Here is a 270,797-nt window from a genome sequence, read left to right as displayed (position 1 = left end):
TACCTGCAGACACAAAATCCAGTTTACATAAAAGCCAACATGTATTATTTGTAATTAAGGTAATTAATCTCTTTTTACTCACCCAGAGAATCATCTTTTTCAACAGGAACTAAGCTTTTGTGTAGTAATAGTGCTAGAATCCTGCTCTGGGAATCTGTGACCTCTTTAGGATTAAAAACATGGTTTCCTGTATGTACAAAGCAGATACAGAAAATAAAACCACTTAGTATGAAGTGTCATTACCTCTTAACCTCTTATTAAAAAAACTGGAGCATGCAGCATCCTCAAAAGTGTGAATTTTAAGTGTCAGCATTACAGAATAAATTCAGTTTTTGTACACTTACCAGGGTTAAATATGCTCCTCCCCTCCACGTTGAGCACTCCCTGCAGTAGCAACAAGCCCATGAGTCCTAAGCAGTAGTTCGCGACTGAAACCTTATCCATGGCTGTCCCCAAACGAACGCTGTACTCCTCCAAGCAAGTCAAGCAATCCACTCCCTTGAGTCCATCCTGTCAATATATTTATACATTCACAGGCTGGGAGGCGGGGCCAGCCAGTCATCCTAAATCAACAGCTAGTCATCGTGGATTTCGTCAATAGGCCACCTTTTCACGTGGACCATCAGGCGTCTGAATGAAATACAGAGATCTGACATTGCAAGAGGCCGGTAACCCTCCATCACTCTGACATGGGCAAATCAAACAGAAAGGAAGTTATCAATCAACCTGTTGGTTATGAGACACCAGAATTAGATGTTCTTGGCGCTTGCAAGTGTTTTTCTTGTTACATTAATTGCTTCTTTAAATAGGTACACAGGAGTGTGTTGGTGTGGAAAGTAAATTGATTCAGTCTCTTAAGTGCACCATAACTGGAGATGAGCTTCTCAGTCTTGGCTTCAGGACTGTTTGGAGCAAAGTGAACATCCATCACAAGACCAAGCCAAACATCCAACACCTCCCATGTCACCGTCTATTCTGTGCAGCAAAGAAATCACAACTCATACCTCTGCCAGAGGAGCAGGCATTGTAATGGTGTGGTATCAGAGAAACAAAATGTCTAGCACTTGCTGAAATTGGCTTGCAGGTTAGGGTCTTACAAAAGTCAGGAGCCATATATCTAAAAAAAAAGTATACAAACCCATTACTGCAGTTGTTCAGCTATTGCTCAAATGATGAGCGAATGAAAAGGCAACCGACGTGGAAGAAACACAGAGTCCCACTTTTGTGGGAATGTTGGTTGTTGAATGTGCAACAATATACAGTCAAATTAAATGAACCATTTATGGAAATAAAACAATTACTTTACAAATACATACAAGCTAGACATAACTAGTAAAGAAACCTGACTGCGTTCCTGATGGCTATCCTTTGACCATTTAATTTGCATTCCACATCACAGCGTTGTCATATGTTGCATGAAATGAGTCAAAGCTCTGCATGCAGCCATCAATCCTGTGTCTGATCCAATGCATCACTAATGAAAGAGGTCAGGGTCATACTGACCTCAAAGCATTTAGGCCTAACTGAAAAATAAACATTAAGAGTAATTTATCAGTATGTATTCACACTGCTTCAATCTACACATTGATCAGAGGTGATGCACTGCATTAAATTAAAACAACAACAATACTTGGAGGCAGATGTGACTGACACCTGCAAGTTGAACCGCTGAACACTAGAGGGAGCAATTTCATTAACATAATAAAATAAAATGCTTTTAGGAAGCATGAGACGTGAGCGTGTGTATTTGTCTGTGTAAATGAGAGCTATGTAGTAACACACACACACACACAAACGCTTTTATCACACTGTCATGCATATCAGTAGAGTCAGTGTACTTTTGCCTCAGGAACATTTCTCCCACTATGTCCACACACTGTGCTCTAATTCCCTCAATTCAACCGGACGACAGTTTCGGTGGACGGCGGCTGCAGCTGTCCACAGTGACTGACGCTACAAATTTACACACAATTATACCGGAAGTGTGGGTGCAAGACCTTTCAACTTATAGGCAAGGATCGGCTACAGACAGACTTTTGTTTTTAATGTTATTAGTGATAAGTCTGTAAAATATAATGTTTAGTTCAGTTCACGTTCACGTAAATACAGTAAAACACTTCAATAATCTGAAGTGTGACAATGTATATTCCGTTCAGAGAGTCCAGTGATGTACAAAAATGTATAAGCCTAAATCTTGCATCATATATTTTACTCAAATAGTTCAGGTTTTAGCAGCAAAGTGCCGTACAAATACAAAAATAAAACCACTAGTTTGGTTTCTCTGATTTATTATTATATATGACATCATGTAATTATTAATAGTGAAGCTTAGAAGTACTTAAATAAACTCTCAGAAACAATGCTTGAGTAACCGCTGTAATACAAGTAATTTATACATTTTTACATATTTACTTTCATTCACTATTGTAGCTATAAATACCCAGTCATGCAGAAAGTTGTTTTAAATGTCTTTGGCTGCCAGAATCTTTACACTTTTATTTTGAAAAACGTAACGAGGAAGTGAGCGTTTCCTGTGTGTGTCTTGGTGCGATGGTTGTAGGAAGGGCCGGGGAGGGAGGGACGCTCGTAGAAAATCTGACACGCTAGCTTCAGGAGAGTAGCTGCCAGGCAATTATAGCAGCGACGTATCGGGAGAGAGAGAGGGAGGCAACCGAAACTAATCAAAAGGGCCGTCCAGCACCTGAACCATCAATCGGGTTTACGAGAAAAGACGATCAATCAGGCCGCTGTTAACCTTCGGAAGAAACGCGGAAGTGTAATTCACCGCCACCGTTTTTTGACTTATTATCGGTGACAACATGGCTGAATGTAACGTTAGCATCGACCAGAAAAAACTACCTGGAGTGAAAGAGGGTAACGTCCATAACATGTTTGCCGGCTAAATGTTAATGCAAGCTAGCTGTTAAGCATCACACGTATCCAGTTAGCTGAGGCTAACCGAGGGAACACAGGTGTTTTTCACTGGTGTCACGATGGTTTTATAGCGCAGCTTGCTAGGTGATGCTAGCATACTAACTAGTCTTTAAGGCTGGACTCTAATTTAGAGTCCTTAGCCTGCAGGTATCGTACCAGATTTGATAGCCAAAATCTGCCTACAGTGAAAAACAATGTCAACATGTGTTCCTCCTCATGTTAAATGTGTTAGTGTAGTGAAATGTTTTGAATATCCACAATCTGGCATGGCAGCAGTGTGAGGAGGTGCAGCGTTTCAGCAGTCAGGTGACATGTAGCTTTGATCACATGGAGTTGTTGGACTGTTTTGAAGTATGTGGTTCAGCCAGAACTCTTAAAGATGCATTTTGTCTTCATGTCGCATCCTGTTACACCTTGCTTTTTGTTGTAAAATGTGTAACTGCTCTAAAATATACACATACATTAAGGCCTACAAATATTGCTATTGTTATTGATGCTGAGGTGCAAATTAGATGGAGAGTGAGGTTTTTTTTTTTTTTACAATGAAACAGAGTATGGATGGGTTGCTGAGCTGATTGCAAGGACTCTGTCCTGTTGGTGTGGAGCAGCTGCTCAGCAGGATGCTTGTTATTCTAGTCAGAGAGAGAAGAAACCTGCATTTGCACTGCTTGTCTAGTCTGCAAAAAGAACGGCAGAGAAATCGGTTAGAAAAGTTTAGTGTAACCCTCCCATGTTGTTGAAAAACTGTCCAGATCATAGATAAAGTGAGCTTGTGTTTTTACATGAAACGCAAAAAAATGGCCTCTTGTTGGTTATTGTGTATTGCTGACTTTCTTCCAGCCCCAAAGTGACTGACTGATGGTGTGAGAACATAAAGACTGGTTTGTGTCTGTAGTCCTCTTGGCACTCATGGTTTGGCGTTGTAAATTTTCCACAGTGTTGCTCTCTGTAAGCTGGAACGTCAACTGCCACACAAACCTGCAAACTGTTGGTTAACCATGCCAGTCATACAGCCGCTGTAAATCTCAGGTTTTCTGGCTAAGAAGATTAAGCATATGGTTGGAAAAATGCTTCACGTTAATCAAATCCCATACTGACACAGGAATCAGTTCAAGGCTTTGTGAAGGTCTCACCCTCAGCATCTGTTTGTCCCATCAGCCAACTTCTGAACCAGACAATATAGACCAGTATGTACTTAGCAGTCGGAGTAGCAAGTCCCTTGTTTTATTTAGTGTCATTTACTGGCTGTTAACTTTTTATAAGGATGAAGTCATATTGTCAGAATAGATGATGATGCTCAACAGAGTGAGATTACTGGGTGGGTTTCCAAGAGATTAAATTGAGGCAACTGGACTTAAGGGTTGTTTTTGAAGAAGTTTCACCACTCCCCTGGGGGGGCATCTTCAAAAAAAACAATCTGCAAGGCCAATTGCCTCGATTTAAACTCTTGGAAATGACTGTGACCTGGATGAATGAGAGCATCCACAGACACTACCGGGTGGGTAAACTCTGATGAAAGCTAAGAGTTCCAAAAACAAGATTGACATGACTGAAAATATACTGTATACTGCTACAATTACATCCAGCTTTAGGTCTTTATATTTGGTGAAGCTATTTTTAAAAAAGAGTCTGGTTGTGAGGGTGTAGTCAATGCATTTTGACAGCACTAAGCACGCTAAGGTTGTGAGAAAGGTCTTGTAAGTCTCCCCTCAGCTCTCCTACACAGAAAACTCTCTGAATGAATATCCTGACTGTAAAAAAAAGGGGGAAAATTATTCTGATCGTTTCAGAACTGTTCTTTTGGAAGTGTGCTGATGACATGTGGGGTTTTTATGAGGGGCGCTCCCCTCTAGCAACAGTCTGCACAATTGTTTCCAAGATGAATATTCACAGTATTTGGGCAGTAATATTGAAACCAAAAATGGAAGGCTGCTTTGGTTGTTTTTATTAAGATATCGCTTTAGGATGGAAAATAACAGTTATTTATTTATAGATGACTGGATTTTCAAATGGATGCTAAAAAAATAGTGTGACGCATTGGTCATAAAAGCTCAGTTGCTGTTGATGTTACCTGTTGATAAATCTTTGTTCTTACTGTTGACAGATTCAGTATTATTCCATGTCCTCTCATCCAGAATTCCAAACTTCATGTTAAAGCTGATATTCAGAGGACCTTAAAAAAATCTGATCACTAAATTTCAAGTACCGTAATAATTTTGGCTTTTGGATGTTTGGTCCATGTAGTATAATTGTATGTACAAATGTATTTATGTAAATGTGTTATAGCCAGATTACAAATTCTCATTCTATGTGGTGTTTATTTACTGTAGCATCAGAGCGTGGAATGAGTTCATAATAAGTAAAAAAAATAAATAATAAGTGTGTGTTAGCATTGATGACACAAGTTTAATATTAACATGTGTCTGGTGATGTATAAGGAGAACTATGCTAGTTCTGCATTTTGCAGTCGACTAATTAAAATTCTAAATGACCTACGTCAAATGTCCAAACAGTATTTCCTGTTCTCAGTTTCACTTCTTGTTGATGTGGAAAAAAATAACTACCAAACCACTTACCAGATGGCTCAAACTCTTTATCAGAGTTTCCTTTCTGTGAGAACTGAGAAGTACTGTCTCATCACAGGTTTTAAATGTGTTTTCATTAATCCAGCAGTCAGCCAGCTCACAGATAAATCTATACATACATCATAACCTGTATATTCTTAGAGGATTTTCTGCTTTTTCTTTCTGGTGGACCTTTTGAACTTGGCCTCCTGTCCTTGACTGTGTTTCAGTTATTGTTTGGTTTCAGAACATGTGTAGACTGATAGGCCAGATGTTACATTTGAATCTACTGTAACTCTTGCCACATATTTGTCCTAGTGTTAATCACATGCTCAATTACAATAGTTTGAAAGAATAAGCAAGTTGTTGAAATTAATTTTTAATGTTTTATTTTGCACTTGTTTTTTAAGAAGCATCTCTTTCTGTTTTGCCATCAGTGTGTCGAGACTTTGCTGTGCTGGAGGACCACTGCCTCGCCTACAACCTCCAGGAGCAAGAAAGTAAGAATCACTAGATAAGCTGTGTTTTATTTCTTCCCTGAAATCCTACTTTTTAAATTTGTAGCAGGAGACAGGTTCCTCCTACTTACTTTAAAACGAGTCATTCCTGCTTTTCTGCCTGACCTGTAGTCGTCAGAGACAACACTTGGCTCTCTTTGTAAGGTCCTGTATTAATATGCAAACCATTAATAATAATATCTCTGGGGACTGTTTTTGTCAGACAGCCCTGCTGCTGGATTCCAGGGTCACTTAGTGCTTACTTTGCAAGAACAAACTATGAAGGTTATCTGTACAGTGTAAGTATAAGCTCAATGCAGGCTACAGTGCTTCTATTTAACAGGATAAACGGCAGCATCGGGGGCTGCAGCTTAATTAAGCCTGTTTAAACCCTGTTTCGACCACACTGTTAACTAAGTCAATGCCACAGCAGCTCTGTGTCTGGGCTGACTGAGGACTGGTGCATCTGATTTATCTGGATCTTATTATAGCCCTGACCCTAGATGTGAAGTTAGACACTGTGTTACTTGTGTTGCTTTTGTTGATTATGTGCCTTCATGCTCTGTTGGATTAGCATGTGCTTTTATGTGAGCTTGTATAGAGTAATTAGTGCAGGCTTTGAAATCGTTATATAAGTTGTGTTTACCTGCTTTGGCTTCTCATAATTATTGCTGCTAGTCTTTTCTCTCTTATCCGAAGATGTACATTTGTTTAGCATTATGTGCTGGGTTAGAAGGACATTTTCAGCAGAGTGGCAGTGACAAACATAGCCTCAGACATAACAAGGCCGTTCTTTTATTGTACACAAATGCAGATGACTAATGGCCTCCACACCTCCTCGTATCTTTCACCTGCACTCATTCACCCTCACGCACTTTTTTGTTTAAAGGTTAGATAAAATCAGACTGTGGAATCCTAACTTATGGTACTACAGGGTTACATGCTTGTGTGGAAAAAAGGCCAGATGTCACCCAGCCAGGCCTTGTGCAGATTAGCTGTAATTAATGTGTCGTGCTTGGCTGAGCTTTGCATTGTCATTAACTCTTTTTAAGCCTGATCTAAAACCAGATTTCCTTTTCCCTTTGCTCCTTTGGTGCTACAATAACTGGTCTGGTTTACACAGGAAAAAAAGTTTGTTTCACCTTTTAACCCTTGATGAGAATGTGGGCTTATGTAGCTCACTAGTTTTCTAAGTATGCAGTCCCTTTTTTTAATTCTCTTGGCTCAACAGATGGGCATTCCTAAAGAGGCTTTTAGCACATTTGTTTTAGGCTGCTGTGGGGCTGCAGCTGGCTTTTATTTCTTTTCACAATATCACATGGAAAACATTTCTCTATGGCTGTATCAGCACTTGGCATCCTTTGTTTGTGAAATGTGTTTTCTTCCATTTCAGAGAGCATCTTTCCACTCATATGTCTGAGGTTCAGATAGTTTGGCTTTTGTACTGTTTTTTTGAATGACTCAAGACTCAAGGTTGAGTTTGTTGAATGAACAAACGTCAGTGTCCGGTCATGGTTTTTTTTCTTCTCCTTGAAAGATGAATCAAGGTTTCTGTTGGAAAAACATAGCAGAGGATGATTGATAGCTGTGCCTTGGGTTGTGACATCAGTTGTGCCATCAGATATTGTCTGCGGTATCATAAACTTAAACAATCGATCATAGCGCCATCTGAGGAAATCTCTGTCAACCCCTGTGAACCTGTTTCCCCTTTCAATCTAACCAGTCAGAAGCAGAAACTTTATGGAGCTTCTCATGTCTAAATTGCCAAATGTAATTTGGTCCTTTTCACACGAAAGCCGGGAGGAGATCAATAGTTAGGTGAAACAGAGCTGAGCGAGTGACTGATGCTCTCCACACTTACAAAGTGCAGGGAGTGCGTCAGCAAGCAGGATTTATCATCTGTTATGGCTCACAACGTGCCGTCACACAACCTTGGAACGGCGCCTCAGCTGTGAACGTTCATTTCTCAGTGACTGAGAGCGTTGTCTGTTCATTACCAGAGATTGAAGCATCTGCGTCCTCCACGTTTATCTTGTCTTTTGCTATCTAAACAACATGACTGCTCCTCCGAGGAAAAAAAAAATAAAGTGTAGATCTGTAAATAAACTTTGTAGTGCTCTGCTGTTCATCATTTATCTAACTTTTTATCAATAGTGTGGCCCTGGGAGCTGACCTACTCTGCTTTATGTGTAAACAGCTTTAAGAGATATGCTATGTGTTTGTGTCTACAGTTGAGAGCCACTTGGCGTCCAACGTCCATAAGAGCCGTCTGGTGCAGACGGACCTGCAGGTGGCCAAGAGGCTGCAAGAAGAGGAGGACGAGAGGGCCAAGGCCCAGAGCCAGATAAAACAGCGTGACATGTGGGTGTCTCTAACAACCATACACACTAGTGTGACAGAGCGAGGGCACGAAAACCATACAAACAAGAAAAGGCAACTTTACACTAAAGCTTTTACCTGCTAACGGTGACATCTCAATGCAGAATTATGAAACACTACTAGTTAAATTTGGTAAAATGGACACGCGTCTTACCATTCACACACTCCAGAATACTGTGACTGTAATTAAAACTGTACACAGTGCAGCTTTGATGATGGCATCTGTTTCAGATTAATGTAATCTTGTGTAATCACTCCCAAAACCTTTTGCCAAAGACAGACTGATGCTTCACCACTGAGGTGATCCAGAACTCGTGCTTCTAATGACTGAGTAGGTTTGACCCCCCCTTATTGTTGTGATATAGACAGTAGGGGTTGGCAATAATGATCAGAAATATGACTAGAATCAAATTATGCTTATGAGTTTATGCTGAACAATGTCAATGACAAGCATCCAAACATGTCTGTGGAAAAACCAAGCATGTTAGACAAATGCTTCACAGACTTTTGGACAAACTTCGAACATATGTCTCTGTTTAACTGATTAGACCCAAAAAGATAATATAAGTCCTACTTTTAAAAATGTCTTAATTCTCTTCGTCAAGAAGAGGAAGTGTGCCGACTAAGTCTTTTTTGACCCGCAGTTAATAACACTGCTGTCAGCCACTGGTATTATAAACATGCAGGCATGGACATGGGCAGATTATTCACTGTTCTTGTGGTCTCAGTGTGTTGTCATCTACAGCCACGATGCATATTTTTTAGCTGCACATCCAAAGCTATGCAGCATCCACACATCCTAACCACAATGGCTTAAAACCAGAACCATAAATCAGCCCCAGTGACCGCTCTAAACATAGCAAAGCCAGAGTTGTAACAGAAGCATGCTCCGGAGTTCAATTCCTTTTTTTTTGCTGTACTTTATTTTTTATTAACCTCAAACTGCTGAGTCACAGCTCTCTGAGACCACTGTTTCTAACACACAAACATACAGTAGAATGGTCTAGTAGTGGGAAAGCATCCCCCCGGGGAGAGGCCAGATGCTCTGCCATCGATGCAGGCCAGTGCTGCTTGTCTTGCTGGGAGCTCACATTGCCTTCTATTGTGCACTTGCCAGTGCCACTTCATGCACGCCCACTCTCAGACACTGGACTAAACACAAGTTGCACACACAGAAGGAATACAGTATCAGCATTTTTTCTTGGATACTGTTGAAGACATATTGAGGTGATTCAGTTTGTTTTATTTTGCCAGCTTAACTCCTCCTGAGCTGTTAACTGCTCAGATTCAAATACAGGTGAAACAGGTCATATACACAGTGCCTGTGTAGTTGAGCTGCTCTTCTGCTGTCAGTAAAGCATTACACACATGCATGTCAGCACATACAGTAATGATCTTTGTATACCAACCCTCCAGGCAGATGGTGTTGTTGTCAAAATCATGTCATTTAATGATGACAGCGAGCCAGGGCGAGCTACTGAGATCAACAATATGACAGGCACTGATATTCCTGCTGCTCCTGCCTGGAGCACACCTGCCATTTCTCACCACATGCTAGATCACTTCAAAGCTGGGGTCTTGGTGTGTTCACTTCTGTTAGGTAATATGATTAACTGAAGTGTGTTTAAGTATCAATAACATAGGGCGTTACACCCATGATTAAATTTTGGGAGGGTTGATGGGTTTGTTCTGCTTCATGTCAGGCCGGTCTGATGCCAGTTTTAACACTGCACAGCTTAAAATGTGCTAAGATAACACAGCAAAATGATCAAACATATTTTTACTACTGAGGGAAACAATCAAAATATGGATTCAAAACAAATGTAAAACCTATGCTTCTATATCTGTATTTGCCAATTGATTTCTATATTTTTGTTACGGTAGTTGTGTATCTGTTTTTAATGTTATGTTGTTGTTAACCTCCCAATGTACACAACCTCAGCGAGCGGCAAGACAATGAGATCGCCCTGGAGATTCAGGATCAACTGGTCCGACAGGCAGAACAGCAGCGACAGCAGGAAGAGAAGGATGCGGTGAGAAACATCCTCTCACATTCATTTGTAGGGGCAATCATCAATGACACAACTTGTACTTTAAATGTCCCAATGGGTTGGTCATCACCTGAGGGTGTATCTTGTTGTTGATAGACTTAAAAAGGCCCTAGGTACTTATTTTTTTCCTCAAAATTCTAATAACATATTTCATGTAGCCCAACATTAAAAAAAGAGATGTGATGATTATTTGACAGTACAAATTCTGTTTTAGAGAATCACACAATTAGCACATCAATGTTAAATATCAAGGACTGTTACACACACATATCAGTGTTATATCAGACAAAGTGGCCCAAACTGAGACTTTCATGTTCATGTAGGACAACATGTTTACTCTGTGTGTTTGTGTTTGTAGGCCATCGCTCGTAAGCTGCAGGAGAAGGAGATGAAAGAGGAGAGGAAGAGGCAGAAGCAGCTGGAATCAAACTTTGAGGAGGAGTACTTTGAGGATCACGGAGGTGGGGAGAGCACCGCTGGCTCATGTTGTGATGTGGCAGATCCTGTGTGTATCTCTTGTGTATCTTTTGAAGCTCATGTGTAAAGCAGAAGATGAGTCTCTTATCTTTTCCTGCTGCGAGTGTGTGAGGGAGTCCTGTTGCTGTTGCACGCTGGCAGAGATTCTTTGAATGCCTTTATTATAAGCACATAATTCCCCTTGAAGGAGGACTTACATCTCCCCGCAGAGAAATAATTTGTCTTTTTACTCCCATTCAAAACCAACCACTGCTGTAAATTGGTTTTAAGAGTGCTCCAGTTTAAATGTGCTTTGATATCAGATTTTACCTCTGCTGTTAAGTAAGCTCTACTTTGTGGTTAATGAATACATTAACAGAGACACTACTAGTGATGTTTAATATCATGCTAATCCAGTGTTGTTGATGCTGCTGGACATTTTGGCAGTGATTTATCTGTCTGTAAGCTTTATCATTTTATACTGCAAGAGAAGCATTTTTCTTTTCTTTAGATTCTTTGCAAAGTCTCTGTGATGTAGGAGATTCACCACCAGATCAGGGAGGAATGTCTTTTTTGTGCAGGCTTTTTATAGAAAATGGCAGTTCAATCAGTTTGTCATCACAAGAGATTCTTTTTCTGCTGCTGAAATGTAGCAGGAATTTGAGAGGGCTGTGTCAAGGTCTGAATGCAGCTATAGTTCTCTGAGCCACAGGTGTGAGGGGAGGAGGGAAGTAGATGTATAAGATTTTTTTCTCTCCGGCTGTCTCAGCCTTCTGAAATTTAACCTGTCAGATTGAATTCTAGTTTTACAGTTTGCTTGAGCCCTTAGGCATGTTGTTTTTAATTATTTTTCCTGACACAGCATAAATCACTACATACACATCACTCCTATCTGGTGTAAATCAGTTTATTCACACACAAAATACAATATCTTGAATTTACTAATAGTGCTCTCCTTTTAGAGCATTAGTTAATGTCCAAGAGCATTTATTTACGGCATTTAGAAACTGAATATTCCGTGCATAAAAACATAATATTGGTGAGACGGTAAAGGAAGCTTATCCCACTTACAATTAGGTTGAGAGGCGGAGTTTCAGGCTACACAGCTTTGGCCTCATTGGCACAGACATTGGCCTCTCTGTCTACATAAACAAGACTGGGGAGGAGTTCCCATCGGCCTGTAAGTGCCAAATATATCACACTGCATGTGATATATTTTATACACGTCACTGATATTCTGTATCGCAGGGCTGCATTTTTTTATCTCCTTTCTCTTAGTTTTGTTTGTTTTTGTCGTACCACACACAATATGCAGATTCCCATCTCCCGGTAATGCTCCTCGCAGGAAATTAGGGGCTGCTGACTGCGTTTGTCCTAATCCAGTGGATCACATTTGCCAACAAACCATTATGGGAAGAGAGCCTGTTATGTGTGTAGATAGGACAACAAAATGGCAAAATGAAAACTCCCTGTTAAGCTATAAGTCAGGAACTGTTTGTACCCGTGTCCTCTTTAAAAAGCTTGAATGTTTTCTAGTTAGATAACTGGAATTCCATTCAGCTGACTCTTGGCACAGTACAGATTGGCCTGTGCTTTGTGCTTCCTCATTGTGCATTTCCACTCATTTGTTTTCATTCAAACTTCTGTCAGTCTCATGCCAACTCACAGCAGACTGGTTTTCTAAGAAACACACATGTTGGTCAGTCTTAGGTTCAGTGTTTCTTTTGAGTTTACCATACTCTATTTGTTTAATGTGTCACAGTCCTTATTTGCCTGTCTCATTATGTAAGACTAACATGACCAACTTTTAAGGTGCCGAACACGGCCGCTGTCCTGCTTGATGGGTGCATATAATACTTGCATTTAACACTGTACATGCCTCTTAACCATCTCTCTCCTCGCAGGTGCCATGTCTAACTCAGTGCTTACTAACCATCTTAGCTTATATCTTTTCTGTTGTTGTTTTTCACATTTCCATGTTCTCATCAACCATCATTATCTTTTCGTCCACTCTGCCCTGCTCAGCTGCAAGAAAGCCTCTTGACTTGGACAGACACACCCGGCACAAATCCACTTCCCCAGGCCGTTATGATGTATATGCTCCTGTGAGCTCACATCGGGATTACTCTCCAGATTATAGCTCAACAGAGCCCAAAAGGAGCAGGTACCCAAAACTGGACTCAGCAGCACCGCATGGCCGCTCCAAATATCCTGAGCACTTTCTAACAGCAGAGGGAGGACGTAGCAGACATGCAGATCCATATCCAGAGCACCTGCTACCTTCTAGAGGCAAGCATGGAGACAGGTATCCAGAATATGAGCCCACACAGACCGGCAGAAACAGGGACCCAGTGCGGGAGGACCCAGACAGAGTGGTGAGAAGAAAGGAGAGACCTGCTAGACCACCTCTGCCACATTCCCCCATTGAAAGAGATAAGGGCTGGGACGGAGAAAGAGACAGGCAGCCTGACAAAGATAGAGGCAGAGACCAGGAGTTGGAGAGGCAGGTAGGAAAAGACCACAGGAGAGGCAGGGAACATGACCTCAAGTGGGCACAAGCAGGAGGAAGGGACAGGGAAAGATCCAGAGACAGGGGACGAAGTGTAGACAGATATCAAGAAAAAGAAAAACAGAGACAGAAAGACAAAGACAGACATCGAGCGAGAACCAGAAGCAGAGAAAGAGGACTGGAAGAGGACTGTTTAAAACCAGGACCCAGCAGGGACTGCCTTCGAAACAACAGGGCTTCCTGGGAAGTGGAGGAAGATGATGGTGAGAGGGAGAAGAGGGCCAAGGGCAGGCAGCGTGTCCAGTCCGGCCCCGAAGAGGTGTTTGACAAACTCAGGCACGGCGAAGGGAGAGGGGGCACCAGGGAATTCTGGGATCCCCGACATGGGGAGGATCCCAGTAGGGGACGCAGTCATAGTCACCCCTACGGAGAGACAGGTACCGCCCTGAGCAGCCGCTGTGCTCTGCCGGGGGTGTTTGTGGTGTGCTGGAGTTGCTTTTTGCTTCGTGGCAATCTCAGGTGGTGGGTTGATCTAACATAGCAATCACTAATGAAGGCGCTTGTGTTTCAATGAAAAATGATTTCAGTTATTTCTAACAAGTGATGTTTTATTGGTTTGAAATGACTGAACTTGTTGGTGTGCTTTGGGGTTTTGCTCTTTGATTCCACTGTGCTGAAACTCAAATGTGTGCTGTGTTGTAGAATACTTCCATGGATTTTAAATGAGAAACTTTGACAAAAGGGTTTCAGAGCTGGTGAGCTGGAAATTTGATCTTATCAAGTAAAGTAGCGCTCATTTAAATCCATGCTGGCGCTGGCCGCTTTCAAAACTTCTGTCAGTGGCATTAAACAAAATGGTGGTAAACACCAGTGAAGACGCACTGCAGCCCTTTACGGTGTCTCCCACTACAGAACATACTGTAGTGGAAAATTATGTATTAATTAAAAAATTACACTAATTACTTTAATCTTTTTATTTGCCAAGAACGTGTTTTTAAATCTGCTAGTTTCATTTTTTAGTTTTTTTTTTAACTGTTGATTGGACAAAATAAGCAAACATCAAATGATAATGTATTGCATCCCTTATTCACGCCTCGTCCTTGTGGTGGCATGTGCAGGTCGTGTTGTGCACCGGGGCAGTGGAGCCGTCATACCAGGATCTGAGTATGGAGTGAGCGAGGCCACCAAAGGGCTTACAAAGCTTGAACTGCGTGAGCTGGAACTAAAGGATATGGAGGTGGCCAGGAAGCTGCAAGAGGAGGAGATCAAGGTGAGAACACATAAAGGAAAAACATTACAACTTCACAGTAAGGAAGTATACTGTGTGTCTTATTCCTGTTTATAAAAATCACTTAATATTCTAATATGTAATGTGTTCCACTCTGGTTCTAGGCAAACAGTATGCATGTGCGTGCTGCCCAAGTGGCTCAAGACGAGGTGGGCACTGTTTAAATGTTCTGTCCTCTGTTTCATATATCCTTTCATTCTGACTTCAGATGAGATTATGTCCTTCAAAGACCATTTAAAGTCATGTCTAAAACAGACAAGATAAAAAAAATCCAATATTGACGTAGTCTTTTTTTTAATGCTCTGAGATGAAGTGAGTTTTGACTTTAAACAAACATCTCTGATAGGAAGTATTATTATCCTGTAGGACGTGCAGGCCTTTTTTATGTATTTGTCTCACTTCTGGCAGGAAATCGCCCGACTACTGATGGAACAAGAGAAAAAGGATTACAAGAAGAATAGAGAAAGAGAGAAGGACAAGGAGCGAGAGAGGGACCGGGAGAGGGAGAGAGAGAGGGAGAAGCTGGCCATGGAGAAGATGGCAATGGAAAGGAAGCGGCAGGAGGGAGAATACAGGGTAATTTTCTATAACCATACTTATTTTTAAAATGTGCACTGGCGTAAATTAGTTTTGCTATTTTATGTAAGTTTCCACTGTGGTACTAGGACCATAATTTTAGGAACCATTAAGTTTTTGTTGCTTTCCAGCCAAACTCTGAAGAAGTTGTCCGGCCCAGAACACGAGAGGAGTACGACTACCAGAGGCAGAGGAACCAAAACAAGCCTGCTAGGTACAACAAGAAGTGTAAAATCATTTCCAGGCAGTTGCATGCAGAAACATGATCATTTCATTGGTGTTCCGTCTTTGTTCTGTCTCTCAGGCCTCCTCAGCCTCGCACACATGACTATGAGAATGTACACTCTCCTTATGGCTACTCAGACCATGCTGTTGCCCCCCGTGCTCCCACCAGACCTGAGGCTGCTTACAAAGGTATGTAACATAATCATAAATAATATGCACTCTAGTAAAAACTCTATTATTAACACATGCTAATAAGAATGTGGATATTCATCAATTAAAAAAGACAATACTCTTTGAGTGAGCTGTCAGACATTATTTATGTTTAGACACATGATCAATAGCGCGTTGCGTAGGTTCTGAGCCTGAAGGAGAGCACAGTCTGATTCTTTTGCTCACTTGCTCACCACACTATAAACTGAAGCTGTTTATTTCACAAGCTTCTTGCTAACATCTTCACACCAAAATGGTATTTTTATATGAACTCTAATGTGATGAGACAACTGATGTTTACACCTATTTTTAGACAGGTGAAATGCCCAAAAACAAACTCATTGCTGCATAGGTGTACTCCGCTCTGTCTGTCCTATTTGACAGATGCAGCTTGTCAGTCACAATGTAGTCACACCCAAAAGCCCTTTTGTTGTCCATAATTAAAAAAATAATGTCATGCAAACAAAGACGAGCTCCTCAGGAAATTGTTCACTGAGGGTATTGAAATGAGCAGTCACTGTTTTCTCACAGATTCTACAGACATATTTCCCCCTGCTGGTCATTGGAAACTTTGCAGGCATTTCTGCACCAGCCTCACTTCTTCATTCAGTCTGTGGAGAAATGGCTGTTGTTCACAAAATGTTATGAATGAAGGACTTGTGAACAATGCTAGTTTTATACAGGAGAAGGAAGAAATGTAGTTCTGATCTCTCAAAAGTTGGAAAAAAAGTCTGATGGATCTCTTTGTCTCTCGTCTTTTGTAGGTGCCTATTACAAGCAATGACTCAGGCTCTCTGCTATTTCCAGACATGCTGTCAGTCGTCCTTCAACCTATTTCTTTTTTATTTATCTTTTTTGTTCTCAACCATTCACACTCTGTTGACCAAAAGGCTTGGGACAATCTAATGAGTTGACATGGGATTTTTTTTTTAATTACCCTCCAAAGTTGGCCAAGAGTTGAGAATGTGGGTTTGAGTGCTGGAACCACACTCATCGTTTCCTTTTCCTTTTTTTTTGATTATTTTTTTTTTGACTGCCTCGAGATTAAGACTTAGCCAAAAGAGCAGCCTTGTGACATGAACTTCCCATGATTCTTAGCTGTTGAAATGGAACCAGCTCCTCACCTGCTGTGGTTGTCGCGTGCTGATGTTTGTCCCATTTGTGGACCATGTTATCACAAGGGCTTTGAGGCCTCTGCTGGATTTACACCATACAGTGTCAGACTCGCCTGTCTGCTCCAACATGGCTGCTACAGTGTCTTAGATAACAACATGGCAGCTGCTTTTTACATTTGTGCTGCAGTTCTGTTCTCGCAGGCCCTGTCTATGTGCCATGCTGCCTGCGGCTCTGGAGGGAGACGTTTCTGTTGCTGTATTCATACTTACCATTAAACAAGCCTTTGTCACGGTGCTGGTACCTTTGGCTTTGACATGTCAGCCACCTTTTTCCAATGCAGAGGAGGTGGAGCTTTCTGATGATCCATGGACTTTACTTGGCTGTCGGCTGTGTCTCTTTCTGCTTATCGGGGGGCACTTTTTAACCCTTTCAACAGAAAGTGGTCTGACTGTATATGACTCACTGTTTCTATGTGCATGCTTACTGAGAGTGTACAACTGTGTACATGCATTTCAGTTCTGTATCAAATGATCTGGCTCAGAAAGGGCTAAAGCCACAAAAAGCCAATAATCTTCTTCTCTATTTGAATGGATAAAATACCTGCTACTTCACATACTGTAGTGCAAAATTCATTTTCAGCCATTTTTATTCATATCTGCTTGTCTTTTACAAACCTAAACTAGCCCATAAAAGATTCAGTGCCCAAGTGAAATGCATGTAACATGTCTGTGTCAAACCTGAATTCATGTTTATGCTTATGGCGCAGACTTCTTTAAATATCTTTTTCTTTTCTTGTGCTACCAAATTATGTCCCCTACTGTGGTAAATCTTGATCTCATGTGTTATTAGTTATCTTTGTTCAAAAAGGGAGCTTTATATTTATTTTTATACAATATTTTCTTGTTTTCCTGACATTGTTCCTCCATCCTTCCCACCATAACTTCCAGACCTCTTTGCAGACTTAACTTCCTGCCTGCAGAAAAGGTAAACAATTCCACCATAAAGGGTACATCTAGATGAAGCCACATCTGTCACATTCCTGCTCATGTTTTTTTTTTTACTTCTCGGGACCTGATATTTTCTGTTCATATTGAATAAGGATGTTACGAAAAATGAAGAGAACATGAAGTTTCTGTGTTAAGATTTTCTTTTCATTTTTTGCACCTGTTAGGCTGCAGCCAAGTTCTTACATTGTAATAAACACACCCCACCCCACCCCCCTTCTGCTGTGAGAAGAAAATTTGCAGTTAAACATGAGATGTTTGTTTTGCTGAGGACAAACATCCGGAGGTGTTATTGAATTATAATTTGTGCTTGATGCTGTGGACAGAGATGGGGTATGTGCCATATGTTCGTCATTCTTTCAGGGACCTTAAAAAAAATGGGAAAAGTTGTTATGGTTGTAGCAGAGCTACCGCACCCATCGAGGTGGGTCTCCTAATTTATTCTTTGATGAGAGCGCCACCCTGTGGACATGTTGACTATTGTGGGGAAAAAATTAGTACAGGTCTGACTAGGATGTGTCTTTGATTGTGTATTTATGAATGTTGTGCATCAGACTTTGGATCGAGTGTTGTCTACATCAATCATCAGGTTTATTGTTTTTTTTAATTATTATTATTTTCTTTGATCTGGGGCTTGTATGCAATTTACCAATTATGAATCAACACACTTGTATGTGTTGGCACTTACTGTAACAGGACATTTTTTAAGTAAAAAGAATTAACAAGTTGCTTTTACCTATAGCATCTCAAAGTGTAATAAACTGTATCAGCATTTCCACTGTTAATGAATGCGAGTGGTTTATTAAAACACCATGCTGCTCCGTGTGTTTAACTGCCTTAAGGTTTTTTCCACGGTGTCTTTACCTTCATATAGACGGAATGTCACTAAACCACCATCATGTTGACCTTTAGTGCAGGTTTTAGGCTTCCTAACACAGATCTGTCCTCGGTTACCTGCTGAAACTTCAGTCCCCCCAGAAAAGCACACAGAAAACATAAGGAACATTTAAATTTTAATTGCATTAATGTCATATTGTTTCTGAGTGTAACTTTATATGTGTGCAGTTTTTACTTGCTTTAACTCGGGCCCTTTAAAGGGAACCCAGTTTAAAGAAACCTGTTTTAACTGTGCAGACCTCCAGGTGTTTGCATATACAAATAAGAGCTCATATATGAGTGCTGTGTTTGTTTCTGGTTATGAACAGATCCATATACTTCTTTGACTCCAATCAAAGTAAATAATGTGCCTCAGTGTGCCATCATTTCCTTGATGAAGGGTTAACTGTCAGCAGCAGGTAGTCCTTTTTATTGTCAGCATTTTTAATTAAATCCACTCTGAAGGAAAGTAGAGTCACACCTATCATCTGAAAACGGCTGAGTGGAGCTGGTTCACCAACATACTTGTCATACTGAAGGTTTGTCTGCATGTGGTAACACCACTGCCATGCCCTCTGTGGGATATGTCACAACTGAGGTACTGGAAGCTACACCTCCACAACCAGAAACATGGCTGCTGTTTAAAAAAAATCTGCTTCAGTCCCAGAGTGAGTGTGTGTGCAGTTTAAACACAACCTGCTCTTCAGAACAGATATTAAAAAGAAAAAGTTAGACACAAGGCCTGACGTTTCCTTCCTGCACTCCTTTAGATGGAGTTTGACGCAGATTTTGGCTCTGATTGTTTGAGTCCCGTTTTTCTTGCACCTCAGCCTGATCGATCCAACCACATGTCCACTGCAGCACCTGTGCTCACTCTTTGGATCCACATTACACACACGACCAGAAACAATGACTGAAATTTTTTCAGCACAGAAATTCCCAGGCAAAGTTTCCAGCTGTGCGGGTAACACAACTGCTGTGAAATACTCCTGTGGACAGACACATGAGTTAAGAGTGTTTTGAGTATCAACACAGTGTGCAGGTGGAAATGTGTGTGTGTGTAATACTTGTAAGATCATCAATGCAAATACCACAAGAGCAAGCAAATATTTATTCATGCTCAGGCTGAAACTTTTTTGGCAGATTAATGTGACTTAACGTGTTCCACACTGAGAATCTAAGGCCATCCAGCAGGCGTTTTATTACCATAAGAAAAGGTAACATGAAACCTAACTCCTGTAGTAAAATGTAAAACAGTGTTGCATATACAGAACTAAACAGTGTGTATGTTTCAGGTACTCACCTGTTCTGTTAGGGGTAATCTGAGCACTCCGGCATTCACCTGACCTGACTGAGCTGCTGCATTCACACACTGACTGTGAAGACTGACGGACTGTTTTTTTGTGTCTCACCTGGCAGGTATAGAGGTGAGAGTAGCTTCCTATCAGCCGGAGCACGCCGTGTTGAGACATGAAGACACACCCACTTGTTAGAGAGAGAGAGAGAGAGAGTAACTTTCTGGCTATCAGGTCTTTATCAAAATGTGGATCCTATTGAAAGAGAGAGAGAGAAAGAGAATAATCATGTTCCCTCTCATCTTTGATGTGACTCTGTGGAGGGGAAAAGGTGCCTGTCATCTTTAATCCGATGTACTGCAGGTTTTATTCTCCGTTCTTGACCTGATAAAGCCTGGGGCACATCTTCAGGAAAAACCGGTAGAGGTAGTCTGAGAACTATTTTGTCAGAGAAAATCCAGGCTCTGCCTCTTAATGGGAGGGACTCACTACACGCCAAAATGTGAAACTGAAAAATCAGAGCTCTGAGAGGTGCATCCTTTGGTTTGATGTATTAAAACCCATCAGAGTTAATGCTGCAAACAGTTTAAAGGCCACGTTTATAGTATTGTATACACTGATGCTTATGTCAACATAAATCCCACAATAGCAGAGGTGCCTCTGGTGCCACACCTTCATATAATCCTCTTCTGTCTGTGCAGCCCTCTTGTGTCAATGTGAGATTTGTACTCACATCATTATCTTTTCACTGTTTCATTCACCTCAAAACGTACATAAACCTTAAATATGACATAATTAAAATTGGGCTGCAGCCGGTGACAGCACCTGTGTGCTGGCATGGACAGCAGCAAACATTCTCATCACGGAGTGACACATAAAGGAAAAACAAAAAGAAATTATTCAGGCCGTTTGGCCTGAGGCGCTCTGCACTGTGCTGTGCCTGATGCAAGAATGACATCAGACTGGTTTAGAGCAGCACCCAGACCAGTGTATATGCAGGGAGTCACCGCCGTACGCCTGCCAAGGCCATCCTCAGGGCTTTGTTTAAGCATGCACACAAGAACAGAGTACTACTGAATTTATTTTAGGACACTGATACACTTACATACATACACTGAAAAAGCCTAAATAAGACAAAGCATGTAATATGATTCATTGTACACAGTGTATGGTGTAAACATGTATCATTAATTTAGCCCAACAGTTACTAATTTTTCTAAAAGCTTGTTTTACAACCTTGTTTGTGCAGCCTTTATGTTGTAGGTGTAACACTGATTTTTGGAGCCTTAGAATCAGGGTTCAGGAGAACATTTAGTGCTGGTCTATAATTAATAATCAGCTCAGAAGTCTAGGGATTAAGTTGTCTGTGTTCTAATTGTCTGCTGACATTAAAGAACCCTGTGAAGTCCAGCTCTATACACTACTGACTTCAAACCTGGCAGCAGAAAAATAAAGGGGAAGTTAAGCTGCACCATCTTTAAAATCACTGGAAAATCACTTCTGTCTGTCAGGTTGTCAGGATGTCTGCTGCTCCTTTGATCTATATTTTATAAGATTTCCTACAATTCAAATAGAGTTTTAAGTATATTTTTAAGTATATTTTTCTTGACTGACTGAAATTCTCTCCAAAAAGTGGCAAAAGTAAGAGATTAAATCATGCTTAGGCTGCATGAGAGTTACTTTATATATCCTTTAATTATATCCTTTATTCAGAAATACTTTTATTATTAGTATAAGTATTAGCATTAAGACACATGACTGGATTGACTCACAGCTTTAGCACTGAAACACTAAATGGAATGTGGGCATCAATAATTGTCATTAGTTACACCTGTTCAGCAGGTCAAACCCTCCATTCGTGTAAACGCCTTTAATCGTAGCCAACTTCCAGTATTCCCAGAAACTGACTACAACCATTTAGCATATCAGTGTTCACCACCACAGGCTGAATGTGGTTATTATACCTGCACTTATAAAAGTAAAAGTATAGTACTATTTGTTAACATTACTAAATATATTTATACACACGGTGGAGTCTGCACCAGTCTTCATTTTGGAAGCTGTACAAAAGGACACTGAGGTGACAGGTGTCCTCAGTGACTCCTGCTTGTAATGCTTGTTTTGCTCAGAGAGACCACAAGATGGCGACCTTGCTATACACTCATCCTATATTCATGGTGTGTCTTTCAGGAATGTGTTGCTTTGCAGCTTTTCATCACAATCTGATATATAGCAAATTGATTAAGGAAAGTGGTTACTGTAAAAAAAAGTTCCAACTTTTAACTTTTAAAAATAAGTTGTAAAGGCATCAGACTCCTGCAGCCCTGCTGCTCTAAGGAATGGTGCAGGAAGTCATTCCTGCCGTCTGCCATCAGACTCTATGACTCATCTGTTACTGTCAGAGCTGTGCTCACAAACTTGGATTAATGCATCATCTCAGGTGCACTTCAAACTTCTCAGTTACATTAAATGTGTATTTATGTTCATATGTCTGCTGTTATGTGTGTGTATGTAGCTTTTATTGTATATATTGTATTTATTGTTCTTTATTGTTTTTTAATGTACACTGCTGGTACTACAACCCAATTTCCCTATGAGCATAGATAAAGTCCATCCTTAATCTTAATCCTAATTCTAGACAATAATACAACGTGAATTTACAACGTCTCTTGAACACTGTCTCTAATCAGCAACTTCACTAAATAAATATTTGGGTGTAATTAACTCCAATGGCTTTCTGGTATTCCCAGCACTGAGCTTTCACTGTAGCTCCTCCCTGCTTCCTCCCTTTGTGTGATGATGTTGACCAGATTTAGGCTGAGCGTGCAGGAAGCCATTTAAGAGCTGAGAGTGCCCCAGTAGTCCTGGGACGTCAGACAGTGTGTATGAGAGGACCCCCCCTCCCCCCATATCCACCCCAACAACTAGACAGGTGCTGTTGAGATATTTTCCAAGTAGAAGCAACTCAGAGCTGAGTCAGTGTTTTACACTGTGATCTACGTTTTGCGGGAAACAATCACTTCAGACTTTCAAAACTGAAAGTTGTAAACGGATGTATACAGAGTCATGCTCCAATTCCCAGAACATCAACTTTCTAAAAGGATCACAAAGTTTTGTGCCATCTATGCTGTGTTAATGTGGTGTGTGACTTCACTTCCTGTCAAAGCTCAGAGTGATAGAACAGATAACTTTAGAATCAAAACAGGTTCAGCTGTTTACATTACAGAGGACCACACTGGTTCTGTCTTTGTGACACTGTATCACTACAAGTCAGCAGAGCTTAAGTAGAAGCTGTTTACGACCACTGAGGATGTCACTTTTCCTGAGAAAAACACTGATAAAAACTGTACCTCTAACACTTTATTTGTCATACATCCATAAACATACTTGTACTTACTGGAGTTTAGGAAGTCAGTTTGGATAACCTCTTTGTGTTTGTGATAAGGCTTCCTATTTCCCATCACTGACAGATTTCATTTTCTTTATTAGTTCACATGCAGAGTGTTTATAATGTCATGTCACTCTTTTAGGTGATGCTATTTTTACATGTGATTTAAATTTTAATATTTACTAAATCTGAACTGAGTATTAATAGATAAAACAATGCATCAAAAACAAGAAAATGCCTATAATGTTTCAGTCAGTTCACAACAAAAGGATGACATGCTTGTTTTTGTGTTTGCATGCACTGTTATTCAGAAATTCTTGAAATTAAAAATACCCACTGTTTTCTCGAATAAAGGAAAAAAGGCCACAATATTGTAAACAAATAAAAACTAAACAGGAACTAAACAGCTGTGTAAATAACAACTGAAAACAGATCTGTGAGGTGGATTGTGACACTATGTGATACAGATTTTGGACATTTTTCCCAGATGTCCTCCTCTCTCTGTGGGTGTAGCCGCTGATCAGTCGCATCGACCATCTTTCCCATAATAGCAGCTCTGACACTGTCAGTTTTGAATCAGACCATGAAAACAGTAAATGTTACTGAATATACACACACACTTTGTGACCTCTTCCTTTATATACACATATAACCCGTGATTTCTAAGCTGTGTAAAGGGAAGTGTGGAAATATCGGTTAATTTTAGGTGCAAACATTCAAACACTATGATGACACATTACAGTATCTGTTGACTACATGCATGCACAAAATATTAATGGAAGCAGGTTGTTTTAGGAAGCCTTCCTGGATTTTGTGCCTCATTTCTCCCCATGTAATTAATATTTTTTTACCCTGCATGTATGTTTTCTTTAATGAATCTATGTGTGATGCCCTGCAGCTGAACAATGAGCTAAGAAAACATGGTTGTAAACAGTATTTTGGTCTTTAGGATCAGTTGAGTGCAGCCTGCAGACTGATTATATTAGCAAATTAAACAAAGAGTCAAACAGGCCACACAGCATAAAGCAGCAGGGGCTGGCTTTGAATCACCTGTTCCACACATATACAGGCAAGTATACAGATGCACAATCAATCATTATTATAACACCAGTCTCCTAGGATGTGACTCAGTTGTTACAAGTACAGGGAGGATATTTTTCTTGGAATGACAAACATCATTCTGCTCATGTAGGAGGACAGAGTGCTGGGATGACTGATGACGTGTAAATGCACACATCCCAGCACTTAAGGAAGTCTGCACATTTGATTTGTTAACTTATTGTGTATTAAGCCAGTTGAGACATATGGTAGATGGTTTTTATTCCACACGCAGCAGGTTTCCTGATATTGTCACCAACAATGCTGCTGCCTGCAGGCGGCTAACATACAATAGAAATAACTGGAAGTATAAAATGTGACCTAGGCCTTTTGTTGAACAAGTGAAAAAATAAGGACTAGATGAAGTGCCATTAGAGGAGGGGAACAGAGCAGCTTTCGTCAGGCATGTTCAGACAGGAGCTGTGACCTTAATTGCTATTTAAAATGTTTTGATGGAGGCTTATTTCAGGAAAGGGTGGACACTGATCCAATCTGACACACAAATGCTGCTGTTTACAAACTGGCATCCCCTTCGCCATATACGGTCAAATCATTTGCTAATTGTCTGCGTAAAATAACCAGTTTGTTTGTTTTAAACACAAGCGGGCTGCTGTAAATTACTGAGGAAAGGAATGACAATTGAGCCTGTTAACGTTCAGGGCTCTGGGTTAAGGACCTCCTGATGTGCTGCTCCATTTTTCTTCTAGTATTATGTTGTTATGACTGTATGAGTATTAAAGTATAGGATACATATTGCGTCAAATAATACTGATTCTTACACATCCAGGCTTAATTCAATTCAATTTTATATAGTGCTTTTTGCTTTTTTTTGTGCGCGTACACTGAAAAATGACTTTTGAAGATATGTAAACAATGGATTTTTTTTAAAGAAAGAGCAGGTTGGTACACATTGTTATAAATCATAGAACATATTTCATGTCATATCATGAAATGTCATGGTATATATTAGCCTATCATTGGATCACATCGTATGGGTTCACGTCACGTCACGTCACTCACGTCATAACAAAACAGGTCTATATCTTGTTATTTCATTACACTAACTAAATAGTCTTATCCAATTTACACGACGGCACGTCATTTCTGTCGTTACGTGTCTACATGATCGTGGGTTGACGCTTCTCTCCTCTTTGTGTCGCGCAGCGCGCCCACGCGTGCACACACGCGGTCGCGCAGTCAGACCAACACAACAATGCAGCGCTGACAGAGAGATCCGTTCACTTATCTAACTCTAGGGGGTGTCTAATTGTTCTGCCCGTCGTTATGTTGCTGCCACAGACAAACTATGGCAAATTGGATCATTTCCCACGGCACACCTGTAATGGCACACTAACGTGCCGCGGCACACTGGTTGGGAAACACTGCAGTAGAGCATTTGTTGGAATAATGCTGAAGTCAGTGTAGCCATCAGTTGTGCGTTAAATGGACTAAAACACGGAGAAGCACGCACCGCCTGAACAATAGTTACACTGAATGCAGGACCAAGTGTGACCGTGGTGCTGATGAAGCTGGATGAAGAGGAAAAAAAGAAGAAACCCAGACGAGGGGCTGATGAGAATCAGGTGAGACACCATCCACTGGCTTCATCAAGGCCCCTGGTGGATGTGCGTCAAATGTTTGGCTGCATATAAACACAAACAGGTGGTCATGCTGATTGGAAGACAAAGGTGTGAGCAGTGACACTTTTTGAAAACAGTAAATGTGTCAAAACTGCATGGCTGAGAGCCTTAGACTGGTGTGTTTCCATCAGCATGTAGCTGCTTCATGAAACTTCCTGTGAAAGTCCTTTCCCATCATCCGCTGCAGGTGGAGTAAGGACCTCTCGTGCGTCACGCGCCTTGAGACTTAAATAGAGGCGGCACCAGAGCGCGCAGCGCATAACGGTCCAAGGCACCAAGAGCTGGGACGTCACATTGATCCAACGACCTTCCATTGATCTCTGTTTTTCATTATTTGGAAACTTCCTCCTCAGTTCTCGGACTTCTTACAGCTGTGATCGGAACGCGATGGCCAGCTCCGGACTGCAGCTGCTCGGATTATTCTTCGCGCTGGGCGGAGTCGCCGCCACAATTGCCGCTACGGTGATGGTGGAGTGGAAGAAGCAGGCGGAGGGAAAGGCGCACAGCATGCATGAGGGTCTGTGGATGAGCTGCGGCGGCGCTGAGAAAACAGCGTGTGAAATCCACGAGTCCCTGCTGAAGCTACCGAGTAAGTTCTCTCCCACAGCTGCAGGTCTGCATCCTCTGAAAACCAGACGCTGCTTGTTGAGATACTTTCCACTGACAAGGAGTTATAATTAGCCAGAAGTGTCTCTGCAGGACTGACCTCATCCAACAGAGAATGCTGCTTTTTGTTTCTGAGCTCTTCTGTGTAACTTTATTTGTAGGCTACTGATTCGTGCCACTGATAAAGTATAAACTGTTTATTCCATACACTTAACATATATATATGTGTGTGTGTGTGTGTGTGTAAACACCTCCAGTTTTAGAATGGATAAATATGCAAGAAGACAAGTGTCCCAACATTTGCTTTTCTTCTCCTGCAGCTGAGCTCCAGGTCACCAGGGCGGTGATACTGATCAGCCTCTTCCTGTCTTTTTTGGCCACGGTGGTCTCCGCAGTGGGCATGAAGTGTACCCGCTTCCTGGATGGCATGGCTGACAGCAAATCCACAATAGCTACTGTTGGAGGAGCCATGTACATCATTTCAGGTGTGTGAGGACATCCTTTCATTTCTTTGTGCTGTATTAGTCCCTAAAGATAAAGATGAACTCAGTCCCCTGATTAACTTCTAACTGATCAATAACACTCTGACTGCTGTTTCTGTGAAGGTTTGCTGACCATCATCGTCACTTCCTGGTATGTCCAAATGATCGTTCAGTCCTTCCACCAGTCACATCATGACAGGTATAGCAGTCAAGAAAAACCCAGCACACACACTGATCTTCTAACAAACCTGTATCTAAGGTGTGTGTGTGTGTGTGTGCTCTTGTTTTCAGCTATGAGTTTGGTAAGGCCGTGTTTGTCAGCTGGACTGGTGGACTCCTCACTATGTCAGGCGGAGCTTTCCTGAGCTGTCATAGGTGCTGGAGGTCCAAAGCGTCTGAGACCATCAACTCCAACCACCTCCTTCACACGTCTGGTGCAAAGTCCAACTACGTCTAGCAGAGGAGGAACCTCCAGGAGGAGACTCTCCACCATGTGATTTTTATATATAGCAGTTAGTTTCTCCTGCTGTCAGCTGAAAAGATGTGAACGATTCAGGGTTTAAATGACCAATAATCAAAAGCCAGCAGTGTTTTTTGTTTTTTTTTCCACCTAAAGACCGCGTCAGTCGTGTTTATACCAGCCTGTCTGCACCAGGAAAACGTAACACAACAACAAGGGGCAGGATCTCGTTGTGATGGTAACCGGGTAGTCGAAAATGGCAGCCTCACAACAGGAAGTGTTTTTTGTTTTTGTTTTTTGAATACATGTTTAATGTTATGAATTTGTGTATTTTAAGGTAAAATTTACCTAACCTGCTTTTAATGCATAGCCTTAACCGGTATTTGTTTAATGCCAGATATGACCAGGATTTCAAACCAAGCTTAAGTGTAGGTGAAAACAAAACAGCTCAGGGGGGCTGCATTTACCAACACAATCCCCAACCTGCCTCTTTTTACAGCATGTTAACGTAAAACATAACATGTGTGTCATTTGTTTTGTTAGCGTAAACATAACCATAATACTGACCCAATGCAGCGTTTTTTTGTTTGTTTTTTCATGAGGGAATGTTGGTTTATTACTGAAATACTCATGAGGAACTCTAGTTTTTGTACTTTTTGGTGTACTTTGCCTTCTATGTTAATGTACATGTGTTTGTGTTTTAATGTGTAAAGCTGTATATCTTTAAGCCTTGTATGTTGTCAGTGTGTTTGTGTTCATTATGTTGTTTGTTAAATGGCAGTTCAAAAGATGATAATGTACATTTTGAAAAGAAGAATAAAATTCCTTCAGCCTTGTTCATCTTGTTTTAACTGCATCTCACACGTTCTTACTTAAATTACTACATCAAATGGTCGAAACTGCTCCAATTATTTACATCAGCCACGTTCCTGAGGGAGGTAAACCGTCACAGCCAACAGCACTAGAATTAAGGGGATAGTTCAGTGGTCTAGATTGTTTTGATGTGATCTGGTAAGGAGATAACCACTGAGTCTGTACTGTAAATGTTACATGAAGAGTTTATTTATTTATTTTTTATTTTAGATACTTTAGTAATCCCAGAGGGAAATTTGTTAAGGCTGCTGCCAAGCAGTGTCATACAATGACTAGCTTAATCGTTTTGGTAATTTGCTCATTTCTGCTGTACAGATACATTTTGTATCAAACTTTGGTTCAGTTAGATTATTTTGAAAATGGGAGCTGTTGCTTATTTTTCCTCACTGATTTGTTTCACTTTGTGTTAAACCCAACCATTTACTATAAAACGCAACGGAAACACCAGAAAGTGACTCACAGCTGAAGAGATAACCCTGTAAGCTGTTTGTCAGCCTCACAAATGCCTTGTTCAATGAGTTTTAGAGATGACAAGGCAGACAAACAGCCTCGTTTAAGGCTGGTAGACTGTTGGAGGAAATGACACTCATCAGTTAAAATCAGCAGGAGCCGCATGTTGTGCTGTCGGCGGATGTAAACTATCTCTCGTGAGACTGACTCTCTGCCACAAATTTTAATTGCAACCAACCCTTCCTGGACTGTGAGAAAAACAAAAATAAGATGCTGCAATAAAATTATTGTTTGGCAAAAAAATGCAAAATTAAAACAGAGTGGTTGTTATCATGCTTGTGTCTTTTATTTTACTTTTTTCTTTGAGGAAACGTGTGCTCTTTTTTTATGCAGTACGGTAAATGTATTAATGATACACTCATTTATCTTGTTTAATGGCTGTAGTTTTGGTAGGAGTTTTTTCTTTGGTCACTGAGTCATTATGGATATGACAAATGCATTCGTCATCTTCCTCTCAGCACCTCAGTGCCATGCTGGCAAGAGGAAATATGAATAACTGTGTTGATGCCTCCAAAAATATAAATAAACATGCAGTAAAACAATAATAAAAAAAAATAAAAACAAAGCAGCAACCTGTTCTGTCTGAAACAGGAATCTTATCAAAATACTGTTGTCAGTCTTTCTCACGCATTTGTAGCTGCACCTGTCTTAGGTTAAATTTGATGATTTGTTACTGTTGTGTTTTCCTCCGGTCACATCAGAGGAAACACAACATCCTACTGAGGACAGAGCTCTAGCCATTGTGGTGCCTATAGGCAAGACTATGGTACACTATGGTGACTGGCGGAATATTACCCGAATAGGAATATAATTTAGACAACACTTCTGTCTACAGACCATCTACAGTTGTTACTTGTTTTTGAGAACACTAGAAGCTGAATTAGCCATGCAATGTATATTATTAACATCCTACATGTGAACATAAGGATTTGAATCTTAAATACAGCTGTAGGCCTACCAAAGTTTATGTAGTGTTTAATGTTTATTCATGTTTTTTTTTTTTAAATTTGAATTTCAGGTCAAGAGGCCACAGTGAGGCATCAACAAATAATCTAATCTCTGATAAAAAAAAAAAAACCTTCTGCACTGTACAAACATGATCTTTCTTGTGGTTAACTTACTTACACTTCAGCATGCAGTTTGGCCTGTATGGGTGGATACGCTCCACCCGTACTGAAGTGGGTGGATTTCCTTACAGGAACACCTGCAATAAAATCTACTGAAACAGCCCTGCAGTAAATACTACTGATGACCAGACTGTGAGCTTTGCAGAGGTGATGATCCTGTGTCATTGCTGTGTTTTAGCCCATTCTATGTCCTGCTACATTTACTTCACCCGATGAGGCATTATTGTGTTGAAACTTTGGAATTTTCTGTGTATTTTTTTACTATTTCTAATCACAGAGTGAAGCTTTTCAGAGCTTGCAGCATTAGAAGTTTTGTCCTCTTAGAGCCTGAGAAGGTTTATATATATCCTCTAGAAACTCTACGATCCAATAACATAGCCTGCTCTAAAACTGTTGTTAGAGTCTCAGTCTTGCTGATCCCTGTGTTCACACTAAGTCCTGTCAAGCAGCAAGTTCTGTAAATACTGATATCAAAACCATGCATTCCTTCGGGCCTTCAATTCTTATAATTAACTAAAATTACTCCTTGTTTTTAAATGTATACAGAAGGTAGAAGTGTCAGGGGAAGTAGGTGTGCTGGAGGTGCTGCAGCACCACCTGGTGGCTAACCTTTAAAATGGCATGACAATAAAATTACAGTATGTAAATATGTTTGTTGTTTCTGCTCAATGACATGTTGTATGTCATGTTTGGGCTGTGGGAGTTTGAAGGACTGAAAGTGAAACAATGAAGTAAATAATTCATTAAATGTGTCATGAATTAATTCAAATTGGAACAAAATAAATAAATATGTTAGTGTGTCATTAATTGTTTAAAATACCAATTCATTTTATGTAAAAAAAACATGTCTCACAACGGCCGAGATGCTAACCCTAGCTCTGCATTTGGTCTGCATGTTAGGGTTACAGCTAGGGTTAGGGTCAAAACTAGGGTTAGGGTTACACAGTTAGGAAGATCACAGAGTTGTGGTTCAAAGTTTAATGCATTCGGCTCACTGAGACCATTATAGAAATGTCTCACTTGAGGCTCTGTGTCTCACGACGGCCGAGATGCTAACCTTAGCTCTGCATTAGGGTTAGCGTTATCAACCAACCATTTTATACCAATGAAAACCCCTTTAAAGGATCAATAAACCTCAAATTTGTTGTTTTTCAACTGCCAGAGTGTGATTGTGGCTGCCACAGTGAGCCGAGGGGCTTGTTTCTGCCTCAAAAGAACTTGGTTTCATTCTTGTTGATGAAGATTCTCCATCATCTAGGTCATAATAATACGTAGAGACAATTGAAGAAAGGCGACTTGTAGAGTTTTCTTGCAGACGTTTCGCTGCTCATCCAAGTAGCTTCATCGGTTCTAACTGTTTGGGAAACAAGGTTTATATGTGGTTGCAGACCTCAGTGGGTGGGTCTGGGTAAAACTTACAAACAATACAAATTGCCAGTGCACTGACAGCCACAAAAATCATTATCGACCCTAACCCCTTGTCCTTTTCAACTTTTTGATTCTCTGCTCATTTCTTGAACAAAACACAGACCCGGTAAACACCCAGTGGTGGAGTCAGCATGCACAGTTTACACTCACATTTGAAAATAAAAAATTAAAGTTTAAAAAATAGAATTCATATTGGTTTCAGACTTGTTAGGATAATCAAAGATAAAAAATACAGCTGAACCAGAACAAGTAATTCACAAGCGCTTCTTCCTGCTCGGCTGGATTTTCTTTAGGTCTCTGCAAGCAGTACAACATATTCATATTTGTTTAGTACAACAGCTCTCTTCTGTCCTGTAAAGTTTAGATTTTAAGTGCGTAACCCGAACATACCAAAAGAGGGAGGCAGTCTCCACTAAGTGAAACAAGTTTCCACGCACCCAAACTTAACACACTTTTTTCCTTTTGTTGGTAACAGATATTTCTAGATAGTGGAAGACAGTGACAAAGTGTGCACCTCTCTGTAGTTATTTAAGAAAAACACAGAAATGTTTGACCGCATAAACCGCATGATTTAGAATATTTAACGTTGTTAAAAGAGTTGTCATGTCTGCGCAAATTGTTTCTACATTCATGGAATATTAGATTGTGTTTCTGTATCGTATACTTAATGGTTTGATCGCACACTCTAATATGATGAATAAAGTTGTATAAAAGTACTTCTCGTGTGACTCACGGGACTCCGTGAAGGACCCCTGAGACTCCCCGCAGGCATGTGAGCAAGCGGAGCGCGCTGTGATTGTGCTCCGGCCATTCATCTCTTGGAGGGGAGGAGTCAGAGGAGCCGGAGGGGTCAAAACAAAATGTGTGTCCCCCGTCGCCGAACATGATTTCCGCCCTAATCCGGTGCCGTCCTGAGTGTGTCTGTGAGGAGGATTTAAATGGACTGTGAAACGAGGCTGAGCTGATTGTTGTGACTGCCTGCTCTCCGCCTGTCGCTGCTCGCAGCCTGAACCGAAGCAGAGGATGGATGGAAACTTCTCCGCGGCTGTAGTCCTGTCAGCAGCCCTGCTCTGCGCCGCGGTGCCATCCTCAGCAGCCTTCCTGGAGCCTTACGACCTTTTATATGACAATGGGGTGCAGGCATTTTACAACAACGACTATGAGAATGTGGTGCGCTACATGGAGGGCGCGCTCAGCAGCTATAGAGATGTCCGGCGCACCAAAGTCCGGTGCCGGCTGAGGTGCCAGGACCAGCATCCGTTTGAGGAAAGCTTCTCGGACCTGCGCTTCTTCGATGTGGTGCTGCGCAGAGGAGCGTGTATGAACAAATGCATCGAGGAGAAGGTCGGCACGCAGTCTGTGCACAAAGTCAGCGAGGATGTGGTGCAGGACTTCAACAGGAGGATCCCCTACAATTACCTGCAGCTGGCTTATCAGAAGGTAAGAGCGTGTAACCGGGTCTGTGTGAGAACTGCCCGTCCTGCATCTGACCTGCAGCATTCTTCATCAGCTGCTGCTGCTGCCAAGCAGCGAGATGCAGACCGGTCAGTGCTGCACTCTGACACTGTTAGTTTGGCATGTGCACAGTTAGACAGGGGACTTACAGTAAGAGACACATTTGTCTTTAACTTCTGCTGCTTTGCAGTCAGATAATGTAAAGCAGAGACTCCCACAGGGCAGCATCAGGGCCTTCAATAAGGGGACAACTGTATTTTATGATAAAAAAAATAAACAATTAGGAAAAACTTTAATCTATCTTTAACACCAGAATCCAATATTGAGATTAATGGTAAATGTATCAAAAGCTTAAACATAAGCCTGTAACTTGGATTAAAGTCTCACTATTGAGCAAAATACACATCAGAGCTAAATGCATTAGAGCATATTTTATACTGTATGATAACCATCATCAGCTTCTATAGAAGCCTAACACATGGTTGTCATGGTGAATCAGACACAGCTGTAGGTCTTCTTTAAAACTGATACAGAGGGGACACAGGGACATGCTTCTGCCTCTAACTGTGTTTGTGTACACAGCAACAGTTTTTAGCTCCTCTCTGTGTCCCCACATCATCAGTGTGTTTATTAAAAGTTTAAGTTCCACATCCGAGTGCGCCGCAGGAACAAATTCAGTGCAGTTTTTCATTATTGCAGTCCTTATTAAGGCGGAGGTGAATTGTTTACACTCATACACATTTCTAAAACCAAAAAAGAGCGCCTCATCTTTTGGCGCAGTGTTTGGTGAGTGTGAGGCGTGGGAACTATCTCCAAAGAGGAAGATAAGATAGGAGTGAGAGCTGGAAACAAAGTGTAATATTATGCTGCTTTTGTCCCCCAGCAGGAAGTACGTTTGATGTGTCTGAAAGTATTTGCCACGAGTTTTGACTGCATGGTTTCACACAGCTATAAACAACACTGTGTGTTTGTATTCAATGAGCCTCATAGAAGGATTTTTCCCAGCTAGATAGTTATGCTTCAGGATTTTGTTTCCTTTTTTGTAAATATAACAGTAACTTTTTTGACCAGTGAAAAGAAAGGAAGGTACACACACTCGCTCTCATGGCAGCTTCTGGACTCTTTTAGTTTGGATGGTTGCAGTTCAAATTATGTTTAATTATGATGCAGGGGTAATGGTAGAAATTTTTTGTACAGTTTCTTTCTACATATACACTCTGCTGCATCTTGGGAATGAGGATGCTGTAACAGGTGTCAGTGTAGAACACCAGCAGCAGCCATCATGTTGTCTCCAGGCCGCAATGAGACGACTTTCTTGGCAGCTGAATACTCTGATGTTGATGTTTCCACAGTTTTGATTGATCTTTTGTTTCTGGTTGGAAGTGATGGAAGTGACCACAACTTATCAATCACCTCTCAGAAAGGATCAGGTCAGGCTGCAGAATTTTCTTCTTGATAGAGTCAAGCTGGAGAGTCAGCACAGCCTCCTCCTCACATGTACCTGAGAGGCCCTGTCCTGCTGACTGCAGTCCAGCTGCAAATGCCTGGGTGATGACACACTGCTTCCACCCCTCAGAAGTGGTAGGAAGTTTATCAGTGCTGTCGGTGTCTGCGGTTGAAGGTTCCTCCACAGTTTTTCTGAATCAGCAGACTTCCGAGCTGCAGCTGATGTACTCGTAAAAAGTGCTTGCTGCTGTCTAGACATTAGCCTTACACACAGATGCTCGTCCAGCTGTAAAAATATGACGAAGATTTTGTGCAAATAGCCGTGATTTCTCTAACATCTGTTTGGAGAAAAAAGTGGCACATTGTGTTCCTGAATGTTTGAGCAGTTCTTTATTTCGGCCGCTGTCGTGCTGCACTGTGTGTCTCCTGCTGATGTCTTTATGAACTGAATACATCAAGGCTGATGTCGATCTCAGAGAGGGTGGGCCGTCCCTTTAAGTCAGTCTGAGCACATCAGATGGGTCAGTGTGTGCGCCGGCATGTTTCTCAATGTGTATATGTGTACAGGTACCCTGACTCGCGAGTGGCTATGGGGGTACGTGGTGGTATATACGAAAATAAATAACATTCCAGCAGTATTTAACATTCCTGCGTCACACACCCACCTCCTGTCAGCCTCTGGCATAATGCTGCCTTTGGGCTTATTAGAAGAGGCTCCACAGTCACCAACTGTTCTCCTCACTCAGGCTGCTGCGTCTGTCCCTTACTCGCCCATCATTTAGCCTGGCAAATATTTTATTTTCCTGTTGTGGTCTGTTTGCTTTTCTAAAAAAAGCAGGACACGCCACCTTTTACAGGTATTAAAGGGAGACTTTTGTAGCTGCCTGTGTGCTGTAGCTCGATGGCCTCCAGTGATCTTCACCACTGCCCCACAGCTCTTGTTACAGTCACCCTACAGCAGAGCGATCAAAGTCCCTGAACTGCCCCCTCAGGGCCAGGAGAGATTGTATCTGTGCTGGGGCTACTCCTAATCTGAGGGGTCTCACAGTGCAGCTGTTCCAAGAAGGTTAATTCAGCACTGTTTACTCTGCTTATGAGAAAGTGAGTGAAAATCAGGTGAATGTAAATATCCAGGTACAAATTAAAAAAATTGTTCCAGCTGCTAACATTAAATGGACTGCATAAGCAATTTAGAAGTGTGCCAAAAACACAAATATTCTTGATGAGTTGCGGCCAAACAGAGCAACAAAACACACATCCTGGCTGTTTAAAAACACCCCCTCTCTGTGATTGTATCACACCTGCCTAAGTGTTTAAGTCATGGTGATTGGCTCAGGTGGAAGTCTGTGTGAATAGGAGGCGGAATGGTGTAAACTTTTAGGTCTTTAAGACACAACAGCAAAACATTCGAGACATAATAAAGTTAAGATGAGGGGAAGAAAATAGGCTTAACATGTGGCTTTACAACATTTTTATTTCCCAAGACTTCCAGCTGTTATCCAGTCCATGGCATACATGTTTATGGAGCAGGAGGCTTATGATGTTGTGTAATAATCCTGCTGATGTTCAATGTGACTCCAGATCTGACAGCAGATGGGACATAAGCAGCACTAGTTAAATGAAGCTGAGCAGCGTGAATGATGGAAACTTCGCCTGGAATTAGGGTTAGGGGTCAGATTTAAATCCTCCTAATCAAGGTTTAATTTTCTGGTAACATAAGAGAGAGCAGTTTTCTCATGATTTGACACAAGCACTCACAGCATGATGCCAAATGGTGATGCTGGGTCCGAACCCCCCTGATGATGTGAACCTATTTTGTAATTTCCTCTTCCACTCATTTGTGATTTCCTTTGTGAATAAGATGATTTAAATTACAGCACAGCAGGCAGCCTGGGAATCAGGCCGCAGTTAAAGAGGTTTGGTGTGTAGGCAGTATGTTAGATGAGAAACTGACAGATAATTAGCCAAACATAGCAAAAAATAACAGCCCCGGCTGCTCTGTGTGGTGAATGTCTGTTTTAAGTTGTAGGCTTCCACATCAGCTTGAAACCTGGGGAGGAATGTTGGACATGGAACATTTTTAGAACAGATTCTGTTATGATAGTGTGTGTTTGTGTGCTAGATAGGAATGGCTGATTTTATTATCATCTGCAGCTAATAATGAAGGGATTGAAGGGTTCAGGCCCTCACAGAGTGAGTTCTGCTCAAAGTAAAAACACTGTCATTTGCTCTGGTTGCATGCTGCCAAGTCAGATTTATGTGTTTTGTGTATCCACGGGGTCATTTTGCGGTTTTTGGAAAGTGACCCAGAACCTGGCGGGATGAAAAATCAGCTCTCAGTTGTCAGTCAAAGTCCACCCAGCATTACTACAATATAATACAAGGAGTGACCTAAGGTAGAATGAGCCATTTATAGAATACATAACATTTTTTAGCATTGTGGCCTACATTTAAACACATAGTGATCATCATTGAGGAAACCATCACTGTGATGGCACACCTCACTGATTTAGCTTTCTTGTTGTTTCAGGTGTTTTGATTGTTCTCTCATGTCTGGCTGGGAGCGGTGGCTCCAGGGCTTATCTCTGGTTTTACCACACTTTAGTCCTTTGGCGTAGATAATTGCACGAACCTACTGTTGGGAGATATGCAGCTCTGTTGCCAATGTACCGTTAATGATCTGTGGTCTCCTGTGTGGTGTTCAGCCATTAAGGCTCTGTCTGCCACATTTGAAACCAGCAGTCACTGTAAGAGGAAGCACCTTCCTCTGCTGTTGCCAGCATGTCCCCATGGGTGATAAAAGATTGGGTGGATGACTGATGTTATCATTTTTCTCAAGAACGGCTGACAGAAATACCACAAAAGTTGGAAACTTCAAACTTACTGCATAATCACTCAAAGAAGTGAACAGCACGCTCAGGAAACAAGTGCTATAGCTGGTAAATCATCTCCTTGTATCTCAGGCCACGACCTTATCAATCATCAAACTTAAGTGAGAACAGCCAGTATGGCTTCTACGTGGGGTTAAAACAACATCTTGAAGTCTCTTCTGGTCGGCTGGCAGTCTTTCATGGCAGCCAGGCTGGATGTATTCATTAAACCACAATACATAAAGTGTCAATGTGTAAGGCTCTGGTTGGTGGATTTTGTTACCTTTGCCTGGTTCAGTATTACACAACAAAGACAAAATTTCCAGGAAAACAAATAGCATGTGTTATATCTTAATGATAATGAAAAGCAGGTGAGCATGGTAAGAAGATATTGCATTACTGCAGTCTGTCTTTAGGGGTCAAAACTTTCCACACACCTGCTCTGTCATTAGCCTGCTCCCCTGGCCCCGCTAACCTAGCGTGCAGTGCTGTGCTTTGCCCAGGCGATCAGACATTGTGGCACTTGGCTGTGCCAAAAGTCTTCTGCATGACTGGATTTGAGTGGATAACGCATCACAGGAATGCGGGGGCATGCTGTTGCACCTATATTGTTCTCGCCCTGATTAACAATTAAACGGCTGCAAGAGAGGACAGGCAGGCGAAGGATCAAAAACACTGCAGCGGTTTATGAGCAGAGGCGCGGCAGGTTGTGAAAGCGAGGCTGGCTTGGCTCACAGGTGACTTTGGTAAGTGCTGACGTCTTCAGAAGTGTCATTGAATCCAAACAGAACAACAGACAGGCCAGAAGTAGAAGCTGACGGCAATCAAGAAACTTTGATTTCACTTCCAAACTCTCGTTTTTGATCACTTGAAATATGAATCACGGTGACTGCATCATGGCCACAGTTTAATCCTTATTTATGGAAGATCACAATATCCTCAATGTCACAAAAAAGGGAGGATTTGGACCAAGATTCACTGTCAAGATCCAACCAGCTGCAGAACAGCATTAAGACATATGTGCATGTTGTTTTTTTGTTTTTCAGTAATTGAAGGGTTGGCAGTGAGGACAGCTGGTGTTACTACAGATCTGTGTTTGCATTTGTGCCTCTAAATTCTGATTGTGTGTGTGTGTATTATTCGTGTTGTTTGCTGATAATCAGTCTGGCCAAAGTCTCCTGGGTGTCTGAGTGTAGAAATCCGGGCTAGATGGAAAAAGTTGAGTTTGCCAGGCATCTGTTCAGCTTCACTAGTGACATCAAATATGCGTTGGCTACTGCAGGCCACAAGCAGAGACGGTCTCCATCTGTCATCTTTTTGTTTTTATTGAATACATGGAAAAATGTTTTTCTCATATCTGCATGCTAACTGTTTAAAAAAGAGTTTTCTGTGTGTGATGAATGTGTGGACTTTACAAGAAAAACACTCCAGTGAACTTTGGATGGTTTCAAGGATGTTGTTGTTAACAGAACATCTTAAGACAAACTGTTTACTGTCATTCCTGTGGAGGAGAAACAGAACCTTTTATGGGCTTATGAATGATACTAATGAGTGATGAGTTCATACATTCATAGGTGATGTGTAAATAGGAGAGGACAGGTGACTGTTCACTGACTGTCTGAGTGGGTGTTAATTTTCGTTTTTCCAAAATGTTCGGACACACGAGACCTCCAGCCAGTTCAGGTTCATCGTGAGTAGCTCAGTGTCCTTAGACTAAACACAGGTTTGGCTCTGACAGACGTGTTGGCGCAGATTGAAGCCAACCTTTAAGCCCACACAAAAAGTAAAATCTTCAGGTTTTGAGGTATCCCATATCCACCTCGCAGCTTATTCTGAACAGCCCTGAGCTATAAATTGTGCTGACGTCTCAGGTTGCTTCTGTTCTCTGTGGATCATTTCTGAGAAGCCGAGAGCTGTGGGCTGTGGAGTGGAAACCACAAAGAGGGGAGAGGGTACAGGAAGTCAAATCTGTTGTGAAAACACTGGAAAATGAAGTAGCTGTATAGTACTTTTTCTGATGTTTTTTGATTCTTTTGTCTTTCAGCAGATTTGATCAGACAGACACTGTGTGACTAGTGACAGCTCACTACTCAGCCAAGTTGAAACTAGTTTAAAGAGCTGTTTATAATTTCACAGAATTCCTTTAGGACAGGGGGGTTTGTGGAGGTTTAGGCCATGTGTAATCCATTTTTTCCACTTGGTGAAGCACACTTTTGCCACAGCTTGGCATGATGTGATGATGTGCGTTTTCACAGCACCCCCACAGCAGAAGGTAACTGATATGGTTGCGGTATTATGTTTGGGAGAAGAGCCGTACCACGATGGTCTCCACCCTCTCAACCAAGCTGTGTGGACATTAACTGGATCAGGTTGAGCAAGAGAAGTGCAAGGATGAAACTTCTCAGCTGTACTGGTGTTTCGGATCCAAAGAAGCTTGTGTTTGGTGCTGCTGCTGTTTGGTGTGTGAGTGTCACCCTGCAGCAAGGCATTGGTCAGATTTCTGGTAAGGTTAAAGATTTTCACAACATGTAAAAATAAAAAAAGGCAAACGTCTCCCACCTGTAAGTCACTTTTTTGCCATTTTCTTGGCTGTCATGGCGATGACTCTTTACAGGGATGGTTGTTTCTGTTGCTCTAAAATTAGTCAATTTTCTGGTGCAGTTATGGATTCTTTTGGGCCAACATAGACAAGAAATCCCTTTAGATGGATATTTATCTTTTTTAATTCTAATACAAATTCTTGTCTAGATGTGCTTCACAGGAAAAAAAATCATTCATATTCTCAGGGCAGTTAGTTTGCCTTTTTGACCCCACAGCTGTTTCCTGTGAAATTCAATTAGAAGTGTTGATTGTTTATGCAGCCTCACTCTGCTGTCGTCAGCCTGCAGGGCGAGGTTTCACATGGTGACTGTGCGCTCCTGTGGCACTGTTAAAGTGAAAGAGATGGAGCGAGCTGGGTGGATGTTGGATATTATTTCCATCAGAAGGCCAACAAGGTGAAGCCTGAGGTGTACTTCGGCCACGTTCTGCTTGTCTTGCATTACAGATGTTCCGCTAAAGATAATCACACCATAAAGAGACGGCTCTTTGAATCCGCCCTGTGCTACACATCACCACGTGTAACAGCTGGCATGGAAACTCCTCTCTATTTCCAATTTGCACTCAGCCCCTCTTCCTGCCTTGTGCCTGCCAAAAGAATAATTCATCATAGAGGCCCTTAATGCCAGGATTTCCATTGATTATCCCCTGCTGCTGAGTCCTGCATATCTTTTTTTGTCTTTAGAGAGCTTTTCCCCTGCAGGTAGTGTTTTACCTATATAGAGCACAGGAGAGGGTCGTTTTCATGATCCTGTGTTGACCTGACCCCCAGTTGACTCTGGCCTCTCAGCATCTCCACATCTGGTTCAGATCTCTGAATTGCAGCTAATAACAGTGTTAAACGGCGTTCGGCACAAGGGGCCACAGACGCGTCTGTCTGCTTTATCAAAGGACCAAGAGAAAGTGAGTTTTTTTTTTTCCCTTGGTTGAACCATTACATCATCTAAATAATTAGAGGTCCTTTTTCTGTGACATCATGGCTAAGAGCTGCTTCATAACCTCAAATCACCCCTTGATACTGTTCTAATGGACTTCCCTCTGAGCAGCAGGAAGATATCAGCATCATCTGCAGAGTGAGATCAGTTTCACTTCTGCTGGCTCCTCTTCTGTTTTAAAGATCAGCAGAACTGATTAATGCAGTAAAAGTGAGACAGAAGGAGTTGACACTTCTTGGCATGGAAAAATAAAAGACTTCAAAACAACTTAATTATCGGTCTAACAGAATTTGTCTGCTCAAAGCTGGCTGCAGTTGTTACCTTGATAAATAAGTAACTAATTATTGTAGCAATTATTTAGGTCACTTTTTGTGTGACAGCTTTATTCATTGCTTACACAGATATTAGCATTAATACCTGGTGAAAGTTACATAACATTTATTTTAGTCTCTTAAAAAGCAACACTGAGGTAACTCTTATCCAGCGCTGCTTAAACGATGACAGGTGGATTTAGAGACTGAAGAACGGCACATGTCACAGACAAATGTACACCAGAAAGAGATTAGTGTGAGCACTCGAGTGTCATGTTTACATCACTGCCAGTCTGTGCTGGGGTCATTAAATACATGTGAATAATGATCTGTTTCCACACTGGACTATCTTCAGTGTGAAAAGGTAAACTCAGCACTCATTCCCAGGTCAAAGGACTGTGCAGTCTCAGCTCCTGTTCTTAATTTGCTGCAATAGAAACATGACTCCACACAGACTTTTGCCTCTTTCTCTGTAGCTGGTACAACACACTTCCATCTGTGCCACAAATGTCATCATGTCTTTAATCAATTATAATCATTTACATAATCATTTCTGTATAAAATCTAGCTAGAATGAATTACACTCTTTTCCACTGAAGCGAGAGTGAAACTCTAAAGCTGCAGCCCATAAAAATTAACACGATGGACTGTTTCATGAGTGGAAACGGGGTTAATGCTCTCCTACTGTACACACAAGAAGTCATATGACCCATTGCCAACATACAGAATCTGTATATTAAACCTGAAGAATAATTTTTAAGATGACTGCAATCTGACCTACATACAGTCACATTATGTTCCTCTGAGTGTGGCAGCACAGTGTTAGTTTGTGCTCTGTGTTCTGCCCAGAACTGTAAAAGTTATTCACGGCCCATTTTTTCCAGAATGCCATGTGTATTTAAGTGTTGTGATGGTTTAATGCCAAATGTGATGGAGTACATGGTGAAAAACAACCCTGTGGCACCAGAACTGATGAGCACCGAGCCGGGTTTGCATGAGTTTTATGTAGTAAAAATGATTTGTCCTGTTTGTAATATTTTACATTTATAAGACTTCCATGTTGTAACCGCTGCACTGTGAGCTTTCCTACATCTGGGCTCACTTTGTTTCACCATGCAACACTGATGCTGCTGAGGATGATGTAAAGTGATTTACTTATGTCTCACCCAAAGTGTCTGATTACACTACATGTCCAGGCTCATTTTACACCAACTTCTCTGGGCCGTTTGGATGTTTATGTTCAACGCTGTTTGGCCGCTTAGTAATGAGACATTTAAGTGCACATTGGGACTAGTTAATGTAAAGCACTCAAAGTTCTGCCCCACCACCCCCACCCCCACTGAAGAATGTAAACTTTTCAGCTGTGACTGTGAGAGAAACAACTTCAGAGCTGCCACTTCAAGACGATGTATTATACCCCTGTAAACCACATGCGCTCGGCGACAGGGAAGACATCAGTCTTCCTGACTACCTACATGCAGATGTGATCATTTGTGTCAAAATAAACGCTTCCTACTGCTGTAATCATAAACAATATGCCACAGCCAAGGCCAGTTGGAAGACTGTGTGGCATCCATGCTGAGGGTTTCCTATGTAAGCCTGGATGTGTCTGCTCTGTGTTTATACCCAGTTATTGTTTCGTCCTTGAAGCCACTTGATCGTGCTGTCTCTGGTTCCTGTTTGTTAAAGCCCAAAGTTCTGTTTATATAGATATAGTGGAGGCTCTCAGAAAGACAGGAGAGGAATGCCAGTCAGTGTCACTGGTGACCTGTCCAGGGTGTACCCCGCCTCTCACCCGTAGTTAGCTGGGAGAGGCTACAGCCCCCCTTGACCCAGCGGGTTAATGGATAATAGAGGCATGATCAGCGTCTGTTTTTTTTTAGCCTAAAATTTAAGTCCAGGTTCAAGTTCACGGTTTTGTATGCTGCCTTTTCCTCACAGTAATTATTCAAAATATCTAGATGGAAAAGCTAGATGAGCACTATGTTTGTTTGGCTGCTGTTCAGGATCTATTTTGAGGCTAATGTTGATTAATTTCTTAGAAACAGCAGCCGTGTCTCATCTCCTGCTGGAAAAATGAACATTTCTTTCTGCTGTGACGGCTCTGCATTACAGGAATTTAATAGAAACAGGATTATCCCTCTGTATTGTTGTCTGCTGTGGAAACATGGCCTGTAAAACAGACTTGACAGGCCTCTTAATTTAGCAGACAAAATACTTGGAGTGCTTTCGTGCGCTTTCGAGGTATTTATAGAATGTAAGTCCACTAGAAGGACAAAGTTGTCCTCCCCTGTCCTGACCAGTCCTACACTAGTTTGAACTGCTGCCATGTTTTTTGTTTTTGTTTTTGTTTTTGCAAAGAGCTGCAGTTTGCTTCACATGTAACAGCGCTGCAAGCACAGTAAAACATATAATTAGACATTTTATCTCAATTGTGAGGTTTGCTTGTGTGATTTGTGTTTTTACTTCCTTAGAGTGTTGTTTTGAATCTGTATTTACTTAGTTACCATCTGACTGATACTTAGAATCAACATGAATTGATTATATTGAACAGAGCACGCTGACTTAGACATACATCTTAACTCTGCGTGACAGTTTAAAAATCCTGCGGTAATATTTATACCTCTTCATTCCTCATGGATGATGAGCATTTAATTGTGTTTACTGGCGTAGACTCAAAAATGCTGTGATGTTGTGTAATAGTGCTGTTGAGTGGTGCAGATGGAAATGTGGATAAGGAAGCCATCAATGCACCTTTTGTACACATAATGCTGTATATAGAAATCTGGTATAACATCTGTGAAACAACCACATCTGTGTTATACTGCCGTCTCCTCGTATGTCGGCGTCGGCGGGGTTTTCAGTGTAAAGCCAAAAACTCAAAGCAGATTTTTGACACAGCTCCTCTGACTCCGACAGTGTAGTTAGTTGGAATGAAGTTTAATTACAGGCACATCGTTCACACCACATCCATTCTCCCCCCTATCTACTATCTTTCTGTTCACATTCCCCTTCACAGTGGGTAATGGCCCACACACAAATAAACACAAAGAATAAGTGACAAATGTTGACAAGTTTGTGTTGTAGAACGAGGCAGCACTTCCAGTTTAAAACGTTTACAAAAAGTTTGTTTAGATTATTTATCATACACAGCCTGTTTCCACATCTTTCTGGTGGTGATGTGTGAAAGCAGAGCAGTGCACTGATCTGTTACACAAGCTTCTCTGATTTCTCACATTTCTGAGGGAACTCTAATGATACGCATCTGTTTCACAACAAGGCACACATACCGGAACACAGCAGGTACCATTTTAGTGCCACTTTTTAATGTACAGGGTAGTCGTATATAAGTACAAGTCCCCAAGCTGTCGCCAGACTGTGGTGGTGTGGTGTATTGATGCAGCGGGACGTTACAACAGCAACCAAAACCTTAAGCCAAGGTTGGTGTTTAAACCAAACTGAAACTCAATAAAGAAAACTAAATTCGACCACCACCCACCATTGCCTGAGTCCTCGGGCAAATGATTGCTTCTGTGATAGAAGGATATTGTGCAGACATACGTTTCACCTTCACTGGCTTCCTCAGAGGACTGTACAGTTTTTCCGTGGTGCTCTAAACTGCTGACGTCGTAGGAATCCTCAAGACAGATATTTCTTTTCATGTTGGGTTTACTAGTCAACCTCAAGTTCTTGTAAAGGAAAACCCAACATGTTTCCTTTTAATGGTCTAAATAAAGCCCTGTGTGGTAGTGCTAGTGGTTTTTGTTAATTATAGGTGTTGAGCCCTGAGAATATATCGCATGTTTGTGCCATATGTTTGTGAGACTGTGATGTTTGTTGGCACAGCTGAAGGAAATCATAAGCTGTGTACTGTAATTAAGCTAAATTCGCTGCTTTAAATGCGGCTCACACAAAATGAACCACATCTCATTAAGCTGTTGAATGTGAGCAGGGGAAAACATGTCCGTCATTCTGTTCGCTACTACTTCCTCACAGTGATAACTTACTGAAAGCGGGAGCAGGAGCTCACCTTGTGGGTCGGTTTCTAAGCAGCAGCAGCCAAGATACAAACAGAACCAGTGATGAGGCTGCTGCTCTGTGGGCTGCTGGATTTTAGCATCTGTTCATCAAAGAGGAATTTTTACATGGTTTGGGCTGAAAGCTGAATCTTAGAGTGTCTCATTTTGAGGAAATGAACGGTTAACTCCCCGTCATGTGGACGAGGTTTCTAAACAGTAGAGCCATTGTAGCGGTGCTTCATGACATCATGTAGATGTTGGACAGTAAACAGATGTCCTTTGTTATATATGAGTTATATATGCTTTGCGTTATTAGAATTTCATAGTGAAGTGATGTCTTATTGCTTTTATGAGTGGCAGCATGTCACCCTGTCTTGACAATGGTTTTGCCCGCTGTCATGACAACGGATCGTCATCGTTTTCTCTTGAAGTTTTTCTGTATGTAGTAGTGTATTCGTCCTTCTCTGCCTCCTTTGCAAAACTTTCCAGCTTGTGATGAATAAAGTATTTCTATTCTATTCTATTCTATTCTATTCTATTCTATTCTATTCTATTCTATTCTATTCTATCCTCCTGAACTCCAGTGTGGGCTCTGCTCTATCCAACAACAACAACACAGCTCTTTTTGTCCTCTCTCTTACTTGTGGTTTCACTAACGTGTAGGCATACAGTACACACAGTGAAGTCTCCGTCATCCTTGTGTGCCGTGCTTGTACAGTAGAGTCTGGCTGTGGTTAATGGCAGAGGCCGTGAGGTTTTGGTGCACCGACAGCTTGTTGGAGGCTGCATGTGCGGTGTCACAGATGCATAGCTGGGAGGCTCAGTAATGGGATGCACGAATGCCGCTTTGGCCTCAGACGTCATATTGCTGCCCGGGCAAAATGAGCTCATGTGAATTTGTGGTATTAAAACAGAATTACAGTTATGGATGATGTGATGTGATATGTGAAAAATAATTATTCAAATCTCACGACTGCTGTTTATTTATTTTCATACATGTGAGCCATTGAGATGGATGGCATGGTGGCTGTCCTAAAGTGAGGTATTCACCTTTAGAGTGACACTTAAGTGGGACTTATGTGTTGAGAGCCTGGTGTCTATTGTCTCCTGTAGGTCAACACACTGTGTGTCTCCGCCTGTCTGAGATTAAATGTTAAATGTTTGAAGGTTTTTTGGCCTGCTTTGTTTTTGTGAGTCCCAACACTTCCAGCTGTCATGGCTTAGTGGTGAAATTTATACTCACACACTCCTTCATGCTCCTGTGTTATCCTGCAGGCCTGAGACGTATGATTAAGTTCCTTACAAGAGACTTATTCCAACACTTGTGGAATGCTGCGCAGGCTCAGTGAAAGTTACACACACACACACACACACCCAACACCTCCTGCTTTGTAATTTAGGCATTGTTTGTGGAATTACCCCTATTTTGTAAGCGTGTTATTATGATGTTTTCACATGTGTTAAGTAGCCTCCATACCTCCTCAGGCTAACCGCAAGTCAGTCTGTTTTTCCAGTGACGCCATGGTGAAGAATGTGAGGTTCAGGTTTTATGGTCATTTCATTCTCTGCCTGTTTCCAACAATTATTTCTGTTCTCAGTGCCACACACACAATACACATCACTGCAATTCCTGGCATTACCATCCACCATGAAAACCCCAAACAAAAGATCTGTCACTAGATTATGACAGTATGTCTGTGGATTGCAGTCAGATCCTAATGAAGATAATGGAAACAGCAGTTGTGTGGCTGGAGGCTGCGTGGCTGGATGCCGCCTCAGATCCCGGGTGAATGGAGGCAGGAAGACGAGATGTGGAGAGAGAGAGAGAACGCTTGTTTCAGTCTCAGGGGCTCAGTATGAGACAGCTGTACACAGGGAGGAAATGAGGTCAGCCTGCACTCAGGGACTCACATTTAAGGAACTGCCTCCACACACATGACCAAAAATGATGATGCATTTACGCGGCTCTTTTCATCACATCTCCATGTTTGTGCACTGAGTACCATATATCTGCAGTATAACAAATGAAGTCTATGCAATTGAGCTGAAAAGACCTGACGTGGTGTGGTTCATAATGGGGGCCGAGCTCTCCTGAAAGTTTTGTTTTGGGAGGTCTGTTGGTGTTTTTTCCATCCTGATTGCTGGGGATTTCCTTTCCCCCCTCGGGACATCCTGTTATCTGAGCTGTGACTCAGTGGAAAGACCCCATGTCACTGACTGGACCTTTTCTTCCCCCTATATTACAGCAGCTGATTGATGCCGGTAATTTTTCTGATCTGAACTTCCACTTTGAAGGCCCTCCTTTCATTAAGCAGCATAGATGTAGTGTTTGATTAGCTAATGGGGTGGACTGTTAAGTTATTCAAAGTTTTTAGACGATAAGAAAAGCAGACAGATCAATCAGCTGTGAGCGGGATGACAGGTTTGTACAAGAGGGAATCAGTATGACAGGCCTAAGAAGTCTGTTCAACTGGTCCACTGTGTAACACAGCTTGTACCACCATGTGTGTTTCCTCTACACAGGAGGCCTTACAGGGCTGTTTTAGGGTAGAAACAATTACATACTGAGGGTATGTTACTTTCTGCCATTAAAATTGTGAGGCAGGACTTGGCACTGATTGGTTGAACTCCCATTTTGAGAAGGAGAAACCCATCAAAGGTGACACAGCAGCACAAAGATGGAAGAAATAAAGTAGAAAAATAAACCAACAATGACGTTGGATTATTATCATTTTCTCTGCTTATATAAAACACAGATCAATCAGTCATTATTTTGGCCTGACAACATTTATCTTGACAACTACTGGATAGTTCATGTTAAAAACCTTTTTGGACCAGATTGAGGTGTTCCTCCATCTGCATTGATTGATTCTTAACAAACTCTGGACAGTCAGGCAAAATGCCGCTGGTGCAGGATAAAGATATTCAGATGGTGGAAACAAAACTGACTGCAACACAGCTGGACCATGAAGAAGCCGTCCCCAGTAAAATCCCCTTGGCCATTTTTTCCTGAGTGACCTCATGTGGTGTTAGAAATATGCTCCTCTCATGTTGCAGTTTTAAGCAGATCACAGTCTACCTCTTAAGTCTGACCTTAGCTGTGTGTAAATCTATTTTTGCCCTCAGCTCCTACCTTACTCCTACTTAATAAAACATCGTGACAACATATTGGTCAAATCTGGAGTAATTAACATGACTGTGCTGCAGACTGACTGATAGAAATACAGGCTGGCTGTGCCCAAAGGCCTCCTGTTAAACAGCTGGGTGGGGGTGCAACTCTGGCCTCTCTGGTTAACATGTCAGTTTGTCATTTTCTTCTCCTCCCTAGAAACTCTCTAATTAATACAAGTTACACCCAAAATGTCCTTCAAAGCAGACGGGGGGTGCGTTCAGCGTGAAAGGAGACATCAAAGTTTGGAGGTGATTGGAGTATTGTAAGCAGATTTATATTTTAGCTTCATCTGTTCGCATGTAGCTTGTCTTTTCTTGTCTAAAAATCTGTGGTTTATGAGTAATCTTGTGTTATTGGACCTCCTGACTCACAGACCGAGTCTTGTCCAAGTTTAGCATCAGACATTTTCCTCTCTTCATTTCCTCCTTCACTTATGCTTATTATATCTCATTTTATGTCTGGGTCAGGATGTTGAGATCATTGTGTGTGTGTGTGGGGGGGGATTTACAAATTAATCTTTATCAAACTTCAAGAGACACTTATTTAATCAGTGTAAGCTCAAGCCATGCAAACTCAGACAAGTCCTGTCCTCTCTTCACAGTGCCTGTCACATCAGCTTCAAAGAGCCTCCTGCTGTTTGTCTGTCTGATCAAATGTTGTATTTCGGCTTCAGTCCTGCTGAAAGTGAAACATATTTTATGGATAAAGCAGCAACACTGCCTAATTTAGAATTGTTTTTGACTTGTGATGGACGTATTAATTTAAATATACTCTGTTACAGCTGTATTTGCATTTATATAGATATATATTACAATTCTGTCAGCATGGCAAGCCTGTCTAGCTGAGTGTCAGTGAGGAACTTTTTTGGTTATGCTTGTAAATTCCTCCTGCAACAGACATGGCAGCAGGTGAAGATGTAGTCTGGAGGTCTGGCCCTTAACATGCTAGGCTATACAGCAACACGATGGCTTGGATATTATGACTTTTTCTCACATTCATTCACTGCAGCCTAGACACTACACTGACTCACAAGCACTTCTAATGATGGCCTTACACTGGCCAGTTAGTGTGCTACTTCCTTGACATCTTTGGCACAGCATTACAGTCAATATTATTATGATTATTTTTATTCACTTTTGAAGTTTCCTTTATAGGTCAAAAGTTTTGAAAGCAACATTTATGAATTGAACTAAGTTCCAGAGGGAAACCAGAGCTTAGCCTTGTTTTGAATAATAGAACAGACTACAATGAAATCCTGCCTCCACAGTCAAAGTTCAGCAAAGGTTATTAAAATAGGAAGTAACCCTACAAGACCAGAACATACTTTATTTCTACATGCCTTAAATTACTGTGTGACAACCTGAATTTCAGATTTCTAGCCTGATTTGGTTTGTTTCTTTGCTTTTTCATATCCATTTTGTGTTCACTTTCCCCCTCACTCCCCTGTGTTTACAGATGCTACACAGATTATTTCACAATTGTGTTTGTGTGATGGAGATGTTTGGCGGGTTGTTGGCTACAGGCTGCCAGATATAACCAGGATTTCTCAGTTGAAGAGAGGCACATTACTTATAATGAACAGATGCCTAAATCCCATCCTCCCGTCTCACTTGCTTTGCCAAACCACTTCCTCACAGTATATAACGAGGCAGACCTGAAACTGAGGCCTCTCGGCCTTTCAACTCTGCAGCTACAGGTCATATCCACCCAACAAACGCCTCAAAATACTGACCAGTTTTAATTGTGTCTCTGTTTGAGGAACTACTCTGTTAACTATTTTATGTGGCAGCTGGCATGATTTTCTGTCAGACTCACAGCAAAATAAGTTTTTAAGTGCAGCAGTGAGTATCGCAGCTGCCAGAATCTTAATGTTCAGGATTCTGGGAGGAAGAATTCCTCTTCATTTTAATTGTTGTGATGTTTGGCAGATGAAGAACCAGGACTCCCTGTCTCTGTGTGTTTAAGTGGATGTGAAAAATGTAGGGAGCATCTGTGCCCTTTTATTTTAAGGGTCAGCGCACATCATTATTTATTCTTCCTGCTCAATTAGACTGGAGAGTCTGTAAGCTCTCAACCCCAGCAGGGAGATTGGAGCACACATGGGTGGATGTGCGGATACACACATTCATGCATGAGCAGACCGATGCTCAAACAAACCTCTGCCTGAGGTATACATGCCAGGCTGCACAGTGCACACATACACACACACAAGAGGGAGAAGTAGCTGGTGCAGGTGGGACATCATAGCAAACAACAACTCAACACATGCATCTTCCTCCTCCTCCTCCTCCCCCTGAATACATCTCTTCCTCCTCTCTCAAAGCCATGTTGATCTCATAGTGACTCTGGTTTAACATCGACAGGTAATCTCAGCACAGGTTTTTATTTCCCGGGAAGCCACTGTTCGGTCCTGCAGTACAAAGTGTGTTGATTTTATTGCCTGACCCAGCATGACCACAGGAGAAGAAAAAAACACAGAGTAGGTGGGCTACTCTGCCATGCAGACTGAGGGGTGCCGATGGATATCTCTCTCTAAGTGTTTCAGGATGGTTGGTAGCGAGTCATAGGCTGCTGTCAGTCATTCACTGTCAGGGGAGAAACAACACACGCAGGAACACTGACTGTAAACAGAATCTTGTCGGGATGAATTATGTGCTCTCATTCAACAGATCTAAATCATATTTTGTCCGTTTTACATAAAGATGAGGCTTAGTTTAGTGATTTCTTTGTGCAACACAGACATTGACATGATCACCAGATGATGGATCCTGATTGGTGTTCCCTCTTTGCCGCATGCAGAGACAGTCAAATCTCCACAGGATGTGAAGAATTTCTTAAACAGATTGTTTTCAGCTCCCACCATCTAATATGTCCTCTGACGCAGGCCAGTGTTTGAGACGCTGATGTTTTTATAGCCACTAAGAAAAACAAGTCACTGTATTCGTCCTGGTTATTCTGTTCTATCAAAACTATTTACTGATTTTGAAAATGATGAGTCTGAACTCTTGTGCATGTATTTTCTCATTCACATAATTCGACACAGACACTGTGGGCCCCTCGCTGTGTGGCCACACAGCGTTTGGTACAACAGGAAATAGAATCCAAACGATGTTATCAACACACAAGCAAATAGTGTGAGATTGTAAACAGACTGCCCACATCTGGACCAGCTCTGTCCACTTCCACTGCTCAGCTGTGGAGAACCCAGACTTCTTAAGTACTCCAATCATGGAGACACAGGCTCTTTAGTTTTTCTTTAATTCAGCACAGAATAAATACCAGACATTCAAACTTGGACCCAAACTGGGGTCAATTGGTTTCCATTAGCCAACATACCTCCAATAGTACAGAGGCATGTGAGGGTTGCCCTTGTAACAAAGAACAATGCAGGGCAGAAGAAAAGTGGAAGCAGCTTTTCATAATAAGGGATGGAAATCTTAGCTGGAACCATATTTAAAGCTCCAAGGGAAAAACACATGGAGCATATTATTCCCAGCTCTGAATTTGTATGATTGTAAGAGATTAGTGTGGTCTTTGGTATTGTATATTTTTACTCCAGGTAAATGAATTACCAAAGCAAGAGGAGGAAGTTAAGTTTAGGTAAGAAAAGCTGTTTTTTAATTGGCTGCCTGCTTTGCTGCTCTGCACACAATGACAGCATTTTTGTGCAATGTTGATATTTCAATATAATTTGATTAATACATAATGTCATAGTGGCTGTGCCGTGTCTGAACTCCACACCTCCTCCGTCACTGCTTGAGAATGTGAGGCATGCTAGTTACTGTGACATCCCACCACTAGGTCATCAGCCAGGCACAGACATGACCTTTGACTTCAGCCCCGTCCAGCTACTCACAGCCAGTCACATCAAAGGGAAAAGCTGAGGAACGAGAAACAGAGTCTGTCTGTACAGAGATTTGAACCAAACACAGGAAGAGGCAGACAGGCGCAGACATGTTGCACACACACACTCCTATTTTATCCTCACAGCTGTTGTTTATTCCAGAATCTGTAAAACTGAGAGCAAATAACATTTCTGTCCCGAGTGGCACAAAGTCATCATTTGGATTTTAAAGGTTGTGAAAAACATCTGTGCTAACTGAGCCCTTAGATCTAATAGGATCTCTGGAAAAAGTCTGGTAATCAATATCATGTGACTAGTATGTGTGTTTTGGTCAGTGTGACCTGAATTCCAGTCAACATGCTGTGTGTCAGGCATGCTGGATTTATGTTATGTGACAGCATCAACAGTTAATAGGTTGTGTTTATGAAGGCAGTAGAAGGGATTTACTCCCATCTCTCTGTGGGTGGCTCATTATCACCGCCAACAATAAAGTTGAGAGAAAACATGGCTGTGTGTGTGTGTGTGTGTGTATGGCAATTGTTCTTCAAGTGCTACACTGACAGTTTCCGCAAACAAACAAATAAAACGGTGGGTGAATTCTCCAAACCATCGTCCATAAAGTTTATTAAGCAGCAGTGACTCATTCTTCCATTAACAAATTTAAAGTTGTCATAATTTCTTCACTGCAGCCCTTCAGGGTGCGAGACGTGTTTCTGATATCCTAGCAGTGATTAAAAAACACTCACATCTCACAGGTGAATGGGGTCACTAACTGCATCCCTGCTATAAATAACCTGCCTCATGTCTTTGAGTGTGAGCATGAGCTCCTTTAGAAGACTTACTGCTGCTCATTCGCACGCTGGCCTGCAGACATGGCCTCTTACAGGTTTAGCGTGTGTGTGTGTGTCCACACATACAGATGAAATGTGGCTGCATTTCATCTGTATGTGGCTGCATTTCGACCCCCTGATGTGTCGGCAGGGCCCTGTGTTTTTGACGTGCTGAGAAAGTTTCTGAAACGAGGTCCTGTGAGCTTTTCTCCTGACACTTTTGCAGAGGATTTATTTGCTCTTTGTATCATCACATTGTGTGCAGAGTGTATTTTGACTGTTAATGCTCTCTACTATAAATTTTAGTTATTGCTGCTGTCACATGTAAGCAGTCTCCCAGAGGGTAATGTAAGCCTATGAGTGTTTGTGATGCATTTCTGTATACACGTAGACTTTAAATCATTTCTCAGTTTGGTTTCCAACTATGTTAAGAATTTCTTTGACCCACAATAACAGCTTCTCGCTGTCAGAAGAATTTATATCAAACACTGTTCTTGATTGATTGCTCAGTCATAAATTTACCAGCAATACTATTATAATATTTATTTCACAGATCATGTTTGTTTTTGTCTGTATTACACTCCATTGTTGTTCTAGGCTTATGAGGATCAGTCTGCCAGCCAGTCTGATAGGCAGCATGATCTTAATGTCCTTCATTAAAACGCCGGGATCCTGCTGAGAGTTAACATGACAGTTTTTTCTTTATTGGCCTGTGGTCAGTTTTGCAGTTGGGCACTATAAGCTCCTCTCCTCCTTCTCACCCCATAAAGTATTGACTGTTAACCCCTGTAGGGAGCGTCTCCTGAGCTGGGTGCATCCTCTGCAGTGGTGGTCTCTGCAGGGGAACTGAATTGTGTAACTCCTGGGGAGATAGTGAAAGGAAAAATAAAGACGTTGTAAACACCGCAGCAGCTCTGTACACAGGAAGGTTTATTTTTATTATGGACAAACTGAAGCTCCATATATTGGACTACTCTGGGTAATTTAGTCTTATCATCAGCAGCTTTATGGAAGGGACGTGAAGAAGCGCATTCCTCTCTTAGTTAATCCTTAAATCGTGCAGGCTTTACTTTTTCTGCTTACTTATATGGACGTTTCTTGACTCTTTTCCATATGGATACGAAGGCTTTCTTTTCAGAGGCCAGAGGGTGTTTGCTTGATTGATGGGTTGATTTTTGTGATGAAACATTAGACAGGACCTCTCTGTCATTGTTTGGTTTAGCCACCGGAAAAAGACGGATTCATTGCCTCATCGGGGAGTGAGGCTGAGTTATATTTGAAGTTTGAACCAGGAAATACTCCTTCAGGGTACTTGAACCTTTCATGCTCTAATCAGTGGGAAATCCTTCTGACAATCAGGAGTTTGATAGTCTTACAGGATGTTTCTGTCACTACAGCTTACCATCTGTGCTGATTAACATTGCTCTGTGATCTGAGAAGTGGACACTTTGCTTCCATTACTGGTTCTCTGATGCAGCATAGCCCCCTTAGCTGCTGTCCTGTGACCTAAGCTCCAGTCTGATTTCAACATTACCAAATATTTTTTATATTCCTCTTGGGAATGTGGGGGCCTGGCAGGGTGAGAATAGAGTGACTGGATGAATGCTGCTCATTGTTTGCTGTTCACACTTGCACACTGTTTGTGCTTCTCTTAAAGAGCTTGTTGTGTGTGAGCTTAACATTTGTCTGCTTTAGATTTAACACTTAAACACATCATGCTCACCTTTTGCTTATTTTTTTCCAGACTGTTATTTTTCCAGCCACAGTGGAAAAGCTGAGTGCAACCCACGCTCATGTGAGAGGCTGAACTTTGACCCCTGTCTCTGAGTACCATGCCTGTAAATGTGCTGTTTATCCTTGTTTGCTGTAATCTTGCTCCGAGATGGGAAATCCCCTCGTCTCTGGAGCTTTATGGGTTTATAGAGTGAGAGGTCTGCAAAGTTTCTAAGTAGTTTGGTCTCCTCTAAGATTGTCCTGACATCTCAGCTTCTTTCTCAGCACTGGTAAAGGAATATTTCAGAGCATTGCTGCATTATCCCTTCGAGGTTCTGGACCACATGTTGTTGTGATTTTTAGGGTGGATCTGGGTTTTTTTTTTATTTTCGTGATTACTGGTTTGTTCTTCAGAATCAGTAGAACCCTGTTCCAATTCTGGGATGTTCCTAGGGTTTGCCAACAATCACAGGAAGGTCGCAAGACTGTGTCTGCTTTAAAGTTGTTCTATTTGTTCTCCAAATTACTACATGTGTTTAATATAGTAGTTGGTATAGTAGTACAAGTAGGGCGACCAAATGTGAAACTAGATTGAGAGATAGATAGATCTGCTTTATTATTCCCAAACTGGGTAATTTCACCACAAAACTACAGCCAGCGGCCAGTTAGTCAAGCATAAAGATTGAAAACAAAGCAAACCAGCTGGTGCTGTGGCACTTATGAGCACATAACAACTCATAAAACCACATCAATGTGCAAAAGTACTTTTGTAAGAAGAAACAAACAAAATGCCATTAGATTTATGGTCTGATTAATGTTATGTCCGCTTGTTTCCAGACTTGTACTAATCTATGCTAACCAGCTGCTTCATACCAAAATAAAATATATAAACTGTCTTTGAAGTACATAAACGCATCTCTTTCAATGTCTCCAATAGTCTTTTTAGGTTTTTATTGCACTTATGTTTCATGTGTTTTTGTTGCCTTGTTGCAAAAAGTATGTCCTCTGCTGGGACAATAAAAATGTGAACCAAACATGAGAACATTTTTTAATCTAATGCTTTCCCAGAATGTTTTTCTTTATTACTGTGCTCTATGGTTGCTGAGGGAAGCCTGGCTGGTACTACATCTGTGGTATCCCATGCGTGGGCTCCAGTTCCAGTTTGTATACACCTTTAATACACACTCTACAACCTCAACCAGAGCCAAAGTGACAGAGACAAAACATAACTGTTTTCAAATTTCTGGGAGCTGCCAGATTTTTTCCAGTCCAGAAAAAGGCACCTTTATGTGAATGGAAACTGATGGAGTGTGAGATCAGAGGATCGTAACATTGAAAAAAATGTTGGCTAACCAGGTCTGTTTTTAGAAGTTCCTGAGAGAAAAGAGTGTGTGTGTGTTACTGTATTTTAGGCAAGAGGGAACGTGAGAAAGGTGTTGGGAGGAGGGCATGAAGGTGTCGCTGGGAGGAGGAAGACATTATAGGTGATTTTCCACCCTGTCTGCACTGGTTAAAATGAACACACCTTGTGTTTTTCAAGTTTCCTCACAAAGGTGGCCTTGTGTGTCCTAAGGCTGCCCAGGAAGTGAGATCTGACATAGGAAAGAGTGTGATGGTTGAGTAAGGATACAGTAGCAGATGTGGTGTCAGGTGGCCTCAGGTGCAGTCTCTCAGCTCTCCCACTAAGCTTAACCAGTATGACGTCAGCCACAGCTACACAGCCACCTCACTTTAACTTGTCCCTGATTCAGATTAACTCATAATGGGCACAGACTCTGTTTTGATAACTAATAGATTCTGGATCATGAGCGCCTGTTTCACATTTCTTGGTTCAGGCCACTGTGGTCGAGTGTTTTCCCTCCTAATCGAAGCCAGCAGTCTCTGAGCCCACAGTCTGGGCATTAAACGCCAATCCAAAGTGGAGGTCTGCTGCTGTTAACAGTGGCATTATTATTCTACTACTGTTTTCTTTTCAGTGTACAGTGTCGGGAGACTCTAAGGAAAGATGACGGATGGAGGTGGGGGAAGGAGGGGATTAAGCTTTTTCCCAGCTCGTCATGCCTCCTGTGTCTTCACGGGTGTAATGAAAGAGGCTTTTTAGCAGCGACAGCAGTGAGGCTTTTTCAGGAATTCCTTTGACGTGACCTTATAGAAGGAACATGCTTTACTGCTGGGTGGGGTGAGGACAGGCAGAAAGAAGCCACTGTGCAGAGCAGTCGGCAGGAAGGGACAGACGAGAGGAAGAGAGGTGGTGTGATGGAGAGAACAGTGAGGAGAGGGAGGGAGGACATCTAAGTACAGCCAATGACATCACCACAAGAAAAAGTTCCACTTTTTTCCCCCAACAGCATGACCTTAACGTGTTAGCCACGTTGCATGTAATGTACGCCTTGACAGTCTACCTGCTTTCCCGATTAGCACGGAAAAGATGACAGTTAAAGAGCAAACTCCTGCCAGGTTAATTTAGCTGTGAATATGAAGTGACTTATTCACACCTACAGTGTACAGTCGAGACATTATGTGTCCAGTAAGCATGTAATGGAACATCTTGTTGTCCATCGAAGCAGCAGGCTTGTTGGGCAGGTTGATGTATAGAAGCTGTTACGTAGCGCGTCGCGCACATCACAACCACCCTTTGATTCTTTATATTTTGTGAAAATATCCTCATTTTTTCTTCATCTGCAGCCACAGTGCTGTGGAGTATTGTCTTTGTAAGAACGCCTCTTCCAGTGCTAATGCTTCAAAACAGACATGAGTTCTTTTCCAGACTTTCCAGGAATTCCTGAATTCCTTGAATTGTCAATCCAAAGGCTCGCTCTGGGCCAATGAAACAGTTTAGAGTACAAGGAAGCCGGCTGCCTGCTTCATGGGGAGCTAATCAGCCATTTAGACAGACTTTCCTATGGTGAGGTCTTTGTGCCAGGCGATAGTGCCAATATTATTGCTCAGCATGGCTGCAGTCAGTGTGCGTATGCAGCGATCTAACCCAGGCGTTGTAATACTAATTTGTCTGTAATTTGCAGTGATCTCAGTTTCCAGAAAATCATATCCAACTAAAAATGGATTTAAGTTTTCTAATAATAAAGTTGGCCCTAAATGTTTGACTTTTTATGGCCCCGCTCATAATGTGCTGCTGCACCAAAGACAAATATTTTGTGTTCTGTTTGCTTTTCTTGGGAATAAGCACCTGAAATCTTCCACTGTTTGTGCTCAGGAAAGTGGCTACTGTATTTACAGAGGGGTAAATATTGCTCCCAGTAAACTGTTCCCTGGTTGGAACATAAACAGAGGTGTTGCTGCAAACAGGTGGCTACAGTGTTGCACATCTGTGCAGCAAAGATGCCTGTTTGCGTGCCTGCATACATAGTTTCAGGAGACGAGCACAAGAAACACAGCAGATGTCGCCATGGAGACGAGACACAAACATTGCCACTATCATTCACTCATTTATGTGATGTTTAAATGTAACAGCGCATTCCTAAACATCCACTAGTGGTTGTATAGGGACACTGTTATTATCATTGCTGCAGATGTTCCTTGTTCAGTGGTCACTGATGACGTCTTTTCAGGTTGTTACGTAAATATTATTTAACATTAGTACTTAACTGGAGTTTGGACTTAAGTGAATTGAATGAAATCCGGTTAACGTTGTATTAAGTGTATTAAGTTGTATTAAGTTTAAAAAAACTAGGAGATATTTTGAAAATTTAAGACAAAATACGATGGTGCGATTTTGTCCTCCAAGGGTTATTGGGAATGTTCTTGAGGACTTCTTGAGGATTTTTCACCAGATTTATGTTTTTTTTTAAAACACAGGGTGCAACATAGCAGTGTTACTGATATGCTGTGCTAAAAACCAAACCACTTCTAAAAGTAAAGGGTGCAGTATTTGTTTGTCTTGAGATAAATACAGTATAAGTACTATACCTCAAGCCCTCCACCCAACACAGTAAACATGTTAAGGGTGTGTTCACTACTGCGTATACAAAACTAAAAAAAATCTCCTCTGGATAGAATACACAGGTGGTGCTTCAGACATAGGTGGACAAAATGTTTATGGACTATCTGTGCAGCTGTGTTTTGGTGTTTATATAAGGCCACAGTGAAGTGTATGATCAGCCACATCAACAAGCTGAACAGTAGCCAGCTCACTGAAGGAGATCAGTGTTTTATTAAATATGGAGATAATAGTGCAGTTTTTCTTCCTTCTTTTCTCACCTCTGGTCAACTGTAAACCCCACAGTGAGTGACAACATTGAAATAACACCTGTGGATGATTTTTTGCAGCTGTTCTTGTGCTCACTGTTAACCTGCACACTAACCTCTGTCTAATTTACCAGACGTTTGTTTGGGACCTCTTTGAAACAGCTTGCATCTCAGGTGTTCAGCACAGCGTTGGCCAGGTTTGACCACTTAGCATGCACAGCTGCTGCCAGCTCCACCTCCCCCTGCTCTCTGATTGTGTTATCGGGGTACGTGCTGTTTGTCACAACATTGTTACTGAACCTGTGGCGCCGGCCCAAGTCTATTTACATACCTGTGAATGCAGCAGGAGGCCCAGAGGAGACATGTATGCAAATGTGGGTTTTACTTGGCACCGTCCTCTGCCCACATCAAGAGCGGTTCTCTCAGAGCAGCAGGGCGGTCCAGCAGCTCGTACACAGCTCGCTCTTAAAGAAGGAGGGCAAACGGAGGGCTCGGACTGAGTGCTAGTTATTCACCTCTACAGGTGCTTCTTTGAAACTGTTGTGGGTGGGGCGGGGTGGGGTGGAGGGTGGTGGGTGGGGGATGAAATGTAGTCATGGCGAACAAGATGTACACTTAAGAATTTGTTCAGAGATTTGCTTTTCATGGCAGTGTTGCAGTGATTGAATAAATTTAACGACTTGATGATGTTCAGTGGCTGTATTTGGAGAACAAATTGAAAACAGTAATACATGGTTGAAAAAGCAGTTTTCCGGCAATTTCATTAACTACTTTATTAAGTTTATGGACCAACTTTTGTGGTTTTGCAATAGCATTTATGCCAAAAGCTGCTTTTTTTTCTTCAAAAATCATATCACATCTGGCCTGATCCGTATCCATCTAGATTGTTTTACTGCAGAGTTTGTGCAGATTTCTGTCTTCCCTCTATTAAAATAGAACCATGAAACTAAATGGTAGCTTGTGGAGCTCAAAATACTATAAAAATGCATTTGAACTCCTGCAATCTGTACTGGAGCACAAACAGCATTGTGTGAATCTATCCACGATAACAAACAGCCGATACTGGTGACAGCATGGCTGGGTATATAAATTCACGCTGTTCTCTGCTGAGCAGTAGAGTTTGTGACAGGGAGGTGCACACTGTTGATGCCATCTAGCTTTTAGTGCAGGCTGATGGATAAAAACTGTATGCCACAGGTTTATGTGTATACCTTTGATCACCTTTGTTATGATATATGTTGTGCAATACTGGATTTTGTGCCACCTACATTTACAGTTAAATATTAGGTAATAAGCTACTTCTTAGAAAATGACTTACTTTCTCACTATCCATTTCCCCCCCTGTCATTATGATTTATCCATGCACGGCCAATTCTATGCCGGCATGTTTTCCATTACACTATTCAGTGCAATAGCAATCTCAAATCCATGATGGATCTCTGCTCTGTCATCCTGAGGGGGTGTTTTAACCTTTCACCGTGCTCAGTGTGATGTATGAGCATGTGTTTCCAATCCTGAATTTTCTGGGGGTTTTTCATAGCTTGATTCAGTACACTGACTCCCAGAAATCTTAGATATCAGTGGTGAATTATCTGTTTCTAAAAAGTAGTAGTCACTGTTTTGTATGTGTGAACTGAGATGCTATTAAATATGACTGTAAGTCCATTATCAAGTGTGAGTCATGCACTGTAATTCCCAGCCGAAGGTCCAATCAAGGTTAAATCGATCAGTTTGGTTTCACAGGACACTTATGTGAGCACACTGAAGGACTGTACACAACTTGCATCCTGTTATCATCTGTCAGGCGGTGTCTCTCTGTCGCTCACATTGGTTTGGGGACAGGTGTGCCCAACAGGTGTGTGTTATCAGCACTTTGATCTTTATGTGATATTAAAGGAAAATACCAGGAGAGTGTAATGTTTTATGTGTCTTTAATCTTTCAAAACATTGTTGGACCAAGTGATAGACTTGTTTCTTCTCCTCTCCTTAGCGTGGCTCATTTTTCCTTTCTGTTCTGACAATAGCTAGCTGTAACTAAAAAAAGGCTGTCAGCCCAGGAAATACACCAAATCATGGATTGTAGTACCAGTAGGTCTTTGATCAGACTTGAAAAAGCTTGGTGTAAAAGGCCTTTAGTGCTTTTAAACGAACTTGCTCTGGCTTTGATAAAAGACAAAAACACAAGTAGTCTCTACTGTTTAGGGCTTCCTCAAGTTGTCAGATACTTGGAAAATAAAACAGATCTGGCGTTTATCAACCACAGCCATCAGTGTAATGCTGGAGCGATTCCCGTCTTCCTCCTGCTGACCCTCTGTCCTGAGCCAGGCCATCCCTGAGGGGCTTCCACAGTCAGAGGAGGAAGATGATGATGATGATGTTAAGGAGGAGGCAGGTGAGTGCAGATCGGTGCAGACTATAATGTCCCCCTCACCTCTTTCCTCCTATATACAGCATAACTGTGGTGATGTATGCTGTTTAGTCTCTGGTACTCTGGACAAAACATGTCAACAGATGTTAATCATGTCACATACTCCCTGAATTATCTGAAGGAGATGTAAAGAATGCAGAGAACACATGCTGGGGGGAAAAAACCCACCCTCAGATACACAGCGATTTCATGAGCATGTAATGCAGTCGAGTAATTTCTGTTCACCTACAAAAACTGTAAGCTACCGGTAAATGACTTTAACTTGTTTACTTATATAATGCAGTTTATTGTCTTGATTATTGTCTGTTATAGCCTTATAGCCCTCTTCCTCCCCTGGTGGCTGGTCTTTCATGCTGGATGCCTTCCCATGGCCCTAGCCAGGTGATCCATCCAGGAATGCACTCGACACCACCTCACTCTTTAGCCTTTCAGGGCTAACCAAGCATGTCCAGCTGGGCTTTTCTCTCCTGCCTCCTCTGCTGCCACATGAAAGAAACCCAATGTTGTCTGACAGGGGAATCATTCTTCTGAAAGAAGTGGGCTGCTGGTGGGAAGAACAATTTCTGCTTCTTCCATCAGAGCACTGCTGTTTCTGTGGTGATGTATTGTGCAGAGTTTTTGGAGCACATTTCCTCCCCTCCATTAAACACAAAAGCACTTTGTTTTCATATCTATGTGGGTCTGTACATTCAGCTGTCTGCAGGAAGGCTCATTCTAGGATTCAACTACAGGACTCCCCAAACCTTAGAGGGGAATTCCCAAGCTTTATCTCGCCAACTCACCTCATAAAAAAACACACACGGAGGTGCAGCACAAATGGTTTTGTTTGAGCAAATGTATTTCCTGGCAAACGTGAATCAGCGCTGAGTGGCAAAAAAGAGGAGGGAGTGTGTATTTGGCAAGAAGGCCTTGACTGACCTTTAGGAGAGAGAAACCCGGGGATCTGCTTTAAGTTTGCACCTGTTGGTGGTGTGAGGCATACTGTCAGATGTCTCTGCGGTTTTGCAGTTATGATGGATACCTAACAGATAACAGGCTCTGTCTCCAACCTTGTCTGCTTTCACCTTCCTGTGTCTGTCTTTTATTGCCATATAATCATGTTGTCATCTTCTGCTGCTCAACTCACCTCTCTTCATTTTTAGTAGCAGTCGCAGGATTTTGCTTTTTTTTTTGATGAAATGCTTAAAGTTGGTGAATAGAATCATACACAAGAGTCACAGACCAGCAGGTTTAGAGGAGCAGGATTGAGTGCAGGTTGTTGACAGTGCATTTGAGATAAAACTGCACATGTTGAGTCTTGAGCATGATTACAATCTAATCAGTCTGTTAGATATGTTGCTGTATATACTTTTTTATTCAAAAGACAATTACATTTTTAAGGGTGATGTGCTCACCGGTGTGTGCGGGCTATGAGACAACTCTAAACATGTTGAGGCCTGAGCATGATTCCAGCCTTATCTGATTGAGACCAGGGTTTGTTTGATGGTAGAGTTTCTCCAAAATGTCATGTTTTTTAGGGAGTGAAGAGAGAAGCTCACTTGCACAAGACATCGATCCTTTCGAAAGCCGAGCTTTGTGTTTTGTTTTGGCTGTCAGCCACTGTTACAATGCTGCAAAGGAGCAGTTAAGATCCTTGCCTATAATACAGGGAGGCACACTGGACCCATTTATTTCTCAGTTCTTCTCATGATGATGAACAAAAACAAAAATAGATTTTTTTTGTAAAGGGTTAAGTTTCTTCATGTTTTGCCAGTTCTTAAAACCATCTGTTTCTTTTATAATGATGAAAGTGTACTGTTTTGTTTTTCTTTCTTTCTTTTAGTTGAAGCAGCCGGACAAAGCAGCAGCAGCAGCTCACACATATTTCCAGGCCAACCCAGAACACGTTGAGATGGGTCAGGACCTGGAGCAGTACAAAGACCTACAGGGCGTCGAGGAAGAACATTTTGTAGACCGAGAAGCTCGGCCTCATCAAGTAAGAGACTTTAGATATACAGCCTCTTTCATGCCTCTGCCTGAAATCTTTTCTTTTGGCCTTTTTTTCATCAGCCTTTATTGTTATTGTTACTTTCTAAAAGGGAAAAGTGCAGCTGTTGCCACTGTATCAAGGAGCCTTTGTGTTAATGCAGTTTAATGACTGGAAAGTCATTTAGGCCTTTTAGCGCTGGTTGTGGTGAAGCCCTGATTGGTGAAGAGGTTTGGACTCTCTGTCTGCTGCTGCTGGAATCCTCGGCTGTTTCTCAGGCCTTCTGTCTTTCAGAGGAGAGACAGACTGTGATTCTTGTGTCTCTGCCACTTTCCTATTACTTGTCTGTGTAGATGTAAACTTGTAACCACTGTGTGTTTTTATTTGCTACATTGGATTTCTCTTGGTTTTTAAGCAGCTTCTGTTACATTCAGACCAAAGCAGGTTTTCTCTTAGCCAACAAATGAATGTGCATCGTACTTCTGAAGTATCTACTATAATTCTCTGTTATGGCCTCTGCTGTGCTTCCCTCTGCAAATCAGGAAACTTGATGTTCACCAGAGGACTTGTTAAAGTTTTTATGATCTGGCTGCAGGTCTATTTACACACGTGTCATCATAATTCTGCAGATCATGTTACTGCTCATAAATGCTGTTGCTATAGTTCCTCTCATTATCAGCTGTCTGTTCTCTCTGCAGCACTCCTTCACAGCAGCAGTAAGGCTGTATGACAAAGGAGACTACGAAGGAGCCATTGTTCTGTTTGAGGAAGCTCTGCTGGAATACTACAAGGCAGACGTAGACTGCCGGGCCCTGTGCCAAGGTCCACAGAGGTTTGAGGGCCACGATCACCTCCGCTACCGTTACAGCCTCCATGAACTCGTGTCAGGTAACTCTCTGCAGATTTCCTTAAACAGCCTGTGTGTGTATTTATTCATGTTCATGTTCCCATACTGATGTTAAATCAGTGTTGATGTGACATCAAAGCTGTTTCAGTAGCAACATTCTGTGCTTCTGTTTGTTGGCATTCAGTTGCCCACATCCTGCATGTGTCACTTTAAAATCTTAAAGCTGATGTTATGATTCTACCTGAGAGGCATTGTTCACTGATGTAAACATGAAACTATTTAAAGATAAAACAGTTTAGTTGGTGTGCAGAGCTTTTTATCAGCTTATCATGACTCTACCAACACTTTCTGTGTAACTGCAGACATTGACTTTAGCTCTCCGGCTTGATGATAAAAAGATGTAAGTAAATGTCAAACCACAAGTGCAGCTCAGAGCAAATTCACAGAACATTTCTGTTGTGATTTCAAGTAAAAACAAACAATTTCAGAACATGTACAGAGCAGCACACAAATACCCATTAGAAGTATGGTTTACCACAACACCAGGGGCCTTAAATTACTAGATGAGCTGGAAAACTGACTGCAGATTTGTTCAAACACTGTATACTTTCCAAATTTTCAAGTTTTACTTTTTAGAATCCTGGTTTGTGTATTTGCTCTATTTGTATTACTTTATTAGGTGAGGCCATGTTGTGACACTAAAGCCCACTTATGATGGGAATGAAATGTGTTTGGCCACAGTGAAGATGACTCATGGTACATACCAGTGCTGCAGATCCAGATCAGATCACATGGTTCCCACATGCAGCTGGGAAATGACCTTATTGTATACGGTCTCTTAATAATAATAACTAGGATGCCCCAGTAAGTGCTGATGTGTTGAGCACTGTTCAGATCTATTAGCTGTGCTGTACAGTTAGCTCTGGGATTTGGTAGACATGCACCATTAACATCTTCGACAGTCCAAGAAAAGAGCCTGAACCAAAGCCAGGAAAGCAGCAAATCACACAGACCCACTCTCTGTCTCCTCTTCTCTGTCATCCTAACAATTCAGCCTCACTTGACCTGTTTAGTTTCTGCTGCAGCTCGAGTGCTTTTTCTTGGCACCTGGTCTTAATGTGGAACTTATTGGTATTTTTGTAGGTCTCAGCTCATTTAATACATATTAAAGTTACATCCACTTACACACATGGAATCATTTTGATTCACTCAGCTTAGTGTTGGAGGGCTTCTGTATCTAAAGCTGCTTAATGTTACATCCATCCATCAGCTGAACTAGCTTTGTCCTGCAGTGCAGGGTCTCTACAGGAGAGAGGCGAAGTACAACCTGGACAGGTCACCAGTCCATCACAGGGCAACATAAACATCAGACAACCATCCACAATCACACTCACACCTCTGAGCAATTTAGAGTGAATTGACCTAACAAGCACATCTTTAGAATGTGGGAGGACTGTTTAAATTATGGTTTCAATTTCCAACATGTCCTTACACATAAAACGAAGAGCCGGATTCTTCAGTGATTCCCAAAACAACATGTATGTTTGTACAAGGGCAGTAGTTGATAACGGCAAACATGTGGATGGAGGCATTTACCCAGCTCCAGTCTCCACTAAGATACTATCCCAAGATCCTGGAGTTCAGTTGTTGTTGTTTAGTCTGTGTAATGTATAGGGAAGAGGAGTCACCTTAACTACCTGAAAAGAAATCAGAGCACCCTAAAGAAAATTGAAGTATGAATTCCTATACCAGACCAATTTATCCAGTGTTTTTTAGAGTGTTTTACTGGAATAATTAATATGCAGACAGGACTCTTTCTGTCCCAGAGGAAGACTTACACTCCAGATAGTGAGTTTCTTTCTCAGACTAATCCCAGCAGGGAATGACAGGTGGCCTATGACTTGTTTTTGGTTTTGTTTAGCAAAGAAACCAAATGTTCTCCTCCAAAAGTGTCTGATGGAGTGGGAGTGCACAAACTAAAATAAAACCGGGCCCCTTTTTGTCAGCTCTGCTCTGAAAAACAGAGGCAGGTTTTTTGCAGTAGCTGCAACCTAATTGCTGACAAGTGTTCTGTGACTCAAATACATATGGCCGTGTTGCATAAACACTGAAAGACGGCTAATTAGTTTTGGCCAAGCTTTGTTTTACTTACAATCAAGGGATTATTTTCCATAGCACTGCTATAGCAGAGTCTGTGATCACACTGATTATTTGTGTTAAGATGTATGTATGTATTTTTTGGAGTAATACAATCTGTTATGTGAGTTCAATAGAAAGGAATTTCATAGAATTACTTCCTCCTTTAATTTCACTTTAATATCTACTCAACCAGAAACTTCATCCCTGCACAGTGGCTGTGTGATTCTGATAGGATCTTTGGCTAAAACCAACCACAACTCTGCTGTCTGAGAGTCAGGAGAGCAGTGCTGCAGCTGCTCAGGGGTGACCTCACTCTACATACATGCTCATAACACATGTACACAAACGTGCCATCATCCACTCTGCTGCCTCTTCTCTCATTGCTCAACATAAGGAAACGATATGTCGCACCCTGTAAAATCTCTTCCCCAAAAGATGAACAAACAACAGGGTTTATCACCTCCCTGAGGAAGAACAAACACATGAAAACTGTTAGAAAGGAAGCAACATTTAGAACAGACACAAGGAGGATGTTGGATGAACTTGAATTTGAGTGGATGCAACTCATTCCAATTTTTCTATTTAGACAAATACTAAACAGACCCTCCACCAAAACAGACATGTTTCCATCACTGATAAGAGCCATGCCTGTTTCACAATATGTCTCAAAGGTTACTGCATTTCATCACTGTCATGAGATCATTCTGTGTATAAATCAGCTCCTCCACACAGTGTTTAGCTAGAGGGCCTACTACCTGCAGTGGGAGGTGGTGGCGGCTGCAGATTTACTAAAAACAATGTTGTGCATGATGCAGTATATATCTGTCCTGAAGGAATGAGGACATGAGGTCAGGACAGACAAGTTCTTTCACACCAAACTCAGAACATAATTTCTTTTTTGTGACATATTGAAATAGGAATTTTGTTATATGCCTTAAAGCTGTAATGATTAGTCACTGAATAGAAGTTTGGAACTGTTGTGTGTTAACAAGAACAGTGTTTTGTCAACTAACTGGGGGAGTAATGGGAAAATGAATGAGTAACACTTTTGTCCCTAAACATCCACAACTGTGAGATCTCTGCATGTGGCTACTTACTGTTCTGGGTCTGTGAGTTTCTGAGTGAGTAACTAAACATTCTTCTTTTTAACTGATAGAAAGGGTCATTTTTGGCTCATAAAAGGCAGTTACATGCCCCTGCAGCTGACTATAACCCTGTTCTATCGAGTTCTGAGTGAAACAGAACTTAACAGAGGGCAGCTGAAAGCTTCTGTCTTCATCTCAGTTGAACCATGAAGACATAAACTTGTTCCAAAAAAGCATTCATTTCCATCCTTTTGTTGCAGATCACTTCACTCAGGTGCTGCACTGTGAACATGAGTGTGTCAGAGACCTTGCCACACGGCCAGGCCGCCTCTCACCGATGGAGAACTACCTGCCTCTGCACTATGACTACCTTCAGTTTGCCTACTTCAAAGGTAAGTTGTTGAAGGAATTTGACCGATTACTGTATATTCCTGCTGGAACCCAGGCTCAGTTTTCTTTAGCACGGGGAACAAAACTGTCTGTGAAGCTTTGTGTGCTTGGTTTATAAATATAAACAAAGAAGATTGACACGCCCGTGGGTCACATAAACAAACACATACATGCATGAACAAGAACTCAGGATGACCACAAAAATCTGCAGACAGGTTGAGTCAATCAACAGTGGACCGCACCCTGTTAGGGTTTTTATGCCGTGTCTCAGGTGTTTGTAATCGTTTATGTGCGGTTGTCTTGGCATTTACGTTGTTGTAACCAATGTGATGGCAGCGATCTCAGATGTGTATTCTCATTGGCAAAGAAGTTGTTAAAAGTTCTTCTAAATGTTGGCACATCAACAAAGTGTAGTTGGAAAAGACAGTGTGCTAAGTGGTTGTGAGATCACCAGATTATACTTAATGACCCATAAGCATGTGGTTCCAATGGAGAAAAGTGGATCACTGTGCCTGTGCAAACACACTGATGGGTGTGGGTGGGTGTCTGCTTTGTCTGCTTGAAAAGCATTTTATGTCTATCAGTGTGCCAGTGTGAGTTATATTGTAAACATATATGCCAACTACAGCATTTGACATTTTAAACATCAATGTTTTGATATTACTTCTGAGCAATCATGTTCAGCAAATTCATGCAGCCAAAGACTGTAGATGTAAGGAAGTTGCTGTTTGCAGCACTGTGGCCTCACCATTTGTTACACTCCACACCGCACTGCCGCAGTGGACGTTTGCCATCACTCAGCAGCCATTTCATTGTGTTCATTAGCAGCTTAAGTTTCCTAAATAAATCCTGAGTGACGTTTTTGCTGTTTGAGCTCAAATCTCTAGACTCCTGTTGACCTAGGAGCACGCAGCTGACAGCAGCAAATACGCTGCTCCAGCCTCAGCCAAGGCAGGAAGTGTATGGTTAACCCCGCACCTGTAACAGTCCAGTAAAGAATGTGTTTGTGTGTGTATTAAGCAACAGTAGTGTGTGTGTAGTCACTGATATATTTGTAGATCTCTGTTCATTACAGGGAGACAGAACAGGATGGGACCTGCTCTACATTTGTCTCACTTTATCAGTGACACTCTTGGGCCCACTCTTGTATGTGTTTCCACTACGTGATGTTTCCACTATGTCAGCTTTTGCTCCATTGTAGTAATAGTTCTGGAACGTCAGACATGATAGATACATTTTCTTTACTTCATACACGCACCAGTCCATCCAAAGAAAAGGACACGGCTACTTAGAAAACAACAAAAACACCGTTTGTGTGTATTCATATGTATTCACTGTCTGTCTCTGCAGTGGACATGCTGGAGGAGGCGCTGCAGTGCGCTCTGACCTACCTTTTATTCCACAAGGGAGAGGAGTTCATGACGGACAACGTTGAGCACTACAGAGAGGTGCTGGGACGCGATGCCAAGCCACGAGAGGTCAGGTTCTGCAGAGTTAATGCAGGGAGTGAAGGGGTGTGTGGTACACAGTAGACACTAGTACAGGTGTTGCAGTGGGTGGATGTAGCCTTTTACACCAAAACACCGCTTCCAAAGCCGGTGTCTGTTCTCTGCATAACATGGAAGAGGAGCCGCTCCCTGTTTAAAAGGTCATTCTAAGTTCACAGAATATATTAATTAATAATAATAATTATTAATATAAATCCCTCTAAACACACTGACACACTGGTCCATATATTCTGTGGGTTTGCCATGTTGTGTTTTCATATAAAAGCTAATATATGATCATATATAAACTCATTCTTAAGTTCATTTCTAAAAGTGTAACGAGGCAACAGCTAGAATTTTGTCAGCAGCTCTTCTGGCCTCTGGTAGCAGAAACTGCACCATAATATAACAAGAGTGTAGGGGAAGAAAAAAAGAAGGAAGCAGAGTAAAAGTGTAGATTTGAAAGAAATGTGGTTTTGAGTGGAAAAAGAGGAGACAAGAGACTGCGGGGTATTTTCTGTATTTCTTGGAGGAACTTGCTACTTGCCACTCGGCAGGAGTCTGCTCTTAAAAGTTAGGCTGAAGCTATTCACTTGTGTTTTTTTTTCAGCTGGAAGTATTAAGCACATTTTGCAACGTCAGTGTGTTTACAGCTGCATATTTTATTATTCTGAGTAATTAAATGGTGAATGTTCTCCTGATTCACCCAAAGTCTAGCTGCTCATCTGCCTCTGTGAATTTGTGCTCTGATCAGCTGCTTTGAATAGTCAAGCTGTGCTTTGTTTGAGTCCCAAGTACACAAACTGTTTTTTTCCTAGAAAGCCTGGTCCTCATTAGAGCAAGCAAGGCTCCCCATCAGGACTGTGAGAATGTGTGTGTGTGGCTGACTTTTTGTATGTGTGTGCGACAGAAACAGAGACTGAGAGCCAGCATGCCGATGTTTTTTTAGTCATAGTTTACATATTTCTAGTCCTCAAGTCTTTGCAATCAGTCAAAGCGTCCGTTTACAGCACAGTTGTTGGCCCACTGATCGCCTCCTCTTTTCGTCCTCCCACCCTTTGGCCTCAGGGAGCTCATTTGCAGAACCCCAGATATCAGTGCCAGGCCCGACCTGCCTCCCTGCCAAAAGAATCCTGCCTTTCAGGAATCCTGGAGGAGGAGGGAAAGTCCTGTCAGAGTGCTCTCAGGAGTCTGTGGAGCAGAGTGTGGGCTGTAAAAATGATTAGGAAAAGAGAACTTCTCTAAACCACAACAAGGAAAATGCTACTGGCTGCTCAAGTTTTTCAATACTCATCATTATGGCTTCATTCAGTCTGAAGGATACTACATGTTTAAAGCCAATAAGACAATAATTTATAACAAGAGATGAATCCAAGTTTAGTCTCCATTAATGTAAATATAAAATGTTCCTCTGAGTAGTATAAAAAGAGTCCACATGTAAACAGATCAGATTAAGATGTCATATATTTGGACTGTATGTATTTGGGTTTTTACTGACATCTTAATTAATTTGACATTTTCCTGAATAGAACTGTTTACCATGAACACATTGCTGTGTGTATTCACAGAAAGCTGCATGGTACCTGAGGAGGCACAAACAAGAACTGGAGCTCCTTCTGACTGGCAGTAAAATCATGGGTGTTGAATTCAGTGAAGGGGTGAGTAAACAGAATAAACCCATCAGAGTGCAGCATGCTGTGAGTGCTCATTGACATTCATTGATCTTTAATTGTCAGCTTTTGCCCAGAAATAAAAAGAGGTTGTGTAATTTAACGGGCAGTTATTTATAAGCCAGTCCACATGACTCTGATGCAGAGCAGATCTCCAGCTGGGTGTGTAACAGCCTTAATGTGCCCCTGCTGCAGGCTGACTCAAAGCAGGGTAACAGGTGTCTGGCACAGTTACCACACACCTCTGTCTGCTCAGACCACACTGCCACCTGCTGGCCATACAAAGACAATGACACTTAAGAGGGGTGATGTTTGTGGGCTAAGGTAGAATAGGTATGAGTTATAAAGCTCTCTTTAAATGCATGTGCAGTTCAGATTTTGACTAAATGTGCATAATTTGTTTTAACAACAAGAAGTGATATGAAAGATATGGTGAGAGATTCTGGCCTTTCACTGTCATCACACAGAAGCCCACTGATCGATAATATGATCTTAACAGATCAACAAATAATCTTCCAGATACGTGTCTATGCAGTTATCTACAAATGAGGTGTCGGCATACTATTGGAAGAGACAATATGCCACATTTGAGGCATTTTTCTCACAATTTGTGCACATAGATGAGATTTGTGTCCCCACTTCCACAATAGATAGACCATCTGTATGATGACACAGTCTGAGGCCACAGTGTGTTTTTCACTGTTTATGCACTTCTTGGCATCAAATCATGTAAAAAATGTATATATTATAGTTTAAAGTGGATTTAAAGGTGGAGGTGTTGTTAAAATGTTGTCTTTGTCTTTCTTGTAGAATTACTGGAGCAGCACAGGTGGAAGAGATGACTCAAACAGGTAAAGCGGTGATCATTTCTTCAGCCCTCTAAGTTTAGGACTAACTACGGCACCTTCGGACAACTAAACCCTTTCTCTTCTCTCCTCTGCCAGGATTCCCTCTGGTACAGATGGCTGGATGGAGTATGTTCCCATCTCAGAGAAGAAAAACATCACTGACGCTGCGCCACAGCTGCTCAAAGAAGGTAATCCTCTGGTCCAAGGCCGTTACCAGAAGCTTCAAGTGTTGAAAAACATTTTTTACTGACCACCATGGCTGAGATAACATGCTGCATTCTTCAAATACTGTGCTGTGATCTGTGTAGGTGGTCCCTTGCTGTATGACAGTGTGCAGCTGGTGCAGAACTCTGTGGCCTTGAATGGGACCCAGCGGGTGCTGCTGGATCATGTTATATCTGAGGAGGAGTGTGCAGAGCTCAGAAACCTGGCATATGTAAGGACAGATCAAGCCACCAGAGCTGCTATTAAATCTCATAGATCATGTTTACTTCTGGCTGGTTCAGTGTGTGAACTTTTGGCTGTATTATTGTCTTCCAGGCTGTTACGATAGCAGGAGATGGTTACAGAGGGCGGATGTCTCCACACACTCCCAATGAGAAGTTTGAAGGAGCAACTGTACTGAAAACCCTTCAGGTATCTAAACCACCTCATCCACTGCAAGAGTTCTTCAGTTAATATTGTTCTTTCTCTTGAGTTTTCTGTGTGACTGTACTATCTTTCTTTTGATTTCTCCTCCCTGCAGTACGGTTATGAGGGCAGAGTGCCAATGGGGAGTGCTCGCCTCTTCTATGATACCAGCGAGCGAGCAAGACGAATTATTGAGTCTTACTTCATGCTGAACTCCACTCTGCACTTCTCCTACACACACCTGGTGTGCCGGACAGCCATAACAGGTCACTTATACACAAAGTATTAGTTCAGTAGGAGAGCTGGAGAATAAACTGGAAAAACTAGCTTGTAATATGTCCTTGTCATCACCTTTGGATCAAATAAATCTTTTTTTATATCCCTGATGGTCTGCATATGGCAGAAACAGGATCAAGGCAGATTTAAGAACAAAAGATCCAGGAAGTAAAAACATGGAAATGTTCAGCAGATGTTTCCTGAAAATAATATGTGAACACCTACATGGATATGTATTATTAATACTTGTGTGCTTCTTGTTTATCCTCTTAGGCCAGCAGGATCACAGGAATGACCTTAGCCATCCCATCCACGCCGACAACTGTCTGTTAGACCCCGATGCCAATGAGTGCTGGAAGGAACCTCCAGCATACACATACAGAGACTACAGGTACGAGGCTGCTCTTAGTTTTTAGAGAATCTTGTATAAATCAGACACGCTGCATTAATTATGTTTTTTACTTTTTTTCAGTGCACTTTTATATCTTAATGGAGATTTTGAAGGAGGGGAGTTCATATTCACAGAAATGGATGCCAAAACAGTCACGGTGAGATGGTTCTTCTGAGATATGACCTCCTTTATGAGTATGCATAAACATAAAAAAACTTAACATAAAATCTCCTTCAGAACATTGTCAAATAACATCTTATTAATATGTCATGCTCTAAGGCATCGGTGAAACCCAGGTGTGGCAGGATGGTGGGTTTCTCATCAGGGGGGGAGAATCCACACGGCGTGAAGGCTGTCACCAGCGGGCAGAGATGTGCCGTGGCTCTGTGGTTCACCCTGGACCCGCTCTACAGAGAACTGGTATGCTGCTGCTGCTGCTGCTGCTGGGTTCATCCTATTTCCAGCTCTGGTTTAAAGGGTTGAGTTTCAAAGAAATTACATGTAATCATGGCAGGGCTTTGGCTGAATCTATAAAGCATTCATGGTGGCATTTTTGAGGAAGAGGGCTGTGTCTTAATTGTTTTCCAACTCATAAACGGGAGTTGCCAGATGAAAAGAATGTCTGTATTGTGACTGAAATCATTTTCCGAAATCCAGTCCTGTGCCTTTAAATAACAGTTGATTACTGTTTGCCTCATGAAATGGGTAATTAAAGTGCACTGTACATGCGATGCTCAGTATTTTTCTGAGCCATTGTAAAAACATATAGTAACAAAAGCAAGTTATTTAGTTTCCCACATCCTGAATATACTGTAGTTTTTCTACTGAACACTGATGTGTTTTTTTCCTCTAGGAGAGACTACAGGCGGATGAGGTGATCCTAGCGTTGGACGCTCAGTCTGTGTGGGGTCAAGGCCTCAACATCAACCCTAAAGATGAACTGTAGAAGCAGAAAAACCTCCATCCTCTTCTTTATAGTATTTTAACTATTTATTGAATGACCTTTGGATCAGAACATTTCTATTTTTGTACTGTTTGAAGTGCAAGTTTTATGATGTTTTTGTGTTGTTTTTTATGTTTCTCTTTAAAACTTGAGTTTCTTTGTCTCCTCTGTCACCGTCTCTGTTAACATGGGTTTGTTTCATGTAGGTCGCTCTCTGAACTGTGAAGTTTTCACTGCGTTGGGTTGTTCTGGGCAACGTGTTCTTTGAGTTTAATTTACTATGTACAGATACATATAAAACAAATACCTTATTTTCAGTGGTCAGTAGTTTCAAATAATCCACACACAAGGTACTGTTAAATATTATATCACTAATATCATTGTGTTATTGTTTTTTCAGTGTCAGTAATAGATTTTTTTGAAGTTGGCAGTGCACTGTTTTTTATTTTTATTTTTTTTGGGGGGGGGGTCTAAGTCTGAAACAGCTTTCGTTCATAGAATCTAAGAAAGAGATCAGGTTTTATGCTGAATATTTAATGGTCATGCACTCTGTCGCTCTCTTGCTCTGTGTGTGTGTGTGTGTGTGTGTGTGTGTGTGTGTGTGTGTGTGTGTGTGTGTGTGTGTGTGTGTGTGTGTGTGTGTTCAGCCCACTTGTCTAATAAATCCCCCTCCGCCCTCTAGGCACACAGAACAGAATACTGGTGGGTGTACATCTTCACTGACATGAGGACTTGTTGAGTGTGTGTTTTACTTTAATTTATGTGTTTTTAATAATAGACAGCTGCTGTCTGCCTTTGATATGAGAAACTTTTTTCATAAAAGATGCCAATCATTCCTGTTTCAAGGAATACGTATTTGTACGCTCTTTTATTTCTTATTTTGTGATGATGATAGGTCAAGTTGTGCACTGTAAAATGGAAATGTGGGGGGAGAAAAAAGAACTTTCTACATTGATTCAAAAGGCTAACCAGAAATGTAACCCTGTTTTTAATGAGGTTGGCCACTTTTGTGTCACTGATATTTAATTATGAAATGCTGTAGCACACAACAATGTATGTGTACATGCCTATAAATTAAAAGTATAATATTCCATATCTATGAATATATATACTGTGGTCTTTTATTTACTCATGTCATGCATTTCATGAAATTCAAAGAAATCTATTTATATAAAGAAGCTGGATACTTACAGATATAATTCATTTACTGCAACAAGTAATCTCTTTAAAATGTATCATTGTATTACACTCTGATAAAAGGCATACAGTAATAAATGGTTCAGCTCTCATATTTAAGCTGCACACACTGCAGTTTGTGAAGAGCTTCATTGAACGTAAGGTACATCTGCTGCTAAACATACATTATGTAAACACTGTTTAAAAAATGTAACTATTTGCCCAGATATGTTTACACTGAGAAGAGAAGAGGTCACTGTGGTATAGTTTTTAACACATCACAGAAACACTGATTAAACACTGCTGTTCATCTGACTATATGACATTCAGCTCATTGTTTATCTAAGTGCTAAAATAGAGACAACTGGACTTTCATTACTAGAGGATGTTTCACCTCTCCTGAATCAAAGTGTGACTGGTGGGGACATGAGGAGGTGTCAGGACTGCATTACTGAGCTGTGGGCAGACAGATGCAGACACAATGGACACACAGTTGTTCTTATTTCACGATGTTCTAGTCCACCTGATGTCCACTTGGAGAATGACCACATGCTGTTTGCACTGATCTATAGTTTCTTTTTTTTTCTGGGTAACTTTCCTTGAAAGTTTGTTCTTTTTTTCAAACACTGTTATTGATAAATGGTACAGATGCATTCAGCCAGCAATCTGTGTAAAACTGGAGAAACTATCTCTAAACTGGTGTCCTGTCCTTTAAAGTTTGAGTGGAGGGTTTCAGGTGGGCACTGCCTAGAGATGCCCCACCAAGTCCAGTTGCTGTTTTAGTACTTAGAAACACTCTCCTGTGTTGAGTGAATTACTGTACAAACAGTTTCCTCTCATTAAATAAACAAAAAAATATTTGTTAAGAGCCATGTGAGGTGATAATGTGTCAGATGTGTTTGCTTCAGAAGCGGTATGCCAGCTGTTCGGTGAACCTGAATGGCTTGGACTCATTGACAGTACACATCAGGTCCTTCATGCGTCTCGCGCGCCGCTCCTCCAGCACCAGCCTGCGCGAACGCTCTCGAGCCGCCTGCTGCTCTGCTCGTTTCTCCGCCCGCTTCCGCCTCAGCCACCTGAGGATGGGAGCAGGACAGTGGACTTAAACTGTAAACTAATGTATATTTCAGATATATTCAGTTATATTTATGGGTATTTCCGTGTCACAAGGCAGAAAAACAAGGAGGTTGCTAGTTGTATCTGCCTTCTATGTAATGTAAGATGTGAGAATATGAAATCATCTAACAGTTAACAAAGATTGATGACAGGATGAAAACGCTAAAGGTGTTTAAAGATCTTACACTTTGAAGGCGTGTTCACACTCCTCTCGGCTGTGTAAGAGGTAGCTGCTGTCCTCCTCCAGCCTCCTCAACTCCACCAGCTGCTTCTCCTTCTGCTGCTGCTCCTGTTTCCTCTGAAGCCACAACTTAAAGGCCTCCTCTGGTTCACTGAAGTCTCTCTGCAGGAAAAACTGTGAATTAAACTGTTGTATGTTGCATTGTCTTAAAGTTTGACATATTTACCTTTTATGGGTATTTTAATGTTTTGAGGATTTATCTTTTATTGATAGAGATTACTATTTGATTACTATAAAGAAAACTCTGCTATTATCTTACAAAAATGGCCAGAGGGCCTTTAGTTGTGGTCATTATGTGTTTGTGTCTCATGCCTCCTCCTCATACTTTAGTATTGGTCCTCTCCATCTCCTGGGCCCGGTGGATCCGTTTCTCCTCTAGAAGCTGCTCTCTCTTCCTCATCAGCCAGGCTTTGAACGCCACCTCGTTCTCCTGCCTCTTCATCTCTTCTTCCTCGCGTTTCCTCTGCTCCGCCTGACCAGAAAAGAGGGGTAAAAGAGAAGCCTTAATATCTCTTCGTTGATTTCTACTTTTTTCATTGAACTTTATCTTCCTACCTCTCTGGCCAGCTTCTCCTTCCTCTCCTGAATCTTCTGCAGCAGCTCTTTCTGCTGAGAGGAGAGGGTATATGTGGCTTGGCAGGGTGTCCCCGTGGCAGACTGTACCCGCCGTTTAAAGCTTTTCCTCTGGCTGCCTCTCTGGCTGTGGCCGGCTGAACTGGGCCGGTTTCTGGGCTGTGCAGGAGGTCTGGGGACTGGAAGGTTATCGATGCTCTGGTGTAAGGAAGAGGAGCCAGCGCAAAGGCGAGGGGAGGAGGAGGACCTGTAGTTCTTAAAGGGGTTCCCATTGTGCTCTTGCACACGTGGGGAGGAGCGTGAATACTCACTATAGCTGTTTGAAATAGGAGGAAGAAGGCCTTGACTCTCCACCTCTTTCAAGGTAACAAGGTCAAACTTTCCATCCTTCTCTACAAGGACCTTGCCCTCCTTCATTCCCTGCCCTCCTTCACTCTCCCCAGTCCTTATAGATCCTTCATTCCGAGGAGAGAGTCTTAGCTCAGACAGCTTCCCTGACACTTCAGTATCTGCCTCTGCAGCCCCTGCTTTGCTGCTTTTTCCTCCTTCTGCCTTATCACCATTGCTGCTTTTCTCAAACTGCAGTGGAGGCACCACCAGATCCACCAGTGTCTCTTTAAAATGAAGACGCCTGCGTCTCGTCATGTCAGGAGCTTCTTGGTCCTGCAGCTCTCGGTTAGCCTGCTGGATCTTCTCCTGAATGTACTTCTTCTCCTCGTCTGTCTGGTCATCCATGCCTGGTGGTGGTGGAACTATAGGTGATGACGTACCCAGACTCTCTCTGTCTGAGTCATACTCCAGTGGCTCCATGGGAGATGGCCACCTCTCTTCATCGTCTTCCAGCTGCTCAGCTTTGTTGTTTTTCTTCTCCTTCTTTGGGTCTTTCTCCTTTCCTTTGACCCTTTGTTGTTGCTCATCCTCCTCCAGTTCCTTGTCAATGTCTGCCTCTATGTCCTCGTAGTCGGGACCCTGTGGGGTAGACACATGCTGCGTCCATTAATTAGGTTTGAACGTAATGAAAGACCAACATCAGTACTTAGCAGGTGATAGGTGTGCTGGTGTGATAACAGATCTGTTTAAGAGTGTTCATCAATATTGCATTCAGCAGTGGAACAGTGAAAGTATGCCACTGTATGTCAGCAGCGTGGGTTTCACAAGCAAACAGTGAGATGTGCCAGGTCAGGTAACTCAACACTACTCGCTGTCACACTTTCACAGAGCAAGGTCAGGGATACACACAGCACCCAGTCTGCAGTAAGTAGAGCAGAGTAGCATAAATGTAGAAAGAGGAGATGAAGGCTTACCTGGTCCTCACTGCGGCCCTCCTCACTGATCAGCCAGTCCAGATCCTTCTCAAAGTCATCCTCATATTCCTCCTGAGACCTTGTGCACATCGCCTCACTCATAATCTACCAAACCAAAAAAATACATTTTGCATTTGCATCACTACATTGAATCACCAGCAATTATGACCCAAAACAGCCATCCATCCTTCATTCTCTTAACTTGGGCTGAAGCCTATTGCTGCTGTCACAAGAGGCAGGATACATAAGTTTGGTTTATACTTCACAGGCTATGTATAGAGGTGTAAGCATTTTTTACTGAGTTCTATAATATATGTAATACATTTGTAAACACTGTAACTGTCAGGGTTTCTATCCCACTGTACTCAGCTTCTCTACCTCAGTCAAATGAAACTAAGCACATCAAGTTAGAGCAAGTAAATACTGATCAACAGTCTTTATGTATCATGACAACCCAGACAGAAACAAATAAAATGCAGATGCCTGGGTCCCCACTCCTCAGGGGTGTATGTACCTCTAGTTCTTCCACGGTGAAATATCAATGTGTTGTTACATTTATAGGCAGAGGTACGCCAGGCTATGATGCAGCTACACTGAACTCCACTGACCCTCACTTGATTCAGGAGATTTATAATAAAAAAAGGAACACCATGAAATAAATACATTTATGTTTCATTTTGTTTGTACCACATGGCATCATGGTGTGCAGTAGCCAATGACTGCTTCTGAATAAATTCCACTGTACTGTACCCAATGACAAGGACGCATACACACATTTAAAGCCAAATATCTCAAATACATATATGTTTTATTTTGTCTATGCACATTTTAGTGGCCTTAATACAAATATTATGTTATATTTGTAATTGGGTTACAACACTGTGTTTTGTTGCCATCTACTGGACAGAAACTGGCACTGCAGAGTCAGCAGAAAATTATTATTCCTGCTTTTTAATTAGAAATATTCCTTCCCTGCTAAGATGTCGTTAGTTTTTACTATATTTCATATTTGTATATTTACTGTAACTCAAAATTAAGTCAGATGGCTTCACAACAGACCGTGACCCAACTAAAGAGTGTAATCCTGTTTATTTTTATAGCTGCCTGATTTAGAAAAATAAACCAAACAGAGGAGAGGAAATTATTGCGGGGGCTTAGCTTGCACACATAGAAATAACGTTAGTCTGAATTTCTGTCTACTGAGAACAAAGAGCATTGTAGCAATATGGTTGTTATCAAACTCACCACAAGCTGGTCCCTTAGTAGTATTCCTATTTAGAGTAAAGCAGTAGAATAACACATCCAGCCCGGGTTTGTTACGACTGTCTCTCCATCTGACTGGCCCACACAGTACGCGCACTTTGCGGAGCAGCACCTGTGCACATAATCTGCTTCTAGTCCCTGCAGCCCTAAAAGGTTTAATAGGCCCGTCGTTATGGAGACCAACAACACGCTTTACTACTTGCGCATGCGTATAGTACACCACTCCAAAAAGTGTTTCACAACTAAAACAATCTCCATGTATACAGCGTAAACAAAGAGAACGCATAAACAATTCTAGTTAGAGCTTTGATGCAGCGTTGTATGATATTAAAAAAAAAATCCAACATGAATAAACAAACAAACAAACAAACAATAAATAAAACGGAAGAGCTTCTGTTATTCAAGATGTAAACACCATAAGCTTTTGCCAGCTATAGAAAGAAAACGTGTTTCAGAGTAGACACCACTTAAAATAAATCATTGTTATTGTTTTTATTATTATTATTACCATACAAACATCAGCTGTAATTACGTCCTTAGAAAAACAGTTATGTGAAAAACGGGGGCACCTGAATCAGTCACTACGGCTTCCATAAAACCGCAACCAGTAAAAACACGGAATGTTTGTGAAGTCATGAACGCGACGTCTGTGTTCAGGCGCATTGCACTATGGGGGTTGAAGTTTGCTTCAGGTTCCTCTTACGGGGAGGTCGTAGCAAAAAAAACGACATCTCCCATGCTGCATTTTATCAGTATCCAACAAGGCCACGCCCCCTTATCGAAGCACGACTGACAGCACGTAGACAACTTCTGATAATGTTGTGAGTAATAATTAAGTACACATTAACTAGTGACGCTCGCCACTCACTGACAAAGCAGCGTGTCTTTCTTTTACAAATGGCCACCATTGTCTATTGTTCGCTAAACAAAACGGCGCAGACAACAGTGGGACGCTGTTTGACTTCTCATTTAAAGGGGATTGCTAGTAGAGCACCAGGAGAGTCCGGGTTGCTTCCGGGAGCGAGATGGTTTTGCAGGGGTACCAGCGTACGGTTCATGTCCCATGGGACCGCTGGCAGATTTGCAGCTGGAGGAGCCAGGAGGGGGGCCTTGGTGCTCAGTGGAGCCGCAGCAGTAACAGTAGCAGCGGCTGTAGCGGGGGTTTTGGCTAACGCTAACCACTTCCAGCGTGCAGAGATGGCAACGAGAATCTCACTGGAGAAGAAAGAAGAAGAGGGGGAGATCCTGGAGAGATGCCGGGGGTTCATGTCTGCTCCGGTGACCGACATCAGTGTGCTGGAGAAGAGGAAGGGAGACATGCGTACGAGGATGGAGATGCTGATCATGGAGACGCAGGCCGACTTCTGCAAAGCACTGGAAAAGGTGGACGGCGGGACGTTCAAGGTGGATCGGTGGGAGAGGAAGGAAGGTAAGGTGGTGGATTCATCCGTGTTTTTATTACAGATTGTCCAATTAGAGAACGACACAGTTACAGATGCGGGACGTACATCCATATCTTTCTAAAGAAACCCAACCTGATGTTAAGTATTTTAATCAATTCCCTTTTTGTGTCTGTTTCAGGGGGAGGAGGAATCAGCTGTGTGATGCAGGATGGAAAGGTGTTTGAGAAGGCAGGGGTCAACGTATCCGTGGTGTCTGGGTACCTGACTGAGGAAGCTGCAAAGCAGATGAGGAGCAGAGGAAAAGTGCTCAAAGGGAAAGATGGTGAGCTTCCACACCATTTACTGATTTAATGTAGCTTTAACGCTCCATGGCATGTTCCTAAACACTTATTAGGATACTTTTTGCACTTCAGATTTGTTTAATTGAGAATAAAACACACCTCTGTGGTTGACCTTTTTCTTGCAGGTAAGCTGCCATTTTGTGCCATGGGAGTGAGCTCTGTTATCCACCCCAAAAACCCCCACATCCCCACAGTGCACTTCAACTACAGATACTTTGAGATTGAAGAGGAAGATGGTGAGTGTCAGCCCTTTACGTCAGCAACTGTGTATTGGTGTCAGTGACACTATTGAGTATGTGAATGAATGATGACCGTTGTCTTCTCCTTCCTGTAGGCAGTAAGCAGTGGTGGTTTGGTGGAGGCACAGATCTGACTCCAGTTTACATTAACAAGGAAGATGCCTTTCATTTCCACAACACCCTGAAGGAGGCATGCGACAAGCACCACTCACAATACTACCCCGACTTTAAGAAATGGTACAATTTGATTAGTATTTGTCAGTCATGTGTTCTTGAGTATATGTGCCTGATTTCTGTGTATTCATATGTGTGTGGATTACAATGGGTGTATCCTCACTGTGGGATGATGATAAGAGGAAGTCTTTGCCTTAAAATCTGCTGTTGAACAACAACCGTTGAGCAATGACGATAGTCAGTAAATGGCGGGTGTGGTTTATCTGATGTTACTAATACGTGAAATTTCTCTGACCTTAAGTTAAATGTAAAGCATGTTACCTTTTGCGAAATATGCATGAGTAAGCTTGGCCTGATCATACGATGTCTGAGTAATTGCATTTACAACTGGGAAAGTTTACTGGAACTGTGTGTAAACGCTCTGAGCAAAAGAAACACTGAAACTGTGAAAACTGACTTTTGGCAGATTAGCTGGTTTCACCTGTTCCGGTATTTAGGAAATTTTATGTCCTGGCCTCAACTGCATATTCGATGGGCACGTCTAGTATTTTCGCTGGCTTGATAATTAGCTTTTACATTTATCACATGATATATTTGTCCATGTTTTGTTTGAAAATTGTTGTTTTGTTTGACGTTTTGTAAGTGTTCTGATATTTCTGGTATCCAGGTGTGACCGATACTTCTACATTCGCCACAGAGGAGAGAGTCGCGGCATAGGAGGTATCTTCTTTGACGACCTGGACTCCCCAAATCAGGAGGAGGTGTTCAAATTCGTCAAGAGCTGTGCCCGCACCGTGGTGCCCTGTTACCTGCCTATCGTGTACAAGCACCTCAATGACTCCTTCACTAAGGAGGAGAAGGACTGGCAGCAAGTGAGACGAGGAAGGTGAGTAGTGGACACACAGAAGAAGTAATGGCTGTTGATAAGAATCTCTAATGTTGAAAAAAGGTAATATAGGTGATCTGGTATTTTATAGCCCGTTTGGTTCAATGACTTTTGTCTAAATGTATTGGCTGAGCCTTCATTTCCCACATCCTTTAGTCTGTTTCTGCAGAAATGGCTGGTATTCCTACTAGTTTTCATGCTTTCAGTCACTCACAAAGACAGTTTTTAAGCTGATCTACTTCAGTTTGGTGTACTTCATTCCTTCCAAATACTTTTCCTTGTTTATGGCTCCTTAAGCCCAGACTCACAAAATTATGGCAACAACACGAACAGCCAGCACATCAGCAATGCTCAACAAGTACAAAACCTATTCTTTATATAATAACATTCTCTCTTGCCCCTCCACTTTCAACTGACCTATGCACAGCATGGATGCCCCCTGCTGTTGGTTGATGTGAATTTCTTTTGCCATTGAACAGTGCTGTTGTACATGAATTGTTCTCCAATTTGGCTGACTTTAAATAGTCAGTAATGGAAAATAGCTGTGTTCTGTGTTTGTTGTAGATATGTGGAGTTCAACCTGGTGTATGACAGGGGCGTGAAGTTTGGCCTGGCCACACCTGGTTCCAGAATTGAGAGCATCCTCATGTCCCTCCCCCTCACTGCTAAGTAAGATAACACTGGAGGTCTCGCTTTTCTTTGTACAACTGTAATAAGTGTTGCTTAGTAACAGGCTCACTGTTCATCCTCAGGTGGGAGTACATGCACAAGCCCGCCGAAGGGACCCGGGAGGCGGAGATGTTGGAAGCATTACGGAACCCCAAGGAGTGGGTGTAACTGCAGTGTTCACAGGTTTACATGTCAGTATGGACAAAGCAACCAGGAGTCTGCCTTTGTTTTTTTTTTTATTGAGATTTTGGATGAGACAGCAGTTTTCAATATGGCATTTACCAAAATATCAAAATTGCATTTTTAATTTGCACTGGTAATTTTTTTCTTTCCTGTGTGCTATATTTGTCAAATCAGCGTTGTTAAAACTTAATCCCACTCACACAATCATTTTTACAAGACACTAGTTAAATTTAATGACTGAGTTTTGTGAGTTTTTGCTTTCTTGCTGGCAAAGCAAAGCAACACCTAATAATGCAACCTTATAGGTGAGCTGCTTGTAGGTCATCTCACTGAGGATGTTCTCCCTTTCAAGAAGTGTTGGTTTCAAATAGAAGCTGTCTGGTTTCTCTGTGCCTGAGCTAAATAAGGACTGCTCTACTTGAAGTTGTCTACTGGCCTTTTATGAAGATGATGACTGAAAGGGGAAATAAGGACAAACTGAGCCAGTTTACGTGTCTGTGTGTGCACGCACCATTGTTTTTCAATGTTGATAAATAGTTCATAACAATGGGTTATTTTTAACAATTAAAGATAAACATGTAATAACTGCTCCCTTATGAGCAATACTTACTTTGTGTTGGTCTTTAATTGGTGGTTAATGAGTCATTTTGGTCCACAGAGGATGACTGTGAATCACAAGTCAGGTGTTTCCAGTTGTTTTTGGGGACATATCCTAAAAAATGTTGTAGTTTTTTTGGTGTACAAGCAAAACTGCTCAGAAACTTAATAATCCAGTAGTGAAATACTGTGAGCTATTAGGGTAAGCTCATGAAACAATGATCATTTATTTGAGACACTGACAGCACATTTTAAATGTTTTATTACAAATTAATTCAAGCTTTTGCACAAGTCAAAGATTTATAACAAGTTCCCTTGCATTTAATGTTATATAACATTTTGTTTTGATAAGGCATTGTAAAAACAGGGCTCTGTAAGTAACAGTACAACTGACCTAACCAAAAATGGCTACCTCTACCAGCACAACTCATTTCAGTGTCATAGCAAGTGCTGAGGTTCACAGGTCAACTCACGAAAAAGTACAATAACCATCAGTGCTCAAAGTCTGTGAGGTGTAGACAGGAAATGGGTAACATTTATCAGTTAAAATGACATATTTGGTTTTAGAGTGTATGCAGTAACATTGCATATAGAGTATGAGCACTTTTTTAATTAAGAAGATTACAGTGACATTGCTGATACTGATGCTCAAACCAGACTGTCCTACTTTTCATCAAACAGCTCATTTTAAGCTTACACACAAAGTGCCTTCCTTTATTCACATACTGGCGTATATTTACATTGGTACCAATGCATTCACTGCATTCCTATGCAGTGAAGAATAATCTCACTGTACTTTTCACACATACAGACTATACACATTTATATAGAGGTGCTTTACACATGCTAAACATAATTCCTTAGTGACGTTATATGCAGTATCTTCCCCCCCATTAACTCTCATTGCAAAGCTTCCGTCTCTCCTACTTCCTGTCCCACATTCCTGTGCACATCACTCCACAGACAAAGTGGCACAGCGTCTGACTACAGGGAAAAGGGGAAGGGTTTGTGTTTCACAGTTAAAGCAGGTTCTGAGCAACCATCAGTCACCCTCAGGTGGATGTGGGCCCTGACCTTAAGCAAACAGTGCAGACAGGTCTAACCCTTTGTGTACAGGCGGAGCTGCATGCACTACCAAATATAAGCACGTATGACACGCATAAACAAAACAGCGCCCCCTTTACAACTGTTTTTATTGTTATTTTAGTCTCAAAAACATTCAGTGTATAATGTAGTTGGACGGGTGCTTTGGTTTGGCAAATGAATTGCTTAAACCTGCATTAAGCCATATATTGTAATGACTTACTATTGCTAATGTGGCACCAAGAATTAGACACAGTTCACTCCAAATCAAATAATCACATTTTTTACTATGGCTTGCAGTGCTAATAATCCATTTAGATTGTTAAGGGCAATTTCGTGTAGGAACTATTTTTCTACCAGCCAACAACAGCTCAGTGTGGAGGATTAACATTCATACTGTCACAAGCATGCACACTACCCTGATGTCATGGGTAGGTAACTGAATCAGTTGTAGATAGGCAGAAAATAGTTCCTACATATAATGCTCACAACAAGATATGTGGATTGTCTTGACTAATCAAGTATTTTTGGCACAACAAGCTAAGAACCATTTACATCCATCAGAGGTCAGAAATGTCTAGAGCCAAAATCTTTAAAACTCTGCAACTCACACCAAAACAGTCTAGATGGATAAATAGCACCAAAAGCCACAGAAACAGATACATTTAATATGCAGCTCTGTAACTCTACACCGTTCAGACTGTTTTAACCTGAACATTTACTGTGTGGTTGCTCTCATTGTTCCGTCTAATACAAAATGTGGGCAGCTATTTATTATTTATAGTTAACACACTGAGACATGCTGGCTCATGCTTGCCCAACACACAACAGCAAAGAGCTGAAGAATTTTCTTATTACTCATACTTTAGTCATGAACTAGTCAATTAAACCAGAGCTAGCCAGTAAACACTGAACTCGCTGCTGAAAATGACAACAGATTGCTGTCAGGTAGGAGCCTGATCTTAAGTTTCTGATCATAGTTTTTCCCTGTTGGGGTTCACAAATGGCTTAATGCAAATTTAATCAGTCTGGAAATGTAGGTTTTGTGGTCTAAATGCTGCAAATCTTTGCAATATAAATACTAAATACTATATTTTTTATATAACAAATTTAAAGATAAAAAAATAGATACAAAATATTCAATGCTGCCCACTGAAGTTTTAAAAAAATTGGCAATAACCTTTAATAAAGTATCAGTCCAAGATCAATATACACTGAGAATGTTTGCCCTTCGTTGTGGCAATAAGAACCTTTCACACCACATGCAGCGTTAGTTTTGCTTGCTGATTTGCTACAGAGTGACAGCATAGAGGAGATACAGCAGAGGTGCTGTTTGGTTTTGGTATTGCAATAAAACTTGCTCCTTCCTGCCATCACTTCACCTCAATGATGAAAGGTTAGTGCAAATTTGGACAGCGCTGGCTCCAGTGATGTTTGCATTAGTCAGCTGGCCTGACTGTTAAGAGTTTCAGCTGTATGTGTTGAATGGGGAAGGCTGGTGATACCACAGCAGTAGCACTTCTAAACAAGAAGACAGTCTTAGTGTAGGTTAGGGTTAGGCTTTTGTTGGGCTGTTAGTTACCCCGGATTAACACTGGCCGTGTAACGCCCCCATATTGTAAGCAGAATGTTCTTGTTGCGTCTTCAGCGCAACATCAGTTCCCACCAGACGCGTTTCTGAAGCATAGTGTATTTTACAAGCTCCCGTGAGATTCACAAAATCACATAGTAATCTGCCTGTTTACCTGATGGTTAATGTCCCCTCTACGTGTATCAGGCTGGGTTACAGAGCACGTGACTGAAACCTTCATTTACTCCATCAACACATGTAGAGCAACGTGTAGCTACGCCTCTGACATTCTTCTGAAATGTGCTGCTACGCATCTGGTGTGAATACTCTAATTTAAATTAAAATGGAAGCGATTCACAGAGGCTGTCGCTATGCTTACCTTACGCTTACCTTATGCGTCTGTTACACGGCTGTTGTAAATCCGGGGTTAGAGACACATTTACTTCCCTTGGTTGACACTATTGGAGCTGGTGTTGACTATATCCTCATACTGAGGAGGTGGCTCTGTCTCTATTTGGACATCTGTATGGCCTACAGCCTCCTCGTAAGATGGAGGCGGGTCTCCAGCACTTCCTCTCCCTGATGTCAGCTCGGAACCGTGATAGACTGGGCTGCTGTGGACACTGAGTTCAGATTGGTCACCATGGTGATAATCCCTGCCCCACTGGTCCATAGAGACCACTGACAGGTCATGGTTGTGATGCGAGTGTCCCAGGCTGGGGCTGTGTTGCGAGCGTTTGCGGGAGTTGCAACGCCACACAGTGATGGCGATGACAGCGATGATTATCACGACCAGCAGCAGTGGCACAATCAAGTAGAGGGAGTGGACTCCACCAACCACCGTCTCCAGACCTCCAGATGGATTGCTTTCCCGTACATATTCCTCCCAAAACCGCTTCTGCAGACAGTCAAAGATTTTCCTTAAGATAAGACTACAATGTAAACACAGAGGCACAATTTTGTTTCGAAGGCTCACAGTAAAAACACTGCCCTAATGTATGAACACTTTTAATGTGGGTTACTTGAGCACAAAGGCAGCAAAGAGCAACACCCAAACACAAAAGAGACCACATGATTGTCCATGTCCATCTGCGTGACTCTGCTCTCTGGACTCACAATAGTTTTACAAATAAACCATTTCTGGCTGATAATCATCACTTCCTGAAAAAACACTCGCATTCCACAGGCTACTACCCTTGGTGTTGGGTTTCATTGCTGGACAAATGAAACCAACAAAATATCACCTCAGATAGACAGTTTTTTTTTATCCATGTGGCTGGTACCCAACAGTAGTATTATTGATTGTGGATTTCGTTTCCTGGCAGCCAGCAATCTACAAGTTAATGTTAGAAATTAAAACGGATACTAAAGCAGTAGAAAAACCCGGTGGATAATGTCATAGTACTCCTTGTTTTATCACATGACCCCATGAGTCAAGAAATGTCTGGAAATACCACTCCCAGTAAGAGTTATTATTCCTTTAAAGATATCAGAACTGGTGACCATCTAAAGCCATGTAGTGTCTAATGTTGTGGTTGATTAGGCTGACTTTATGTGGGCATGTATTTGTGGGAGGTGTCTTCTGTCTCTGTGTGTATCGAGAGGGACTATTCTCATGTGATGCAACTCTTGTCTACTCACCGTCTTCTCTTCATTCTCAAAGGCTTCCCGGGCCTCCTCATAGGTGCAGACCTCCTCACGACACTCCCTCTGGATATTACCTTGCTTCATCTCCTCCAGCAGGAAGTTGGCCCTGCGCAGTCGCCGTAGCACAGAGTGGGCTGTGTCCGCTGGCAGGAACACTTGGAGGAGGGCACAAAGAGAGGATGAGTGGAAAAGGGGGGAGACAGAAGGATTTGGATGGAGTTTGAGGAAAAAAATATGCATCAATGAACATAACAAGCAAACACAGGAAAGTGGGAAAAAAGAGGGACGTGGGGGTGAGTCAATAAGCAGAACAGCATGGGGGAGGAACTGAGCAAAAAGAGAATGTACTGAAAGTGATGCAAAAAAAGACAGAGATGCTGGAAAATGCGAGAGGTGGGGACCAAAACAAAGGGCGCAGAGCAGGGCCGAGCGCTGCTCAGTGCCCACATTTCTGCATAAAAACAAAAGCTCCTTTGATTTAGGCCTCCGTCCCTGGGCCACATAAGAGAAACTGGAAGAATGAACTTAGAGAGACAGAGCGCCTCTCTGTTTCACACATCCAGAATATAAACTCGTTAACAGAACCTGTGCACAAGATACCACAACATGCCCTGTGAATGCTTGATGCTGAATTAACAGGTACCTGCGTGACCCATAACTGAAGGGATGTGCTCACCACAAGACTTAAAAAGCAAACACAATAGAAGGACAAAATGCAGAAAAACTGGAAATTCCCCTCAAGAAAAATAGGAATTGTTATTATGCTAAAGCAAACGGAAAAAAAAACCTGACAAACCGCATTCCAACACTGGGTAAATCAACACAATAGCAAAGAAAGGTACAGATGGTTTCGGAATATCTTAAAACCCTGTGTGTAGTGTCAATAAACTCACCACTCCCCATGATTCCTGCGAGTCTGTTTGGGGTGATATATCTGCAAAAACCCAAACACACATTAATGTACAGCTTTGGACCTATGCTGATATAAAACAGTTATTTACACCAACTACGCCCCTTCCTTTGTTTCTTTTACAAGAAGCAGTTATTTCAGGCTTTCTTAGAATAACAGCAACAATACCCTAATCTGAGAATGAAAGAGGTGATGTCACACATTTACAGGAACATGACAGAAAAAATGTCTCATTTTTGTGGACAGTCCTTTAAAACTACTTAATTCAAAGGGGACTTCCCTTTTAAATAAAGTAGTTTTGGTGGACATCACGTTGAACATTATAACGATCAATGGCATTTATCAACAGGCAGGCGGTAAAGGGCGTTGTTGTGAACGGGGCTGAAATGACAGCCACCAATGGCGGCTGCTGGCCAGTGTTTCACATGGATGTTACAGGAATTCTGCTCGCAGCTGCCCAAAATAGATGATCAGCAGCGGAAACATCTCTTAACAAAGAGCCACCGCCGCCCATTTACAACAATAACAAGACAGACAGAGAAAAAGAGATGGAGGTGATCTAACTCTGCTGTTAGCAGGAGGCTCCACTGTGGCAGTTAACGGTCTATTCCCGGTTGTGTGCCGGTGAAGCTGGTAAGCTAGTTAGCCTCCCGTGTATTGACAAGCGGGGTTGATTTGTAATGCGCCTCCAGCTTCGGATGCGATTTACACAGAGACACATGACTCTAATGTCCACAGTCAAACAGTTCAAGTAGGAGACCTCCACTGTCGAATATTACACAATTCACAAAGTGTCAAATTCGTCTCTACATATATATTGTTTATTTAATCCACTTCTTACCTCTTTCCGTCCCCACAATGCGCATAAGCGATCCTCCTCGTCTCCTCCACAGCCCCAAAGAGTTGCTATGCAGCCTGCGCAGGCGCACTGCTCTGTTTGCGACAGCGTTGCCAAAGAACGGCCCCTTCCCAAAGTTAAAGAGACAGATCTGACCGACAACTGCAGGGTACGGAATTTATATACGTTTTTACTACTTATCTTAATATATTAAATAAATATAAATGAAAATTAATCATCCCACTTTATTGATGTTAATCTAGACTGACATTGCTTAAAGTAATGTTTTGTTTTAAATCAAAAGACTTTTTGATCTTATCAATTTTGCATCTGATAAGAAAAGTATTATCAGATGCCATTATTTACAGTCACTTAGGTGATGACGGCTGTACAATATCAGCAGGTAAACACAACCCAGATAACAATTTCAGTTACTTTTCTGCTTTCTCTCATTTTAACCAACATTGCTTGATTTTACTACAATAACCAAATTTATGTTTTTTTCCTTTTATTCCCCTTTTTAAACTGTGTTTAAACTAGTGTGTATTTTTTGTCAACCTGCTGGGCTTCATATGACCGTATTTGTTCTTTGCTAATTCATACATAAACTGCTATGTGACAAGTTGACATAAGATTATGTTTATTTTAAAGGTTTAGTCTAATCGATGACCTGTTCAGTCTGTTTTCAGAGCGGTTGAACAACCTGTTTGACTCTGACAACTTTTTGTAAAATGAGCTAATCTGTTTAACAGATCTTATCTGGTTAGATTAACCGATGGCAAGTGTGAAATATGATCATAATCATTTTGAATCAAACACACACACATTTTTGCGGCATGATTTGCAGCCATGTTATAAAATGTTAGGCTACTTTGCAAAGGGTTAAAACAGGAATATACTATAGTTTTATTTTCTGTTTCATAAACTGGACACTTATTTTAGGGCTTCATAACATAGATTATAAGTTACAAGTGTGATTTTTGTTACTTTTATTGCTTTTGTTATTTTTGTTCTTTTTACATTTCACATCCAGTCCCAGTTATTTAGGACTACTGTAAAATCACTTTTCAAAGACAAACACCCCTTTTAATTATTAAACTACATGTACCATTTGCGTGACATTTCTCCTCCACTGCTTTAATTTAATTTTTTGCTCACATCATCATATTTCCAATTACTGATGGCGGAGGAAGCGACAGCAGTTAATTTCAGTTTGTTTCCATGTGATTTAACTTTTGCTCAATGTTCTGTGTCCGTCAATTCAAACATTTCAATCCAGCATTGACATTTTGTACCTGATATCTGCAATCCAATGAGTGCAGGGCGACAACAGCGTGATCAGGTTTCATTGTGAGGAAACTGTGTGTGTGTGTGTGTGTGTATGTGTGTCTTACAGGAGTGTAGGTCAACTGTTCCTGGCGGCAAAGTCTTTCAACATCATTACTGATGAGAACAGATTGCTGTCAGTGGAGAGTGGATAGTATAAACACAAACACATACTGGTACAATTAAATCAGTGTTTTGATGAACTTTTTTCTATTACATGGTTCTTGTAACATTTCACTTCTGCAAATTAAAAAGGAGTCTGACACAGATGTTGATGCTGCAGTTCCAGCAAATGTATAACTATGAAGTTAATTTGCTTCTGAAATGTTCTCTCTCTCTCTCTCTCTCTGTGTGTGCAAATGCATGCTTGTGTATCTGTGCATGTGTGGTGTGTGTGGGTGGGTGTTAATCAATATGAATTAATTCAGAGATTCTTCCCCAAGGAAAAAGAATTAACTAAGTTCAATTAGGTAGAAAAAATGAGCAGTGTAAGCTTCCCTCAGAGGGTGTGTGTGTGTGTGTGAAGAATGAAAATACAGCTTCATTTACAGTGCATTGAGTCTTGTTAGGAAAATGAATCTATGGATACATTTTCAGGGATATGTAATGCCTTAAAGGAGCAAGTAAGTCTAAAGATTCTGCACCCTCCACTGCAGCACAGTCCAAAATAAGGATTCTGCCTATGTATCAATGCATCTTTGGGTCCTTTTAAAGTAGGGGTCCAATCAGTAATACTGTGTATCAATGGAACTAAATGAATGCTCTCCTTAAGATCCAGTTTTTAGAGACAGACAGAGACAGAGACAGAGACAGAGAGAGACAGACAGAAACAGAGAGAGAGAGAGACAGGGAGAGGGGGTTCTTAGGCACTAGGACCCAGCAGGTGCAGCCCCGTGTTATTTTAGTGATCCGCAGCTCAGTCCTGTCGGCAGAGCGCTGGGTCCTCAGCAGCAGCAGCAGCGTCCTCTGCACTCAGGACGCGGAGTGAGCGGCAGCTCCCCATCCTGCACAGCACCGGCACGGGCAGGGGGGCAACTTTAACCAGTCTGTGGACTCGCGGAACAACTCAGACCATACCTCGCAACACGCATGTTGTTCTTTTGCTCTTATTTGTGCGTAAATGAGTGAACTAGTTTAGACATGGCTTCATCCGTGAGCGGCACAGAAGAGGTCCGGGTGTCCGCGTTGACGCCCCTAAAGTTGGTGGGACTTGTGTGCGTATTTCTCGCGCTGTGCCTGGATGTCGGAGCCCTGTTGAGCCCGGCGTGGGTCACTGCGGATGACCAGTACTACCTGTCCCTGTGGGTGTCTTGCTGGAAGCCCGTCAGCTCTGTGGAGTGGTCCTGCAACAGCACGCTGGCCACCGGTGAGAAAGACGCTCATGTGCTTGTACTGTACACACTTATTTTGGCTGATGGGGTGATGCGCCACCATGTTGTTTGTAAGTTTGAAACCTGTTGGGGGTTGTAGTTTTAAAGCCCTTGAAATGGCAGATTTGTGAGTGCACATTCATATTCAAATGGAAGTGGGGTGCACAGGGCTGGGGGATAACAAAGGATCCCTGCAGACAGTGCACAGTTGAACCAATCTGTTCTGTGGGTGAGAATTATAAAACATAACTCTAGAGAGTGCTAAATGTTAATTACTTTATAATTAGCTATTGGCTGGTTAATTTAAACTGCAGAACACTTCTACATGAAATAAGATAGTGGACAATGGGCTCCATGCTGCTCTCCTAATGGGAAATAATCAACTACAGCCAAGAAAAAAAGTTTATCTTTAAGTCTCAGAGTCTGGCGAATAAATCACACTTTGATTTTCTATCTGGTTAACTTTTTATTCCTGAAACATTGGCCCAGTGCACCACAGAATGATGTGGGAATCTTGCCTCGCCAGGAGCGGTCCAGCTGGGGTTTCATTTGGCCTTTTGTTGCTCACAAAATGAGCCTTTGTGTGGGTTTCTCCATCGGCCAAGGAGCAAGGGCAACTCAGTGCAGAGAACTCCCCAGAGATCCAGATGCCTGGAGATTAGTAACCAAGGAAACAAGTGAAGCACTCCAGAAATGCTGATTTTCTCCATTAGAGAACTTATTTATGGAGTTCCCTTCATGGAGTCTCCCTCTGGAAGTATTTCATATTTCCATCACAGACATTAACATTCAGCGATAAAAATAAGAAGTTGGCAGAACTTTGACTTAATTCAGTTCTAACATGGTGCAAAAATAGCCCGGTACAATTTTGTTGCAATGATTTAACATTGTGGTAGTTTTAGTGCCAAACTTGATGGGAAAACTAACACAGTGTTTGTAAGGTGTTTCCATGTGTGTGCCCATGCTAACCATCTGTACTAAAATTATTAACACAATAATAAATATTAGGGTTTCAATCCATCTAAAATCACAATCTAAGCACATAGTCTGCAAATGTGAATTGTGGGTAAAGCCCCAGCTTTAACCCCTTGTCATAGTTTGTGCCTACACATGCTCCCATATATTTTATTTTTGCTCTCTGACCTCCTGTCTGCTGAGTAGTGAATTGTGTTTTGTTAGTCTGACAAAATGTTTTCTTTCTGTCTGAGATGAGTAACTGTGGGTCACATTGGCCTCGTTCCTGCGCTGTCAGTGCAGACAAAGTGCACTTTGGTGCCATATAAAGACATGGAGCCTCCGTGTCAGCTCTCTGCTCTCAGCAGAGGCGGCATACCACAGTAAATGCACACAGCGAACTTCCCATTTCCTCAGGCTTGTGCTTGGCTAGGCTTATTGATTTGAATCCCAGTAATCACTTTCTACCCCCCACCCCCAATATTTCCTCCGTGTCATGCTCTGGGCATTAAATAAATCCTGTTAGTTTGAAACACCAGCTGGCCACTCAGATGTTTTGAGCATGTTCTGCAAGGCCTGTGTGTGTTTTTCCCCACAAAACCCAGTGAACGTCTGAGGTTTTGCCTTGCTCAAGTATTTAAAATATACAGACACATACGGTGGGCTTCCCTGTCTTTCTACACGTACACACCTAGTCGTGGGGGGGTGTAGGAATTTGTAACAGTCATGCAAGAGCAGTGTGTGTTGATGCCAGGGCGGTGTTAGATGAGGGGACAATGTGGAGCCAGTGTGCGAGCGAGTCACTGAGGCATGGTGATGGCAGAGCATATAAATAATGTAATAATGTAACCGATCCCATTTTGTGGGCCACATATAGGTGATGAGTGGTTCAGTGCCTTGTTCAAAGAAGCAGAGGTAAGTCTGACTGAGGATCATCCTTCTTCAAACACTTCTGCTGCCGTGTGTGACAGCACGGCTGATACTCAGGGCGGTTCTGTGACACAGATCTTACACCATTGTCTCAGACAAAGAAACCAAATGGGCCCCTGAAGCATTTTTTGATAAACACTTAAGAAGTCCGTGACATGCACGCAGGGGACCCCAATTAATGCTCAGATTGGATCTTGTGTACTGTATCTCCTTTTCCATCTGTCATCGTGCAGGGCTTAGATTAATAGTTTGGCACTTCCTGCTTGTCAAAGCCTTTAAGCACTCCCTCTCTGGCTGTGTTTCTTTGCACAGTGTACAGGAGTCTGTTCCAAATCTCAGATGAGATGACTTTCTGCATCCTGCTGTTTCTCGAGCTTCACTGATAAAACTTTTCAGTTGCAGGCTGGCTGGGCTGAAGGCACCAACCTGACCCAGAGAAGATATCTCTGGGCAAAGATGGGCTGTGACAACTGCAGGTCAAGTCACTGTAAACCTCTCTGTGAGAGGCAGCCAGCGAGGCAGTGGCACAGAATGTCGAGGGGTCGGTCTTTAAGTGGGCCTTGTGTTGTGCAAGCTGGAGAGAAAGGGTGCTCTGCTTATTGTGGGCTCTTTCCAACATCCTGTGGTGACAGGGCCCATTTTTAAACTCTAAATCCTGAGCCATATTTGGTCAGAAGTAGTTGATGTTTGTTTATATTTGAGCTACTTGGCCCCTGGAATAAAGTTTCCCTCCAACAAGAGTGGGAACTGTATTTTAAGCAGCTTATGTTCCATCACTTTCTCCCCGCTGGTGAATGTTTTAATGATTTTCTGCCTGAATAGAGAGGAAATATTCTTGGTAAATCTTTTTTCTTCTTCTCCATAATAGACAATGTGTATACATATCAAACTGAAGTCGGTTCATATGAACCTGTGCTCCTAATGTAAAGTAGAACCAAATAGACTGCAGTCCTTCTGATGTTGTTTTCTCCACCCACTGTACTTTAAATGATTTCCTCCTGTGTAATCAAATGCCTCATCATAATATCCCCTGCCTGTTTACATGCAGACCTCCTGTTTCCGTGAGTACACAGTAAAGCTACGAAAGAGATCCCCAGTCTGTAAACAATAACATATATTATGTAAGTTTTCACATTTCTTTTTCCAACAAACCAAAATTTAATCTAGACTTTTTAAGGATAACAGAGCAAGATCAAGACAGCACTTATTTCCAGTTGAGTGTTTATGGAGTGAATCTGAATGAAATGCTGAGATTGCTGCTGAGCTGGGATCAGCAAAGAGGGAGGGATACTCATTATCTGAGTCACCTCACAGAATCACTTTGCCTTTCTGCTGCTTTGGGATCCATTACTGAGCTGCTGAAATCTGTGCGTAACCAAGCGTGCATGTGTGTTTGTTTCTTGTCAGCCAGAAAGTGCTGTGCTTGGTTCGAAGCTTGTTCTCTGCATGGTTCACATTCTTCATCTGCCGCTGGAGGCCACGGCTCCCCGGTGGCTCACATCAAAACATTATGAGCCATCACCAGCTTCTCAGAATAAACGCACGAGGAGCTGTCTCTGCCTCTGAACCACAAATAGTTTGTGTCTGCACTGTGGTAATTCACCACAAACTGTAGTGGGTGGAATAATTTGTATCTTATGTGAGACTGAGCATTGCAGTGTTACTGTGGCTAACCACTATGGCCTGTGACCCATTCTGCTTCTTCTTCCTCCTTTTATTCCTCCTCATCTGTCTCTCTGCCTCCCTCCCTCCCTTCAGCAGCACCGACACAGCTCTCCAGAGTAACCTCTTTTTTTAGTCACCTATGTCACTCTCTGTCTCTGTCTCAGTCTGATTTCATGGTTTTCCTCCCTCACACCCTCCCCTCTTCTCTGTCCCTGTGTTTGTCTCAGACTGGCAAATCGCCACACTGGCCCTGCTTGTGGGGGGAGCAGCCCTCACCCTGATTTCCTTCCTCATGGCACTGATTTCACTGTGCTTTGGATCCAGGAGTCGCTGTTACAAGCCTGTGGCTGTCATGCTTTTCTCTGCAGGTAGGTAAAAATAATCTGAGAGAAGATCAAGTGACCCATTGTATTTGTTGTAACATTTTTTTCCCTTTTCTCCTTGCAGCGGTGCTTCAGGTGTGCAGCTTGGTCCTATTTCCCATCAAGTTCATAGAAACAGTGAGCCTGAGGGTTTACCATGAGTTTAACTGGGGCTATGGCCTTGCATGGGGATCCACCATCTTTTCTTTTGGAGGGGCCATCCTCTACTGCCTCAACCCCAAAAACTATGAAGATTACTACTAAATAGTAAATCAGACAAGAAGAGAAACCTGTGACTGCTGGGTTCACTCAGTTTCCATGTAGTAATAGGAACTTTCTGTCTGTTACACAACTACAGACTAGAAATAGAAAAAAAAAACTGCTCGTCGGTAGTTTCAGGACTGGAAACCAGCCCTCTCATTTGATACTGTGAACTCATTGTCTCAAAAGACTATCCTCACAGAACAGACTGAAATCCTGAGTACTCTTTAGGGAAAAAAGAGAAATCCAAAACCGGTTTCATTCAAGAGAGAATGTCAGATATTTCCGCGTCCCCTTTAAGTGTAACTCCAGTAGGTCTTAGATTCGGGCAGAAAATCTGAAGGGAGCAGATGGATTCACAGACCCCATACCCAGACGAGGTGGTGGACTAATTAACCAATGGGAGCAGAGAAGGAAAAGGACTGATCTCAGCTCGGGCCAAAGCAGAGCGGAAGGTGTCCTATTGAAGTGACATCCTGACGATGACAAAGCGAGGAAGACGGGGCATACTAAAGGAATGCAGCATGCTGCATTTCCTCAGAGATACATACAGTACATGTGGAATGCGGCCAAGCTTTCTTCCTTCAGCAATGGAGGAAAGTGTCATGGAGCTGTGTTTTCCTCTGTCCTGTTTGAATCTACTTAAAAGGGTCAGAGATGCTGAAAACAGATGCTATATAAGACTGTAAAAACATTCTACAGACCCCTTCCAAATGATACCACAGAATGAGAGAATCATCTGGTTAACTATTAGCACACAAAACCTCCACCAAAAACCCAGTCACCCCTTATTTTATGGTAAAATTGTTGAATTATTATGTAAGTATCTGCTGTAATATTCACAGACAGCTGGGAAGGAAGATGGCAAATGACCATGTCTGCATGATCATACCACTCAGCATGTGCTCACAGACCTCCCCATGTGATGCCTCCTTATCTTCCCATTCAGTAGAAAATACTCTCAATGGAGTAGCCATTAAGAACAAACATGTTTTCTGATAGAGAAGCTGTAGCAGAAAATTCTCAGTAGTTATAAAAGGCAGTATACTCTTATCCACATATCAGTGCTGTACCAATGTGCAGTGTGCTGTGCATGTGTAGTGCGATAGGCAACTTGCACTGATTGGCTCTGGTAACAAACATCTTCTCAATCCTCGCTCATGATGGTCTTAAACTTCACCGACACCCTCTTGTATTACAGTAGGCATAAAAGCGAGTGTGTGCATGCCATTTTCTGCTGTGTTTCAGGTTTCCAACATAATAAACACGTACTGGAAAAAGGTGTGTTTGCTTTTTTGGGGGGGGGGGGGGGCAAACTGGAGGTACAACAAACTATGCAGCCTTGCATCATCAAGTCACATAGAATCAGCTCCTTTATTAAGTACAGCAAGTTGAGGCATTTGCACAGGATCAACATCTGAACACATAATACAGGGTGGCATAATATGCATAAAAGTACCAGGAATATACTCATATGCAAGTGTCTTTAGTGTTCTTTCAGTGAAATCGGCTCTAATACAGAGCCAGATACAGTGTACAGTCTACATTTCGCATTAGTCAGAACTTGTATACCATTGCTTTCATTATTCCACTGTCAGAGGGAGTTAGAGGTCCTGGATTAAAGTGGAAGTGCCTCCATTTTGAGTTCAGGAGAGGGCACAGTGTAAACAGGGCAGTCATTTGTTCTGCGTGGAATGTTCACTAGGTAAACCGTAGCACCTTCTCCTCGATCCTCAAATCACTTTGCCCTTTCTGAAATATGTCCTGCCCACTGCCAGAGTTGCAGTGTGTCATTCCCTCTTCTGTACAATTGTCATGGAGGGGGCTCCAACTGTCCTGAAAGAGATTCATCATCCGCCGAAAAAAACAAAAGGTCAAAGTGCACAGGAATAGTGGGTGGGAGCAGGACACATGAGCAGAGAGGGATAGTGGCTCTTCCTCAGCAGGTAGGAGGGGAGTATATACTGATTGACGGGGGGAACCTCTAGGCAGAAACTGCAGATTCTGCAGGGGTTTACAGTATCCAAGGATTTGCAAGGGATGGGGCAATACAGCGCCATGCTAAGTTCAGGAGTAGCGTGGCATTTCGCACTGTTCACAGCGGTTGAGTGCAGGGTGGTTAAGGAAGGTGCAACTTTCACAGCCCCACTGAGCGCCTTCAAAGTCCTCGTCCCTCTGAGGCCCCGACACTGGCTTGGAGTCCTGCTCCCCGACTGAAAACACAGACAGAATAAAAGGTAAAGAAATAAAAGGACTGTTTATTCATGTGATAAACTGAGGACTGGAATTAACCATGGCTGTCACTGGGTGGACATGTGTGGGGCATGCATTCAAGTATCAGCCATTCAAGTATAAATGTTGATAGACACAGGCATTCACTAAATGGCAAGATTGCTCATCTAGTTTCCATGCCAACAGATCGGCAGAGGCCAACAGACCAAAGTCAGTTAAGCTTTTAGTCTTGGTTTTTAAATGTTTTAAGTTTTTATGTGGTGGGAGCCAAAAAGGACACATATCACAGCTTATTCTCTGAATGATCATCAGTGAAACTCAGATCTGTATCCTGGCAGCAGTATTAACATCTGGTTGTACCCTGTTGAACAAATAAATTTCTCTTCTTTGCACATTCATGTTGTGAAATCAGCATCAGTTCTCACCTTTCTTCCCAGTTGTGGGCGGCACTACTGGACCAGGTTGAATATTGTCATAAAAGTTGTTCATTGCTTTGGGATCAAACTTTCCTGTAGAGAAAAGAAGAAAACAGATACTGAATTAGTTTGTTTAGGAGAGCCCATTCCAGTCAGAGGTCCTATCAGTCCTGCCACTCTGTCAAGGCTGTTGACTAACCTAGGCTATGGCAAGAAGGGCAATTGCAGTGCATGAAAAAAATTAGCCTTCTCCTTATGGGCATGGGTAACAGGTGGAAAAAGTAAGTCACCAAAAAACATTAAATCCCGCTGAATTCTTAATTCTGGCCAATTGAGCACATGTTCACACTCGTTGCTTTTAGTCTAACGTGAAACATAGACCATGTGCACTCTGGTTTGTTTTTCATCTTTACACTAGCACCTGAATCAATGTGCCCAATCATGCGGTCCTTTATGGTTTTTAAGTGCATAAATACTTTTGGTTACAGGATTATCATGCATTTTTCCTTAAAAGAGTTCATATAGGGATGGCATTTAAATTATGACAACTAGAAACATGGAGTCTTATTATCTATACAGAGTAGGAATTTAACACCAAATAGAAATACAAGCCTGGTAACTACTAGCTGAAATCAGCCAGATGTTTACTCAGTTTATTCCTTCTGCAAGCCAAGTTTCATAGTTCAATAAAATGCTTCGCAAATATATGAAAGAAGCATTTTAAGCAGCACAAAGGTCACAGAAATTATGCAATTGCACGAGCTGGCTGTCAAAGTGAACACCACAACAGATTTTTAGAGACCTCTAACAACATCTATTTCAACATCCAACAGCCTGATTTGCCCCAAAGCAACTGTCCATTGAATCACAGGTCACACCCCCAGATATTTAGTCAAGAAAGTTAAAACAAGAATAATTTGGAAGAGCAATCAATAGTTATGCAAACGTGTCACTAATTTGCCACACTTGATTAGAACAGTATATTACTGGCATACAAACATTTGTGTATTTGCTTTTCGTGAAATGAATATATGCTATGCAGCTACAAAAAATAAGCCTAACCTCCATCTCAAAATATTTACAGCAGAAATGTCATGGGTAAAGACATTTGCACTCCAACTAGAGGTGCTATATGATGTTTTCCACATCTAGGTTTGTACAGTACATTCAATGTGAGAGTTTCAGTTTTCAGTAGCAACCTGTCATCCAGCCTAATATTGTTTGTGGATCACAAAACCTTGCTACAAAATCCACTATTTCCTAACAATACTTTTAATCTAACCATTGTATTTCAATGAAAACACAGTGTAAGCACCATGAACATGGCTGCAACATGACAGCATCAAGCACCGGGGATGCCGTTTGCAGCACACTTTCCAAAGCTTTAGAACGTAGACTTGATAAACACAGCAAAATACAAATCAACCCTCGAGGAAACCCTGCTACTGTCTGCAAGATAACTATGACTTCAGAAAGGATTTATTTTCCAGGAAGACCAATGCCCAAATGTTTAGTGGCACTGGGCTGATTGCAAATAAATTGGTCACACTCCTGAGCCTGCTGCCAGATAGACTGTTTGAGCTTCCAAGAGCACCACTCCTAGTAAACAGATAAAGGATTGTAACTAAGTTCCACATATTGTGGTCACAGTAAATGGTTTTTATCAGTTATGCAACCAACAAGAATCACAGAACAGGCAAACACTGATCAAGGACCACATGAAAGGTCATGCATGGATCAGCCTGGGTCCTGCTACAGACAAACAGTCATTTTAGAAAACTGCATCTGTATGCACTGTGGTCGATCCACATCCATCATTTTGGACCCCACACTGTCTGCTTCGGGGCTTGGCTCTTTCAAGATCAATGCTTTCAAATAAATCAGAGACACACTTCAAAGGGTTGTGTAGGAATGTGCACTTATGTGTGTGTGAGTGATGTGTGTATACCTCTAGACTGCAGTAGATCTGTCTCCTTCAGTGTACAGTCAATATCAATCTGAAGCTGTCTGTTCAGACTTCGCAGTCGGGTCATCTCTTCGGGCTTCAGACAGTACAAAGACATTTACCAGTTAGATTAACTATTACTAAACAAATTTGTAATTTTTTTGTGTACAGATGAGTGCTTCTTATATAAATATGCAAGAACTACTTTAATAACATTTATAATGCACACATTATAGCCTTTAAAGCTGCCACATCTATAGGTGCTTTAAATATTTCAAAAGGATTGATCATTTCACAGTACACAATAATTTAAATATGCGTGTGTGTGTAGGTGTATGTGTGAGTCTAAGTAATTGTTCAGTCCTTACTCTGGGTATAAGACTGGTGGAGTTAACTCGTCGAAAGCGTCTTTGAAGGGCGTCGTATTCCATGTTGTTGACATCTGCCTTCAGCTGTTCTAGTTTCTGCTTCTCCAGCATCAACTCCTTCATTAGTCGCTCCATCCTCGCCCGCTGATGGAGCAGAAGAGCTGGAGGAAAACACACCGAAAAATTAGAAACACTTCTCACTTCAGAGCTCTGCTGCTACTGCATACCAATAAGTACAAGTGAAGAGCAGAAAAACACTTACACGTACTTTGTAATTCAACAACCAAATTATATAATTTATGTAGTGGGTGAAAGGTTTCATGTATGACAGGAAAGGATTCTAGTTAGCATCTAAACACCAAAAGTGATTTGAGTTAATGAACCTACGATTCACCGCTTTAAAGAACTGAGTATAAGCAAAACCCCAAATCTCTAGTGACACATAAATGCAGAACAGAGCCGAATACCAAGTTGGACTGTATCCAAAAATGTGTCCTTATGTGTGACCTCACATAGATATTTGTGCTAGTGCTACACATGCAACCACCACTATAATAGAATAAAACATAAAGCAACATGGCATTTTGCATACTTACCAACCAGTGTTAAGAACAAAATGAAGCTAGTGTGTAACTCTTGCATCATCAAGAGATATTATTTACATTTTTAACTGAGTGGAGCAAAAGTGAATCTTTAAAACTTACTGCTCATGCTTGGCATTCAGAACTTTTAATGGCTCAGACAATAATATGTGCCTGAGAATATGGCATGTTCATTTCTCCCTATATCTTTCACCAGTCCAAATGAGCAAGCTTTCAGTACAGTGAGATTGCCACACCATGCTGACATTCCATTAATCCATTAATGACTACCCTCTTTAAAAACAATAACACAAACTTTTCGACATGGGCCTTCCAGCTAAAGGTGTCATCCAAAAAAAGAGCAGAAGTGATCAAAGGGCCAGAACGATCTCATCTCTTTTCCTCCTTGGGTTGTTGTGATTATATGGCACTTGAACAAACAACACACAAAATTGTATTACATGGTGATTGGCTAACCAACAGGTGTCTTATGACCAGCAACAAGAAGTTAAATGTCTTAATGTGCAATTTAAACTCCAACACTAGACCAGGGTAACAGAAAAAGCAAAAAAAGCAATCCCTCACCTTGTGTGTAGGCATAGTCATCAGAGCCTGAGCTTGAACGTCGGGGCATTTGATCAAACTGACTGGCGACATTCCCTGGTAGAGCAGAGATGGGAAGGATGGGTGGAGGGGCAGCATTGTGTTCCCCTTGGTCAACTATGTTAAGAAGAGAGTCAGCTTCAGCCACAGGAGGTGAGCTTGGCGGCCTCTGAGCCTGGCCTCCTGGAGACACTTTGATCTTGAAGGTATAGGCCGACTGCCCCGGTTGAGGGGAAGATGCAGGCCGAGGACGTGCAGCACCTTGGTGCTGTAGGTACATCCCATGGTGAAATGTAGCCTGACCTGGTGGTCCAGTCATTGTAATGCCCCTTGAAGGGGAGCTGGGCGAAGGACTGGTAGCCATGTAAAGCGCTCCTTGGGAGTGTGGGTTGTGCACAGGTGAGTTGCTGCGAGGTCGAGGACCCTCCAATGTGATCTCTATCTGGTTCTTGAGGGAGCTTTTTGTGTGGTAGGGCCTATAAACAGCTGGCTGCTGCTGGGGTTGTTGCTGGTGATGGTACGGCATGCTGGGAATAGTTGGGGAGCCAATAGGAAGGAAGACATATTGCTGGTGCTGGGGTTGTGGCTGGGGTTGCGGCTGGGGTTGAGGCTGGGGCTGATGCTGTGGGGAGCTGTAGGGTGAGCCATATGTGGGAGTACTATAAGGGGACTGTTGATGCTGATAGACAGGAGCACCCGAGGAAGACCAGGGTGTCGGCTGTGGGCTCTGAGAGGGAGAGGGTCGAATATACAAGGTGGCGTTGGTATTGTTAGCATAATGGCCAGGAGGGATCTGTAAAGCCTGTGGGACATTGGGTATAGTTTGTGAAAGAGTGACCGTTATAGGGTTCATAGTATAACGTGGGACAGGGGAATATGTAGGGGACATGCCCTGCATCGTGGGTGGAGGAGTGGGAGTGCTGGCTGGACGGTTCTGATCATTCATAAAGAAAGGATTGTATCCAGGAGAGGGGGCCATGGTAGCAGGAGCTGACAGTGGCTCAGGGTAGCTGGGTCGTTGGGGTTCGATGTGACTGTCACTGGTACTGTGCACAAGGGATCGCCCTACCCCTGCTGCTCCTCCGTTTGCTTTGCTTGCCTCTGAGCCTGGGTATCCCAGGCTTATGTGTAGCATGTGGTTTCGGCTCAATCGACTCTCCTCTGGACTGTGATGAAACTCCCCATACAGGTATCTGTTACTCTCCTGAGCCAGCAGGTGGCAGCAGAGATCCAGGTTATTGTTGTTCTGGAAGCAACAGAGAACAGTCTATGTATTTCAGAGTGCTCTTCATTCAGTTTAAAAGCTCAACCTACAACCATTACTGATTAGAACATTATAAGGGATAATTTTAGAGGATTCAATGTGCATGTGTATACCTGCAGAAGGTACTGTGACACTACCCCCTCTGGGATCTCTGGGAAACGCTGCTTGAGGTCCTGCAGGATGTGGTAGTCGAGCTGAGAGCCTCCCTGCGCCATCCTGAGCCAACACAGAGCCTCAGCGAGCCCAGAGTTGCAAATGCCGAAACAGCCGATCTCGTCTCATCCCCTGACGATGCAAAGATAAAATACACAACTGAGGTCAAAACTGTAATTTACTGTAGAACGTCAAATTAGGACTGTCGTAGGCCCTATCCTTGATGTCAGCAGTAACGTCAAAATACAGGTCTCCCACATAACCATGCTTTATGAGGCACGTCAATCTAAATCTAATCAGAGAATAGTTCGCTGGAGGGGTAACAGGCCAAAAACCACACAGAAACAGAACACACACGATGTTAGTCGTATTCATTCGCACTAGCACACCAGTGCTAACTACCAAGGTGCCTGTCAGTCTGTTGTTGTTTGTTTAGCCATACTGTTGCACCAAGCAACGACGACATACCAACGCTAGCTAGCAGGCTAGTTATCAGCATCCGCACATCACTCACACAAACAACCGCACCTGTGTGCCGTGAGGCTACTGCCGGAAACAGCATTACCATTCTTAGTAGATTGCCCAATGTCACCTGCAACCAACACAGCATCGCAACTGTCTAAATAAATCCTCTGTTTAAAACAGACTGCCTGCCAGCTAACTTTGCTAATGCTAACTGTAGCCTGGTCCTGTTGGCTGGTCAGCTGTCATAAGCCTGGGTGTTGATGGATTAGCTAGCTAACTATGCTAAAACCAGCAAGCGTTAGCCACAAACGGCTTTATCAAACTTACCATATGGTAAGAGTCTCCCTCATGTCTCGGACCACAACTGGGTCCCGGGGAGAGCAGTGGTATTTCTTAAATAGTACGCCAACGTTTGTCAAGGTTTGGTTTCGGCTTAAGAACTTGTAGTTTCGCATTCCAGCGTCAGGGGCCTGCCGCTGAACTGCATAAGTCTGTCTATCGCGATAATGTCAGATTTTCCCGGACCAGGAAGTGGTTCAAATTGACGGGATGGACGCTGTCAATAGTGCGCATGTGTGTGTGCGGTGCCTCTCTGGCAGAACTCCATTCATTTTTTAAGTCATTCTCATTAAACAGCCACGGATGTCTCTCCAGAATAAGTTTTTCTCAATGAATCCTCCATCATCCAAAAAAATGGATTACTTGCATCTATTCTGGCTATCCCAGTTCCCTACCTGTTATTACCACGGATAAGTATTAGAATTTATCAAAAATAATTGCAACGCAGAAATTACAAAAATTACCCATAAACGAAAAAGTATAAACCCATAAACAAAAAAATATAGTATACATTCAACATTCAAAAAACAACAATAATATTTACTTCTGGGAGACTTAAAATTATTCACAAGTGCTAAATAATAAGCTGAAAAGGAGACATAGCATTCTCTCTATCATTTATTCAGGTTAATTAGTTGTCATTATATGAAAAAAAAAACATTCCACAGACATGTAAAACAAATGTCTTATGAACATGTATGCTTATTTGTGTGTTTTTTTGTTTTGAATTAAATAGTAACAAGCTCTGACCATTAAAATATAGCTTCAGTGGATGTCTCATACTTACAGTAAAGTCCATTGATGTGTTTAATTTTAGGTTTCCACACATTTACGGTAGTTGTGATGCCTCATATGTATAGCCTGCTGTGTGTCAAACTCAAAAAAAGGTAATTAAGTGAAGTAAGAGTTTTGAAATCAGCTCACAATCAGTCTAAGTGTGGAAATGTATGAGAGGAGGAAGAGTGCTTCGCAGCTCGTGGTGTGTTTCCGTAATATCATATGCACCATAATATCACGTTCCTTTGAGCCTGCAACAGCAACACAACTGGACAAACATCACTGGTTATTAGGTATTGTCCAGCTGTGTTCACTAGGGGGCAGTGAGAGATGGCTGAATTCTGCTCAGACATTTCTGTGACAATTTTACATTATGGTTTAAGTTCAACAGGAGAATTGTTATTGTAGCAGATTTGGGAGAAACCTGTGAAATACATGTGCACGTGTAAGACCGAGGCATTTTATTTTATCTAAAGAAGACATGCTATTGTGAAAGTATGTTTTCGAATTGTTTCAAATATTGCATCATTTTGCAAATGTTAAAAAGGAGGCTTCAAAGAGAAAAAAAATCAGTATTTCTATCTTCTTACAACATAGCATTCTGATTGCAGTGACATGAGCTAAAAACTTTGTCTTGTTCAAAACAGAACAACCATTTGTGTGTGTGTGTGTTTTTAGCACCATTTAGACAACTAAGCAGTGTTTCTGGTCACAGAACATGCACTCATCTACCTTGCACATCATGTCTGTCTGGGAATAACAGGTGTGAAGTGTGTTGCAGTCCTGGACGGCTCAGGTGTGGCCCTCCACCAGCACAGTTTTGACCTGCAGCTTACTGTCACTTCAGCGGGGGACGAGGGATATACCACCACAGAAGTATTCATAGGGGTGCTGCAGCAGCTGAGGCAAAGGCCCAGTCTTACTCGGGTTAGCTGTCCTCCCAGTGTTGATTAGTTGCCACAGCTGTGGTGCTATTTAAAGCTGTCCTGTTGTTGTCCCTGATACCCTGCAGGACAGAAGAGGGCAAAGCCTCCTCAGTGTCCTGAGAGGTCAATGTCTTAATCCAAGCAGGAAGTGAAAAATGACATTTTTTCCTATTCTATTTTCTTATTCATAGTTTAAAGAGGATGAATTTTTGTTATACTCTTAGATATTTATTCCTGGCTACACAAATAAGTTCACCCAAAAATGATTGATGGGCTCTGAATTGCACTCCATCCACTGCAGTGTTTATACCCTCTGTGCACCTTTGTTGAATTATCTCCATCTTCTCTCCATCTCAATCTTTCTTCACTGTCTTTATTTTCCAGTGACACTGCGACTCTCAGGTTGCACTTCTAAGTACAGTGTTAGCAGAGTTCTGGCCCTGCTGTTTGGGCTTTCCCAACACATGAAACTAGACACACACCAGGTTATTGGATGTATGCAACATTTGGACTGCCAAAGGTGTATGGACATCACAAATGATTGATCAATTTTAGACAGTAGTAATATAATCCAACAGCATGGCCAACAAAGCTATAACATTCCTGGAATACTTGACATTGGACTTTCTGGATTTCCTGCCAGATAACCTGTTGAGTCAGCAGCTGCACATAGAGCCATTAAATAAAATGTGTCTGCAACAGTTTCCTATTACATCCATCCACAGTGGGAAAAGCACTTTCTTGTCTAAATGAAGACACTGTCATTGATATACTGTACTTTAAGACATGGGTATACATGTGACCTTATTATTTAGAAACGTGTGTGGTTCTTTGGCATGACGAGCTGCAACCGTTACTGCATAGCACAGTGACAATAATATCTAGGTTACACTGGCAAAACAAAGGGCAAGCTGATGTCCCTCTTAGCTGATAAGTCAGGAATCCTGACTCTAACAGGATAACATGCAGATAATGATAACTGCTGTCTGTATTTAGACTTCATCCAAAACACATCTGTCCAAAAATGTGTCTGTTTCTATTTAAATTCCCAGTTCAGATTATAAACTTTGTCTTACTCATGATAACAGCATTATTAACAAGATCAGATCTTTATCTCAAAAGTGATGAAAACAAGGAATAAAAAACTATGAAGAACAAGACATCTGAGTACAAACTGCAAACAAACAAACACGAGATGCACTAATCTACTGCATCAGGCCAGTCCTCTGTTAAAAAGCAACTTCACTGTAATAAGTAGCTTATTTCAGCTAATCTTGACATTAATTTAACAATTGCAGTTTAAGAATATTATAGCGGCTATTAAATTATAAGTGTTCTCACATGATGATGCCTTAGATAAATAATGCGAATCTGGAGCATACAAACAACTAAAGGTTTTACAACAACATCCTCTGATAGACCGACCAAACGGTGTTAATAATGTGAGGACCTGCTTCAGTTTCTACATTATTTTTGCAGCTGTGTCTGCACATGTTCCTTGCTGGGCCTGTCTGTGTGCGTGCGCGTGCACGCGCGTGCGTGGCAACAGCTGAACCTGCGCTAAGCGCGCGCGGCATGCAGTATCCGGTAGAAAGTAACGGTACTTTTATGGAAACGGCTCACCGACATTCAACCAGCGACCATCAGCCAGTGGAGTCGGTGCACCGAGAGGTCGCATCACGGATTGTCCGTCTGAGTTTCACCTCTTCTCGGTTTCAGCCTACACAAAGGATTTTTCTTTGTTTAATCAAAAATAAGAGGACGACCGCCCGCCGGAAAGGTGAAGTCTTTTTTATTTAATGCAATAGATTAACAAGATGAAATAGCCTGTGCCTAATTGGGCTAGGTATACAGCTTTAAGCATGGAAGATTCAATACGTTATATTTTAATTAATGTGGTCAGTACGGTTTGGGCTGAAGTTACATGTCATGATCATAGTTCATCATAGTTCATACACAACGCACAGTTCATATAGAGAAAAGGAAAATCCTGGTTTCATCAGAAGTAGCTGCAGTATAATGATAAGTGACACTTTAACTGTATGTGTGTCAAACTCCCATTTATTTCTGACGCACCGTCATGATTTCTCATGCCAGCTGTATACAGAAATAGGACAGCACCTGCCAAACTAAAACCTTTTCTCTCGCCCTCCTAAAAGTTTAGGTTACAGAGTTTAGAGAGAAGATGCTTTTTCTGTATAACCAACACAGTAACTCTGTTAAACATATACCTAGTCTATTATAGTTTCACTAATATTTACTAACATAACAGACATGTCACTGTTCTGTCCTGTTGTCAGTCTGTGCTGTCAGTCTTCTGACATTCACCTTCTTTTAGGGTGGAAAATCAAAATCATAACAAAAGCAAAGTCACATAGCTACAGCATGTGGTGACCAAGTAAGTGTTTTGTTGTAATCAGAAATCTTGAATGTTTAATGAAGAAATAAATACATGAACTAAGTTGGGCGTTCACATGAGAGGCCTACAAAGGCTTCTGATTAGCAGCATCATGTCACAATATGATCGTCATACCTGAATATAAAAGGAAATTCAGGACACTGATAAGGAGCGACAGTTTTAGTGTGGGGGGGGGGGGGGGGGGGTGACTAATGGTCCAAACAGCTCCCATTCATCCAGTTGTCTAGCCCCAAGTCTGGCCATTTTGTCAAGGGCCTGTGGGGCGACATGTGGGTGCCAGCTTGAGCTCCGTCCAACTGCCTATCATTCATCAGAAATAGCCATGATCACATGTCCTGGACCCACAAGTGGGCTATAAATAGGGGGTCAGCTTCCATTGCGCAGTTTCTTAACATACTGACCAAGAGAGCGCCTCTGTTTTTGGCTGTGGAAATCCCACACCAGAGAAGAAAAACAAGCATATTTGAACAGTGTAAATTAATTGGAAAAAATGTAGAGAATGTAACCTTACAATTAAAGATAAATGAAAGAAACTGGAAAAGTCAGAGCAGGTCTAATGTTTGAGAATGTGTGCACATTTGAAAAGACATGTAAGTAAACACATTCAGATAAAAGCACACAGTAGATTTATTCAATGATTATCTGTATTCAACCAGTGAATTTAACTTAACTTGTCTGACTTATATGATTGGACCCAATTTCCACCTACTGCACTTGTGATGTTGGTTTGTGTAGAGCAAACTGAAAATTAAATGTCAATAATGTACTAAAATGACAAATAACATTTGCCTTCTTTGCTTTTCAGGTAAAATCTAAACAGAGCCTGTTTGTCAACTTGTCATTGTGGAACGAACATGACTGAGGTGGCGCAGGTTGTGGCCGTAGTTGGCCACGACATTGAAGATGTCATGAATGAAGATGAGCATGACATGAGCGGCACGGAGAACAACGACGACGAAGACGTGACAGTCAAAGATCCAGAAGAGAGTGCTGAGAAGATGTCACATGAAGTAAATGAAGAGACCTGCCCCACAAATGACACAACAAGTGATGAGACTGACAGTGGACAGGTGAACGGTGTGGAGCACAAAACAAACGGCACAATGGACGAGGAACATATTAAATCAGAAGCTGTTAACGGTGTGACAGAGAAGAAGGAAGAGGATACACAACTTGAAGACAAAAATGAAGACCTGAATATTTCAGATGTGGCTTTAAAAAAAGAGGTGAGGCAGAAGATGGAAAAACACTGGCATTATCTTTAAATTTATGTAGGTGGTGTGATTTTCCTCTTCTCATCCTCTTGTCTGTTAAACCACAGAAACTCCTCAGATCCAGAAAGCAGGTGATGAGGTCCTATGTGCCAAAGCAGCAGAAAGAAAAAGGAGAGGTGACAAACAAGTATGCAGCCATGCAGAAGGCCCGGGAGGAGCGCAGCCGGCAGAGGAACAACGAGGAGCAGCAGAAGAGGAAGGAGCAATACATCAAGGAGAGAGAGTGGAGTCGCAGGAAGCAGCAGGTCAAAGACAGATAATCCCACTAACCTCCGACTGTGATCTGCATGGCATGATGAGGCATGACGGGGTGACAGAGCTGCCGCACTGAGTGAGAATTACACACACGTCAGTAACATCAATGTTAATATTCAGCTTTGGTTTATAGTTGTTGTGCAGCCTATACAGTACGGCCAGTATCTGGAACAAGAAAAACTGTTTGATCCAGCATTAGGGGGTGAAAATTGTATCTCCCCCTCTCCAGCATAGTATCCTCTTAACATGGGTTTACAGTAATAGCATGCAAAGAAATGCTGTATATCAGTTCTGTGTGATTTGTGTGTTGTGAAGGACTGCCCTTGCACTTAGGGCTTCAGTTCAAACATGCATGGCCTAACAAAATCATCAATCATCAAAAACAGACATTCAAGGAAGGCCCACCACAGCACAGAACTACAGCTTTTCTCATTTCTATTCCTCTATGATGAGCTAACAGCTAACTTTCCTGACTACAAAAACACCAACAGTGCTGACAAACCATGGTGCACACAGTCAGGCCACACTTTTAAAGCAAAGCAGACAACTTATTCCATTTTGTGGGAACTTTAAGGTGGTCATTTTTAAAAGCTGGTAAATTTAATAAGGCTGAGTGATAAGTCTACACAGCACTAAAACAATATGATGATTAATCAATCATCAATTCAGACATTTAAAGACATCAAAGGATATTTTTACTATTTTGTTTTGTCTTTTTATGCATGATTTCATTATTTATTGACTAATATTTGGCCTAGAAAAGAGAGAATTTTAGTCACAACATACACACAACATTTTTAGATTTATTAGATTTTTGGGAAGGTTTTTTTTTTGAATAATATATTTTCTAATAATATATATATATATATATTATATTATATTATATATATATATATATATATATATATATATATATATATATATTATAAACTTTGTCTTATATATATATATATATATATATATATATATATACCAATATACAGTATATTGGTTAGACTCTAATTTAATTCCTGTCCTGAGTTGTGATGTTTATCACAGATTCACAGGATAAAACAGGCCATATAACTGTGTTAGACACTAACATATAATAATAATCATCATAATAATATAGAGTGGAATGCCAGAGATCAGATTGACTGTAGTGAAATAAATGATAAGACGTTGTGTGAGTGGATTATCTGTGATACTCCGTCAGAACAACATTCCTGTGCCATAGCTGGCCAGGCTTGGACACTGATGCTCATCTCCTATCTGTGCAACAACACTGTGGGCCAATCACAGGCCCACCTTCAGGCCACATGACCCTGCTATTAGCAGGGATTAGGTCCATGTTCTTGCTGGGACCAGCATGGCTCCTGAGTGGCAAAGGAGATGATCCCAGCTAAACCGTAACCTTACCGGACTCTCTATTTGATCGACCACAGATAAAAGAACTTCTTGCATCCAGTGATGAGGAAGAAGAGGTGAAGCCAACAAAGGTAGAAAAATCCTACGTCCCCAAAATCACAGGTAAGACTCACAAACGGATGCAAAAGGTTGGAAAAAAAGATTAATACTATACGCTAGGGATCTGTGGGGATGAGGAGGCTAAAAGCTTGTGTCTTGCTCTGAAAATCTCAGGGAGCGTGAAGGGGAAATTTGCAGAAATGGAGAAACAAAGACAAGAGGAGGAGAGGAAGAGGATGGAAGGGGAGAGGAAGAGGAGAGAGGCCCAGGACAACATGGAGAAAGCCAAAATCCAGAAAGAATTGGCTAAAAAAGCTGCTGAGGTCAGTAAACCTGCATTGAGTTCCTTGTATAGAGCCACATATCTCACAGGGAAGCTGGGCAGCGTGTCTAGCTGGTGAGAAAGGTGTAGTTTTATCTGTTATGATTCAGGTAATCCTCAGCTGGCACTTGGATGAGTTATTTTAAGTGGCATTTGAGATCCAAACAGTTGGCAGCAGCAGCTACATATAGGTCTGAAACGACCAGTAGCTCTGTTGACATGATAAGCCCACACCACTGTAAAACAGTCAGGGAACAAATAACATGAATATTTTCAATAATAAACCCTCCATACAGACAGAACAAGGCAGAATGGAATTTCAGGCTTATACATTCACATAGGACAGTTCTTGGGAAAGGTTATGTAAGAAGCTATTCTTGTGCCAGATAGGCAATTACAGACAATTACCTGCTACTTCTTTGCCCTAATTCTGTTCAAGTACAGCGAGAACGACCGAACGCATGACGACATTGACATGCATGGAAATCTTTATCATTACACCGCTATTTAAGTACTGATTTTATCCAGCCTTTCATTTTGATTCTTCTTCAGCATTTCACCACTGAGGTTCAGTATTTGTCCAGTCCAGATTTGTAGTTTTCAAAAGCTATAGCTGCAGTTAGCATACTGCTTTTTACCGGTTAAGTGGGCAAATCCAGTTTTTACCATGTCGTTTGTGACGTCTTCTTAGCGTCAGGAAAGACTGACTTGGTGATCTAGAAACAACTGGAACGGAGCTGCCAGGTGTAGACAGCACATGACTGGCAACTGTTTCCCACACCTCCCACTGACAAAATTAGTTCTAGACTTCGCTGCTGCGACTGAATTAGACCCCGCTATCTCAGACTGACACCTATACACTGACCTACTGCAAATGGTGGCATTAGGCCAAATGAGTTGCCTGCTCTCCCCACACACACACACACACACACACACACACACACACACACACACACACACACACACACACACACACACACACACACACACACACACACACACACACACACACACACACACACTGACTTCCAGTTTGTGTGTGGGTCTTCATTTAGCACCCTAAATTTATATTGTTGTTGGACATGACATGCTAAAAAGGTGCATATTTCATACTGGGCTTTTAAATAATTTAGTTAATCTTACCATTTAGGAAGGAGATGACACAATCCTGGTGCGTGTTGTTCCTGCAAAGCCATCCCGGACTCCTGGCAAAATCAAGGTGAACTTTGAAGACATGGAGAAGAATCGAGAGGAGGAATTGAAGAAGAAGGCAGAGGAAGAGAAGAAGAGACGATATGATGAGAACAAACGCTCCTTCAGAGATGCCAAGCGATGCTCAGTCATTGAACAGGTCTATTAGATTATTTAAAAAGCTTGTTGTATTACACACATTGTGTTAAATCTTAATCTTAAAAGTAACCTAAGCTGTCAAATACACAGGAGGAAGATGAGAAGCAGTCAGAGAAGGTACAGGTGACCCCCGGAAAGCTGAAGTTGACATTTGAGGAGATTGAGAAGGAACGACAGGAGCAAAGAAAGAAGCAGGCTGAGGAAGAAGCCAAACGCCGCCTGCTGGATGAGAAGAAGGCTTTCGAGGAGGCCAGGCTGGGAATGGTATACAAGACAAACAATAAGCTATGACATTACATTATAGAAATATGTATGTCCTGATATTAACACACTCTTAACAGACAACTTCAAATATACTTTTTATGTGTTTGAACTGTCCTTGAGCTAATTTTCTCAGTGGTTACTTCAGTATTTTTGTGTGTTATCAGGAAGAAGATGAGGAGAGCGCTCAGCTAGCTCAGGAAGAGAAGGAGGACTTCCGTCCAGGAAAACTGAGATTGAGCTTTGAAGAGCTGGAGAGGCAAAGAGTAGAAGAAGTGCGCAAAAAAGCAGAAGAGGAGGCCAAGAGACGAATGGAAGAGGAGAGGAGAGCTTTTGCTGAAGCCAGAAAGAGCATGGTGAATATGCTTCTGAATAATAAATACTACATTGATAATACATTTTTAGGTAACTTTAATCAAATCTTAACTTGTGATGTATTTAGCTCGTAGATGAGGACGATGAGGTGCTGATGGCCTTGCTGAATCTGGAGGGCAGTAAGCCTGGCAAAATATGTGCCAGTTTTGAGGACCTAGAACGCCAGAGAAGAGAGGAGGAGCAGAAGAGGGCCGAGGAGGAAGCCAAGAGGAGACTAGAAGAAGAGAAGAAGCTCTTTGCAGAGGCCCGCAAGAGCATGGTAATGACAGAAAGACCAAAAATTGAGCACATGGGTTTGGCCGATTACTAACATGTTAGATTTAGCAGGCTTTAATTTAATTTTCTGCTGCTTAGCTGACAGGTAGATACCTGAATCTACACAATCAGTACAAACTCAGACAAACAGTGAATACACTGTTTTATGTTCCCGACTGTACTGGTGAAAAAATTAATAAATTTGGCACAAATATTGAAATCAAACACAATTCAGGCCTTAAAGAATGCCTCTACTGATTATGACAACAATTATGATCAAGTGATGACATTTTAAATCCAAAAGGTCAAACTTCCCTTTGACCCTATAAAATCATGAAGACTGAAGAAGAGACCAGAGACCACTGGTGTCTACATCAAACTAACACCTATTTCAACTTCACAATCTTTTCAAATTGGAATAAATTAGGTTCAGTTTTTTTGTTGATGTTACTGCACATCCTTCTGATGGGCACAAATGGAACTGCACTGCTATCCCCTTGTCCAAATTATTTCTTTAAGAGCCCTGGACTGGATCAGGAAAAGTCTGCATATGGAGATGAAACAGTAAGATTTTTTTTAATTTTAAATGTATATTATTTTTCAAAAACTAAGAGGGAAACAAACGCCATTGAAAGATGTTATTATGAATTAATTCCATGTAAATAAAAGGATATAAAGGTCTACAGATGATGTTGCAGCTTTGGATGCATGTTGTCTTTAACAGTCCTGCTCAGCTGCTGTTGCTGGTTAAATGCTGGTTTATTGCTGGGTTAGACTCACTAAACAGAAACTAATGAAACAATCATTAATACTGAATATGGTTAGACTCTCTAACTGTATTGTCTGTATTGTCTGTAGGTACTAGATGAGGATGAGGGGATGGTCAAGAGTGAGTCTCAGGAAGCGCTGCATCCCAGAAAGCTGGAGATGAACTTTGAAGAGCTGCTTAAAGAAAAAGAGGAAGCTGAGAGGAGACGCAAGGTGGAGGAGCGCAAAAAGAAACTGGAGAAGGAAAAGCAGGAATTTGAACAACTCAGACAAGAGATGGGCGAGGTCAGTCTCCAACAGCTGAAACTGTGAAACACACCGTTTTTGGAAGATTATGCCACAAAAACAGTACTTGTTTTTATTTATTTATTTGAACACGATGTTCTTCACTTACACAGACATAACATGGTCAAGTTTGGGGCAGGGTATTGGAGTTTGATACTGAACCACATAATTGTACATTGCATGCTATTGACTGCAGTTTATTATTTCCAGAACTTTGCTTATTTTTCACAGGAAGAAATAAACGAGAGCTCAGATGTTGTAAGCAAAGAGTATGAAGAGCTGACCAAGCTCAAAAGAACTGGCTCCATTCAGGCCAAAAACCTCAAGTCCAAGTTTGAGAAGATCAAGCAGCTGACTGAAGAGGAGATTCAGAAGAAGATTGAAATGGAGAGAGCACGGAGGAAGGCCATCGATGATGAAATTAAAGAGAGAGAAGCAGAGAGATTCCAGGAGGTAAGAATGACACAGAGAGATGACAAAAATCTGTTTGTTTGATATTTGTGGAGAATGACTTCAGTATCACTCCTTTGTTTTTCAGGGGGATGAAGAAAGAGAAACAACTCCGGTCAGGGCGGAGGAGTCTCCGTTCAAACAGAAGGTTGACATGAGAGCCCGATTTGAACAAATGGCCAAAGCCAGAGAGGAGGAAGAGAGGAGGAGGATAGAGGAGCAGAAACTGCAGAGAATGCAGTTTGAGCAGCAAGAGATTGATGCTGCCCTCCAGAAAGTAAATCCTCCAAGTTTATGACCATATATGCAAAGTCATTCCTGATGCATGACAGCATAGCAAGGTTGCTTTGACCCTGGCAAGAGTTTGTGATTGCTTATCATTTGTTTGCAGAAGGATGATGATGGGGAGGATGAGGGCAGTATAATCAATGGCTCTGCAGCTTATGAAGACGAGGAGGATCACGCCAGGTCGGGTGCCCCATGGTTTAAGAAACCACTCAAAAATCAGTCGGTGGTGGATTCTGAGCCAGTCCGATTTACCGTCAAGATCACAGGGGAGCCAAAACCAGAGGTGACTTGGTGGTTTGAGGGGGAGATGCTCCAGGACTGCGAGGACTATCAGTATATAGAGAGAGGAGAGACATACTGCCTCTACCTGCCGGAGACCTTCCCAGAGGACGAGGGCGAGTACATGTGCAAGGCTGTGAATAGCAGAGGCACAGCAGCAAGTACCTGCATCCTCACAATAGAAAGTAAGACCACCTTGGTGTGATTGCATGCCTGCACGATACCCTCAATATGGATCTCAACCTTTCTTTGTGAAGTGGATCGCATGCTCCTCTTCCTCGTGAACTGGCGGCACAGCAGATGTGGATAACTGCTGTCCTGTTTTTCTCTCTTGCAGCTTATGACTACTGAAGCCCTCCAGGTTTTGGAGATTTTCCCTGTTATTTCTCACTCCTTTTGTAAAACATCATCCCTCTTGGTATGGTCAAACAGCAGAGGGAGGAAAATAGCTGTATGCTTGGCATTCCTAAGGGAGGGATAAACAAAACACACACACATGCACACACAAATAAAGATTTTGTTTACATATTTCTCAACTGTAAAGCTGCACACTCTGTTAGAATGTAGGATGATACCTGTGCCAAAAAACACAATTCTTGTTCCCATGCCAAGGGTTGCACACAATTTGCTGCAAGGCGCTAACAATATCTGTGAGACCAGCAATTTTTAAGTATTGTGTTACTGTATTGTAAATATCACATTCGACGGTTAATGAATGGCAAATGTTACGCTAAAGGTATTGAAATATAAAACATGAAGTTTCCTTGTGTATTAACTGAATGAACACACACATGCTAACACCAGTAAAACATCTCACATATTTTCGGGTGTTATTCTACTGCTCATCATAATCAGTATTAACAAGCACATAGGTTTATCCTCATATTATTAATATATGGTCTATTAATGATATATTAAAAATAAGGGCAGCCGCATGTTGGAAGAACAAAAATATTAGAACTCATGAATCCTAATTTTTATTTTGCAGCATCTAAAATAAATAAATAAATAAATTTTGTTTTTCACGCACCAACCCCCCTTTTTTGTTTTTGAGTTAAATGTAATTCTTGTGATGCAGTTGTCCAGGACAACTGCTTTATGGTTTGATAATGAAAAAAATAGGCTAGTATGAATATTTGTCATATATAATAAATAGAATAAAAAAGTTTTAATAAAATGAACATAAATAACAGCATTCTAGTGCCGTTGTGTCTTTTACTGTTATAATTATCTGTTGTATATTTATATTATGGGGTAAACTTAATCTTTGACATTTGGACATTATAACTATGATCAACTTCTAGGGTTGACAGGCTTGCTGTTTTTATTTTATTTTATTTTATTTTTGGCAGACTGCACTTAATGCACCCTTTACTCTCCACTCCACATCATAAAAGTAAAGACTATATGCCACAGTGAAAAATGTCACTGGCCAATCAGGTAGCACTGTCCTAATGAATATCAATGAGCTTCTACCTGCTGCACTGCAAACTGAGAGGCTGAGTCTTGTATGTTTACTTTACAGGCCGCCATATTGTTGTATTCATCCACACGATGTATGCCACAGTGGGAAAGTAGAGCGACTAGCATCGCCATGGTAATCAGCAAACAACAACCCTGATGGAGGCGCACAGCATCACAGATGTCTTTATCATTCCTTAAAATACACATATGTGTTTGTTCAGAGAACTAGGGCCTGTTTTCATGATATGTATTCTCTCTTAACTTCAACGGAGAAACTCCGGTTAACTCTGCCTTGGTCACAGTGTTGTTGTAGCACTCCGGGCAGCGGTTTTGTAAGATCCATGGCAGCTTCTTGATGATTATCTGTAGTCTTCTCGGCTGCACATCGCCATGGTCGCTTCTGTTGAAGAGGTTTCTTCTTCGCTGGTGCGGGAATATCTGAGCCGTAAGGTGAGTTAGCCAACGTTAGCTTAGGTGTGCTAACCGCTAACGCTGCTAGCTAGCTATGCAGGATGTAGCTTCAATTAGCCTTAGACTGTGTGAGAGCATCTTTGCTTCTGTACACATATTGAAGGAGTTTGTATCGATCTGATTTTGTGCTACCAGCTTGAGATTTTACTATCACAGTTTTTTTACTGTATTCATAGATCATCCGGTCATACAGTTGTAGCAGAGGTACCGTCAGCGACACAGACGTAAAAACAATTGTAGTTACATTATGGTGTCATATCACAGAAAGAACAATGCACCTGTTTCTTGTGATGATGCTCAGGGCCTTAAGAGGACTATTGCCTGCATGGATGAGGAGCATCCTCGGACAGAGACCAGCATCAACAACAGATCACTACTGAGACAGGTGCTGAACGTAGAGGATCTGTACAGAAAGAACAAGGTAAGGTAGCCACAGCTGGAGCGTGACTGCTCGGCAAAGCCTCGAACAGTTTGTAGTTGACCCCTCTGTCGTTGCAGGTTAAGAATTCCCCCCTAAAAACTTTGCTGGAAATCATTGTGAAGCATCACATTGAGCGAACTGAACTAAAGAATGACAAGATCACCACTACCAATCATGAGAGCGGTGCTCTGCAGAGTGTCCAAACGATCAGCCTCACTGCTAAGTCTCCTGAAGCAACACCATCAATGATAAATGAAACAAAAACAGAGGATAACATCACAACAGCATTTGCTGTCAACAAAGAGAGCAGATTAAGGTACTTAATAGATCTAGCAGCATTAAATCTGTGATGTTTCAACATTTTTGAATTAAGTTTAATTTCTCTGACAGATCCAACACTAAAAAAAATCCACCTTCAAAGGGTGCATGCATGTCACCATGTTCTGAGGGGGACAGGCTGACCACTCCTAATCAACCTGATATGGCTCATGACTTAGAGGATCAAAAAGGCCAGACAGCGATGGCTTTTCTGCAGGAAGATGACAGCTTCATCCAGGGAGAACCAGAAAAAAACTTTTCCATCAATGAGACTACACTAAGGAGCAGAAGAAATCGCATCAAACGAGGCATGATGGCTGGACCCATACCTCAGGTACCATGCTCCTGATGCCTTGTGACTTCATGGCCACATATTCATCATGTTCTTACTCTGTATTGCATATTTTTCCTTTTAGGAATCAAACAGAAAAAAGCAGAGCCGAAGGGTTGACATGTCCCAGCCACTACTTAGAAAAGAAGAGGAAAACAAGCTATGTCAGGATGCACTGTTAGTGACTGGCTTACATAAAAAACACTTAGAAAGCAGTCTGACTGAAATCAGCTCAGCTGACTGTGTAGGAGGGAAACAGCAGTTGCTGCCAGAGAGAAGACAGAGTGAAAACAGCTTTAAAAAAGTGGGACAAGACAAGCTGAAGATAAGAAAGTAAATACATGTCATTACACTTCACATATTCAGTGGCAACTTTATTTTTTTTTTTGTTTTCCCATGTTTTCCTTATAAGTCTATGCTCACTGTGTCTTTCCTTTTTAGAGTAAATGTAAGGCCAAATGTGGCAGATTTGGACATGTCTGAGATGGTGCTAGGTATGTGCTGTAGAGAAGTCATCTGTCTCTTTTTACTGACAAGATACTGAGGCATCTTAATTGATCTCCAGATGATATTGATGATGACGATGATGACCTTAGAGAACTCCCCCAAGTGCCTCTTCAGAGAACCCTTGCAGAGAACAACAATGCAGGCCGGCCCATGGACCAGCACACAGCCATGGTGGGTGACTTAGGGCAGTGTTTCTTAAGAACTGCTGGGGACAGTTTGTGCGGTTGCTTTTAATTTGCTGTCTGTTCCCTGTTTTTTTGTTATTCTCCAGGAATTGAAAGCGGTTCTTCTTGGTACTAGCTTAAATTGTTTCAGTGTTGAGTGGAGGAATCAGCCTTTCACATTCTCCGAAATACATGACCTCAGATACGGAATTGTTCAGAGAAAGGTCATTAAAATTCATTTATCTAACACTTTTGTTATAATTTATTGAACTGACATTATGTGTTATAATTTCATATTTGTCTTGTGTGTATTCATTATTTAGGGTGGTCCTTGTGGAGTTCTGGCGACCCTCCAGGCTTTTGTTCTAAAGAAACTGCTGTTTGAAAATACAGAAAGTACAGGCCTTCAGTAAGTTATTCTTAAGTGCAGAATATTACCGTCTGTGTGTTGTTTTCCAATCACTTAAATGGTTTTTACAGTCATTAAATCACATCAAGGAATGCTTTGTAGCAAATGTTAAGTGTTGGCCTCTATATTTTGGTATTAACTGTTATTATCCCAGGCGACCTGCTTTTTACTCAAGTGCCACTTTGTTCTCAGAAGGTTAAGACCTTCTAACACCGCCAGAAGAAAGTGTCTCGTTTTAGCTGTGGCTGAAATCCTGTGGAGGGCCGGGAGGGAAAAACAAGCTACAGTTGCCATGTAAGATCACAGCAAATGAAATACACATCCCTTCCTAGCAGACTTCACTCACATTCAAACATGGCCGTCAACTAGTCCTGCACATGGGCCAGACACAGTTTTTGGTTGCTAACTGACCATTAACCAACTATAGGGATCTTAGTCATGTGAACTCCTGCAAGATCCACCCACAGAGGTCCTGAACACATAAAACTCAGATTCCCAACCAGAACAGTAGCAGAACTGAAGAGGGGAGTGGCGAAACAGCTTCAAAACACAATCCTTGAGGCCTCGATTTAAACTCTTGGAAATTACTATGTCCTGGATGAATGAGAGCATCCACAGATATATTGAAATACACAGCAGCACCAACATGTAGCTACAGTAGTACCATCATATGCACTGGAATGTCTCGCCCAAATATTATTAGTCTGTGGGGTGGGTTAGTTTGTTTTTTTATGAGCAGCCTCCATCAAAGTGCGCTCACATCTCCAGTATCCTTAACTGTACCTACAGCTGTTGAACCCATTGATCTCTGTAGTACCTTTTAATCTGGTGAGTGACACAGAATACACAATATTGATTGAAACTGTTCTGGGTTTTTTTCAAACAGAAATTCTGGTGCAAATCATTTCACCCCAGCTGGACACTACAGATCTGACAGAATGCTTGAAAAGGTATAGATACAGCAACAAAATGTAGCTGTTCATAGTAGTTTGTAGTAGTTTCAGTAGTTCAGTAGTTTATTTTACTACTTTTACTATATTATAGACTCTGTGCACGATCAATCACCAATCATGTTGTTCTAGATAATATGTTTTACTGTGGACAACATGAAGGACCTGCAGCTGCTTCTGGAGCAGCATAGTGAGCAGGTAAGAGTATTTTATTGTGTCTGTCTTAAAAAATGTTAAAATCATATTTTCATTTGAATCTTTATTCTCCCCCACACAGTTTGAAACTGGGGCATTAGGATGCATTCTGCTGACCATTTCTGCTGTCCTGTCTCGATCCATTGAAAAGTATATAAAGCTATTTTAACATCATTTAGGTTCAGTGTATATTTGGTCAGAGTGAAACAGTTTTCTTGTCTTTGTCTTTCATTAGTGTGAGAGAGGACATGGATGTGCCCACCAACACACTTATTGGAGCACATGGCTACTGCACTCAGGTGTGACACAAAACTGTCTGCTTGGTATTTTATAAAATATGATGTAGGTACACGTCAATATACCCCTAATGCTTTGTTGGTCTAAATTAACAATAGGGACAAATATTCCAATGGTCCAATATTCTGTGAGAATCAGTAGGAAACACAAAGTCCTACAGTCATTTTGTTTTAGCTGTTACCCCACCATGCTTTTGTGTGTTCTGATGCCAGGTCAACAAAATAATCTTTAGCTAATAGGGTTGGCCTACCTCCATTGTGGCCGCTACAGGTCTCTCTTCTCTTCAGGGAAAAACACTTTGATGTATAAACTTCTTCTTTCTTAGGCTAGGCATCAGATTAAAATTGTTAATACAAGCATGACGGTTAGCAAGGCACAATATGCAGACAGGAATGTTACATGTTACATTATAGCACATCTAGCCACAACTTCTCCATGTCACTGAAATGGTCTTCTGTATTACATTACTGCAGAACTATTGTGCAATAAGAATTTCCCCTAGGGAACAAATAAGGGAATTCTGATTCTGATTCTGAATCTGGCTTCTAACTCAGAACAGTATATGGATTTCACCATATGAAGCCTATTAGATGTTAGACACCTCTTAATTTGGCATCTTCTCCATGTTTTTGTCAGTTGACACATTGAACTTTGTGTATCTGTGGATACTGTGGACTGTAGACTAATAACCCACACACATATTCTTTGTATGTACTACTGCATGTACAAGATATAATTGTACTGTTTGTGTGGTGTCCACCAGGAACTGGTCAACCTGTTGCTCTGTGGCAGAGCCGTCTCGAACGTCTTTGACGACGACATGGAGTTGGATTCGGGCAATGGCAACACGACTCTGCTCAAGGGAATCAAAGGTTGCTGTGACATTGGCCTGCTGTCCTTGTTTGAACATTATAACATCGTTAAGGTGAGCAACATTGTAGATGGACTCTCCAATTACACTGCTGTGGTGGACCAGATCATGGTTAGAGTCCTGTGAATAACACAGGACCTCGAGGGGCATTCTTCCCTGTAATTATGGTCACATCTGTAATGCTGATGGCACACAGCACAGCAAAGAATGCTCTTCTGACAATTATAGGATTTATTTAATAGTCAACAACACATATGCTGCCTGTAAACATTTGCTTGGAAGTACTTCTCACGCAAACAGATAACATGAGAAAATGTGAAGGCTCTATACATTTTTCCAAGTATATAACATAATTTATAGGGCACAGAGAAATGTCTAAGACTCTCCCTAAAACTATATTGAATGCCACATTTTGTCATAATGTTTATAATCATTTAAACTTCATTGTTTAACTGACTTGGAAAAAAACTTTTCTATTTATAGTGATGCCCTATTTTTCTCTTACAAAGGTTGGCGTGTACCTGAAGACACCCCAATACCCCATCTGGGTGGTGTGCAGTGAAAGCCACTTCAGTGTGCTGTTTTGCCTGCAGAGGGAGCTGTTGACCAATGAGGACAAAGGTCTGGAGGTGTTTGACCTCTACTATTACGATGGATTGGCCAATCAACAAGAGGAAATCCGCCTCACTGTCTGTAAGTAGCAAACCACAATAAGCACCAGATAGAAATATTCTGAATAGACTGTTTTTGTTTTTGTTTTTGTTTTTGTTTTGTTTTTGTTTTTGTTTTTGTTTGTTTTTGTTTTTGTTTTTGTTTTTGTTTTTGTTTTTGGTTTTGTTTTTGTTTTCTGTTTTGTTTTTTAGTTTAGTTTTTTTTGTTTTTAGTTTTAGTTAAGTGTAACAAAGCTGATTGTTTGTGTTTTACAGCTGTTGGCACATCAACCCGAAGTTGTCAAGATGATGACACTGATCTCATTCCTCCACTCGATCTCTGTATCCGAACAAGGTAAGAATATTTTCTTTATCAAAGCACACAGACACATTAACAACATAAATGTTGGACCATACAGAATATGTGTCTTTTTCAGCCCTTAATGTCTTAAAGTTGTTGTTTTTTCAGATGGAGAGATGCAGTGGTCAACTGGAACGACACAGAACCTATTCTCTAAATAAAGTCTTAGCTTATAGTTAATTTTAATGAATGTTGTTTTGATGACCTTACGCAGGTTTTATCAAGTTTACTTTGTACTTTGCTTGTCATATATCAGTTACCAGTGTGTTTTTTTTAAGTTATGTAATAAGCATGTGGCAACTTTGTCTTTCAAGTACAGTGAAACTTCATTAATGTTGGAAGGACACCTGTATAATCATTATGTTGACAAGTAAGTTGGTGCAATAGACAGCATTTGCCACTGTGGCCTTTTACTCTCTACCTGTAACTTTAGAGATTGTTGTTTGTACGTTACATTACACTACTGTATCTAACACTACATTTAGAGCATATATTTTTTTTGTCAAAAACTCCAAATACTATTATGTGTACATTTTAAACACAAAATGTGTGATTGATTAGTTTAGCTATGATAATAATTGCTGCAACAAACTGCCTTGTTTGTGTGTGATTATAATTCCTTCTCCTGCCTTGACACATTTTCTCATTTGACAGATAATAAAGTTGATCACTACTTATCATGTCTCTCTTTTTATAGTGTTCTGTCAGTGATCTGAAACACAGTTTTACCCATTTACATGAAACTGATGTTACTAAGCAAAAACATGATGTAATATGGACTAAGCGATCATAAAATGTATCAGATAACATATTGACGAGCTACAATGCATATACAGTGTCCTTCTGGGATTAATAAAGGGTTTCTGATTCTTATAACATTGTCACATTAGTTGTAATTATAGTTTAATTATTGTTGTATTCAGTAAATCAAAGTCTGTTTTTTATAATACTGCTTGTTAAAAGTATACAACCAACACATTATCAATGAAATTAAGATGACAAACAAGTGATCTGTTGCCTCCTTTTAATGTTAACAAACAAATGAATGTAATAAATAACCGAACCATCACTGCAAATGCCAATAGAGACAAAAAGAACACATTGATTATTTCAATTTGCATCTGAGAATTTTATTTTTAGCAGTATAAATGAGCATTTATATAATTGTGTCACATTTTTCCAAATTTAGAAAACTTGGAGCTAATTGTGAATTAACTCTTAACAGTGTCATTTCAAGTTGAGCTGAAGGATGCCTTGCAGTGAATCAGTGCGTTCAGCCGTGGCAGGCGTCAGAAGGAGCGCACACACACACACACACACACACACACACACACAGTGTGGGGCATGCAGAGGGGGAGGCATGGAGATGTTGCCAGCACCTCCAGCACACGGGATCAAAGACACTGCAGCTGGCACACAGACAGAGCCACTCACTTCCCATCAAACTGCACTGTGCAGTGTGGACCACCTTATATCTATATATTATATATAAGTGCACTGTAAGGGGGTTCTGTGTATCTAAACTATCTTTGGCATCAGTGGAACAAAATTAAAGCTGTCACTCATATTCATGATATTTACATGTTGGTACAATAAACACAGGAGAAGAGCTGACTTCATCTTTCAGCTGCCAAATCTCTAATGGAGGCTGTATTGTTTGAATGTATATTATTGGTGACTCATGTAGGATTTGTGCAATCTACAAAAGACATAGGAAGGGGGATGAATTAATCATGAGACATGGAGAGAATCAATGAACCCTCTACAACAATTTTACAGCCATCACGGCTACTGCTATCACTATAAATAATGTGGTTTGAATGAAGCCTTGGGGTCTAAGAAATTGGATTAAAGTGTTTACTTTTGCCACAAAATTCATCTGAGGATGGGGAGCGGGGGGGGGGGTTATATACGTCATAAGGAACCATGTTCAGGCTTAAGCGTGAAATATGTTCATACGTGCCGAAGGGCTAACCAAATTATAAATGTTTGTATAATTTTAAAGCTAATTAAAGACAGGAACCAGGACAACTATTTCAGATGATGAGCCGCGCCCTATGTCTACTGCTAGACTGATGATACCATCGACCTCCTCAATGCAGAACCAACAAGGTATTCCTCTCTGTAGTGTGCTCCCTGACAGGAAGGAAATGGCATGGCTTTGGTCTCTACTTACTATTTATTGCACCAGAATTTCTCAAAGGTACCAGAGGAGGGATTTGGTGCTTGTGTGTAATTGTGTTAGAGCCCTCCCACATGCTGTCCCTGGTGCATCTTCTGTCTCATCTCCTAATCTGTGCTGTTTGTCTCCAGATAAGTGATATCCTCCTCAGATTAGGATCCGGTATCCCTGCTCTGCCCAGCCGGAGGGAAAGGGATCCCCTGTACATCCCCATGAGGGTCACACTGTATTTTTAGCAGCCTAATCCTTTTATAGCTGAAGCAGAAAACTGCATCCTTTTCCTTATTAGGTCCAGGTAATCATCACAGAAGATGGACCTCATCTGTGTTCTTTTCAACTAATTATTTTGGTCACTCTTTGGCTGTTTGGTTTTGCAGATTTGACAACACACAGGAATTTGGTGAAGCATAAATTTCTAAGCCAGACTGTTGTCCTGAAAAAGCCGTGATTTGTGGATCGCCCATTTTATAGCCCTGCAGCCCAAAGCTGCCTCATATTAAGTGAGAAACTCTGCACAGACTGAGATCACAATCACACTGATAGGATCTGTACATCATCAACCCCACAAAACTGCGGAATTTCAGGTCACCACCCTTTAAACCAAATGTCGTCTTTGGATGACTTTTTTAATGATCTCACAATAAGCCAAACTTTGTTGAATAATGCATGAAACAAGCGTAACAAAACGTTTCTGCTAAGTCCACGGAGACACGCTGTCGTGAGAACTGAGCTGTTGTAATCTTTGGCTTAGCACATGTTTTCTTCACAAACTAGCCTATTAGCATCTGTATGTGTGCGTGACTCAATATTTATTTCACTACCCAAATAAAAAAAACAGACAATTACTGTCACTATCCCCCCAGGCATGAACATCACTACAAGATACAACCTGACAAGAAGAAGAAGAAGAATGTTGGACGGTTTTATTTGGTCAGGATTCATCAGCACTCTTGATACTGTAAAGGTAGGCAGACTCCCTCCCAAAATACTTAGTGATTAAGTCATTAAATTGGCTGCTGTAATACCTTATTCTGCTATTAGAGAGTCACTGTGAGGAAATGTCAGCTTTGCTCATCTAATCTCCTCATATTCTCTCATACACAATGTTTGCTATTTTCCACTTATGAAGCCTTAAAGGAAAACATGCGGGATCTTTTTAGAGAAAATAAACATTTTTCTTGTCTGGCACAAAGACAAGTTGGACGTTATGTTCTCTGTGTATCGCATTCCAGCCAGTTAACTCATGTAACAAGTGGTCTGAGGCTCAAGGTCTGTAATACCCAGGCACACTTCTTTCATTGGATTTTGATGATCATGAACAAATTTGCTTGAAATCGCTTCACTCCCTTGACTGATTTTATAAACTACCAGAAACACTTGCCAAAATACTCCGTGAGGCTTTTTATAAAGGTGCTTTCCGTCCATTTAATGCAATATAGTAATATGATTTAGATTCTAACAAAACAAAAACTACAAACATTTAAAATGCCTTGCACATGTGATTGCTTAAGAAGTTTGCTAAGCTTTTGCTGGTCTTATCCAAAGTATATTTGGTACTGTTTAGCTTGAATTGCTCAATATCCTGTTGAGTCCAAGAGTCCAAGATCTGACAACTATGATTGAGTGTGTGATTGCCAGAGACAAACACAAAAATCTGCCAGAAATTTTGCAATGAACTCCAGTTAAGATGAGGGAGTTCAGTAATGGTAACACCTGCTCCGAGGAGCAGAGGGACGGTGGAGCCTGCATCAGAATGCTGCTGAAAACTGAGAAAAAAATTAAATAAAAAATACTCGGGCCAAAAAGGAAAGAAGTACTCCCACAGCAGCACGTCTGTAATACAACACGGCCTTGTTTAGCACTTTTTAGAAATTTAAATGACAGTGAGCCGAGGACTGCATAAATGTGTAAATAATTTGTAGCTGTATATGTGGCGTTTTTGGTCCTCACACTTTCTGCCTCTACCCCCCCCCCCCCCATTTTCAATCATAGAAAAATGTGCTGTGCTTCAATATTCTTTATTATTCAATACGGCAGTGCATTATCACCACTGTTGTTATTCCATATGTTCTCATTGTCAGCAATCACTCAAGTGCCAAATAAAATGTAATGAAGACAATGACGGCACATAATATCAGCATTATAGAGGACGAGAAAATTCAAGGAGAAAAACAAAGCTTCCTCTCTCATGTCTCAGGTCATGTATAACCAAAATAATCAGATCTTAAAAGATTGTGAAATTATTATATACATACCCTTTCAATAAATAGGTGCTTTATATTAAATTAATATTTCCTTACAAATATATGATACATATAGGTACATTCAAATAAAAAGTAAATCCATTCAAAAAACCAACCGATGTCCATCATTATTGACAACAAGAACAACAAAAAATAGAAATACTATACATACAACAATGTTCATATGACTGCTGTGATTTGAAGGCACTTCCTTGGCAACACATTGATCCCTCTTCCATTTTTTTTTTTTTTTGGACCTGAAATGAAAATATAAAAGTCTTAAACATCATCATCAGTTAACAGTGTTTTTTGTCACATCCTGACATCTTCGCCTCTCTGAGGAAGTTGCGTTGTCAGCTTCTGAAAAAGGGTCACTAGTGGCCCGGCCATTACCAGCATTGCTCAGTGTTATGTCTGTACTCATTTAAAAAAATGTTAAGGAAATGACTAAATAATGAATCACTTAATATGCCTTCCACAGACGGTCGACGGTTGTGATATACGTTTGTCAGATTTCTCAGAAAAGAGCAGGCAGTAATCATTATCTGATTCACTTTAGGAACTGAATACTTGTGAATGTGTCAGCCTCTTCAGTTTTATAATCACCACCTATACCACGAAAAAAAAATTAAAATAAATGAAGTGACCTCTTGTGTAGACGAACCTGTAATCACTCACCAGCTAAGCCTAATTGCATTCACTGTGAACGCATGCTTTTTACTCTTGCTGGGTTCAGACATAGGTGGCAGCGAACGCTTCTGACCTGCTGTCATCAAAGACCATCTTAACAAAGGGCTGACTCCGGCGCGTCCAAAATTACTCCACTGACGATAGTCTGAGTCTTTCCTTTGTCCACTGAGTGGCCATGTTTAGTAGCTCATTTAAGGTTAGCATTCACATTAGTTTCTGACTGTAAGAGACTGAATTACGGATGTATGTGTTGTGCATAAATAAAGGTATAATCAGTTGACCAAACTGTGGTATTGCATGTACAGCGGACACAATAAGAGTTTTACATTGACACACTGGCAAGTCCCCCCCTGGGATAAATACAGTATCTGATTCTGATTCTGATATATGAGCTTATTTTTCCACATTTTCTTAACAAGATGAATTCATTGTTGAAATTTATATTTTTGGCATAACGCCACCAAAGATATGGACATGTGAAATTTGTTTCTTTCTCTTTCCATTTCTGCTAGCGATAAAATTGATTTGTGTCCACCTTCGGCTGTCCAGAACTAACAGTAAATAAAGCTTGACTTGGAGATGAAATGCATTTTCTGACAGCGTGTCTAACATCAAAATTTACCATATTGTTAAAGCATACAAATGCTGGACAGATGTACTAGAGATACGTTTTTGATTATGTGAGGATCAGTTTTCTTCAGCTGCACATCAGAAGCACATGAGATCAACTCTGACCAAAAGCAACAAAGACATTCCTCTTCATCAAGCTGAAGCAAAATATGTGCAAAACCTATCCATGTAAAATGTCTAACCTAATTAACCATTGTTGTTTTGATGCAGGAATATTCATATGGACAGCAGAAGAAACCCCACCCGAGAAGAGGAAAAGACTTTTACTCACATGCAATGTCTATGATTGCATGCAGAGTGGACTCATTGCTAATCGTGTTAGCAATCTTGCACATCTTTTGTAATCTGGAGGAAAAAAAAAACACACACAGAAAGTGGGATACAGGTCATTATTGTGCCATCCTTGAAATCTAGTGTTACTTTCTACACAGCAGGAAATCTGGAACCAAATAAGAAAAAAACTTTAAAATTCTAAACTACATCTTTTAAAATAATGTAAAAAATATTGATGTAAATTGTGGTCAGTACATAACACCGTCAATCAAGGTATGAGAAAATTAAGTTAAGACAGCGAATGTCACTTCAAACAAATACAAACATCACTGAAATCTGCATGAGAAACAAACTATAAAAGTATTCTACACCACTCTGATCACCAAAAATACCTCCTCTACATCACATCAGGACAATTAGGCATCACAATAAAGAAAGTCTAAGTACGGTAAATACTGATCATTGTTCTGTGATGCAGGTATGATGTCATCTTCTCAATTCCAAAACTGTAACTACCCCAGAGGGAGAGGCCGACCCTTCACTGTGCTCTCTGGCTCTGTGTGCTTCAACATCAGCACATCCTAATATGAGGTCAAAGAACCTGGTGGGCCTGAGCTGTCATCAGTTAACAAAAATATTCAGACCTGTCTTTAGCTTTGACGGTGGATGGAGAACTGGATTACACAATTCTGTTGAAGTTATAGTTGAAAACAACAACCCTTTAGTTTAACTTAAACTGGATTAATCAGGACTAAGTGGGTGTGGCTGGACCAGATTTGATCAACAGAGGGTCAAGACCCACCTGCCAGCTGTCAGCTGAAGCTAATTCAGATATGATTAAATCCTGAATAAAGTATGCAAGTGACCTCAAACCAGGAAGAGCAGGGCAGGAGCAGGAGGTGCTGTGCACATAATAACCACATAATGCTTGATATTGTAAACACTGTATTCATCAGAAAGATAAGAGGAAAAGTGTATACATACATGCTGGTTTTGAGCAGTCCCTTGTGTTGTGATAAAGTCTATGAAAGTGTGTTTTGCACTCCGACGAGAACTTGACTTGTCCTGCTTGATAGAAAAGGTCTCATCAGGCAAATTGAACAAAAATTATGAAGCTCATTTATCCTACTAGTATAACTGTGTCTAAGCCTGCATTGAATCAACGCATAAACACAAGCAAATCACAAAGTGAAAGTGAACAGTGCACAATCAGACATAGTTAAGGAGTCAGGGTTCAGCTGGACTTAGTGTGCAGAAGAATTGAGCCTTCAATTATAATCACCTCTAAGAGTTCATGCACCAAAATTTAAGCTTTCAGATTTTCACACCAATAATGAAGTCTACTCACAGGCCCTGAGACAAATAATCAGCTTAGCTTAGCACTGCCTTAATTCTATCGGCTCCAGACCATGTGCTGTTTCTCTGCACTGTTTCCCTACAGCTAAGCCAACCTGACCCACACAAGTGCCATTGTTTACTGACACTTACTATGACTTGAATGTTACTGTATGTTAATTCACAGGAATTAAATTATGTTCTCAGTGGGTCAAAAAGAAGAATTTGCAGCCAAATGTTGCATTGGAGAAGTGCCAACTATGCTCTTAAAGTTGTGTGCCAGATAAAATAGTTTTGCAATGTCTGGAAAGGGCAGCAGAGAAATGCAATCAAGACTTAACAAAAAAAACAAAAAATACTTGTAATGTTGTCTTTGAAGGCAATTTTCTTACCTCCGAAATGCTGAATGAATTTTCCTTTCATGTTTGCATCTCTAGGAACAATATCTGGAAAAGAAAATGAGTGAATGAATCAACATGAGAAAAGTGCATACTAATCAGAATGAGATTGACGTACATTTACATGTGCAGCAGTTTATGGTTATGATCTGGCTCTGTACAGTACACCCTGGTTATGTTCTGTCAATGTAAATGTTATCCTATCCTTATCCTAGAGTCAGGCGTGGAGCACAGTTAGAAACCAAAACACTATTGCATGTAAACACCTTCTCCAGTGTTTTAAGCTGAATCTGACAAAATGTGTAAATGTAAACACCACTTGATCAGGATAAAAACACAGGTGGGACACAAAGTTGGGATATTCATGTGCACAGCAACCTGTGGACATGTGGACACTATTGTTGGTGTAGTAGTGCAGCCACTGCAGGTCCACATTTTTTTTTTTCCGTTGTGAGCTGGCTGAATTCCTACAGTGGTCTGGTAATGCAGTGGGCATGCTGACAGGCTAAAGAGATTATTGTATGAGAGTGTAATGCTCATCAGAATAAGTCCATGGAAGTAGTTACATGCCTAAGAGAATGATAGCCCCCAGACCCTGGAGCAAGTAATCATGTAACATAAATACAGTGTGAAAGATAGTCATTTAGCCTATTTGTAGGTCAGCCTAAGGAGCCATTATTCCACGCAGTACAGCTGCAACAATGACAAACTATAAACTATAAAATGGAAAATGGCAGCCTGAATTACACAGTCTGAGTGATTTCCTACTCAAGTGTTACATACTGTATGTTGTCAGTTCTAACGCGCATTTTATCACTATTGAAATACAAGTCTGCTTGTCTTCTAAAGCCAGATAAACTGTTGCATATGAAACCTGTTAAAAATAAACGTGTTCCCTTGTATTACATACATCTTGCCATAGCTGTCACTCTGATGACACAGCCACGGCTTCTGAAGAATGCACAGGGACAACTAGCACATCACCGGGCTTACAGATGTTTCTCCTTCCTCCTCGTTGTGTTCAAAACATCTATCATTGCGTGACCATGGATCTTTGGTAACGTCACATGCACCAGTTGCTAATATGCTGCTTTTAATATCCTCAAAAGATAAATTCCATCCAGTCAGTGGTCTGAGAAAAGTACTTTTCCAATTGCATAAGCTTGGGTCGGGACTTTGAGCTGTACGATGCCTGTGCAACATCCTTACAACGTGATGTAATTGATAGTGATGGTAGAGAAAATCATAAATTGCAGATAAACAACACATCATGTTCACTCAGCACTTAACAGACTCCCACTGCTCATAACAGTGAGGCACCATCCTTCACTGTTCTCTGGGTTAACTTTGTGTGTTGCAGCAATAAAAAACAGTTACTGCACTTGAAGGGATTTTTCTGGCTACCTTTACTTTATTACATTCAGACTCGGGCAAACCTTCTGTCTTGGATCTCAGATAATTGAAGAGATATGCATCTTAAGATTTACTTAGATGGCTTCATTCCAGTGTGGACAGAATGGTTTATTTAAACCAAGGCAAAACTAAACCACACACTTTCTCACTTGTCAGAAACCTTAAAAACACTCTCATTCAGGGGAAACAGTGATAAATTGTAATGACATTCAGTACAACTAAAGTCCAGTATTTGTAGTTTCCTCATCTAGTCACCTTATACTATTTATAATTAAAGGACGATGCAGTTCTGTGAAGTACGTGAATCTCCTTTACACGCTGTGTCTAACATGTCTTGCAGAGATGCATGTGTTCAGATGTTTCTCCTCTCTCTCTCTCTCTCTGTGTGTGTGTGAGAGATGATTTAAGATTCTACAATGAATCATACTGAATGAATCATTCATAGGTTTGGCATGACGATGCTCCTCCTACATGAATTTGTAGCTCCTATCCAAGTCTCGGATCAATCACAGTCTGAACAATGGAGCGATGTGCACAAGTAGTACTTCTTAGAAATAAGAATGAAAAATACGATCTAGTCTCTCCTGCACAGATGAAGCGTATGCATTACATGCACTATATAAGCACTGTAAGCTGATCTGAACATGTGAGGACATACAGATCAGGGTGCTGTGCAAGATATTTAAATACAAGCAAAATCTATTTATTGTTCAATTAAATTAACCGACTTCCATTCAGCAAAACCAGACAAAGCTTATATGTACAATGCTGACCAGACCCATGACAGCTGTCTCCCACGGTAAAATGAGGATTATGCTTTCATCATCAGGACCTAAAAATAAATCTTATCAGCTTACCTATGAGTCTACTGTTATCCAGCCTAGGGACATAGAAAGGCTTTTCACGGGAAGAGAACTTCATGTCTTGAGCTGAAGTGAAGAGTCCACTGCTACAGCGCCTGGAGACGGCTTTGTCCCGTTGCTGGCTGTCTCTGATAACCTGTAAGATTAGATCCAACAGGGTCTTTCGTTCTTTCTGCTTGACCTCCTTGCTGTCCATACACTGACCCGAGGTGATGAGCAGAAAGAAGATAGTCAACAGTATGTGCCATTTCCTCTCCACCTGCATGACTTCACTGTCTGAAAGCATAAGAAAACAAGTTTAGTTACAAAGAGGACTCCATCAAGTTAATAAACTGATAGTAAAATTCTACCAAGCAAAAAAAATACTGTGCACTTTGTATTACTAATATCTTCAGCTGTATCAGCTTTGCCATAAGATCTGCCACATTTCCAAATATACATTCATGCACTAAAGGGGGAATTAATTGCCAGTAATAGACTGTTGCAGCACAGTTTGCACAGCATCCACAACTCTCTTAGCTTCATACAAGGATAAAATGAATGTCATCTAACTTTAGACTTACTAGTTTAGGAGTTAAAGATGCTTATGTCCTGGAGAGTGGACACAATTGTCTTGAGCAAATTCTTCCAGGCGTTGTCTGTGGTCCCGATAAAAGAGAGAGAGAACAGCTCGCAGATTGTGCTCACCACCGTCTTTCTTGAAATAATGCGTTCCTATTTATACGAGGAGCCACCTTCTTGAAGGTAATACAATCGATTTCGAGTGGGTGGTAAAGCAATGTTGACATCTTTGGTGTAATTTCTTCTAGTGGCACTCGCTCACTTTGGCATGCGCCACTCCTTTACGCACCAAAACATCACTTTCGTTTAAATTTTACAGGGCCATTCAAATACAAGTAAAAGCGGTCCTCTTATAAAACAGCAGTGACTTAAGACCTAAAACAGAGCACTGGTGAAATTTCCATTGAAAAAAAAAATACACGACAAAGACTCGAAGAGCGACTGCGCGTAAGGAGTTTTCCAAAAGGAGCAACTTGTTGGATGTTGGATGCGGAGAAGAGAAGAATCTCTGGGCCTGTAAGCTTCTAGCTGACCTGTCAGCGTGCCGATGTTTTTGTTCACCGGTGTACAAGTCTTGTGACCGCCTAAGCGCCGCACAGTATGCGCCTCCAGGAGCAGCCATGCGGCTGTTTTCCTCCCATACTGAGCAGAAACCTATATATTAACTGTGATACAGCTTTGAAGAATAATGCCATTAGAAGGCATTTAAGATGCTTTTGAGAGAGAGTTAGCAGACTGCTGGCTCAGCTGTTTTAACTATAGAGCCCCCACCCCCTCAGCCTTAAAATACAAACTCTATTTTAAATTTAAATGATGTGGTTTAGGTCTAAATTCCACCTGTTATTGATGGACTGCATTCTATTCACTGTGAATGTGTTCTTTGCGTGTGTCCCATTGTACGTGACAAACTTCCAGCGTAAACCCAAAGGAAACGTATCACCTGTTGCGTAAATAAGTAATTTGACTGCAGCAGACGCTGCATGACCACACTGCAGAATCATGGCGGTGAGCACTGTGTCCAACAGTGTTCCCTCTCTTACCTTAACCTGAACTAAACTCTTAACTTTCACCTGTCGCCTGCTGCGATGTGTAACTTCATGATGATTCACTCATCCGAGCCGCCCTAACCTAAGCCGCGGAGGGAAACCACGGGTGCAAACACGCTTCCTGTATGGCTGTTACTATGGAGACGGGCCCCGGACATAAACTTTGGGAAGTTGACCTCACCGTTGATAACTAGCCTTTTGCACTTATAGATAGTTTTGTCATTTAATTCAAGAAACACATTTAGTGTGCCGGAAATAAAGAAGAAGAAGAAGAAGAATTCAAGAAACACTCAGGAGGCAGAGACATGTCGCAAAGGTAATCTTTCCAAACCCCACAGACTTCACTGCTGTATAATCTACAGCTAAGGTTAGCTGTTTAGCTAGGTAGTTAGCTAGCTAGCTGGTTTCATTCAAATACCTGTAGCTTTATATAAATAAATACTGCAAATACATTTGTGCTGTCATGCTATGCGTAAAAAAATCTTGTAAAAAGAGACTTGAATATATTTACACTTCTATCAACCTGTCGTCCAGTAACACGACAAACAGGAAACGTCTGTTTTAGTAGACAGTACAGCTTCAAAGTGACTAACAATAAGCTAGTAAAAATTCCCTTTCCGATCACTGTCATTTTAGATTTAGTCTCACAGTCTGTGATGCTAAATGAGCTGGGTTTAACCTTTTAGCTCGAAGTTGTAATCTTTTATCAAACATTCACGTTTGTTCTGATGTGCTGCTCAGTTTCAGGACATACAACCGGCTCTGGGCAGATGTCCAGTTAGAGTTGAGCCACTTGCTGTCGGAGGAACAACCTGCTGAGCCCCCTCGCCCAGAAAAGGACAGAGTAGTGTTCTTCCAGCGTCTGGCCATGCTTTATGTGCGCTATATCCGAGTCTTTAGACAGCTGGAGAAGGCTTATGACCTGATGGTCCACCCCCAGAAGAGACGAGTTATCCGGGCACTTCTTGATGCTGTGATTGGGAGAGTGTTGGAGCTGAAGAATGACATGGTGGAAAATGAGTTTTCAGAGTACCACTACTTGGATGATATCCTTCATGACTTGAAGCTTTCACCTGTGAGCATCTCTTTCAAGAGCACAATTTGACTGAATGTTTTTTTTCTAATAAGTTACACAAACTTTTCCATATTTGCTTTGCAGGGATGGTTCTACATTATGACTTGCCTACCTTAACGGCTGCTTTCTTTGTTTGTCACTTTAGGCTGATCTTGAGATCCCTATCCCTCGCTATTTCCGTGATGAATCCAGTGAAGAAGTCCAAGAACAAAAGGCAATGCTGACAGATATTCTTAAAATGGTGGAAGTTATTAAAAACCCAGATGTGAGTAGAAAAGTAGCCAGATCTTTGTTATATGTGTTGAACCCACAGCTTCAGTGACTTTATCATGATCTCTATAGGCTCTACTGAGCAAGAGGATGAGTCAAGATGAGGCCATTAAGTTTATTCAAGTGGCAGAAAGGGCACGGCAGCGACGGCTGAGGACAAAACTGATGGAGGAAAGCAGAAAAATTAACAGCATGTACAAGACCAAGGAGCTTGAAAAAGCTGACATTGAGTTGGCTGTGATCTGCATTCAGAAGGTCCTTTGTTACCAACATATCGCATGCTTCTGTAGCTGGCTCGAGTCATCCTTCATGTTTAGTTGAATGTGACTTACAGGTGTGGAGAGGCTACATTCAGAGGAAGAGGACAAGAATTATTCGGGAGGAAGAGATGATTTTTCTTGGAATGGTCAGTGCTGTAAATTGTCTTAACCTGTAAATCAGAATTTATTGTTGTTTTAGTTAAAAAGTACATGACTGAATAAGTATATAGTTTTCTTAATCTCTTGACATTCCTGTCCTTGATTGTCTTGTCTTTCTGGGATGTTGCAACAAGAAATCGTTTTTGACTTTGGATCCCTTTCATGTTGTGGTTACAGAGTATGGATCCAAAATATCAGGTGCTATGCCCTTCAGAAGTTACTGCACAGACCATTGAAGCCTGCACACGGGTTACACAGGAAGCGCATGAGGAAGCTTACCAAAAGGCTGTAGTGGCTGTCACACAGCAACTACGAGAAATTGAGGGTCCTGACATGAGCAAGTGTATGAAAGATCAGATCCGCCAATGGTTCATTGAGTGCCGGTAAGGTAGAGTTTGTTTTGTTTTATGACTTTAGCTATACTGAGCTTTTATGCACTTTGTGAACTTATCAATTAGACATCTGTATCTAGTAACTCCACAGGAGTGTTTCCAGATTATCCAGATGAAGAGGATGGAGGGTCAGCCCTCATATTTGCTGAGATGACCCCTCAGCAGGTGAACATTGAAATGAATGACTCACCAGATGTTTTTAAGATTGTTGACAGTGATTAATGTTTGGTGTATTTATTTAGTTAATGGAAGAAATTGCAGCAAAAGAAGAGGAGGATTCCAACAACAAACCAGAAGGGAAGGAGAAAAACAAAGAACAAGGGAAGAAGGACAAAGGGAAGAATGTTGAGGAGGTAAGACAGCAGAGCTGTTATTAAACAAAATGTGGATTTACAGTAATGTGACATTCAGCAAATTCCAGCAAACCTCAGCTTACTCGAAATAGAGATTTAGATCAAATGTTAATGTAATGAAACCATACCGTCTTTTACTGTGTTATTGTCATTAAAGCAGTGTAACTCTGCTTTAACCACAGGAGGAGGAGGCAGGGCTAAGGATGCTTCCATCGGCTTTTGTGTCAGACTTAGAACTTGGACACAAAACCTTTGTTGGTACGTGTGAATTTACAATTGTCCAATGTTATGCATAGTTTGTTTGTTGTCTCTCTAATTATTAAACATTGTAATTTTAATCTTGGCTTGTCAAATGTTAGGATTCATTTTACACTTCCAGTTTAAAACTAGCTTCAGAGCATGTTGTCGACATGAGGGTTTGCAACATACCATCCAAGTTTGTCTTTATTTTGGCTGTTCGCCATCTCTCTAATGAATGGTAATGGGCTAATTCATATACATAAACCTGAACTATGTGTTTGTTATCCTTAGATTTTTGGCAAAACCGTGATGAGTCTCAAAACTTCAGCCAGAAACATGATGTGGAGCTGATCAAGGAAGAAAAGAGAAAAGTCGTTGAAGCAGAAATTCGATTACAGGTGTTGTTGGCTACAGAACACAACATTTTAAATAATTCTAAAAATCAGTCATGGTTCATTTAACCACAAAAATTTTCTTCTGTTATTACTTTATGTGAGCATGCAAGTCACGTGGGTACGGCCGGTTCACTGTCTCATTCATAGTGTTTAAATCTGATAACCGTGCTAACACTACTCTGTTTGTATCAGGTAGATGAGCAGTTGAGACAAGAGCTGGCTGAATGGAAGCTATCTGTGGACAAAGACAAGGGCAGTAAAACAAATACCAAGGTACAAAACTGAAAGATGATGGTCACAGCCTACCTCATCTGCCTTCAGCTGTTGCTTGATTGTATATTCCTTTTTACTCCACAGAAGAAGAAAGGAGATAAGAGTGGGAAGAAGAAGAAAAAGGAAAAAGATCTGACAGCTGACAGGTGAGGCCTATGAACTATTCGATATTCAGTACAAACTGGTGTATGGAATTTAAATTGGCCAATGCAAAAGGTGCAGAAAACCTTACAACATTTATTCACATCTGCTAGGACTCTTCAGTCTCTGTGTCAGGAGCTGGTGGAACAGGGCTTGTTGAAGCAGGCAAATAATGTTAGGCTACAGGAATACTTAGGTAAGACACTGTATATTGTTTGTTTAGATTTGTGTGGCATATTTCAAAATCCTGTTTTCTTGTGATGTTAATTGGATTGTTTTTTGTGTTTATACATATATAGATGACAATTTACAAGAGATGTTAAATGATGTAGTGATGTACTGCCCTCTTCTGGTTTGGGTTTACCATGACACTGTTTAAGTTCAGAGAAACAAATTCTTGTGGTTAAGAGATACTGTCACCATTTTATCAGGTCCATGCTGATAAAACTAATGCAGTTTAATATAATAGTGATGCAAAGTCTTCATGAAGGTTATGAGGTGGGTTTTCGGAGACGTTGATTAAACTGTATGAAAGATTCGTAGTGCTGCATCCCATCTTAAAGAAAGGCTTTTCTATTATTTTTCTCCACCCCATATTTTATAACATAGAAATATCTTTTTATATAACTGTTAGCCTAATGGTTGTTACCTCTTGGTCCTAGGTGACTATAGCTACCTTGGGACCACGCTGAGGCAAAATGACATCGAGCCAATGCCTTCCTTATCAGATGTGCGACAGATCTTATCTCTATATGCAGTTTTACCATTAGGTAAGAATGCCTTCAGATTACAGTAAAGCTGAAAATATGGTTTGAAAATAATGGGTGTGTTGCTTGTAGGATCTCAGGTGGTACATGAGAAGGCCCCTTTGATAAAAGCCATCCTACTGGCAGGGCCAGCAGGTGTAGGTAAGAAGATGTTGGTCCATGCCGTTTGCCAGGAGACAGGCGCCACCCTGTTTGATCTGTCACCAATGAACACAGCAGGAAAGTACCCAGGAAAGAATGGCCTTGCTATGATGCTTCACATGGTGTTTAAGGTAAAATAATTCAACCTAACTCAGTGACCTTATAACTAAGCTAATAAGCAATGCCACTACCTACTGTGTTGACAAAACACAGCTAAACATAAAGTCGGTGCAATGCCACAAGACAGACAGTTCTTGTTTTAACAAGCTGAGGATTGTTCCTTTGACGGTGGATTGTGTTGTAGGGTGGCATTTATCATAAGTTCTTGTGTTAGGCACTTCTCATGCCTGATCAGCTAAATTCACTTGGTACCAGGACAGGCGGAAAAGTAAAATTGCAATTCTTTATAATCATTTTCTGTCAGGTTGCAAGACTGCTGCAGCCATCAGTTATATGGGTCGATGATGCAGAGAAAATGTTTTACAAGAAAGTTCCCAAAGAAGAAAAAGAGGTACTTCTGAGCAAAGTGAAGACACGTTGGAATTATTAAGGTGATTTTTGTTTTTATTTCTTTACATGGTAATTGTGTTTTGTGTACAGTTGGACCCTAAGCGGTTGAAGAAAGATTTGCCAAAGTCTCTTAAACTCATAAAAGGAGAGGATCGCGTTCTGATAATAGGAACAACAAAAGACCCGCTAAGTGCTGACATTAAGTCTTTGTGTAAAATGTACAGCAAAATCATCCTCATCCCAAGACCTGACTACGGCTCCAGATACAGTAAAAGCATTACACCCTGTCTAACACATTTTAGTGTTAATTTGTATGGAGTTGCTGCAGATGTTGACCTTTGACCCTGTCTGCTTTCAGTCTTGTGGAAGGAGCTGATCAAAAATCAAGGAGGCAAAGTAACAAAGGCCTTGGACCTCAGCTCTCTTACAAAGATTTCTGATGGCTACACCCCAGGTCAGATGGTCCAGGTCATTCAAAGTGTTGTCACCAAGCGCCGCATCCAGCAGCAGGCCAGCAGACCACTGATAGCTGCTGAATTTGTCTCCCCATTAGCCAAGATTGACCCGGTGTTCCAGGATGAGGAAGAAGACCTGAAAGTCAGTGGATTTGAATATTTAAAGAGTAACTTAACAACAGAGTGACCACATCAAATATTGAATGATGTTGTTGTTAAAAGTGTGCTTTGTTGAACCTTTAATCACAACATGTCTGTGGTCCAGGAGGAAAAACAAGAAGAGGTCAAAAGTTGTTGAGTTACTCTTAAAGTTTTCAACATTTTATGATATAATGTCATTGCATTTTGATAAATTTTTTGTGTGTATCTGTAGAACTGGTATGCAAAGACCCCCCTGGGAAAGAAGAGAATTAAAGCTGCCACTGGAAAGGAAGAAGAAGAGGCAGCAACTAAAGGCAAAGATGCAAACAAGAAAAAGAAAAAATAAACGTTTTATTTTCAACATATTAAGGTCGACGTTAATTCAATTTGTACATATATGCATGTGTGTAATTAACACTGTCTCAACCCTCTACAAAATAAATGAACAGTAAAAGCCTGTTCAATCTCTTTTTAGTATTTTTAGCAAAACTGCATTCTGTGTATGAAAAAAAACATTCTATATGTACCACTAGTTATACATACACACCATACATACATATGTGTCAAAGTTTGGAACACTTACCCCCTATTTTCCTCAGTAACATAACCCATCAAAGGTCTCTGTGTGCCAGAGTATTCTGCATATGGGTCATTCTACGAAACGGGTGCCATTTCCACTTTGCAATTTGTAAAATTTTCATCAAGGCTAAGAGTTTTTTTTAGAAATCCTCTTTATAAAAGACATGTTAAACCTTCAGAAAAATGTGTTTTCCCACCTCAGGCATATAATCCTTATTTATATTATCCTTTTAATTCAGACCTGGGGGTCATTCTTGCACCACCCCGTCACAGACAATTTGTGTACAATTTGACTTGTAATACATTAAATAGTTGTTTTAAATCAAATGCTTTCCTATAAGTAAACTGTCCTTTTTTAGGATACTAATAAGTTTAGTCTTGTTATTTAATTATTATTTATTCATTTTAAGAGTTTTAGTCTTGAAATATGATTTTGACATGACCAGAGCTTCAGTTTCTAAACAAAAAACACTATTTCACTATATATTATCAAATGAACGTTGCATTTATTTGAACAGTCCAAGAAGTGAGAGCATTATGACACATTCATTTATAGAGCATTTCACTCTCCTTTCACATTTTTTTAAAGAAAATTACACTGTGACGGAGTGGTAACACACGTGACGGGGGGGGGGGGGGGTTTCTTATGGGTATCAATGTGGAAATAATCATAAAAACATTCAAATTCATGTATCTATGTTATTTTGATTAAAATAGTCTACTCGAATAACCATTACAATTAAATTAAACAATTAAAACAGAGAAATGTAGGCCATTTAAAATTGAAAAATGTATTGCAAAACCTATTAATTGTCACAACCTGGTGTTTATTTATGGTTTAGTTTTCCTTGTTTTGGGTTTTTAGTTTAATCTGTGTTTAGTTATTGTTATTTTCCTGTTGTTCTAGTGTTTTGTTTAGTTGTGTCTTGTGCTTCCTGTTTTACTTTGATAGTCCTGACCCCCTGTGCATTGTCTGGAGTTTCGCTTCCTGTGGTTTCCCTCCTTGTGTGATTACCTGCCCTGTCCTAATGTGTGCCACCTGTGCCTCGTTGTCTTCCCTGGTCCCTTTGTATATAGTCTGTGTCTTCCCCTCTGTCTTTGCTAGTTTGCCTCGTCTGGTGTAGAGTGTTTTGTTCTATGTTTTGTTCCAAAACACAGGAAGTAAAACTCCAGACAATGCACAGGGGGTCAGGACTATCAAAGTAAAACAGGAAGCACAAGACACAACTAAACAACACACTAGAACAACAGGAAAATAACAATAACGAAACACAGATTAAACTAAAAACCCAAAACAAGGAAAACTAAAGCATAAATAAACACCAGGTCGTGACATTAACAGTGTCTGAAACTCTGATAAAAAAAAATATGGTAATTGATAAAATAGCAAGAATAAAAATTTGATGCCATGATGGAGACATCTCTATCTGCAAATATTTTATTATTATCATTATTCTGTAGTGAGTTATTGAGAGATGCAGGTATTGTGTGAGAAAGTGACTGAAAAATGTGTGAGCGAAAGACTCAGTGAGTGAATGAGTGAGACAATAAAATGAATTGATGAATTGGTTGTTGATTGAGTGAGTTTGTGAAAAGCTAGTGAGTGAATGGATGAGAGAGAGAAGAACAAAACAGATAAGTTAAGAATTATAAGTGATTATATTACATTAAAAACACTAATAATATATGCTATTGATCTTTCCTATTCATGGCATATTAACCTACAGGTTGTGGGCTCCAATTAACTAGTTTTCTAGTTTAGATTGCATGTAATACCACCCCGTCACAGTAAAAAATGTGACAGGGTGGTATGTGACAGGGTGGTAAATTTCAACCTAAAATGGCTGCAGTTCACCATGTGGTCAGCTAGCTAACAGCATATGTACTTTTCAACTTGAAATATGATCTTCTTTTCATTAATACTGGGAAAAAAGTGATAAAAAACTGTTTTCCCTATCAATTCCACGTGACGGGGTGGTGAGGTTAAGCTCGACGGACCCCGTCTAAAATACAAAAGCAACAAATAATCAACAAAAAATGAGGTGGGAACTTGCCTGCTTTTGAATTTTGCTGGTCCAAAGGCTTAAGTAATGTCACCTCTTTTTTTAAAATGTCATTTAAAGGAACAGTACATTTTTTATAGACAGACAGGGAATGAGTGACAGGGTGGTAAGACAAACTGAGGGACGCACAAAAATCCTAAAATTTTTTATAAAATTAATGCTTTTATTAAGAATTTATATTATTTATAGTATCAGGGACATCTATTTAATTCTGAAAATGACAAATGTTTGATTTTAATTTTTGTTGTTTTTGTTGAAATGTTGGATGCAAAGTCTATGTTGGCCATTGCGGACATGGCAAAAATGATTAAAAATTATATCTTATTGTTTTGAAATAGCATTAATTCATATATTGTGTGAATAAGGAGACTTTAATTAACAAATATAAACTGTAGAACATGCAGATTGATATATTTTTATAACTTTTACATTGCATCAAATGTTGAGGACTCAAATGGCACCCGTTAGAATGACCCATATGATTGTGAATATGACCTGAAAAATCCTGTGGTGTCTCTGGCAGACAGTCTCCTGGCATGGCTAAAGTTATCAGACTGAAGGCCACACTGTAATTAGACATGCCAAGAATGTCGTGTGTTTCATTTGTCAAGGGCGTATAATACTGGTCTACTATATGGCTGTGGCTACCAGGCTGTTTCTGGACAGAAATCACAGTCACCTGAATAAAATGGCTTTTTAGTTCACTAAGTCTTGGCTTACACTCAAAAGTAAGCCCTGGGAATTAAATATACGCCATCAGGTGTAGAGAGTCTGGATCAGAAGAAATGTGAAACATAGATGGGGCAGTGTTTCCAAATATGGATCCAGAGGCTTAGGTGGAGTGTTCAGCTGTTTTGTCGAGTTCTAAATTCACTCAACAGATCCTCACATTGCCTTGGTTCCTTTAACATTACTCTATTTTTAGATCATGTGCAGTAGAGTGCTACACATGTGAAGGTCCACATTTAAGATGTGAAGTTGCTCAGCCATCTTTATGGTGACATGAAGTGTGTTTGTTTATCTTTCTACAGCAGTGGAATTATGTAAACTAAAATGAGTTTGCTCCTGCTCTTCTCTCAGTGATGACAAGTTGTTCTCTGTGCTCCAGCACAGCAACAGCTCAGAGTCACAGAGATTGTCCTGTCGATAGAGTTTCACTGGACTTAAGAGTACTCGGTGACACATGTAGCTGTCTGTCAAATTGAGGTGTACACAATGCAGACTGGTGCTGGCTTTGTTCTGAGGGAACCCCACAAACTTAAAGCCATGCCTAAACTGTGAAAACACTAACGTACAAACAGACAGGATTAACCATGTCTATTATGGGCCAGTGTGTTACTTTTAATATTCTTTAAAATCCTACTGAGTTATTAAGAGTCAATTTCATGGGTGTTCAGACCCTAGAACTTATCCGACTGTCAGTAAATTATGTCACAAAGGGATGTAGATCAGGTACAATTATTGAAAAGAATATTGTGATAATTCTGTGTGTATGTGTGTGTAAGGACAGGTAAGACCTTCATTAGTGATGACTCAGTGAAATTAAACCTTTATATGGCTTAATCTTTCATGACCCACTGTGGCAGTGTTGGAAACCTCCCACCCTGTGGAGTCACTTTGATCTGTCGAACCTGAAGTTTACTACACTGACAAATGTGGGTCAGTATAGTAAAGAGCATGTGATTGGACTACATCAGTCTCAAAGGGGCTACACAAGAGTAGTTTACACTAAATGTTTTACTCCCACTCTACTCATTCATGCAGTCTGGAAAACCATCACACACACTAAGCCTGTTGTATACATTTAGATTGTTTTCAATGGTTCCATTGATGCTGAACATGAGTTGCCTTACACCATTAAAGCCAAAGCTATCTTTGCCGTCATACTGACAGAAGGCTATTTTGGAAGTTAGTATGTGGGGAAGAGATATGTCAGCTGTTCAGCACTGTGCTCCATCACAGAAAGGAAAGAAGAGAAAGCACTATAGGCTGTCAACTTTGGGGACCGGGATGCACCTAACGAGCTCTCTGTTGGCAAGACATTCGTTGTTCCTCTTAAAGGCTTTGTAAGACTAAAGACATTGCCATGGATTAACCCAGATGTTTTTTCTAGTGAAGGGGTTAAAGGTTTGCAGCTGGTAGATGAATGGATGCACAGATGTATTCTGTGTAGAAAACACCTGTGAAAGTCAAGGGTAGGTGCATACCTGCATGTGGTCTGATATCACTATTGAACAATTGTATTAAGAAATGTGATACTGTAGTATTTTACTCTGCTGTTGTGATTGCTGCAGAAGATTTTTATTTTTATTATTTTTATTTTTTTACTCTGGTTTATTTGTTATTTTGTACTATTTCTCTTTGAGTAAATTTAATGGATGGATATTAGGCCTATCCTAGTAATCTAGATAATTGTTTACAAAGACAAAGTCATTGTGTGACGCAGCATCAAATAGCTTTTTAGATGGTAGGAACTCTGACCTCAGTCTTGGTGTAGAAAACATCATGGCACTAACAATAGTGGGAGGAGCTATCCTCTTATGTGTTTCAGAGTCTCATCAATCGTTCATTGATTGGCAGCTCTCATTTAGCCTCCTGTTTTTGTTTTAAAGCTTCTTCTGAGTGCGTGCAGTCTAATGGAGGCAGGGAGTCTATATTAGTGGTGCTGAGCTCAGCCGAGTGAGGTGACAGAGATTACTCCACTCTTCATTACTGAGGCGGCCTGGCATGCCATCACAGGGATTAACCATGTGAGAGTAATACCATGTATATCCATTTTGATGGGCCAGTGTTGCCATTTTGGATGTGATACTTTATATCATTATTAGGCTGAAAGGAAACCTAATAATCAAATGAGTTAAGAGGCAAAAAAAAGAGTTGTCTCTGAGAACGAGGTGAAGGAGTTGTGGTGAAATGATTGACAACCTCCTTTTTGTGGTAAAACAGATTATGATGTTGTTACAGAGATCATCTGCCATCTGTCTAGTGTGGCAGACATCAAATATTTACCCTGAGAGAAGAGCATGGGAGACAGTATACCTGGAGGAATAGTAGCAGCGGCGAGTAAGTTTGATTTTCAAAAACAATAGTTCCTGTCATGTGTGAAAAGCATTTAAGTGCTTAATGTTGTATGTGTGTGTTTGCCAGAGAACCGCCTGCAGGTGGTGAAGGCCTTAGAGGATGTTGAGGTATCTGAGTGCGAAAGCTGCACCTTCGAGGTCACTCTCAACCTCTCTTACATAGAGGGTGTGTGGACCAGGGATGGGATGCAGCTCAAGTCCAAGCCTAACTGCCGCATCAGCACACATGGAAAGAAACACTCCCTCACTCTGAGCAGGGTGGCTTTAGGAGATGCTGGTTTGTTCTCATTTCAGGCCAACGGCATTGAGACGTCGGGTCGACTCAGTGTCAGAGGTAAGATTATATGTTTTATTTAAATAGCACTGCTGCTGTATGATTTTTTAATTGTGTCAGTTTGGAAATAAATAGTAAAAAGTGTGTCATAGTTTGGATATTTTCTGCCAGCTAGGGACATCCATATTGTAAAGGAGCTGGAAGATATTGATACGATGGAACGTCAGCCTGTAAACTTCATGTGTGAGGTGAACCAGGTGGATCTGGATGGTCGGTGGTATCGAAATGACTGCAGGATCCGGCCAGGGGACAACATTAAGATAAGACAACAAGGTAAGGAAAACCGTTTTAACATCTGTCCTTTTTCGCAATATTTTTACTGTGTACTAAGGAAAAATAAGAAAAAAATAGTATTTATTTATTTTTTCAGGAAAAAGTCACACGCTGTTCTTCAAGTCAGTCAGACCAGAAAATGCAGGAGAGATCAGATTCACAGCGGAGCGCGTCTCATCCTTTGCAACTCTCACAGTAAAAGGTGAGTCAGCAAGATTCTTCATACCAATGGAAATGCTAACTTACAGGAGACACAGTGGATGAATTCTGTTCTTTCTATCTATAGAGCTCCCAGTCCAAATAGTGCGTCCTCTGAGAGTCAAGATAGCCATGTATCGCCACAGAGGGCTGCTGGAGTGCCAGGTATCACGGCCTAATGCTCAGGTCAGGTGGTACAAAAACAGGAAGGAGCTCCAGCCCAGTAAGAAGTATCAGCTAATCAGCCAGGATGTCTACAGACAGCTGACCATCGATGACATCTGCTCCTCAGATGAAGACACTTATACATGCGATGCAGGGGATGATAAAACATCCTGTCAGCTTCTGGTGGAGGGTGAGCTTGAAGTCATAAGTTTATGTCTTACAGATTGTTATGTATTCATTGTATTCATGTTCTGACACCAAGCTGCTACACAATCAATATGAGCTGAAAGGAAAAAATGTTTGTTTGTTTTTATAATGGAGTTTTGCACAATACTAAATTGTATTATGGCTGTACATGCAGAGCAGGCTATCAGCATAGTGCGCGGGATGAAGTCAATGGAGGTGATGGAGCCAGAGCCTGCACTATTCCAGGTAGAAACTAGTCTAAAGTCCGGAAGGCCCCCGAGGTGGACTTTGAATGGTGAAGTTCTAGAGCCGAGTGCAGCGGTGAACATCAACAGAGAGGCAACACTCCACAGCCTCTGCTTCACCTCCACAGAAAGCTCCATGTCAGGCCCTGTGCTTTTTGTAGCTGGCAAAAGTCGTTCCACTGCTCAGCTCACTGTGAATGGTGAGTTTCATCCTCAGAGGGTGAAATAGAAATGAAGCTACATGAAGTTTCATTCTTTTTTGTATCTTATGTACTAAGAAAATTTAAGAAAAATGATTCATGTCACTTGAACTTTGCAATCTGTCTCTTTACTGCAGAGCGACCTCTTCAGGTCAGCCACCACATGGATGATGTGGAAGCAAAGGAGAACAGCTCTGTGACTCTGAGCTGTAAGTTCTCGCCCTCTCCTAGAGTGGTGCGGTGGTTTAAAGGTCGCACAGCTCTGAAAACCTCCAACAAGTACAGCATGAAGAGAGATGGGAAGCGGGCAGAGCTGACCATTCATGGTTTGACGGGGATAGATGCGGGGCAGTACCGCTGCATGGCAGGAGGATCTCAGAGCACAGCACATGTTAAGGTAGAAGGTAGGTTAAACAAATTGATTCAAACTCAATATATTGCTGCTTCTTGTTCTGACTGAGTCTTTGTACGGTAGTGAGAACACTGAAGTTCGTCAAACATCTTGAGCCTGTGGAAATCGAAGAGGATGGCTTTGCCATGTTTTCATGTGAGCTCAACTATGTGGTTGCTAATGTGGAATGGCTCCTCAACAATGTCCGACTCTATTCCAATGCCATCAACAAGATCCAACACATGGGCACCATGCATACTCTCACAATCAAGAAGCCTCGGCCACAGGAGAGCAGGGTCAGTTTCAAAGCAGGCCTTCTTACAGAGACAACAACCTTAAAGGTCAAAGGTAAGCTAGCAGACTGACTTGGAGTTTTTCCTGATTTGTAAGTTTTAATTAGTTTTTATGTGAAACTGTTGTGTTGTGTTGTGTTGTGTTGTGGCTATAGAGCGCCCGGTAGTGTTCCTGAGGTCTTTGGAGGATGTAGTTGGAGAGGAGCAGGGAGAGGTTTGCCTACAGTGTGAAATATCCAAAGAGACAATGACCCCTGTTTGGAGGAAGGATGGTATGGTCCTGACAGCTGATGATAAACACGAGCTGCTTCAGTTTGGGAAGTCCATGGCCCTGATTATCCATTCACTGATCAAGGATGATGCTGGAGAGTACACCTGTGATCTGGGCACGAGTCAGACCAAGGCTAAGGTTACAGTACATGGTACGTAGTATGATAAGAATAAATACTTCACCAACAAGCTTAAAGATCTGGTGTACAGCTCAGTGTGAAAAGTGTAAAGCACTGCTACACTTTTCTTGTGTTGAAGCTCTTTCATCATTGTATGTTTTTACAGATTTGCACATTGCCATCATTCAGCGTATGAAAACGACGTCTGTTCTTGAGGGTGAAAACTGCACTTTTGAGTGCCATCTCTCTCATAATGTTGAAGATGAGCCTTTCTGGACGATCAATGGTCAGGCGGTGGTCATCAACAGCCGGATTCAGATTATCAATAATGGTTGCAAGTATAAGATGACCATCAGAGATGCTGTGCTTACTGATGCAGGAGATGTGGTTTTCACAATTAAAGATCTAAGTTGCAGGACCATGCTGTTTGTTAAAGGTGAATAGTAGTCTCAGACAAAGCCATGCATGGATTGTAGTTATACAAAAAGGCTTATTGTAGCTGATGGTTGTCCTCCTTTAGAGAAGCCGGTGCACATCTTCAGAGACCTGCTGAATGTAAAGGCAGTGCCTGGTGAGGATGCAGAGCTGAGCTGTGAAATCACCAAACCAGAAGTCACCATCCGCTGGCTGAAAAATGGGCATGTAATCAGACAGAGTCCGAAGTATGAGATGAGTGTGGAGAAGAACCTGGCACGGTTGGTGATTAAGAACACCACTATCAAAGACTCCGGGGAGTACTGCTGTGAGGCCGAAGGTGTTGCCTCCAAAGCCAAGCTGGAGGTCAGAGGTAAGATTTTATTGCTGGTTGCTTAATTTGCATGAAATATCTCTTATAAGTAACTTCATCATTAATTTGATTGCAGTATCCCTTCTGGGATCATTGCTTTCATGTTTCCATAGAGCAGGATTTACCTTAGATTTCTTTCGATTCTAACTAACCTGTTAAATTAAATAGCTTATTATCATTTGGCTGTGATGAGCAGTAAAAACAGCTTAACTCAGTTTTCCTCACTTCACTCTAATTTTCAGAGCTCCAGCACACATTTGCACATGAGCTGAAAGACACTCAAGCAGAGGAAAAGGGTAAGGTGATCCTGGAGTGTGAGACCAGGCAGCCTGCCAAGCGTGTGACCTGGCTGAAGGGCATGGTGGAGCTGAGGTCTGGTCGGAAGTATGTCATCAGGCAGAAGGGCACAATGCTGTCCCTGACCATCACCTGTCTGGAGAAATTGGACACGGATATTTACACATGTGATGTTGGTACCATGCAAAGTCGGGCACAGCTGACTGTGCAGGGTGAGATCACAGTGGAGTTAGCATTGCATCATTGTGTGTCATCGATGTTTGTTTTATTGACTGCATCAGGCAGAGATTGTTCTTCATTAAGTACACATTGGGCAGTAGAATGTGACATTTAGTCCCTACACACACAATGTTTTGTATTATGAAACTGATCAATTGTGTTGCTAATGATGACTAAAATGATCCATTCATCTAGGTCAGAAGGTGCTGATCCTGGATGAATTAGAAGATGTTGAGTGCCTCGAAGGTGACACGGTCACATTCAGGTGTCGAATTTGTCCCAGTGACTACATTGGGGTCAAGTGGTATCTGGATGAAACTCTGCTTTATACCAATGAGGTCAATGAGATCCAGATGGTTCCAGGTGGCTACCACACCCTCACATTTAGGCAGCTTGCCCGTAAAGACACTGGCACCATTTCATTTGCAGCAGGGGACAAGCGATCCTATGCATCATTGTTGGTTAGAGGTGAGGTTTAGAGCTACCGATGCATTTTTTTTCCTGTTGCAGTTCACATGCTATTAATGTCTTTCCATTTTTTTCATGTTACCAGAGAGGCGTCCCACCATTATTAAGGCCCTGGAGGACTGTGAAGCTTTTGAAAGAGGTGGTTTGGTTTTGTCCTGCATGACTTCAAAGCCATGTCACATCCTTTGGTACAAAGACGGATGCCTGATGTGGAACTCCTCCAGATACTTTGCCAGTCGTTCAGGCTGTGAAGCTCGGCTTACCATTCGGGAGGTCTGCAACAGTGACGCTGGGGTGTATGAGTGCAGCGCAGGATCAGTATCAACCAGGGCTGTTGTTTCTGTAAAAGGTGTGTGGCAAACTGTATACAAATCAATTCAATTCAATTCAATTCAATTCAATTCAGTTTTATTTATATAGCGCATATTACAATCAGACATTGTCTCAAAGCGCTTCACAGGAACCCCCCTAAGAGCACTGTGGCAAGGAAAAACTCCCTTTAAGAGGAAGAAACCTTGAGCAGGACCCGTCAACTTAAGGGGGAACCAGTCCTGCTGCTAGTCAGAGAGGATGAAGGAGAGAGAGAGAGAGAGAGAGAGAGAGGATGAAGGAGAAAGAGAGAGAGGGAGAGAGGAGCAAACATGATACAAACATGATACAGTACAGAGCAAACATGACAGCAAGATGAAACAGTGATTATATTGCAATAGATATCTATATATATCGTCGGTCCATAAGTAGGAATAGTAATTTGATAGTAAAGATGGGCAGCAGGGGCTAGTGAAGTCGATGAGCACAGGAGAGACTGCAGGTCAGTATGCAGGTCTTGAGACCTGCAAAGAGAGAGAGCGAGAGCGAGGCACAGAACTACAAGGAAGACAGTTAACACAGATTATGAGACGATATTACCCAGTATGATCCAGACTAAGGAGAGTGGAGGAGAGGTCAGAGGGTGTTCAGAGGATCGTGTTTGTGCCCCCCGACAACGTAGAGCAAGAGAGACTTCACGGGCCGGACTGCAGGTCATCATCCAGGTCTTGAGACCAGTGTGAGCCAGACTAAGGAGAGAAAAGGAGAGGTTAGAGGGTGAGAGGGAAACTGCTCAGTGGATCATGTTTGTGCCCCCCGACAACGTAGGCCTAGAGCAGCATAGCTGTGCTACACACTAGGTCTAAGGCTAACTGTACGCCTTACTAAACAGAAAAGTTTTAAGTCTAGTCTTAAAGGTGGAGGCAGTGTCTGCCTCTCGGACCCAGATTGGTAACTGGTTCCATAATAGCGGTGCCTGATAGCTGAAAGCTCGTCCTCCCATTCTACTTCTATGAATCCTAGGAACTACTAGTAAACCTGCACTCAGAGATCTGAGTGTCCTATTAGGAACATATGGTACAATCAGGTCCTGCAGATACAATGGAGCAAGTCCATGAAGAGCCTTGTAGGTTAGAAGAAGGATCTTGAAGTGTATTCTTGAGTCCACTGGGAGCCAGTGAAGAGACGCTAGGACAGGAGAGATATGATCCCTTTGGCTGCTTCCTGTCAGAACTCTAGCTGCTGCGTTCTGGATCAGCTGCAGACTGTTGATGGAGTAATGTGGACATCCTGACAATAAAGAGTTGCAGTAGTCCAGTCTTGAAGTGACAAAAGCATGGATGAGCTTTTAGGCATCACTCTGAGAGAGGATGCTCCTGATCTTAGTAATATTACGCAGGTGAAAGAAAGCGGTCCTGGAGACCTGCTTAATATGAGAGACAAACGACATGTCTTGATCAAAGATAACTCCAAGGTTCCTCACAGTCGTACTGGAGGCCAGAGTAATTCCATCCAGGGAGAAAGTATTATCTGATAAACTAGTTCTGAGATGTTTCGGTCCAAAAACAATGACCTCAGTCTTGTCCGAGTTTAATAGTAAAAAGTTGGAGGACATCCAGTCCTTTATGTCCTTTAGACACGCCTGTAGTCTGACTAGCGGCTCCGTTTCTTCAGGCTTCATGGATAAATACAGCTGGGTATCATCAGCATAACAATGAAAGTTTATGCCGTGCTTCTGGATGATGTATCCTAGAGGGAGCATGTAGAGGGTGAACAGGATCGGTCCGAGCACAGAACCCTGTGGAACACCGTGGTTAACCCTTGTACCTGTGGAAGACACATCGTTAGTGTGAACAAAATGAAATCTGTCAGATAAATATGATTTAAACCAGCGCAGTGCTGTTCCTGTAATCCTGATCTCGTGTTCCAATCTGTGTAGCAGGATGCGATGGTCTACGGTGTCGAAGGCAGCACTGAGATCCAGTAGAACGAGTACAGAGACGAGACCCCGGTCCGATGCCATGAGGAGGTCATTGGTGACTTTAAGCAGTGCTGTTTCTGTGCTGTGATGGGCTCTGAAACCAGACTGGAAAGCATCAAACAGACTGTTACTACACAGGTGGTCGTTTAGCTGACTTACAACAGCTCTTTCGAGTAGTTTGGAGATAAAGGTGAGGTTGGAGATCGGTCTGTAGTTTCCTAGGACGTCCGGGTCCAGTGAAGGTTTTTTAAGTATCGGAATGATCACAGCAGTTTTAAAAGCCTGTGGTACATATCCTGTTTCCAGAGACAAGTTGATCTGTCCTAATATAGAGTCTCCGATCAGAGGAATAGCATCCTTGAGGAGCTGTGAAGGGATCGGATCCAGAAGACAGGTAGTAGGTTTAGACTTGCTGATGCTGGTGGTCAGCTCAGGGAGGCCGATGGGCGCGAAGCAGTCCAGAGTTAGATCAGGATCCATTTCCAGAAGTGGCGGTGTATCCTCAGCGGTCACAGAGAGATTGTGGTTGATTTGTCCTCTAATAGTGGTGATTTTATCAGTGAAGAAGCTCATGAAGTCTTCACTACTAAGAGCTGCAGGAATGCGAGGCTCCACAGAGCTGTGGCTCTTTGTCAGCCTGGCCACGGCGTTAAAGAGAAAGCGCGGGTTGTTCTTGTTTTCTTCTATTAGTGATGAATAGTAGGCTGTCCTGGCTTTACGAAGGGCCTTCTTATACGTCAGCAGACTGTCTCTCCAGATCCTCCGGGAGTCATCTGATTTAGAGGACTGCCACATCCTCTCCATCCTACGTGTAATCCGTTTCAGTGATCGGATGTTTGAGTTGTACCACGGAGCTAGCCTCTTCTGGTTTGTAGTTTTCTTCTTCTTCAGTGGAGCAATCCTGTTTAAGACTGAGTGTAGTGTGTCTGCAGTGTTGTTGACAAAGCGGTCCAGTTCTGCAGGAGTAACATTTAAGTTGGTACCCCCGTCAGTACTTGGGACTGTGGGGAGTACTGGTAGGATTGCTGTCCTAAACTGCTTTACGGCGTCTTCAGACAGACATCTGCTGTAGTAGACCTTTTCCTCAGGTGCTGGTAGGTCTGAAAGAGAGAAGTCAAAAGTTATTAATGAGTGATCTGAAAGAACAGGATTTTGAGACCACACTAGCAGGTTCTCAGCTTCCAGGCCGTAGGTGAGAACCAGGTCGAGGGTGTGACTGTGACAGTGTGTGGGTTCATTTACTAACTGAGAGAACCCAACTGAATCCAAGAGTGAGTTGAAGGCAATCTTCAGACTGTCGGAGTCGACGTCCATATGAATGTTAAAGTCACCCACTATGGTAAGATCTATGGTAAGATTACAATAAGTAATGTTTCTTATCGTTTGCTTCTCTTTTCTTTAGCCATCCCGGCAGAATTTACACAGATTTTGAAGAATATGGAGGCTAAAGAAGGTGAAGCTGTCACCCTGATCTGTGAATACTCTCTGCCTGGGGTACAGTTCCACTGGAGGAAAGGGTTTGAGAGCATTAGGCCTGGAGACAAGTACGTGATGAAACAGAGAAAGACGATCAATTCTCTGATCATCAAATCCCTGAAGCCTGAAGACTCAGGAGAGTATACATGTCAGTGCAGAGACCACCATACAACAGCAAGCCTCAAAGTACATGGTAAAAAACTTTTTCTTATTACTTTACCAACAACTTTAGATATCTTCTATATCTAGATATGACAGTGACAATTTTAAAGGTTTGATTCTCCTCTCAGTATCTGTCGGTAATGTTAGATGCAAAAATACATAGATGTCTTATATTTTCTTTATGTTATATATATTATATTTTTTCTGCATTTTGTTTTCCAGCTATTCCCATTACATTCATACAGCAGCTGAAGAACATGCAAGCAGAGGAGGGTAGCAGTGTCATTCTGCGCTGTGAGATTTCCAAACCTGGGGTGTCTGTAGAGTGGAGGAAAGACCAAGAGCTGCTGAGAAATGGGTTCAAGCACCAGATCAGAAAAAGGGAGACTAGTCTGGAGCTACTGATATGGAAGCCTGTGCCTGAGGACAGTGGGGTCTACAGTTGTGTGTGTGCCGATCAGATGACGTCTGCCACTGTCAAAATTACAGGTAGAAATGTATTGATTGGTGAGCGGATATGTTTAACTTAAAGACATGATCTAATCTGTCGCTGTACTTGACTCTTCAGCTCTCCCAGTTACCTTCAAGCAGAAGCTGAGGAACGTGCTGATAGAGGAGGGCAACACTGCAACGTTTCGCTGTGAACTATCTAAACCTGGTCACACTGTGGAGTGGAGGAAGAGGGGCGATGAAATCATCAGGAATGGAGAAAAGTATCACATTCGTCAGAGAGATGCACTTGTTGAGCTGAGGATCTTTGATGTGACACCAGAGGACAGCAATATCTACACATGCATCTGTGGAAACATAGAGACCACTGCTACTCTAATTGTGAACGGTAATACCATTTTATTATCTCTGCTTATCTGGAAGATATGACCTTAAATAAATAACTTTTTGTCATCACTTTGCTGTCTTTTTACTTTTTTAGCTCTTCCTATCACCTTCAAGCAAAAGCTGAAGAACCTTCAAGTTGAGGAAGGTCACAACATTGCGCTGTATTGTGAGATCTCCAAACCTGGCGTCCCGGTGGAGTGGAGGCTCGGAGGAGATCAGCTGGAAAATGGAGAGAAGTACCAAATAAAACAAAGGGATTCTGCATTGGAGTTGATCATCAAAGATGCTGTTCCAGAAGACAGTGGCGTCTACACGTGTGTGTGTAGAGAGCAGAGGACAAAGGCTACTGTTAAAGTTATCGGTATGATTTTGGTGTAGAATGAATTTCAATTTCTTATTATCAGTGTTTTTATATATATATTTAGAGTATTTGTGTTCCCACAGCTGTTCCCGCCACATTTAAATTGAGCCTGAAGAGCCAAGAAGTCGAAGAAGGAAACAGTGCAACGTTACACTGTGAACTCTCAAAGAAGGGAGTCCCGGTTGAGTGGCAGAGAAATGGTCAGGTTATTTCTGAGGAGGTATCTCAGGGAAAGTACCAAATGAAGCTTGAAGGAAGGACAGCTCTACTGTCCATCCTCAACATTCAGCCTGAAGATGCAGGGAAGTACAGCTGCGTCACAGGAGATGAGAAAACCACTGCTGAAGTCAAAGTGAAACGTAAGTTTGAACACTGATAGGACACTGTGCCACTTCTATGTAATAAGTGAAAATGTGTTTTTGGTTCATTTATAACATGATTTAATATATGCATCAGTAATTCTGCATAAAAGTGTTTCCCATGTACCACAACAGCACTTCCTGTTACATTCAAACGAGAGATCCAGCGCCTGGTGGTTACAGAGGGGGAAAGTGGAGTGTTCTGTTGTGAGCTGTCCAAACCTGAGGCTCCAGTGGAGTGGAGGAAAGGCAGGGTCATCCTGAAGCCTGGAGAGAAATATGAGATGAAACAGGAGGGACGTCTCACTAAACTGATCATCAACAACGTGGAGGAGGGCGATGCTGGCAAATACATCTGCAAGACTAAAGACAGTCAATCAACTGCTGAGCTCACAGTTCAAGGTGAGACAACACTTCTTCAGACACTGAGAATGTTCGTTATTTTGAATAACTTATTTGCACTCTTTTTAAATTTTGTATGTTGTGTTCAACAGAATCACGTGAGCGCAGACGTCAAAGAGGTCAGCCTAAAAATAGGCAAAAAAAATAAAATAGATCCCGCTGTGTGAGCTCCATTATGTGGTGTCACAAACCCTTAATGGAGAGACTATTGTTTCATATCTTCTCATCTATGTTATTTTCCCATGTCGTCATGTCACAGTGTGTACCTCTGTTACCAGCTACTGGTAAAAGGAACGAACTGCCTTTTATTCAGACTTCATTTTTCCCCAAACTAAATTTTAGCTGTAGTATCAGTAGTAGCCATTTCATATCAAATAGTTCATGTCATGTGTTTTTGTGTGAGTTAGTAGAAGATTAACTCCCACCTGGATTATAATGGATTATTACATAATCCATTTTTTTTTCATATCCTTGCTCAAACTTTACCCACAAAACCCTCATACTCGTATTCATACGGTATGTATGTACTGTACAACATGTTTTATGTTGGTGTGTTCTGACAGTATTGGTGATTTGTAATTGACTTTCTGTTGGCTCCTTTACAGGTTTACCACCATCTTTCAAGATGCCGCTGGTTAACCAAGAAGTCACAGAGGGCAGCAGTGTGGTTCTGCGCTGTGAGCTCAACAAACCTGCTCCCTCTGTGGAGTGGAGGAGACGAGGAGAGCTCCTGAGAAACGGAGACAAATATCAGATTAGGAAGAAGGACCTTCAGGTGGAGCTGAAGATTGCAGACCTCACTGTGGAGGACACTGGAGATTACATGTGTATATGTGGAGAAGAGAGGACAACAGCTAAGGTCATGGTGAATGGTGAGTACTGCTTTCACTAGAGATTGCTAATTTAGTTCTTTTTATATGAATTAGGGACCTCTGGAAACATAAACATGCTCATAATGGTATAAGGAAAGAATAAATCAACCAAGAACTACATGCAATAAGTAGAAATATATTTGTTGGATTTCCTTTATTTCCTTTTTTGTTTCTTGTCTTTTCTTATGTGCTGCTGCAAAAACAGACCTTTCAACTAAGGTGTTTTAAAGTTCCTCTTGTGGTCCTTTCCAGAGCTGCCCATCAAATTCCTTCAAGAACTGAAGAATATTCAGGTGCAGGAGGGCAACGGAGTCACCATCACCTGTGAGCTCTCCAAACCTGGGGTCACAGTGCAGTGGAAGAAGGGAGACGATGTGATAACTAACGGAGAGAAATACCAGATGAAGCAGAGTGGCTGCACAGTAGAGCTCCTCATCAGGAAAAGCCTACCTGAGGACAGCGGCACATACAGCTGTGTTTGTGATGTCATAAAAAGCACTGCAACCATCATCATAACTGGTCAGCCCTATGCACATCATATAAAGGAAAAAAAGATGATTATGCTCTGATACTTTGCATTTTGTCTTATTGTTTTTGGTTATCAATCCTCAGCTATACCAGTGACATTCAAGCAGAAGTTGAAGGACCAGGAAGTAGTTGAGGAGGGATATGTGACGCTACGCTGTGAGCTTTCTAAAGCAGGAGTCCCTGTGGAGTGGAGACGGGATGCCCAGCTCTTAAAGGATGGAGAAAAATACCAGATGAAACAAGAGGGCCGTGTGGCGGAGGTGTTGATTAGAGATTTAAACCTCACAGATGCTGGGGAGTACAGCTGTTGGGTTGGAAGTGCTGTGACTTCAGCTAAAATCAAAGTAAGAGGTATGTTTGACTACAGCCCCCACAAAGGTAGACATTGCTCAGCTGCTAACATTGGGCAATATTGGCATTGTTGAATTTGTTGTTTTGCTCCTTACTGCAGCACTTCCTGTAACATTCAAACAAGAGGTTGAGAATTTAGAGGTGAAAGAAGGGGACAGTGGAGTGTTCTGCTGTGAACTCTCCAAACATGGAGCCCCGGTGGACTGGAGGAAAGGCAGGGTCATCCTGAAGCCCGGATACAAATATGAGATGAAACAGGAGGGACGTCTCGCTAAACTGATCATCAACCACGCGGAGGAGAGCGATGCTGGCAAGTACACCTGCAAGACTAAAGACAGCCAATCGACTGCTGAGCTCACAGTTAAAGGTAAAATATAGATCTTTTGAAAACATGAGAGATGACATGACCATATTCCTATACACTCTAAACACTCTTTGATCCCTCATCTTGCAGCTCCACCTGTCACATTTAAGTCTAAGTTAAGGAACCAGCAGGTGGAGGAGGAGAACAGTGTGACGTTGAGCTGCGAGCTCTCAAAGCCCGGCCTTGCTGTGGAGTGGAGGAAAGGGGAAGAGCTTCTGAAGAATAATTTTAAGTACCAGATCAAAAATCGAAGCGGTGTCATGGATCTGACAATTAAAAATGCACAGCTGGAGGACAGCGGACTCTACAGCTGTGTCTACAGAGACGCCAAGACCATGGCCAACATCACAGTTACCTGTAAGGAAAGATGGAAAATGTTGCCATTCTTCCTTTACTTTGTTACTTTATTACTTGTTATGTATTATTTCCTTTCATTAACTTTGGTGTTTCACTTCACATCCGCAGCTATTCCACTCTCTTTTAAACTGGGCCTGAAGAACCAGGAGGCCCCAGAAGGAGGCAGCGTGACCCTGCGGTGTGAACTGTCCAGAGCCGGGGTGCCTGTCCAATGGTGGAAAGGAGAGGACCAGCTCTTTCAAGGAGGAAGATATCAGATGACCCTGAAAGGGGTGATCGCTGAGATGACAATCAGAAACATCCAGCCAGAAGATGTTGGAGAGTACAGCTGCGTCTTTGGGGAGCAGAAGACAACAGCTGAAGTAAACGTGAGAGGTATTTGAAGCTTTTTTTTTTTTGAAGCAGGAATTCATTGTTTTAGAGATTTTGTTCAATTGCTCCATCTTTATAATACAATCTTTGTCTGTCACCAGCTGCAGCATCAGTGTTCTTTGAAAAGGAACTAGAGAGCCAAGCTGTAATGGAGGGGAAATCCATGTTGCTGTCTTGTGAAGTCTCCAGTGCCAACGTCCCTGTCACTTGGAAGAAAGACAACACTGTGGTGGAAGAAGGGGGACGCTACCTTGTGAAGAAGAAAGGAACTGTGCATAGTCTGGAGATCAAGAAACTGCTTCTGGAGGATGCTGGAGAGTACTGCTGTATCACCAGAGGCAAAAAGACCACTGCCAGGCTGATCGTGAGAGGTAGGTTGACACAGCATCACACTCTTATCCACAGTGCTAATGTCATTACCTACACATTACCTCACTTGCTGTGAACATTCAAAATCCCATTCTCTAAATATCCAGCTGTATCTAGCTCCTTCTTCCTCCACAGAGCGTGTTCGGATTGTTACAGAGCTACGAGATGTGATGGTGACAGCAGGAGGGGATGCAGTTTTTGTATGTGAGCTAAGTCATGCAGACGTGAGTGAGGGCGTCTGGTGGCTTTGTTCCAGTCCTTTGCAGAAGAACGAGATGAACCAGATGACGTGCCACGGTCGCCAGCACCGCCTGGTGCTCACCATGACAACACCTGAGGAGACGGGCACTGTGGCATTTGTGGTCGGGGAGGAGAGGACTTCTGCACAATTGGTAGTGGTTCCTAAGCCCAAAGGTGAGCAGAGTGTATTTTGATTTACATAATTAAGACACAATGTGTCTTCTGCGTTACAATCAACACTATAAAGCTGACACTCCAAATTCTCAGTTTTGTTTGAGGAGAATCCCAGAGATACTGTGGTCATGGAAGGAGAGACAGCTACTTTGTCTTGCACCACCTCTGACTTCACCACCCACGTTACCTGGAGACGCAACCATATTCCACTTCAGAATAGTGATAAATATGAGATGCGTAAGGAAGGAAAGGTCAACCTGCTCCTTATTCATGACGTGGACCCCACAGACAGTGGCACCTACACCTGTGATACAGGAGATGTGCAGAGCAGTGCCAAACTTGCTGTAACAGGTGATCAGGGATTGAGTGATGTTACAATTCTAATTCATCTAATTCAACTATAAGAGTATTCCTTTCAATCAGACCAGTGTTTTTGTGTTTTTACCTTTACATGTTTCGACTGCTTCCTGCAGTCTTCCTCAGAAGTCACATGATGTTACCGGTGACGGCGACTTCTGAGGAAGACTGCAGGAAGCACTCGAAACATGTAAAGATAAAAACACAAAAACACTGGTCTGATTGAAAGGAATACTCATATAGTAAAAAAGGTGAAGACCAAATGAACCTTGTCGAAATATCATCTAATTCAATTTGTCAAATTTATAAAGTTAACCATTTTCTCTATTCTGTCCTTTTATTTGCATTCTCCTTTAGAGCTTCCTCCATTCTTCCAGGAAGAGTTACAAAGTGTTGAAGCTGAAGAAGGAGATTCAGCCTCCTTGTTCTGTGAGCTCTCTAAACTTGGAGTGCCAGTTCAATGGAAGAAGAACAGGCTGCCAATAAGAGCCAGCAGGAAGTACGAGATGAGGCAAGATGGCTGCTTCCTGCAGCTCCATATGAAGGAGCTCAAACTTGAGGATAGTGGCTGCTACTCGTGTCAAGCAGGCAGCGCAGAGACCACTGCGACTGTGACTGTGAGAGGTTTGTGAAGTCAGATATAATCAAGTCTTACTCAACATGGTGCAAAAGTGCAAATAATACACAAGATATACAAGAGTTAATGTTTTTACTTCCCAACCATTTTTCCAGAGCTCCCGCCCTTCTTCAAGAAAGAATTGAGAAGTGTGGAAGCTGAGGAGGAAGGCACAGCCACCCTGTACTGTGAGCTGTCTAAACTTGGCGTCTCAGTGCAGTGGAAGAGGAACAGATTGCCTCTGAGAGCCAGCAAGAAGTACGAAGTGAAACAAGATGGCTGTCTCCACCAGCTTCACATCAAGGAGCTCAAACCTGAGGACAGCGGCAGCTACACGTGTCAGGCAGGAAATGCTGAAACCACTGCAACTGTCTCAGTGAAAGGTATGAGGACTTTCTCTGCAAACCTTTACATAAATGTTTTCCTTTTGATAATGATGTCATATACTATATCTGTGACGTAAAAGGCCTCCAAACAGCAACATAAATACTGCAGTAAAAAGGTTTATTTACATTCTCACTCTCTTATCTTTCCCAGAACTTCCACCATTCTTCAAAAAGGAGTTGCGGAACATGAAGGTGGAGGAGGGAGGTACAGCCTCTCTGTGTTGTGAGGTGTCAAAGCCTGGTCTATCAGTGCAATGGAAAAAGAACAAACTGCCACTAAGAGCCAGCAGAAAGTATGAGATGAAACAAGAGGGCCACCTGCTTCAGCTCAACATCAAGGAGCTCATACCTGAGGACAGTGGCAGCTACACATGTCAGGCAGGAAACACAGAAACAACTGCAACTGTGACTGTGAAAGGTCTGTAAAGTCAGTAAGAGTTTGGTTACCTGCATGGTCACTTTTACAGTGTCTGCAATCCTTAAATCATGGAAAACATAACAAACCTTTTCCACGATCTATTTTGAATAAGATTTTTTCTAAGTTTTTCTAAGATTGTCTCTGTTTCCCTAAACATTGTTATGTTTTTGCCAGAGCTTCCACCATTTTTCAAAAAAGAGTTACAGAGTGTAGAGACAGTAGAGGGAGGCACAGCCTATTTTCGTATTAGCAGCACATTTTTTGCTTTTCTGTCAATTCTAAGGAGTTAGACAAAAATCTGTTCTGAGGGCTCTGTTTATATTATGAATGTACACATCTAATATTGTTTTCCCCTTTTTCCAGAGCTCCTTCCATTTTTTAAGGCAGACATAGGTAGTGTGGAGGTGGATGAGGGAGGTACAGCCTCTCTGTGTTGTGAAGTATCCAAACCTGGCCTGTCTGTACAATGGAAGAAGAACAAGCTACCACTGAGAGCAAACAGAAAGTATGAGCTGAAGCAGGATGGCTGCCTCCTCCAGCTCCACATCAAGGACCTCAAACCCGAGGACAGTGGCAGCTACACATGTCAGGCAGGAGCTGCAGAAACCACTGCAACTGTGACTGTGAAAGGTTTGTGAATTTAGAAAACTGCATGACATATTTTAAAACATCTGTCACAGAAAACAATGTTTCTTTCTTCCTTATGATGATGTTTCCCAGAACTCCCACCATTCTTCATAGAAGACCTGATAGATGTGGATGCTGAGGAGGGAGGCACAGCCTCTCTGTCCTGTGAAGTGTCAAAGCCTGGCCTCTTAGTACAATGGAGGAAGAACAAACTGCCACTGAGAGCCAACAGAAAGTATGAGATGAAGCAAGATGGCTGCCTGCTTCAGCTCTACATCAAGGAACTCAAACCTGAGGACAGTGGCAGCTACGCATGTCAGGCAGGAGCCGCAGAGACGACTGCAACTGTGACTGTGAAAGGTTTGTGCAGCTGGAGAACTCAGACACTGAATATTTTAGAATTTGAACTTTGCTCGGGGCTGTGTATTTCTTTGACCTATCTGGTCTTAAGTTCCAATGTCCTTCTGTAAAATGAACTATAAAGGTAATTACAACTATAGTTATATTATAGATGTGAATTTCTGTTATTGTTTGTCTATTTTCTCAGAGCTCCCTCCATTCTTCAAGAAGGAACTGCTAAGTGTGGAGGCTGAGGAGAAGGGTACAGCCTCTCTGTGTTGTGAAGTGTCCAAACCTGGGGTGACTGTACAATGGAGGAAGAACAAGCTACCTCTAAGAGCCAGCAGCAAGTACGAGCTGAAGCAGGATGGATGCCTGCTTCAGCTCTACATCAAGGAGCTCAAACCTGAGGACAGTGGCAGCTACACATGTCAGACAGGAAATGCTGAAACTACTGCAACTGTGACTGTAAAAGGTATGTAAATTTAGAAAAACTGCATGGCAAATCTTAAAATATCTTTTTCCTTTAAGTCACAGAAAAGTGTTTGTCTTTATGACATTTCAAAGACATGCTACAGAGCATTACAACTTTATTCAATGCACTCTGAGCTGTCTGCTCTGTGTGGTCTATTGTTGCAGTATCCTTCTCTAAATTATACAATGTAGTTACTTACAAGTAGGGTTCTGGTACGATTTCAAGCCTTATTTACACTATGAATGTATATTTCTGTTATTCCTTTTCCCAGAACTCCCTCCATTCTTTAATAAAGAACTACAAAAGGTGGAGGTTGAGGAGGGAGGTACAGCCTTATTGAGCTGTGAAGTGTCCAAACCTGGACTGTCAGTTCAGTGGAAGAGAAACAGACTGCCACTGAGAGTGAGTAGGAAGTATGAGATGAAACAAGATGGCTGCCTCCTTCAGCTCTACATAAAGGATCTCAAACCTGAGGACAGTGGCAGTTACACATGTCTGGCAGGAAGTGCTGAATCTAGTGGAAGTGTGGCAGTAAAAGGTGCAAGATGTACATATATGTACACTATGAAATTCCCTGTTACATATCGACTAGAAAGGTTTTACTTTTATCTATTTATTTTCTTAGAGATCCCACCATTCTTCAAGGAAAACCTACAATGTGTGGAGGTTGAGGAGGGATGCACTGCTTCCCTGTGTTGCATGTTGTCTAAGCCTGGAGTGCCGGTGCAGTGGAAGAAGAATAGGTTGCCTTTAAGAGGGAATACACACCATGAGATGAAGCAAGATGGCTGCTTCATCCAACTTCTTATTAAGAATGTCAAACCTGAGGACAGTGGCAACTACACATGTCAAGCAGGACATACAGAGACCTCTGCAGCAGTGACAGTGAAAGGTGTGTGCATATGGGTGATGTATGCATGGAGGACACTTTGTAATAGGTGTTTGACACTCAATGGATTCTTCACTCTTGGACACACATTCCAGATTATTTTATTATATTATTTTTAAATCCTACTTAATCTGACACTGTGTCAAACTTTTGTTCTGCTCTGTCACACTTTCCTAGAGCTACCTTTATTCTTCAAAAAAGAATTGCAGAGTGTAGAGGCTGAGGCAGGAGGTACAGGCTCCATGTCCTGTGAGCTGTCTAAACCTGGAGTGTCTGTACAGTGGAAGAAAAACAAGCTCCCATTGAGAGCAAGTAATAAGTACGAGATAAAGCAGGATGGCTACATCCTGCAGCTTAACATCAAGGAGCTCAGACCTGAGGACAGTGGAAGCTACTCCTGTCACGCAGGAAGTGCGGAGACCACAGCTTCTGTACAAGTAAAAGGTTTGTGTATCTTGATTCCTGATTGCAAAGGTTTTAGAAAGAAGATGACTCTGCTCATGTTAATGTTTTCACATTCTTCTGTGTAGCACCACAACCAACACCACCAACAGCAGAACCTGCTGCAACACAACCACAAGTGAGCGGTACAGTTTCCAAACCAACTGCAGAAAATGAGAAGCCTGTACCCCCTGAGCCCAAAAAGAGGACAAGGAAGGCATCTGTTACAAATTCAGAAAAAGATCTGGAGCCAGTTATAAAGCCATTTGTGGTGAAGGAGAATAATGAAGCCCACAAGGACCTTCAACCTGCAGCATCTGTGGAGAAAGAGTTTGATGTAAATGTAGAAACTAATACAGAGAAAAACAGCAAGGTATACAAGAAAGCTGATAAACCAGTGAGACCGGAGGAGGATCATTGGGTTGACAGGGTAGTTGGAGAGCAGACTGGGCCATTGGAAACAGAAAAAGAAAAAGTGAAAGTTGACCATGAAGTAAACCAGTCAGATTGGGTTTCAGGTGACCTTAGGAAACGAAAGGCAGATGAAACTGAACAGTGTCTAAAACAAGTGACGTCTTCAGAGAAAACAGATGAAGTTCAAAAGAAGGTGAAACATCCCAATCTGCTGCCAGAGAAGACCAGCGGTGATGAAAAACTCCCGGTGAAACCACTAGAAGAGTTGAAAGAAACAGCAAAGGAGCAAGATTTGAAATCTGTGAAAAATGAAGTAGACAAGACAGCAGAGGAGCCTTTGGTACCACCATTAAGATCTAAAGGAAAGGTGACAGAGGGAAAGCAACCAATCAAGAGGACTTCAACAGAAAATGAAGAGATCATTCCAGAGGTGGTAAAGAGGACAATAAATGATTCTGAAAATGAGCATGAACAGAGAGTAAACAAACAAGTGTCCACAGAGGAACAAAGAAAGAAAAAGCAACAGAATCTAGGGCCTCAGCTGGACAAACAACTGGGAAAGCCTTCAGAAAAAGAAGCTGAGTTGGCTCATCCAAAGCCACCCATGAGGTCAAAAAGCAAAACCAGAGGCAGAATGGAGAAACAAGTATCAAGGGACACAGAGACAGACCAAGACGAACAACAGCCAGCACGAGATGTATTCAAAACTACAGAAGAGCCGCCAATAAAGCAGCTAATAAAGCCACTGAGTAAGAAAGCTGAAGAGGAACCAAGATTTGAGAGAAACCAGTCAGTAATAACAGACAGTGAAATAGATGAGAAAATAAAGCTGCCTGCCAAAGCTACAGAGAAAAAAGCCAAACTGCCACTAAAACAGCCGGTTAAACCCATGAGGAAGGAACTTGAAGTGGACCAGGAAGTGAAAGTTGCAGTGGAGCCAATGAGAAGGCAGGAAGAACAACAAACAAAAAAGATGGCAGACGATATTCCTCTCCTCTATATTTCTGAGGATGAGACCTTCTCGGAGGCTCTGACGGAGATACCAGCCAACCATAGTAATGTCCAGCCCATCAGCTCAGCGGCTGAAGAGCCCACAAAAGAGCTGCACATGAAGACACAAATATCTAATGAATGTCCAGCAGAGATGGGCATTAACATTGAGGATGAACCACAATTGCAAGAGGCTGCAGTCAAAATCCAGGCTGCCTTCAAAGGCTACAAAACCCGCAAAGACATGCGGCCGGTCTTTAAAGAGGTGTTCAAGAACCAGACTGCAGATCTTCATGGTACCCTCACACTTGCGTGTGTTGTTGAGGGGAAACCCAGCAGAGTGCGTTGGCTAAAAAATGGCCACGAAATTACAAATGACCATCGATCCCGTGTTAAAACAACAGAGAGGGGAGAATGCACACTAGTGATCAAAAATCTGATGAGCAGTGACAGTGGAGTTTATACCTGTGAGGTGATGAATAAGTTTGGTGTGACCTCCTACAATGGGAATATAACAGTGCAGACACCTGCTCCTGTAGCCCAGAAGCCTGTGCACCCACCCCTGGCAGCCATAACTCCTTTACAGCTTGCCCCGGTAAAGTCTGAAGTTCATGCCAAAACACAGAATCTGCCTCAGAGTCAAGCACAGGAGCCAACTTCAGCAAATTATGTCGAAAATGTGAGTGTCTCATTGTGGGAGGCCTACAACCTGACAGAGCAGGACACTCAGGCGAGCCTACAGGAGAAAAGGCGCTCCTCAGTCATTGCTGCAAGCTCCAGTGAGTAACAAATGAATTCCACATTGTTTTGTATAGTATTTTGCAATAAAGCAAGAACAATTATCACCATTCAAACGTTACTTTTGGCAGTGTCAAGTCCCTCGGATTACGACACAGCTCCGGATATAATAGAACCAGTTGAGACTGGTCCAGTCACACCAAGGTAGTCGAGTACATGTTCTGTATTTGATTTGAATTGATTTCATTTTGAATTCTATGCTTGCAACTAAATCAAAAATATATATTTGATGTCTTAACAGAGAAGCACCAAAACCAGCAGAGCAAGTAGCTCCAAAAGGAGATAAAGAGGAGACTGCTGCTCTCCAGCCTCAGAAGAAACTACTGAAGGTCAAAGGTCAGTTCAGGTCCTTATTTCTGTTTTGTTTTTAATATTTTTCAAAGCTTATATACTAAAGTTATCTTTTGTTCTCACATGTAGGAGCTCATGATAGTAAAATGAGGACACCATCTCCAAAGCACCAACGTGCCCACACACCTTTAGCAAGCACTGTATCTGCATCAGAATCAGAGGGGGAGGAGGATCGACGAGAGGTATTTGCTTACGTACAGGTTTTATGTTTATGAACATAAACCAAGTAACATAAAAAATAAAACAACACAGTGTTTATCACGTTGTTTTATTTTATCTTTGATCAACGTACCATATTTAAATCCTTATTTTGTGTCCTATGAACTGATCCGTTTTTCTCCCTAAGACGTTTGAGATGTATGTGGCTCGTGCTGACTGCAGTCCTAACGGTGGAAACAAGGACAGTTTTGTACTGAAGGAAGGCCAGTTTGTAGAAGTGCTGGATTCTGTTCATCCTGACAGATGGCTGGTGAGGACCAAACCCTCCAAAAACAACCCTGCTCGGCAGGGATGGCTGTGTCCAGCCTACCTAGAGAAGAAGAGAAAGGTAGGATCTATGAGTCATTCAAACACTGAGCACACAGGTTACAATGTAAAGAAATGTTTTTGATGATGAATACATGGCATTGTTTTCAACAGGAGACTTTCCCACAGTTAAGAGCATGCCAAGAGGATCTGGATGGAATTGGATCAACGGGAGAAGAGTATAGGAGAGCTTTGAGGTCTGTTTTTCTGCAATGTATTTATGATAACATTGTATGTATGTATGATAACACTCACAGATGTGAGCAGTGAAAACTATTTTCTATTTCATCCAGTTTCTTTTAAACTTCTTGTGTCATTTTAGTCAACTGATCCAAGGCCTGATTGATGGAGAAGTGGAGTTTGTGAAAGAGATGAAGATCTTCATCTCTCATCAGCTAAATTATCTGGACTCGAGCCACCATGTCCCCATTACCATCCTCAAACAGAAAGAGATCATTTTCAGGAATATCAAGGACATTGTGACATTACATGAATGGTAATGCTCAAATGCTGTGATACAACATTCAAATGGACTATCAAAATCATCACTTTATGCCTTGTCAGGTCCATTCTTCCTGGTCTGAGAGAGTGTGCCACAGATGATGATGTTGCCATGCATCTGATTAAACACACGGAAGACTTTGAGAAGTATCTTCACTACATGGTGGGACAAGCACAGGCAGAGGCCTGCATTACTGACAAGGCTGTTCAACAATTTTTCAGGGTATTCACAAAATCTTTTAAGATTAAACATCAACATTGGTAAACTAAGATGATGAGCAGTAACTATTCTAATGTCTGATGTTGCTCATCACGTTTCAGGAGTTAACAGAACCTAGAAAATCTGATGCTCCTGTCATGGATGTCCTTACTTTCATCCAGCAACCAGTAGAGAGGATTCAAACCTACCAGGCTTTGCTAAAGGTCAGTGTACAGTCACACTGTCTTAATGGTGCTGATACTTGAAATGTATTATTCATATTTAACAAAGGATTTGAAAAAACCTTTTGATAGGAGTTAATCAAGAACAAAGCTAAGAGTGGGCAGAGCTGCTATCTGCTGGAGGATGCATTCTCCATGGTGTCCTGCCTGCCCTGGAGGTCTGACAATCTGCACCAGGTGTTGCTCATCGAGAACTACCCGGCTCCTCTAACTGCCCTGGGAGAGCCTATGCGACAGGTAAGCAGAGACGACTGGTGTGTTTTGAAAATTTAGGATTAGGCTCAGAGGATCATGGACTTACTCTGCTCTTTAGGGAGTCTTCACAGTGTGGGAGGAATCACCGGAAATTAAAACAACCACTAGAGGGCATCAGAGACAAGTCTTTCTTTTCAAGGACTGTATCATACTGTGTAAGCTAAAGAAAGACCCCAGCATGAACAGAGACACCTACACCTTCAAGAACAAGATGAAGGTAGTTATTTGCTCCAATACTTTCAGTCTTCAGTTCTTATCGTTAACTCCTCATTTTCACTGTTGTGATCAATCCAGCTGAATGATGTGGAAATAAAGGAGGCTGTGGGTGGAGAGGAAAGATCTTGGGGTTTGTGGCATGAGCATAGGGGCTCCATGAGGAGGTACACACTGCAGGGGCACTCTGCGCTGGTTAAACTCTCCTGGCTCAAAGACTTGAAGGAGCTTCAGCAACGTTCCAGTCAGCACACTAACAGTAAGTTTTCTTCCACACACATAAAAACAAAGTAATCTAATTACAATAGTAAAGTTGTTACTTTCTACCTTCCTTTTGCGCATGGTGTTTGATTTCTGTATTTGTGTTTGTCTATAGGCCCTCCCATCTTTGAGTCACTGTTGTCTGACTGCAAAACAAAGATTGGAGAAACGATCAAACTCAGCTGCAAGGTCTCAGGGTCTCCAAAACCAGTTATCAGCTGGCTCAAAGGTTTGAGAAGCCAAACATACTCAGCTGAGAGCAAAGCTGAAACATTCCTGAATAAATTACATGTTAGAGTTTGGTCTAGACAACAAAATTGGACAATAATACTCAAAATCTACATATATATGTATGCATATAAGTGTATAGCCAAGATATTTGTTGCCACTTTTACATCATTGCTGATACTCACCTATTAGATGGTCTTCCACTGGAGGATGACCCACGGCACATCATCACAGCAGACCGGACAGGCACCTGTAGCCTCATTCTGGACAGCCTTACCTCAGAGGATTCTGGGCAGTATGCATGCTACGCCACCAGCTCTATGGGCAGTGCAGGCACTCTGGCTAAGGTGGTGGTGCAGGGTGAGCCAAATCTACTAATATTATCATACCTTTGACATGACTATAACTGCCACTGATGGTCTTTTTTTAATTATAGAGACCCAGCTGACACTTGAATGTATGTCTTCTTCTCTGCAGCTCCACCCAGGTTTGTGAGTCGACTGGAGAGTGCCTGTCTAATAGAAGGAGAGGATATCCAGTTCTCTTGTTCCACACTCACCACACCTTTACCACGGATAAGGTATGGGATCACAGAGCTGTTGTATGATTTGTGTGGTTTGTGTGCTAAATATATTAATCTTTTACAGATGGTTAAAAGATGGCCGAGAGTTGACTGACCAGCAGAAATACTCCATCGTGAAGGATGCTCGTAGTGGAATCCTGTCTCTGACGGTGATCAGTGCCACAGAGGCAGATATTGGACAATATGAGTGTGAGGTATTAAACTCATATATAGTACATTAAATCACTTGTCTCACTGATATCAGATGTCTTCTTTTAAGATAAAAGTATGTTCATGTTTTGTTTAGCTTTGGAATGAACTTGGCTGTGTCAAGTGCAAAGCAGGTCTGTGTCCTGCCTACATACCACCACCTGACACTGAGAATGACCAACCACAGGACTTACCTCCCAAAGGTACGGCAATCAGAGCCACTGAGGTAAATGAAGGGGTTTTCATGTGGATGGTTCAGTTTTTCAGTAGTTCAGCTGGGTATAAGAAGGGATGAAGCACATGCCATTGTCCAGTTTTATATCAGATCCCATCACGCCATGTGACACCTCTTCACTCTACAACAAACTGCAACAATCTGGGTCTTTTCGACCTACCATTCATCCATTCTCTTCAGTTTACACCATTCTGGGATTTTACTCTACTTACATTTACCTTGTCACCCATTTTACACACACTCACATCATAAGTAGTTCCACCTACCAAACCAGTTGTCACCAGATTTCCACCAGTTATGGCATGGAGTGCAGCGGTCTGTAGCTGAACGCTAAAAACTAGTTAAACTAGTGTAACAACTGACTATTAACTGTATTATGTGATAGAATGCATGAAATTGAAGCACTCACCTCATGTCTGATTGTTTTCATTTGTGTCACATTGACTGCTTCACCTAAACCTCAGCATGTGATCCCTAATTTGAAGTTCATAACTACATTGTGATTAATACAACAGTCATACCCACACTAAACCCTTTTAAATCATAAGCATCTTTCATCAAATACCTACATATAACCAAGCTTGACTCTCTCTCAAGTGTTTCCTGTCTCATCTGACCAGCAGTAGATCTTCTGCATGTTTAATTATGTCTTAGCAGTTCTTATGCTCACATCTATTTATGTAACCTCAACCATGACCTTTTCTAGCTGTGTTTTTTGTCATAATGAGTGGGATCTTGTGGCTGCCATTCCACATAGACATCATACTACACTTCCCAGCATCATCTTACCATGAAAACATTTTGATACATTTATCATATATGTTGACTGTTTGTGTTTTTCATCATGTTTCCACTTTCTGCAGAGGGCATAAGCATTTGCTACCATGCAAATGTCAGTCTGACCATGGAGGTGCCATAGACTACAGTATAATGCAGAGTAATCATTAATCAGATATACTGATAGCAAGTACACAATACTGTCATATATTTCCTAGTGGTTATGCCATGACATGCTCTACATAGACTACTGTGTTTTCTGGATGTTAGACACCATGTTTTGTCTGTCCATTGTCCATAACCTACATGTTTTTCCATCTTCCCCCTACTCGTCCTAAAGCAGGAGGTTCCTCACATGGACCGTTCCATGTAAGTCATCACTGTCATGATAACAAATAACCACTCAACATACCCTTCTCTCCTCTTGCCAATGCATGCCCAGCTAACTCTTCACTTCTACGAACACAAGATGGTCATGTGCTTGGCAAGTGTCTCCTTAATGACCATGCAGGAGTGGGCATGTGCCCACGTTCTGTTGGTGTGGTGGGTTAGTGGGGTTAAATCCTGAAGCTGCAAGGTAAGAAGTACAGTATTAACTGTTACAGGACTGCAAGGTAATGTAAAACAAATGCACATTCCTTACAAATATCATATATTTATTTTGGAGTCTCTACACTGGCTGAGTGTTTTTCTGGTTCCACAGATGCTGACTCAGAGGGCTGGTCTACTGCCTTTGTGAAGAAATGGTTACAGACTGATTTCAGTCCCACCTCTATTGCAAAGATGCTTTTTCCTCCTGAAGACCCTGAACAGTAAGTTTTGTGTGACTGGTGTGATTATGTCAACTTTGCCTTCCTCGTAACAGTAATCCTAATTGTCTTTGAGGTGAAAATGCTAAGCTTGGAATGCAGGTTGCAGTGTTGTGTAACAACAAAAAACAATATGTGTCCATGTCTTATTATCCATGTGTAACAGCCTTGTCTTTTGTCTCTTCTCTCTTGCCATTGCGGAGTGTAGTACTGAAATGGACATTCATGGCCCCTCATCTGAGCATCAGTCAATGCAGCAGCTTGTGTGTTACCTTGAAGAAGAAGAGGAGATCTACATCACAGAGCCAATGCTGGAAATCACGGATGGTATTTTTGTATTGTTTGTTTTGCATATCATTGTTAGCCCATACATGATTAATTAAATGGTCTCGTTTCCTGTTCAGCTCCTCCATCCATCCAGGTACCCACTGAAGACCTGTGTGTCGAGCCTGGCCAAACAGCTACATTTACAGCCATCATCACAGGAAGACCTACGCCTAAGATTCAGTGGTACAAGGTATAAACATGGGGTTTGATATTTTTGTTTAGCTTAAAATCTATATAATCTATAAAATAAATGACAAACTGCGGGGTTTATTTGCACTGAACAATCATAGCTACTCCTATTATAAGTTCTGTCTTTGTCTCTGATTGGAGGATGAAGATGAGCTTGCTGCCAATGAGAATGTGAGGATAGTGCAACATGGTGCCCGCTGCTCTGTGACCATTGTGTGCCCTGAAGGAGAGGACAGTGGTATATACACCTGCTTCGCTCACAATGACTCTGGTCATACCTCGTGCCAAGCTCAGCTCACAGTGGAGGAAGGTGAGACAACAGCCCTATGGTTAAAAGACATAAAATAATATTGTGATTATGTTAGTGCATGTGGTTTCCCACAGATGACTTAGTTCCAAGTCTTTCTGTAGGTCCTCTGGAGTCTCAGGAGAGAGAGGTGGAGCTGGGGAAGAGAAGGAAGTTATTCTCGGTCTATGACATACACGAGGAAATTGGAAGGTAATTGATCTAAATAGTCCAATATGTCCCACAGCTCTGCTGAGATTTCACACTGCGTTGTGTGTTCCAGGGGGACGTTTGGAGTGGTGAAGCGTGTAGTCCATAGAGGGACAAGTGAAGTCTTTGCTGCAAAGTTTCTTCCTCTGCGGAGCAGCACTCGGACCCGAGCCTTCCAGGAGAGAGACTTACTGTCCCGTCTGGCTCACCCTAGAGTGGCCTGTCTTCTGGACTTCTTCTGCACCAGACGCACACTGGTGCTAATTACAGAACTGTATCCTGCCTTTTCTATCTCTGACTAGTTTATCTTCACTGTGTGTTTCACACATATACACACATTTGATCTTTGACACCATTTCTAGCTGCTGTTCTCATGGACTTCTGGACCATTTATTACTGAGAGGGTCAGTCTCAGAGAAAGAGGTAAAAACTCACATTTATCTTTACTGTGTTATGTAAGTCTTGAAAATATCTGACTCTTGATGACATTCTTGTTTTAGGTTCAGTCATATATCCAGCAAATTCTTGAAGGAGTCGGTCATATTCACAGCATGAACATCTTACATCTGGACATTAAGGTGATATTTTCAGTCCAGCTTGGCATTACTGACTTGTTTTTAGTATAGTTTTAATAACATTTCTGTTATTTGTACTCCCTTTAGCCTGATAACATCCTGATGGTGTACCCACCAAGAGATGAGATCAAGATCTGTGACTTTGGCTTCTGCCAGGAAATAGACACATCCAGACACCAGTACAGCATGTATGGTACACCTGAGTTTGTTGCACCAGAGATTGTTCACCAAGAACCAGTCAGTGTGGGCACCGATATTTGGTGAGGTTTTCTGCTAAAGAAAACATAACATGCAGTTTCTAACAGAGAGCAATTTATAACAATGTATCTTATTCCAAACATCCATCAGGGCTGTGGGTGCTATTGCCTACCTGTGGTATGTATCACAGCCCTTTTATTTATATAAACTTCAAGATTTTACAACATGCAGAATCTATGGATTGTGTTGACATCATGGTTTATGTTTACATTTCTAGTTTAATGTGCCGATGCCCTTTTACGGGTGAAACTGACCGTGCCACACTGCTGAGAGTGGGTGAAGGGACTCTGAACTGGGATGCCCCTGACATCATGAATAGGAGCCCTGAAGCCAAGAACTTTCTCCACATGGTCCTTCAGCCAGATGCAGAGTATGGAAGCAGTTTTATTTATGCCACACTTTCACACAATCCTTTACAAGTCAGTTTCCATATGTAAAAGAAGTCTATTAATGATATTAGTGTAAATCCATAACTGAAAACTGTGCGAAACCAGAAGGTTAACTCTGTGACCTCTAAGGTGGAGCTTCTTCACGTCTTCAATAACATTATTGTCACTGTCAAAATGATGGCGGTGAAACATCTGTGACTATTTTTTTGACTCCAGAAAGCGACCATCCGCCTTTGAGTGCCTAAGTCACGAGTGGTTCCAGGTAAGAACCTTCAAGCTTGTTGTTAGATTAAAACACAAATAAAGTATATACATATATATATACATATATATATATATATGTATATATGTTATAAAATGTGTTATAATTGTGGTCAGGATGAACATGCAGGAGAAGATACTGAAGAAATTAGTACAAGGAGTCTGAAAGTCTTCATCTCAAAGAGGAAGTGGCAGGTGAGTTGCCCCCAGTATTTATTCATCTTATACTTACCAGGAGTACCTGTTGATGTGGATCGTGTTATGCTAAAAATATTTGACTTGACAAATCTAATGTTCCTCATCGGTCTTTTTAGCGTTCTTTGACCTGCATTGGCTCAGTTCTCACATTGAGGCCCATTCCTGAGCTGCTGGATGCTCCTCTCAGAGAGACGGCAGCGACGGTGCCTCGTGAACCCCAAGAACACAGCAGTACCTCCCTGAGCAGCAGCTCCTCATCTGAGTATGATGAGGCTGACTCTTGGGACTTTTTCCAACAATGCAGCCAGACTGAGGAGGAGGAGGAAACAGAGGAAGACTATGATCCTTTAATGGAGAGAGTACAGATCCCTGAATCTTTTGCCAAATTCCACCCTGATGAAGATGAGGAAGGGGAAGTGACGTTAGGGGAGGAAGAGGACGAGGAGGTGGCAGGTAGGAGGAGTGTATTAGAGCGGAGTGTGAGCAGGCAGTCAGTTACATCGTCAGAAGCGTCATGCCAACGAACACCTCAGAGGGAGCGGCGGTTCAGCAAGGACAGCAGTCCATCCCTCTACCTTTCGGATGGGGATGAGGGTTCAGGCAGTGATGGAGGTCGTATCCCTCGGGGGAGCGTCATCCGGAGCACTTTCTATAGCACCTCTCTTCAGCTTTCACCTATGTCCGCCAGACACATGACACTACGGGACAAATTTAAGGCCAAAAGCAGGAGAGAGGCCGCAAGCCTCTCAGGAGGAGCCTCTCAGGACGCCTCAATGAGCCTCTTATTGAATATGTAGAGGATGAAACAGAGATCAACCGTGGCCAGAGACGGGCCTCCATCCAGCCCACCATGCAGAAGTCCTGCTCGTTTGACAGTGGAGTGAGCCTAATCAACTCCAATTTGCCCCCTCACAGGAGAAGCAGGTCTCTTGATGAATACTCACGTCGCTCTCCCAGCTCACCCGGCCGTACAAAGCCAGGTAAAGAAGAAGGCTCTCAGAGTCTGAAGGAAGATTTCACAGATGATGAAGTGGCAGGGAGGAACGTGCTGACTATCCAGAGCTCTCAGCAGGCCACAAGAAGAAGAGGCTCTGTTGCTCCTGTATCAGGGACTCGCACAATTAGTGGATCATCTGTTCCCTCCAACTTCCTTTCTGGAGACAGAAATGGTGTCAGGCTGGATCAGACTGGGAGAGATGCATTTGCCGGCTCACAAGGATCTCTGACTGAGTCTTTTATTTTGGAGCACGCTGGCTCTGAGTCTTCAAGTAGACTCGGCTCATATGAGGAGCTGAGTCATGGTCTCCTCAGAGGAAGATACAGATCAGGAGAGAGCGATGGATATGATGATCAAGATGAGCCTCTGATTTCACCGTCACCTTGCTCATTCCAGGAGATACAATCCAGGAGCTCGATTCCTCAGGCGCCACCACGTAATCGCACACGCTCCAACCCCAGTTTATCAACAGACAGCAAATGTCAACTGGGTACACCACTAATGTCCAGCCCCAGCCCAAGTCTGTCCTCTCTACAGGGCCCAGAGAGGCCTCCTAGAGCCAAAGACAAGAAGGACACCCATGGCCTCCAGAGACATGCATCTGCTCCAGCTCTCGAAGCTCGTCCACCTACGGGAAAGTCACCCAAACTGGGACTGCTGAAGATTTTCCGCAGGCAGTCCTGGACTGGCCATTCTTACTCCCAGCTGGAGAACACAGAGTTAGGACCCACACTAGGCGAGATAATGAAGCCTGACACACCCACCATGTCTCTGAGAAAGAAAATGAGAGCTTCAGCATCCAGCCTGACCAAACTGTTTTCCAGGTCTTCCAGTAAGGAGGATGTGAGTAAAGGAGGTGAGTTATTGCAAATCATTAAATGTTTGCATCATTGTAAACAAGAACAATAAGTGAACAAATATGTTAAAATCTCCCCTAACAGGGCCAATAGTGAAACTATCTGCTCCTGCCCCACCTGAAAGGAAACTCAGCAGTGGCCCTGAGAGTCCCAAAAAGAGGACCTCCAAACTCTTACCATCTTTCAAGATACCTGGGTTCAAAAAGACAAAAGGTTGCCACTGATTTACAAATTTTTTTTGTTAAATATTAATCAATGTCAAAATCACACTTTTTGCTCTAAGAGTGCATCTGTGTAATTCTTATTGCATTTCCTTAAATACTCAGATTGTCCCAGCAAGGCTGAGGTGCTACAGTTAGATGGAGGAGGAGTCATGCTGGTGTGGAGGCCGGTTCAGTCCAGTGACCCCATCACTTACTGTGTGCAATACTGTACAGATGGTGGGTTCACAGAGATGAGAGCAGGAGTAGACATGAGACATGTTAATATCTTCTTTGTATACTGTATAAACAATGATCTGTTTGCATACAAATTATATGCTGGTAAAAATCCCATATATTAGTCGTATTGTGTTAAAATAACAATAATGTGTCATGTATGCCTCCTCAGGTGGGGAATGGACAGTGCTGTCAGAGGAGGTGACAGAGAGCTTCTATGTGGTGAAGGACTTACACAGTGGAGCTTCTTACGTGTTCAGGGTGGGCTGCATCACAAAGACCGGAGCAGGACCTTTCAGTGATGCTTCAGCTCCTGTCGTTATGGCCGATCATCCTGAAGGCAAGAAAAACACTCTAGCTTTGCCTGCACGTCTGCTGTTTAAAACGCGTGACTTCATTCATTTTCATTTTCACATTGAAGCCGATAACAGTAACAGCAGCTCTATCTGTGTGTCTTTTGTTTTACAGACATTCCCATTCCTCTCATTCAGACTGAGTCCCTGGGGTCAAAGGTCACTGGATCAACAACACACAGGAGCTACAACCTCCTCTCTGAGATCAACAGGTGGAATCTTCAATAACAAGCTGCAACTATTGACCAAAAGTGTCATTGATCAAGAGTGGGAACTCATTTGTTGGTATTACTTAAGCACCTGATAATAACATTATTTCTTCTTTTTGGATTCAGCTTTTTATGTTTGAAACATGATGGTGTAGTAGATAGTAATGTAAGCTCTGCAATTTAGGCCACTGGCTGGCCCTCGGATTTGAACCTTCAACCTTGTGGTTAAGGAGCAACCTGCTAACCTAATGCGTCACTGGTTCATTAAACTCCTTACAGTCTTCTTCTCTTTCCCTCAGGGGTCGTTTCAGTGTAGTAACGCTGTGCAGGGATGTTGAGACTAGCCAGGTGTTTGCTGCCAAGATCACCGCTTACCAGGCAGAGCAGAGACAGCTGGTGCTGCGAGAGTACCAGCTGCTGAGGAGGCTTCATCACCCCCACCTGGTTCAGCTGCACAGTGCTTTTATCACCCCCTGCTACCTGCTGTTGGTGGAAGAGCTCTGTCCTGGCAAGGAGCTGCTCTATAGTCTGGCTGCAAGGTAAACACAACAGCTGAGTCCAAGAATCCCAGGATCAAATAAAAAAAAACCACACAGTTAAGCTTTGTTTGTCTCCTCAGAGATCTGTATGCAGAGACTCATGTGGCAGAGCTGCTGGTTCAGATTCTGAGTGCAGTCGACTATCTGCACAGCCGTCGAGTTATCCACCTAGACCTGAAGTCTGACAACATGCTGGTGGATGATGGTGACCACCTCAAGATCGTTGACTTTGGCTCGGCTCAGTCGTACACACCCGGACAGCCTCTCAACATTGAGCACATCCATGGCTTCTCTGACAGCAAAGGTAATAGATATTTTATACTAAACTCACAAAGCTAACTAAATAGCATACATTTTGATGCTTGTGCTTTTGAAGATTGGTCTAATGTACTAAACCTTTGACTGTCATGGCCTTCCAACAGACTGCCGCAGCAAAGGTACACATTCTTTAAGAGAGGACATCATTGATGGATGGAAATAACCCAGCATAACTTCACCCACCTCAGCTGATCCTAGCTACCATAGCCTAACAAGTCCATTTCCTTTTCCATTTTATTTCTGATTTCAGCCATTTTCCTAATAATCAAGCATGTAAGAGAAAATGGCATTGCCTGTCAGAGCCTGACTATTTAAGAACAATATCCTGTGTCTGTCTGTTTTGTCAGTTTATATTGTCCTTCCTAAAGCTCCGGAAATCCTGGAGGGTCAGGGAGTTGGACCTGAGACAGACGTTTGGGCCATCGGAGTTCTGCTGTTCATCATGTAAGCAAAAGTCAGAAGTCAGCCTGACTTTAGACTACATATTATGTGGAAAATTTGTACAATATATGACTTTGTTCTTTACTAGGTTGAGTGCCGACAGCCCGTTCCAGGCAGATCACAGCTGGGAGCAGGACAGAAACATCAAGAAAGGGAAGATCCAGTTTGGTCACTGTTACCCTGGTCTCTCAGAGGGAGCCTTAAACTTTATGAAGAGCAGCCTGAATAACAAATCCTGGTGAGAGTCTCTCTTAAAAAAAGCATACAAGCAGGCATATTGTATACACATATTTAGAACATAAATATGTGTCTAACATTGTTTAATGTGATAATAACTCTATAGGGGGCGCCCCACTGCAGCTGAGTGTCTCCAGAACCCGTGGCTGCGTTCACATCGCGGCCCACCCAAAGCCCGGCACTCCAAAGTGTGTTTTTCCACTGACAAGCTGAAAGCTTACCTCACACAGAAAGAAGAGAAACGAGATCAGGTGCGCACCAAACTGCAGGTTCCCTTTTTGCAGTAAAGCAACGATGCCACAGGCCTTATTGAATAACATGAAGTGTTACACTTTTAATTCATGTGTGTGTTTCTTCAGTAGGTCTCATTGATAAAGGTAGTTTTGAAATACCCTGACTTTTAAAAAATGGGATGCGTCTTAATGAGTTTGTACTCACAGTATCATATGGTAGAGTATTCATGGGTGTGTGCTATGAAAACACATCAGGGATAAAGCTATGAGTGCGCACTGTTTTTGAGTTGCCGTGTGTTTTGCTTCTTTAGAGTGTTTTATTTAATCCATCTCAAGTTTGCAATGTAAAGATGGGAAAATGATGCCAGGTTTCAATGAATGCTTCAGGGTTTATTATTATCAATATACTGGATTAACACCAACCTGATGAGTTATATAGAATATTTATTAAAAGACACAGACGTGCTCAGACATTGTTTTTTTATTCTGGTCCATTTGTATACAAACACACACACACACTTAACATATACACTCCAGTGTGTTAAATCTGATATATGGAGAGAAATGTGAGGATCTTTATTTATATATTACTGAGTGACTTAAGTACATCTCAGCAATGTGTAGTGTGTACTTGTTGGTACTGACCTGGGCTCCACCTTTGCTGCCAAACCTAAGTTTACAAAGACCAATGACTGCACTGGATTTGGCCGTCATTTTGTCGTTTTTCTTTTAAATGCCAGTGGGGTCAAACTGGCATAAATGTTTGGGTTATGTAACTACTAGCAACAATTTATTTTACTAAACCTAACTCAAACCCCCCATTCAGTTGAAGAACAAGAACATTTCAGTCAATCTGCATCAAAAGTACCAAGCAAATGTCTGAAAGTAAAATGCAGTGTAAAGGAAAAACATTTATCCTGTATGTTTGTGTTAAAGAAAGATGAAGTTATTTGGGTAAAAGTCACAGCTGTTGGTTCTTCTAGGATTTGGCCTCCATAACTTTTTGTATTTCCTGTAGAAAGAGAGAGAGGACACATACTGTTGTTCTTTTCAAAGTATTTGTTCAAGTGGCAAAGATTTGTTTTATTCTGTGGCTGTAGAAATTCGGCAGCAAAGTGTGTTTCTGGACCCCTCATCAAAACAGTGTGACATGTTTTTAGGATGAGAGCCTCACATTTCTGTGGCTCCTGGGGTGAATGGTGATGTATTGTTGTAGCAGTGGAGCTACTGTAGTTGACTGGCTGTGTAAAAGGACAGACCTGGTACATGAGACCTAAATGCTGCCTTCAATTATAGAACATCACACAAGTCTTCCTAGTGGCTTTTTAGTGGAATCGTTGTCTCAAAGGAGCTAATGTTTCATGTGTTGCATCGCCATTAGCTCCTCCCACTGTTTTTGACACAAATGATGAAACACAAAGAACAGCGCACAGCCTCTGATTTTGTGCAGGAAACGTTGCCACGGACACAGTCTGACAACCTTTAAGATCCAAAATCACTATATGGTTTTACTTACATCATTCAAGATCTCTTTCAGCTCCTCATAGGCCCTCTCTAAGTCATCATTGATGATAACAACATCAAACACTCCAGGCTCCTTACCTAGAAATGAAAATAAAATAAAGAATTAGCTGCAGTGATTGTCTGGATTCCAGCTTCATGTTCCTGCAGAGCTGCACAGAAACTCACTCAGCTCCATATCAATGCGTGCTGCCTCCAGACGTTTCTGTAAACTCTCCTCTGACTCTGTCTGCCTGTCCCTCAGACGTTTCTCCTAAAGAGACGGACAACACGACAACACATTACCTCTCAGTAGAAGGGTTGCTCTATGAAATAATGAAACTTAAAAACCACTCTGCACAGAGCTTTATAACATTAAAGATAACAAGTGCCACATTCACCAGGATCTCCATGGATGGAGGCTGGATGGAGATATAGATGGGGTTCAGGTCAGTCTCTTTAATCCTCTTCACCCCCTGGATGTCCACATCAAGGATACAGATTAGGTTCTTAGCCTGTACGTCCTCTATGGCGGCTTTACTATAAAAAAACAACAAAGAAAAACAAAACAAGAGCACACATGTGAGCAGAAACAGGCTCTACAATGTCAAAGCAGGTACTGAATTCATGTTATCATGTCATTTTATGCTTCTCACATGTAGCGACTGAGGTAAGAGGATCGCTGCATTGATCCGAGCTGCTCAGACTCAGTGAGTGAGTGTTATCTTCAGAAGAGGAAGAGATTAAACGTGACACACGAGGTGCTGAGCTGCAGCGTTGCTCTTTTTGACCTAATGGGGGTTAAAGCTCCATCTGTCACCGCACTATTACACATGCTCTTGATCCTTGATGCTAAGCCCAAGGACATTTGATAAAAGCCAGCAGTCTTTGTTTCATTTACAACAAGTTTAAAAGATGGAAGAGTTTCTGAAATGTGACAATTCAAATCTTATTTAGACAGCTTGTTCACCACCAGTTCAATGTTCCAAGTTATTTATTTAATTTATAGCCAGATCATAAGATCTCAAGGCACTTTATTAGCAGGCAATTCGCAACAGTGGAGAAGCACACCTCCCCTTTGAACAGGTACAAATCTCATACATTTATACAGATTGTATTTTTACCTTGTTCCATACATGTTGCCAGAAAACTCTGCAGTCTCAATGAAGTCTCCTTTGTCGATACCCTCCTGCATGGCCTCTCGCGTTGTGAAGTGGTAGTCTGAAAGATGCAATATTTATTATAAGCCTCTGTCAGTAATATCTGCACCCCAGAAAATGTGATAAAAGTGACATAATGTAACTCAAATGATGATGACCAGTGTTATTAAAAGGAAATACAGGTCAATGGTAATGTGCAATCATCCAGTCCAGTGGTGATAAACAGACAAGTATTCAGTCACTCTGTGTGCAAAGATTACACATGTTTTTTTAATGGATGTCATTACTTCAACAGTTGCAGAACACATTATGTTAGCCACACCAGGTTCATAGTCCTACATCTTCCAAACATCAAAACCTCTAAAACAGCAGAGTTTCAGAAGCAAACGCATTACTACTGCTACCACTAATGGCCACTGTGATAGCATGCAATCATTAGCATGACAACATGAAGGCGATGCAGCTCCGGCTGAAGAGAAAACAGTGGACAGAAAGTGACTGTGCTGCACGGTTCAGCCTGGGCAGCAGATGAAATATTCATGTACAAGCACAAAAGCTCATTATAACCCAAACTGTACGAAATTCATTCCTTAAAATGCATATTCTGCACCTTAACTAAAGAATTGTGTTCAACAGACATGACAGACTTGAAGGCTCAGTTATAAAGACAAAATAAAGATTCACACTTTGAATCTTTGCTAATGTTTGAATGCAAATCATCTAGCAGCAGCAACAGGAAGTGGGAACCATTTCTGGGAGTGGAAAAAGGGGAATCACTACCGAGGCATCACAGGGGGCTATTTTCAAAAGCTTTTTACTCCAAAGTGTTGACTGTTTGATCCCAATTCCTGGGATCTTTGTATATTTTTTAAAAAATATATTTTTATTTGTCATAAGACTTCCTTTATGAATCCAATGACAGCGTGCCAGGATGATGAAAGTAACCCCCATCCCTCTGCTGTTAAAAAACTGTGATCAAGAATCACACTGAGATCACCTTCATCTGTGGTTTCTGATTCATTTGGACACGAAAATGAGGATTCAGAGGAAAAGATGTCTGCTACGGGCAGTAAAGTAGCCCCCAGAAGCATGGGGAGCTTGTTCAGCCCTATGGAGAAAGCAAAAAAGGCACAGAAAGATGTTTATCCCTTTATATGAAGGGAACTATATACAGGGTGACAAAACCATGTGTGCAGTTCACTTGGGAGTAAGAAGTGTTACTGTGGACTGGGCAGGTAAAGGGAGGCTGGGAGAACTTCAAATCCAAGTCCAGGGCTGCAGATCATACAGTGTGAAGGGGCAAAAACATCAACCAGGTGTCACCAGCAGGGCAGTGTTGACTGTTACCTTTGCCATCTTCCTCTCCCGGCCGAGGGTTTCTAGTTGTGTCTGCAAGGAGAGGATTTTATCATTAGAAAACCAGGCAGATATTAAGAAACTAAAGAAGAAACATCCGTCTCAGCTTATTGGTGTGCCACAAAATGCTGCTGCCCCGTGCAGAATTAGACACTGTGTCCTACTTCCTCAAGATGGGATGCTGTACTGAAGCCAGTTGGCACAAAAACTTACGTGACACGCTAAATCCAAAGACGCCTTCATGATCCTTCATCAGCCTCTTCATCAGCGTGCTCTTCCCCGCTCCAGACGGGCCGCTCAACACCACAGGCCTGGGTCCTGACATGGCTCTGACACAGACAGGGGAAATGCAGGGTTAGTGTTCCCACTGAGTGAAGCTGTTTCAGTGAAATCATCCAGACTTCTCTTGACCACCACACATCATCTCAACACACACACATGGGGTTAAAAGCAGGCCTCTGCTCTCATATTCATCTCCCCTGTTAATTAATTGACACTGTAGATTTTTCTATGTTAATTAAACAATTACAATGCATCCATGTCTCAACTGCTGACTCGTTAGACAGCCAGAGGCCTGGAGGTTAATGTTAAGAATGCCTGTTAATGAAGTCACAATGGGTCACTCAGCAGGATTAATTGGATGTGGGCCAGGAGACACACAAGTTTCAGAACAGGTGACCCGTTTACCTGCTGCGCTGCAGGGAGGAGGGACATGAGCCCGGAGTAACTCAATGCATTTAAAATATTTAAAGAAATAACACAGGAGCCTGAAGCAACATTCCATATTCAACTTTTAGATAATTTTATTTACAGATTTCTGATGGAACTGCTGTGCCTCTTACTTTCCTATACACTGACTGCCCTGCAACAATTCATTTATGTAATATACATAACAGTAGTTAGGGTCCATTTAAGATTTTTTAATTTGATTCTTTTCCATGTGAGCAATATAACAGCATAGTGTGAGCTGAAACAAATTAAATGATCAATTTTACTTGTAGCAGAGTATTTTACATATTTTATCGAAGACAACTAACATTGTTATGATTAATCAGTTTCCTCAAGATAAAGTCACTAAAACATCCAGGTTAGAGAAATATCTCAGTTCCAGACATTAAAATAAATCTTATACAACAAAGAGCTGCTCACAATAAAGTAGGTTTTATTAAATGTTTGCAGAGTAAATTCTACCTTACCTTCTCTCTCAGCACCTGTTGTCTATGCTGCAAAGGTGTTCAGTAACAACTGATTCCTAAGTCAGGCACTCTAATGCACTCTGCACTGTGTGTGTGTGTGTGTGTGTGCAGTGTGACACCTCCCATCAGCTCACTGACCAATCACACATCCTCCTCCAGCCTCCTTGCTTGTTTTGACAAAACAATTATTTTCATGACGAAACGGTCACAAATTGATCTCATGGAGAATGTTATGTGTGTTTGTAAACTAGCCTGGAAGTATATCGGTTTGACCTGGACTCTGGAACCACTTTGATTTAGAAGAGGAAGCTGGATGGTCACAGCCTGATATTTGGGCCTGTGTGCAGCCTTAGTTGAGACGTTTAAAGCCTTGCTCAAGGGCACACCAGTTTGCCTGTCCTGCCGTTGTACCTTTAAGTATGCAGGACCTGAGTGGCCTCACAGTAAAGGCCCAGAATAGCAGGGTTTAGCATCCTTCTACTGCAGATTAGATGCGATGGGCTCTGCCTGGCTAATCCCACGCCGACCCACTTCTTAATGTGCCACAGAGAGTCATCATAACAACCAGCAACCCACCTTCCATTCATGCCTACAGGTAGATGCTCAAAAGATTTTGTTCAACAACAACAACCTTTGGACACACGTTTTTATTGTAGTAAGGTTGATAAAATTAGATTTAATGGTGCTTTACAAAGAAATACATCAATGACAAAGAGACAAAGTGAGTGTTATGGGATTATTGTAAAGTGTTTCCAACCTAAGAAATAATAAATGATCTAAGCAAAGACAAACTCTGTACAGTAAATACAGCTGCTAGGCAACATCATATACACACACACATCACTCCAAACATACACACGCACACACAACTATGTACATGTGCTTTGCAATTCAGTTTAGTTCAACTATTTTATTCCCGTAAAACAGACAAAAGGATTATAAAACTGATAAATATTGTTCCAAAGCGGCTTGTGTTTCAGTGCCTGAGCTCTCAGGTTTCTTCAGATGCTGCAGCAGAAACGTGGATCCTGTACAGGTCAGAGGTCGCACAAATCGTCAAAGGGTTAGTGGGTGTTAGGAGTACAGGGACAAACAGGTGAGGTGTGAGGAAGAGGAGGAGGAGAGAGAGAGAGAGAGAGAGAGAGAGAGAGAGAGAGGAAGGTGGGAATGTACGGCAGGCCAGCTGCCCACAGGACCACCTCTGATTGGCTAAAACAGAGGAAACCCCTCCACTCGTAGTGTGATTCACAGGTAAACCCGCCTCAGGTCTCCAGGTGAGGTGATGGTGTTGCACTGAGGACACAGCTTCTTCGCTCCCTGAAAATAAAAAAAAACACACATAAACTCCATCAGACAAGTTCATGTGTTCGTCTCCATGTAACACAGAAACAGGAGTCAGGGGATTTTACCAGCGTCCGAAGCCAGCACTCCTCACAGTGGACATGCCAGCACTGGATGGAGGTGAGTGGTGTTGTGTATGTATCCTGCAGACACACAAACAGAAACACTTGTAGTTCAGGCAGCTGCCACTAGATGGCCCATGTGAAACTATAATCAGAGCTGAGAGAGACACCTTTTAATTCAAGTGCACTGCTCTGTCCCACTTTATCAGTGTAATACACTGGACATAATGTTTAGTTACTTTCTCCTTTAAGTCCACAGCATTTCAGAGGGAAGCATTGTGCTCTTTACTACATTATCTGACAACTTCTACTGTTACAATTTATACAGTAAATTTAGTCACCTGACAGTATATACAGTAAATAAAACTTAGCTCTAAATGTTATACTTTAAGTATGTTTGTTGATAACACATTTATAACTGGAATGTAGGACTTTTTACTTTTTTGACAGAAGCAGGGATTTGCAGCAGGTACAAGGAGGTGTGTGATGCAGCTCTCATTACATGCACGGCTCTTTGAGTGCAGAAAGTATTCAGTCATTTTGTGCCGTATTAGTTTTGGTTTAGTTAGACGTCTCTGCGTTAAGGTGGATTTAAACCACCAGTCCAACATGTGCCCTGTTCACCTGAATTATCACTTTCACACCACTAACCCTTCCACAAAATGAAGCCAACGCTCAGTGGTCCTCATGTTGACAGTGATGATTACTACAGGTTACAAAGAAGAGGTCTGCATAGTCTAATTAGAGTGAGGTGCATAAATGTGGGAGGGGACTGTGCTGAAAATAAATGTAGGTGTCAGGTTTTGTAGGGTTTGACTTGTTTGGCTTAGGTCACAAACGTATTAATCAGAAGCCCTTCTGCTGCGGCTTTGCTAGTCTGTCTGTGTGTTGTTCATTATTTGCTTCCTTCCCCACAGTTTTTGTCAGTTTTTAAGTTCAACTTACAAAAACATTTAGGTGCAAAGTAGATTGCTGAAATTTGACTGTGTGACTTTCTAAGTGAACTCACAGAGTCATTAGTGTGCTCCTACCTGACCATCTACACCATCACTCACAGCTAACCCCAGAGATAAGAGGCATACTTTAAGTTGAACATTCAAATCACTTATTTCTTTTATTAATTTACATGGAATAAAAAATAGAAACAGATGACACCCTGCATCATATTTTGTCATTTTGCCCAAAAATGTATTTCTGAATAGAAGATGTTTTAATCAATTCAGTATGTATGCACAAAGGAAGGCATACATGTTAAACATTTTATTTATTATGAAAGAGTTTTATGAAGCTGAATATATAAAGACATATTTATATTCCACTGAAAGACCCTGACTAATAATATTGATTTATTGGCCCAAACACTGGTCCCTACAGTAATATCAGTTTCTGCATTACTTCGCTGTTATCTCTCTGTTGTCTGTGCCTCTGCTCTGTTGATTTAATTTGCCTTCATACTCACCATGCAGATGAGGCATTTAAATCTGTCTCCTTTAGACAGCTGTTTCTCCAAATCTCGTATCCGAGCTTTAAGTGCGTCCAGTGTTGTTGGCGTGGGATCCTCAGAGAGCCTGCACACACACACACACACACAGGGTAAGCATAGGCGAGAGGGAGGGTGTGTGAGTTAGGCAGACACTGGAGAGTCATTTATAAATCGAAGACAGATTAAATTATTCGCTGGCCAACATGGACACTGAGCATGAAATTTAGCAGCAATCACATTGCCTGCATTCGCTGTCTCATTTATCATAGGCAGAGGGGGTTCTGAGGTGTCAGGGTCCTCACACAAATAGACATACACACAGACATATACACAATTACAGGATGGACTGTACGTGCAAACACACTGTACAGAGGCGGACGGGATGCGATGCGTTAAGTGTGATGAAACGTGTGTTCATGGCTGTGTCACCTGCTGTGACCCTGATTGATGACATCATCACATGTATTGTATATCAGGGGCAGGTAGTCTGACACACTGAGGGAGAGATGAACAAAACATGCTTCACAGATGGATGATACTCAGCTCAGATTCACATATTTTCATCTACAGCTCTCTTTAAAAAATATTTTATAGACTGATGTTTTTGTTTTAACTTAAAATACTTAAAAAACTTAAAATATCAATGAACAATTTTGATATTATGCACAATAAATTATGAAAGTAAATAAAAACACTATGTTCAGGAAAAAGTAAATCATTTGTTGTAATTTGTAATTTGTTTGAATATCATTAATTTAAAGCAGTATTTAAAGAAAAACAATCATTGGTTAATTGTACATGTTTTTTTATTTTAATCACAGCCTGAAGTGTCATTTATCTACAGCAGGAAGTCATGCGATGCTACATGATGTGACACAAACACATACGTCTCGATTTCAGTGTTTTTGCAGGTTTGGTGGAGACCGGCTGTGCTGCCTTCCTGTTTCTCTCCACAGCTTGTGGATGGACTCCCTAAATTAAAAAAAAAAAGACACGAAGAAAAGATGACGAAGAATTATGTGAATAAACACAACACCAAATGCCTTTATTTGATTAAATCATTCATTCTGAATTAACCCACCATCATTTGACCATTTGGGGAAATCATGGTTTCCTCTGGAATCAGGCAACATGCTGCTGCTGAAAAATGAAACATTTAAAACCTGAATTAAAAGACACATTTTATGACATAAATAGAATGGATGTCTTTAGCTGGGATACATACTTGGATGCTGCCTCCTTGGAGCTTTCACCTGAGCAGGGAATGACATCAGTCTCTGTGTATCTGTGAACTGAACTCAGGACAATGCCAAACTTTGAACACGTCCAACAAATTATTGAAACAAATTTTTTCATTAGTCTTTAAATTCTAAGTTAAGAAGAATAAGTTCTATTCTAAGTTCAACCATCTTTTAATTGACATTCAAAAACATAATTATTCTAAAATTAATTGTATAAAAGTGTTACTTGAATCATCACACTTTATTGTCTGAGTTGTTTTTGTACAAACAGGTAGGAGGGCTGCCCGTCAGCACAGAGAGACCACAAACAGAAGTGTTTTTAAATGTTTTTTCAGTAGTAGTAGATATACTATGAGATGTGTAGAGACACTCAAACATAGCGTTCATTGTAAGGATACTGCGCTCTTCCGTACTCCAGAGTGTCATCTCCATCTACATCCAGGTCTGCATCACTGTCTCGACACTCCTTAGAGGTCGTGCTCACCAACACTGCACCTGAAGGGACACACTTTATATGAAAACCAGTTTTTAACTAAACATTAAAAGGTGTGTTTGTTTTTTGTAAGATGAAATGTTAAGTTAGCCATCTTTCCAGCCGCCTGCTTGTTCCTGTCAGTCAGCGTGTAACAAGTTAGCAGGTCACAGCTTCCTCCTCGGGTAAGGGAACCCTCCACTTTTAATCTAACCTTCAAGGCATCCTGCTCTGCTGTAATCTGGACTGAAAAGTTCAGTGGTTTTTCAACTGCCACTCAGTCACAATATTCACCCTCCACTGAACAACATCATACACATGGGTACCTCCATGGCACACACACACGAACACACACCGATTTATGCTCACCTTTAAACCCTATGGACGTCATCGGTATCCTTCTCCTCTCATTCCACTCATCCTCCAATGGCGCCAAGTCCACTGAACCCTCCTAAAACACACACGCACACACACACACGGAAACCTCATCAGCTGGATGAATATGCCTGTATGCCTCTCACAGCCTCAAGCAACATATCTGCTCCTGTGTTTTCATAGCTGTGAACCAACGCTGGCAGTGTTTTCACATGGATACACAGCGAGCTGACAGTGATCCTAATGCTACGTGAACAAAGCCAGTCAACAGTGTCTCAGAGTTTGGACCACCGACATTCTGTCAACATGAGGTCAGCATGCTACATGTCATTTGTATCCAATTACAATAAAAATGTCAGAGAAACAAATACTTTCATCTGTCTTCATGCAAAAACAAAACAAACAAACACAGCATACCTGTCCTTCTTCTGGCTTCCTCCTCTTCAGTTTCCCAATCCTGACTAGAAACAGAAGACATTATTATTATTATTATTATTATTATTATTATTATTATTATTATTATTATTATTATTATTATTATTATTATTATTATTATTATTTCCATGATCAAATATACACCAATTTATTTGTAAGTACATTTTCATTTTCTTCTTATTGAGTACATGTGTGATAGATAAATGAGTTATCTTAAAAATACTAATAATAATAATCATAAAATTACTAATAAAATACCAAAAGTGAAAGTACTAATTATGTAGTTCAGAAAGTTTTATTACTTTAGATTTCTTTGGTGGCCTAATACATACATTTTACCTGGGATTTAATACAGCTCTATTTCCCCTGACTAATAATATATCTTTTATCAATCTTTATTATGTTTTACACATAGTGACTAAATCATCAAATGTTGTGGGATGGAAGTGTGATGCAGTAGAAAAATGGAAATACTCTTAAATAACACAGCTTAAGTGAACTCATGGAGGCTGTGATGAGTGTTTGTGGAGGGACAGTCAGGTTCACTGGGCTGTGGAGGCCCGTCAAATGAAAAAAACAAGTTTGGAAACTAATGATGCAACATTAAAAATCCCAACTTCTCCTGTTTGATTTAACTTTGTGAAAAGTACAAGCTAAACTACATATACACACTCTAAAGAGCAAAGATGAGACAGATGTGAGCAGCTGCTGCTCCTCTCCTCATCCAGTCATCTCTGCATCCTTTCCCACTTCCTTCTCTGAAAATATAAAAGTTAACACTGCAGAACACCAACTGTACCTCCTCTCCTCCCTCTGACCTGACTGACTGCAGATTGCATGAGGGGACATTAAGTTTTAGGGCCTTCTAATTCCTGTTGGATGACAGTGCACCCTGAGGAGGAGGGGCGACACACACAGACCATGACCTGAGCACCACCATCCCAGCGAACATAATGAGGGTTAAAGAGTCGGTCATAGATGAGGAAGAGCTCATCAAACAGAGAGGAGAGAGAAAGAGGGAGAGGTTGATTAATCAACACAAGAGCACCCCCCTCCTCCTGCTCCTCTTCCTCCACTCTTCTGTCTGACGTGCATTTAGAAGCTCATTATGCTGTCCTGTTATAAGGCCCAGTAAAGGCTAACAGACCTCGACAGCACTGGCAGTTTGAAGAGTTAGCTGAGAGCTTAGTGGAAATAATAACAGTGGCCAGAAGTGTGTGGTGTCATGTGGAGGTCTGCATGTCAGTATCAGTGCAGAGACACTGTCAGGTTTTACTTATTCTCTGCTGAATATACACGCCACATTGTTTGTGTTGCTTTATAACTTCATAAGACTTAATTAACAGTTTATGAATCAGTTATAGGGCAGAATTAAGACATTAGGTTTTGGATTGTTCAGATGTTAACATGTTCCATTTTAAATGAGCAAATCATCATTCATGAGAAACTGAAGCAGCAAGCATGCTTTTATGCATGCAGAAAAATGTTTTAAAAAACCAAAGATTACATGTTAGTGTCTGAGAGTCAAATTAAATACAATGAATAAAAGGAAACTTGTGATTAAGCTGGGTGTAAATTAAAAAGCTCCATCAGTTCAGCTGAACCTGAGATTGGGGTAAGAAGAAAATAAAAGGTGCTTCTTCATGTTTCTTACCAGCTTGTGTGCAGTCTAGGTGGGCTCCTGCGCTGTGGGGGCGTAATGGGGCAGATTTGACGTAGCACCTGCACCAGCAGAGGTCATCGACTGTTAACATATCAAGAGGTCAAAGTTGAAAGGTTAATAGCTCCTCTGCTCGTGTGGGCGCTAGGCCGGCCGGCGGAGAATGGTGTGGGAAAAACGGGGGTGATATCTGAATGACTGAGGGTGAGGGGAGGGGCGTGGGTGAAACACACACATGTAACCGGGTGCATGAACAGAGAAAGCTTGAACGCTGACAGAGTCTAATACTGGACTGAACTTTCTCCTAAACTGACTCAGCAGCAATGAAACACAATGTTTACTCAAGTGTGCAGCACCTACCATTTAGTCGAGTGTGTCTGTTGGCACGCACACGGAGAAATGTCTGCAAAGAAAAAAAAGAAAGCATCATAGAGACTTTAAAGTTTTCTTCTTTAAATTTTTACAAGGTTTATGATGTTCTTGTGCTGTGGTTTTTGGTACCTGGTACCTCACAAAAATAGTAAAAATATGTCTGTTAATAGGTCAGTGTGGATTTTATCAGCAGCCTACCGTTAATGCACACACACACACACTTTTTCGTACCTGGTATCTGTCAGAGTGGGCTTCCTCGGCTGGCCGTGGGGGTGAGCTGGGAGAACCTCCTTCACGCTTGATGTGCAGAGAGAGCGACAGAGACTAAACAAAGAAGAAATCAGTCAACGTGTGTTCAAATGCAGGGTGACAGTAACTGTTTTATATAATGTGTTGAAGATATCACAGCTATATTTACCTTTGGCGTCCTGATGAGGTGGTCGTGCTGCACTGGAGTGACACTGCAAGGAGAAATTAGCAAAATAAAACCAGCTTGCACACGTGTGCATAAATCAACTGCACAATCTTCCTACAATATTGTCTCTTAAATGTCATCGGGTGAGTAAAGCGTGCTTTTATCTGGTCTGAATTTATACCTATGTGTAACCTCGTTTTACTCTTTCTCACTCTACATCTCGTCAAACACACACGCACACACGTGCACACACACACACACACACAATGTCCCCGTGGGCCAAGTTCAATTTGAAACCATTACTGTCCACGGAGCGATCGTTAAGCAGATTTGGAGTGTAATGTCTTTATTGGAGGAATCATTCTTCTGGTTCTGGTGTAAGCAGCAGGTAATGTCTCTCTCTCTCTCTCTCTCTCTGTGTGTGTGTGAGGCTCAAAGCAGCCATTAGCAGGACATTATCCTCCCGCTGTATGAGTTGTCGTCTGGAGGCCGCAGGGTGTAATATGAAATATGTAGGGAACAATGAGGCAGCTTGTAAACAGCACACAGGTGACAGAGAAGACTGGAGATACCACCTGAGGAAACTCCCTCTAGATAGAAAATCTGTCAACATTAATTAACACCTGGAAGCTAAGCGGAAATGATAAATGGACAGAGGACAATAACAAAAGGGACTGAGGAGATGCACGTCATCCTCAATAATCCAATCAGGTCATTGATGAAGCTTTATTGGAGTGTTTGATGAAAATAAAGAGAAGAGAGGACAACAGGCCTTACAGTGAAATTAAAGTAATACCTGATCTGTAGCTGGGTGAGTTTGGTTAACTCCTGCTCCATGTGGTCTTGCAGCTCTCCTGGTCGCAGGATGGCCTGACAGACTGGACACACCGGGGCCTGAGCGTCATACAGAGCCTTCACTTTGCCTGGACAGACAGACAGACACACAGACAGACAGACAGACAGACAGTAAAAGGTAAAATTACTCTCTTTCATGTAACTAGTGAAGTTTAACTGAACAAAAACCTTTTTAAGTCACTCATGCAGGAGTGAGTGACTATTACATTTTTTGTTTTGTTAGATGTGGGCAATGAGGTTTGAAGTTACATATTCTATACATCGTGGAATTGTGAACAAATGGTATACACTTGTGTGTTTGTTTTCTTGGCTGAGCATCTGAAGCTTTTTATGTAGTTTACAGCATTAAATGACACATTACCTTATTAAAGACAGGGCTAAGCCGTCCATAATGACACTATGTGGTTTGAAGTAACACACAAAAACCTCAGAATACAAAGCAATAACACAAGAGGGGGCAGGATGTAATACAAAGGACGCTTAAATAAATAACGATAAATCATAAAGTAAAATGGACATACAGTAAATAGACACAAAAAATAATTACACACATATCTTTGTGCTCAAAATGCTTAGAATATTACATTTATCAATAGATTTCTGTCTAATATTTAGATATTTCAACAATAAAACGTGTTAAAAATAAAGCTGTTTTATGCCAAAATGTATCAATATTAATATTAAATTTTAAAGGTGGGTGCTTTTATTATTGATCATTTTTAAATTCCAGCTGCATGTTTAAATCCTAATTTACCGAGCAACTAGTGACTTATTGTAGTGCAGTAAAATGTCTTATATTTAGAACAGAAGGAAAATTAAATGTAAATATTATACTGAAATAAAACCACAACACTGCTGTTAGTTAACACAAATGTTTAGCATACAGCCTTTTGCGCAGCCTTTTGCGTGTTTGTGTGTGTTCAGTAGACCTCTCTGTACCATTGACACACAGGCAGTGAGAGTAAAATAAGGTTGCACACACACAAACACACTGCAATGGCCCCCTGCTGTCACCGTGTTGACATCATAGGCTGTCAATAGGAACATTACCCAGGAGGGCCACTCGGCCCATTGGGCCCCACTGATGGATTACTGCCATAAACAGCCAGCTGGGAGCCTGAGGAGCTCTACTATATCAAGATTTTACCTAGTAGATGAGGTGATTTACTCCTGAAAGCCATCAATCACAGAGAGAGCTAGTAGGCAAGATGCACCTAATTTCCTATCTTCGCACAGTCAAGGAGAAAAAAAAATGGCATCTTCTGGCAATTATAATTGAACTCTTCTTACTGTTACAAACAAGTTAGTAAGTTTGTCCGTTTCTCAGCCTCTGTAGTGTTCTGAACTTCCTTTAGGACCCTATTATCCAAACACTGGACTTTGCCCTGGCTGCAAATGACCAGAGACATGACAGGCTCGTCTTTCCGCGAGGGCCGTCCCCTGACATCAGTTGAGCTATGAGGCCCCATAATGAGGAACCAAATAGGACAAAATGGCCTCTAAATAAAACATGGGGTGGAAATAGAAAGCAGAGTCAGGTGTCCTTGGGAGAGTGACAGCTCTTCTGGTTTCACCCTCCCCTCACCGACCCCCTTGCCTTTTTTGCATCCCCTCGCAGAAGCCTAAATGACTTTTCCCGACACGCATTGAGCGTTCCCGAGCTTTCTGCGCTCTGCCGCCTGGAACATGCAGGCATCAGTAAACAATGAAATCTGTGGGCTGAAATTGAATTTATAACCACATTACCTGCACAGATAACGTCTCTGAATGGCGCCGCGATAAGAGCAATGGGATTTGATTTTCAGGTGTTTTATTGGTCCACTTTTTGGATAAGCCCCCCTCCTCCTCCCCATCCTTCACCTCTGCTCCACACAGACATCAGATTTAATGGTGTGGGAGCAAGCATGTTTGGATGTATAGATGAGTGAGTGTGTGTGTGTTTTTGCAGCTCGATGCTTGTGCGGCGCTCTCGTAAGTGACAGTTGTTGGTTCATGAGCACCTTTTTACACGTCTCCATCCCCCCACTGCCCTCCACCCCAGCCCACATAAACCCTGTCAGTATCAGTCAGCCTCAGCCCCTCTTCAGCCTGGGGGGTCTAAGACACACAACAGGGGCTGTAAAACCTGCCTGTGGGGCTTGTTAACTGTTCCCTCACTACGGCAACTGGCTCGGATGGATTGGCCCTCTCTCACTGGGCTCTGCTGATTTTTTTTTTTTTTGACTGGCCCATCTCCTAATGGATTCACTGTCTCTGATTGTTTCCCTTTCTGACTTTGTGTCTCGCCAGTTCAGGACCTCCTTTCCTGACTGTCTAGCCTTTGTCAAGCTGCCATTTTCTCACTTTACAGTGTGTGGACAGTGCCCACATGGGAGGACGCTTCTCGTGCTGTCTGGATCTGGTTAACTAAATGTATGTATCACAGCAGCACAAATTCATTTTAAGCTCCGGTTTGTGATCCCTTATTTGAGTGTTTTGTTGGTCAGGAAGGGGTGTAGCACAAACATGCCAGAACATAATGTCTGTCTGGCTTTAAAGCAAATATCCCCCTTAGGAAATATAACTTATCAAATTATCAAGAGCATCATGAGATATCATAGTTTATCTTTTGAAACCAAACACACACAAACACACACACACACCCACTTTGTCGTCCACCTTCTTCTCCTTTACAGTTTCTTTGCCTGTCTTGGGCTCCAGACAGAGAGATCAGAATCCTGCTGACAAATCCTCAAAGCATTGAGTCCCCCTGAGGGGCCCGGGTAATGGCCGATGCCAGCGCCCATATGACGGCTGCCAGTTCTGCTGATGCAGATGGAGCGGAGATGCCTAACGTGACCTTTAGTGAATGCCACATCACATCAGGCCTGGATGTCACCCGCTGACATTATGCTGGGGCATGAAAAGGCTGTTCTGCAGGGGGAGACATGGTGACGAACGTCCCCCTGGTGACAAACCTGTAGACGTGGTGTAATTCTGATTGACGTGAGCAGGACAGGACGGCTTTGAATGGCAGGGGCGAGCATCCAGGGGAGGATGTGGAGCTTTTTTTCATACTTTTTTTCTTTTTTGCATGGCCTGGGTCTGTTTTTCTGTGTGTTCGTTGGCGATAAAGTGCTGAGACAACTCACTCCAAATGGCATCATTATCCCAATCATCAAACAATTCTCTAAGCACATCAGAAATCCCTCTATAAAGCCATAACAAGCATGGACTCTATATAAGCAGTAGGCATGTAGAGATTGGTTGGGGGGGAGTGAAGTTAACGCTTGGCGGCTAACACTGCAGCGGTGGGTTGTGTAGGCAGGTCCTTGGCACACTTTCAGAGGAGACGGAGGACTATAAAAGCCATTGGCTCCTGCCACACCTGTACCCCACCCTGTCCTGCGGCCTGCTTCCTATTTAAAAGCATCACATGCAGGATATTAGTCAGGGTTTTTCACCGTCTGTGAGGTAGAGCTATCCTCTGAAGCAGAGGGGGGAGAAGGGAAAGTATGCACGCCGCCGTTTGTTTTTTATTGGGGAAATAATGGCCTATTGAGAGGTTGGGTATTTAATGAGCAACATAATAGGCCCTGTAGTAACACATCTGCTATGAGCAGAGTCATTTCCTCAGCTTTCAAAGGGTTAGGCTGCTGCTCCAGCCTTTGAAACAGCAAGTCCAGTTGCCTTTGACTTAGTACTTCTAGATATCTGCTTTTTATTAATTGCAGAATTGCTACACTGGTAATACATGAAAGACAAATATGCTGCCGGACTCCATGTTCAATCCTAACCACATTCAACTGCCGATGAAGGCACACTTCCTCTCCTGGCTTGACCTCAAATCTCTCACTGTCCAATCTAATTCCAGCATCCTTCAAAATATCCCTCCTAGTTTCCAATCAATTGTGTTTAATGTATTAAACACACTCACCACAATCACTGCAACCTTTGGCCCCTGCACAAATCAATGCCTCGTTAGACCACTAATGATCATTCATTGACTAATAAGATCTGTATCAACCTCTTGTAGAACATTGATTGGCCTTTGGCCTTTGTAGTGCTCTGTGCATTACGTGGACAATAGGAGACAGCAGCTGTAAGTCCTGGGGAGTCAGATGATGAAAAAGCTCCTGGTGGGAATGGACAGGAATCCTAAACCCCAAATAGACTCATTCTGAAGCACCTCAGGCCAAAGCCCTTTTCTTCTGCCCTACAGATCAATGGACATATCCTCTCTGACCACAGGTCAATCAGCACACAAGCTCTGAATTCCTTTCCCTCTGCCTCCCATTCTGTCTCTCTCTCATTGTCTCCATTAGTCACTCCAAATGTTCCACTGGGTGCGGGCGTGGCTCAGCATGTGTGTGCCCAATCATCTCATTGATGGAGAGTGGACTGGGTGGCTGTGTGACAGTGTCCCCGTGACCATATTTTCCTTCTCAGGACCTGAGGGCAAAGATCGAACCCTGCCTCTGCTCCGATCCAACCAATCAATCTGCCCCTCATTGAGATGCATGGCTCAATGATCTTTCATAGTGACTGCTAGATTAGAGAGAGGGAGTGGAAGTCAGGACTGCCCTTGGACATTTGCAGCCATATGAGGCTACTTACAAGTCACCTCACAGTAGAATATCTGCATATGTGTTTAATGAGTTTTGATTTTAAACATTTAGCATTAAACTACATTATTTCTGGTGACAGGAGGTACCAAAATGTCACCTTGCTTTTTTTCCTGCAATATAGACTTTAGTTTTAAAGGGCCCATTTAAGGTTCATATGCAAGCTTATATTACTGTGTAAAGGGCCGGCTTAAAGTGAAATGCTGTGCATGCTCCTGGGTGCACTGACTCAGTAAGCAACAATAGCTATTGTTAGTAGGCATATGTCTTGGCATCCACTTCATCTAAAAAAAAATGTTATAGATCCATTCAGCATAGCAAAGTTACAGCTAGCTTACAGAGAAAGTCCTCACTGTGCATGCAGCGGTTGGCTCGGTTGTCAGGCTAACGAGCAACAGGTTGCTGACTGCAGTCCACTAAACAGCCACATGAGTCATTAATTAACAGTTTAGATTTTTGTGATTCTTGCATTCAGAGCCTTTAATTATATGACACAAAGATGGTTACAATTAGGCAATGGTTGGGTTGATGTTTAAAGTCACATATTAAAATATATAGTATATAGTCTGCCTCCTTCATCGACCCTTCTTGACATTCAACAGCATTATTAGACTTCGTTTTTTGAAGTTTTTTTGTTTTTAATAAACCCTACTGTCTTAAATACAGGGTTTTTTTATTCGACAGTGAAACAAGTTCTGTTGTCAAACCTGAATTTAAACACTTATTCACATTTTAATTCTTTTCCAACTGGACTACATTAAGAACCCTTCTTTGCCTCCTAACACAAGTTGATTGAGACACATCCCTCCTACCTTTGTGTTGAACTGCAGTTTGTTTTTTAGTGTTTACATTAAATAGTCTAAATAGCATACAGACATCATTTTTCAAAATCATTTCTTATAAACACCTAAAATAATGACTTCAGAAATTGACAGCTACAAATCTCTGTATTTAAGATCCTCAGTCCAAAACTTGAGCTCATCCTCTAGGCAACAAATCACTGACATCTGTTTGCTGACTGCTGTCTGTCAGAGTCAGTGCAGTGGCATTAGATCAAGAAGCTGCTGACAGCGGACAGCGATAAAGCTGTTCACCGGCGGACTGCCACTCATTCTGATGGCATCAACCTGCACTCACAAGACAGACTGAAATATCCAGATATCCAGCTCTATAGTGCACTGACAGGACCTGAACATCACTTAACACACATCAGGTGTGTGAACATGGTGTGTGATTTTTTTTTTTAACCTAGAGGTAAAAAGGGGAATTTTGACTGTATAGGACCACATCTATGAGACATAATTACTGTATGTTTGTCTTAACCACTGTTGTGTGCTGTATGAGAATCAGGGAGAGTGTCAAAGAGACATCAAGAGGCTAAAAGATCACAATTCCTCATTAGAGGCAAATTAGATTGGCTTCAAAAATACAGATCACTATTACCCGGACCACTGATTAATACACATTAATACTCATGCTCTTGCTCTCTCTCTCTCTCTCTTATTATTCCATCGTTTCCTCCTCTCATTTTCACTCTCTCCTCTCGCTCTGTCTCCCAATTAGTGGTTAATAAGGAGAAAATGAGGGGTATCGATCTATTGCTTGCAAGTACTCAACTTTTCTGGACCAACACTTTGTCAGTGTGTGTGGAACTCACAGAGGGATTTAATTACAGCAGGAGACAATGGCAATACAGTCTGAAAAAGCTTGTTGTTGTCATTATCTACTGTAATTATTCAGATTTTCATGTATGACGGGGTGCAACCAATGTCCTTTTAAAGCCTAAAACCTGCATATGCAGTACTTAAAGAAAGTTCATAAATTACAGATCATAGCTTTGTTTACAGTATGTCTTATGCTCCTAAAAGCCCTAAACAGACACAACAGAGTCTTAAACTAAATAAGCTAAATAATATCAAGGTGACCACTTTTTTTCACTACATTGCTGCTATCAGGTGCATAACAGACACTGAAATTTCAGATTTCTAGATGGCAGTGGCAGCAACAAAAATCCAGATTATTCTGCAGGTAAAAAAAAAGAAGATGGAAGGAGTGACTTTAAAGAAATAAGACAAAAGGTTTAGGTAAATTTGAGTGATAAATCATTATTTCATGCTGGTTTCCATGTGTTGTGTTCTGTTTAATTAATCATTACTGTATTCTTGCAGCTGACACACACACACACACCTGCTTTCCTTTCATACACCTGTCCCTCATGCACTACCTGCAGGTGAGCAGCGGAAACCCCAGCCATTAGGGAACGGCGCTCCAGAGAGCTTGGCAACACACTTCAAACGAAAACTGTTGTGCTCTCTTAGTTAACATGCTGTGTGTGTGGCTGAAAAGGCCCCGCATCAGGCCTTCATCGCAGGGCCTCCAGTAAGTACTTGTTGAAATTTTTGGACAGCGCACTGCAGCAATGCCTTCGTTTGGGCATCATTTCAGATAAGCCACGTCCTTCCAACCTCTCCTCCAGATAACATCTGATACTGTCAGAAACACTGTGTTGACTGCTGCTGGTATGGAAGGACTAGGAGCACCTGGTGCTGTGTGATATACCTGTGTTTGGGTTAGTCACACTTCCTAAAGGATGTTATTGTGTCTGCCTGGATGAGCAAAACAATTACAGCAGATGACGATGGTTTTATCTTCAAATGGTGGAAAGATACAGATGATTGAGTGGCTTATCTTCTCACAGACACAAAGTGAGAGAAAAATCAGGAGGATTTTAACGACTGATGGCAGATAGTAACTCAATACATTGTTTTTATAATACAGAAAAAAATCTTGGAGGAAGATTTATATGTGACTTTTAGTGCTGAAACATTTAAAGAAAGATGCTCTTAGTTTATAGTTGCTGTTTACTTATAAAAGATGTAACATCTCTGTGCTGTGTGTGGTATTTCCTTCCAGCTTTAATGAGACAAACTGAACTTGTAATACAAGTGGCACAGTCCTCAGCAACAGTCCTGAGGTCACTGTGTGTCTGAATATGTACGCATTTAAAGCCGTGCCTCTTTTGTGTGTGTGATTGGGTTGAAACGCATCTAAAAAAACACACTTCTTAGTGTGTGTGCGCACTCTTGTATATATCATTTACACACACCAGCACGAAACGAAGCGTTTAGCGCAGTGCAGTGTGAGCCCCCATCGATACCCCCCCCTCCCTCCCCTCCAACAACCCCTGTCAGCAAACACAGAAGAACAAAGGGGCCAGTGGCAGAGCCAGCGGGTATAGATCTTCTCTCCTGTGTTCTCGCTCAGTGGGGTCACACAGGCGCCGCTTGCAGTTCAATCTCCTCTACTTGACTGATCATGAGCTTTCAGTCGCAACTAATGAGACTGGACCCTCTCCAGTCTGCAGGACCAGCCCACAAAGAGAAGCCAGGAGTCCAAGCAAGTTAAAAGTGTAGTGATTTGTGTGATATGTGACGTGAATGTTACACTAAAATGTGAGAGACATAACCAAAGCACTTCAGTTATAACAGCAAAGAACAGACTGATACATCATGTTTTTAGCAGCAATATTAGTGTTTTGCTGAAGATATTTTTTAACTACAATTATTTTTACAACTCTAATTAAAAATGTATTTATTATCTATCTACAAACTTATATATGATTTTCTGCATTTTATGTCGTGATTTAACTCTTAGATTTAGTATTTAAATAGACCTGTGTGATCCAGAAGATATCATATATCTTAAAATAAATACAAGCCACAGGCGTCAGTATTTTCAAGCCTATCATAATTTTCATGTCACATATCCTCATAAATAAACAGCACACAATTAATGTGCTGTGTTTAACGGAACTTTGACAATTTAGACCTAATTACAACTGTTTATAAATGCACAGTCTGCTTCAAAAATACTTGGATTTCCTAACAGGTAAAACTGCAACTCCACTGAGGACTTCACTGAGGACTTCACTGACTATAAAATAAAATTAATGGTTATTTGTTATATATAAAGTAAAGCTACAGTACCATTAAATTTCATTTGCATTGAAACAATCCACAGCATGTATCCCATAATCATTTAGTGATTGATTCGTGATTGCACTAATAGGGTCACGACCGAGACAATAGGATGTGTAAAGAGTCCCCGCTCTCACTCAGCCACACAGGCTCACAGTGGGCCTGCAGAGAGCTGCCTGTGTGGTCTATAGTAACAATTAGGACAATCTCCATACTAATGGCAGCCTGTAATGGACACTGCTGAGCCTGCCAGCCACTCTGTGTGTTTGCATATGCATGTGTGTTTGTGTGTGTGTGTGTGTGAGGGAATGTTTGCATACGCGCATATCCTTCAGCATGAGTGCCTTCCTGTGTGCAGTTGAGCGTCTGCCTGCCCCTCTGTTGTATGTGTGTTAGGTGCACACTGAATTCCTGTGTTTATGCATTGCTGTGTGTGTGTCTGTCTTTGCCTCTGTGTGCGTATGTAAGTAGCCAGTAGCCTGTATTTTACTGAGGTGAACCCCCACTCCACCCCTCCTTTGCTTGCGGCTCTAACCCTGATCCACGGCCACTCATTAGCACCATAATAAAGAGTTGAGACGACACGTAAAAGGTTATATACTGCTGGACTGCTGTTTTCCTACCAATTATCAGGGCTGTGATTTATGGCTCAGACTCAGTGCTATTCTCTGAGGAGAATTGGGGGAGTGTTTACACCCCTACACAGCGGGGTGAGGGGTCAATCCCGACAAACTTTGACCTTTAAGGCCGAGGTGCACAGGCAGGGATGGGAGTTTGGCAAACAGTTAAGCAGTGACTCAATCAATAAGCGGGTCTTTAGGATGTGCATGTGTAAGTAATCTAAGGGTCTGGACTATAACATGGTTATACAACTTCACTTTCTGCCTATAAAAACACTACTTCTCCACTGATTTATATGAGTGTCTGTGTGAACTTTGTACATCCTTTAAAAAAATCTCACATTGAAGAACAATGATGATTTAACATCGGCTGAGGTTTCGGAGCAGCTGCGTCTGTGTCTGTTTTGTGTGCAGATCATTGTTTACAATCTGACTAGCACAAAGAACGAGGTTGGAGCTGAGAGATGACATCTATGAAGGATGGAGGATTCAGGTTAAAAAACTACAACAGCTCCGTGTAAGGTAACTTCCTCACTGTTTTAGTTCGAATGCTGAAATGAACTGAAAAATGACAGAAATGGCATTGACCCAGTGCCGGTGAAGCATTTATGTAGCTGTGCATCCTCCAGCTATCATGTGAACACACAAAAAAAAAAAGAAACGAAAGAAAGTTTCTTGCAAATGTTCCCTTGTAGCACATGTGCATATGCAGCCCTCAGTGCACAACATTGCATTTTATAGATGCAAACTACTCTACAGCCGTCAGTGAAGCTTTAAAATTATTCCTAAAACTCTCACTTTGTCGCTCACTATAGAATAAACCGTGGAGTGTCTGTGGAGACTTTGCAGCTCTCTCCAAATGTCACAAAAATGGCACATTTAATCATCAACAGCAGCTGCTTGCTTACGAAGCCGCTGCGTGATGTCAGACAGTCATGTATTTGGGAAGTTAAAGTATCACGCCTATCAGCGTTCGTCAAGCTCCTCCACAGCTGAGAGACTTGCAACAAGCACAATTGACATGCAGTAATGAGACCTCTTTGTGTGACACATTGGCAGACATGCATATACAACACACACATTCCGTACGTTATACATATACATACACAAATGTGTGTGTGTGTAGGTTCCTGGCTGCCATCCAAGCATGTAGGATTGGTGTGGTCTTGCTGGCTGGCTGCGCTGCTCCTCAGCAGCATGTGTTTAACCCCAGAGTTTGGCCTTCCTGCCCTCTCTATCTGCCTGACTGATTTGTTAGGCTCCAGGGACAGAACCAAGGATGTAATTCTGTGTGTGTGCTTGTGTGTGTGTGTGTGTGTGTGTGCAACTTCTTACAAACATGGGATTCAATCTACAGAGAAAAATACCACCTTTACCCCAAGCCTTTCCTATGCACACACACACATACACACACAGACACACACACCAGGTCTTTGATGTGAGATCAGAGGCTGCTATGATGCAGGTCGATCAGGTGCGCAGAGAGGGAAACTAGAAAGGGGGGGACTAGAAAGAGGGGAAGTTAGAAAGATGGCCTCTGTTAAAACAAGGCTGTTGTTTTAATCACCCCTGGGTCCTGCACTCATTATAACCCTCGCTCTCTTTCCTCTGTCTTTCAGCATACTTGAGCCTTTCTCTCTCTCTCTTCACACAGAAGCATTGCTGATCGTGTGGGCAGATCACAGCGGGAGATGGAGGCAGATGTAGCGACTACAAGATGTGTGTTATGACTCATGTTTCTGCCGAACACTCTGTTGACCGCCTAACAGGTGCTGATGACCCCCCCCCCCCCCCCCCCCCTACATACACACACACACAGCTCCCTCTGCTACTGTAAAAAGCCTACTGGCAGACTTGTAGAAATCCTGTCTGTCTCTGACAAGCCGTGTGGTCCACAGCCTGCAACTTTTGAAGATACACTGGCCTGAAGAGAGGGGAAACACCCGCAGATAGAAACACTGCACTTCACCAACACATATGGGACCACACAGTCACCATGTAAATGTAAAAACATGAAGAAAAAACGTCTGCATTCCCCCCTTTCCAGACCTTATGAGGATGGAGGGAAAGAGCTGAGAAGACTTTCCCCTCCTGCCAGGATGAAAGCCTCTTTTACTTGGGAGAACATTAGGAGAACAAACTACCATCACAACAGGAGGGGAAACAGTCAACCACCGCGTCCTCAACACATCAAACACAGCCACCATTAATATTGTAATGCTTCCTCCCCAACTTCTTAGAATCAAGAACAAGACCGTGAGTGTGGTCGGCACATTAGCTTCATCACAGATTTAGACTTCAGCAGCATCAGTATTTGTTTAATTTTACATCTTGACTATGAAACATGTCTCATAATTGTTTTTTTAAATACCAAAACACCATTTTTGTTTCTGTCTGCCAGTATTTCCCCGTTGTGTTGTGCATGTTTCTGCCATCTTATTGCCACATTACCTCAGTTTTCTCAATAAACTTTGGTCATGACACATCACACAAATACAAAATCATAGCCAAAAAAAGATACATAAACAACTATGCAAAAAGCCTAAGGTGAGGTGCGTGGAGTGCACACATGCACGTCCCACTTGATAAGGAGTATATACGCACTGGGAATAATAGCAGGCAGTGGATACTATATGTGTATGCATGAGCATCGAGTGGTTGCTATTGATCTCCTGTGGTCTGCTCGAGGGATGTAAACACTGTCTTTCAACAGGAAGCCTCACTCAATACAAGCGGCCGTCAATGACAGCTTCACGTAAAACACACTGCACAGGCCCTCCCTATTATCAAATCTGTACACACACACACACACACACACACACACTCAGCCTGGTATGTGCCTGAAGGAAAAGGGGATGTGAAAGTACAAATAACATCACAAAACAGCACTAAAACAACTAACAAAAAAACACACACACACCCATCTGTGCACATCAAACCCATGTAAGCTGGAACAAACCCATCAAACTTCACAACAGAGATAATCCGTGTGCCAAATCTAAGATCAATCTATGTAATATTGATTTTGTTTGAGCTGCACAAGTGCACTAACAGCCTGTGAATAACTGACCATGGAGGACACTTACACACTGAGCACATCTGCTGGAGAATCCTCAGAGTGTGTTACTTCAATCTCTCATAGCCTTTTTAAATCCCAGTCAGAGAAAGGCACAGACTTTGTTATTTGTGATGAAGAGTTTTGTCCGTCTTGAAGCCAGATTCAGTAAGTTTGTCACACACACACACACAAACAGCCTTTACTCACTGCTCACTCCTTTTGTGAAGCCGTTGGACAGTTTCCTCAAGTTTATAATGCTGTAATATGTAATATTTGTTTTTGTGTATGAGGATGTGAGCAATGTTAAAATATTTATGTTTATTTTGTTGAGAAAAGAAGAAAAAAAGATTTTAGGAAAAACTAAATAACTAATTTGTCTCAGGTGTTTTTAATGTTTTCTGACAGCCACATCCACAAGCTAGACATTTAAGTCCAGTGCATCCTAACCCAAACATCTGGCTCCAGTTACCACAGCTCTCACTTAGCTTGGCCGCCACTGTTGGATGCAGAAGCATACACATCCCACAAAATGCTGTGTTTTCTGCTACTCTGCTCCTCCAGTTACCCAACTCAAGTTTCTGGTAAAGGACCATTTTAGTTCCAGCTCAGGCCTTGCGGCGGAAAGCATCTCCCTGAGGAAAATAAGCATGACTCGCTCCAGTGAAGACATCTGCCCTTTGAAAGCGAGCGTGGCTGTTTGAACAGCTGTCAGAGCACACCGTGCATCCTCAGACCTTCCCTGATAAAACAGAAGCGCGTCTGGGAGGGAAAGAAATCGACAGGAGAAAGGCACTAAATGGACAGAAGGAGACGACAAACGAGGCAGATGGGAAATGGTGCTCTGTACCTGCTCGTTGTCTGGACTGACAAGGAGGTGTGAGAGGAACTACAGCACCTGGTCACCCACCTGAGATGTACCAAAAATACCTACAGATCCTCCTGGAGACTGTCGACATGAGAAAGGAGCACAATCTCTAAAAAAGTTAAAAAATGTTGTCATAGTCTTAGAAAACAAAAGGTGGTGTGTTTCCTTTTAGTCGAAGAGAGTTGTGTAGTCACAGGGCAGTGCTTTGTTTAAGGTCACACTTCCTACCATGGAAGGCATGATCACTGAAACTCCACACAAGCTGTAATGGCACCAATGAAGAAAACTTTTAAAGATTAAAAGTAGGATTTTATGGTCTAGTTTTAGTAGTTGAATGAGAAATTGCATTGCTATTGTTGCTGCAGTATGTGAGCAGTAGACACTCTCAAACCCAAAGAAGATTTCAAGCTTAACACTTAAGACTTTTGGTCCTGAAGTGACTGTCTGTTACCCAGTCAAGAGGAACAAGTGTATGTCAGACTTAGAAAAGTGCCGGGAGCTCAATTGCATTAAAGCTCTTAGTTTGCCTGAGCTCCAATCTAATTGGATAAAGCTGGAAAAGCAGCTTCCAATGTGCATGAATCCATTTCTCGTTTTTTTTGGAGGAGAGATGCTCTCCATGTTCTCTTCCACCCCGTCTTTTGTCCCTGTCAACATTCCCCAAATGAGATTCCCAAAATCAGGAGGTGAGCACGCATGCACGAGTGCACAGAGCAAACATTGTCAGACAGACACACCTCTCACACCAGCATGCTGGCTGGCATCTCTTCTTTTCCTGTCCTTATTAAAATTCCATATTGAGATTCCTTCCTGCCACTCCGCCTCCCTGGCCCTGTCACTCAGCCACCAACCAGCGACAAAATCAGCAACTTTCAACAAAGACACACACATATGCAGAAAAGACACACACAATCCAAACTTTTCTTGAGACAACTCGTCCCTGCTCCCGCCCTTTATGTGTGGGATGAAAGTTTCCTTTAGGTGATATGTATGAGAGCGTGTATCAGCGTCTCTCTCCCTCCTGCCTTCGCCTCTCTCTCCATCTCTGCCCCCCCCTTCTCATTGTCATTATTTTCGATGGTGTCCCCCTCTGATCTGCGGAGCCTTTGGGTGCTCTATCTCTCTCTCCTCTCTCTCTCTGTCTTTCTGTGGTCTCTTTCATCTGTCAGGCGCTCCCCTTGGCGACCGCCACTGAGGGGGTTTGATTTCCCATCATGCATAGCATTGCCTCCCTGACTCCGGTTCCCTTCACACCCTCCCCTCTCCCTCTATGGCGAGTGTTGTGCCCCCGCGTAGTTGGGCAATTATCCCCAGGAGTAATGAGGAGCGTCTCTCCCTCAGCGCCGCACTGACTGACACCTCTCCCACTCATTTGTCAACAAATCAGACGGCTGGTGTGGGCGGCCATATTGAGCTGAGGGTTGTCGCTGGGAAGCTGAGGCTGAGGCGCATAGTCGCGTCTCTCTCTCACTCTCTCTCTTTCCCTCTCTCTCTCTTTCTGTATCCTCCTCCATCCCTTCCTCTCTATCTCTGCCACCTCGTTATCTCTGACAGAGTGTCATTCGTTCCAACTCTCACTCCTCCTATGTCAACCTTCCATACGCTCCGATGTATTTGTGTTCCTCAGCCTGCAAGAAAAGTCTGACTTCCAATAGGCCTAATGGTCATATGTGGCTAATGATCACTAAGCTGAATAAGTGACACTATTCAATTTATCCATGTCAAAGTCAGTCACAGGCAGCCACAGGCAGCCGCTGTAAACACTTTGCCCAACTAGACGATAGGGAGGAAAGAAATATATGTGTGTGTGTCTTTGCTCACAAAAGCTCCTTTCAATTTGTCACCTTTAGTTGATGCAACTGTAGAGGATATGTTAATCTCATTGGGCGTGTCATGTTAGGGTGAGCCAAGTGTTTGATGTGCCAGTTAGACTCAAAGATGTAAGAGGAGTGACTGCATCTGAGCTTCAGATGTGTGAAGGGAGACCTGTGCGTGTTTACTTACAGATGTGTGTTTCTGTGGGTCGAGTGTGTACTCACTGTGTTCTTTGCGCTCCTCCGGGCTCGATGAAGCCTCTCCATCAGACAGCAGGCCAGACATGGAGAACAGTTTCCTCCCTGAGTCCTCCACAGCTTTGAGGGAGCCTCCGAGGGAGCCAAAGTCAAACTCCTTCCCCTCCACTTCAGGAAAGCAGCTTTTCAGCCTCTTGGCGGGGGTGAACGCTGAGTGGTAACCCCCCGACTCTCTCTCATCCTGCGGGGAGGAGAAGGGCCGGAAGGCACCCACACCACTGTGGTTGAGCATGCCCAGAGTGGAGCAGTCCAGGTTTGGAGGGGTGAACTGATGGTGCAGGTGGAGCAGGGAGGCTGGAAAGTCTCGGGGTGGAAAGGTGCCAGACATGGGGCCTTGGCGCTGATACATGGAGGTTAAGGTGTAAGAGGCTGAAGGGAAGGGGAGGTGGAGATCCTTCTCCACGGAGGCGGGGACACCAAAGGGCCTGGGTGCCTGGCAGGGGACGGAGGCGTCTCGGCCTGCCTCGGCAGTGGAGGCTAGAACCATCAGGGCTGGGGAGGCCAGTGGAGCTGGCAGGTAGGAGGGGCTGTCCATCTTGAAGGGGCGGTGGAGGTCCATTCACCTCCTAGTGATTCTTATTGGATCTGAGGAGACGGAGAGGACACAGAGTGAGTGTGTGGAGCATAAAGGGCACAAGAATATAAATAAAAACTATTTGCTTTACATCATTACTGCATGTTATGAAGAAATACGTCTGATTTAGGGTGAAAACAATTGTGTATATTTTTACGGGAAACTCTTTCAGGTCCCCAAACACCGAAATCTTCATCTCTTCATTTTCTGAAACACACTCATTTGCAATTCTGGAGGCATTTTTACAATTACAGTTTTGGACTAATTTCAACAGAAAGGGGTTGGAGGAGGCCTACTGTGCCTGTAAATAATTACGACGGAATAAATTGCCAATAAAACACACACGTAGCCTGCAAAAGATAAATTTAATAGTGAGGTATTAAGCGATTAGATTAGGGAAAATCATAAAAAGCGTTCGCAGGGAAAAAAAGGACAATTCCGAACTTTCTTTTTTTGTTTTTGGTTTTGCTGTATTAATTGATTGTTTGAGAGAATCTATAAAGTGTAAAACGCGCTGATTTAGGTTCAGTATGTGGTGGGTCTTTTATAGTAGAATAAGCAGCATTTTTGTTCATTAACAAGCACAGGAACCTAACAAATTAGAATCTCAAATAATACGATAAAATTTAACCAAAAACTGCTGCTCCTAATTATGGTTTTACTTGTTTCATAAACTACACTTTAATGAATAAATAAAATGATTTGTGTTGCGTATGGAAATGTCTGAATTAGAGAGAAAGGTTTGTCCGCATTGATCCGCACTTTTTTACCTTCAGTTTCTGCTTTCGGATCAAAATGAAAGTTTACGCGAGGATAAGAGACTCAAACAGAAACTAAACAAAAACTCACTAATGAAAAAAATGCAATAGAAAGGTTCAAAGTGATGACACTGACAGTATTATTGCTTTTTACTGCGCACACAAAATTCAACCTCAAGAATCAATAAATCTGAAATGTTTCAGAACCGCGAACCGAGAGCGCACAAGTTCCCTCAACACAAAGCCTCAGCCCACAGAACACATGGCATCAAATAACCAATTAAAGCAATTAAAGCAAATGAAGCTGTAATCACTTGTGTTATCGGGAAGCGTCAGCTACTTACCGTGATGAAGTACTCAAAGAGAGATTTATTTCGCCGACAACTGTCTCACTCTGCTTCTCTTTCAACTTCTGGTTAATTTCAGGGACGCGGCACTTTCTCCCGGTTACGCAGGAAAAGAGAGAGAAAAGCGTGCAGCTGCGGGCAGCGTCGGCGTCCCCGGTCCTCCTCCAGATGTTGCGAGTGTGTAACGAGTTGGCTGAGAGTTTTTTTTTCTTTGGAGATATGTATCAGTCGCTGTGTCTCTAGGCGGGATGAAGGCACACAGTGAGTGGACTGGCTGCAGGTCGGTCTGTCTGCGTTGGTCTGTGCGCTCCGTGTGACAGTCCCCCCCTCTTCTCCCTCTTTACCCTGCCCTCTTTCTCTGTAGCCTCTTCCCCCCTCTCTCCACTGCGCTCTACCCCCCTGAGACGCGCTGCTTGCGATGGACACATTCAGTGTTTTTTTTTATTCCCTTAGTGGAGTACAGTGAAACAGTGTCAGAGGGCAAACATAAAATTCACTTTTGCCAAAAGAAAAAACTTGTTGGCACAAAGTCAGTGCCAGATTTGAATGATTCTCAAAGAAACTCTGATGATGGTTCATTTTATCCACCACAGCAATGATAAAACTTTCAGTCCTGCAGCGCTGGATAGTTTTTAAAGGACATACTTTACTTTTAAAATTAAACTTTCCACCAGAATCCCAAGCTCTCACACTCGAGCCATCACTTTGTGTGCTTATGTGTTGGTGTCCCTGCACTGAGTAGCAGGTGAATGAGTTATCTTCTTCTCTGCGGCTTACTGAGCCTGTACAGTCCTCCCAGCCTGTGTGATTGACACCTGGGAATATTCCCTTTTGATGAGACACAATGCAAACCAATGGCATTATTTGTCACAGATAATCTGCTTTCAAGTGCAACACATTACACAGGGCGTAATATCTACATTATTCATATGTGATTTCCAGCACATTGTCAGAAAGCACAGCTCAGAGCACCACAAATCAGCCCAAATCACTCTTAATTTGTTTTTATCGGTATTGGTATTGCTTAAAGACTTTTTGAAATAATGTAATTGAAATAATTCCTTATTCCCCGGAGCCAATCCAGAGGCTTTACACCGCTAATCTAATGTGACACGCAATTTCCGTCTCTCAGACGATTGCTTCCCCTCAGGTCCCTGTCTTTAATGAACAGCCATTTGGCTGTGAGCCTGTGTGCATGCATTTGTGTGTGAGTGTGAGAGAGAGTGTGTGTAATCAGAGAGCAAGACACAGTCCTGAGATAGGAAATGAGTGAATTGGGAATACCATAGCCAAGAAGAAGATACAGGGAAGACGGTTGCGAGGAGCTGGAGATCAGTGGGTTCACTGTGCCTGAAAACACGCCGGATAATTGGGATATAAAAATAAATATTGACTCTCTTGTCTACATTACCTAAGACTGAAGAGAGGCACGATTTAGCCTGGACAGTTCATCTGTCCCTCACATCCTCTAAGTGCTCCCTGAGATGGAGCTCTCAGTGTGCGTTAAGCTTCCTCTCACACCTAAAGACAGCCGTGCGGTGAAGAGGTGGAGGTCCAGACAGCAGATGCAGACCTTTAAATGGACACATAAACTAGAGTCCAGACTGACTCCGTAACAGTGCTGCCCTCACACCAATATGGGAACATATAACACATGTCTTCCTTGTGACAAGGCAAGGTCATTACTCCAGTTAGAGAGCACCCTCTCACTCACACATTGTTTTGGGGTTAGACAACCACATGCCATCACACACCCACACAAACATAGAAACTCACATGGCAGGGTGACCGTGGGCTTGAGGCGAGGACTCTGTTTTATTACAAATCAATAATTAAAAGTGATCTTTAAGTTGACGATGTTTAACAGGAATCTCCTTCTTCTCTCTAATTCAGAAACACCAGAGAAATCCTAATTTCTGATCAGTCAACTGACACTTCAAGGAGCTCCATTGACATTATGATTATTATTTCTTCCCTGTTCCCTCCAATTTGCCCCATGTGCTAGTGGCTGTGGGTGGTGTATAGTGGATGATGGGTGTGTGTCCTGCAGGCCCAGTGAAGTGTTAATGATGTCCCCGCTGCCTCAGCCAGGTTACGGCACAGGGGCCGTTAGCCGCCCAGGGTAAACTGCATGGCTCCCAGAATAAATTGCCACCCGAAGCCACGCAGGCTGGTCAGCCAGCCAATTACAGGCCTGCCCGCTCAGCTGAGGATGATGGGATGCGATGTTAATTGTATGCTTTCATTTTCTGGCAGGAGGTGAGTCACTTGGCTGTCTTCTTGACTGCCATATGCACACTCATGCACATGAAGAGCATAACATCTTAATGCATGCAGTATATACTTAGATATCTTTGTTGGTTTCTCTGCGCTGTTTTAAATTTTTGCTTCTTCAGTGTAATTCCCAACAAGTATGAGATGAGTTGAGGTGAATTAAATCAACATGATGAGAGTTCTCCACTTCTTTTATTAGGATGCCAGAGGTCGTCAGTGGAGTCTTTTAACTTTCTCAATGTGTAATTAGAGCAGTAAATAGTCTTATTTCAAACCCCTCCTTTCATTCTTTTTTTGTCTGAGGCATAGAGTAAACTAAGTTACTACTGTAATCATTTTCACAGACCAATTAGTGATAATTACTTTTTGCTGTGAAATTAACAATGTCCAATTATTGTAAATTGCCTTCAGATTCCTTCCAAATAAAAAAAGATATGAATGAATGTTTTGTTTTTTAAGTGAGATGTGCAGGATTTAAACCAAGTGTGCTTGGAGTGGCAGTATCAGTGGTGAAGATGAATAGTGCTCAGTTCTCTGGAGTCAGTTGGGTAGTAGTTGTGCTACACTCTCCTCAGTATATCAACATAGAGACTGTCTGGTAGCAGTGCTATGGAGAGGGAGGTTAGCTACTATATTAACATAGGGAGAGACAGCGCCAGAGCAGAGCAGTCTGCCAAAGACTAAGCAGTGGAAGTGAGACAGAGAGAGAGAGGGGCCATCGACCAGACAGCTACAAGATGGAGTGGAAGGGAACGTGTGAGAGATGAGCTGTCGAACATGTGACAATGTGTGTGTGTTTGTGTGTGTGTGACAGCTCCCCAAAGCAGCCAGTGAGCGTGAATGTGAGGACGAATACAGAGAGGTGCATTATGGTCTCAATCATTGATCGCTTCCTCCCAAGGGGGGCTGGTGACTGCCCTCCACCACACACACACACAAATATACGCACACACACATGCCACTATCCTGTATGTTTTCACATTCACAGCACACCGGCAGCAGGTCGACACTGTTTGTGCACGCTCAACTTTGTCTCTGCCCTGAATGTAGTTTTATCAGAACAATGTGGATTGAAGTGGTTTTTACTAGCGGTAACACTTTGCAGAGTGAGTGTGTTTTAAGGAGCTGGCTTAGAATTACACTCTTAACAACTAAAAGGGAATATTGTTCCCACATTTTCATTTGACTCAGTGCCTCCTCTACTGCAGCGTATCCTGAACAATTCCATGAAAATATGCTTGTATATAATTCCAGAAAGGATATGAGAGGATTTCTTACAGGGCTACACATACGTTATTTGGCACAAGTCAGACCTATTTTAACAGCTTTTTGGCCTATAATACATGCTAACACAACAACTTAGTTTTTGGCTATAGGCTGTATTTGACCCAATACATTGATTGTGAAGAGGGTGCAGGTCGATCGCGTGTCATTTGGAGAATATTTTCACATTTGTGTATAATCCATCCTCACGGTGCTCCACAGATGTCCCACTTTCTCCTGATCGCTTGTGTCATTGCGTGTCTGTGTGTTATAGTAGTGTAAATGATCGAAGGAGTGGGAGCTCTTACCATTAATACAAGATCTTTAAATACCATGCAAGTTTTTGGGCCATGACAACAAACCAGACAGACAGCTGGATGCTGCAGGCCAACAGAGAGGACTGTACTGCCTTACTGATAGGGGTTCAGACTCTGGATGTGGATGAAGAGTAAAGGTGTTGCACTGCACATATTTGTAATATGTCCCTCAATCATAATGCCAGTGCACAGGCTCTCTAGGTAGCTACTTCTTGAATAAATCCATCCATCAATTATCTAAGTTAAGTTTTATGAGTTAAAATATACAGTAAAAGTGGGGAATGCTTACTTTATTGCTTTATAATCCATTTACCAGTGTCTGTCTTTACTTAATGCCCACAGCCTACCCCATGACACAGACTTGACTAGTGTCACATAACTGGTTTGTGTTTGTGTACCTTTCAAAGATGTTTGTACTGAAAGTTTAATTTAACTACACATTCTACACTGCACTTTCTTTAATTATTTTAACCTGTACATCCTGTACATCCTGTAATAAAAAATGTGTGTCAATCAATCATTCAATATATACAGCAAAGGACTGTTGATATTTAGACATATAATTTGTATATAGCACAAATGTCACTTCACAAAGCACGGGTGAAGCCTTTCAAAAAGTGAATATTAACAGTATGTGTGACACATCTTTGATGAAGAAACTGTCACAAAGATGAAACATGTCATTAGGTCATAAGTTTTTTGTTCCGTTTGATGACAGTGAGAAAAATATAGGAAGCTATGATGTCTGACAAGGAAGTGAAAACCTCTAGGAAAGCTGCTCACCACTTTGTTTTCTCCTGCTCACTTCCATCTTCAAAACTTTAGTCTTATGTAGCCACAAGGCGAACAGAGCAGAGCAGTGACAGCCCATGTCCTCAACCCACCACCATCACCACTTCAATCCACACACATAAACACAGCGCTGCCCACCACCAAACATCACACCCGGTCTCCTCCCCTCTCCCTCTCCGCCTCACCCATCCAGCCAGCCGAGGCCCCCGTCCTCGCTCCTCTCTCACCGCCAAGAGGCTGACACTAATGTGACACTCTGGAAAATAATTACCAACAAACGCACTGCTGACTGCAAACAGCTCGCTCCCCTCAGTGGACTGTCACTAGTCATTAGTCTGAACCCTGGGAGAGGACAGGACCACCGAGAGGGGGAGGTGGGGTGGAGGATGAGCAGGAACACACCAAGTGTAGAAGAAGAAAATAAAGAGTAGGAAGGGAGATCTGACAGGTGAGACAGAAATAATCTGCTTTGCAGTTGTAAAACATTAAACACTGTGGTGAGCCTGGCATGTTGGAGCTGATTCTTCTGTCCCAGTCATCATCACTGGCCCCCTCTGGTGGTTTACATTATATTAACTGTGGCATAGGAGCAACACCTGGCCCACTTCATCCAGAAACCAGTGTACTAAGTACTCTGAATGTACTGTGGGTAGTGTCCTCTGTTTGATAGTAAAACAGGTGAAAACTGAATTCCAACACTTAAGGAGTGAGAAAACAGAGAACCATAAGTCCAGGTAAGCAGAGAGTTTAAATAAAGAAAGGGCGCTCTGCTCTCCAAGGTGGCAGCAATTCCAACACAATTATCCTAATGCCACGGGGTACATCAATTCTTTCAACACCCTGCTCCGTCCACCCCCCTTTCTTGAAGACTGTTATTCGAGTTGCCTTGGGGGCCAGCTGTGCCAGTGAGAGATTACAATTTTTTAGAGCTCCCACAATGGCCAATATTAAAATGTCTCAATACATCTGCCTGGCTATTTTGATTGGTGACTTAACCCCTGACTTCTGAGCAAGAACAGACCCATTCTCTGCGCTATTGTCACTGGGCTGGAGTCTAATTCTTGTATGATTCAGGCTAATGAGCCAGTAATAGGTCCTGTGTGTGTGTGTGTGTGTGTGTGTGGAGATGAGAAGGTTATTACAGTGTAGTGGAAAGAGGAGGGTGACTGTGAACAGCAGAGTGGAGGGTTCTCATTGTTCAGTAATTGGAGGGTACAGAGGTTTAATCTGTGAGCAAGAAACAGTTTCCTCTCTTTAAAACCCTGCAGAGGTTTCATGGATAGTCACATAAACAAGCAGGCCTGATTGAAATAAGTGTTCACGCTTCTCACTTTCAGGCGAGAGACAAGCAGTTTGAGAGAAAGTGAAAGTGTGTCTGCCTGTGTGTCATCCAGCCAATGGCTTCATCCAGCCTTATCCTGAACCATGAAACCATAGTGCATGACACCCTTCTATGCTCTGCACAGATATGGCTATTCACTGTTAGCACAGAGATTTGACAAGCCAGACTGCTCTCACTCAACAGCCTGGGTCAAATGGATGACTGTCACAATCTTTTTTATCTTCCTCTCTCTCTCCCCCCTCCTTCCTATTCCACTTTGTGCACCCTCCTTTTACTCCCCACTTGCCGCCAATCTCCCAACTTTCCCTGTTCAAATTGACAAATTCAACCAACTACAGAAGAATAAATGAAAGAGAGAGAAGAGACCTCTGAAGGGGATAATCTTTGCAGAGGGAATGATGTGGTTGGCTGGGAGACAGGTGAACACATTCATCTGTTATCCACAATGTAAACATTCAAATGTAAATGTTTTTCAAAAAAATATACAAACTCAAACCCAATTTTCTTTTTTGCTTTTCTTTCATATAACAATCATAATCAATCATAAAAACACCTGGAGTCATTTTGAAGGTTTGCTTTTCAGATCTATACACCACATTTGGTCAGAGAGCAGCAGCAGTGTGTTTCCTATAAGAGTCTTTGTTTCTTCTCTTACCTCATTGCCTGTTGTTGCTTTCTGTTCCTAGAAACCTCACAAAAATACTTAAAGGTACTGGGTGGAAAGTTTGTCTCCCTCCTCTGGCTGGGAGAAAAATTGCACACAAACACTGTTCACACGTGTGTATGACAGGCAAACTCCCCTCTGATGGGTCAGTATGGTGTTACACAGGGGCTCAGAAGGTCTGATAATCCAGCTTGGACCTGAGAAAGAAACCATGAGAAATAAGTATTAGTCCACCTCCACAGCATTTAGCAGTTAGTTTTTTGAGTAATATGAGAGGAATAATATTTTTGGTTTTTCTCAGAGGCAATGACACTTGTTATCCCTTAACACAAAACAAAAGTAGTGAGTACAGATGTGGATGTCAAATCACCAATACTGTAAAGTATTCACACTGTTTTTGACTGTTTTTTCAGTTTCTTTTGTATCTGGAGCATTAGAAAGATTTTTGTATTTGCTTTTTTTTTTTTTTTTTTTTTACAGACGCTACCCTTTGCGGCACCACAGTAGTGTCACTGAAGCCACCAGATTTTAAAACTGCACTGTAAAACATCCCGTATGTTCATGTTAACATGCTATCAGCTTGTTTTAAAGATGTTAATATATGTACTTACAAATACGCTTTCATTTATCTTAATCACACTGATATAAGAATCAATGCGTTGCCTGTATTTTTGTTTAATTAATTTTATTTTATCGATGTAAGTACTCTCTTCTAAACCTATGGGGATAATGTGATGGTATATATATTGCCCTTGTCTTTACCACCGCTGCTGTGGTGTGTCACATTTGTGTATGTCTATCTACCTTTAAGCCCCATGAGGCCCGTTCATGCAGCCTGCGGTGTGTGTGTCAAAATCCTAATCACCAAGCAGTCCTCAGCAGCAACCACACACACACAGTCTATTGGTGTTCAGTCAGGAAAAGGTCTCTCAGTCGTGCTCTGTGAGTGGCCTCTGCTCAAACAGATCAATAGACACTGGCACGTCCCTCCACCAACCAAGAGAAAACAATTAAAAGCCATCGATCCTGTGCCAGGCTCCTCCATGAATATGCATGTGTCCTTGACCTTCCCTTGTAGAGGAGAGGAGAGACAGATAGACTGACAGACAGGTATAAACCTCTCTCTCTGTTTTCTCAGTCGTAACTCACAGTTAGCAGCTGTGATTGTATTTTCTGTTGCCTTGTTTCCTGCTCACATCAAACCTCTCGCATCCTTCATGAGCTTACATGAGGCAAATCGTCTCACTGCAGCTGGTGAAACCAGTTGCTCTTTTTGTAAGCCAGATTCAGGCGCATATTGCTCTTTTGTGAGCCGTGTAAGAAACCAAGAGATCAAGTGGTCCTACAACAACTGTCCCCTCCAGCTCTCTCGCTGCCTGCCTCTTTTCTAATTACAGATGTGTGACATGCACATGGGGACGTCTCCATGTTAGCACATCTCTGTGCCTGTCCTGACACATCCCGTGGTCAGAACAGCAGGGGCTGCAGGGGACAGCCCTGCCCTGTCCCCCGTCACTGGGGATTAGCATTAGCATGCTAACAGGACCCCCAGGGGAGCACTGTGCAAGAGGGTCATGCTGACAACTGTCAACAGCCTGCTTTAATTAGCTGAGCCTGGTCATCAAGGAACCATACGGAAAGACCTTACTAGGATCATTTTATTTAAAAAAAAATCAATTATTTAAAGTTTGAAACTAAAATCATCCAAGCGTGACAGGTGTTGAAATTCAATATAAAAATACATTTGTTTCTCCTCTAATTCATCATTCATTATCAGTTCCCTCCTGACCGAGCTGCCTTTGCGTTTGCTCTAATACTGAACATCAGGAGTCAACATTGTGAGCGCTGACATGTCACACTGGCTTGCTCCTAACCTGACAGTATCAAGTCGACGTTGTCATAGGCCTGCAGACGAAGTGAGAAGCGTGTGTGAGAGGTAGAGTGCATCGTCAGTCAGACAGTGCATTATCCAGCTGTTCCGTGGCTGTCTACCTTTTTCTGTGGAGGGGTAATGGGAGTGTCACACACTAGCAGACAGTTGGAGTCTCCCTATTCAGCTGAGAGGCCACATCCATATACACTGCCTTCTAACTGACTGCCAGCGCTGCCGTGGCTGTCCTGTCTTCCCCACAATGACTGTCAGCGGCAAACCTGGGGGCTGGCTGGCGTGACTGTCAGCGACTGGTCACAAAGCATTTACCTGCTGACAGAATTGCAATTAGTCCAGGGAATGTTGTTACTGGGAGAAAGAAAAAGAGACAGAGGGTTGCTGGGGAGGGGGTTAGAAAGAGTGGGAGGGAAAGGACACAGATGGAGAGTGAGAGGTAGGAAGATGAAGAGGAGAGAAAGTGTGTTTGGGGGGTGAGAAGAGACGTGCAGACAGCAGCAATGGAGAGTGAGAGGTGTATAGAGGAATTTGAAGACATTTGATCTCTGAGCCATCCTTGTAGTGTGTCAGTAGCCTAGGTCAACACACATTTACTTAGTGACACAATCCTAATGAATCTCCCAAGTCATATCACCCCATCACCCACACACATCCTCCCTCTGTGACCTTCTGGAATAACTGGCCTCCGCCTCGCAGGTAGGAGTGAGAAAAGACGTGTAAAAAAACAAAAGTGCTTGTCTAATTTTCAACACTTTTTTCCAGCAAAGATTAGCATTGATGGAATCAGTGTCAGTCAGTCATTGGGAGTCACACTACTACATCACACTCTGCAAACCTCACACAAAGCCAGAGCTGAACTTCTTTCTCTCAGACGCTGAACTCATCACCATCCACTAATGACCTCTCTCCTTTTCTCTGCAAGCTAATAACACTACTCTCTCTCCTTTCACTCCACATCTCTCTCCATCCCACACACTCTTTGTGTGTGTGCTGTCTGCCTGATAAGAGAGTGGCAGGGGCTCCTCCCTGGCCCCTGAGGGACAGACAGAGCGTGACCGAAACTGTAGTCCCAAACCAAACACAAGTGGAAATTGGTCTATGGGCCAGGATCAATAGTGAATTAGCCAGTACGGTGGTTCTATGGAGGACTGCTCAGCTCTGATCTGATGATCCATAGTAAAAGGCCGCAAGTGGAGATTTGAGACGAGTGCTGAGGAATGGAGGACTTAGGGGTAGTCAAGGTGGAATCCATGATCCCGCGCTGATCTAGTAATGTAGTAAAGTAAAACTGATACATCGTCACAAGATCGACACCAGCTGTACAGTTAGATTCAAGTGACAAAGGTGTCTAATTAAATAATGGCCCCACCCCCACCTGTAAAAGAATAACAAGCAGGCAGTTTTGGTCATCTGTGATGACAAAGTTCCTTCATAATGATAAGTCAATATATACCAGTTTCTGGTGTGTAGAAACAGGACTACTGGGAAATGAGCTCTTTCTAGCATAGGTAATACACTGCATATTGTCCAACAACAACAACAAAAAGAGATAGAAAACAGAAAGTCTTGGCAGAGAAGAATATCAAAAAACCAGAGTCAGATGAGTGCAGTACAGATGTTGTCTCTAGAGGTTTTCTGAGGCCATGGTCATGTTGTGTTGTGTTTACTTGCTCTCTGTCTCTGTGGTGCAGGTGTTAGTGCCCCGCTAAGCTATCCCTACTGTTCATCACTGCCTGCCCTGATCCCAAAAGTAGGTGTGTGTGTGTGTGTGTGTGTGTGTGTGTGTGTGTGTGTGTGTGTGTGTGTGTGCGAGCATGTCTGGTGATTAATGAGAAGCACGGCCTGATGGATTGTCCCGATCACAGAAGGGACACCATGGTGAGCAGACGCACACACACACACACAGATATATACTAGAGATAGATACATACTCCAAGTCTGTGTGAAAGGCTACTGTGCAACACATATGTCACAAACTGGTTCAGGGATTCCATGTACATAATTTATCAAAATACAGAAAATGCGTGTGATTAGTGCATGGATGTGTGTTGGGAATGCTTTGGAGGACTTGAAGGTGTGTGACCACAGGGGCCAGGTGAACTACATCAGCTGGTGACCCCACCTCAAAAGAGAAGTGAGGTTGGCCTTTGATGATGGGAGAAGTTTGGGGAGGGAGAGCAGACCCCTTTCTTATCTTCCTTCCTTCTCCTCTCTCCTGAAGGTTACACTGTGACGCCATTATAATCTGAGTGGTATCTGCAGGTAAGACACAGGACAAATAATACACAGACAAAATCAAAAAGGTTCCCCCAGGCCTCAGCAATAACAATATGCATGTTTTTCTTTGCAAACTGAGTTCAATGCTCACCGTTCGTAAGGTGACTTAAGGGCTTTCTTGGATCCCATGAATTGCATTTGGAATATCCCATTTTACAACACAAACACATGCAAAGGTGCGGATGCATACACACATACAGCCCCCCCTTACCCAACCCCCAACCCCCAGAAGCAGTCTGATAAGGTTGCCTTATCAGAAAAGAAAGGGGAGAAAGGAAGAGGGGAGGTTGCTGTGATAATGGCTTTCACCAAATCCCTCCTCTGTCACAGATTAAAATGCCTGCTTGGAGAGCATTAGCAATCTTTCTTTTCATCTGTCTCCTCATTTTTTTTCTCCGTCGGCGAGTGCCATCGGATTTCTGGGCCAATCTATTGTCACAGGCCTGCCACACATACAAGGAGAAGTCAACCTCAATCTGATAGGCCATTGTCTTATTCTCCCCATCGCTGATTCCTGCTCATGGTATTGATCGCAAAGCTGTCCCCCCTCACATCTCATCACATCGCTCTGTGTGAAGGAGCGTGTTTGTGTGTGTGTTTGTACCCGTGTCAGTCTGTCTGATGGAAGATGTGGTCAGTGTCCCAGTGGAAGAATCTTTCCATTGGGAGAAAATGCCAAATTAGAACTCTTTTTTTGTAATTACACAGATCTATATGTGGCAGGGTTGCACACTGACTCTATGTAGAATTGAACCCTGTGGACTCCCACCTATAATCTGGTCACTCCAGGTATCAAGAGATCACAGAAGTAGAGAGAAAAAGGCACTCAAAAGCTGTGACACTGCTCTGCCACCTTCCCGGTAACCCCCTCATTTCGCCTCCTCCTCCTCGCCTCCTCCACCATGCCTCACAGGCCCGTCTGTCACCCCTCTATAATTATGAGGAGTGAGAGTAATGTGTTGCAGTATGAATAGGATTGTCGGCCTGATTGTGATGTATAGGCTTTCATTACCATGTCCAGGCCTGTGCCCTTCGCCATGTAGGAAATCCTATTTAGGCCCTAATTTGGGAGCCTCCCCGACCGTCCCGCCTGATAGCAATCACACACAGTAATTGTGTGCTGGGGCAACTGACAAGAGTGGAGGCAGACATGGAGAGAGGGAAAGAAAGAAGGATTGGAGGAGGAGGAGGGAGGAAGTCCTGACAGTGATATATCTGCATAGTTTGGTACATTATTCAAGTCATCCTCTGCACAATATGTATGTTTTTTGTGTCTATATCTACCTATTTTAGGGTGGTTTGGTAACGTGAGAATAATTTAGATGCACTTCCTGTAAACCTGGACACATTAATGTGTGGGATTTGAATTTGGACAAGTGGAGGACTTCCCCCTTTACACTCTCTCATTCTGTTTCAACAATGCTGCGTAGCTAATTGGGAGCTATCTCAATAATTATGATTTATGAGACAATCTCCACTGGATATCGTGCATTCTCCCCCTGATTTGATGACAACATGTAACCAGCCCTCTAGCAATCAATATTTGTACATTTTCCATGTCTAACTTGTTAACTTTTTTAATATTTCATTAGCTCCTTTTTAGAGGGAGTGATTTTCAGCACCAACATTTATGCAGATCTGACTCCACTTATAGGCTTGTAGATAATGAATGTCTAATTGACTCATTTAAATACTGTTTGCCTGCAGGAGGGCCTTTGCATTAAATGTTTGATTGCCCTCATATTAACTGTCATTAATCCCCTCTGCTCTTAATAAGGACTTTATGAGGCTTTCTTAAAACTTCTCATCTAACTCACCGTCCCCTTTGCATAATTAAGTAGAATATTCAAAAATATGGAAATGAAGGAGCTCCCAGGATTTGACTAATGGTCTTTGTGCCACAAATTTCTAATTATAGGCAAACCTTTGCATTTTCTGTTCTGCACTGGGCCATGGTTCATTAGCTTGGGTCAATGCGGGTCGATACAGTTAACTCTTCTGTTTAAGAAGCCCACTTTTGTCTCTCACCCTTTCTCTCTCTCTCTCTCACACACACACACACACACATGCACACAGGCATTATATCAAACTGATAGAAGTTGCGCAACCTGTTGTGTTTGCTGACACGAAGTATGCCACATTCAAACACTGCAGTGTCCTCTAAAAGAAGATGTACGGCACAGAGCGAACTTTTGACAGCCATTACAAACTGTCACTGTGCCAGAGTGGGTGAGACACAAACTTGTCTGTGTTTATAGCTTAACTGATCCTCTTATTCCTGCTACTCCTCCAGTCTCTCTGCTCTGCCCTAATCTCTCCGGGGGTCTTACTGGCCCAGGATGACAAATGGGAAGTAGAGGCCAGCCAAGCGTGGGCTGTGTGGAGAGGCTCAGGCCGAGGGTCTCACTAAGCCCCCTCAGCTCCGCCCTGGATCATCTCTGACATGGCCTGCACTAACCCCAAGGATGGAGAGGCCACACACATCACACACAAACCCAGGTATCCGTCCTATATGTCAACCACACATACATTGTCACCATCCATACAGAGAAACATAAGAAGGGATACACTTCTGATCAGTACACTGCACCGGATTGATTTGTCTCATAGACACCTTAAGCTGCTGCTGATACCCTGTATCACATGTGCACACATATGAACACCTACAACCCCTCACACAGTCACAGCAGCTCCAACAATCCAGGGCAGGTTCGTGAGTGTCAGCTCAGAACTGGTGTCACCAGATAAAACCCAGCCAGCTCTATTTTAGTATTCACCATCCAGTTCAATAAGAGCATGTGCTAAATGACTGCAATGTAATGAGTGGCTGTGTGGCTGTAGTCAGAGTTGTGACACTGACAGCGCATGAGAATGTAATGCGTTGAAGCTTGCCCCCCCATCTCTTGCTCGCTCCATGCTCTTCTGCGCCCCACTGCCTCTCAGCCACGGGATCAGCTGCAGGCGCTAATGAAACGTCAGTCAGGTAATTGAGGCTCTGGTGGTGGCGGCCCAGCCAGGCAAGTAGTCAGCCTGTGTGGGTGATGACACTGGGATGCTAGCAGCTATACAGTATCCCACCAACCCCCTATGGAGCATCACAGGAACTGCTCTGGGACCCAGTGGGGTGGAAAACATTGCATTTATGCTGACATTTCCCCATGTCTTCCTGTTTGTGTTACACAGACATTTGAGAGATGAGTGGTGAAGTGTGTACTGGTAAGTTGTGTTGTCAACTAGACTGGAGATTGTTAACCAGCACAGTAAATGCTGCAGTTGGTGAGGAGGATGTTCTACCAGCAGCCTCAGTGAAGGAGTCATAGGTTAAAATCCTTTGTTATTGCACCCCAGAGTGATGTTACCGTCCCTGCCATCCGCTGACCTGCTCGGCACCCCCAGTGAGTTATGGGTAATGTTTAATTCCCCCACTGTGACAGCTGTGGATCCGCATTGGTAAATTGGATTTTTTCCCCTCTTTGTTAGAATTGTGCTTGTGCAGGTAAAGAGAGGGAGAAAGACATTCGCTGCACTGCCTGGCGAGGTAACTCTGTCACTTATTGTTCAGAACCTTTTCTATCTCTCACTGACAAATCAAATCAAACCGGTTTGTTTCTGGGGGCTGAGAGGAGGACGGAGTGGAGCTGATCTGTCCAACCTGGCCTTTGTTTATAGTCTACATGCAATCACGACTCTGTCCTGAATGGGACACATTCTCCACAAACCTCAATGTGCCTGTCCCTTTATTATGTACCACATCATAAATGATAAAATAAAATAGCCAATGCAAACTCATTAAAGCTAACAACCAAAAGTGAGCTCCGCAAACCCATACACATTCAAGGTGAGGACATACGAGTGCTGTGCAATTATACAGTGAACCTTGTTTTTCCCTCTTTGTCTGATGTCCATCATTTCAGAAGAAATAAGGATACAGGAAATTAAAACACTGATTATTTCAGATGTTGTGACGAACACACAGAGAACTATGCAGACCAGTTCCTTAGGATTGTTTTAGCATCTTACTGTTAGATCGTCCACTTCACTGCTTTGGCTCTCTTGAAACTTTTTCACCATCTAATTGTAAAATGCACTATATAAATTAAAGTAATTTAATTGAAATTACAGTGTTTAAGTGATTAAATTTACCTTTTAGTCTAAAACACAGGTGTACCTTAATACAGCTCAGTATCGACAGGATGTAGCATTTAGATTTACCAGTCACAAGCAGAAAACGTGTGGAGAATAGACATTTTAAAATCAATATAAAATAAGGTTAAACTGCTTAATTCCAATTCATCAGAATGAACACACAAGAAAAGCTTTCCCCCTGAAATGACATTTTCTATTTTATCGCCATTCTTTCATTTCAAGGTAGGACACCTTGAAAGACAACATCTGACTGAAGATGTTCCCAAGAGCAGCACAGTCCCGGGGAATAGGAAGTCTAGATTTAGTCCCACTCTGTGCTCTACTCCACTCCACTCTCTTCAGCTTCCCCGGGGCTTTAATGTGGAGAGTGGACAGAGGGGTTAATGCCTAGCTGTAAGCACTGCTTAGCACCAGTGATTGGGTTTGTGTTGTAGCAGGCCTTCCCCCACCAGCAAAAAAATCCAGTGGAAATGACTTCTACTGTCCAGCCCTGTGGGCACTGTATTTCGCAACCGGCGGTTTCAACTCCCCTCCTCTTTGTTGAAGCTCCGTGTCCCAGAGGGCACAGGTGAATTTGATGTGGAGCAATGATTAAAAGTTTTCTCCCTCAAGGTGACCTAAATACAGAGAAGGTGAAAGTCAATGTGAGAGACATGGAGATGAGAGAGGGCCATGGAGGTGAGAGTCTGTTTTGGACATGTATTATGGCACATGGAAGTGCCAAGCCTTCAACTAAATTACCCAGATCCTGTTCTTACACTGCTGAAGTAAAATTCCTGTCTCTTTACATTGTAGCAATCAGTGATTGGGTGATGGGTATAAAGCGCCGTGCTACAGCAAGGAGGCATCAACAATCTAATCATTGTCACATCAGCGATTACCTCAAGGTGTGATGTATTTGGACAGTGTTCTATCACATCTGATATTACATGCCTATTCCTGCCTTATGTCCCTTAGTACACATCTTTTCTCTTAACTGTGTGTTCAATCACCACCACCGGCGCTGCCTGCTGGTGCAGCCGAGCGACCCCTTCGACAGTGACGTATGTCGGCGATTAGCCTGGATACAGTTCAATTATGATAAAAAGCCTGCACACCTCTTAGGCCGTGATTAAAGCCTCAGCCTGGCCTTGATAAAGAGATCCCATCTCAATGCCAGCTCAACCACATTATAAGACACTCTTTCCTGGTGTTCTGCCTCATGCTTTTCACATCAGTGTTGTAGAAAGTACACTGTAGCCTGGATGGAGCTCATGGCAGACAGACCTATGCTGTGGGGAGCTTCTGGGGGGGGGGGGGGGGGGGGGGGGGTTGTTCATCATTCACATGTGGCTGATGATGCTTCGCTGCCACCTATTTTCAATTTAGAATTGTATTTATAAATAACCTTCCATTCTTGACACCTATATCTGACAATATACTTGCCATATAACTTAAGATGGTTTTAGATATTGAGACATAGAAAGGAGAAGGAGAAACCCCAGTTTTGATGAATGGATGAGCAGTGATGAAAAGAGGATATCAGAGGGGCATGAGGAGAGAGAGAGAGGGAGAGAAAGAGCATTAATCCAACACCAGGCCAGCAGAGAGAGGGAGTAAAAATGAGAGACAGAAAGGGAAAGAGAGCAGGAGGAGGAGGCAAAAGAAAGATAGCCTTTCGGCTGTGTTCTGTCAAGGGAGAAATTACACATTTACGGAGGTTTTTTCAAGCAACGACGGCTTCCATAGATCAAACCACTGGATTTATGAGCCAATTTTCAACATGAAATATAGACACAGTGAATCCATTTTACCCATGTTTACTTGCCTTCTCTCACTCTTTTTTCTCTCTCTCTCTCTCAATCAAACAGCCTGCAGTGTGTGAATAGTTTAGTCTCACGTAACCTCAGCAGCGCTTATTAGAAATGTAAATGAAGATTTTTCATTTAAATATTTGTGAAGTTGGAGAGGGTCAAGAAAGATGAGAATTTTGTTGTCATGCTTTAGAGCAAATTTCTTCTGTAAAATCAAAAATAAATAAATAAATCTATTTTGAGATTTGAAATTTTAAATGTTTAAACTAAAAACTACTACTAACATACCATATGGCATATAAAGTATAAACACACATGCGCGCACACACAGTATGCCCAAATCACAGTGCTCTCTTCTTCTGGGCAAACGTATCCAAAATTTGCATAGAAATTAATGTCTAAATAGGCTAAACGACATAACTGACATGCAATTAGCAATATTATGAGGAGAAAACTTAATGAAGTTTCAGTGCCTGAGCCAAGCTAAGAATGAACACTGCTTAATTATCATATTAATGAAGTCATTAGTTGTCACTTAACTTAGATGACAGGTAAGGTAAGAATGTCATGATCCTACAATTTGCCCAACAAATGTGTATTCAACACTGATTACCCCCAAGTCAAGATCTCATCTGAGAAAGAGCAGCAGAGATTCGATGTGTGAAAGGAACTACCAAAGCATAACCTGCAGTAAGAAAAAACTGTGATATTTATTGAATCATTGAAAGCATCTTCAAGGTCACCTGAGGACAAACAACACAAATCAGCCCACCCCAGTCCAACATGAAGATTGGGCTGTAGATTGAAGCGACATCTATGAGAGAGAACGAAATGCACTCCAGGTCGAGAGGAAGCCAGTACTAGAGGCACAAAAACACATTTCCAGTAAACACTATGGGATGATTAGGCTACAAAAAAACTCAGTTGGGGCAAATGAGCAATGTGGCTGGAGGTCCTCCCACTCCCAGGGTCTGTTCTTTCATTCCAATTCGTTTCAATTACCCAGTCATTCCCACCTCCTTCCCCATGTCCCGATTAGCTCAGCCGGGCAATTTACAGTTGATCTTGCCTCATCCAAGGCCAAGCAGCGGAGGAGGCTGGTAGACGAGCCGTAATGGAATGAAATGTCACTCAGTTGTTGCCTTTGTCACAGCAATGCAGGGCAGGACTGATGGGGCGGGGATGGAGAGGTCTCGTTAGTAGGTAAAAAGGTGCCTGTGTGTGTGTCTGTAGTCAGGGGTGCTTTTACGTAAACAGACAGTAATATTGTGTCCAACTGTTGTGTATGTATGCATCTCATCCAGCCATGAATCTCCACTGTAACCACTGCGTGTCAGCTGCCTCTCTTGTCAAGGCTTCTTCACCTTTTTCACTGAAGATGAGCTGGATGCTGATTCTCTCCTTTTGCGCTGTAACATAACAACAAACGAGACATTTACAGTGGGGCCTGGCAATATGATGCTACCAATAAGAAATCTCTAACTCACAACTGTGCTTTCCCACTGGTAGGCCAGGGAGGCAGTTATGAGTCTGTTAACCAGAAAACCTGAATCTTGGATTTATTTACCAGCACAGAGCTTTAATATGAAGATTTGCCACCACCTACACAGATCCTAACCCTGCCTGCACAATAACACCTAATAATCAACATTTTGAAATTTGTTTAAAAAATTGAAATAATCGCCAGTTTCACATTACATTTAATTGATTATTGGTTTGAAAATGTTTGTCCGATGCAGACTTACTGAGTTGGGGGTAAGTGGTGCTCCTACAACATCAATGATCTGCTCCTTGGCTTCTACCTTGATGTCATCAGTGCCAGGCCAGGGCTGAGCTTCCCCCCCTGGGGTGGATGCTGTGGTGCTGTTTGTGGAATTGAGTTCTCCGAGCTGTTGTACAGTGACCGGTCCAGTTCCCGTAGCTCCACCACACAGGCTTCCGCCACCGGCCTTCAGTAAGGCCTCATAGCGATGACGCAGCATCTGTTGCTCGTACTCACAATTGCTGTGGGCCTGCTTCAATTCATACAGCAGCACCAGGTCACTGCGAAGCTCATTGAACATCTGTACAATCTCCTCAGTGGGCATGGGGTTAAGATCTAGATCCACACACACAATAAAAACATGATTAAAACTGTAATTTGTAACTCCTTTTTGTGATATTATATATATATATATATTATAAGAACAAAACAACAGGGTAACAGGTTCATGTATCTCCCCTCAACAGTATAGTGTTAAATGTAGTAGGTGCTATAGAGATAGACAGTGCACCTTATTGTTATTTTTGACATCATATTACTGAGAAGTGCAACATGTCTTCATGAGATGGTGCAGATGGATGTTAAGTCACATTTTCTATTTAGAGACAATTTGGAAATGACATGATATTCCTTTAAATTGTAATTCAAAAGAATTGAAAATATTTTCTCTACTCTCCTGAAACCAATGTCCATTGTAGAGGAAAAGTTTAAAATGCACAACTAAGAAACTGCTAATGTTTATTCATACTCACCCACTCCTTGCTCTATCAGGATCTGCTCAATGGCCTTGATCTTCTTCTGGCCTACTGAGCTTGGCAGTTTCATCTGAATAACACACAGAGAGACATGCACACACACAAGTGTGTGATTAAAGGTAGCAGGGACATTAGGATAAACAGCTCCACCTCAGGGCTTTTAATTCGTATGAAATGCACTTCAGCGGGCCAGATCAAAATGTCTTTATCCACTGAACTCTATCTGACAGATTAGCTAGAGGGGCACTCCACTTCCTTAGCTGTGCTAATGCATTTTCCATAGAGAGCAGCAGCTCCTCATCAGTCTTGAAGATGAATAAGAGTCCCCCTGCTAGGTTTTACAGATATTAGAGAGTTAGAACAGAATTAATCATCACAGTTATAATAAGAGATGGCTACCTCAAGTCTTAACCTCAAATTTCTCACATACACCAACTACAGAGTCAATCTGCAGTAAGCTACATAATAGTAAACAACATTATTTTTGGTTTTACACATGGTTTTAAAATATACAGCAACAGTTCTTTGCTCTTTTTAGTGGAGTTTTAGATTTGTCAAAAGTATTTGTAAGAATTTAAGTGGAAAGTTGCATTTTTGAAGGTTATACTTCAGAAGGATTGAGCTGTACTCACCCTTTGACTGCGCAGTGTTACACCAGCTGACTTGAAGTCAGGGAATTTGATGCCAGCTGTCTCTGGAACAGCCTAATGTAGGGGAAAATATGACATTAATATGATTCCCCTTTTATGTTTGGATAGACCTGGATGACACAAGAGCTACTTCTGGTCATTTGATCAATACTGCTGAAAAAAATAATAACATTTTTAACAGGAACTACTGACACACATATGATCTTAATAATTTCACTGTAGCACTGCACTGAAAAGCTCAGTCATAAGGATGGCTGCTTTAACATGTCTATAACGATATATATTTATCTTTTTAAGCTTAACTGTACTGGAGAAGCTTTTTTTGCTCCTTTGGGTGGTGTGCATGTCATACCGGTTTTTCTGTTTCCCTTTTCTGAGGGAGCTTCTTCTTGGAAACTCTCTTTTCAGCTCGCCGTAACTCTGTGGTTGTATCAGCTGCTTTAATGAGTTTCTGTAGATCCTGGGCTTTCTTTTCACGCTCTTTCTTCCTAGTCTCAATCTTCCTCAGCTCCTGAATTAGATACTCTTCTTCTGCCACCTACAGGAAAACGGGAGAAGTGCAATCTTGATCAGAATCAGAATTGTGTTACTTGCCATGCAAGTGAAAAGGTTTCACATTCCTAGGAAGTTGCCTTAGTGATTAGTGCGTACATAAAATGTATAACAATTAACATGTAATAAGAAGCATGCACAGGTTAAAAAATAAAATAAAATAAAAAAAGCTAAAAGTAAAAGAAAGTATACAAAGTAATCTAACAATAAGGCTATAAATTGACATGAAACAGACATACAATGAACAGAACAGAACTCGAGTAATGGTTGTAATAGCACAACAATGATGTGAACAAAGTGTACCAGTGTAACCTGTACCACATGGATCAGTGAGGTGGTACTAGTGTGCAAAGTAGTGCAAGATGGAAAGTAAGCAGCGCAAATAGTCATCAGGTGATATGTCAAAGACTGACAAGCATCAATGCCAGCAATGTTTTACACAAAAGGCATTACTTCATTAATAAATCAAATTATAAATGGCTTAGAGTTTTGTTTGTACTAACTTGTTCAGGTGTGCGATTGAAAAGTTTCTCCAGCTGCTCTTTGCGGCGCCTTTCATGGCCAGCATCAAAGATGTAGATCTTGGGCTCTGTCCCTGATGCTGCACGAACCTTAGTTAGCTTACCACAAATATTGTAATATCGTTCTTTTAGGTCCTCCACTGAACGTTTCTGAAAAGAAAAATAGAGTAGTGTTACTATTACATGTCCTTTGTAATGTCTACATACTGTTAGCGTAGATTAATACTGTAGGGACATTTACTCTATATTGCTGGTGGTCATAGCGGTCATGGACAACTATGAAGCGCAGATCAAAGCGCTTGCACAAGTCAAACAAGTGGTCAGTCTCTGCTTTAGTCCATCCATCGTCATGGAGATGCATTTGATATTCCTGCTCTGAGTACACTGGAACCTGTACTGTCTGTACAAGCAGAGAGAAAACAGAGAGAGTACAGTGAACCTGTATGAATAGCTATAAAACAGTACATGTGCAAGAATGAGTAATAAGAAAAAATTTGAAGATTATGAGTTGGAAAAATCGAAAAAATGGTTATGATATTGTTTGAGAGTGTACTATACAGGTGACTTGACAGAAATGGAAACTGTATTCCCACCTTGTTGAAACGAGCAAAAGGATAGTCCTTGCCCTCTTCTGCTACACGTCTCCAGTGGTGGAATATGGCCCCATCCTTGCGAGCTGGATTTGTGAAGGGCATCCACTTCCAGGGACGAACCTTCTTACAGCCAAGCTTGGCTTTGACTGTCCTATAGCCTTGAGTAGTGTCACTAGGCAGCAGAGGGGGCGCATCTCTACAGATTTAGAGGAAAAACAAGTGAGGATTCAAAACCTTTGTATAAACAGATCTATCTATCTAAATATAAAAAATACCTCAGAAAACATATGTAGCTGACAGTGTACAAAAACCAAAATTAATCTGGATTAATCTGACTGGATAACACACAAATAATTATTTAGGAAACTTTTAGATTCTTTAACTTCTCACTTTCTGGTTTATTTACCATGCAAATAAAGCAGTGACTAAGCACAGGACAACCAATTTAAAACAAACTTATGACTTTGGAGGAACCCATACTTCTTGTCAGAGTAGAGCAGAGCATAGACTTCTCTGTGCATTCCCTCTGGTCTCTTGAATGTCAGCGTTTCTGTTGCCTTTTTTGTTTTTTTCTAAGATGGACAGAAATATTTGAATAGAAAACATTTTTGTAAGCAGACAATGACATACATTAATTTATCACCTTGCATGCTGAATATCTTGGCATTCTGTAATGGTATCTTATATTATGTCAATAGCTTACCTTGTCTGAGTTGATGAGGTCTTTCTTGCTAATTGGACCGTCATTGTCCCCTCCAGCCAACTCAAGAATGTCCCTGACATCTGCACCAGTAGCCATGTCTAGTGTTGCTAAATAAAATATAACTTATAATCCGTCAAACGTTAATATTGCTCACTGATTCAGACAGGCTCATTCATTCTGTTCGTGTGGTAACGTCACACTCGATCGAATACAGTTTTAGCTAAAGGCTAACGCTAACGATCGTTTCTAAGTAACACGTACTTTGTAGAGCCGCAAACAGACAAGTTATTACTTTGCAAAATTTGTTACCGTAATACTGTCACTAAAGGTTTCTACAAGACCTAATCACTGTCAAAATATTTATAAAGAATATTCACTTGCTATTGTTAGCTTTAGGAGGGTAAGCCAAAACCGACACAACTTCCGTCGCCGCTCAGGCCACTGTGACCAAACAGGAAAATTATGTATCGCCCCCTTGGGGTCTGGCGATTCACTGCATAGTTTCTTTATTTTTTTTTATATTTTGAAGGACAGCTACAGGCCGAAGCGTTGCAGTTTGTCTTAATAATACAGTTACATTTGCAAAACTGAAATTTGACATGGGTTTTGTAGCTAACTGTCTATCTATTTGTCTGTCTCTTTATGTTGGAACCCTTATTCTGAAAACCATTATTCCGTTATGACGTTTACGTTTGAAAGGTCATACCGGAAGTACACCATTTTGTCGCTGGTTTTAAAAATTCCATGCATCCGTCTTCTTCTCACTCCGCCATTTTCGTTTCGTGGTGTGGTGTCGCAGTCAGCCTAGTTGGCCAGCAAGCTAAAGTCGCACTTGAAAGTTAAAATCAACGATCACAATCGACGGTTACAGTTTTTAATCAAGGGAATCACTTATCTGCATAAAAATGTCCAACGAGCAGGCCGAAACTGTTACCGAGACAACAGGCCAACAGCAGCCGCCGCAGCAGGGGTAAGTCCATTCATAAGAGTTCCTTTGTTGAGCTTATTTTCCAGTTAGCCGCTGTAGTTCTGTTCAATCAATGTCTTTTTGTACCTTGGCAAACATGTAATCAAGTTGAACCAGTGGTTCCATTGATATTAGCTTTATATGTATTTAATGCCGTTTAATTGGTTTTCATTGTTGTGCGGCGTAAATGTGGGCCCCGTCTATGTACTGGAACAATCAATTTATTCTGCGCAACTTAACCACCACACTGTGTCCATACGGGTCAAGCAGTGGCAATTTTCATTTTAACTTCTTTTCGTGATTTAATTTAGCCATTTAGATATTGTATTTGCAAACGGGTAGTGTAGCTTAAGCTCACTTAAGTCCAAAGACCGGCCTCGCCATATGGCTGCGGTGGGGTTTTTTATCGCGAGACACAGCTTACTGGCGCCACTTGCAACAGTTGTGCTAAAACACACTAAAATACTGTTAACAAAAAAGCTGGCTAATTCAAGTCTCCGCCATGAACTCTCGCTTTTGAACATGTATTCATGCACTTGTGATGTTTTTATTGAATACTATCTCCTTTTGTATTTACACAGAGAAATGAACGGAAAACCCAAGATCGAGCCGAATGCAGGAAGGAAGGAAAGACCCCAGAAAAGAGGCGGAGGTGGTCGCTATGAGCCCTATGGAAACGCAAACAAAAGATACCGTGTGTTCGTCAGCAACATCCCATATGATGTAAAATGGCAAGCCCTCAAAGACCTGATGAAAGAAAAAGGTAAGGTGTTCAGATAGGGGTTTTACTCACCAGCTTGGTCATGATAAAATATCAGAATCAGCATTCAGTGTTATTTTGTTTGACCACTGCTGCTTTGATGGGTTTCTGGCAGTTGTACAGTGTTGCTTGAGATCTTGTGAGAGCTATCTGGAACACTGTTTTTGGACAAGGACCCCCTTATTTTTCTCCTTATTAGAGTTGCTGCAGACTTGCAAAAGGTGGTGAACCGGGATGTCAGATTGAACATTTAGTCTCCATTGAGAGTACTAAAAACTTTTTGGGGTTTTGTGAAGTGGAGGTTGTACATGCGTTAAGTGAGTCCACTATAGTGAAAATCCCAATGGCTTGGGATTATGACTGGCTTAATTAGATGTTTGTTCCCAAGCAATGCATATATACAGTTCTTTGCTGTAGTGTAAGTGTGTCCAGTAATAAGGGACTGGTTGCTATCAGTTGCAACACCCAAAAACCTTGGACTCTCACAATGTAATTGGTTAAGATTTTTGGAGACATCAAACTAAATGCTTTCCAATGCAGCAACTTGAGCTATGAGTTTTCATTAAAATAAAAGTAGTTGCATTGTTATGGGGTATTGGAAAGTGTTAGATGTATCCCAATGCATTAAATTGGCATCTACTAAGTTAAAGCATGTGTTAGGAGAGGCACAATCTTTTGGGCCAGGTATTCATTTTGTGACAACTGACTATGGAGTTAAATTGCATTTTCTTTTTTAGGTGCGACCTTGACAAGCGAATGTTTTCTCAGCAGATCTCCATGTTGTGCCAAACACAGCAGTGTGCTGGGGATTTGTTTGGGGTACAGGTCTACAAAATAAAGCAGCTTCTTATGCAGTGTCCTTGTCTCTAGAGGTGTGGTCACAGATGTCCATTTGTTGAACAGACATGTGACCTGGAACAAAGGCGTAGCCGTGGGTCGCCGCTGCATCAAAATTCAGATGTATTACAGCAACAGGTCTACCTTACGATGAGGTTTGTAGGTAGAGAAGTTTCTTTTCTTTAAGTTTATTGATGCTAAGATTATGGTGGGCGAATGTTTTGATGCATTAGCCAGAGGTCTTAAAATGGCAACATTTGGCCAAGTATGCTTAGGTTTGCAATGACCGCGGCTGAGGCATTGAAGTTGAAATTATTTGGTCAATTATCTTAAGGTAGGTGGTGGTGTTCAGGGCAGTATATCCAAATGAGAAGGCTATCTTAACAGTTGTTGTCCTCAGTCTATTGCTTTGGGTGTTTGAGGAGAATTCCAACAAGGACAGGCTAAGAAGTCTTTATTTTCAAGATAAAAAAGCCAAGCTTGCTTTTTGTAGACCTGTACCATATTGTGCTGCTGAGGTGCTGGGGGAAGGCTCAGGACTGGCAGTCTGAGCTCACTGTCACCGGCCACCCTACTTGTGTTTCTGCTCTAAACCCCCATTGTTCTCTCGGCTTCTCTCCCCTTGGTGTGTGTCGTCTCTGGAATCTGATTTGTAGTGGGTGAGGTAACGTACGTGGAACACTTAATGGACGCAGAAGGCAAATCGAGGGTAAGTGCAAATACATACAAATAAAACTTATGAATAAGCCTAGACAAACATGTGTTTGTCTGCTTTGGTTTCTTTATTTACATTGTTGGGAATTGTTCAGATTCTGAAACATGGTGGAGTGTGTGAGACGGTGACATGCAGGAGGTGTGTTTTATTTGGTGTCTGTGGCACTGACTTGAGGCCATCCGAAGGGTTGATGCTCTTATAACAGGACTTCAGCTTTCTTCGCAGCCAATCCTGTGGGATTGCAGTAGCTGACAAATTCCCTTGCGGTTGCTTGATTTGCTCCTTATGTCTGAATGGAGTCTAGTCTGCAAGAGGTTGTTACAAGGTTGTTAGATTGTTGTTAAATTACTACTCCATAGAACCGCTTTACAGGCAAAGTTACCTCCAATATCTTAGTAGAGGTGAATCCAATCTCACTGTGGATTTTCTGCCCTTAGGATGTTGGGGAAACTCTTTTATATTCACTACACTTGTCTGAATTGTTACTCACTTGGTTTAAAAAGAATTCTCATATTGTAATAATATTTGGAAGAACAGAGTTGTGGCCAGTGCTGTAGACTTGTGTTTTTTGAACTTTTGACAATGCATGAAGGTGTTTTTTGCTACATGTCAACAAAAACTGTTCCATCCATGACTTTTACTAATTTAAAATATTCTTTTACTCCTTTCCTGCAACCTGGCCTAATGACAACAATCAACAAAGGGTTGTGCGTAAGTACACTTAATCAGTTTGTTTTAAAATCTCAGAACAATAACATACAAAACCAGTCCTCTTCTTAATTAAACTGCTAATGTAAAGAAAATGTTCACCTTGAGTGTCAAATACTTTAGGTTGTAGCAGTTAAACAATTGTCTGATTGGGTGTCTTTCTGTCAGTGTTGTTGAGTTTAGGACTGAAGAACTCATGAAGAAAGCCGTAGAGAAGGTCAACAAGCACAACCTCAATGGACGCCCTTTAAAAGTGAAAGAGGTGGGCTGCAGAAAGAATAAGAGTAACTATGTTGTGAAACTTTCCTATAAGACAAAAGTGGATTTGCTTAATTCTCATTTTTGTTGGTTTTGTTAGGACCCTGATGGCGTAATTGCTCAGAGAGAAATAAGCAAGGGCCATGGTGGAGGACCTCCAGGAGGCCATGGTGGAATGGGGGGCATGGGTGGAATGGGCGGCATGGGAGGAATGGGTGGCGGAATGGGTGGTGGAATGGGGGGCGGAATGGGTGGTGGGATGGGTGGCGGAATGGGGGGTGGAATGGATCGCATGGGTCCTGGACCAAATGGCTCCATGGTCAGTATTCCTCCAAGCCTGATGAACAACCCCAACATCCCCATGGAGATCATCCATGGTCTGCAAGCTGGAAGAATTGGAAGCACTATCTTTGTGGCTAACGTAAGGATTCTAGATTTTACTTGCTGTGTAAGTCTGACCTGTCTATGTAACCATTTATAAAATTGTTCCTTATATCAACAGCTTGACTACAAAGTGGGTTGGAAGAAGCTGAAGGAGGTGTTCGGCATGGCCGGCATGGTGGTGAGGGCGGACATTCTGGAGGACAAGGATGGAAAAAGCAGAGGCATGGGCACAGTAACATTCGATATGCCCATCGAAGCAGTCCAAGCTGTCTGTATCCCTTCAGAATGCCAAACTGATATATGCTTTTAGCTGTTGACTGTGATTGCTTACTTTGTTAGTGTGTCCAGTGTATTTTCCTTAATAATTTCACAGCTATGTTCAATGGGCAGCTCTTGTTCAACAGAACCATGCATGTCAAACTGGTATGTTTACTAAACCAAAACTGTACATTAGCACTTGTCATGACCTGATCGGATTGTGTTTATATGGTGTCTTGCTTTTTTTTTCTTTTTCTTTTTTAAAAACAGGATGAGAAATCCCTCCCTAAAGATTTTGGACCACAGGACAGAGCAGCAGCTCTTCCACGTAAGTGCTAATCTAGCCTCTCTCTGTGATGTAGGAAATAAGTTTATCAACTGTATTAAATGTTTGGATTTTTTACCTAGGTGGTTTAAGTGGCGTTGGCTTGGGCTTGGGACCTGGTGGTCAGCCTATTGATGCTACCCAGCTGAACAGAGGAGGTGGTGGTGGTGGTGGTGGAGGAATGGGCAACATGGGTCCTGGAGGTAACAAACTGTTTTTGTACAGCCATTATTATATGCAATATTATTAACTGTAAATCAAAAGCTCATTATTACTCTTCCTACCTGTAGGAATGGATGGAATGGGCTTTGGCAACATGGGAGGTCGCATGGGAGGAGGTTAGTCACAGATCCTCTTAAAAGTGCTGCTTTTAAATAGGAGCATATTAAAGGCCTTATATCCTAATCTCGTCAAAATGCTGTTTTCTAGGACTCCAATACAACAATTTCAACAGTAAAAAGCAGAAAAATGTGTATAAGTGATTTATATATGTGTGTGTGGTTTTTAATTAAGATGTTCTCCTGTTTTAGGCATAGACAACTTTGGAGGAATGAACAACATGGACCGTTTTGGCTCTTCAGGGATGGGCAGAATGAACGGTAAGGGTACGTTGATAGAATAAACACTCCAAAGCAAACGTGGAACACTCACGTTTTGCTGGATGGTTCTAATGGTTTCATCTCTTGCATTGTCAGAGATGGACCGTGGTGGGATTGGTGGTGCTTTTGACAGGGAATTTGGGCGAAATGAAATGGGAATGTCTCGCAATAATTTTGGAGACTCCTTTGAGAGAGGAATGGGTTAGTATTTTCAGGATTTAGTTGAAAATTAATCATTATGCCTCTGTCGGATCACTAAATTATGCTGCCCCCCCCCCCCCTTTTTTTTTTTTAATTTCAGGAAACTCTATGGGTATGGAGCGCATGAGCTCTGGAATGGACCGCCTAGGAACCAGCATGGACCGCATGACCGGGATGGACAGGATGGGTATGGACAGGATGGATCGTGTATCTGACCTGGACAGGCTGGGTTCTGGATTTGATCGGATGGGCTCTGGTATGGACCGGCTTGGGCCCAGTATGGACCGGCTCGGACCTGGCCTGGACCGAATGACCTCTGGTATGGACCGCCTTGGCCCGTCTGGATTTGACCGCTTAGGCTCGTCTGGCTTGGATCGCATGGGCACTGGAATGGATTTTAGCTCTCCAATGGGTATGGACCGCATGGGCAGCTCTGGCCTTGACAGAATGGGGAGCAGCTTCGACCGCATGGGTTCTACCACAGGACTCGACCGCTTCTCCTCTGGTGGCCTTGACCGCATGAGCTCTGGCATAGACCGGATGGGATCTGGAAACGTTGGTGGTCAGTTTGATCGTTCTGGTGACTTGGATCGTGGATTTGGTGGGAATTCCTTTGGAGGAGCTGCAGCTGGAGGGCCCTCAACTGGGGGAGGCAATGTCAGGAAGGGGTGCCAGATCTTTGTCAGAAATGTAAGTGTTGATATATAGAGTGGTTTGTCTTGATTTATTTGAAACGCATCTCACATTATAATCATTTTTATTTCAGCTGCCATTTGACTTCACTTGGAAGATGCTGAAGGATACCTTCAATACATGTGGTAAGAGTATTAGAAACAGAAAATAAGCTCAGTCAATTCTATTTTATGAAATAACACCTAGTGTTGGTATTTTTCTGTTTGCAGGAATGGTCCAGTATGCTGATATTAAGATGGAGAATGGAAAGTCCAAGGGCTGTGGTGTGGTCCGCTTTGACAACCCTGAAACCGCTGAACGTGCTTGTCGGACCATGAATGGCCACCGACTGAATGGAAGAGAGATTGATGTTAGAATCGACAGAAATGCATAAATTGTCTGCATCTGACATTTCACTAGTTTCAAATGTCTAAACACTCAGCATCTATATTGTCCGTCGGCATGGGTTTGCCGCTGGGCATTTATAACATCAATTTCATTATTTTAGTTATTACCTTGTAACCAGTGAAGGTGTTGTGTTAGTTTTTGCTTAGGTTTTACTTTTTTAGAGACCAAATTTTTAATTTTTTGTTCTGTCATGCTTCACCTGTCATTGCCTTTGTTCTTTAAAGTGTTTTGATAAATAAACCTCAATATTTGAAGTGCTGGTGGTTTTGTGTTTTAATTGAATGTCAGCAGTCAGCAGCTGTTATTTGTGCAAAATGATCTATATGTGCGACTTCAGTTGTCATTCATGCACATGTGGCACAATAGTGGTGACTTGCTTAAGGTACTGGCAAGAAGAACAAGACTGTAAGAAAATGATGTGCATGCTACTTTTGTTCATCAGTATTCATCTGAATGTACCACAGTGCAGCAACGTTAAATAGAAAAAAAATTACGACTCCATACCTTTGTATTTACATATTCAGTATGTGAAGTTATGTGCAGCGTACACTTGGAGGCTTGAGTTCACAAACTCCTCCCACCGCGTGGACGTGGAAGGTCACCACCGGAAGAAGGTCACAGGCACGACATACAAGATGGCGACTCCCTTGTGTCAGTGTTATCAGGTGAGAACTTGGGAACGTTTGTGTTATTTATTAGCTTTTAAATACAACTAAGTAGTACAGCATGACTCCACATGGTATGTTTTGAACTGCCAGATGTACGACTGACGGTGAATGTCATGAATTTCGCTAGCTACTTAGCTAAACATAGCGTTTGCTAGCAAAGTTAGCTCTTTGACTACAAAGCTATCCCCCCGGTGTTTGCACTCAGAACAACATCGGGAGAGTTAAATGTTCCATGTAATTAATTTGGACTTAGGTGCCGTGTGTTAAACGTGTTCCTCATTGAACAATATAACTCCACCTGTGGCTTGCCATATCTAGAACCAAAGTTTTGCCCAAAAATAACAAGGCTTGTAACAAGTGTTGTGAGGATTTGCCACTGTCATGCTCATCTTTCTGCACAGCTAATGTCATTATCTGAGTGGTCTGTTTGTTTGTCTGTCTATAGATATGTATCAGAAGAGGTTTGGTGGCATATCCCTCCACCCACCTGCTCTTTCCTAGTAGAGCCAGTGTCTACAGGATACATGGGGTCCTCACAGGCTCTCCACAGGTACCAACACCTGACATGCGATGTTTCACTGTTGTTACACCTTCTGGATTCTGTTTTAATGTCTGCCGTCCTGCATGGGGACAATCCCTGGCCTTATGTCGGATTATTCTCTCAATATGATCATAAACAGTTTGCTAAAATTAGCTGACTTTAAGAGGCTGTTTTCTGTTTTTATTTAGCAATATTCAGTGTATTCTTGTAAAAGCATCAGCATTACTATTTCTTTCAGACATGGCACATGTGACATTACAGAGTCCAAAAGCCTGCTAGTGATGCTAACACTCCTTTCTTGCTTGCATTTTTGTGGGTGCATATTGTTTTGTCATGCAGGCTGTTCAGACCTTTGTCACATTGAAACTAATATAGCCACAATTTTTACAGGAAACATGTGATGTCAGTGTTTAATTAAACATGAACTTAATAGAATGGGATGCATGTCTGAAAGGAGCATGTGGTTCTCCATTTTTTTCATTACTCGCAATAAGTAGCCTTGAGTGCCTGAGCTACCCAGAGCACAAAATAGAAAGCATAAAGACATGCTTTAATTGCATTCATTTTAATGTGGTGTTTTTGTTTCTTGTCACTAAGGTGCATCGATCTCCTCTACTACAAGCAAGGTATTTGTCAGGGGAGAGGGGTGGTGGTAGAAAAGGTTTCCTGGGGGAGTTTTTGGACAACCTTAAGCAAGAGCTAAATAAAAACAAAGAGATGAAAGAAAACATCAGGAAGTTCCGGGAAGAGGCCAAAAAACTTGAGGAATCAGATGCACTGAAACAAGCTCGAAGGAAATATGTAAGGATCCGCCAACACTCAACCATTCTATTTATGTTTTAATGCAAAGTAGGTGTTAAGATAAAAACGTACAATTTTTTTGTTTACCCACCTTTATTTGTCTTATCCCAGAAAACGATAGAGTCTGAAACCGTGAAGACATCTGAGGTACTCAAGAAGAAGTTGGGAAACATTTCTGAGACAGTCAAAGAGGTAAATGTGATGTGCATCTCAGCTGCATCACATACAGCAACATACTGTATATTTTTTCTCTGACTGTCATATCATACACATGTTGTTTAAGTCAATACATCATTTCTTAAAATGCTTGTCTGTACTTGTTTTCAGGGGCTAGAAGAGGTTAGTCGTACAGAAATTGGGAAAAAAATCAAAGAGGGAATGGAGGAAGCAGCCAAAACAGCCAAGACCTCAGCAGAAACTGTCTCAAAGAGTGGGGAGAAGTTGGGAAAGAGCGGTGCCTTCAAAGCAATATCTCAGGTATGAAGTTAAGACCTAGATGACATTCATTTTTTAGAATTTTCTCATTGTAATAATGTTACTTCACTATGTAAACACAGTCATCAGTCCTCAGCCCATGTATAAAAAGCAGGATGCTGCAGTCACTTTATTGTTACAGCTAAGGCTGCATGTAGGTTACATTAATGAGAAAAGAGGGTCTTGAGGTGATAAACCTGAATAATGGGATTTATTTCTCAATTATCTGTTTGTAGGGCATGGAGAGTGTGAAGAAGGAGATTGGTGATCTGGGTCACACTGGACCTTATCGGCCTCCCGCCAGACTCCGGAAGAGGAGTGAGTTCTCCTCTAAGGGGGCTGGGAGTGACAGCAAGGTCTTTGAAGCCAACGAGTACGTGAGTGCCCTCTGCTTGCCCCTGATACTGAGAAGGGAATGCCCTTATGACTAATAGATAGCTAGCAACACCCATCTGATAAATACTAAATGCAGTAGAAGAAATGATACAATGATTACAAAAAATGTTAGAGCTAAGGAAAATATTATAAAATATTATTCTGTAAACCACAAAATTGTCCTTTAATATATTTACCAAAAGAGATTTTGTCTACTATTAAGCTATTTCGGGTGTGGCCGTTGTGTTTTGTCAAAGTTAACATGGCTAAATGTGATTGACAGCGCAGTTGCAACATAAACAACAATGTGAAATCCTAATGTTGTTGTTCTTATAACTATAACAGGGAGGCTATGGGTGTGGTGCTCCACAAAGACTCAAAATGGTACCAGCAGTGGAAAGACTTCAAGGACAACAATGTGGTCTTTAATAGTAAGTTAAAACCAATACCAAAAACCATACCAATTCCTGCACCTGTTTGTTGTATGATTTCAGAGAAGTATTCCTACAGCTTCTTTCTTCTTCTGCATGTGAGTGATATGGTGTTGATGAATGTATTTATTAGGTAGCCTCTTCATTTAACTAGTGGTTTGTGGATGATGGAGGGTATTCAGTGTCATATTCAGATTGTGCTTTTGCATACATTACATTTCTACCTGCACTTGTATGGTGAATACTTTACTGAGCTTCAAGTGTACAAGGCTCCACTAATAAGCTTTTGCTCTAATACCAGTTAATAGATGGTGCTACGATGGGATTTGCTGAGAGGATGTAAAATGGGGTTTTATAAATGTACATGTCTGGCCTGATTTTGTTGATTTATGCATATTAGTTAGGGAAACAACGTTGATGATTAATAATGTGTGGAGAGGTGAAAAATGACCTTGGTTGGCGGCAGAAAATTGCACAAAGTCAACAGATTTGCAGCTGTTTAGATTTCCATAGCTATTGTGGCATCAGCATTTCTGAATACAAAGTGTGGGTGGTAGGAGCAATACACCACCTTTCATTTACAGCATTTCATCTACAGCTGGTGACTTTTTTTAGCCAGATTTACATCAGCAAAATAATATCTCCTTAGACTAATAAGGTGCCATTATTGATCATCTGTGGATGATTAAACTGTGGCATGTAAATCTAGCTGCTGGCAACACCACCATTTTTTGTTGTCAATGTTTCAACTATTCTCCTTTTGCTTGTTGAATATGTCCAATGGGGTGTTTTTGTTACTTCTTTCAAATATGTTATGTTTTTGTATAAGTGTATTGAAAGGTGGTGGTTTTATGTTCATTTATCAGGACATGTATCTTAGACACACAATGAATCATCAATCACTCAGTAGTGCTACACAGCAGCTTTTTGCTGAGCAGCAGCTTTTTAGCCTCAATTTTTCTTAAGTTGATGAAGCAGTGGGCCCTGTGGGAGAAATAATGTATATGAATTTGATGATGGATTCCCTCATCTGACATCATTTTTTCATCATGTGTGTATATGATCTTGTTACTAGTGACTTAAGACACACTTTTGTTATGGAAACTGCAGGATTCTTTGAGATGAAAATGAAGTATGATGAGAGTGACAACGCCTTCATCAGAGCCTCCCGTGCTGTCACTGACAAGATGACTGACCTCTTAGGTGAGAGACTAGAAAGCGTAAAAGCCATTTTTTATTATAATTCATTAATAATCAATCAAAACAAAAAATGAACACACTGTTCCTAATGTACTTATGCTAATGCTTGTTTGGGTTCTGTGTAGCATTTTTATGGCTTACTCTTTACTCGTTTTGTATGTGTGTTTCATGTGTACATATGCTTACAGGTGGGCTGTTTTCAAAGACAGAGATGTCTGAGGTTTTAACAGAGATTTTAAAGGTGGATCCCTCATTTGATAAAGATTCATTTCTCAAGCAGTGTGAAAGAGATATCATCCCAAACATACTGGAGGTATGTTTGACAGCAAACCAGTATCTGTGTCAGTCTCTCAGAAGGGAGAACGTAACTCTACAAATAAATCTAAATTAAGTGCAAATCTGAACCAGGTTAGTGTAGTGCTGTATATAATGCTGTTCATGTTTGCCTGTTTTCAAACAGGCAATGATCAGAGGGGAGCTGGAGGTACTGAAGGACTGGTGCTATGAAGCGGTACGACCTTTCTCACATGCTTGCTTACAAGTGCGCACAGTAGTTTGACTTCTGCATAGCACTGCACTACCTTGACTGACAGCTGTGCACATGTTGGTTGCAGGTGGGTGGTTCTTCATTGAATGTCTACTCATTGTGTTATCTTATTTTTCTCCTTTACTGGGTTTGTAGACATATAGCCAGCTGGCACATCCAATTCAGCAAGCCAAGGCCATGGGACTTCAGTTCCACTCTAAGATCCTGGACATTGACAATATTGATGTAAGTTAATTCAGACTCTTTAAGAATTATAGTAAGGGCACAGTCCCAGTAGTTTCCAAGTTTGAGTGCATCTAAACATATCTAACTGAATAATTTTAACTGCTTGTGTTGATTGTTTGGCAGTTACAACAGCTACTGAAGTCTATTTTTTCAAATGTATATATTATATAATTTATAAGATTTTATATATATATATATATATTTATGTGTTCACTGTGTGTGTCTTCTTCTCCAGCTGGCCATGGGCAAGATGATGGACCAGGGTCCAGTGTTGATCATCACTTTCCAGGCGCAGTTAGTCATGGTGATTCGAAACACCAAAGGAGAAGTGATGGAGGGAGACCCTGTAAGTCACACGCCACCAACAAAACACACCACACAAGAAGTCATTCAATATTAAAGGACAATAAACTGTGTTGTACAGAACACATACACAGTTCCAGGTGGCATTTTGTCACAATTACAAATGTGTAAAAGTTTAATGAGGTATTAAGAGAATGTAATCAGACTGTGGAGCCATGTACAGCTGTTTGGGCAGGGCTTTAATGTATTAATCTCAAGACCAAGCAAGCTGTATGGGCTGTAAATCAGCCGTGTCATTTCCTGAGGGCACCTCAGGGACACATGTGACTGCTGAAGAGGTCAGCAGCATGCAGCTGGCACCTGTCCAGTGTTCACAGTATAGGGCTGCTGCCAGAGGATTAATGGTGGATGTCCTGTTCTTTTGGATTGTATCAGCTGTATCCTATCGCCCGGGCATTAAATGACACGCTCTTCCTCTTATAGACTCTTACTTTATGTCTGCCAGACTCCGCTTGTTGCAGTTACAACTACTCATGCCCCCCTCCCCCTCACACTCCTGCTTACTCATAACGATGTATGGGGCACTTAATCAGTACTTTTAGTTTTCTCTCCGGGCCTAAATCACAGTACAGAAAAAAATCAAATAATGGAGGAAATCATAACAAGACGAGTAGCTTGAAGCTTGTAGCTTGTAGCTTTTATCAGACAAATACAGATATTGGTATTAGGTTTGTTTGAAATTATTTGCTAATTGATCTTTTCTATTTTGATGGAACACCCATCTGTTGTTGTCTGTCCAGGACAAAGTCCTCAGGATGATGTACGTCTGGGCTCTGTGTCGAGATCAGGAGGAGCTCAACCCATATGCTGCCTGGAGACTACTTGATATCTCCGCCTCTAGTACTGAACAGATCCTCTAAGACTCTTTGATATGCACAAAAACACACTTACACAGGGAGAGAACATACTGTACCGGAACAAGCCTGAAGCTGGAAAGATGAAGGAAGTGGAAGGCATGTGGACATGGCTCACTTCACTACAAAGGAGCAGTGTTGCTGAACAGTATAGGTGCTTCAACGTCTCTTTTTCTAACTACACTTGCTTTGGGTTCATTCGTTTCGTTGTTTTTCTTTCAATACCCAACAGAAGGAATTCTGACCATTCCTTTGGCTCACACTAGAGGGCGGTAGACTACCAACAACACTCATCTAAAGTACTCTCTGCATAGCAGTCCAGATTTGAATCTCTTTGGTGCAGGACTGCTATTGTTGACATTTAAAGGACAAAGAAAGTTATTTAGTGTTTTTATCACTAATATGAGAAAAAAAATGAGTGGGTTTGTTTTACATCCTAAACCTCAGGGTGGTGTCAGTTTCTGAGAGGGCCCAGCTTCTGCCTGATGAGTCCATCATGGTCTGTCTTTACCTCTGAGGTGTGGTTATGTTAGTGGTTGGTGGTCTCAGTGCCAAGCTCTCCCATCATTATGACCAAGGATGATCATCCTTGTTTGTATGATAATTGTCCAATGTAATTGTAAAACTGTGAAAAAGTCTATATTTATTATGAAAAATAAAAAATAAACCCTGTTTTCACTTAAATTGACATTTTTTGAAAACCATTAAATGTTTCTAACTACTGTTCTCTAAATGGTTAAGCTTGGCTTTTTGGAGGACGTCGCATGATTCTGTCTAGGGCAGGTTGCTAATTATTTTTTTAAATTAATCCCAGAGTGGGATTTTAATTGTAGGTTATATGATTTCCTTTGGGGAAAAATGTGACTTTAGAGTGATTTTTACAGTTAAATTTCTAGAGCAGAGCTGGAGCACTCATTTCGCATAGAACATAACTGCCTGATTGTTGTGAAGTACACAACAACCTGAAAATGACTGTAGTAAAAAGATCATGTTTTTGATGTGTGTGTTGCTAAGGTCACAATAGACTCACATTTAGTGTCTCCTAAAGGGTAACGCTAAAAGGTAACCAAAGGTCGGTCTTTGGTCTTTGGACAGTCCTATTTGGGCCTTGTGCTTTTCTTATTCTGCGTCTAGATAGTTTTGGTTCAGGCTGTGATGCAGAGTGCAATGTTGCATGATTCTGGATTGGTTTGGACTCTCAAACAGCAGGATTGATTGCAGTAGGCTTGGGTGAGAAGGTAGTGGGTGGCTTATAAACCAGCTCACATGTTGTGAGTGTCGGCATGTGTTCTGTATGTCTGTCCATGCACGTAGATGTAGCAGCTCCCCTGCTCCAGCGCTGTCCTGGATGATGGATCCTGACTGTAGCTGAGCTGTGCTGAGGTTGCAGCTTGCCACAGTAGTGCTCATTGCTCAGTATGCTGCCCAGCAGCTCACATTTACACACACACACAAAATTCTCTCCAGGAGTTCTCAAAGGAGACGCCATGGAGAATTTACAGCCACAGACTGCGATCAGCTGGTTAGAGACATGAGAAGGTCTGACCTTATATATGCATCTATGCACCACTGATTTTATTTTAGATCAATTAAAATAATTACACAGCGTTGTAATTTTTATTGTGTTAAAAGTAATCAGTCTTAGAAAAACTGACTACTTTGGTTAAATAGTAGTGTTTGTTTAAAGGTTGCAGTACTGAGGCTTCTTCACTGACACACATGAATGCCTCCACAAGCTGGCTGGTTTCTGTGTCACAAACTGTAACCATATATGGAAACTTATGGATACCTGATGTCTGTGTTTTCTGCTGTTTATGCTGATGTTTGATTCTTGAATATAATCACTTTAACATTTGCTAATTATGTGTGTGTATGTCTTAGGACTATTGTGTATGTCCAGCCTTTGGTGTGTTCACACTGAGTTTTTTTATGAAGCAGCAACAGCCATAGTATACCATCAAACCTTATCAGTCCACCAAGCTCATGCTCGGTCACTCCTATATTCTTATATGTTCTAATGTGGATAATTTTCCTCCCAGATGCATTAATAGCTAAATTAGTCTGGCACCCATTATATCAAATAATAGGTTGGTAGTTTTACAGGGTGGCCTGAAATGTAATCAAATTCCCAGCCTAAATTATTGTTTTCAGTCTGCTCGCGATAGATTAGTAGAGCTCATTGTATAAGCAAAACACATTAAGCTGTGGTTGCTCTAATGAAAACAGAATTATGAATACTTGCTTTTATTTCTGCTTATATACTCCCCTAAATCCTCATCCTTTAAAATGAATTGCAATGCCTAACTTGAATGCTTAGTCCAAACTTTAATACAAGTTTGACCCCTCACATTTACACAGAACACACACATTACTGCCTTAAGAGCAGAGAAGGTAATGCGGCAATACAGCTGGCCAACGGAGGGCTACTTTCCTATGCAACAGTCTCTCCCCCCAGACGCGCACACACACAGAAGTGGTGCTAGGTCAGGGAAGTCAAGGAAGTAGGACAGAAGTGTCACATATACTCTCTCGCTTGACAGCTGAGTGCTGACATGCCGCCATGGCCTGAGATCCAGGTTGGCAGCTGCAGCAGGACTAACAAGCTGAGTGACAACACCAAAAAAAAGGAAATAACACGTCAGAAAATGTAATTTAACATGATCAGAAAAAAATAGAAATAAATATAAAGTAAAACATGGAAGGAGTCAAGATGAAAGGCTTTCAGAGCCATGCCATTATATGACTTCCTTAAACTGTGTAATTCTGGAGCGATTATTCATCTTTATATGACCAATAGAAATTATCTAACACATGTAAGGTGTTACTCGCCTGTCAGCCATCCCTCTGTTCAACATCCGCCCCATTTCCTTTCTTCTCTGTCATCTGTCTGATGCCCCATTAACCATGCTGTCCTTGAGCTCCCCTGACACCCCGTCCACTATAGGCTGATTTAACCAGCATTTTACTTTTCTCTAGTCCTCCTTCCACCTGATTATCTGGTTTAATATATTTGTTGTTGAGGCTAAACTTCTTTTCCTGTCTCTGATTGCATCAAATTCATACTGTAATATGGTGGAAGGCAGCTTCTCATTTCTCTGAGTGGCAGACAAAAAACAATTTTATGCATCAGATGTTTTCAGATCGGCTTAATGCAACATGACATTGTTCTTTGTTGATCTGAAGTTCAGCACTGGATGCTGCAACAACACTCTGATGTGCACACTGCACAGCAAGCCTTTTGGAAAGAGCCCAGATGAAGGTCACAAAGTGTGTGCTCGTGTTTATGTATGCATGTATGGGTGCTCGTTCTGACCCAGATTCCCCAGTACAGTGGGACACTGTGCTAACACAAGCACACAGAGGAAATAATGCACACACACATTCAGGTGGCCTCACAGCAGGCCGAGTGAAAGGTGAGGAGGGTGTCCCGGTCAAAGAGGGATTATAGAGGCGAGTGTGTGTGTATGTGTGTGTGTATGTCACGCTGCTGCGCTTCTCTGTTCGGACAAAGGACAGGTGGGTGTCCTGCAAAGAGACAGAAAATGAGGACCAGATGGTTTAATTACTGTAAACATGTGAGCCATTATTGTGATTATTCCTTTCCTGATTGTGTGTTTCCTGTTTCTGTCCCCAAGCCAAGACCTGCAAAACACTAGAGGATCCCAGCAGAGATGTAGTCCTGTCTGAGCATGTTAACTCCTGCACAGTCACATGTTCCATCTCTTCTCAGTGAGTGTTACTACCAGAGCTCACACCTCCTCTGTTCTAAACAAAAGTAATTACTGCTTTGCTGAAAAGCTTCAAAAAATCGTTTAAAATTGTTAGTATCAATAATGAGGTCCTTTGTTGTTGTTATTTAACATGAGAGATTTCTATATTTGTTCCTGAGCTGAGTCACTGGTGATTAGTTTGTGCCTTGAGTGAGATTTCAACTCTTTGAGTGATCGTGTCAAAAGTCAATAACTTTTGTTGAAAATTGCAAGTCAGCAAAAGACAGAAAATGCAGTCATCTGCCATCTGAGTCTCAATGGCTTATAACCCAATGAGGTCCATGAGGACATAGTGTCAACACTATATGAGATGCTCCGTCTTGTAGCAGGGCAAGGAAGGGGACTGCTAAATGCAAATGTTGCAGCAAGAGGCAGGAAGACGGCTCCACACAGGAGACCACTGACAAGACCCATGACATGATCTTGACAAAAGGAAAAAATCACTACTGTACAGAGTCTAAACATCATACAGTTATCCACTACAAACTCCAAACATGTCAGCCCTCTGAGTCCTGAGACTCCTTAAACCTGATGAGGAGTAATTTATGCATTTATATGAATTTCTGATGCAAATCCAGAGACATTTATTTAGCACATTGTTACCATAGATGAGAATATGGGCCGACCAGGCAGGCTGACAAGTTGAAATGCTCTGTGTTCTGGGAGGTTCTGGTCACACTATGACAGAGGCCTGTGACATCTGTGGTAAAAAGATCCAGAACATCACAAGAGGAGTTTTCTTCCACCGGGACGGTCAGGTCCTCCATTGTGACGGCTGCCATCTAGGATTATGAACTTGTCCTGTTCACCTGATTTGGTGAATAACTGGTCTACCTCTGTCCCGAGATGAAGAGTGAGCCCCGTCACCATGATGATATTGCTCATTTTAAGGAGGACTATGATACTCACTTCCACTGTGAAATGACTTGTTTGCTCCACAACTGCAGGAATAAGTGTGTTAATCAATGGGGGAATAACTGACTCCTCCTGGCCACAAACTTATCATACATACATTTTACTAACTATAAATCTATTTTTTAAATATCTTACCCAAAATATCTGGCCACACAATAGGAGAATGAGGAATAATTGTTCCAGATATTTCATTTTATTTCTGACCATTTTTACTGTACTATAATGTCTGAGTAACAAAGTAAAGCAAAGATTATAACTTTGGGAATATAATAACCTCCTAATACACATACAAGCCCTTTAATTGCCTGCTGAATCATCTCTGCTGTGATGATTTCCATACAATCATTTTGTCACTATTACTCTCTCTGCTGAGTTTAAGATTACAGATGAAACATGGTGCATGTTATGTACCTTCAGGTGAGGACAGTTCAATAACTGTTCTTTGTTTGGGAATATTATCACACATTAAAATTACATTTTTCTTCGAAAGGTTATCCTCCCCATCTTTTCATAAAGCTGGCCTTGTTATTGCAACTCTAACAGTGCTTTGGATCTAATATTGAGGAGCCCATGAAAGTCAGCGGTCAATATATCCTTATCTCATTTTCATATATCGCTGCAGTCCCTTGAGATCAAAACAGTGATATCACATGAAGGAAAGATCTTTGGACATCTGTTGGAAAAACAAAAATCACTTCCCCTTTAATAAAAAGCAGACAGCAGGGATTCGTGTTCAGTGAGAGAGACAGACAAATGATGGAAGGACTAGCAGGTAGACAGTCAGTACCTGATTAGTAATGTAAATGAATGGCAAAGCAAAGCAGCAAATTTATGGAGGGCAGTGAGAGTGTGCACTAACCAGCTGCTGTCTCATCCTACCCAACATGCACTGTCAGCAACCAGCAGGACGTGCTGGAACGCCCAGGGTCGACATTACAGCCTAAATGTTGGATGATGGGTCTTACAGAATGGATGTGTCGGACACAGCTTTGTGTGTCTGCATGCAATGGTGCTGATAAATACTCTCACAGGCCGGATCCCACTTGACGTGTGCACAGAGAGATCAACCCGGGTCATGACTATTTCACGTATTGTTTTCATTTTTTTTTAGTTTGCCATTTGATGCGAAAGCATTTGCAAAGATGAAATCTAATTAACAAAGATGAGTAAAACATCAATTCACCAGATGCTGCAAATATGTAATCTGATTTATTAGCACACAAGCAAATCTAAGTTTCTGTTTCTGTTCTGTTCAAATCAATGCTAATGAATTTGAATGCTTTGGCATAAATCAGAATTGTAGCCAGAACAGTGTTGGTGAGAAGTCCTTTCTGTTCTACATTTAGAGCACATATGTCAAAGTCAAGGCCCGCGGGCCGAATCCGGCCCACGAATGAATTATCTATGGCCCCCGGGATTGATATTTGATTAGTATTAGAACCGGCCCGCAGGCCGTAGCCGCCCGCTGGTGTTTTGCACGCACCAATACTATATTTCCCACAATGCAACGGTAACCCGCGAACTCACTGCAGCGCAGCAAGCGGACTTTGGCTTCATCATTCATTAGCAGTCAGAGCAGATGTCAATTTTCAGCTACCTCCTCCCCAAAAAATGGCTAAACGGAAGGTGGATGCTGAGAACAGGGGGTTTCAAGCTCGGTGGGAGGCAGAGTACATGTTCACTGAGGTAAATGGCAAACCTGTGTGTCTTCTGTGTGGAGAAAGTTTGGCTGTAATGAAAGAATACAATTTAAGAAGGCACCATGAAATGTCTAAGAAACACACAGACAAAGACAAGAATATGGACACGGAACAAAGGCTACAGAAGAAGAATGTACAGGACATGTGATTTTTCTTTGAAGGCAGTTTGTTCTTGTCTGTGTGCCTGCTGAAAAATGTTTTCCCGATTATTCATTTAATCATTAAATAATACACTGTATTAGGTCTTGGTTCAATAGGCTACGTGCAATAATTTCAATGTGTTTTAATAAACATTGAATCAGTCCGGCCCTCGGCTTATAGCCAATTTGTTTTTTTTGGCCCTCTGTGTATTTGACTTTGACATCCCTGATTTAGAGGCTTTTACCTAACTTCTTCTACCTGTTCAAGGTGGCATGGTGGAGCAAGAGGGTTTAGGTTTGAACTTGTGGCACGATCTCCCCAGATTCCAAAGCAGCCTGTCCTCACCAGGAAGACACGAGATGAGATCAATATTTCAGTCTTGGAACATGTGAGCTTATGTCTCTGGGCGTGTTCATTGGGGTGGGGACTTGTCCCGATAATGGTTTAAAATGGCAACCACACGACAGGAACGCTTTTTCTTATAAAATGTGTTTAATGTTATGAATTTGTGTGCTTTATGATGGTCTTTACCTATTATCCTAACCCTGTTTTTGATACCTAGCCTTAACCAGTTGTTTTTATGCCAAATCCAGATTTCGAATGTAAACACACGCCCCTTTCTCTTGGAGCTCACCCCGAAGCCACACCTCCCAATCACATGGACGTGCGTTACCTGAAGACGAGCTGCGGTCAGTGACTTCAGCCATCATGCACCTACCTCTCTGGTGCGTGCAGAGCAGGAAGAGAGTGACAACCAGCCAATACTCCGCGCAGGGTCCACCATGAAGGATTGGCTGATGTTTTTAGCATTTTATAAATCTTCCACCTTTAACAATGGGCAAAAACAAAACAGCTCCCAGTGCTAGGGGACAGATGTTGTGGCTGTATCAGTCCCATGTTCAGGTGGTGTTGGGCAATTGTCCAAATGTTCAGCATAAAGATAAACATGTGTCATATTGTTGACCAATAAGTAGTTGTTTGTCTCTTTGTTAGCCCAGTGACAGGCTGTCCAGAGTTTAGCCAGCCTCTAGCCCTTTGACAACTTGAATATGTTCCAGCCCTCCTGCAACCCTATACAGGATCAAGTGGACAATTGATAGATGCCTGCTCAGCGGCCCCAGGTCTCTGTTTTTACAAGAAAGACACGAGTAAGTAGAAACAAATAGCATGCCAGCTGTGGACAGAATTTTAGGCTCCTATCCTCCATTTTAAACTAAAGAAAGACTCTCTTCTTCCACTTCATCTAATCACTTAACCTGAACCTACATGTTCACCCAGCTGCAGGTAATGGCACTTACATTGAGCTTTTTATTGTTAACAGACTGCCAACTTTATCCTTTTGAAGTATTGTCTTTAATTACAATATTTCTAAAGCAGAATTCTTATTTCCTCCATTCTTTAAAATCTCATATATTATCCAGTTTCGGATTATTTCAATTCCATTATCACCTCTTCCCCCCAGCCCCTCTACCTCTCAGCCTCTTTCTCCAAATTGAATCCCCTGTCTGCCCGAGACACCATCAGCAGGCCTACTCTAATTGCAGGGAGCAGATTCTTTATGAGAATGGTGATTCTGCTGAGAGGGAGGGAAAACAATGGAAGCAAATGCTGTTTCTATTGATCAGCCGGTGTCTCTGTCTTCCCTCCAGCCGGCTGCGTTTACTGTTCCTGTTCAGAGGTCTGATATGTCAGAAGATTTAGAGGCTCATATTAGCCTCAGCAAGGAAAAATTAGTGACCGAGGAGAGGTATATATGTGGCTGTAAACACAGACTGCTCTGCTAAAAAAAGACACATAACTTGTCTGGAGAAGCGTTAAAACATGGCCATTAGCGTAATGTCCATACAGTGCAGACAACACATAGGGCAGTCTGAAGAAATTTATCATGTTCCAAAAAAGCCTGGATAAGAAGTGACCTGTGTATTCTAGACCTGTGAGAGCACTACAAGTGGAGAAGATAAGAGGTATGTTAGAGTTCACCATAATAAAATAACTCATCTTTAGTGTTGAATATACCATGACTCATACTGTGTGTGCTTTCCCTCACACCCTTATTACACCCTCGGTCTCTGCCTGCGGGCCGATAGTGTGACAGATCGCCTTACCTCCAGTGACAGCCGATCTATAGGAGTAAATCAGATCAGGGCTGAGGCCAAAGGACTGGTGTGGTGCTACATGCACTGCCCCTCTCATGTGCATGCCATTAATCACTCTAATGATGATGAAGGCCTGGTTAGCTTATCTTTCCACACTGTCACCACATCCTATCAGTCACATAGGCCGGAAACCAACGTTAGCTTGGCAAGAGTTTTCGTTAGCATAAGGAAAATTACAAACATTAAAAAGAGGCTGTCTGCAGAGACATCAGAGGGCAATCCAGGACACAACCAGAGCCCCAATCAATAAGGATGGCGATGGGTGTTATGGGTAGTGTCACTTTTACTTCACTTCTGGAGTGTCTGTACACTATGGTTGGCTTGCTCTTCTCTCTCCATCAGCATGACAGTTAGATGGGACTGTGAATAAAGAGTTCCATCCTCTCTTCAGTAGTTACCAAGGTCAGGGTCAGAGAGACAGACAGGAAAGGTGATTTATTACCGGAGGCAGAAGGTGAAGCGTGAAAGTGGGGAAAGGTGAGAGCATGCAAGAATAAAAAGCCCATAGAGGAACATTAGAGATCAAATGGTGCAAACTGACCCAAGGACAAAACAATTGCAGTGGCTCCTACAACACAAAGTACACCATGAAGTATTATAAGTTACCTCCTGGACTGGACAAATGAAGCCAAGTGACAAAAACAGTTTTGGCAGTTCCTCAAGTGGCCACTTGAGGCTGGCTCAAAATCCAAAATAAACCACCTCGACCTTCATGTTTAAATGTCAATATTTACAACAGGTTTGTTACAAAAACAGATTTAAATATGATTTTCCTAATTCTATACAACTCATATTAAGACTTTATTTTAAATTAAGGGCATGGCTGCTTTGATCAACAGAGAAGAACTGCCCCAGCCTGCGAGCTGCCTGTCCACCCACCACAGCTCCACTCACACTCCACTGCTTTGGTGGCAAAGCCTGGAGACTCCCAAAAACCTGTAGGTAACACAACCTATTAATTAAGTCTGTTCAACATGTCCATCCTGCATACATTATCAGCAATCTATAAGTCTCCTCATTAAGGATTAGTGATGTTAGCTCATGTGAGGATTTGGGACATAGATGACCTGTGATAAGTCAGGGTTCAGCTCTCTAATTAGTCCAGCTGTTCTTTTTTCATGTGGCTTCAGACAGGTTGAAATTAACTTTAAAATCACTCCATTCATTGATAAAAGTTTTATAATTATATGGTCAAACCTTACAGCATAAGTCAGAATGATAAACAGTCACTTCCCCAGTTTGCAGTCTTTCCTTGCAATCCCCTGCCAGATTACACAAAGTGTCAGGCTGTTAATCCACCACACTGCTCTCTTGAGATTCCTCCACAGGCTAATCATGCTTAAAAGAATAATTGCAGTCATTTAAAAGCAATGCATGAATGGTATTTGATATTTTGATTTTTTTTTTCCTGCAGTTTCCCATGATCCTCCACACCCTACTTTTTACCACTAACAATGACTAAAAGGATTAAGGTCCTAACAAGCCTGTACATATATATTCTATATTATATTGATTATACTATATTATTAGAAGTTCAATAATTCTTGATTTGTGCAAAAAAAACATTAAGTCAGTACTGTATGTTAGATTTTAGTATCCATTTTGATGTGTGGTCCGGTCGAGTTGGTAACCTTCCTGGACATGACAACCTGCTAATGCCATCTTTTTTTTTATCATGTTATCATGCAGCCCTCATGCTGTAGCTAAGTCTCAGAAACTAGTCATTAATGACAAACAACTCATTTGAATGTTGCTGACCTCATGTGAAAATTCAAAGTTGCACAGAATCATCTGAAATTTTATAATTTCATTAAAAATTTGAAATTGGCAAAACAATTAACTAAAAACCAACAACCTGATCGTGGTGTCTGTTTAAATTTACTGACATTTCACCCAGTAGTTTGGTCTGGATCAATAGCATCCCACCCGAGCAGCAGCCGGACACTCCCACCCTTGGATTCATGACATCAGCGAGGCAAATATGTGACGTCTGGCTTTATTGCATCTACACCCCCGTTACATTTTCATCTACTCTTTCTCATTTTCATTCTCTGTCTTGCTTGCTCAAACATTCACCAGGCTCTCCTGTTCTCACTCCTCCCATGCATCACTTTGCTTCACTCTCTGCCTCCATCTACCCACCCATCCATCTAGGCTTTCAGAAGGCCAGTCAGGTGTCTAGAGAGATGTTTACTAAGGAGCGGCTAGGGGCTCCATAAAAGGCGTGCCACAGAATCAGCGAAGTCGGGCCTGGAGTGACAGATTGTATAAATAGAGGCATTAGCAGCTGTACAGCTGGCCCGTGCTACTGCGGAGGCTTACTGGTCTATGAAATGTGCAGCATGGCAAAGTCCTGGACCTCGCCACACTGTGATGAATGGCTCAAATTCTTCGTAAAGCATATTAAAGTCATCATATGATGGATAGCAGGGAGAAGACAGCAGGAAAGGAAAAGATGACGGTACAAGAAGGGAAATTAAGGAAGTAGGGGAGAGGGCTTTTGATAAAATATGTAAAGAGAGGAAATTAAATCCCAGACAAAAATATCAAAACCGGCCCCTCCGTGCTCCTCTACCTTCTATTTCCAGTGACTGATGAAAAGAGTAGAGGCAATTTTGAATTTTTAATGAGTCCCCTCTCGGCCCCGGTACATCGTCTGGTCTTTGTATGCCTCTTAGCTTCTGTAGAAAGGCTCTTGTGTACTTGCTTCACTTCACACAGTTCAGGTGCGCTCCCAAAGGCAACATTCAGATTTCTACCCATGACCCCAAATATCCCTGAACAACTGCTTCTCATTCAGTTTTCCCCCGGTAACCGCTCACTGCCTGCTCTTTTGGTGGGACTGAAACGCCACATGTCAACTTCTGTGTTTCTAGATTTATCACAAAGTACACTAAAACAAGTATTATCTGTTAAATAAGTGGGGCGTGAATGATGGATACTTTACTATGATGATTTTGAATCAGATATTTAAGTATCAGAGGATCTCCAGAACTGCAGTGGAAAGAAAAGCATTCTGAATATTAATGACTTAAGTTTGTAGTAATTCTAAATTGATTAATTTGCCAATTCCATTATTACCATAGGAACAAAAATGCATTAATAAATTGATATTTGTTAATGTTCTCTGCTGCAGCATTACTTCATTTTTAAGAATGGTAATTACATGGAAATTTCCATTTTCATTAGTTAACTGTCATCATAAGCTCAGTCCAGTAATTGCTTTTTTCCACTGCCTGATATGATGTCATTGTGATGAGGGAGGTATTTTGAAGCAGACCTGCACATGTAATTTAATGACTAGATGCTCTCTCTGCTGCACTCCCTGCCTGTGTCACTGTGAGAGACCATTGACCGATTTGAAGAATTGACAAATCAATGACTAAGTCACTCAGCTGATCAAAACCAGATACCTTCATTGGTATTGGAGGAACGCTGTGTGCCATTTTGTCTTCAGTATCTCAAGATGCCTCATAGATCAGAGGAGGCTGATCTGTGGTCCTTGCTGTTTAATCACAGGTAGACATTATTGATTTATTGGTTTTAAAGTAGAGAAGTGGAGAAGGGTTAAACAGGTCAACATTGACTCTGGGGTCTGTGAGAGAATGGAGTGTTGAAAAGCGTCATGTGTGTTTATGTGTGTGTGTGTGTGTTTAGCCTGTATACTCTGTAGCAGCATGTCTTGTAAAAAATGCAAATAACAAATTTGAAAGTGATGCATTGCAGCAGCATGGCTGGTTGCCTTTCAGGCAAGGCTTATCCCTCATTCATTACTAATATATTTATTATTTGTTTCATTAATTTATAGAAATAATCAATCACTTTAAATGTAGCCAGAATTAATCCTCTGGTGATGTTAATCGTGTGGAGAAAATTTGAAACGGTGTATCATCAGTCAACTGGCTCCATCAGACTATGTTATCTGAACCAAGTGTCCTCTCATTTTAATTTAATTCAGTCCTCCTCCTCTCTCTCTTCCTCTCTCTCCCTCTTGTTCTTAGAGAAGGAAAATTACACTGTGAGTAGCAGTACAAAATGATTTTGGCAGCCTGCTCTGACAACCCCCTCCAATCACTGTCTACTTCTTCAGTGTGATCAGACCTTTACAGCTTTACACTTAATTTCCAAAGCTGATATCAAACGCTCATCAATCACTGCACTGTAATAAATGTCCTCAAGCTCAGGATCGCATTAAGCAGCTAAAATGCCTTTTACCAAGAACCTGCTTTTCTAACGCTACACTGGGATTGTTTACTACTATTAAGTGCCCATGCATAATTAAAACTCTTATGAATATCTAAGACCGTGCATTTAACCGAGCCACAATCTCCCCCAGAAGAGAAAATAAATCCTCAGAATGCTCTTACCAAGGTCAGGGGTTGAGCTAATGTCTCATTAAAAACTAATTTTCCCATTTTGTTATGATGGCTGAATGGGGAGTGATGGACAGCCTCATAGTATTGATCTACAGTTGTTATGCTTAGGGGAGGACTCCACTGTATTTTAACAGGTTGTTGAACATAATATAACATACAGTATCTTTTTGACATTACAAAGCTGAAAAGAATCTGTGAGTTTGAAGGAGTTTGAGTGCTCCCCTGCAGGCTTTGATGTGGGTGTTATACTGAACTTTCTTCAGCAGTGTCCATTGATAGATATAGACAACTACTGCTCCTGAAAGGACCATGTGAGGTCTTACTGCTCACACACTGTACAATTTCCTTTAAAATAATATAAAGACAATCGATCATGCTGAGAATCAACCATACTTTGAGAAAGTGAATATAATGCATGACGTACTCCAGCTTGGGGCTTGTGTACAGGTTATAATTGTGTATGGTCTCATTTTCTGAGGTGGAAATCTGTTTCTCATCGTTTCCTGACAACAAACAAATCAGGTGAGCCATGATAAAAGTTTATTGTTGTCATAGTAAATGTTATAGTTGCATAATTGCACCAGTTGTACAATCAAACTGTCATGTTTACATCTAACCTGCTATATATTCTCATCCACAATATAAACACACACACACTGAAAGATTGGCACTGCATGGTCAGACATTCAGAATAATTAAACAAAAATGGAATATTAAATGGACTGTGAAGTGTAGCTCAACCAGGTAGAGCTGGTTGGAGACAGATAAGTGAAGGTGTGTGTGTGTGTGTGTGTGTGTGTGTGTGCGTGTGCGCCTGGCTCTAGGAGGGGGTATATGCTTGCACAGTGGTGGAAAGTTGTGAAGCTGTGTGATGAATGTTGCTCCATAACCAGGACTGAAGGGGAACGATTATTAAACCCTTTCTACCAATCATCTCCCCTGGAGCTTAAACCAAAGCACCAGGGAAACAGTCTCTGCTCCCAGCAAAGGACACACACACACACATTCACACACACTCACATTTTCACATTTAGTGTATTTCATTTTGTGTTGCTTTATATTAGTCTTTGCTCATAGATAAGGTTTAAAACATGTTATCCTTTATATCAGACAGAAAATGGAATTTGTTATATTAGTATTAGGTTACATCACTCTGTTTTAAGTGAAGCACAATTGATGACTGTGGTGATGTGTCCTGATTTCGCAAATTTAAAAAGGAAATCCAGACTCAAACATGCAGACTCATGCAGCCCTGCAATACTGTTTTAGAATAGAATAGAATGCAATAGAATAGAGTTTATTTGCCATTTGCACAGATGGTACATTATATTACACCTGTGTCAAGCTTGCTAAAATTGAAGAAAAAAATGAATAAAAAATAAACATAGATAATAAATATATCAAATACACTTAAATGCTAAAAATACTAAAACATAGAATGTGTAATTATAAAGGCACAGAATACTGTGCATCAATATATTTAATATAACACGGAGTGCCTAATATAGGCAGTATCAGTAGCAGCATAGGTTCTCGGGTCAACTCACTGAGGTTGAGCAGTTCAGATTTGCCCATCTTGCACTTTGTTAACGTGAAATATGAAGTATTGCACATTGTTATAAAAAAGAATACTGTTTTGCACAGTTGTCATCAGCCTATCTTTTATCTGTGTTGTGAGGAAAGTTGTGACACAGGGTAGCTCCTGTGTATGTAGTATATACATTAAACACTGATGTGACACACACTTCAAATCGCTGTATGACATCATCTCAGGGAGAGTAAATCTAAAACAAGATTATGATGGAAGTAAATGAGCTGAAAAAGTGATGGCAACACGTGGACCGTACAACCAACACAACAAACAGTGTAATGTTAGAACAAGTAACAATCAATCACATTCCAAAAGATGGGGCTTTGTCCTTTCATAGCCTTAAGAAGAGAGACACCGGACAGATGTGTTCCATTTCCAGAAAAATCATTTTTTAAACCAAATTTGAGGTATGACATTTCTATCATATGAGATATCATCCCAGCCATAGTAATTATGCACCTTATCCATCACTTGTTTGCAATACATGTTCGTGTATGCTGGGGAAATGTGCTGTTACAGCACTGTGTGGATCTCTGCTGGTGATGGATGAGTGCAGAACAGCTACATTTGCTTGACAAACCTCACATGCTGCTGCTGATGGTCCCACACTGTGTTTTTAAAGGAGCACAGTAGTGTCCTTCTACTCACAGGACAGTCTCTCCACCTCTCTACATGTGATTTTACCAAGGTTCCTCTATACTACTACTACTCAATCAGCCAAACCCCTACAGTAAGTGCACACACACACCCACACACACACACACATACTGTACACTAACACACCACAGGGGAACTGACATGGCTCTGAAGGTCAATGGCTACAAAACAGCACTGATTCCCAGAGGTTTTAATGACTTTCAGACACCCTCTTCACTTTCCCACTTTCACTTAGAGAGCAGTGGCCATTGGCGTCTTCCTGCATATTATTGTGATAATCCGTGTGTTGGTGTGCAGCATGGGAGAGATTACCGCCGCGAGGGACAGTTGGCTTCAGGGAGGAGGAGAAAATCGTCATGCTTGGCATGGCCACCCCTCTTCCACCCACCCACAAGCACTCAAACATACTCTGCTGTTTCGTCACAGCTGCTCAGCTTGTGTACTGTAAATTATGTCTATGTACAGTGTGATGTAATGCCTAATTAAGTTTCTGCTCTTAATATACACATTACTGAATGATGTCACATTTATATTTGGAATGTGATGCTCCAGGATGTGAATGACTTACGGCAGGATATTTTCAGAGAGTAATTTCCATTGCTGTCAGTTATAATAATGCCTCACTCTGCTCAGTAACTGGTAATATTAACTGTACATAAAAGGATTCTACACTCTAAACTGATGCCAAGTAAACAACACAGCTGAAATCTAGTGGCCTGTACTTGCCTTAGTCTCATCCAGCACAAAGATCAACACAATTTAAAGAAATAATGGTGACACCCTCTAAAGGTTTATTTGCTTAATGGTAAAAGCTAACAACAGAACATGTTGGGGGGAAAGTAAATGTTGTCTGGTCTGTGTTATGTCGGCTCCAAAGGTTAATGAGGTGCATGTAGAGGAGACAGCGATGCTCCTTACGTTAGAAGAGGCGTTGCTGGCCCGAGGGGCCACAATAACGACACCCCTCAGATCTCATTATCAGGCTTATTGATTGGTCATGGCCGCCTGCCCCTCCACCCTCCCACCTACGCACACACACACACACACAGTCACATTCACACACATACAGTCACATTCACAGAACCAGAAAAGAATACATTTTATATACAGAAGCACTGCACAAACTCATAGATGTCTGATATGGACTGTCCAGTTCCAATCAAAACCTCCCACTCACACACAGCCACACATTTGAACAAACACACCTGGGAGAATGACACACTCAACATCCATAATGTACTTTGCTCACACCCACACAGCCACTCCACAGGGGGATGGACGTACACAGACACACACCACAGACAGAGAGACACTTTAAAAATACGTGGACATTTTCAGCCTCTAATATAAAGCTGCCATTTTGTTCCAAGAGAAAATTGCTTTAATTAAAATTAGCACTGTGATAATAGATGTGCGTCAAGCTGGGTTGTCAAAGGTTTTAAGCGCTCCTGTGTGCCAGCCCACACGCTCTCACCATCATGACATGAAGTAGCAGGGAATATCTGACATTGTTCAGTAGCATGTCCCTCTTGTACTTTAGTGACATTTGCTCAGAAATTATCACAGAGGAACTTATCAGAGGGAAGCTAATTAATCCACAGATTGCCTTGTTTTCTTTCTTTCTTTCTTTCCAGAGAGACACATTTTCAGGATCTGCCAATATTTACTGAATGGTTTATTAAAGCAATGCAAGTGAAACAGTGTTTTGGTAATGGGTCTGAATGGACTGAATGCTCATCACCTCCCCTCAGGACCAGAAGAACTAGCAATAAATCTGCTTAAGATGTCTCCACACGCAGGACGCATCTGCTCCTTGCTCCCGTTTACCACCTGCTGCGACACTCAAGCCCTGACCCTGGTCTGCTGGGGGACATGGGCAGCAGTAGCACCTGGCAGCAGGATGGAGGGATGGTAGCAGATGGCACAGATTGCACAGATGCTACCAGTTACCCCCACATGGAAACCTCCAACTACAAGAGCAGGGACAGGACAGGGCAGGATGAGATGAGCAGGCTGGGAAATCGAGGGAGAGAGGATAGCTGGAAAAGAATGATGAGATGAAATGGATCGGTGGAGGAGCCAAAAGACAGGAATATGTTTGCATAAAAAGGAGACTCTCTTGCTGGATGAAACCCAGATTTTGAACTGTGCTGTATGTTTAACTCGGAGTCCCCCATACTGTACTTTCAAGTAAAAAATACCACATTAACATTAATCTTCATGCTTTGCAGAATTAGAAATGAAATATTATCTTGTATAATATAATATACATAATATAGCACGTGTTTTACTCAAACACTTCTTTCATGTTCCAGGACATGAGGATCTATCTGCACTTTGACTGCAGTGATGGTGGTAAACAGGTTGGTGGTTCTGTACCCTTTTTTCTCTGCTACCATCACACTCCATACTGGTGAGCTAACGTTTTGATGTAGTTTATCACACTCTCCTCTGTACTCTCCAGTAACATGGCTGTGCTCAGCTGTAGTAGTGGCACACTGTGCTTGCAGCCTTTTTTTCCCATGTTAAGGCAAGTGGCAATCAAAACTGAGCTGAATGACAGAGAAATGATTCAATTTACACAAAATTTATATATAATGTACTTTTAGCATAAAGTCAATATTTGTGCTGTTTTAGATTATAATTATGTTCATTTAAGTCATCTCAAAACATGCTTAAAAAAGAAAAGGGGTTGTTGAAGGGGGGGGGGGGCATGAAGATTTTCTTACCATGTGCAACATCTAAGACTGTCCATCACTGCTGTTTATCGTTTATCTTTATATGTATGTATATTAGACTGCAACTAACAGTCATCAACACTTTCTTATTGTCTCTGAACCAGGACATATTGAGTCCAGTGTTTTTATATATACCTATAGATAGTTGCCTTATGGCGTTAGGGCTACCTTTGTGATTGGCTGTGCGCCCCTGGAGGAGGCCTGAGTGGGTGGGGAGCTTTAAGAGTCGCTGCCTGCCTCCAGTCGTGTCTCGCTCACCAGCAGCAGCAGAAGCAGCGGAGGCGCAGGAGGAGGAGGAGGAGACACAAGCTCATCACAAAGTTTGAGGCTGCAGCTCTTTGGACGCAGCGGACAGAACACCTGAATCAGGTTGGTGCAATACGATGCGCAAGTACATTTTCAGACACGTATTAATGCATGTGCTCTGTAGTTACAGAATAAACCCTATAACGAGACTGCGATGTATGGGACTTTGAGTGAGTGTTATAATAAAAGGCTGTTTAATAAGTTTCGTCGATTTCAGTGTTCCTGTTTGTGCCGAACTTTTGAAGTTATGCAGTGGATGCTGTGTCCTCCTGCAGCTCAGTGTGCCAAACCCCTATTAGCTGATCACATCTGTCTGCCAAAGAGTAGCAGTAAATGCCTCTGCTGGTTTGGATATAGAGTTGATGAGGCAAACTCAGAAGTACAAATGAAAGGAAACACATTCCAGGAGAACAGTTTTGCATCTTTACCAGTGCTATAAAATGTTTAATATTGTCTGAACTTTGTCTTTTGCAAACATTGAATAAATATACTTCTATGTTAGATCAGATCAAACTGGCAGTAACTGGTTACCATCAACCAATATGCCATAAAATTACTGTGCTTGTCTGGAAAGACAGAATTCCCACCCTGAGCAAGGCACCTTCAGGAAATATGGATCTAATTATCATGCTGAGAAGAACCCCCTCATAGGTCATTAGTACAGCACAGATGCACACATCCCAAACATCTTGCAGAAGGCAGGTGAATTCAATTTAGAGCTGTCAGTCATAGAAAAAAAATAATGTTCATAATGTTTTTTAAATGTAAATTTGCTCGATCAGGTTAGAGAGGAAAGTGATGTAGTCGGTCCATTTTCACTCTATCTGTGATCAACCCCCTAGGACTTATTGTGTAATTAGATCCAGTTCTGGGCCATAAAGGTGTGGGCTTTGGCCCGTCTCACACCTGATCGTTTACCCACTGTGAAATCTGTGCCAAGCTTTGGATGCAGGGCAGCCTTCCTGGCTGCTTCCATCCGTATTGTCTCACATTACAGTGACAACTGCTGAATAATTTACTGTGCCTTGTTAGCTTTAATGAGTAATCTAAGTTTTGGTATCTGGAATCTGGTGGAGTTGGAGGGTCTAGAGAGCAGAGGAATACTGCTGCTCTAAGACCAGCTTCAGCTTTTCAGATTAAAATGTAAGAGATACCCACAGCAGAGAGCTGCTCAGCCTTCTCATCTTAAATGAAAGTAATAAGAATACTCACCCAGGTGTCTACAGCATGACGCCTACATTTCAGTAATGTCAAGTAGCAACACTGCATCAGACGCACTTACACACAGCTGCAGCAGCAAGGTCTGTGATGAATTCATTTACCTTATCTCTATAGCCAGCCTGATGAAGACTGCTGGCTAAAATACGGGTGCATAAAGACCCTTTCGCACAGCACAAAAACCCACTAACACTTTACAATGACACTGTAGTAGTCACTTGTCTTTTTCACTTACAAGTCCAATTGATAAAAACAGTGATTATTTTACACTGAAACTAGTGTGGGTATTTGTTAATATATTGATTGATCCTGGTTTGCCATTTTTATTGTCTCAAACACACAGCCAAATTAAGATTAAGATTAAGAATTACTTTAAAAATCCCCATGAGGAAATTAGGTAACCCGGGTCAGCTTGAGACTGTGGTAAAGTGCAGACTATGGTATGTTATTTTTTTCTTCAGTCCACCCTGAATAAAAGATATATGACTGCTGCGTGAATGGAAGTAGATGGAATATGTTGCTAAGAGGGCAAAAAAAGTTCCAGAAGTTAGCAATACAGGCTCATCAGAAAACTGTGAAAACTTTGACCTGCGAGTGAATGCAGACTACACCATTTCATGCTGACTGCAGTCAAATGTTGGGTGGGTCTTATCCATGACTTCAAAAAGATAGAAAAACTAAGGCTAAACGAACAGTAGTAAATTCCAACATAAACCTCTGCAGTATCAGTGCAGAGATTAGTATGGCTCATAGCAAGCATTGGCCATCCATCAGTTCAGAGAGTTTTGATTTAAAATATTTAAGGCCTAATGTGTGTAAAATATGCAGCCATAAGAGCAAACCAGACACAGCTAATGTACGTCTGAGGCCGTCACACACAGGTTGGAGGAGGACTTGAACAAAAACTTATTAAAGGAAAAAACTGTTCATAGATTAAAACAGTAGTCTGGAAAATGAGGACATTGTCTGTGCTACTTTACTTTATTGACCACTCTCAGCTTACCCATTCTAATAAATACAGAGCGAGTGTGACAATGCTGATTGGCAGGAAGCTGACAGTGTCATCATGTAATGAGAGGAGAGATGGAAGGAAAGAGAAAACCCTGGTGGGTTTACCCAAGAGCCCTCCTCCTGTCAGGATATACACTATTACATGGAGCACATTAGTGAATCAGGTTCTCCAGCTGTCTCACTGTGTCACAGCCAATCTCTGTTATTACCGTAGCTTTGATATCATTTACTCTCTGCTGCTCTCTGTGGTGGTTGTTTTATTGCATTGTCCAGCCGTCGTCTAAGTGTATTTGCTGCATCATTCTTAAAGCCATAATTCAAATCTCATGCTGAAGTGTGATTCAGTTCTGAAATGACTTCTTCATGTGGAGGCACTGAACAAGAAATCACCTGAGCGTTTTGTGGCACTTCCGTGTATTACCCGCAAAATAATAGCAATGTTACCCTGATTCAATTTGACTGTATATTATGTGGCGCTTCGGCACACATGGTCATAAACATTTGCGGTCTCTCCTGCAGAACCGGCAGGGTGCTAGAATGGTTTTTAATGAAAAAAACTTCTGTGTCACAATGTCATCGCGGGTTCAACAACCTTGACAAGTAGAGTGAGGCAATCCCCCCAAGACGTTTTGATTTCCTGCTGAAGATCAGTCATCAAATATTTATCAGCCCTGTAATCTATCAGACTCGGGGCTCTGGATTTATTGTCTCTGCTTCATCTCAGCTCAAAGAAAGACCCCAAGAACACCTGTGCAAGTCTATTAACTCATCAAAAGGGAGACCGAGGCGAAGTCAGACCTCTTATATTAGAATGAAATCTGCTGATGGACTGTGAAGTAAAGAGTGCAGATAAGCTCTCATTTCTCCCACCCGGTAGATGTGTTGGGCCTGGACAGGGTTTTAGGATCCTCCACCCCACTGTAAGCTCAGTAAATTAAATCAACTGAAAAGACCTCAACAATGTGTTATGTCCGAGTCTTTGAGATGACTTTTCTTCTGTGTTTAATCCGTGCTTAGGACTCTAACCGGTGGCTTCTTTTGTCTCTGGGGTTTGGAGCGCTCAGCAGCACCCTGCTGAGCTTCAGTGTTTGAATCAGCACTTTGCCAGCATTGAGAATCTAAAGCTCTTTTTTACTAGAAGGTGAGCCAGATTTACCAGCCATCCACCCTGATACTGTTCTTTCACATTTGTGGGCGTGGGCCGTCTGGTTTTTTCTCCTGGCTGACTGAAGAGCATTGTTTTACATCCTGACTCTGACATTTCAGGTCATTTCCTTTTACCGTCTACGCGAAAGTTTTTGACTTTTCTGTTTTTTTTAGGATGACTTTGAGCAGGCGTTGTGTGGCAGGACATGTAATATATATGGCCTTCATCGTGGGCTGGTTGACTGGCTGGCACAGGCTCCGTTCTGTCCCAGTGGACTTGACAGAATGGCTGCCTGATGGAAGGAAAGTGCTGTCTTCTGACTTTGAGAGTGCTGACATCTCCATATTGGTCCTCTCTCACACACACACACACACACACACACACACACACACACACACGCTTTTCTCCTGCACAAATCTCATCTCTGGTTTTCTGTTTTTTCACCTCCTTTCCTTTCTGTTCTTCCTACCTTCAGATGTGTGTGATCTGATGCCACCTGAGCTGCAGACCTCTGCTCTGTCTGAATGCAGACATGAATCAGAGACATTAGCATTCTGCTCGCTGCCTTTCCTCCCTGCTTCGGGTCCTTTCTTTTGCTCAGTTTCCACTTAACTTATGCCTGTGCTCTGTCTTCTCTTCCCTCATCATTCATCTGACCTCTGCTCACCTCACCACCAGGTCTGTCCCGGCGCTTTGTTGCACTGCCGGCTGTCATGATTGTTACCTTGGCATCAGCAGGGGGTCTCTCAAGGTCAACTATAGGGTTTGATCAGCCATGTCAGCTGCTCTTCTTATCTCTCACTCCCCTGAATTAATACAGAACAGTCCACTCACTCACTGCTGACCAGCATCCACTGCTGATCTTCTTTCATCTTCATCACTGTGTGAATATTTCATGTGTGTGATTTGTGAATTAAATATAGGATCTGTGTGGACAGGATTGGGTTGACAGTTATTCACATTGACTTGTGGGACATTGGGGATTTTGGGCTGATTAAAGGGGGGGTTGGTGGTGGTGGTGCTGCTGCTGAACAGGAGGGAAAGGTGTGTTTTTGCTGCCTGTCAGTATCAGTGAGGTCGATGGCTGGAAGCAACGACTGTGTTTCAGAACTCTGCTGCCTTTGAGTCAAACCCTCGAGGGCTTCATAACAGAAAAAATCTCATTTATAGCTCACAGAGTCATGACTTGGTAAAAAAATTCACTCTGTAACTGTGGCAGGTTTTATGATATTTTTTATCACTGTTAATATCTCCTGTGACATTTATTTCACACACATTATTTAGATGGCATAAAACCAAGTTTAAAAAAACAGACTCTTAGATGTAAGCTGAATCTTTTTTTGATCAAACCTGTTGTCTGATACACAAGCACATTTGGATAAAAAAACAAATCAATAAAAATGATTTATCTTTA

At 41.8% G+C, this 270,797-nt stretch overlaps 18 protein-coding genes across 27 annotated transcripts; 11 read left to right on the top strand and 7 right to left on the bottom strand.

Moving 5' to 3' along the window:
- Window positions 1-2,584: 2,584 nt before the first annotated feature.
- Window positions 2,585-18,594, top strand: ccdc50a (coiled-coil domain containing 50a). Of its 2 annotated transcripts, XM_028404589.1 has the most exons (12): window positions 2,585-2,874; window positions 5,936-5,998; window positions 8,227-8,356; window positions 10,317-10,407; window positions 10,784-10,886; window positions 12,907-13,827; window positions 14,509-14,660; window positions 14,783-14,827; window positions 15,087-15,254; window positions 15,386-15,468; window positions 15,559-15,668; window positions 16,454-18,594. In XM_028404589.1, the coding sequence occupies exons 1-12, from the start codon at window positions 2,820-2,822 to the stop codon at window positions 16,471-16,473; spliced, it is 1,941 nt and encodes a 646-aa protein (XP_028260390.1). In that variant the 5' UTR covers window positions 2,585-2,819; the 3' UTR covers window positions 16,474-18,594. The 2 variants fall into 2 exon arrangements, with proteins under 2 accessions (XP_028260390.1, XP_028260391.1); XM_028404590.1 differs by lacking the exon at window positions 12,907-13,827.
- A 7,748-nt stretch (window positions 18,595-26,342) lies between these two features.
- Window positions 26,343-28,498, top strand: LOC114434541 (claudin-19). Its single transcript, XM_028403858.1, has 4 exons — window positions 26,343-26,695; window positions 27,033-27,197; window positions 27,318-27,393; window positions 27,486-28,498. Exons 1-4 carry the CDS (start codon window positions 26,494-26,496, stop codon window positions 27,649-27,651), a joined length of 609 nt encoding a protein of 202 aa, XP_028259659.1. The 5' UTR covers window positions 26,343-26,493; the 3' UTR covers window positions 27,652-28,498.
- Window positions 28,499-32,424: 3,926 nt separating this feature from the next.
- On the top strand, window positions 32,425-75,194 carry p3h2 (prolyl 3-hydroxylase 2). The gene is made up of 15 exons (XM_028403026.1): window positions 32,425-33,032; window positions 63,242-63,394; window positions 64,084-64,273; window positions 67,717-67,848; window positions 69,197-69,324; window positions 70,902-70,991; window positions 71,814-71,854; window positions 71,948-72,039; window positions 72,160-72,287; window positions 72,392-72,487; window positions 72,597-72,747; window positions 73,031-73,148; window positions 73,230-73,305; window positions 73,428-73,568; window positions 74,002-75,194. The coding sequence occupies exons 1-15, from the start codon at window positions 32,616-32,618 to the stop codon at window positions 74,092-74,094; spliced, it is 2,046 nt and encodes a 681-aa protein (XP_028258827.1). The 5' UTR covers window positions 32,425-32,615; the 3' UTR covers window positions 74,095-75,194.
- Window positions 75,195-76,171: 977 nt separating this feature from the next.
- ccdc181 (coiled-coil domain containing 181) lies at window positions 76,172-79,871 on the bottom strand. Its single transcript, XM_028403027.1, has 6 exons — window positions 79,747-79,871; window positions 78,502-78,606; window positions 77,180-78,166; window positions 76,950-77,096; window positions 76,569-76,726; window positions 76,172-76,343 (listed from the first exon to the last, which is right to left on the bottom strand). The coding sequence occupies exons 2-6, from the start codon at window positions 78,601-78,603 to the stop codon at window positions 76,172-76,174; spliced, it is 1,566 nt and encodes a 521-aa protein (XP_028258828.1). The 5' UTR covers window positions 78,604-78,606; window positions 79,747-79,871.
- A 660-nt stretch (window positions 79,872-80,531) lies between these two features.
- On the top strand, window positions 80,532-84,264 carry cpox (coproporphyrinogen oxidase). Its single transcript, XM_028403028.1, has 7 exons — window positions 80,532-81,193; window positions 81,346-81,489; window positions 81,634-81,744; window positions 81,843-81,984; window positions 82,589-82,807; window positions 83,372-83,476; window positions 83,560-84,264. Exons 1-7 carry the CDS (start codon window positions 80,662-80,664, stop codon window positions 83,642-83,644), a joined length of 1,338 nt encoding a protein of 445 aa, XP_028258829.1. The 5' UTR covers window positions 80,532-80,661; the 3' UTR covers window positions 83,645-84,264.
- A 236-nt stretch (window positions 84,265-84,500) lies between these two features.
- prrg1 (proline rich Gla (G-carboxyglutamic acid) 1) lies at window positions 84,501-90,391 on the bottom strand. The gene is made up of 4 exons (XM_028403029.1): window positions 90,308-90,391; window positions 89,450-89,490; window positions 88,551-88,711; window positions 84,501-87,807 (listed from the first exon to the last, which is right to left on the bottom strand). Exons 2-4 carry the CDS (start codon window positions 89,457-89,459, stop codon window positions 87,349-87,351), a joined length of 630 nt encoding a protein of 209 aa, XP_028258830.1. The 5' UTR covers window positions 89,460-89,490; window positions 90,308-90,391; the 3' UTR covers window positions 84,501-87,348.
- A 2,185-nt stretch (window positions 90,392-92,576) lies between these two features.
- tmem47 (transmembrane protein 47) lies at window positions 92,577-98,452 on the top strand. The gene is made up of 3 exons (XM_028404623.1): window positions 92,577-92,996; window positions 96,777-96,917; window positions 96,997-98,452. The coding sequence occupies exons 1-3, from the start codon at window positions 92,771-92,773 to the stop codon at window positions 97,173-97,175; spliced, it is 546 nt and encodes a 181-aa protein (XP_028260424.1). The 5' UTR covers window positions 92,577-92,770; the 3' UTR covers window positions 97,176-98,452.
- A 70-nt stretch (window positions 98,453-98,522) lies between these two features.
- tab3 (TGF-beta activated kinase 1 (MAP3K7) binding protein 3) lies at window positions 98,523-106,343 on the bottom strand. 2 transcript variants are annotated; one of them, XM_028404496.1, is made up of 7 exons: window positions 106,326-106,343; window positions 104,695-104,866; window positions 103,300-104,563; window positions 102,134-102,294; window positions 101,769-101,862; window positions 99,830-99,913; window positions 98,523-99,385 (listed from the first exon to the last, which is right to left on the bottom strand). In XM_028404496.1, the coding sequence occupies exons 2-7, from the start codon at window positions 104,794-104,796 to the stop codon at window positions 99,240-99,242; spliced, it is 1,851 nt and encodes a 616-aa protein (XP_028260297.1). In that variant the 5' UTR covers window positions 104,797-104,866; window positions 106,326-106,343; the 3' UTR covers window positions 98,523-99,239. The 2 variants fall into 2 exon arrangements, with proteins under 2 accessions (XP_028260297.1, XP_028260296.1); XM_028404495.1 differs by lacking the exon at window positions 106,326-106,343 and adding an exon at window positions 105,527-105,711.
- A 2,488-nt stretch (window positions 106,344-108,831) lies between these two features.
- On the top strand, window positions 108,832-118,301 carry nexn (nexilin (F actin binding protein)). Of its 3 annotated transcripts, XM_028404238.1 has the most exons (15): window positions 108,832-109,021; window positions 110,466-110,886; window positions 110,982-111,179; window positions 112,614-112,698; window positions 112,810-112,958; window positions 114,108-114,308; window positions 114,398-114,571; window positions 114,736-114,924; window positions 115,011-115,202; window positions 115,718-115,762; window positions 116,057-116,251; window positions 116,483-116,704; window positions 116,790-116,978; window positions 117,093-117,453; window positions 117,606-118,301. In XM_028404238.1, exons 2-15 carry the CDS (start codon window positions 110,515-110,517, stop codon window positions 117,617-117,619), a joined length of 2,586 nt encoding a protein of 861 aa, XP_028260039.1. In that variant the 5' UTR covers window positions 108,832-109,021; window positions 110,466-110,514; the 3' UTR covers window positions 117,620-118,301. The 3 variants fall into 3 exon arrangements, with proteins under 3 accessions (XP_028260039.1, XP_028260038.1, XP_028260040.1); XM_028404237.1 differs by lacking the exon at window positions 117,606-118,301 and having other exon boundaries at window positions 117,093-117,473; XM_028404239.1 differs by lacking the exons at window positions 115,718-115,762; window positions 117,606-118,301 and having other exon boundaries at window positions 108,833-109,021; window positions 117,093-117,473.
- Window positions 118,302-118,818: 517 nt separating this feature from the next.
- On the top strand, window positions 118,819-125,354 carry mindy4 (MINDY lysine 48 deubiquitinase 4). Of its 3 annotated transcripts, none has more exons than XM_028404807.1 (19): window positions 118,819-119,182; window positions 119,380-119,407; window positions 119,505-119,624; window positions 119,702-119,940; window positions 120,015-120,276; window positions 120,359-120,606; window positions 120,715-120,767; window positions 120,839-120,951; window positions 121,052-121,168; window positions 121,268-121,353; window positions 121,546-121,647; window positions 122,240-122,303; window positions 122,436-122,501; window positions 122,581-122,648; window positions 122,734-122,797; window positions 123,559-123,720; window positions 124,176-124,359; window positions 124,593-124,671; window positions 124,786-125,354. In XM_028404807.1, exons 3-19 carry the CDS (start codon window positions 119,529-119,531, stop codon window positions 124,832-124,834), a joined length of 2,052 nt encoding a protein of 683 aa, XP_028260608.1. In that variant the 5' UTR covers window positions 118,819-119,182; window positions 119,380-119,407; window positions 119,505-119,528; the 3' UTR covers window positions 124,835-125,354. The 3 variants fall into 3 exon arrangements, with proteins under 3 accessions (XP_028260608.1, XP_028260607.1, XP_028260606.1); XM_028404805.1 differs by lacking the exon at window positions 119,380-119,407 and having other exon boundaries at window positions 118,825-118,865; window positions 119,035-119,182; XM_028404806.1 differs by lacking the exon at window positions 119,380-119,407 and having other exon boundaries at window positions 121,549-121,647.
- A 3,517-nt stretch (window positions 125,355-128,871) lies between these two features.
- On the bottom strand, window positions 128,872-135,772 carry alkal1 (ALK and LTK ligand 1). Its single transcript, XM_028404181.1, has 6 exons — window positions 135,268-135,772; window positions 134,699-134,980; window positions 132,423-132,476; window positions 131,680-131,763; window positions 130,694-130,767; window positions 128,872-129,359 (listed from the first exon to the last, which is right to left on the bottom strand). Exons 2-5 carry the CDS (start codon window positions 134,967-134,969, stop codon window positions 130,703-130,705), a joined length of 474 nt encoding a protein of 157 aa, XP_028259982.1. The 5' UTR covers window positions 134,970-134,980; window positions 135,268-135,772; the 3' UTR covers window positions 128,872-129,359; window positions 130,694-130,702.
- A 467-nt stretch (window positions 135,773-136,239) lies between these two features.
- On the top strand, window positions 136,240-142,229 carry zgc:153738 (dynein regulatory complex protein 11). Its single transcript, XM_028404022.1, has 19 exons — window positions 136,240-136,627; window positions 137,053-137,386; window positions 137,532-137,651; window positions 137,729-137,911; window positions 137,991-138,062; window positions 138,253-138,458; window positions 138,548-138,632; window positions 138,710-138,820; window positions 139,003-139,078; window positions 139,352-139,458; window positions 139,648-139,728; window positions 139,813-139,874; window positions 139,983-140,065; window positions 140,532-140,639; window positions 140,709-140,908; window positions 141,202-141,288; window positions 141,378-141,555; window positions 141,646-141,884; window positions 142,116-142,229. Exons 1-19 carry the CDS (start codon window positions 136,617-136,619, stop codon window positions 142,227-142,229), a joined length of 2,457 nt encoding a protein of 818 aa, XP_028259823.1. The 5' UTR covers window positions 136,240-136,616.
- Window positions 142,230-146,469: 4,240 nt separating this feature from the next.
- On the top strand, window positions 146,470-181,467 carry obscna (obscurin, cytoskeletal calmodulin and titin-interacting RhoGEF a). Its single transcript, XM_028404211.1, is given in 81 exon segments — window positions 146,470-146,720; window positions 147,490-147,588; window positions 147,673-147,939; window positions 148,051-148,212; window positions 148,310-148,414; window positions 148,499-148,765; window positions 148,937-149,206; window positions 149,344-149,610; window positions 149,682-149,945; window positions 150,046-150,312; window positions 150,446-150,715; window positions 150,800-151,066; window positions 151,309-151,575; window positions 151,778-152,050; window positions 152,136-152,399; window positions 155,743-156,009; window positions 156,201-156,467; window positions 156,547-156,816; window positions 156,910-157,176; window positions 157,260-157,535; window positions 157,671-157,937; window positions 158,543-158,809; window positions 159,062-159,328; window positions 159,422-159,688; window positions 159,789-160,055; window positions 160,143-160,409; window positions 160,518-160,784; window positions 160,883-161,152; window positions 161,286-161,564; window positions 161,658-161,915; window positions 162,279-162,545; window positions 162,654-162,920; window positions 163,075-163,341; window positions 163,705-163,971; window positions 164,062-164,328; window positions 164,516-164,782; window positions 165,054-165,320; window positions 165,408-165,674; window positions 165,849-166,115; window positions 166,202-168,295; window positions 168,386-168,458; window positions 168,556-168,650; window positions 168,735-168,847; window positions 169,012-169,212; window positions 169,305-169,387; window positions 169,513-169,686; window positions 169,755-169,914; window positions 170,013-170,114; window positions 170,205-170,369; window positions 170,446-170,604; window positions 170,682-170,859; window positions 170,977-171,090; window positions 171,282-171,449; window positions 171,567-171,669; window positions 171,737-171,866; window positions 171,959-172,064; window positions 173,577-173,685; window positions 173,891-174,009; window positions 174,087-174,199; window positions 174,340-174,508; window positions 174,610-174,697; window positions 174,768-174,968; window positions 175,057-175,117; window positions 175,195-175,272; window positions 175,357-175,529; window positions 175,618-175,644; window positions 175,745-175,897; window positions 176,133-176,178; window positions 176,295-176,372; window positions 176,492-177,092; window positions 177,095-178,228; window positions 178,314-178,442; window positions 178,556-178,669; window positions 178,839-179,006; window positions 179,135-179,231; window positions 179,528-179,767; window positions 179,848-180,071; window positions 180,190-180,204; window positions 180,433-180,529; window positions 180,615-180,764; window positions 180,870-181,467. Coding segments are annotated over 80 exon segments (18,459 nt in total). The 5' UTR covers window positions 146,470-146,720; window positions 147,490-147,548; the 3' UTR covers window positions 181,051-181,467.
- A 508-nt stretch (window positions 181,468-181,975) lies between these two features.
- On the bottom strand, window positions 181,976-185,337 carry guk1b (guanylate kinase 1b). The gene is made up of 8 exons (XM_028403925.1): window positions 185,226-185,337; window positions 185,004-185,045; window positions 184,654-184,764; window positions 183,621-183,717; window positions 182,898-183,036; window positions 182,686-182,770; window positions 182,513-182,598; window positions 181,976-182,008 (listed from the first exon to the last, which is right to left on the bottom strand). The coding sequence occupies exons 1-8, from the start codon at window positions 185,335-185,337 to the stop codon at window positions 181,976-181,978; spliced, it is 705 nt and encodes a 234-aa protein (XP_028259726.1).
- Window positions 185,338-187,391: 2,054 nt separating this feature from the next.
- rnf220b (ring finger protein 220b) lies at window positions 187,392-211,889 on the bottom strand. The gene is made up of 16 exons (XM_028404341.1): window positions 211,792-211,889; window positions 210,083-210,700; window positions 194,861-194,987; window positions 194,068-194,110; window positions 193,881-193,973; window positions 193,638-193,680; window positions 193,272-193,361; window positions 191,600-191,643; window positions 191,177-191,258; window positions 190,734-190,830; window positions 190,320-190,379; window positions 190,176-190,234; window positions 189,982-190,066; window positions 189,071-189,179; window positions 187,618-187,692; window positions 187,392-187,525 (listed from the first exon to the last, which is right to left on the bottom strand). The coding sequence occupies exons 2-16, from the start codon at window positions 210,672-210,674 to the stop codon at window positions 187,454-187,456; spliced, it is 1,671 nt and encodes a 556-aa protein (XP_028260142.1). The 5' UTR covers window positions 210,675-210,700; window positions 211,792-211,889; the 3' UTR covers window positions 187,392-187,453.
- Window positions 211,890-229,236: 17,347 nt separating this feature from the next.
- On the bottom strand, window positions 229,237-234,517 carry dmap1 (DNA methyltransferase 1 associated protein 1). Its single transcript, XM_028403750.1, has 10 exons — window positions 234,087-234,517; window positions 233,864-233,955; window positions 233,384-233,579; window positions 233,032-233,190; window positions 232,773-232,940; window positions 232,070-232,255; window positions 231,700-231,771; window positions 231,065-231,137; window positions 230,296-230,648; window positions 229,237-229,959 (listed from the first exon to the last, which is right to left on the bottom strand). Exons 1-10 carry the CDS (start codon window positions 234,180-234,182, stop codon window positions 229,900-229,902), a joined length of 1,455 nt encoding a protein of 484 aa, XP_028259551.1. The 5' UTR covers window positions 234,183-234,517; the 3' UTR covers window positions 229,237-229,899.
- A 289-nt stretch (window positions 234,518-234,806) lies between these two features.
- On the top strand, window positions 234,807-241,435 carry hnrnpm (heterogeneous nuclear ribonucleoprotein M). 4 transcript variants are annotated; one of them, XM_028403737.1, is made up of 16 exons: window positions 234,807-235,056; window positions 235,635-235,816; window positions 237,307-237,359; window positions 238,069-238,076; window positions 238,242-238,335; window positions 238,432-238,752; window positions 238,834-238,987; window positions 239,089-239,138; window positions 239,244-239,301; window positions 239,382-239,501; window positions 239,589-239,636; window positions 239,829-239,903; window positions 239,994-240,098; window positions 240,199-240,788; window positions 240,865-240,916; window positions 241,001-241,435. In XM_028403737.1, exons 1-16 carry the CDS (start codon window positions 234,992-234,994, stop codon window positions 241,162-241,164), a joined length of 2,139 nt encoding a protein of 712 aa, XP_028259538.1. In that variant the 5' UTR covers window positions 234,807-234,991; the 3' UTR covers window positions 241,165-241,435. The 4 variants fall into 4 exon arrangements, with proteins under 4 accessions (XP_028259538.1, XP_028259539.1, XP_028259540.1 ...); XM_028403738.1 differs by having other exon boundaries at window positions 239,829-239,897; window positions 241,001-241,164; XM_028403739.1 differs by lacking the exon at window positions 239,994-240,098 and having other exon boundaries at window positions 239,829-239,897.
- Window positions 241,436-241,769: 334 nt separating this feature from the next.
- On the top strand, window positions 241,770-248,341 carry timm44 (translocase of inner mitochondrial membrane 44 homolog (yeast)). The gene is made up of 13 exons (XM_028403757.1): window positions 241,770-241,843; window positions 242,292-242,396; window positions 242,985-243,188; window positions 243,300-243,380; window positions 243,516-243,665; window positions 243,899-244,035; window positions 244,383-244,468; window positions 245,579-245,671; window positions 245,857-245,981; window positions 246,129-246,179; window positions 246,351-246,440; window positions 246,676-246,786; window positions 247,544-248,341. The coding sequence occupies exons 1-13, from the start codon at window positions 241,814-241,816 to the stop codon at window positions 247,661-247,663; spliced, it is 1,383 nt and encodes a 460-aa protein (XP_028259558.1). The 5' UTR covers window positions 241,770-241,813; the 3' UTR covers window positions 247,664-248,341.
- Window positions 248,342-270,797: the final 22,456 nt, after the last annotated feature.

Source organism: Parambassis ranga, chromosome 4, assembly GCF_900634625.1.
Source record: "Parambassis ranga chromosome 4, fParRan2.1, whole genome shotgun sequence".
Classification (NCBI taxonomy): Eukaryota; Metazoa; Chordata; class Actinopteri; family Ambassidae; genus Parambassis; species Parambassis ranga.
This window is presented reverse-complemented; position numbering and strand designations above follow the sequence as displayed.

Bases quoted from the DNA above. Each gene is read 5' to 3' on its own strand.
- ccdc50a (XM_028404589.1), top strand. From the start codon at position 2,820: ATGGCTGAATGTAACGTTAGCATCGACCAGAAAAAACTACCTGGAGTG. The intron at 5,999-8,226 runs GTAAGAATCACT...TTGTGTCTACAG, and splicing joins CAACCTCCAGGAGCAAGAAA to TTGAGAGCCACTTGGCGTCC. The intron at 10,887-12,906 runs GTGGGGAGAGCA...TGCCCTGCTCAG, and splicing joins GTACTTTGAGGATCACGGAG to CTGCAAGAAAGCCTCTTGAC.
- LOC114434541 (XM_028403858.1), top strand. From the start codon at position 26,494: ATGGCCAGCTCCGGACTGCAGCTGCTCGGATTATTCTTCGCGCTGGGC. The intron at 27,198-27,317 runs GTGTGTGAGGAC...GTTTCTGTGAAG, and splicing joins AGCCATGTACATCATTTCAG to GTTTGCTGACCATCATCGTC. The intron at 27,394-27,485 runs GTATAGCAGTCA...TCTTGTTTTCAG, and splicing joins CACCAGTCACATCATGACAG to CTATGAGTTTGGTAAGGCCG.
- p3h2 (XM_028403026.1), top strand. From the start codon at position 32,616: ATGGATGGAAACTTCTCCGCGGCTGTAGTCCTGTCAGCAGCCCTGCTC. The intron at 70,992-71,813 runs GTGAGTAAACAG...TCTTTCTTGTAG, and splicing joins GTGTTGAATTCAGTGAAGGG to AATTACTGGAGCAGCACAGG. The intron at 73,149-73,229 runs GTACGAGGCTGC...ACTTTTTTTCAG, and splicing joins TACACATACAGAGACTACAG to TGCACTTTTATATCTTAATG.
- ccdc181 (XM_028403027.1), bottom strand. From the start codon at position 78,603: ATGAGTGAGGCGATGTGCACAAGGTCTCAGGAGGAATATGAGGATGAC. The intron at 76,727-76,949 runs GTATGAGGAGGA...TTTTTCCTGCAG, and splicing joins TGGAGAGGACCAATACTAAA to AGAGACTTCAGTGAACCAGA. The intron at 76,344-76,568 runs GTAAGATCTTTA...TCCCATCCTCAG, and splicing joins TGTGAACACGCCTTCAAAGT to GTGGCTGAGGCGGAAGCGGG.
- cpox (XM_028403028.1), top strand. From the start codon at position 80,662: ATGGCCACCATTGTCTATTGTTCGCTAAACAAAACGGCGCAGACAACA. The intron at 81,490-81,633 runs GTGAGCTTCCAC...TTTTTCTTGCAG, and splicing joins AGTGCTCAAAGGGAAAGATG to GTAAGCTGCCATTTTGTGCC. The intron at 81,745-81,842 runs GTGAGTGTCAGC...TCCTTCCTGTAG, and splicing joins TGAGATTGAAGAGGAAGATG to GCAGTAAGCAGTGGTGGTTT.
- prrg1 (XM_028403029.1), bottom strand. The intron at 87,808-88,550 runs GTGAGTAGACAA...GACTGTCTGCAG, and splicing joins TTGAGAATGAAGAGAAGACG to AAGCGGTTTTGGGAGGAATA.
- tmem47 (XM_028404623.1), top strand. From the start codon at position 92,771: ATGGCTTCATCCGTGAGCGGCACAGAAGAGGTCCGGGTGTCCGCGTTG. The intron at 92,997-96,776 runs GTGAGAAAGACG...TGTTTGTCTCAG, and splicing joins CAACAGCACGCTGGCCACCG to ACTGGCAAATCGCCACACTG. The intron at 96,918-96,996 runs GTAGGTAAAAAT...TTCTCCTTGCAG, and splicing joins TGTCATGCTTTTCTCTGCAG to CGGTGCTTCAGGTGTGCAGC.
- tab3 (XM_028404496.1), bottom strand. From the start codon at position 104,796: ATGGCGCAGGGAGGCTCTCAGCTCGACTACCACATCCTGCAGGACCTC. The intron at 102,295-103,299 runs GTGAGGGATTGC...GTTTTCCTCCAG, and splicing joins TGACTATGCCTACACACAAG to CTCTTCTGCTCCATCAGCGG. The intron at 99,914-101,768 runs GTATACACACAT...TTTTCTCTACAG, and splicing joins AGATCTACTGCAGTCTAGAG to GAAAGTTTGATCCCAAAGCA.
- nexn (XM_028404237.1), top strand. From the start codon at position 110,515: ATGACTGAGGTGGCGCAGGTTGTGGCCGTAGTTGGCCACGACATTGAA. The intron at 112,699-112,809 runs GTAAGACTCACA...TGAAAATCTCAG, and splicing joins CTACGTCCCCAAAATCACAG to GGAGCGTGAAGGGGAAATTT. The intron at 116,705-116,789 runs GTAAGAATGACA...TTTGTTTTTCAG, and splicing joins AAGCAGAGAGATTCCAGGAG to GGGGATGAAGAAAGAGAAAC.
- mindy4 (XM_028404805.1), top strand. From the start codon at position 119,123: ATGGTCGCTTCTGTTGAAGAGGTTTCTTCTTCGCTGGTGCGGGAATAT. The intron at 121,648-122,239 runs GTAAGATCACAG...TTTTTCAAACAG, and splicing joins AAACAAGCTACAGTTGCCAT to AAATTCTGGTGCAAATCATT. The intron at 123,721-124,175 runs GTGAGCAACATT...TCTCTTACAAAG, and splicing joins AACATTATAACATCGTTAAG to GTTGGCGTGTACCTGAAGAC.
- alkal1 (XM_028404181.1), bottom strand. From the start codon at position 134,969: ATGCAGGTGGAGAGGAAATGGCACATACTGTTGACTATCTTCTTTCTG. The intron at 132,477-134,698 runs GTAAGCTGATAA...TTTCTTTTCCAG, and splicing joins GGATAACAGTAGACTCATAG to ATATTGTTCCTAGAGATGCA. The intron at 131,764-132,422 runs GTAAGAAAATTG...TTTTCTATCAAG, and splicing joins ATTCATTCAGCATTTCGGAG to CAGGACAAGTCAAGTTCTCG.
- zgc:153738 (XM_028404022.1), top strand. The intron at 137,387-137,531 runs GTGAGCATCTCT...TTGTCACTTTAG, and splicing joins ATGACTTGAAGCTTTCACCT to GCTGATCTTGAGATCCCTAT. The intron at 139,459-139,647 runs GTGTTGTTGGCT...TGTTTGTATCAG, and splicing joins AAGCAGAAATTCGATTACAG to GTAGATGAGCAGTTGAGACA.
- guk1b (XM_028403925.1), bottom strand. From the start codon at position 185,337: ATGTCAGGACCCAGGCCTGTGGTGTTGAGCGGCCCGTCTGGAGCGGGG. The intron at 183,718-184,653 runs GTGATCTCAGTG...TGCATCTTTCAG, and splicing joins ATCAGAAACCACAGATGAAG to ACTACCACTTCACAACGCGA. The intron at 182,599-182,685 runs GTGAGTTTCTGT...TTTCATTTCTAG, and splicing joins ACGCATTGATATGGAGCTGA to GTAAGGAGCCTGGAGTGTTT.
- rnf220b (XM_028404341.1), bottom strand. From the start codon at position 210,674: ATGGACCTCCACCGCCCCTTCAAGATGGACAGCCCCTCCTACCTGCCA. The intron at 193,974-194,067 runs GTAAATATAGCT...TTCTTTGTTTAG, and splicing joins ACCTCATCAGGACGCCAAAG to TCTCTGTCGCTCTCTCTGCA. The intron at 190,235-190,319 runs GTATGTATCCCA...TTCATTTTTCAG, and splicing joins TCCAAGGAGGCAGCATCCAA to CAGCAGCATGTTGCCTGATT.
- dmap1 (XM_028403750.1), bottom strand. From the start codon at position 234,182: ATGGCTACTGGTGCAGATGTCAGGGACATTCTTGAGTTGGCTGGAGGG. The intron at 232,941-233,031 runs GTAAATGTCCCT...TTTTCTTTTCAG, and splicing joins ATGACCACCAGCAATATAGA to AAACGTTCAGTGGAGGACCT. The intron at 229,960-230,295 runs GTAAGTCTGCAT...GTTATGTTACAG, and splicing joins CACCACTTACCCCCAACTCA to CGCAAAAGGAGAGAATCAGC.
- hnrnpm (XM_028403737.1), top strand. From the start codon at position 234,992: ATGTCCAACGAGCAGGCCGAAACTGTTACCGAGACAACAGGCCAACAG. The intron at 239,502-239,588 runs GTAACAAACTGT...TCCTACCTGTAG, and splicing joins GGGCAACATGGGTCCTGGAG to GAATGGATGGAATGGGCTTT. The intron at 239,904-239,993 runs GTACGTTGATAG...TTGCATTGTCAG, and splicing joins GGGCAGAATGAACGGTAAGG to AGATGGACCGTGGTGGGATT.
- timm44 (XM_028403757.1), top strand. From the start codon at position 241,814: ATGGCGACTCCCTTGTGTCAGTGTTATCAG. The intron at 243,381-243,515 runs GTAAATGTGATG...ACTTGTTTTCAG, and splicing joins TTTCTGAGACAGTCAAAGAG to GGGCTAGAAGAGGTTAGTCG. The intron at 244,036-244,382 runs GTACGTGAGTGC...TAACTATAACAG, and splicing joins AAGGTCTTTGAAGCCAACGA to GGAGGCTATGGGTGTGGTGC.